The 246,002-nt window shown below is 55.4% G+C and overlaps 40 protein-coding genes across 40 annotated transcripts; 15 read left to right on the top strand and 25 right to left on the bottom strand.

The window, feature by feature from the left end:
• Nucleotides 1-1,109: 1,109 nt before the first annotated feature.
• HRG_07072 (pol-like protein) lies at nt 1,110-3,672 on the top strand (the record flags this gene model as incomplete). Its single annotated transcript, XM_044865543.1, has 3 exons — nt 1,110-1,465; nt 1,527-2,287; nt 2,900-3,672. The coding sequence occupies 3 exons, from the start codon at nt 1,110-1,112 to the stop codon at nt 3,670-3,672; spliced, it is 1,890 nt and encodes a 629-aa protein (XP_044719505.1).
• A 7,982-nt stretch (nt 3,673-11,654) lies between these two features.
• On the top strand, nt 11,655-15,208 carry HRG_07073 (reverse transcriptase (RNA-dependent DNA polymerase) domain-containing protein; the record flags this gene model as incomplete). Its single annotated transcript, XM_044865544.1, has 11 exons — nt 11,655-12,145; nt 12,246-12,712; nt 12,980-13,323; nt 13,503-13,578; nt 13,629-13,759; nt 13,826-13,897; nt 14,059-14,325; nt 14,419-14,565; nt 14,626-14,907; nt 14,973-15,121; nt 15,202-15,208. 11 exons carry the CDS (start codon nt 11,655-11,657, stop codon nt 15,206-15,208), a joined length of 2,433 nt encoding a protein of 810 aa, XP_044719506.1.
• Nucleotides 15,209-19,147: 3,939 nt separating this feature from the next.
• Nucleotides 19,148-21,032, bottom strand: HRG_07074 (Ribonuclease H domain protein; the record flags this gene model as incomplete). The annotated part of the gene is made up of 4 exons (XM_044865545.1): nt 19,148-19,812; nt 19,983-20,037; nt 20,375-20,792; nt 20,848-21,032. 4 exons carry the CDS (start codon nt 21,030-21,032, stop codon nt 19,148-19,150), a joined length of 1,323 nt encoding a protein of 440 aa, XP_044719507.1.
• Nucleotides 21,033-35,927: 14,895 nt separating this feature from the next.
• HRG_07075 (Pol) lies at nt 35,928-37,919 on the bottom strand (the record flags this gene model as incomplete). The annotated part of the gene is made up of 4 exons (XM_044865546.1): nt 35,928-36,728; nt 36,900-36,935; nt 36,984-37,289; nt 37,368-37,919. The coding sequence occupies 4 exons, from the start codon at nt 37,917-37,919 to the stop codon at nt 35,928-35,930; spliced, it is 1,695 nt and encodes a 564-aa protein (XP_044719508.1).
• Nucleotides 37,920-38,295: 376 nt separating this feature from the next.
• Nucleotides 38,296-39,047, bottom strand: HRG_07076 (reverse transcriptase (RNA-dependent DNA polymerase) domain-containing protein; the record flags this gene model as incomplete). The annotated part of the gene is made up of 4 exons (XM_044865547.1): nt 38,296-38,344; nt 38,398-38,771; nt 38,843-38,889; nt 38,945-39,047. 4 exons carry the CDS (start codon nt 39,045-39,047, stop codon nt 38,296-38,298), a joined length of 573 nt encoding a protein of 190 aa, XP_044719509.1.
• Nucleotides 39,048-39,732: 685 nt separating this feature from the next.
• Nucleotides 39,733-40,845, bottom strand: HRG_07077 (pol-like protein; the record flags this gene model as incomplete). The annotated part of the gene is made up of 1 exon (XM_044865548.1): nt 39,733-40,845. One exon carries the CDS (start codon nt 40,843-40,845, stop codon nt 39,733-39,735), a length of 1,113 nt encoding a protein of 370 aa, XP_044719510.1.
• A 623-nt stretch (nt 40,846-41,468) lies between these two features.
• HRG_07078 (retrotransposon nucleocapsid protein) lies at nt 41,469-42,038 on the top strand (the record flags this gene model as incomplete). The annotated part of the gene is made up of 1 exon (XM_044865549.1): nt 41,469-42,038. One exon carries the CDS (start codon nt 41,469-41,471, stop codon nt 42,036-42,038), a length of 570 nt encoding a protein of 189 aa, XP_044719511.1.
• An 8,461-nt stretch (nt 42,039-50,499) lies between these two features.
• Nucleotides 50,500-51,838, bottom strand: HRG_07079 (integral membrane protein pth11; the record flags this gene model as incomplete). Its single annotated transcript, XM_044865550.1, has 5 exons — nt 50,500-50,873; nt 50,935-50,984; nt 51,044-51,104; nt 51,292-51,550; nt 51,617-51,838. 5 exons carry the CDS (start codon nt 51,836-51,838, stop codon nt 50,500-50,502), a joined length of 966 nt encoding a protein of 321 aa, XP_044719512.1.
• An 8,375-nt stretch (nt 51,839-60,213) lies between these two features.
• HRG_07080 (uncharacterized protein) lies at nt 60,214-61,377 on the bottom strand (the record flags this gene model as incomplete). Its single annotated transcript, XM_044865551.1, has 5 exons — nt 60,214-60,307; nt 60,449-60,802; nt 60,856-60,967; nt 60,997-61,070; nt 61,103-61,377. The coding sequence occupies 5 exons, from the start codon at nt 61,375-61,377 to the stop codon at nt 60,214-60,216; spliced, it is 909 nt and encodes a 302-aa protein (XP_044719513.1).
• Nucleotides 61,378-66,113: 4,736 nt separating this feature from the next.
• On the bottom strand, nt 66,114-67,087 carry HRG_07081 (reverse transcriptase (RNA-dependent DNA polymerase) domain-containing protein; the record flags this gene model as incomplete). The annotated part of the gene is made up of 4 exons (XM_044865552.1): nt 66,114-66,162; nt 66,222-66,652; nt 66,713-66,929; nt 66,975-67,087. 4 exons carry the CDS (start codon nt 67,085-67,087, stop codon nt 66,114-66,116), a joined length of 810 nt encoding a protein of 269 aa, XP_044719514.1.
• Nucleotides 67,088-71,322: 4,235 nt separating this feature from the next.
• Nucleotides 71,323-72,297, bottom strand: HRG_07082 (transposase-like protein; the record flags this gene model as incomplete). Its single annotated transcript, XM_044865553.1, has 1 exon — nt 71,323-72,297. One exon carries the CDS (start codon nt 72,295-72,297, stop codon nt 71,323-71,325), a length of 975 nt encoding a protein of 324 aa, XP_044719515.1.
• A 6,496-nt stretch (nt 72,298-78,793) lies between these two features.
• Nucleotides 78,794-83,732, bottom strand: HRG_07083 (reverse transcriptase (RNA-dependent DNA polymerase) domain-containing protein; the record flags this gene model as incomplete). Its single annotated transcript, XM_044865554.1, has 7 exons — nt 78,794-79,367; nt 79,461-79,986; nt 80,043-80,658; nt 80,749-81,030; nt 81,087-82,115; nt 82,172-82,304; nt 82,873-83,732. The coding sequence occupies 7 exons, from the start codon at nt 83,730-83,732 to the stop codon at nt 78,794-78,796; spliced, it is 4,020 nt and encodes a 1,339-aa protein (XP_044719516.1).
• A 14,400-nt stretch (nt 83,733-98,132) lies between these two features.
• On the bottom strand, nt 98,133-99,031 carry HRG_07084 (uncharacterized protein; the record flags this gene model as incomplete). Its single annotated transcript, XM_044865555.1, has 2 exons — nt 98,133-98,283; nt 98,349-99,031. The coding sequence occupies 2 exons, from the start codon at nt 99,029-99,031 to the stop codon at nt 98,133-98,135; spliced, it is 834 nt and encodes a 277-aa protein (XP_044719517.1).
• Nucleotides 99,032-108,666: 9,635 nt separating this feature from the next.
• On the top strand, nt 108,667-109,582 carry HRG_07085 (polyprotein; the record flags this gene model as incomplete). Its single annotated transcript, XM_044865556.1, has 2 exons — nt 108,667-108,862; nt 108,924-109,582. The coding sequence occupies 2 exons, from the start codon at nt 108,667-108,669 to the stop codon at nt 109,580-109,582; spliced, it is 855 nt and encodes a 284-aa protein (XP_044719518.1).
• Nucleotides 109,583-113,401: 3,819 nt separating this feature from the next.
• HRG_07086 (retrotransposon gag protein) lies at nt 113,402-114,493 on the top strand (the record flags this gene model as incomplete). Its single annotated transcript, XM_044865557.1, has 1 exon — nt 113,402-114,493. One exon carries the CDS (start codon nt 113,402-113,404, stop codon nt 114,491-114,493), a length of 1,092 nt encoding a protein of 363 aa, XP_044719519.1.
• A 3,228-nt stretch (nt 114,494-117,721) lies between these two features.
• On the top strand, nt 117,722-119,438 carry HRG_07087 (reverse transcriptase (RNA-dependent DNA polymerase) domain-containing protein; the record flags this gene model as incomplete). The annotated part of the gene is made up of 6 exons (XM_044865558.1): nt 117,722-117,841; nt 118,237-118,273; nt 118,340-118,411; nt 118,547-118,740; nt 118,936-119,071; nt 119,155-119,438. 6 exons carry the CDS (start codon nt 117,722-117,724, stop codon nt 119,436-119,438), a joined length of 843 nt encoding a protein of 280 aa, XP_044719520.1.
• Nucleotides 119,439-120,936: 1,498 nt separating this feature from the next.
• HRG_07088 (uncharacterized protein) lies at nt 120,937-121,563 on the top strand (the record flags this gene model as incomplete). Its single annotated transcript, XM_044865559.1, has 1 exon — nt 120,937-121,563. One exon carries the CDS (start codon nt 120,937-120,939, stop codon nt 121,561-121,563), a length of 627 nt encoding a protein of 208 aa, XP_044719521.1.
• Nucleotides 121,564-123,188: 1,625 nt separating this feature from the next.
• On the bottom strand, nt 123,189-124,334 carry HRG_07089 (restless-like transposase; the record flags this gene model as incomplete). The annotated part of the gene is made up of 2 exons (XM_044865560.1): nt 123,189-124,046; nt 124,113-124,334. 2 exons carry the CDS (start codon nt 124,332-124,334, stop codon nt 123,189-123,191), a joined length of 1,080 nt encoding a protein of 359 aa, XP_044719522.1.
• A 7,354-nt stretch (nt 124,335-131,688) lies between these two features.
• On the top strand, nt 131,689-133,100 carry HRG_07090 (centromere DNA-binding protein complex CBF3 subunit; the record flags this gene model as incomplete). The annotated part of the gene is made up of 5 exons (XM_044865561.1): nt 131,689-131,746; nt 131,821-132,023; nt 132,167-132,378; nt 132,478-132,911; nt 132,991-133,100. 5 exons carry the CDS (start codon nt 131,689-131,691, stop codon nt 133,098-133,100), a joined length of 1,017 nt encoding a protein of 338 aa, XP_044719523.1.
• Nucleotides 133,101-137,986: 4,886 nt separating this feature from the next.
• On the top strand, nt 137,987-139,710 carry HRG_07091 (DDE superfamily endonuclease domain-containing protein; the record flags this gene model as incomplete). Its single annotated transcript, XM_044865562.1, has 5 exons — nt 137,987-138,442; nt 138,675-138,888; nt 138,948-139,102; nt 139,171-139,628; nt 139,707-139,710. The coding sequence occupies 5 exons, from the start codon at nt 137,987-137,989 to the stop codon at nt 139,708-139,710; spliced, it is 1,287 nt and encodes a 428-aa protein (XP_044719524.1).
• Nucleotides 139,711-142,270: 2,560 nt separating this feature from the next.
• Nucleotides 142,271-147,057, bottom strand: HRG_07092 (reverse transcriptase (RNA-dependent DNA polymerase) domain-containing protein; the record flags this gene model as incomplete). The annotated part of the gene is made up of 9 exons (XM_044865563.1): nt 142,271-143,143; nt 143,762-143,842; nt 143,888-144,151; nt 144,212-144,499; nt 144,692-144,872; nt 145,062-145,384; nt 145,445-145,990; nt 146,054-146,232; nt 146,397-147,057. The coding sequence occupies 9 exons, from the start codon at nt 147,055-147,057 to the stop codon at nt 142,271-142,273; spliced, it is 3,396 nt and encodes a 1,131-aa protein (XP_044719525.1).
• A 4,179-nt stretch (nt 147,058-151,236) lies between these two features.
• Nucleotides 151,237-152,289, bottom strand: HRG_07093 (integrase core domain-containing protein; the record flags this gene model as incomplete). The annotated part of the gene is made up of 1 exon (XM_044865564.1): nt 151,237-152,289. One exon carries the CDS (start codon nt 152,287-152,289, stop codon nt 151,237-151,239), a length of 1,053 nt encoding a protein of 350 aa, XP_044719526.1.
• A 6,536-nt stretch (nt 152,290-158,825) lies between these two features.
• On the top strand, nt 158,826-164,296 carry HRG_07094 (PIF1-like helicase domain-containing protein; the record flags this gene model as incomplete). Its single annotated transcript, XM_044865565.1, has 14 exons — nt 158,826-158,907; nt 159,080-159,655; nt 160,020-160,252; nt 160,302-160,363; nt 160,507-160,664; nt 160,790-160,854; nt 160,925-161,022; nt 161,106-161,427; nt 161,473-161,528; nt 161,585-161,995; nt 162,310-162,922; nt 163,098-163,777; nt 163,849-164,189; nt 164,256-164,296. The coding sequence occupies 14 exons, from the start codon at nt 158,826-158,828 to the stop codon at nt 164,294-164,296; spliced, it is 3,738 nt and encodes a 1,245-aa protein (XP_044719527.1).
• A 644-nt stretch (nt 164,297-164,940) lies between these two features.
• HRG_07095 (uncharacterized protein) lies at nt 164,941-165,561 on the bottom strand (the record flags this gene model as incomplete). The annotated part of the gene is made up of 1 exon (XM_044865566.1): nt 164,941-165,561. The coding sequence occupies one exon, from the start codon at nt 165,559-165,561 to the stop codon at nt 164,941-164,943; it is 621 nt and encodes a 206-aa protein (XP_044719528.1).
• Nucleotides 165,562-171,791: 6,230 nt separating this feature from the next.
• On the bottom strand, nt 171,792-176,766 carry HRG_07096 (VrtJ; the record flags this gene model as incomplete). Its single annotated transcript, XM_044865567.1, has 14 exons — nt 171,792-172,136; nt 172,210-172,272; nt 172,351-172,397; nt 172,837-173,312; nt 173,458-173,555; nt 173,750-174,250; nt 174,473-174,517; nt 174,600-175,125; nt 175,187-175,255; nt 175,701-176,096; nt 176,143-176,295; nt 176,353-176,402; nt 176,511-176,563; nt 176,625-176,766. 14 exons carry the CDS (start codon nt 176,764-176,766, stop codon nt 171,792-171,794), a joined length of 2,964 nt encoding a protein of 987 aa, XP_044719529.1.
• A 2,671-nt stretch (nt 176,767-179,437) lies between these two features.
• Nucleotides 179,438-180,565, top strand: HRG_07097 (uncharacterized protein; the record flags this gene model as incomplete). Its single annotated transcript, XM_044865568.1, has 3 exons — nt 179,438-179,814; nt 179,870-180,466; nt 180,532-180,565. 3 exons carry the CDS (start codon nt 179,438-179,440, stop codon nt 180,563-180,565), a joined length of 1,008 nt encoding a protein of 335 aa, XP_044719530.1.
• Nucleotides 180,566-181,669: 1,104 nt separating this feature from the next.
• Nucleotides 181,670-185,990, bottom strand: HRG_07098 (AAA domain-containing protein; the record flags this gene model as incomplete). Its single annotated transcript, XM_044865569.1, has 10 exons — nt 181,670-182,071; nt 182,126-182,551; nt 182,665-182,756; nt 182,855-183,436; nt 183,510-183,525; nt 183,600-183,792; nt 184,076-184,108; nt 184,170-184,531; nt 184,731-185,228; nt 185,301-185,990. 10 exons carry the CDS (start codon nt 185,988-185,990, stop codon nt 181,670-181,672), a joined length of 3,294 nt encoding a protein of 1,097 aa, XP_044719531.1.
• Nucleotides 185,991-191,040: 5,050 nt separating this feature from the next.
• HRG_07099 (PIF1-like helicase domain-containing protein) lies at nt 191,041-196,340 on the bottom strand (the record flags this gene model as incomplete). The annotated part of the gene is made up of 13 exons (XM_044865570.1): nt 191,041-191,239; nt 191,409-191,704; nt 191,838-192,303; nt 192,357-192,511; nt 192,559-193,278; nt 193,351-193,372; nt 193,545-193,879; nt 193,931-194,224; nt 194,277-194,438; nt 194,517-194,618; nt 195,064-195,310; nt 195,361-195,933; nt 196,024-196,340. 13 exons carry the CDS (start codon nt 196,338-196,340, stop codon nt 191,041-191,043), a joined length of 3,888 nt encoding a protein of 1,295 aa, XP_044719532.1.
• A 156-nt stretch (nt 196,341-196,496) lies between these two features.
• HRG_07100 (uncharacterized protein) lies at nt 196,497-197,571 on the bottom strand (the record flags this gene model as incomplete). Its single annotated transcript, XM_044865571.1, has 2 exons — nt 196,497-196,729; nt 196,884-197,571. 2 exons carry the CDS (start codon nt 197,569-197,571, stop codon nt 196,497-196,499), a joined length of 921 nt encoding a protein of 306 aa, XP_044719533.1.
• A 1,491-nt stretch (nt 197,572-199,062) lies between these two features.
• HRG_07101 (MYND finger domain-containing protein) lies at nt 199,063-199,631 on the bottom strand (the record flags this gene model as incomplete). The annotated part of the gene is made up of 2 exons (XM_044865572.1): nt 199,063-199,488; nt 199,536-199,631. The coding sequence occupies 2 exons, from the start codon at nt 199,629-199,631 to the stop codon at nt 199,063-199,065; spliced, it is 522 nt and encodes a 173-aa protein (XP_044719534.1).
• Nucleotides 199,632-200,526: 895 nt separating this feature from the next.
• HRG_07102 (PIF1-like helicase domain-containing protein) lies at nt 200,527-205,987 on the bottom strand (the record flags this gene model as incomplete). Its single annotated transcript, XM_044865573.1, has 11 exons — nt 200,527-202,149; nt 202,226-202,372; nt 202,431-202,887; nt 202,987-203,606; nt 203,663-204,073; nt 204,160-204,298; nt 204,351-204,617; nt 204,670-204,825; nt 205,057-205,484; nt 205,543-205,776; nt 205,841-205,987. The coding sequence occupies 11 exons, from the start codon at nt 205,985-205,987 to the stop codon at nt 200,527-200,529; spliced, it is 4,629 nt and encodes a 1,542-aa protein (XP_044719535.1).
• Nucleotides 205,988-208,123: 2,136 nt separating this feature from the next.
• HRG_07103 (uncharacterized protein) lies at nt 208,124-209,144 on the top strand (the record flags this gene model as incomplete). Its single annotated transcript, XM_044865574.1, has 3 exons — nt 208,124-208,590; nt 208,660-208,885; nt 208,998-209,144. 3 exons carry the CDS (start codon nt 208,124-208,126, stop codon nt 209,142-209,144), a joined length of 840 nt encoding a protein of 279 aa, XP_044719536.1.
• A 2,250-nt stretch (nt 209,145-211,394) lies between these two features.
• On the bottom strand, nt 211,395-216,568 carry HRG_07104 (AAA domain-containing protein; the record flags this gene model as incomplete). The annotated part of the gene is made up of 11 exons (XM_044865575.1): nt 211,395-211,598; nt 211,652-212,431; nt 212,518-213,207; nt 213,291-213,386; nt 213,460-213,730; nt 213,802-214,892; nt 214,977-215,465; nt 215,510-215,625; nt 215,705-216,027; nt 216,215-216,312; nt 216,380-216,568. 11 exons carry the CDS (start codon nt 216,566-216,568, stop codon nt 211,395-211,397), a joined length of 4,347 nt encoding a protein of 1,448 aa, XP_044719537.1.
• A 3,047-nt stretch (nt 216,569-219,615) lies between these two features.
• Nucleotides 219,616-221,544, top strand: HRG_07105 (sulfatase domain-containing protein; the record flags this gene model as incomplete). Its single annotated transcript, XM_044865576.1, has 1 exon — nt 219,616-221,544. The coding sequence occupies one exon, from the start codon at nt 219,616-219,618 to the stop codon at nt 221,542-221,544; it is 1,929 nt and encodes a 642-aa protein (XP_044719538.1).
• A 401-nt stretch (nt 221,545-221,945) lies between these two features.
• Nucleotides 221,946-222,254, bottom strand: HRG_07106 (uncharacterized protein; the record flags this gene model as incomplete). The annotated part of the gene is made up of 2 exons (XM_044865577.1): nt 221,946-222,138; nt 222,193-222,254. The coding sequence occupies 2 exons, from the start codon at nt 222,252-222,254 to the stop codon at nt 221,946-221,948; spliced, it is 255 nt and encodes an 84-aa protein (XP_044719539.1).
• Nucleotides 222,255-227,230: 4,976 nt separating this feature from the next.
• On the bottom strand, nt 227,231-227,762 carry HRG_07107 (lactoylglutathione lyase family protein; the record flags this gene model as incomplete). Its single annotated transcript, XM_044865578.1, has 3 exons — nt 227,231-227,321; nt 227,378-227,694; nt 227,748-227,762. The coding sequence occupies 3 exons, from the start codon at nt 227,760-227,762 to the stop codon at nt 227,231-227,233; spliced, it is 423 nt and encodes a 140-aa protein (XP_044719540.1).
• A 530-nt stretch (nt 227,763-228,292) lies between these two features.
• HRG_07108 (uncharacterized protein) lies at nt 228,293-229,954 on the top strand (the record flags this gene model as incomplete). The annotated part of the gene is made up of 7 exons (XM_044865579.1): nt 228,293-228,298; nt 228,322-228,543; nt 228,704-229,029; nt 229,078-229,183; nt 229,236-229,454; nt 229,542-229,700; nt 229,721-229,954. The coding sequence occupies 7 exons, from the start codon at nt 228,293-228,295 to the stop codon at nt 229,952-229,954; spliced, it is 1,272 nt and encodes a 423-aa protein (XP_044719541.1).
• Nucleotides 229,955-231,601: 1,647 nt separating this feature from the next.
• Nucleotides 231,602-233,493, bottom strand: HRG_07109 (metalloprotease-like protein; the record flags this gene model as incomplete). The annotated part of the gene is made up of 3 exons (XM_044865580.1): nt 231,602-231,995; nt 232,123-232,985; nt 233,059-233,493. 3 exons carry the CDS (start codon nt 233,491-233,493, stop codon nt 231,602-231,604), a joined length of 1,692 nt encoding a protein of 563 aa, XP_044719542.1.
• An 8,442-nt stretch (nt 233,494-241,935) lies between these two features.
• Nucleotides 241,936-243,532, bottom strand: HRG_07110 (uncharacterized protein; the record flags this gene model as incomplete). Its single annotated transcript, XM_044865581.1, has 3 exons — nt 241,936-242,764; nt 243,119-243,360; nt 243,413-243,532. 3 exons carry the CDS (start codon nt 243,530-243,532, stop codon nt 241,936-241,938), a joined length of 1,191 nt encoding a protein of 396 aa, XP_044719543.1.
• A 1,388-nt stretch (nt 243,533-244,920) lies between these two features.
• HRG_07111 (uncharacterized protein) lies at nt 244,921-245,417 on the top strand (the record flags this gene model as incomplete). The annotated part of the gene is made up of 3 exons (XM_044865582.1): nt 244,921-244,975; nt 245,041-245,068; nt 245,141-245,417. The coding sequence occupies 3 exons, from the start codon at nt 244,921-244,923 to the stop codon at nt 245,415-245,417; spliced, it is 360 nt and encodes a 119-aa protein (XP_044719544.1).
• Between the last annotated feature and the right edge of the window lie 585 nt (nt 245,418-246,002).

Consider the following 246,002-nt stretch of genomic DNA (forward strand, 5'->3'; position numbering starts at 1 on the left):
GCTACTATAGCTATCTTACTTATTCTTTCCCTAAATACTTCCCTTACTAGAGATCTAATAAGTTTTATCTATTTCCTTATTTTTCCTTTTACTAACCCCTATTCTTTCCCGACACCTAGTATTAAGCCGATACTCTACTTAGGGGACTATTTACCTAATTTTTATTTTTATTTTACTTTCCTCCTTTACTAGCTAAGAAGAGTCTATAGATAAGCCTTAAAGCTAAATATTAGCCCCCGTAGTAAGTAATATAAACCTAGGTAATGCTATCGATAGGAATAGCCTTTTCTAATACGAAACTCCGTCTCTCTTTCTCTGCTCTAGCAGAAGAATAGCTTAGTCTAAATTCGAGATAACTAAAGGAGATCGCGCGCCCGACGGAGAGAGTATGTCTAGAACTCGAATAGCGACTCAGGGTATACGAGCTCTAGGGCATCGAGGCTTCGACCGAGATCCAGATAGCCGCGAGGACAGTAGCCGAGGAGAACAAGCAGCTACGGGAGCTTCTAAATAAGCATGGCTTTAGTGACGGCCATGTTGCCTATTTCTTGCAGTCGGGGACTTTCGTGCCACTTGATGCCGACTAAGGCCATCCTTTTCGCGCGGGCGACCCTGGGGCCGCCGTCCAGTCACTGGAACAGCTCCTGGTGCCGTGTCGACTAGCAAGTCTAGATTAAGACTTCTCCCTCTCCTTGCCGAGACAGTCATGTCGGGAGCAGTGATGACCTCAATTCAAGTATCAATTCAAGTATTTCAAGTAAGTCAAGTAAGTTGACTGCTCGATTTATTTCAAGTAAGTAAGTTCACGATGCCTAAAACTTGATATACTTGAAATGCTAGATTTCGTAGGATTTCTTGGGCGTCGATCTGGGGCGCGCAGATGAGGACATTCACAGCTCATCGGCCTATAGGGTATGAACTCAAGTCTCCGCGCTGATCGCACCAATGGAAGCCGGGGAGCGCGGCAGGGGTCGCGCCACATGTTCACGTGTTGTTTGCCCGTGCGGTCAAGACGCGTCTGATCTAGATCAGGGTCCAAGCCGTCCCCTCGCTTCTTTATAGAGCATGCTCTAATCAGGTTGCGACCCTCGGTCCGCCAGTGCCTCGCCATGGCAGCGCAACAGCAGTCTCTAGAAACGCTTTTGGGGAGTAACAGCCAACGCAAATCGCTTAAACAACAGCTTGACGATGCCTCTGTCAATGTTGAACCCGGGAGAGCGACACTTGCCGACCTTCCGGGAGTTCGTATCGGCTGCAAAAGATATATACCGGAAGAATATATCGCCAACAAGAATCGCAAAGGCCGACGGAGCTGGATTCAAGCGCATGGGTTCTTCCTCATAGAGATCAGTTCTGATTCGCGAACGTTGCAGACCTACTGGGTCTGCTCGAAATGCGATGAACAGGGGAAAAGCTCGTTGTTTGTCGCATCCAACACCACGTCGCCCATTGAGCATCTCCGAAGGTATATATATAGCTTCCGTACGAGCCAGACGTTTATGTTGCCAGCCTCTTACGAGATATAGGTCTCATATGATCACTCAAACGAACCATCCGTCGGGTGATGCGGACGAGGATACCTCTTGCGCTGACATTCACCCTCCCTCGAAACGACGCTGCCTAGAGCTTCCTACTGCAAGATCTAATGTCAATAAAGCCAAGGAGTTGACGGTCGGCTGGATTGTTACTGCCAATCTTCCTTTCACGGCTCCGTCGAATCCGTACTTGCGACGAATCCTTGAGCTACACGATGCGTCATTGGCAAAGGAAGTGCCATGGAACCGGCAGTCTGTGCGTGATACCATGCGGAAACTATTTGAGGTAAAGAAGAGAGCAGTCTCCAGTCAACTAGAGAAGGCAGTGACAAAGATTAGCTTTAGCTTTGACATGTGGACTTCTCCAAACCGTTACGCTTTCCTTGGCCTCCACGCTCACTATCTCGACGCTTCCTATCAAGTCCAATCGCGACTTCTCGCGCTGCGCCGTGTGTGGGGATCTCATTCCGGAGACAACCAAGCATCGACGATATATAACATATTCGGCGAGTACGGGATACGAGATCGGATAGGCGCGGGCGTCTGCGACAATGTCTCGTCAAATGACACATGCTTGGCAAGCCTCTATCGTCAACTTTCTCCTGTGATGACCGAAGAGGATGCTAGCAACCACCGAACACGATGCTTTGGACATATTATCAACCTTGCGGCTCGAGCATTTCTCTGGGGGAAAGACCCCGACTCATTTGAGCGAGAAGCCTTCACGGAAGCAGCTTTCCAAGTTAAAGAGCGTAGCTTCAATTTTGGCGGAAACGGGGCGCGGTAGGCAAGCTGCATAACGTGGTCCGGTTCGTCAGGGCCACCCCACAACGGCGAGAGTTGATGAAGTCTCTATCGTGCAACCGGTGCGACGAAGACGATTACCAGCTTTTTGAGGAGGAGCGGGCTGCCATCGACCTTGAGCTGATGCAGAACAATGAAACCAGATGGAATTCGACTTTTCTGATGATCCAGCGTGCCATTCGAAAACGTGAGCAGATTGACCATTTCATCGCGTATCTCGAAACGAAGACAGCCGAGCCACGGCAACGTGTGCCTGCCCAGGACCATCTTTCACCACAGGACTGGCTTCTCTTGACGGAGATACAGAGCCTACTTAAACCACTCTACGAGATCGCCTTGAGGTGCCAGGGTTGGGCTAAAGAAGGCCGATAAGGCGCCTTGTGGGAAGTGATGGTCGGAATGGAGTATTTGCTTAACTTCTTCGAGGAGCAAAAGCTGATATTCTCGCCGCCTGATGATAATTCTGATGAGCTACGCAATGCCAGAGCATCGGCAAGCACGAGTACGGCTTTTGAGTTCATATCTTCTGGCCCTACATCATTTTGCTAACAGATCCGCAGCACGTAGTACGCCACGAGCTGGCCAGGGTCGCGGACGTGAGAGGCACTTGCCACAGCACACTCGAGACGCATACACTGGTGCATCCTCGAAAGCCGAGAGACTTGATGACCATCGACGATGCATACAAATCTCTATCAACAACTGTTGGTCAAAGCTTGATGAGTACTACAGTCTTCTTGGCCAGTCTCCACTTTATACAGCTGCCGTTATTCTTCACCCGCGCTGGAATGTGTCCTGGCTTGAGGCGAACTGGACCAGCCGCGAGCAACTAGTATGGCTACGGGACGCTAAGAACAGTGTCCGGGCATTCTTCGATCAACATTATCCACCTGGAGAGCGGTCCGATCCAGCGAGAACCGCGATGGGTAAAGTGATGCGACAAGATGAGCCCAGTCAGTTCGATCAGTGGATGCAGAGCTACGATCACTACGCGATGGAAGAAGACGATGAGCTTGGAGCTTATATGAGGCAAGGGCCAGTCCGGCGAGAGAACCTTAACCCCATCCTTTGGTGGAGGGATCACCGAGAAGAATATCCACGTCTGAGCCAATTTGCCCTCGACATACTGGCAGTTCCTGCCATGTCTGGCGATCCTGAGCGAACTTTTAGCGTTACAAAGTTAACAGTAAGTTCGCAAAGGCACAGCTTGAGTCCCGAGATCATAGAGGAAATACAGTGTCTGCGGAACTGGCTAGGCCATCAAGCAATCACCGTGGGAGAGGTCGTAAGCTTTGGTGGGGAACTGATAGGTTGGGATGAAGAGGAGGTGTGATGCATTGTACCGGTAGGGTAATTTTATTCTCGCCTCAGATATCAAGTATATTAAGTATATCAATTCAATTCAAGTTAATCAAGTTTGCGGCCGATTTTATTTCAAGTAATTAAGTTACAGCCCCGAACTTGACTTACTTGAATTGAAGTCAGCGCTGGTCGGGAGCCCTCCACTACCAGCGGGTCAACGACAAGGTCGTCCATCTGGGAGTCGTCGCAGCTCACGACGTCCTCCTTGTTAAAAGGAAATGAGAGATGCCATGCATATAACGGTTATAGAGAGTCTATTGGCCTTGACCACTGCCTAAGTTAAGGGGACGAAGGTCCTAGTTATATACACAAGAACGGTGCCCATGTGGGTCGGGACACCTCCTCGACTGGGGCGGAATGTCGTTTGACACACTAGACGGGGAGAAGACATAGAGGAATAGCCTAGAGGCTAGGCGTTCATATGGTAGAGAGATGAAGTTCTAGTTATACTGGTCTTTCCCGTTCGTGTCCTAACGCCTAGAGTCAATATAAGGGGATTATAGCTCCTATCGCCGCCAGCTTTAATTACGAGGACGCTTATGCTCGCGTCTTCGCTTAAGCTAGACGCAACTAAAAAGCCAGCGGTGCCGCTACTAATAACGATATAATTATAGTTTTCTATTTATAGCTCGTTAATAGATATATTTTAAAGTAGTCTAATTAAATCGAAAGGATTTAGGGGACTAAGTAGATAAGGCTAAGGAGAATCGAGGCTTAAAGCCGCACCCCGATTAAGTTTATAAGATTAGTAAAGCATAATTACTTAAAGTATACCGGTATGCCGATAGCGACTATAGTGGCCTCCCCCTCTCTAAACTTCTTTTATATGCTTTTAATCGGGCCGCGTATTTTTAGCTAGGGCCCGTAATAGGCGCATAGCCTCGGTCGGGCCTAGAGAAGGATAGTATAGCCGCGTTTTATATAGGCCACGCCGTACTTTACTAATTACTTAATTGTATTAGTACTAATAAGGCGCTAGGCTCTAAGCTAGTAAACCCCGGTTCGCCCGTTGCCTTAAGCTAATAAGCTAATACGCTAAAGCTATAGAGTCGACGTAGGGTCTTATATATATACGCTAACTGCTAACGCGGGCTTCTTCTGCCTTAAATTATTTGCTGCCTACTTAACGGCCGTAGTAAGGGTGCCCTTATAGTAAAACTCTCCCCCTTTTTAATTCGGTAACTTATTCGGTAACTATAGTGCCCGCATTATATCCTAGCTTAATAATAGCTAACGTCTTACTATAGCTAATATATAGCTTAGCTATCCTACTTACCCGGGCTCACCGACCGTGGCTAGCTATAGTAAGGCACCTTTAGGTTTTATACCTCTTAACTAGACTATAATTATTAGCTTTTCTAAACAAGTCGCGCTAGTTTCTAAGATAGAAATTGCATACTATGCTATAAAGCTTAAACTATAGGTAGTAGTAAATCTTATTGCTAATTTAGTTATAGTTCTAATCGCCTAGGTAATTATAGCCCTATAGCTAGCCTCGCGTAAGATATCGAGAGCGGGGTAGGGAATAAACGATAGCCTTATCTTTATTGCAATAGTAGGCCTTCTAGTTCCGGACTTTACCGATACTGCGCTTACTACTAATGCTTTAAGCGCCTAGCCTTAGGGCCTTACGATGCTAGGTATTTCCGCTACGTTTACTGCCTACGGCTATAGCTACGACGTAACCGATATTATAGGAAATATCCTATTACTTTTACGGGTAACTATATATCCTCTTATAGACGCTACCTAAAGAATTATGTTTTCGTATATAAGGACGAGCTAATAATCTATTAGTTACTTATTGCCTACGTCCTCCTCTTTGCTACCTCGACCCTAATAATAAAATTTTCTATCCTTTTCTTCTATCTTAGGACCTTCGCTATCTTATCTATAAGACGCGCCGTAAAAGCAGTTATAGTCTAGGTTGCACTTTAGAGTATAGGCGTTATTCTCTAGACTTTTTTAGTTTACCGTCCGTTCGCGGTATTCTATAATACGAGCGTTAGCGATAAATATAGAGACGAAAAGGTAGGTTTAATCGCGATTAATAGCTTTAACGCTATTACTAATATTATAATTATATGCTTGCCTATACCGACTATCTAAGCGTTAAGGATAAAGTTACGAACTAAAGTTATCCTAACTACTATATTTATAGCTAGGCTGCTACAAGTCCTATATATCTTTCTTGCCTAAGACGCTAGGATTATATCTCGGGGAATCTAATATAAGTTTTATTAGGAATATAGTTATCTCTATCTATTATATCGTTGCGCTTAACTCGTTAGCGTTCTAAGGCAACCTTACTAAGACTACTATATAGCTTAACCTACTCTTATACTTAGAAGTATACCTTAGTATTATTATAATAAGCATGCCTATATTAGGCCCGATCTATAAAGGATGCTTTCGCGGTATAAAAAGGAACGTAAATTCGTCTAAACTATTATTGTCGCGAAGCGTGGCCTGATTTCGCAGTTCTCGGAGATATCCCTTAGCACGAGGGACCTAGGAAGCTAAAAAACAGGTTTTAAGGAAGGAGCTAAAAGGAGGTGCAGAGAGGAGGGTAGGGGCAAGAGGGGAAGCAGAAGTGGCGATAGCTTCCTATAGAGGTAGCGAGAGATAAGACGGATGTGCCGGCAACGGCTAGAAAGGAGGGGAAAAACCGGCAAAAAGCTCGGTAGTCGAGAGGACATTAGTGGCTTCTTTAAGCAGGATCTTCTTTGTTAATTAAGATACTAGACGGGTATAAAGAAGGGCGTTAGATAGAGGAAAGAAGGAGAATCAAGGCAATACAACAATCACTCCCCTGCCGCAATTGCTGCTCCCGCAAGAATCAAATCTCTCTGCCCTGCCTGTCCGACCCCTTACTTCCAATTTCACCTTCGTGCATTTTTATGCACTTCTCGCATCTCTCTTCGCGAGAGTTATAAGCCCGGGAGGAATAGAATTCCTATACCTTCCGGCTGCTGTAAAAGGCACCTTTCTTGCATCCCTCGTGGCTTCCTTTTACCCCTCTTATTAGAAAAGCCGATTTATACCCGACTTTTCTGCCCCCCCTCTTCCGCAACGATAACGAAAACCGACTCCTCTGCCGTCCCTACGGTCCGTAGGACGATTCTAGCAGAGCCCTAAGATTAGGATAAGTAGGTAAAGGAGCTACGGGCTCGTGTGGACAGAACCATCCATAATTTGGTCTTCTCTGATAAGCAGGACTTATCGTGGGGTCGATTTGCGGAGTAATTTCGGGAAATCGTATGCGATTACACATCTACCATCTGATAAGTGCCCGGCGGCGCGCACGCGAATATCTCCACGGCCAGCAGCCCAATCCAGGCCATTCCGGGGCCTGGGGACTACTACACCGGCGGCGCGTTTGGTCGAGGAGCACTCCGTATAGGCTACTGCCCGTCGAGATATTTGCGTTGCAGCGCCGCGAATGGGTAATGGGGGGCTAGGCTCGGCCACAGGAACTGTGAGATAGTAATGCACTGATCCTACGGCCCTTTGATCCTCAAAAATATGTCTAGTTACATGGATATAAATATGTGTAAAGACTCTACGAGGCGGCTGGCTTACGTCGACGAGGGCGGTCCGCTTTCCCAGCCGGGTCCTCCGCCCCGACGGCCCTGACCTCGAGTTGGACCTGGTCCCGGCCTGGACCTGGGTCATCGGGCACGGGGTCCCTACCTGTACCCGTATCTGGCCCTGGCCCTGGCCCCGATCCTGGCCCCGCCGTCGGCGCTGTTTGAGTTCGTCGACGAGTCGGTTCAAGCTTGACAAAGGACGAATCATCGATCTCGATCTCTGCGACAATGCATTAGTCGAAAATTAGCTCAAATGGCAACACTTAGCGTTTGAGAGCCAGTCCGGGCTCATAACCTGTCACAAATAACTGGAAAGATGCCATGCATGTGAGGGTTATTGAGAGTCAAATTGGCCTTGACCACTGCCCAAGTCAAGGGGACAAAGGTCCCAGTTATATACACAAGAATGGTGCCCCTGTAGGTTGGGACGCCTCCTCGGCTGGGGCGGAATATCGCTTGACACAAGGAACAGCACTGGCGCTGCGTGTTGGGACTGCGCAAAGGGTGAAGGATTTTCTGCCTGCTAAGAGTGACGAGCCATTGATCAATTTGAATCTATAGGTCTCTCTATTGATGCTGTACGTGTCTTTGGGGGCTAAATCGGCACCTTACCTGACGTACTGCTGCGCATCACAACAACTACGAGCTTGCTGCCGCTCCAGGACCTGTCGTGAAAACGGGTTAACGATCTAAGTCCGAAGGTCACCTAGTCGGGCTGACTCTAGCAAAGGTGACTGAGAAGGATGAATAATGTCGTTGGTAAGCGGTGGTATCGAACCTTCTAGATGACAACGTCATCTCAGTGTGGCTAACAAACCGACAGACCTAGACCGGCCCCTTCGGTCTGTCGGTCTGGGTTTGCCGTGGCTGTCGGTCTGTCGGTCTAGGTCTGTCTGGGTTGGAGGGCCGGTCGGTCTGATGGTCTGATGGTCTGATTGACTGATTCCGTGGTGCTACGGTATGGGGTATTATCAAATAACCACAGACCAAAAATACCTTTTCTTTCATTATAGACACCTACTAAGCTACCAACCCTCTCATTAGCCACTGCTTTTGAAGCTGATCAGCCTCGACTATTTCAGGCGATAGCTGATTGCGCTCGTCTGTGATCATCTTCTTTGTCTGGCTAAACACTCTCTCATTCAGCACTCATGCCAGGAATTGAGAACAGATCTAGCGCCATTCGATACAAGACTGGGTATTCCAGTTGATGCCGGCTCCACCATTCAAGAGGGTTTGCAACGTCAAGATCTTGGGCGTAAATTGGCCTGGTCTGGAATAAGTCAAGCTCACTCACTGCCTTGACCTTCTTCCGCTGTGTGTTTAACGAGCTAATCGATCTCTTTCCAAACGAGCTGTAGTCATTGTCAGCGTCGACTTCCTCGGATTCGTCTTCCAAAACCCAGCTTGAGCCTGAGTTTCAACTTCAGTCTGCCTCCGGTATTCATCGAATAGGCTACCAACAGCCGACTGCATGTCGCTATACCATTGCGGCTTGTTCATCGCCTTCTTCCAGTGTCGTTCGAAGTAGTCGTACCCATACGACGGGTGCAGTGCTAGAGCTGCCCGATAAACAGGTGTCCTATCGGTTTTGACGTAATAGTCTTCAAGCTTCGCCCATCCACAGTCAATTCCCGACTTAAAATGGGAGGCCTCCTCGAACTGAGTATCCTCCGCGGCCTGCTTGAATTTCATGAACAGGTAGTCCATGGTTTTAAGTGTCTCCCACACAGCGCCTGAGCGCCGTGGCCGCCCTCCGCCCCCGGCTTACTGGCGTTGCCCTCTATAGTCTTCGTCAGGATATAAAACGGCTTCAAGAACTCGTAGAAACGCTCTAATTCAACCCAGTCCCCAGCGTTGAGGAAGTCGTTAGTTACCGGTAGGTCACGGTGATCAGGGTCATTCTTAGGCTTTTGCCAGCGAGATTGATAGAGCTCAATGGCGCAGCGCAGTTCGAGTGCTGGTGTAAGCCGACAAGTTGTCAGTACTCAGAATACGGAAGCAACCTCGGACGAGAAACGTACCGCGTTTGATCATCATGTATATAGAGTTCCAGCGAGTCTTGCCGTCAACAACAATCTCCAGGGTAAAAATAGGATCGTCACCAGCGAGCTCAGGTCTGCAAATGCCGAAGACCCTGTCGTCGCTGATCTGTCCGTCGAATGTAGGTGGCAATGTTGTGGAGTCTGCCGATAGCTCCTTTCTTGGCCCAAATGTCGAACTTGAACTCATCTGTAGCTCCACGAAGCTCAGCCTCGAATTTACTGACGTTGGAGCCAAAATAACTGCTCGGACAACCAGGTTGATAACGTGGCCTATACAGCGTAGGCGGCGTCGGCTGACATCCATTGGAAACCACCTAGCAAGCGTCTCTAGGCAGGTATCGTTGCTCTTGGCGTTATCAAGCATGAAGTATCAAGCTTGGACCCCAACTCGTATCGATCGATTACCTCCTTGAGATAGGCGGCGATATTCTCACCGGAGTGTGGACCGACTAAGCGCGGAAGTCCAAGAAGGACATCGCGTTTTGGCCTTCACTGCCAACAAAATGTCCGACAATTCCGACGTAGTTAAACGCATTTGAAGCAGTCCATAGATCAAAGCTGGTGTGAACCGAGCTCTTCGCGTTCTTGACGAGATCAAAGACAATTTGCTGTCGGCGTTCAAAGGCTTGACGAATCCATGAGCAGATCGTGGTGTGATGCTCCGGAAGTAGCCGACTTGCAAGCTCTCCTCCATTCGATACGAGCCACCCAAGCCGCTCGCTGGATGCTTGTCGAAAGGTGACATCTTCCACTATGACCCAGTCCACAAAGCGAGCTTTCCATGTCCTCTCGTCGAAATGGGAGGCGAGCTGGTAGCTAGGCTGGCCTGTCGAGATAAAGGTAGGGACGAAGAGGATGGTGACGTAGCCGCCAAGGTAAACGGAGTCTTCAATCCGGGACGACTCTCGCCGAATTCCGTGATTTGGTGCTGACGACGCAGGTGCTTCGCGGCGTGAGACGTCCCTGAGGAGGCGTATAACGCTGTCGAATAGTTCTTCTTCCCGTGACAGATTCTGCAAAGCCAGTAACGTACTCCGCTATGCTCCAAGTTCGCGCCGTATCTGTAGATCCACGACTCTTTGATCTTTGTGCCGACCACCCTTTTGTGACGGGGTCTCATTTGGCACCCAAAGTCGTTTGCCGCCGTGCCAGATGTTCTCCCAATCAATGTCAAATTCGCATTGTGAAGCATCTGTCTCGTCTGCTCTGGCCTCGGACGTGGCAGGCGTAGCCTCATGACTGTCATTAACTGGGGTGGGATGTGGACGGGATGCAAATGACTGCGGTACAGACGACACGGGGCTCGTATCCCTACTAGAAGACATAATGACGCGGTATGATACACTGTAGCTCGTAGATGGATGGGAAGACGCGAAAATTGGCAGGGCAGACGCGTAACTTGTTGACATTAGGTAGGTGCTACCTTAAGGCGGAACGGACCAATGGCATCACGGGAACACCAGTCCAGTCAGACCGACTCAGACCACCCAGACCGACTGACTGCTCCGGTCGGTCGGTCTGATGAGAATTGGCGGTCGGTCGGTCTGCGGTCTGTCAGACCACCTTCAGACGGTCTGTCAGACGGTCTGTCTGTTAGCCACACTGGGTCAATGCGACCATCCAAGCTTGCGACCACTTAGACGGTGTAGAAGATGGCATATTGTCCCTACCTGGACAGTGCAACTTCGATCCGTACTCTATGGTCGGTGCAAGAGTGCTCTGCGAAAACGGAACCGTCGTTATAAGTCCAGAAGACGCGCAACTGGTACAGACGATCTGGGATGGACCAAAGCATGCGGATGGAACACCTATATGGCATGGCATGTCAAAAGGAAGCTCGTTCGAAGATTTAGCCGAGACGATCTGCCAAGGTACGAAGTGTACCGGCCATCCATTTTCAACCGGCGACGAGTGGATCAGGCTGTTCGTTCGTCAGGATAAGGACTTCGACCTCGATAATATTTCAGCTGACGACTTTGACGCCGTTGTGAATCTATCTGTAACGGGCAAGCCGCTTTAACGGCGGCTGCGCCGCCTAGCTTCTAGAACCTTCCATTGGCTCGAAGCTATAAAATGCCGTTATGCTCTTATGTAGTAGATTCTCTTTCTTTCTTTCTTTCTTTTCTATCTTGATAGTAAACAGCATAGGGACTAGTTAGTTGTATCAACTCACTAGAGGCCTTTCACATACTATCAAGATCACTGAAGACATTGAAGACACTGAAGACACCGAAGACACTGAAGACACCGAAGACACCGAAGACACTGAAGACACCAAACTGAGTCCCGTCGAACTATTAGCGTTCAGCGAAGTCGCGATGGCCGAAGATAACAACAACATGCAGCCGGACGTCCTCAGCGCCCTGGTTGCCGAGATACGAAGTCTGAGAGAAGAGAGTTCCCGAAGAAACACCCAGTTTGAAGAACGTTTTATTGCCCTGGAACTCCAACAACACCAGCAAGCCCGTTCGTCTGAACTCCTAGAGCCAACGCCATCTGTCACCCCGGCTGTCCCCATTGAGGACACCCGTGTGGTCGCCACTCACAACCCTCACCCAACCAAGCGCCCCAAATTACGAGACATACCGAAATTCGGCGGCGACAAGGCCCAGTGGCGAAGCTGGAAACTAGAAACCGAAGGAAAGCTACGAGTCGACAAAGAAGCCCTTGGAGATGCAGAAGGCCACTTTATGTACATCTTCATGAGCCTAGAAGGCAAGGCTAAAGACAACGTGACCACATTTGTGGAGATGCAAACCGAGAAGAAAACGTTCAATGTTGCTGAACTACTCAACCGCCTCGAATTGCTGTACGGGAGAGGGATCGCAAGCAGAGAGCTACACGCAACCTGCATTCGATTAAGCAAGGAGAGAATGAACCGTTCACGTCCTTTACCCCCGCTTTGAGAGGGAGATCGCCAACGCCAACGCCGAGTATTGGCCAGATGACAGCAAGATTTCCTACCTCCAGGAGGCCCTAAACGATAAAATGAAAGCAGCCCTCATAGGCTCTGACCCCTCTGCCATCAGCAGCTATGTTGGGCTGGCGAGGAGGTGCGATTCGCTGAGCAGCCAGATGGAATTGTTGGGTCAGTGGAAAAGGCCTCGAGGCAACACAAAGAGTTCGGACAACTATGACAACCACCAGAATCATGGAGGCCAGGCTGCCCAGAAACAGTCTGGCCAGAAAACCGAAGTTAGACGAGAGGATATGATGGAATGGGAACCAACTCTACAAGCATCCGCGAAAGTGAACGCTACGCGCACCCGCAGTGATAAGAACACATATGGTTACCAATCCAAGCGACCAGAAGACCAAGCGCTGTTGGGCAAGCGTGCCAAGTGGGTCGACCAGGCCGAGATGGACGCCCGTTACCGTGAAGGGCGTTGCCTCCGTTGTGGAAGAGACAACTGCAGAATCGAGCGCTGTCCATTGGCTGCGCCTATCCGACCCGCAAACACGACCCGACGCACTCAGGTCAATGCCGTGACCCCGTCACGACCAGCGGTCACTAAAGCCGAGGTCACCGAAGACGATACTTCTTCTCATAGCGATGAAGATTCAGACTAGGGACACGCGGCGGCTGTGAGAGAATGGGATGTGAGCGGAAAAGCAAAAATGGACGGAGAACCGTTCATAGCAGACGTCAGGGTGAACGGCACAGACTTCGTGCCATCTCTTGTCGACTATGGCTGCCTCTGCTACGGCGCGGTTAGCAAGCGCACATTTCACTCTCTCCAGTTGCCACATATACGCGTTCAGCCGCGTATCTTGGAGAACGCAGCCGGAGACGGCAAGGAGGTCAAAATCGACAAGATCACGTATGTGTCGATCGACCTCGATGGACATCAGCAGCATCGTGTTTTCATGTACGTCATCGACGATCTGAACTGGGATATGATCCTGGGTAAACGATGGATGGAAGACCAGGATGTTCACATCCATGCGAAGGAAGGATATCTCGAGATCGGGTCCAATGGAGTTCAAGTACGAGACCGACGACGTTACCAGCCTCCCCAGCTAGATGTCTCTAATGTCATGGCCGCAACCTTTTAGCAGAAGCACGCCGTGACAAACGCAAAGGCGGCATTGGAGTTCACTCGGTCACGATGGCGGATATTGACAAGGCCCTAAGACCGAAACCGAAGACTGACATAATGGAGAAGCTGCCACCACAGTACCACAAGTGGTCTCGAGCTTTCTCTCAGCAACTGGCCGACCAGCTGCCCCCTCATCGGCCAGGTGTGGACCTGAAGATCGAAGTGCTGAAAGACGAGCATGGCCGAGAGAAGCCCTACCCTGGGGACCGCTTTACAGCATGTCCCGCGAGGAGCTATTGGTGCTACGAAAGACCCTCACAGAACTACTCGACAAGGGATTTATTAGAGTCAGCAGTTCGCCAGCCGCAGCACCAGTCCTTATGGTGAAGAAGCCCGGCGGAGGCATCCGCTTCTGCGTGGATTACAGAGGTTTGAATCACATAACGAAGAGGGACCGCTATCCCTTGCCTTTACTGAGCGAGACCTTGCGAACGATAGCCAAGGCAAGGTGGTTCACCAAGGTAGATGTTATAGCAGCGTTCCATAAGATCAGGGTCGCCCTGGCGAGGAAGAAAAGACAGCCTTCAGAACGCGCTATGGATCCTTCGAATGGCTGGTAGTTCCATTCGGCCTGACAGGCGCACCAGCAGCCTTTCAGCGGTATATTAACAGCGTGCTCCAGGATTACCTCGATGATTTTGTGTCAGCGTATATCGACGATGTCCTGATCTTCTCCTCTGGAAGCCTGCAAGACCACCGCGACAAAGTCGGCAAGGTCCTCCAACGACTGATGGACGCTGGGCTGCAACTGGACATCAACAAGAGCGAATTCGAAGTCAAGGCTGTGAAATACCTTGGGTTCATCATCGAGGCGGAGTGTGGGATCCGAGTCGACCCAGAGAAGGTTGAGGCTGTGAAGGGATGGGCAACTCCGACGAATATTAAATCCGTGAGGAGTTTTATCGGATTCGCGAACTTCTACAGGGTGTTTATGCCAGAGTTCTCGGTGATAGCGGAGCCGCTAACGCGGCTAACGAAGAAGGACGTGCCATTCCGTTGGGATGGATTGTGCGAAGAAGCCTTCGAGAAACTCAAGGACCTGTTGATCACGGCCCCGATCCTTGCACACTTCCATCCAGAAAGGGAGACTATCGTGGAAGCGGACGCTTCAGGATTCGCGTCGGGAGGCGTGCTCCTGCAGAGAGATGATAAGGATGGACTGGTACGACCTGTCGCATACTTCTCGAAGAAACATTCGGCAGCCGAAGCGAACTACGCTATCCATGACAAGGAGCTACTCGCCATTCTCAGATGTTTGGAGCAGTGGGAACCAGAGCTACGGGCAGTAGAGCACTTCAAGATCCTAACGGACCACAAGAACCTGAGATACTTCTACTCGGAAAGGAGGTTGACAGAGAGACAAGTGCGGTGGTCGGAGTTCCTGTCCAAGTTCCAATTCAAGCTCGAATGGAGGCCAGGCCGCAAGGGTGGATTGCCTGACGCGCTCTCTCGACGGGACCAGGATATGCCGGCCAACTACTCCGATGAACGACTAAAGGGACGCATTATGAGGCTATTCCAAGATGATCACCTTAGAAGGATCCCAATATCGACATTGTCTACCAACACCGAGGTGCCCAGGAAATCAACTTCGGAAAAGAGATTAGGATATTTGAAGATGAGGAGTTACAGCAGCTGTGGCACGCCGCACGCCAAGAAGACAAGCTCTATCAAGAACTCACGAAGCTGGTAGCAGATGGAGCGAAGAGTTTGCCAACAGGATTACAGAAGGAGAAGGTTGTCAGCATTTCAGAATGCTCGTTAGACAATAGGGGCCTGCTGTGCTTTAGAGAACGCGTCTGGATACCCGGTTCGGAGCCGCTACGTACGAGGATCATCCAGGAAACTCACGACTCTCATATCACCGGACATCCTGGAAGGGACCTCACGTACTCGACTCTGTCGAGACGCTTCTTCTGGCCGGGTGCCGCTAGCGATGTACGTCGGTTTGTGCGCAACTGCGAGGTTTGCGGACGAAACACCATCTGGAGGGATACAAAGAAAGGACTCCTAAAGCCGCTCCTATTCCGCAACGCATATGGAGCGAAATTACCATTGACTTTATTACTGACCTCCCACCGTCGGGGAAAGACGGCGCGACGAACTGCATGGTGGTCACGGACCGACTCACCAAAGGCGTCGAACTCGAAGGATTACACGATATTTCTTCAGAAGCGGTTGCAAGAAGACTCTTCGAACGACACTACCCTGTCCATGGCATCCCAACGGCTATTACCAGTGATCGGGGTCCCCAGTTTGTCAGTGGTATGTGGAAACACTTCTGTCAGCTGCTAGGGATCGAGCAGCGGTTGTCAACGGCGTACCATCCACAAACCGACGGTGCAACAGAACGAATGAACCAAGAGGTAGAGAGGATTCTTCGGATATGGACAAACTATCTGCAGGAGAACTGGTTGGACTTGCTTCCAGTCGCGATGGCGACAATTAACGAGCGGAAGCAACCTCCACCGGACTGAGTCCGTTCTTCTTCATGCACGGCTACCACAATGAGCCAATCCAGTTAGTTGAGCATCGAAGCACGGAAGACACAACACAGGAAGAAGCTGCAGCGGAGAATTTTATTCAGAGACTACAGGATGCCACGGAGTTTGCGCAAGCAGCGATAGCTATGGCCCAGGAAATACAGCAAGCGCAAGCCAACAAGCACAGGACAGCCGCACCGAGATACAAGCCTGGGGATTGGGTATACCTCAACTTGAGAAATGTCAAAACATCGCGACCCTGCAAGAAGCTCGATTGGTTACATGCCAAATATCAAGTGCTCGCCGAAGTCAGCCCACATGCCTATAGGTTGGATGTGCCTGGACGTATCCATCCAGTCTTTCACGTCGATCTACTCCGGCCAGTACCCGAGACCCATTGCCTTCGCAGAAAATCGATCAAGAGAGTGCCCCACCGGTGCTGGTGGACGGCCAAGAAATGTACCTCGTCGAAAGGATTCTGGATGAAAGAATGGAAGGTACGCATAAGAAGGTGCTCGTAAAATGGCATGATTACTCGCAGCCTACGTGGGAGCCCCTTCCCACTATTCGACACACTGATGCATGGAAGCAATGGAAGAAACATAAAAAGAGTGTCACCTTCTCAAGTCATCTTGACACAGATTGCCACGATCCCAAGGAAGAGGAAACGTTGGACGGGAGGAGGTAATGTAACGGGCAAGCCGCTTTAACGGCGGCTGCGCCGCCTAGCTTCTAGAACCTTCCATTGGCTCGAAGCTATAAAATGCCGTTATGCTCTTATGTAGTAGATTCTCTTTCTTTCTTTCTTTCTTTTCTATCTTGATAGTAAACAGCATAGGGACTAGTTAGTTGTATCAACTCACTAGAGGCCTTTCACATTATCTGTCAGCGCATATAAATACATCACCAGCACGGACAACCCTGATTTGACAGATTTCCGCCAGGCGGGCGGCAAACTACTCCACTGGCACGGGACGGCCGACCAGCAGATTTTTAGCCCAGGCTCAGAGGCTTACTATATGCGCGTTGAAGCTAGATATCCTGCCGTGCGAGATTTCTATCGCTATTTTGAAGCCCCGGGAGTCGGCCACTGTGGCGGCGGTAACGGCTTGGTTCCTGATGATCCCCTTTCCGTCCTCGTCAACTGGGTGGAACATGGCATTGCCCCGATATCATGCCTGCGGCCACGGTAGATGGTAGGCAACGTCGCAACCTGTGTCCCTATCCACTAGTGCCAGTGTATCAAGGCGGTGACTATACTAAGGCTTCGTCTTTTACGTGCCGCGAGTCTTATGGATAGGAAGCTTCCTGTGTCATCGGTGGCTAGGATGGGGCGGCTGATATACTGGCGCCCGGGGCGGGGTCCAATAGGTGCACGGGTACCACCGCAAGCACACCGCGTCGCACAGAGACCAGCTGTCAGACAATTGGCTCCACAGGGATCACAGTTGGCATCGTTTTAATTGATGAGGATTACTTGAAGAGCTAGCTGTAGAAAGGAGAGTTCTGCTTTGTGATGCAGAAACCTTGGAAACGAGGCCGCTGGCGATGCCTGACTGTCTGTGTTTGAGCTTTGACCTCAACGGGTCCAAGCACAACGCATCCAGGTGCTCGACCTTAAGCTTAATACGTGGGTTATAGCTTCGGACTTCCGCGAGCAACTACTCTGATCGCAGATGGTATGCGACATGAGGCTGGTGTCGCGTATAACCCACATATTAACCTTAAGACCGAGCACCTGGATGCCAGACATCCCAGTAGTAGTAGTAGTAGTAGTATTGATTACCGTCTGGGACATCCCTATAAGGGCAAAAGACGTGCTAGGCTAGGTATAGTACAAGATGAGGGTGCTCGCCGGAAACCCGTCGCGCCTTCCTTACTTCTACTCCCCTATCTAGCAATTCTTGGACTCTGTGGCCGCTCGGATTCTCAGGTCCCTTCCCCCGTCAGCGGGTTCCGGGCACGGCGGTAAAGCCGTAATATTAGTCAGTCTTCGGTCAGAGCCGGGTGACTGAGAAAGCCCACGCAGTCAGCTGGGCCGTAGGCCCACGGGGAGCCTACGGGCAGAAAACATAGAAAAGAGAGAATTGTACATATTAGGTTGGGGGGTTGCCTCGAGCTAGTGGCGGTGGCAAATCCGATCAAAGAATCCTGCCTCCGTTACTAGCCCGAGGAACCGGTCAAATCCCTTCCTAGTGCCTGGTTGATAGCCTTGCCCGCCGTGGGGCTGGCCTTAGGCGGTGTCGAGTACCTACCTTCCGGCAGTAGAAGGGTGTGTCGGTGATTTTCTCCTCCCGCAGGAGCATTCGATCCGGGCCTCTTCGTGGTTAAACCTCTCGTGGTAGTCGGCGAAGTCCCCGTGCCCGCTCCTCGCAGCGAGCAGGTGATGGAGGTGCTGTCGTTTGGTGTGCAGCTCCGGGGGGCACCCGAGCGAGGCCTTGAGCCCTAGGCTCTTGTAGCTGCTCGGGGCCCCCGCGGCCCACCAGTCCTGGAAGTCGCGCCTGGCCGCAGCCTTGGCCTGTCTCTTGATGTTCGCGTACGTCGGCGGCCTGTCCGGGCCGAGGCCCGGCAGCCCTCCTTTGCTAGCTGGTCGGCCCGCTCGTTGCCGGCGATCCCCGTATGGCCGGGGCACCAGCGCGTCCTGACGTCTCCGTGCCGAGCCGCGGCCTCAGCGAACTTCTCCGCCGCCGCTTGCGACGAGATCGATGGGCTGCCTCGTATGGCTCTTATAGCCGCAGAGTTATCAAGGCAGACGACTATCCGGCACTGCTGGTCCGGGGTCCTGGGGGACCACGTGAGTGCCGCTCGAAGCCCCTCGAGGGCGCCTTCCACCTCTGCGTCGTAGACCTCAGCGAGTAGGACCCGACCGCTGCCGTAGGTCACTTCGCTAGGGCCTAGCCACACTGAGTACCCATACCCGCAGGCGCCGTCTTCGCTCTGCGAGCCGTCAGTGTAGACGATGAGGGTATCTTCAGGGCATACCCGGAGCCACGAGTTGAAGTCTCTCGCCGCCTGCGTTTTGTCTACGCCCCCTGTCGGGTCGGGCTGAGGGGGTGCTGGGGGGAGAAGTCGGGGCCTCGGAGCATGGGCCGTCATTTGGTGAAGACGCAGGAGTCTCGAGGCGTGCTGCTTCTGGGCCGCGCGAGGGCCCGCATACCGTGCCTCTTCATTAGCTCCCGGCCAGGCGTTGGGAGGATGCTCATACGGGGTGTCAAGGGTGCCGCTCATCTAGGAGCGTAGACGGACCGCGGCGCGTCTCTGAGCGTCTGCGAGGAGCAGCGTGGCAGGGGGGATCCCGGTCTCTCGGTGGAGGGCCACAATGGGCATGGTACACCAGACGGGCGCGATGGCGCGCATCGCGACGTTTAAGGTCAGCTGGATCCTATTCTTCAGGTAGGTGATCCGCGACGGAACTAAGCGGGCAGTCCCCACACAGGCCGAAGCGCCCCGGGTACCATACATGGGCGCCGTATAAAGGATCGGGAGGACGCAGGCCGTGACCGCATGCCGTGTCGACCGGGGAGGGATTCCGCGCCGGGTGTTTGAGAGGTTCTGGAGGAACCCTGCGGCCGTCATCGCCTTCGCGGCCCACTTCTCCACATGCGTGCGGAATGAGAGCTTTCTGTCGTACCAGACGCCGAGCCAGCGCAGGTCCTGCTGTGGCTCCTTTTCTACGGACCCGTGCCAGACCGACGGCAGGTCCCCTTTGTATCTCGGTCTCGTGAAGTGGATGACTTCTGTCTTGCCCGGGTCGAACACTACGCCATTATCGGCTCCCCACTGGATGAGCTCACCCGCGGCGCGCGTGGCCCGGGCGGCCGTCTCCTGTAGGGACCGGCCCCGGATCAGGGTGGCCACGTCATCTGCGTAGCCGAAGCGCGAGTTCGGTTCCCCTGTCGAGTAGATGGGCACTGTATGAGGAGGAAGAGAATCGGGAGGCCGGGGAGCCCTGTGGCAGCCCGCACGTCAGGGGTTGTCGGCGTCGTTATATCCTCGAGCCGTATTCTGGCCGATCTCTGCTCCATAAAGCAGCCTGCCCACCGGACCAGGTTTGTTGGCCAGCCCTGTTCCCGTAGGCGTAGGAGGAGCCGGTTCCGCAGAACCGTGTCAAAGGCGCCCTGTATATCCATCGTGATTAGCGTGGCGACTTTCCCCTCGGTGAGGGCCGTCTCCGCGTCGTGGAGCAATGCTAGCGCTAGGTCGAGCGCTGAACGTTTGGGCAGGGCACCCGCATGCTGGCTGTGGATGACTCGTTGTGTGATCGCAGCCCAGGCTAGGCGCCGGGCTATTAGGCGTTCGAGTCCCTTGCCGAGGCAAGCTAGGAGAAATCGGCCTCCAGCCTCTCGGAATAGACAGGTCCCTCTTGCCAGGCTTAGGGATCATTACGACCTCTGCTGCGCGGAAACAGGCGGGGTGGTAGCCCAGGTGTAGGCAGCCTTCATATAGTCCCCTCACCGCCTCGCCGATGTGGTTCCAGACGCGACGCAGCATTCGAACCGTGATGCCGTCGATCCCCGGGGAGGTGTTGCCCGTAGAGGTGCAGGCGCATGCCGCATCCGCGAGCGTGACGCTGCAGTCGAGAGTCCTCCCTGGGGCCAGCACCTCTGGGGCCCAGGGGTCCGGGATGTCGTCCGCGGCCCCGCGCCTTTCTAGGATCTCGACTCGGAGCGCGTTTGCCTTTTCCGTCTGGGTCTCGAAGACCTGGTCGCCTACCTGTATAGGCGGGGCCCGGAACGGGCTCGGTTTCCTCGACCACCGCATGATCTTATAGATATCCTGGTTGCTCTCGGCGCCTTCTAGAACAGTCTGCCAGAAATGTCTCTTACCCCGCCGTACCGCCCGGCGCAGCTCCCGCCGGGCAGTCTGGACCTCTCTGCCGTGCCCTGTGGGGTAGATCCGCCGCATAGCTCTTAGTTCGGCCGCTGCACCGGCACTGATCGTTCCACCATGGGGTGCCTCTCGCGTTCTTCCTGGGCCGTCGGCCCGCTGCGTCGGCCGCCTCTTGGAGTAGGCGAGACAGCGCCTCGGCCAGCCTCTCCAGGCCTCTGGGCTCAACGGCCAGCCGGGGTAGTGCTGTGGCCCCAGCCCGCACAAGTTCCTCGAATCGCTTCATTTCTTCCTCGGAGCTTACCCTTGGTCTAGCTATCGTCCTTGGGGAATCCGCCGGGGCGTAATGCTGATCGTGTAATGGTCCGAGCCGGTATGAAGGTGCTCTTCGATAAGCGCGTCAGCAGAGGGATATTGGCAAGGCTAGATCAATGGTATTTCCGCGGGCGTGTGTGGCCTCGCCTGGCGTGGTGAGCAGTCCGAGCCCCTTGTCGGCCGCCCACTGGGCGATGTCCTTTCCGTTCCTCGCACTCCGGGCTCCAGGCTGCCAGGAGAAATGACAGGCGTTGAAGTCGCCCGCGATGAGGCATCTCTCGGGGACGTCCTGCTGGTGGAGGAGGTAGTCGAGTGGCTCGGGTGTCTTCGCGTGTCGATAGAAGTTGATAATAAGGGTGCTGTTTACCCGGAGCCACAGGATATCACGCGTAGGGGCGGGGCAGAGTTGCTCTGCCCGTATATCTGGGTGGTTCCGGACATACGAGATCACTCTCGGGGCCTGATCCGGTTCCCAGGCGCGTTCTGGGGCGAATGCGTGGAAGGAGCGGTGCGTCTGGGTCCTGCAGGCTCCGCCTTCTTTTCTATCAAACGTTCGGTTCCTGGATGAGCACGACGTCGTAGTCTTCTGCTTCCGCTAGTCGTAGGGCTATGCTATGATAGGCCCCTATTTTGGCCACGTTGGCCTGGAGAACTCGGATCGTCCTCCTGTCGCGAGTTGTTAGTGTTAGGGCCTATTGTTCATAGGGGTCCAGGGATACGTTTCGTCGGCGCCTCTTCATAGGAGACTCGGATCTGTCTTCCTGTGGTGGAGGGAGCGTTGTGGAGTCTGGCGCCTGCGCGCTGGTGGGGGACAGCCGCTGGGGTCGACATTGCTGCTGCTGTTGCTGCTGCTGTTGCTGCTGCTGGTCTTGTTGCTTGCCTAGGCGGGCCTCGGCAGCTCTCATGCAGGGCGACGGGGTCGGTCCTTGGGAGGGTTGGGGGGAGGCGGTCGCCGTGGCCCGTTCGAGCTCCATATTGGCTTGCCGGTATAGCTGAGCCGATCTTCCTTACGGCGTACTTCTCGATCTTGGAGAGCCGCACGAGTTGGCCGTGAGCGCCTGGGTCTGGCAGGGCACTCCTTATGGTCTGCCGGGAAGGGCCCGGAACAGTTCGCGCACCTCTCCGGCTGCTTGCAGTCGTTATCGCGATGGTCTTTCCCGCCGCATCGTCGGCAGGCTTGTTTTCGGTCGCAGGCGTAGCGGGGTGATAATCCCAACAGGTGTCGCACTGCGCGGGCCGGGCGGTCTTGGCGATCAGTCGGGCTAGTCGGCTGGTGCCGAAGAGCCGCCATCTCCTCTGTATCGCCGCCTGAAAGGACACAATCATTGTCACAGTGGGCTGGTCGGAGCTTTCGGGTATCTCTTAGCAATGTGCACATCAATTGGTTCGGCACCTGTCTGGAGCTTGATCTCTTCTTTGATAGCTTGGTCATAGTCCACGGCGGCCCCCCAGATATCCGTGAGCTGCCTGGGGCAGTCGGCCACAGCGTACGTGTGCCACTTCTGGAAGCCTTCAACCGCCACGGCCCCGAGGCGGGCCGCCCAGTCGTCCTGCCGTTCCACAAGCAGGTCCCTCGCCTCCCGGTCTGAGGCCCGTATAGCCCATCCAGTCTTAACCCGGGCGATCTGTGGCATGCGTTCTGTCCCTAGGTTGAGAGTCTTAGCTACGTGAGCTCTGATGGCATGCCCCTGATAGCCCCATGCTGGGGACTTGTCGTCGAGCCGCACGAAGACACGCAGGTCATCTTTAGGCGGCTGGACCGGAGGCGCCTTCCGGGGCTTCGGGCCGAGGCGTGCCGGCAGGGGCCCTTGTCTGTGCCATCCCCTTCTGGGCCATAGCGGCGTAGGTCGGTGCGGTCCCGTCTCTGCCGTGGCGGTTGTTGACATTCTGACCGGCGCGTGTGGGCGCGCCGTTGAGCGCGTCGTCCCAGTAGCTAATGAAGCCGCGCGAGAATTCCTTCGCGAAGCTGAGCGCGTGGCCCGAGTTGAACTGGGCAGCCGTCTTGTCGAAGGCGGTGCAGAATGCGCGGAAGACGGCCAGCTTTGCCTGTTGTGCTTCCATCTGGTTGGCGATAAGTCTCTCTGCCGCGTGGGCAACCGTTACTGCTGGGCCTTGAGCCTCGGGCAGGTCGTCCGGCTCGTCGGTCTCGGTTTCGTCTGCTGCGTCTCCCATTACAGCATCTAGCTGGTCGGTGTCGGTGTGGGCATTGTCGCTGTTCGTGGAGCCGAATGGAGAGTCGTCGGGTTGCTGTGCGCGTCGTGGCAACAGTAATTCGGCAAGACCCGCGCGTGGGGCCTGCCGGAGGAGCGCTTCTCTAGCTCCTGGGGCGTTCGTGGGAGTCATCGGCTCTTGTTCCTGGGGCGGCAGTCGCGCCTGGTCCGCGGGGTTGGGTGCCATCGCCGCCCTCAGCTTGCGCTCTGGAGGTAGTAGTAGTAGTAGTATTGATTACCGTCTGGGACATCCCTATGCCAGACATCCCAGTACTCGTCCCACAGACCCACGTAAAGTGGGTCCTCACCACCTGTCTGTGTCAACCACCTGGCTGTGTCACTTCACCGCTTCAAGCCTCTATCTTGACCTCAACAACGGCACATTATGAAGAATAAAGAGCTTACGCTTGAAAGGCGCGTAGCCGAGACTATTAAAGCCATTGAGGCAAATCCCAATATGTCCCTTCGCGCTGCGGCTAAGGAATTTGGGGTTCCACGCGATCGACTCCGCTTGCGATTTCACGGCATCCAACCTCGCAGCGGCCATAAACCAACGCATACGAGGCTATCGCCAGCTCAAGAGGACTCAATCGATCTGTATATCGATCGTCTTGAGCGTATAGGACTTGCGGTGCGGAAGGACTTATTACGCGATGCAGCAAATCGGGTTCTAAGCTCCACGGTCGGCCCTGATGGTACCCGCAACGAACCCTTCGACTCCCAATGCTTTGTTGGCAAAACTGGATATCCCGTTTTATTAAACGCAAGGGATATCATATTATGAAACAAAGGTACTCGATAACCAACGCAAGCTTGCCGAATCAGTCCCGCACGTTACCGAGTACTTCAAGAAGCTCCACGAGACGATTGCCTCGTACGGGATTAACCCGGCTGATATCTGGAATATGGACGAGACGGGCTTCCGTATTGGTATTGGCAGGGACCAAGTTGTCGTCACGAAATCAAGGCGATCGCAATACTTTGGTATTGAGGAAAACAGGGAGTCGGCAACAGCCGTTGAAGCGATTTCTGCCGATGGTCGATACATCCCTGCGTTTTTGATCCTATCCGGCAAGGTCCACCTCGAACAGTGGTACGGCATCAAGGAGCTAGATGGCGATACCCTTATTGGTGTTACGGAAACGGGATTTACGAACGATCAGCTCAATCTAGCGTGGATTCAACATTTCGATAAGCATGCAAAGAGCAAAGGTGCTTGGAGGCTATTGCTCCTTGACGGCCACGGCTCCACCATACCCTTGACCTTATCGAGTACGCTGAAGCCCATAATATTGTGCTCTTTGCATTGCCTCCGCATCTTACGCATCTCCTTCAACCGCTTGACGTCGTGGTATTTCAGCCGTATAAACATTACCACAGTCGGGCAGTCGATTTTGCTATTCGCAGTGGTGCGAGTAAAATCACCAAGCTGGAGTTCCTCGCTATGATCCAATCAATCCGCGTCAAAGCCTTCAAGGAGTCTACAATCCTCTCGGCATTCAAAAACAGGAATCCACCCATTCAATCCAAAGCCAATCCTCGAGAGACTCAAAGAGGGTACGGGACCAGACGCCGCCGACAGAGCTACCTGCAGAGCCGTATTCATCCCCTTTGGTACCCCATACCGTACGGAAGTTTGAATCAGTTGGCCAACGTCTCCTTGAGTTTGACCCAATTGATGATATTGAGAAGGAGGTCTTCGTACATAACCTTCAACGCTACGTTAAAGGTGCAATCTCCCAAGGCCACGAGTTAAAGCAAACGATGGTCGATCTGTACAATACCAAGCTTGCCGAGCAGCAACGCCAAGGCCGGAAGAAATACAAGAACCGCCACCTTCAAAGCGGTGGAGTACTGACTGTAGACGAAGGAGGGCTATTGCGAAGTCAAAGGAAGATATTCGCATTGCAAAAGCAGAAAAGTTGGTACTGGCGAAGCAAAGAGGGAGAAAAGGGCGATTGAGCTCAAGGAGCGACGGACAGCCCGGGCGGCTAAGAAAGTCGAAAAAGAAGCCCAACGATCAGCTTTATAAGCTACAAAGGTCAAAAATAGGTAGACTATTGCGGCCAGTATTCAATTATCCGTATGCATCAATTTTTAACTTTTTTTGCCGTTTTATTATTAAATTAAGTTGGCGTTGAAGCCGTAAAGTGACACAGCCAGGTGGTTGACACAGACAGGTGGTGAGGACCCACTTTACGTGGGTCTGTGGGACGAGTAGTGGATTTCCCTTTAGACTGAAAATTGGCACTTATGCCCGTTCAGGCTGTAGTCGAGGCGCGATGGCTTTTAACCCATGCTTAGCGCGATAATCCCTGCAATCTGTCTGTCCGAACCTGTCTGTCCGGAGCCATCCCGTTGACACAGACAGGTGGTGAGGACCCACTTTACGTAGGTCTGTGGGACGAGTATAGGCTGCCGTACTCAACTCTCCCCTGTAAAAATTCTTCTCTTCTGCGGGCTGTTAGCAGCCTGTTAGTGATGAAGAAATTTTCAGGCCACCGACCATGCTTCTGCCTCTCTAGCCTAACGGGGCTCTAGCAGGCACCAAAGGCAGACTTTGGAGAGTTCGTCTCCTCTTGGAAGCTGGTCTCGAATAACGGCACGCCTCGCGCTGCCTCGCCTTCTGCCGCCTCGCGGCATCGCCTTCTTCTGCCGCCTTTACTGGCTGGCCTCGACTTCTGCCGCCTCGCGGCCCTGACTTCTGCTGCCACCTCGCGGCCCCGACCTCTTCTGCCGCCCCGCGGCCCGACTTCTTCTCGCCCTCCTGGCACGCCTCGCGCTGCCTTGCACCCTCTGCCGCCTTTACTGGCTGGCCTCGCCTTCTGCCGCCTTGCGGCCCTGACTCCTTCTGCCGTATCGCGGCCCCGACCTCTGCCGCCTGGCGGCCACGACTTCCTCTGGACTGGTGGGCCGCGGGGCCCGAGGAGCTACAAGAGCCTAGAGCTCAAGGCCTCACCCGGGTGTCCCCCCGGAGCTGCACACCAATCGACAACATCTTCACCACCTGCTTGCTACGAAGAGCAGGCACGGGGACTTCGCCGACTGTCATGACCACGAAGCGGTCCCGGATCGAACGCTCCTGCAGGAGAAGACAATCGCCATCGGGGCGAACCCCGACTAACATTGCTACACTCTCTGCTTCCCTTTTCCCTTCTTTTTCTGCCCCGTAGGCCCTCCTCGAGGGCTTGCGGCCGGCCCATGACTTCGTGGGCTTTCTCAGTCACCCGGCCTCGGCCAAAGACTGACTACTATTACGGCTTCACTGCCGTGCCTGGAACCCGCTGACGGGGAAGGGCCCTGAATTTCCGACCGGCCTCAGAGCCTCAGAATTGCTAGATGGAGTGGTTAGGTGCTACACACGGTCCTTAGTCCAGGTACTCGGGATATTCTATGTATCTAGTCTTCTCTAGCCTAGCACGTCTTTTGCCCTTATAGGGATGTCCCAGACGGTAATCAATACTACTACTACTACTGATGGTAGGCACCTGTGTGCCTACAGATACGCATGCGCACAAGCTGTAGGCTGAGTCACAGTCACGACAGGTAGGGTAACCGGTGATGACTTCAATTGTAACTAACTAGGGAAGGAAGCTATTCACAAGAAACGGAATGTGCACCCGGTAATGGGGGCATGCAGCCGGGGCTGCGTGCCCTGATCGCGGGGTAGGGTGTCACGTGGGAGTCGTGCATGAACCGTGATGGTATCCCGATTGCACGGGTTACTCAGCAGGTTAGTATTCCAACAACTACTACTATAGGCTGCCGTACTACCCGTGCCACGCCCCACTTATTTCGCGTTCGTTCCTCACCAGCTCCATGGGGCTTTAGGTGCGATGGAACCATGTACAGTAGGTACGTAGCTTAGCGTAGTGGCTCTATGGGGGAACCCTCCGGGCGCAATACAAAAAAAAAAAAAAAAAAACCCTGGTGCTGGACACCACAGTAGCCAGTACACCGCAATAGCCAGAATTTTCACCGTCTAACTTCAATCACCTACACTTCAACCAGATCACAATCCTTTGACTTGCAGAGATGGAAGCACGTATCCAAGAAGCTCTTCGATATATTGAACATTTTTCTGGTGCGAAGGTGGCCACGGTTGCTCGGGAATTCGGCGTACCACGCAATCGATTGCGATACCGCCTTGAAGGCCGTCCTCCCAAAACAGGCAGACCAGCCACGAATTTGAAGCTATCGCGACCAGAAGATGCGGCTTTGTGTCGTTACATCGATCGCCTTGACAATATCAACCTTGCGGTACGCCCAGAGTTCGTCACCGATGCGGCAAATCACATCTTGCATCAGCGATCTGGTCAAGCCGATCTCGCTATTGGTAGCAGGTGGACTTCTCGCTTTCTCAAACGTCACGGCTACTTCAAGAAGCTTCAAAAGAAGCTCCACTCAGAACGTCAAGCCTCCGAAGACCTCACCCGCGTCAATCAGTATTTCCAGAGCCTCCACAAGGTCATCCAAGAGAAGGGTATACCCCCTGAAGATATCTGGAATATGGACGAGACCGGATTTCGGATCGGGTTGGCAAAGATCAATTGGTCGTCACTAAACGAAAGAGAGCCCATTATTTTGCTATCCCTGAGAACAGGAGTCTGCCACTGCGATCGAGGCTATCTCGGCTGGTGGAGCTTTCATTCCCGCTTTCTTAATCCTATCTGGACAGATGCACATGACCTCATGGTATCAGATACCTGGTCTAGATCCCGATACAGCTATCCGACCTACATCGACCGGCTACTCAAACGACGAAATTAGCCTGGAATGGCTTCAACATTTTGACAAGCATTCGGCAAAGACCTCGAGAAGCTTGAAGCGTCTGCTAATTCTCGATGGCCATGGCTCCCACCACGCAAGGCAATTCATTCAGTATTGCGACGAACACGGCATCATTCCATTCGGTATGCCCCCGAATCTCACGCATCTACTCCAGCCTCTGGATGTTGTGGTATTCCAGCCATTGAAGCACTACCACGCCAAAGCGCTGGAAGTTATGGTTCGAGACGGCCTTGTCAATATAACCAAACTCGAATTTCTTTCCTGCATTCAGCAAGTACGATCACAAGCCTTCAGACAAAATACTATTCGCTCTGCATTCCGAAAAACGGGAATCTGGCCACCGAATCCACAAGCGGTACTCCAGCTGCTGGAGGCTCGTCAGACGAAAAAGACGCCCACTCCTCCCCCCAATTTAGAACCACACTCTTCACCATTCGAGACGCCACTGACTCTTCGGCAAATAAATAAAGTAGCTGATAAACTCGAGATCGTACTCCAAGAAGACGAAGACCTAAATCCCGAATTTTCTCGCGATTTGGGTCGCTTTATTCGAGGATCGCTATCTCTGGCTACCGAACTTGTGCAGACCAAAAGAGATCTGGGAAGGACCAAAATGGCCGAACGCATCCAACAACAACGTAAGGCGATGAGAAACACGCAATTGCAATCGGGAGGGGTTTTGACGGTAGCCCAAGGGCGTGAAATGGTGCAGAAAGGGAGGAAGACCAAATCGCTAAGGCTAGAAAGGTGATCGAAGCCGCGGAGTTGAAGGCACGCAGCGCACGCAGGCGATGGTTTGAAGAGGCAGCAAAAGGCTCGTAAATGGAGGGCATCTGGAAGGCTGCCCAGGGTGGAAATATGCGATTCTGAGCGCGGAACGCGAGATTAAGTGGGGCGTGGCACGGGTAGGCCCAGAGTTTAAGGGCCGAAATCGCCTTCTCTATTGCAGTCATTGTCCCCAGACAAACCCTTACAGCACTTCAGTTACCACTAACTTTCGAAAACATCTGGAGGGTAAGCACGATATTCGAGTCGTGGAAGATTTGACTCCTCTTCAATCGTCCATCTTTGAGGGGTTTGAGCAACTCTACCAGCAAGCACGGGACTTGGGCCGCACAACGGAGATTGAGTCGGAGGTCTTCAAACGCTACCTGGACCAAGACAAGATAAACAAAGCCTTAGCTTGGCTGATCGTCGCACGAAACCTTCCTTATCGAATTGTCGAATCCCGCGAATTTCACCTCTTCATTTCGACCTTGAACCCGGTCGCGAAGGACCATCTCCTTCCGCCCACTCGACTATTCCACGAATTATCGACAATCATTTCCAGTCGGCCAAGGATATCGTGCGAATGAAGCTCCAGTCAGCAAAATCCAAGGTTCACCTCTCGCTTGACATTTGGACGTCCCCCAATCGGCTCCTTCTTCTCGGAGTTTGCTCCCACTTTGTTGACCACGCACAAGAAGCACGACGGAAAGCTCTCCCTGCACTTCGGCCTGTGGCGAACCATTCCGGGGAGGAGCAATTCGTTACACTTCTTCCCATCTTGCGGGACTTTGGTATTCTGCGACGCCTTGGAAGCATCGTTGGGGATAATTCGAGCACGAATGACACCCTCTGCCGGGCAGTGAGCACGTATCTCAAGGAAGAGGGCGTCAAATGGGATCCTGAAGTTCACCGCCTCCGATGCCTAGGCCACGTTATCAACTTGGCAGTTCAAGCTTTCCTGTTCCAGAATTCTATTGACTTGAAAGAGGGCGAAATATGCGAAGACGCAGATGACCTGGCAAAAGTTCAAAGGCAGCGCACCGAATTTCGCCGCCTTGGACCACTTGGTAAGCTCCACAACCTGGTTGTCAACATCCGGAGTTCATCAGGACGCAGTGGAGAGTTTATGGAACTCGCTGAAAGGGCATTCCACTTGACAATCGTACGAGGTGGAATAGCTGGTATCAAATGCTGCATGTTGCCACTCAGCAGGAAACTGCCAGCGCTCTGGACACCTACACCAAGAATCATTTCGAAGATCTTTCTGCGGATTTTCTATTGCCGGAAGATTGGGCCCGGCTCCGAATAATTGAGAAGACCCTTCAACCGTTCGCCCGAGCGACATTAGCAACACAAGGGGATCATGCGACCCTGGACAAAGTGCTCTTCGAGTCTTCACGATGGACGTCTTGATCCGATGCTTTGATGAAGCCCTGGTACCATGCCTTCCATTCCTCTGATCTCCTTGTGCAAGCGCTGAGATGGTGCAATAGGTCACGTACAAATCAGACACCGAGCTGTCCTTTAGGATCAAACGAGGGTGGGAAGTCTTTGACAAATATTATAGCAAGACAGAAGCATCGCCCTATTATGCAGCTGCCTTGATCCTTCATCCCAGCTATCGCACAACATACATCCAGGCAAATTGGAAGAAGAAGTGGCAAAACCTGCGTTCAAACAGGTCAAAGACCTTTGGCTCACATACCGAGACACTGTGGATGGCGCCCTCTCGCAACATTTACTAGATGACGATGATGACGAGGACCTTGACGCGTTTGATCGCATTTCAAGGAACCTGCAGAATTGCACTCGACCGTCAAGCCAGGACGAGTACGAAGATTACATTTCATGTGATCCGTACGACATTACGCCGACGACGGCCTTGTCATGGTGGCTTCAAGAGCAACAGAGAAAACGATGGCCCAAGCTATCACAAATGGCCATAGACATCCTATCAATGCCGGCGATGAGTGATGAACCTGAGCGGGTGTTCTCAGGGCGCGTCGCACAATCTCATGGGAAAGAGCCCAATTGGACGCGAAACAAGTCGAAAGGGAGAATGCTTAAAGCATTGGCTCAAGAACGATATCTTGCAAGGGGCCGAGGGTGGTGGCGGGTCCCCAGATTTTGGGTAAAATCCTGGCTCAACTTCTACGCCTGTTTCCTGCAAAAGGAGCAAATTTCTGCTTGGCATCCCCTTGACCGGTCGTCTGTCATTACGTTCACGTTAACTGTTCCTTGATTTTTTCATTGATTCATGTCGTGTTTGGCACGTTTTGCCGAGACCATGTAGGTGAGCTGTTGCGGGATGCGCACGGACCAAGAATGGAAAGGTCTATTGCAATACTTGCAATAAATGTGGGGCGATACTCCAGTATGGATTGCACACCTTTCCATATATGGAAAACCACCCTGATAGAGGGGACTTTTCGTAGTAGATTCTCAAATGATCTGATAGTCCGTTTTATTCATGTGATGATTGCTCTGCTCCCGGTTGCCCTATTCCCGTCCAAACAGCCCCTTTTGTATCCCCTCCAAGCTTCTCCCAAGTTGATATCCCGTTTTCAGGTAACTTATAGTATACCGTAATAGGCAGTCACACTAGCCAAGCTGCTGCCTGCAGGCAGCAGCTGCTCTTAGTCTCTCTACTCATGTATATAAGAGAGATATGTCTTTCATTTAGATAAAAACCAAGAGTCTTTCGTTGCCCGATTCACAGGGGATCTTCTTCCCGATCGTTGCTCAGTCACCCACACTGTCCGTGCATCCTGTTGTGTGACAAGTTCAAATGATAGACTTTTGGTGGAGATTTTTTCAATTGCGCTACCCAAAGGGGGGTGTTACCCAAAGGGGGGTGGGGTATGGTACCTAGAGAGACCTAGAGACGTCAACTCGTTCATACCTTCTTCTCGACAATTATCGGATACCAAATCAAGTAGAGATCGGGAATCGAAAAACCCCGATCAATCAAGTAAAACAAGATGGAAGACCTTAGATGCCGACAACCTCAAACACAGCCAACCACCTTTGAAACCAAATATCTTCGGAACGGGATGACTTACAAGGTCAGGGAATTTCACCTCTGTATTTGTCATTCAATATGGTTCAATATGGTACTGGGTACAAGTGTATATCTCACGAAGAGAGCATGCAAGTGGGCATTGATTGTTTTAATAATGGGTGTGTTTTTGTTGTATTCCGTCGTGTCTGTCCCTCTTGCAATGCCCTCTTCTAGGCCCCCTATTTATATCCCTTGGTTCCCTATTGATATCCCCTTTTCTGTGGGAATTGTAGTAATCCATTGTACCCATCTAGATAGGTCACGTGCGCTCTCACGTGTGCAGTTGAGGATAGCGGAGGACACATAGCTAGCTCCGTGCCCTTTGCCCCCTCTTCCCCCTTTCTAGAACAGACATCAACGATTACACATACCATTGCGATTTGCACGCAGGCCTGTGTAGAGACCTACCGACATTTTCAGTTGTATAGGTACAATATCTAGGAGGCTGGGCTCCTTTCCCCAGCCCCCCCTTTGCATACTGACTTTTCCCTAGTCGCCGAGGGCTCTTTCAGCTTCCCCCGTATATGCAGTCTCTCTACAGCCTATGTGGCTGCCTAATGCGGTCTCCTAATAGCCTTCTGCAGCCTCAGAACTCTCTGCAGGCTGCCTCTCTGTCTAGCCTGTCGGGGCCCTTAGCTGTATACCCTTATGGTCACCCCGAGCTCAAGATCTCAGACGTGCTTCGCGACAGTATATGTCACTTAGTTCTTCAATCCGAAATTGTCTATATAAGGAGGAGTCGCCCCTCTATCGTCCAGCTTTAGAATGATCACTTCCAACACATTCAAGCAATACAAAAATTCGAAAAAATTCCTGCCTTAATACTTTGAAGCCTTGGCTCCAAGACACCTTCTTTTCAACAAAGAAAAATAGGCACATAACCATAAATTTGACACAGGCGTCTATTTTCATACACACACCATCGGGACCACACTACTGGCCGCCGATCAAATTCCATATCGGTGATGCGGTCCCTACGCCCCCTCCTAGCCGTGGTTGTCTTGGCGCTCTCGCATGTCGACCCGGGTCTCTGCGGCGTGTGGGGCGGGCTGAAGCGGCCGACCATATGCCCAACGGGCGGCGGGACAGGTGGTCGCGTGAGAGTTGGTCCCGAGCGTAAGAAGTATTGGATCAAGTGGATGAAAGAGAATTCCCGTCACACCGTGATCCACCCGTGGTACCTGAAGAAGAGATGTTGTACACGGCGTGGGCCCAAGGTGTGCATACCCTGTTGTCCGGCGAATCCCGGGCCACATGGGCAGACGTAAGCGTGTCGAGAAGAAGGTCCGAACGAGTTGAGGTCTCTAGGTCTCTCTAGGTAATACAGCTTGAAACCAGGTAAGAAGGAAGTCTGCAGACTGTTGTTTCTTCTTCCTAGACCACTGAGGGTCCGGAGGATCTCCTATTCGAACGGGGACCCTTTGAGGAGTCCGGCATAACTATTACTGGCTCAGGGACCTCGAGAGACTGAACTATCGATTTCATAGCTAGAAGAGCTATTCGATCGGGGAGATGGAGCTGATGTTGCTGACGTAGATGACTTACGTGGCCTTCAGTAAGTGGCAAGAAGTGCCCTCTTCCTGATAGAATGTATACTATACCTGAAAACGGGATATCAACTTGGGAGAAGCTTGGAGGGATATAAAAGGGGCTGCTTGAACGGGGGAGAGAGAGCAATCAACACATGCATTCTCGCATACCATCTGATCATATGATACTCGACCTTCGAAAAGCCCCTTTATCCACTTCTATGCCCACTTTTGCTCTCTCCTTCGCGAGAGAAAGGATCATTGAAGCTTTTCCTGCCCCTCCGACGACGCGATTGACAAGTCCGGCCAGTGATACGTTAGGTCGTGCTCCGTCCCACATAAAAGAACTCATAAAACTTGGTGTAATTAGAAGTACTTTCTAACACACACTAACACTGGCCTTACCTTCGTGCCTTCCCTGGGATAGCTACCCGGCAGCGAAGACGAAAAGCATCCGCTCGGTGCCGGATCGACCTGGCCAAGGTAGCCAGGTCAATATTGTGAGGATGATGGTTTCATGATTGAATGGAGTAGATAAACTGGCAGAAAACTGGTCAATAAGCCCAAAAGATGACATTGGAATCATCGCCGCTCGGATTCCGCCTGGTCATTCTTCGCAGTGAGCCTCTCACCTGAGCTTATTTTTAGCGTTACTGGTATGATCCGGTATACCGGTAATACCATGGTATCAAGTTTTTGTCAAACCATACCAGGTCTTGGCGGTATTTACCATACCAATACCAACTCATACCGGACCATTCCGATCACTGCGATCGAGTGCCCCCTGCCCCTTCTCAACGCCAGCAATATCAATGAAACATTCCAAAATGCCTTTGTTGCTAACCCAGCCGGTCTCATGAAAGAAGTCTTCCTCGTATGCAATGCCGCATACAGTATGCAAGCAGTAATCGATTCACTACGTGCCTCGGCCACGACGACAAATACGGAAATGGAGGACCTCCAAACCCGCCTAGAAAACACGCTCATTACTAAAACTGATGGAGACGCAACGATCGCCCGTCTTATGGCTGAAAATGAAGCATACCTAAAAATCATTCAGTCAAAGGGAGCTTCACACCGCACACCAGAACACCCTGATCCTGAGGCCTTCACCGGAGAGGACCCCACGCTTCTGCCGAATTTCCTTCAGCACCTCGAGTTGAAGCTCGAAATGAACAAAGATTGGTGGAATTCGGAACCTCAACGTATGGGATATGTTGTCTCATGCCTAAAAGGCAAAGCACATGACCAAGTCCGCTACAACATTAAAGATGGGGTGGTCCTCTTCGACGATGTCAATGCCATAAAAAGCACCCTTCAGTCAGCCTTCGGGGATATTGACGCTAAAGCTACCGCCCAACTCAAAATCTTTGACATGAAACAAGGCCATAGATCCCTTACGACATTCCTCCCCGAATGGTATGCCGTCGCCAAGCTCACCGAGTGGGATAGTGGGGCGCTCATCGCTCACCTCCGACGTGCCCTCCACGACAATGTCATCTGGAGACTTTCTCTCACGAAGGGCAAAGATACCCCTACCGAACTTGGTCAATTTATGGATCTTGTCCGTATCTGCGATAACGAGTGCCGTCAAGTCAATGCCAATTACTTCAAGAAAAACACCGACAACTCAGCAAATCACAAGGCGACTTTACAACCCTCCACTACGCCACAATTGACGACCTCTAACGGCGGGGATTCAATGGATTTGAGCGTCATCACCTGGGGGGCCAAAGATGTCGCCTCTGGTCGTAGACCCCAAACGGAAGCAGAGAGAGCGGCACGCAAAGCCTATTGCACAGCGCATGGACTCTGCCATTGGTGCAACTCGGGCAAACATCGTTCCCTCAATTGCGACACCGCACCATGGAGGACGGAAAAAGCGTAGTCTCCGACGGAAGTCGCCGCAGGAGACGCAAGAAAAAGATGGATCTACTGCTCTCTTCCCTGGACACTAACCAAGCTCATTTGCTACTGCCTTGTAACCTAATCGAAGACAATTCCACTCCGATTAAAACCGAAGCAATGCTTGACTCAGGTGCCACCGGAAAGGGGTTTATAGACGAATCCTTCGCGCACGCCAACAAACTCACGCTTTATGAACTACGAAACCGTCGCCGGCTGAACGTAGTCGATGGAAGACCCTCCTCGGCCGGCGATATCACTCACGTGGTGAAACTCAACATGGAAATCAAGGGACACAAGGAGAAGATGCTCTTTTACGTAACGAAGCTTGGGAAGTACAATGTCATACTCGGAAAACCCTGGCTGACTGTAAGAGGCTGGCCCGGAGTTTATTCAACAAGCAGGTGCCTAGGTGTTATCTATCTAGAGCTAAGGAGGAAAGGCCGAACTCGAGGCGTAGCCTCGAGTGCGAGCTTATATTGCCCTTCACAGAATGTTCTCGCAGCTTCCGGGTCCGCGGAGCGGGGCCGGTACTGCCACCTGAGCACGACCCACCGGACCCGGTACAACCGGGTCCACCAAGCCGGGCACAGCCCGTGACATTACCCCCCTTCCCCCCTCCGACCAGGCCGTGGTCGGCGGGTTCCTCGAGTTCCTGTCAGCGTCTCGTATCTCTGCCTAGGGCCATCATTGGTCTTGATTGGCCCGTACTTGTCCTCGAATGCCTTCATCGCAATTGTTCCTTTCAGCCACTCAACTGGCTGCCAAGTCGGCTCTGAGTAGCCCGTCCATCGCACCAGTGCTTGCCTGAATTCCCCTCGTCCGCGCTTCTTCCATCTTGCGCAAAGAATCTCGTCGACATCCCATAGATCCTCGCCGGTCTCGTCTTGTATCGCTGGTGGTTGTGCGTCATCCACCTTTTGGCCAGGAGCCGGATCTTGATGCGCCCGCCGGAGAAGGTCGACATGGAAACGTTTATGAATCGAGCCAGGCACGTCAAGCTCGACGACATGCGAGCTGATGACCTTCGTGACTGTGTACTTGTGATGCAACCAGTCCAGCTTCTTGCACGGTCGTGGCGACCGGTAGTTTGCCATCGAAAGCCACACCTTGTCTCCAACCTCAAAACGCTCTGCTGGTTGTCGCTTCACATTCGCGGCCTCTTCTTGTCGTTGCTGCGCGGCAGCCATCACTGCTTGCATGTACTCGTTGACTTCTTGCAGGCGAGTGAGTAAGGCGTCTGCTTTACTCTCCTCCCGCTCCCGAGATGGATCCTCCGAGTCCTCGACGCTTATGGGATCGACGTGGTAACCATGCTCCACGAAGAAGGGACTGATCTTGGTCGCTGCTGATTCACGGTTGTTGAGTGCCAGTTGCGCGGGGAGAAGGTCACCCCAATCGTCCTGTACGTAGGATACGTAGGCTCTCAAGTACGCCTCGATCTCCTGGTTCATTCGTTCTGGGCCACCGTCAGTCTGCGGATGGTACGCTGTACTCAATCTCTGCATGACGCCGGCGAGTTGGCAGAACCTCTTCCAGAAACGACTCAGCCAGTTGCTCCCGCGGTCGCTAACAATTGACCGTGGCATTCCGTGAAATCGGTAATGGCACTGGAGAAAACGTTTTGCACACGCCTCAGCTTCCATGGTGTCCATCACCTCAAGGGTCACCGCCTTGGTCAGCCTATCCACAATCACCCATAGGTACCGAGCCTTGCTGGGTCCAGTAGGCGGCAGGTCTGTGATGAAGTCCATGGACAGATGGCTTCGCGGTCGATCTGGAATCGGCAACGGCTTCAGGAATCCCCGCTTGGACTGGCGCCAGATGTGCGCTCTGCCGCAGATATCGCAATTGGCCACGAACCGGCGGACAAGCTGGGACTGTCCGGGCCAGTAGAAGCGACGTGCCACAATAGCCAGCGTGCCTTCTCTGCCGGGATGGCCAGTCGTAGTGGAATCGTGCGACTGTTGCACGATGCGGGTTCTGAGTTGATCCTTGTCGGCTTCTTCTTGACTGCCCTTCTCGCCAGATCCTCCTGGTACCCAGATGCGGTCTCTGAATGTCAACCTCTTGCCTGTGTCGATCGCACATTCCGAAATCTGGACCTTCAAGCCTAGCGAGGGCGGAAAGACACGCTCGCGATCCCGTACTGCCTTGTAAGCAGCCCGAAAAATCGAGTCCCTCTCGACCGTCTCATCCCAGAGCTGTTGCATGTCTGCTTCCTCGAAGACCTTCATCTCCGGGAGGACAGAAGTTTCCGAGCAGTCGGGGCTCATGGCGTTGATGCGTGCTCTTCCCGATGATGGAATTGCACTATCCGGTATCAACTGTATCATCCTCCCTTGTTCTCGTTCGTCGTCGATGCCCTGTGGCTTGTCCTGTTCGCGGCGTGACAGTGCATCTGGCACGACGGCCTCACATCCGGGTCGGTACTCGAGTTTGAAGTCGAACTGCGACAATTCAGCAGCCCAACGGCTCTGTCGTTCCGTGAGCTTCTGGCGCGTCATGAAGTATTCCAGGTTGCGGTGGTCTGTGAGGACGGTGAACGGGCCGCAGCTCCTGAGCTCGGCACTCCAGTTGTCGAGATACCTCATGATAGCCAGCATCTCCTTGTCATGAATGGGATAGTTATATTCTGCTGGTGAGAGTCGCTTCGAAAGAAGGCACATGCGTGTCGACGTCCATCCGGGCCTTCCTGCGCCAAGACGCCTCCCAACGCATAGCCTGAGCAATCCGTCTCCAAGAAGGTGGGAGACTTGGGTCCCACTGCTTGAGCACGGGCGACTCGCAAAATCGTCGCTTCAACTCCTGAAACGCCTCGCTCTCCGTCCGCCCCCAACGAAAGGTGGTTCCTTTCTTCAATAGGGCATCTAGAGGCTGCGTGATCTTGGCGTAGTCGGGGATGAAGATCCGGTAGTAGTTGGCAAAGCCCAGAAAGCTCCTGACGCCTTTCACTGTAGTTGGAGCCTCTCATTCGCGGATGGCGCGCTGCTTCTCGGATCCCAAGCGATTCCCTTGCCTGCGTTTACAACGAACCCCAAATACTTGACTTCCTGTACCGAGAACTCGCACTTCGCTGGATCCAGGTGCAGGCCAGCGTCGGCAAGTGCTTGGAGAACTTGTCGCACCTTGGCCTCGTGGTCGGCCTTCGAACCGCTCGAGTAGATCAGGACGTCATCCAGGTATGCGGTGACAAAATCGTCCAGCCATTCGCGCAACACGCTGTTCATGTACCGCTGGAACGTTGCAGGGGCTCCGCTCAGGCCGAAGGGGCACACGAGCCACTCGTAGAGCCCGAACCTTGTGCGGAAAGCTGTCTTACACTCATGCCCCGGGGCCATGCGAATCTTGTGAAATGCGGCCACGACATCCAACTTGGTGAACCATTTGGCTTTGGCCAGGTTCTGCAATGTTTCAGCGATGAGTGGTAGTGGATATCGGTCGCGCTTGGTGATTGCGTTTAACTTAGCGCCCGATAGTCACAGCAGAACCGCAGCCCTCCACTTGGCTTCCTCACGAACAGCACCGGCGCTGCGGCAGCCGAGCTACTCGCTCGGATGAACCCTCTATCAAAAGGTCTTTCAGGGTCTTTCGCAAGACCAACAACTCTTCGCGTGACATGTTGTAGAGCGGTCCCCATGGTAGGGCGGCTCGTTGCCGTTCTTGCCAGGCTGCAAGTTGACTTCGTGGTCCACACCTGGCCGGTGAGGCGGCAACTTCATGGCTTCTTCGGGTGAAAAAGTTTGCGGAACTTTTCCAGCACATCTGCCGGGCCTTCTCACTGGTGTCAATTGGCGGCTTCGGTTGAAGCGCCTTCTCTATGTCTGCCAAGCTGATCGCTTGAACCGAGAACGCGTTGCACTTCTGGCGTCTCTTTGCACGCCGGCACTCTGCCGTAAACACGGCTGCCGACACAAGTCTTGCGCTTCTAATCGCGCGTACTTTGGCGGGCTCTTCCTGCCCTACGAGGCGTACCGTCACGCCTGCTCTTCCGTGGTACACTTGCCGCTTAGCAGCGTTGTACACGACCTGGTTCCTCTCCATCCAAGGCCGGCCAAGGAACATATCCTGGCCGAGGCTTGGGACGACGTACGCAAAGATGCGTTCGTCAAAACCGGCGGTCTCAAAACGACAGCCACAACTCCCGGCGACGTGACACTCTCTGAGGACTCGAAGCCCCGATCTCTCGAGGCTTCGAATCGACGAGAGGGATCCGAAACTTCTGGACGACCGCTTCGTCGATCACGGCATAGCAGTCACATCCACTATCGACTAGAACGCGTATAGGATTTCCTCTGTTGAGCCGTGCGTTAATGAGCACGGGTCGACTGTTCATACGCGGCTTAAATGTCTTCCAGTCTTGGATATCTGCCTTGGAAGGCCCCGGCACCCGCTTTCGCACCGGGGCTAGTCTTTTCCCTTCGACTCGTCATCTTCACTGGATGTTGCGGCCGAATCCGAATCGTTGCTAGCGTCCGGTTGCTTCACGCGGGCGGTCACAGTCCGATCCTTCTTTGCTTCACCGGGGAAGACCACCTGGGCTGGGCAGTCCACGATAAGGTGATCCTTCCGACCACAGCGATAGCAGCGGCGCTCGTCCTTCGGCTTCTTATCGACATGTCGACGACCCTTCGACTCCTGGCCAATACGGTTGATGTCCGTCATCTTAAAATCTCCGTCGGGGTCCTCCGGTTCCTCCTTGGGTCGTTGCCTTGATAGATGTTGAGGCGTCCGCTCAGTCGAAGTCGGCTGCCTACCGGGTTTCAGTCTCTCCAATCTGCCCGCAATTTCTTGAACTCTCGTAAGCCATCCCTGATAGTCGTCGGGCAGGACGGCTGTGACCAAACTCTCTTGGAGGCGTGCATTTATTGCGTTCTCTAGAAATACGATCTTTGCACTGTCCGGCCAGTCTGCTCCCCCGGCTTCAGCTAATGCCTGTTCGAATCGGGGAAGGAAGGACGCAAGAGGTTGGTCTTCGCGCTGTCGCATAGTTCTCAGCGTGGCAGCAGCGCGGGATTGGATGTTGCTGTCCTGATAGGTTCGGTCGAGGTATCGCATGAACTCCTGGGGATCGTAGCTACCCCCAGGGCCTCCCGCGGCGTAAAAGGTAGCGACCACTTGCTGTGGTCGCTCGTCCAAACATGAGTTGATGAGGTACCAAAGTTCGCGGTTTCCGCTGTAGTAGTGGGCATCAAGGTCCAGCTTGTCTCGCATCTGTCTGGCCCAGGTGGAGTAGCTCTTCCGGGAGCCGTCATACTTGGGTGGGTTAGGCAACGGTTTCCGCGTTCCAGTATCGCAGGTTTTGGGGAGGGGCGTGCCCAAGCCAGGCGTACTCTCGCCCAATCCTCGTGCCACTGGCGGCGATTGCAAGTCGGCGCTCTGCGGCTGCGCTCGCCCGAGTTGCTCCACCAGCGAGGAAAGTTGGTCCTGTAGAGGGCTGAGAGTCGCATTGACCGCTTCTTGGATGCGTTGGTCGATCCATTGCTGCTGGAGACTTGGGCTCTCACTCTGCTGGTCCATCTTGACGAGCAGTCTGCAGCTTGCGGTGTTTAGAAGGAGCTCTAGATATGTAAGAGGCTGGCCCGGAGTTTATTCAACAAGCAGGTGCCTAGGTGTTATCTATCTAGAGCTAAGGAGGAAAGGAAGCCGAACTCGAGGCGTAGCCTCGAGTGCGAGCTTATATTGCCCTTCACAGAATGTTCTCGCAGCTTCCGGGTCCGCGGGCGGGCGGTACTGCCACCTGAGCACGACCCACCGGACCCGGTACAACCGGGTCCACCAAACAGGCACAGCCCGTGACACTGACAGATCACAATCCAATCGTAAATTGGAGCACGAATGTGGTCACTTTCAACTCTGATCACTGCCGCAAATACTGCATGAAGAAAGGACAATACCAACTGCCTGTTAAGACCTCTTTGTCAATTTCTGCAACCACGACTATACTGCCACGCCCATCAATCCCCGAAGAGTCGGCGCAGCCTGTTCCATATGCTGACCAAAAACCGCGACGTCGACGTATTCTCACTATCACTGTATGAAATCGACAAAGGCTAGCTGAACTTGGAGTCATCACAGAAGCCTCCACCTTCGTAGAACCTAGAGCACGCCGACGGGTCCGATTCGACTCTGCACTCACAGACATGGACAAGATGAACCGAGAACTCCAGCTACAGGATGGAATCACCTCCCTTAACCCCAAGGACCAACAAACACAGGAACTCCGAGCTTCCCGGAAAACAGCAGCCGATATGTACCTTTCAGGGGCATCACTCGAAGACATTCACAAAGCCCTCGAACCCAAGACTTTGATCGATCCTGCAACAAAAGTGCCCCAACACTACCATGAATTCCTGAAGGCATTCGACCAATCAGAGGCGGATAAGCTCCCCCCACACCGAGACTGCGACCACGAAATTGAACTTCAACCTGGAACGACTCCACCACATGGACCTCTGTACGGGATGTCCCAAGATGAACTTCTCGTCCTCCGGAAATTCCTTCAGGAAAACCTTGACAAGGGTTTTATACGCGCTAGCACCTCACCGGCAGCCTCGCCGGTGTTATTTGCAAAGAAACCAGGAGGGGGCCTTCGTTTTTGCGTGGACTACCGAGCTCTTAACGCGATAACCATCAAGAACAGTTACCCCCTACCGTTGATCCAGGAGACCCTTTGTCGCATTCAGGATGCGTATAATGAAATGCGCGGTTGATAAGCGATGTCATCGAACTTTCTAGATAACATTACAAAAGCACCCTGGGTGGCAAGTGGCAATTCGCCACCGCAAGGCAGTCATATTCCCTCAGGACTATAAGGAGACAGAACTTCTCACATTCATTTTAGATAGACGACAATGAACAAGATTGACTCTTACCTTCCATTTTTTATCCCTGCGAGAGTTATGAGCCCGGTTGGCCCTTAGTTGCGCCATCGGATTTTCTTGCACCTACGCTTTGGCACAAATCGTCTCCACGAAGAGCGACAGCGCCAGTTTTTGAGATCTACGCCCTTGAAGGTGTACAAGCTCAGTCTATCGAGATCTACGTCCACGAAGACGTACAAGCTCAGTCTATCGACTACCATCAGCACTCAGGATGGAGTCACACAAGGAAGCGTCCGTCGATTCGTCCCGGGTCAAGCTTAACGGCCCGTCAGACTGGAAACAGTGGATAAGCGTTATTCAGAAATTCGCCATTGCGCACGGAATCTGGGACTTTGTCGACCCAAGTCGACCCCTCAACCCGGCTCCACGGGAACCACGGAGACCGGAACCATCAGATCTGCAGGATGAGGCAACACTCATAACCCTCAATCCTGACAAGATCAAAACTTTTGAGCTTCTGACTTCCCAGTACCGTCATGAGTACTCGATCTTTAAGGCACGACAGAAGGCTCTAGCAAGCCTACAGGAACACATCGTCAAGACCTGTGGGAACTATTACAACACTATTGCCTACGAACATGACGTTGCAAAGGAACTTAGGGTCCTCAAGCAGAGGATTCAGCCTACCAGCTGGGCACAAGAACAAGACGTCCTTGACCGATTTCATTCCACGTTGAGGTCGCCCGACAGGACAAAGATTTCGGATTGGGTCACAAAGTGGCACCAAGTCCTCACCGAAGCCCAACAGCTCGGTATCCCCGACGCCCAAGGCCTCAGACCGACTCGGCTGTTCCTTAAGGCAGTTTCGGGAGTAAACCCCACGTTTTCTCATTACTGGCTCAACAAAATGGAAGACGAAGCCCGTGGCATCGATCCACTCTGGCAAGGTCGATTTCCAGACGGCATTGAGATCAGTACCATTTTTGAGAGGGCTCATTCCCTCACTTCTGATCAAAAGGGTGGAAAGGGCGGAAGCACGTTCGCCACTTGGCAGGGCGAGCATTCCAGCCAAACAAACACCAAACGATCCTCTCAATCCTCTTCCAACAATGATTCCTCTTCTTCGACCACACATCGGATACCCACGTGTGTATGCGGCAAGGACCACCGATTCCCTGACTGCTACTACTACAATGAGTCGATTCGGCCGACCAACTGGCAGCCGAGGGCCGATATAGAGGCCAAGAAGAAAGAGCTTCTTGAGAAGAAACCACACCTAGTTGGAGTAGTCGAACGTATGCTCAAACACTCAAAAGGGCAGAGTCAGAATCGACAGGATGGTTCTGGCAACAAAAACGACACTCCGAGTACGGGTGAACCGTCAGCAACTGCTGCAGTCACCTTAAGCTCACCTCCACCGGCAGCCGCATCCACATCATACGTCTACCCGCTTCGAGACTCTGTTTTGCTTGATTCAGCATCAGATGTCCACGTAATTCGGGATCGGCACCGTTTTATTTACTACCAATCTGCAGAGGAAGGAGAAAGACTTCTTTCGGGGAAGGAATTTTTGCCTATCCTTGGTCGAGGCACCGTCATCATTAACGTCAGCTACAATCGAACTTTCCAACTCAACCAAGCCTTACACGTCCCGTCTTTTCATACCAACGTTGCATCAGCCGACCGTTTCCGCAAGGCAGGCATCGATTGGACTCTTATGACAGGAGTCGTGTCAAAAAATGGCTGGGAGATATGTAGGACGACCCCGATGCACGGACAAAACGTCCTCGAATTCACACCAATTTCCCCTTCCCTTCCGCCTGCTATTGCCGCCGTAACCTCAAAGGATCCCAAGCCTTCTGATCCGAAAGAGGCACTACTCTGGCACCGACGTCTGGGTCACTTGAACCCCGCTGCATTGGAACACCTCGTCGAGACAACGACTGGATGCAAGATCAAAGGCCCAGCAACGATCGACTGTCAGGTGTGCTCCTCGCAAAAGCGAAAAGCAAGTTTCACGAAGACCGTCCAAGGCAACTTCTCCAAGGCCTTTCTGGCGGATCTACATTGACCTCTTCAGCATGCACCAAAGCTACAACGGCAAGAAGGTAGCATTGCTACTCAAGGATGACTTTTCTGGGCTCATTTTCTGTTACCCACTTCCGAACAGTCAACAAGAGACCCTTATTTCAACGCTTTCACGTTTTTCTTCGTACATTTGGCGCCAATGGAGGCTCCAAGTATGCGTCGTTCACCGGGATAACGACCGCGGACTCCAGTCCGGGTACGTTACATGGATAGATGATGAGGGCATTGAGGATGAACCTACTGCTCCTCACACACCGGCACAGAACGGCCCTGCCGAGCGTTCTGGGGGGGTGATAGGCGCAAGGGCTCGGAACATGCACGTCGAGGCGAATCTCGATGATGATATGTGGCCTGAGACCTGGACCGCCGCCACCTACCTATACAACCGGTCACCTCAACTTCGCGAGAACTGGAAGACTCCTTTCCAAAGGCTACACGAGTGGCTTAGGGACAGCAATCGAGACACAGGTTACTCAGCGAATCCTTTACCCGACATCACTCACCTGAAGGCATATGGCTGTAGAGCCTATCCTTTAACAACTACTGTGCTTGAAGGTACTCAGAAGAGAGACCTTAAGACTCAACCACACGCTGAGATTGGATATCTCGTGGGATACGATTCCCATAACATTTACCGCATTTGGATTCCATCACGCTCGGAAGTCCGCCGAGTCCGTGATGTCACTTTTGATGAATCACAGGTCTACCAGAAATCTGCTGGAGACATTCCCCTGATCATTAAAGAACCAGAAATCCCGTTCCCAGAGCACATCGACTCTGAGTCAGAGGATGAGGAGCCCAACGATCAGATGGTTTCTCAGTCCGCCCCTGAAAAACGCGTGTGCTTCCAAGATGAGGCAGCACAACTGCTTACCCCTAAGGCAACCCCGGAGCCACATGACACGATATTTGTTGCTGACCCGGAGGACCCGCCTCTAAACCCCGAGCCTGAGCCAAATCGAGTGGACAAGACTCCTCAAGAGCCAACTAGACGCTCAGCCCGAATTCAAGCGAGGAAACAGTCTCATCCCTCAGCTTCCTTTCACGCTGCATTTCGAACAGCAAGGGAGGAACGACTCCACAAGCGGACCCTTCCCCCTGAACCACGATCCTGGAGAGAACTCGACTCTCACCCCTTTGGAGACCAGTTTAAACTTGCTGGCAAAACTGAAGTTGATGCACTCTTTTCCGAGGCACCTTCAAACCCGTTCGGCGCGATCAGATGGATCCGACCGCTGGAAGACCCCTTCCCCTCACTTGGGCTTTCAAGTACAAATTCAACAAGCATGGTTACCTGACCAAGTTCAAGTCCCGCCTCTGCGTCCGCGGAGACTTACAAGAAACCAACAGCAGGGACACATATGCCGCGACGCTTGCAGCGCGCAACTTTCGCATAATGATGGCCCTGATGTGCAAGTTCGACCTCGAATCACGGCACCTTGATGCTGTAAACGCTTTTGTGAACGCCGAGTTAGATGAACTCGTGTACGTTGAATTCCCCGATGGATTTAAACGTTTTGGCTGGGTTCTCAAGCTTCTCCGAGCCCTGTATGGTCTACGAAGATCACCCTTGCTCTGGCAGAAGGAACTCACGACCACCTTTGAAGAACTAGGCCTCAAGACCTGTCCTGATGAACCATGCATCCAGGTGAATGACTGGTGCATCATTTTCTTCTTTGTGGATGATATCTCGATTCTTTATCGGAAGAAGAACGAGGATAATGTCAACCATCTAATCACACAGCTACAAAGCCACTATGAACTCACCAACCAGGGTGAAGTATCTTGGTTCCTTGGGATCTGTCGTGAAAACGGGTTAACGATCTAGGTCCGGAGGTTACCTAGTCGGGCTGACTCTAGCAAAGGTGACTGAGAAGGATGAATAATGTTGTTGTTAAGCGGTGGTATCGAACCTTCTAGATGACAACGTCATCTAGGCGGCCTGGGTGGCGACATCGCCACCACAAGGCAGCCACAGGTGACAGAACTATAAGAAGTCACTTTTTGTTAGGGAGGAAGAAGAATCGAAGGAGAAAAAACATAATCTATTCATCACTTGCACCCTCTCTTCGCGAGAGGATCCGAGTCATTCGAGACCGAGATGCCCGCAAGGTTTGGCTTTGCCAAGATTCGTACATCGACAAGATTGCAACCCAGTATGGAATCACTAAGAAATCTTTCTTCCGAGGCAATCCGCTGCCCGGAAATTCTCTTCAACCTCACGACGGACAGGCCACTCCTGAAAGCGTGAACCTTTTTCAACAGAAAACGGGATCGATCAATTTTGTGGCGATATCAACTCGACCCGATGTTTCCTTTGGTGTCAGCAAATTGGCTGAACACATGATGAATCCTTCTCCCAAGCACCATGAAATCATGGATCGGATGCTTGAGTATCTTTTTGCAACACGATTCTTCGCGCTTGAGTTTTCAGGAAATTCCAACGAGCTCCAACTTCTTACCAAGCCGAAGGAAATCCGGATTGCTACCGACGCTGCTTTCGCGGATAACCCTGATTCGAGGAAATCCTCCCAAGGATGTCTCATCACTCTCAATGGTCAATTTGGTGGAACGCTACGAAGCAAACCACTGTTACTACTTCTTCCACTGAGGCAGAGCTCCTCGCCTTCACCCACACGGCCAAAGAGACTCTCAGCCTCCTCCGATTGTTCAAGCAAATCGATCTGGAGCTTGACAACGACCCCGTTATTGAGTGTGACAACACACAGACGATCAGGCTCATCACAGCCGACGTTCCACGTATAAAAACTGCTCTCAAACACGTCGATATTCACAACGCCTGGGCAAGGCAAACGTTTCAAGAAGGCCACTTTGAGGTCGAGTACATCCCAACGAATCAAATGATCGCGGATGGTCTCACCAAAGCACTGCCTGGCCAAGCCTTCAAGGCCTTTGTTCAACAACTTGGTCTCATTGACATTTCTCCACGAATTCACCACGTTCCCTCTGACGATGAGGAGTAAATACCACACAGCCTGAGGGCTTTTCCCTCAGGACTGGGGGGGTGTGTCGCATTCAGGATGCGTATAATGAAATGCGCGGTTGATAAGCGATGTCATCGAACTTTCTAGATAACATTACAAAAGCACCCTGGGTGGCAAGTGGCAATTCGCCACCGCAAGGCAGTCATATTCCCTCAGGACTATAAGGAGACAGAACTTCTCACATTCATTTTAGATAGACGACAATGAACAAGATTGACTCTTACCTTCCATTTTTTATCCCTGCGAGACCCTTTCCCAGCTAAGCCAAGCCAAGTATTTCACCAAACTCGATGTCGTCGCAGCGTTTAATCGAATACGCATCAAGGAGGGTCAGGAGTGGATGACGGCGTTCAACACAAGATATGGTCTCTTCGAGAGCATGGTGATGCCTTTTGGACTATCAAACGCCCCAGCTACCTTTCAAGCTCGAATTAACGAAGTCTTACGCCCATTCCTTGATAGATATTGCACGGCCTACATCGACGACATTCTCATCTACTCAGACGACCTCGCCACCCACAGACTCCACGTCAAATCAGTACTCCAAGCACTTGAAGCCGCAGGCCTACAACTTGACGTCAAGAAATGCGAATTCGAGACTACTGAAGTCAAATATCTGGGCATGATCATCTCAACCACTGGAGTACGGATGGACCCAGAGAAAGTCGACTGTCTCATCAACTGGGAGGCCCCTATCAACGTCAAAGATGTTCAAGCCTTCTTGGGATTCTCGAATTTCTACAGACGGTTCATCAAGGGATTTTCACGCATCGTACGACCACTTGTTGCCCTGACACGGAAGCTAGTCAAATGGAACTGGGCTTCATCTTGCCAAGAAGCATTCGATATGCTCAAAAATAGCTTCACTTCAGCGCCAATCCTCAGACACTTCGACCCTGCAAGAGAAGTGTTCGTCGAATGCGACGCGTCCGATTTCGTGTCTTCGGGAATCCTCTCCCAGGAAGACGATCAGGAGTGCTACACCCAGTGGCCTTCATGTCCAAGAAGTACGACCCCGCTGAGTGCAATTACGAGATCTATGACAAAGAACTTTTGGCTATTGTACGCTGCTTCGAATGCTGGAGACCCGAACTCCAAGGCACACACCACCAGATTACAGTCATCACTGACCATGCCAACCTTCGATATTTCATGACAACCAAGCAACTTTCAAGACGACAAGTCAGGTGGAGCGAATTCCTATCACAGTTCCAATTCGCTATCAAGTCAGTGCCTGGGAAAGAGAAAGGAAAACCTGACTCACTCACACGGAGATCACAAGACTTACCGAAAGATGAAAATGACGACCGCATCCAGTACCAACAACAATCGCTGCTTAAGCCTTGCAACATAGACTCCTCTGTACAAGAACAACTAAAGCTTGACCCCGAGCTCTCAGAACTCTTTGCCAATCTCTCCTGGGAACAAGAAATTGCACTATGTCCCGCCATTCTTGACGAAATTCAGCCAGAACCAATCAACCACAGAATCACAAGACTTCTAGACAAGGGCTATGAGGAGGACGAATGGTGGATGAAAATCAGGGACGAGATGCTCAAACCCCATGGCACTCCTCACTCGAAGGAAGTTTCTATCGGAATGCATGATAAACGAAGGCCGATTATATTTCCGAGAGAGGCTATACGTACCCGCAGGCGAACTACGGACCCTGCTCACTCAACTCGCCCACGACAGCGTCGAATCAGGCCACCCCGGAAAAACAAGCTATACGAACTCATTTCACGCTCTTATTGGTGGCCAAGGCTTAGCGCCGATACGAAACAATTCACACGCAATTGCCACGGATGCCTGAGGAACAAGACCTCCCGGTTACGGTACCAGGGGACGTTGAAACCGCTCCCAGTTCCCTTGCAAAGATGGAGGGACTTGTCCGTTGACTTCATTGGCCCAATTCAGCGCACAGCTCGTGGATTCAACGCAATCATGGTGGTAGTCGATAGGCTGTCAAAGGACAGACATTTCACGCCTTGCAAGACCGACATGAAAGCACATGACTTGGCAACGCTCTTCGTACGAGATGTCTGGAAACTCCATGGACTACCGGATTCAATCGTATCTGATAGAGGACCACTGTTTGTCTCGGAATTCTGGAAAGCGGTTTGCCACCGCCTACAGATCAATATCAGCCTCTCCACAGCATATCACCCCGAAACTGACGGCCAGACGGAAAACGCTAACTCATTTCTCGAACAATACCTTCGCCAGTATGTTAGCTTTGCTCAGGACGACTGGGACGAGTGGCTCCCATTGGCCGAATTCGCAGCCCGTAACGTTGTTAGCGATTCAACGGGAATGTCTCCATTTTTTGCGAACACAGGCTACCACCCCCGAATGAGCTTTGGTCCCCCTCGCGCAATACCACTCGCGGCATCCAAAGACCTGGCAGAACGCTGCAACGAGGGGAACGAATTTGTCGCCAAGATGCAAGAAATCACTGATCTACTTCGGACAAACCTGCTCTCAGCTCAAGCCTCACAAGAACAGTTCGCCAACGCAAATAGATCACCGGCGCCAGCGTACCGAGTTGGAGACATGGTGCTACTTAGCACACGCAACATCGATTCGGCCAGACCCATCCCCAAACTAGATCATAAGTTCATTGGCCCTTTTCGAATCGAGCGCGTGCTCAACCTCACTCCTACCAACTGAAGTTGCCACATGAATTAGACTCAATTCACAATTCATTCCACGCCAACCTCCTACGACCGTCACCAAACGACCCGCTCACGGCCAATACAACACACCGCCCCACCAATAACGCTAGATGCAAAGGGGAGAAACTCTGGGCGATTGAAGCAATACTGGACTCGAAACGCACAAAACAGAAAGGCTTCCAGTACCATATACTATGGAGAGCTTCGACCTTGAGCAGGCAACATGGGAACCACTACAGAACGTCGTCAACGCTCACATCGCCATCAGAGACTTCGAGAAGCACAGCAAAACAAACCCAGACCCACGAAACAAGAAGTGCAAAATGCTCGCCTACAGGCTCAGCAAGACGTGGAAGAATCAGAAGCGATGGAGTAAGGGAGGCCCATGTGTGAGGAACGATCATGTGACTTTCATACTTTATGAAATGTCTCACTTTGATTCATGTAAATAGCGAAAGTCAGAGTCTTCCTTAGGAACCTCCTTCTCTCTTCGTAGACAATCACTTTACCCAAGTCGCACCCGACCTTGTTCGTGCACTTGTACCGTCACAACTATATGAAGTTCGGGTGCCTTTCCTCGAACTAGCTTTGTGCGCCTTCGACATAGATGTCCACCGTCACTTGAATGCCCTCCTGCTTGACGTCTTCGTTCAGCTCGCCCCGGCACACGGCCGCTCCGTGTTGCGCGGTGCTGTCGTCGTCGAAGACGCTGGAATGCGAGCGGCCCTTCAAGATGCTCAGGCTTGAGCTCTGGGACCCGATGCTGCCCCTGTTGGAGCAGGTCCTGACCGTCCTGGATCCACCAAACTTGGAGCAAATGTCCTTTCGGAGGATAAACTTGTCCACCATGGGCTTGACGCCCGGGATCGACAGGGCAATGAGCGTCGCGCCGATCTCGGAGACTTCGACGACGAGCAACCTTAGAAAGGCAAAATCAAAAGTATCGGGAGTTTGGTCTTGGTTTTGTTTGCAACACGTCAGTAAATAGTTGGACCCAGGCGGTACGGGCTTACTCACAGGCAAAGCCAATCACGAAGACAATTCGACTGACGGAGATGCCAACGACGCTGCATTATGCGGTTAGAGTCGCGTCGCCTTGGTAGTTGCCGGTGTACCCAATACTTACGCAATGCCTGGCAAGAGGATGCAGGCCAGTTGAACCTTTGCTTCCGCGGCATCTCCAAGATCTTGAGCATGGCCACGGGAGGCCAAAGAGCAGCAGGTCGCAGGCCAGTGAGATGCCTGAGATGGCGCCGTATATCTCATCCCACTCCAAGCATTCGAACCTGGTCTCGTCCTCGAATGAGGTGGGCGCCCAAAGCATGTTGACGGGCTTGCAGTGGAAAATGATGAGGCAGATCTGCGCCAGGTAACCGATGACCAAGACGGCGAATATTATCCGGATGGCGACGAGAAACCCCTTGTGCAGCGCGCAGATACGGTAGTAGAAGGCGAGGCCCGATATGCGGCAGAGGACGAGGGCAGTGGCGTAGACCAAGTGCGCAATCGAGTCGAAAATCTGCTGTCTCACCCACGTGGCGTCGTCGATGGCGAAACGGACAAAGGCGATGCTTCTTCCGGTGCCCAGGTTGATGAGTTCTATACAAAGGGCCGCAAAGGGAATAAAGACGACCTGTGCGGGAAGGGAGTCAGCGGCTGGCCAGTCCTTGCCACGGCTCCTCCATCAGGGGCGGCTCGCCAGCGACGCCAGCGCTATTCCGTCGTCTAGGCCGAAGCCGAAGCGCTTGATGATGAACCTCCGCGAGAGCAGTCTGCAGATGACGACCAAGGTGGCCAGGGCTGTGACGACAGAGATGCTGACGATGCCCGCCACGTCTTGGCTCATTTCAAGTTCCTCGCGGGTGACTCGCGGCGGCAAACGGCCGGAAGCTATGGCTTCTTCAACTCGGGGGTCGCCCATTTTGGCTCAGTTGCATCACGATACTTCCAGTCTGCCGGCGAGAGAGCCGGGAAGCCGAGAATATGAAGATGTTGAAAAGTCGACATGGGCTGCCTGGCGTGAGCGCGGAGGGCGTGAGACTGGATTACCTATTCTTTGCCACTCCTGAAGTGTCGGCCTCGGCCATGAGCCGCCTGTCATTACTCGCATCATCCCAGCTTCTAGAAACTTTGTGCCAGAGGCAGTCTTTCCGCGCCGCAATTTCCCGGCCAAAAGAGTGAGGAGCGAGTCAAGCCGGCGCTCAAGGGCAGACACTGTTTCACCTTCGCCGCACTACTGCCAACCAGGCGCAATATGCTCAACCGGACTTGAGCCCTGCCGGCTGTCGAAGGCTTCGACGCTTCTCGGAGGGCCAGCGGGGGAATCGCTGTGTAGGGCGGTCGTCGCGATCGAGTGATTCGAGTCCCATCGTTTGGAGACTCCAGAGTCTGCTTCAGCCTCTTCATCCGCTTGGCCCATCTCGCAGCTATCTGTCGGGTTGACTCATGCCTGCCCTCTTTTAGATCCGGGTCTTCTATTGCTTGGCTGATGTGTACGGTGTGGTATGGATTTATTTCGCCCGGAGGATACTTCCCATAGGGCCTACTAGGGAGACTAAAATTCGTCCCTCATCCCCCTCCTGGACCTAGTAAGTGAAGTTGGTCCAATTTGTATGGAGCGGCAACATTTTTGCAGAGCAAAAGGGGGTGAGCAAAGGGGGTAAGGATGGTAGCTTGTATAAGAGCTCGTATCATCAACGAAAACCATCGCAGGTTACAGTACAGTAATGAAGGTGCATAGAGGTTGTGGTGTATTGACTGCTCTGAAGCGATTGTTCCATCTCTCCAAAAAGCGACTTCTTATAGTTCTGTCACTTGTGGCTGCCTTCGAGTGGCGATGTCACTACCCAGGCTGCCTAGATGACGTTGTCATCAGAAGGTTCGATGCCACTGCTTAACAACGACGTTATTCTGCTGACGACCCTGACACGTGACAGCCGACTTGTTGAGTGACTCAAGCATTTAATCGGAAGTCATAGGCTCCTTTGGTTCTCCCAGGATCGGAGCATCCTTTTCGATATTGACAAAGTCAAAGACCTTGGAAGTCTCAGCCCTTGAGACGAAATCATCGTACTAGGAAGCCCATTCGGACGGTCTAGAGAGCGTGACTTCAGACTTGGCTGTCATCTTGGGAAAGCCTTTGGTGTTGGGAAATTGGCAGCAAGGAGGACAGAACGACGGGGCCACGTTCAATTCCATCGCGAACCTCGCCTTCTCCGTTGGGCCCGTGGCCTTCACCTGGCCCCTGCTTCTTGCCCATGGTTGAGCAGGGCGAAGAGCTCCTCGATCTCCACCGACCCCTCGTCGTCCATGGCACGCTCCGTGGGAGGCACAACGTGCGCCGTCCGCGCCTTCTCCCACGCAGATGGCTCGTTCCGCTCCATGCGATCGTACACCGACGACGGCACCCCGTCTATCGGATCTCCCCAGCTCTCCATCTCCGCCGCGTCGATCTCGATCTCGGCGTAGTGGGGATTGTTCCTCTTCAGCCAGACAAGGGCCCTCTCGACCACCCGCCGCCTCACCGACAAGAGACTCGACAGGTCGCTCGGTGCCGGCTTCTCCGCGCCCTGCCACGAGACGTGGATCTCATCCAGTGCTTGCAAAGGGGTGCGGGAGCACTGGTCGCCAGCTCCTGCACATTGTTCGGAAACACTGTGATGTGGCCCTTGACGTGCCTCGGTATCTCACGGCCTGCCTCTGGCCGCCCGGAATGCTATACCTCGTGACAAACCCATAACACGAGTTCAGCGAGACGAGCTTCTCTTCGACCGGCGTGAGTCCCTTGAGCTCATCGGGGAACATGTGCTCGCAGCCAAGGCGAATATGAAGGTGGACGGCCGGCGACAGACTCCCGCGCGCCAGGCATCGGCCACACTCGGCGCACACCGACACGGACTCGCCCTCGGGAAAGCAGCTCCGGCATGAGAATGGTGAGCGGCCTCCCTTTGGGACGCAGCTCGACAGCCATCGATCCCATGTGATCTCCCTCAGCTCCTCTCTCGTACGCTTGCGGTAGCACAGCATGCACGTCCGTATCGGCAACGTGCTCGCATCGTGAAACACCCGGTAAAAGTCTCGCACCGTCGACACCTTCCTCTCGAGCGATATTGGCGTACACCACGTCTGATCGTTAGACAATCTCTCCTTTATGGCAAAGTCTTCCTCCAAAAAGCCCAGCACACTCGCCAGGTCCTCGGCCTGCAGCTCCCGTCTCCTCTGCCTTCCGATTCCACTTCGAACCTGTTTTGTCGGGCGCTCGTCCCGGCTACGAAGACGGGCTCTCTTCTCCCGCCTCCTGGGCTGCCTCTGTCCGCTCGGCTCAGCGTCCGCTAGCCCTGCCGCGCCATCGTCCATACCCCGATCTGGTACTCCCTTTACCCGCCAACTCCGTCCCCGATGGCGCTTGGGCAAACCCCATGCAATCGATGCTGCTAATTGCTCGCTTCGTCTTGGGTTTTCGAATACCGGCTCCTTGGGCCGGATAGGTCGAAGAAGAAATATTTTGACTGATGTCGTGCTTGCAACGGCAGCATACACATCCTGGACTGCCCAGCTGTCGTGTTCCTCAAAATTCCCACAGACAACCCAGCGGGCTCTGCCGACCAGTTCTCCTGTCGGAAGTTTCTTCTCGTCGAGAACCCATTTTCCGGGAAGTAGTTTTGCATCGTGGGGTAATTCTTCTAGTGTCCATACACTTCGATCTTGGAGGTACTTGTACTGCTTGTCAAATGCTGGTTTCCACTTCGTCTCCCAATCTGGGGACACTCGAGCCTTTCTGTATGACTTAGGAACGGGTAGCCTTTGCAGCGAGTTTGCAAGGCTTTCCGCCTTCATTGCTGTCAAACAAAGTGTTTCTAGACGGTTTATCGGAGAGACTACGTCTGGGGTAACAAAGCTAAAGCCTGATCTCCCGAATTGCCGCGATGAAGCTTTTGATAGTACCCTGCGGGTCGCTCCGCGTTTTGACGACTCGGTCGAGGTAAACTCACGACCGGCGTGGTGTAAGTCTCGCTTGTTTCTGGAGGATTGGCCGTTCATCAGCCAGTCCGTCAATTTCCTGGCTGTCTTCGGAGTCTGACAGAGTATTCACAGAAGAATCGTGGGATTCATCCAGCTCTTGCGTTATCTCCGGCGTTGGCAGATGATGGTCTTGCGTTTCTTCGATGGACGGACCCTTATCAGTCGTCCTTCCTCCCGGTTCGATGGTTGACAGCGAATCAGATATTCGCTCAACGATGGTTGCTCCAGCTTCTTCTTCTTGAACTTCGTCGAGAAGCGTAGCTTCGTACTCAATTGTATCGACTTCTTCGGCGCTTGCCGACTTTTGTGGTTCCTGGGGGAGTTTCTCGTAAAAGCGAACATCACATGCCCGGACGATTCGATTCCGAGCTGGCACGTAAATGTGGTAAATTTTGCCATGAATGCCTTCCCAGCCAACTAACTTTCCTTCTTCAGCTCTTGGAGCCATCTTCCTGGCCTGTACGCGCCGTTCTTTCTTGATGTGTACGTATGCAACACAACCAAACGTGCGTAGGTGGCGAATGTAGGGTTTGTGAAGTTCCTCGTTAACTCGGAGAAAACTGGCAAAGACCTCATGAGGTGAGAGTCCTTGATTAGATTTGCACGGAAGCAGGTTAAGAACTTTGACGACGGATTCTTGAGCATAGGGCCACAAGAATTCCGGAAGCTTGGAGTGAATCATGATGCATCGAGCGAGCTGTGTGATCTTCGATCCAGCCCTCTCTGTCAATCCATTCTGTCTGGGTGTACCAGGCACGGTCGGTTTGAGACTGATTCCGTTTGCCCGGGCCCAGGGTATCAACTCTGTTGTCCAGTTGAAAGACACATCATTGTCCATGCCATATTCTTGGACCTGATATCCAGTTGTTCGTTGAATGTAAGCATCAAAATCTTTCGTAGCTTGAAAGAGCTCATCTTTGTGTCGAAGAAACATATCCTATTGATATCTCTAGCTACAGAAGGAGTGGAAGGCTAGGTCTTATATAGACATAGCTGACAAATGTCGACATGATCATAGAACCTTCTAGAGACTACGAGCGTCTTCCAACATTAACAATCGCAAATTGACAGCAACGGAAGAGCAGGCGCTCCTTAATCGGATTATTTCACTCGATGGGCGTGGGTTTTCGCCGACCCTTCCATTCGTACGAAGGATGGCCGATCTACTCCTCTCACAACGCGCCCCTGGGTCGTCAGTAGGGAAGAACTGGCTCACGCGCTTCGTACAGCGCCACGACGCACTTATGTCGAAATACCTACGAAAATACGACTACCAACGGGCGTAATGCGAAGACCCAGAGGAAATCGGCAAGTGGTTTAGCCTCGTACGAGCGACAATTGCGAAATATGGTATTGCAGCAGAGGACATCTACAACTTTGACGAAACGGGATTTCAGATGGGGTGATCGCAACTGCCAAGGTCGTCACACAAACAAAGCCGTCGACGTCAAAGCACCCAACAGCGATTCGTACCAAGTCAGGTCGCCCAAAGGTCGTCCAACCAGGAGATCGGAATTGGGTAACGGTCATCGAAGGAGTCAATGTCACTGGCTGGGCCTTGCCGTCTACGATCATCTTCGAAGGCAAAGTCCACCAATCGACCTGGTACCGGACAGGAATCCCGCCCAATTGGGTCATTGGTGTCAGTGAGAATGGCTGGACGAACAACGAACTTGGGTTTAAGTGGTCGACGGAGGTCTTCGACAAGCACTCACGCGGTCGCGCGGTCGGGAAGTATCGACTTCTCCTTCTTGACGGTCACGGCAGCCATTTTACTCAGAGTTCGATGACTTCTGCAAGAAGAATTCAATCATCTGGCTTTTCTATCCACCACACTCAACGCATCTTTTGCAAGCTCTCGATTTTGGATGCTTTTCAGCGCTCAAAAACTCATACGGTCGGCTTGTCCAAGAGAAGGTAGAACTGGGGACTTTTCGCATCGACAAAACAGACTTTCTAGTCCTCTATCACCAAGCCCATCGGATAACATTTACAGAGAAGACAATTAAGAATGCATTTGAGGCTGTCGGAATTGTCCCGTACAATCCACAGAAGGTCCTTTCCCGACTGAATGTCAGGACACCAAGTCCTCTACTTCAGCCAACTACCCTCGACCCCTGTCACGCGCCTAAAGTGCTTGACCACGGTAGATGGCTGGTTGATTCCAACCACTGGCTGGAGTGACTTTTCCAGGGAAAAGCACGGGGCTGGGAGGCCTCTCGTGGTTATAAAAGTAGGGTTGCATAGCACCTGATGGAGCTCGTCAGAGATCAATGAATTGAATGATTGACCCCGTTCCTCACTCTCTGTTTAATTGTGTGCGCCTTACAACCCCCAAGGCTCGGGAAGCCAACGCTTAGCCAAAACGCCCCACAACATTACTGAGCTAGAGGCACAAGCCAAGGCTCTTCAGAAACAGGTCGTACGAGGGCAGCGCATGAATAAGCCAGCCCAACCGACCAGGCAGTGCGTTACTTGGTCAAGGGATGCCAAATGGCGATGCACGGCGCAGCCCTTCTTTCGGAGGAAAATGAGCGACTCCGAAGCGAAAACCAAAGGCAGAGGAGAAAGAGGGATATGCGACGCTCATATGTAGCTCATGGGGGTGTTCTAGCGGTGGAGAAAGGTCTTCGGCTTGCAGAAGAGAGGGCGAATGGCGTCGAGGGGTCAGGGGCGCGGTCTGGCGCGACCAGGAAAACCGGCGCACAACGGCTCTGCAGTATGTGTCGCGAAGAACGGCCCATGGTCGAGTCAACCAGGTCACCCATGGGTAGCTAGGGCAGCAAGGGAGCTGATAACCAGGTCTGAACGAGGAGGCTGGAAAGCTCCTCTTAAAAGACTGGAACATCTCAGTCGAGAGGCTGGGAACCCCAGGTCCCCAGCCTCCTGAACACATTACCTTTACTACGAAAGAGGGATATAAATAGGGCTTGGGTTTAGGGCAGAAAGGAGGAGAACAGAGACACGGAATACAATATGACCTTTCTGCTGACTTTCTTGAGAGTATGTGCAAATTGCCCGGGCATAATGTCAGATCATGCCCGGGAATTAAGGATTCCATTAATGTAATTATTTAGTTGATTATTGTTGGAAGAGACTCGTAGTCTCTAGAAGGTTCTATGATCATGTCGACATTTGTCAGCTATGTCTATATAAGACCTAGCCTTCCACTCCTTCTGTAGCTAGAGATATCATACCAGACCATTCCGATCACTGCACCACGGGTCCTAGAGAGGTATCTCCGTATAAATACCCCTTCAATGTCGCACAGACAGATAGAAAACATGCATCATCATTTGGACTCAATTGTGCCTGCCCTTATCCTTCCGCCCGCGCTCTCAGCTTGCTGAGAACTACCGGTACTTTATTGTCATATTATTAGCAACACTGAATCGGTCTTCCTTTAAAAGGGAAGGAAATGTCTAGACATAAGAATAGCTGCCTAGAATAATTACTCAGCTGCCTAAGATAAATTCCTAGATCTAAGACTAGTTGTCTAGAATAATACCCTGCTGCCTAGAGGGATCGAACGAACAGGGTTCAAAGCCACTCCACGAATATCCACATATGGACTCACATGTGGATCCACATCAAATCCACTCCACTCCACAAGACCCTGGCCACATGTGTAGTAGTAGTAGTAGTATTGATTACCGTCTGGGACATCCCTATAAGGGCAAAAGACGTGCTAGGCTAGAGAAGACTAGATACATAGAATATCCCGAGTACCTGGACTAAGGACCGTGTGTAGCACCTAACCACTCCATCTAGCAATTCTGAGGCTCTGAGGCCGGTCGGAAATTCAGGGCCCTTCCCCGTCAGCGGGTTCCAGGCACGGCAGTGAAGCCGTAATAGTAGTCAGTCTTTGGCCGAGGCCGGGTGACTGAGAAAGCCCACGAAGTCATGGGCCGGCCGCAAGCCCTCGAGGAGGGCCTACGGGCAGAAAGAAAAAGAAAAGGAAGCAGAGAGTGTAGCAATGTTAGTCGGGGATTCGCCCCGATGGCGATTGTCTTCTCCCGCAGGAGCGTTCGATCCGGGGCCACTTCGTGGTTATGACAGTCGGCGAAGTCCCCGTGCCTGCTCCTCGTAGCAAGCAGGTGGTGGAGGTGTTGTCGATTGGTGTGCAGCTCCGGGGACACCGGGTGAGGCCTTGAGCTCTAGGCTCTTGTAGCTCCTCAGGGCCCCGCGGCCCACCAGTCCAGAGGAAGTCGTGGCCGCTGAAAGGCCGCAAGGCGGCAAAGTTCGGAGCCGCGAGACGGCAGAAGGAGGCAGAGCCGCAAGGCGGCAGAAGGCGAGGCCAGCCAGTAAAGGCGGCAGAGGGTGCGAGGCAGCGCGAGGCGTGCCAGGAAGGGCGAGAAGAAGTTGGGCCGCGAGGCGGCAGAAGAGGTCGGGGCCGCGAGGCGGCAGAAGTCGAGGCCAGCCAGTAAAGGCGGCAGAAGAAGGCGATGCCGCGAGGCGGCAGAAGGCGAGGCAGCGCGAGGCATGCCGTTATTCGAGACCAGCTTCCCAAGAGGAGACGAACTCTCCAAAGTCTGCCTTTTGGTGCTTGCTAGAGCCCCGTTAGGGCTAGAGAGGCAGAAGCATGGTCGGGTGACCTGAAAATAATTATCCACTAACAGGCTGCTAACAGCCCGCAGAAGAGAAGAATTTTTACAGGGGAGAGTTGCCTGGCCACATGTGGAAACCGTGGAAATCGTGGAAATTGCGGATACCCTTCAACAAGAGCTGAGGTTACTAAGCAGCCTCCACCCGTACCCGTTGGCGGGGCCCTTCGGGAGCCACTAAGGGGACAAGCCCCTTAGTTGGTGAGCTAATGTGTGGACGCTGTCGCGAAGACCATTGCGCCACGCAGGCAAAAGTGGAACGCGCTCCGACAGGTGCGCTGCAATTGACACATATATCTGACAACCGCGTTTTTCCGACAGACGCGCCCCGAACCCGTGCACGCGGTTTATGCAGGCAATTGCGTGCAAAAGTCAGCCCACGCATTCCACGCCTGTCTAGGCCTAATAAAAATTGGTGCATCGTGTACAGCGATTAAATCATGGTATATGAAGCAATTGATTATCTGGATTCCAAGTGTTGTGCGCAGTTGCATGGCGTTGAGGCATGCATGTGTTGCTGTTGAAACGTGTGGCCGCCCTCTTTTGCCCCATTTGACCCCTATACCTACACTCTCCCTTTATCCTCACTAGATTAGCTATTTAGCCAATTTATATATCAATTAGATCTTAAATCGATGCCCTTTCAATATAGCTGTCTCGAATAATAGCCTCAAGTCTCTTCCAACCTGGCTCGCGTGGCGTAGGCGTGCCCGGCGGCGACGATGACAGCGAGGGCTCCGTAAGTGGCGGCGATGACGATGGTGCTCGTTGTGGCAGCGGCGGCTGTTGTGACGATGTGATAATCTCAATAGACCCCTCTCTCTCAATATGAGGCCATTGAATTGACTGCAACGGTCTTTCTGATGCGCAAGCTGCGGCCACAGCCGCTTGCTCTGCTGGCGTACCGTCGGCCTTCACGCCAGGGCGCACAAAGCGGCGTGCGGGTTGTGTCTATCGTGAACTTGTCTGCCTTGAGGAGGCGTGCATACATCTCTTCGCTTGTCTCGAGGGCAAGATAGTCATCGCTTTTCCCCTTCCAAGCGAGCCACTGTTTGATCGTGAGTCTTCTTGCCTTGCCATTGATCACTTGGAACTTCTCGTTACGATATTGCTCGAGTAGCTGTTCCCTCTCGCGACGAACCATAGCCTTTAGTTGGCGAAGCTCCTGACGATGTGACTTCTGGGCTGCGAGCCTCTGGGATGACTCTTGTGACTGACGAATATCCGCAAGGCTGACGCTTGTATAGAAAGTGCCCTCGCTGGCCTTGACAGCCTTGCCTTTCCGTGTACGGGCACTCATCTAAGTTTGTACTGGTTGACGATGTCTTCAAGCCTCTGGAAGAAGGCCTCGATATAGCAGACATCACTAGCCTCAAATGTCTTCCTAGCTCTTTCTACAGCCTTGATCGTTGTGACCCGAAGTTCTGGATGGGCGTCAATCCAAGCATTGTACCAATGCCTTCCAGGTGCTCGGGCATTAGGATCACGGCGTTGAAGAAGGTCAGGGCGACAGCCTGGACCTGTTGCCTGTTGCCGGGAAGCCGGAGCGTTGAAGCCACGTAACATAAGCGGCGACGGCATCGTCTTCATCGTCAGAAAGAAGTCTTGGTCGGCCAGCCGAACTACGGCGGCCAAGGGCACGCTGTACGGCCTTTTGAACAGTCGAGGAGGGCACGTTGAAGATAGCTGCAGCCTGCCTAATAGAGACGGGCTTGGCAGACGAGCTACGCGTCTGCCGGCGCCTGCCATACGTGAGGTCGTCACGAGAGGTAATGACCAGCATTGCAGCCTTCTCAACGGCGGCGGCGGCGGCTGCGCCGGCGTGGGTACGCATAGTGATGATGGATGTGATGCACAGTCTGACTACCACGCGTTACGCGTATTTTTGGTGGGAGCTACGGTCAAGCGCGAGTGTGGTGGGGTGTGCACGGGTTCGGGGCGCGTCCACACATTACCCGTGCCACGCCCCACTTTATTTGGAATTCGCAAGCTCCCACCTCCTAAAGTTGGTGCTCACCACCAGTATCCCCACACCACCGGAATACCCAGAATTTCGACTCCCCGACTTCAGCATCCCTATATCTTAACCAATTCACGATCTCGTCGATAGCCGAAATGGAAGCACGTGTACAAAACGCTCTTCGATATATTGAAAATTTTCCGGTGCTAAAGTCGCAACCGTAGCGCGAGAATTCGGTGTAACACGTGATCGATTGCGATACCGTCTTCAAGGCCGACCTCCTAAAACTGGCCAGCGAGCTAGAAATACGAGGCTTTCCGAACCAGAAGAGAAGGCCCTATGTCGCTATATCGATCGTTTGGATAATATAAACCTTGCGGTACGCGTCGAGTTCGTTACTGACGCGGCAAACTGTATCTTGCGCGAGCGGTCTAGCCAGCGCGACGCTCCTACCGTGGGGCCAAACTGGACTTCTCGCTTCTTAAAGCGTCACGGCTACTTCAAAAAGCGCCAAAAAAGGCTTCAAGCAGAGCGCCAAGTCTCCGAGAATCTTACACGAGTTAACCAGTATTTCCAGCATCTTCGGCAGGTTATCCAAGACAATGGTATACCTCCTGAGGATATCTGGAATATGGACGAGACTGGTTTTCGCATCGGGGTTGGAAAAGACCAGCTGATTGTGACAAAACGGAGGAGAGCTCATTATTTTGGCATTCCTGAGAATAGGAATCCGCTACTGCGATCGAAGCTATCTCGGCGAATGGGAGGTTGTTCCGGCTTTTGATACTCGCTGGCCAGATGCACATGGCTTCATGGGATCAAATACCTGAGCTAGATCCTGACACAGTTATTCGACCCACGCCTACTGGTTACTCAAACGACGTGATTAGTCTGGAGTGGCTCCAGCATTTGACAAGCACTCGGAAAAAAGCTCAAGAAGCTCGAAGCGACTTCTAATTCTTGATGGTCATGGCTCTCACCATACCAGGCAGTTCATTGAATACTGCGACAACCACAATATTATTCCCTTCGGCATGCCGCCTAATCTCACGCATGCACTTCAGCCTTTGGACGTTGTCGTTTTCCAGCCCTAAAGCACTATCACGCCAAGGCTTTAGATGTCATGGTTCGAGATGGCCTCGTCAACATAACCAAGCTTGAGTTTCTCTCCTGCATTCAACAAGTACGATTGCATGCTTTCAAGGAGAGTACTATACGCTCCGCATTTCGCAAGACAGGAATCTTCCCATTCAATCCACAAGTAGTACTTCAATGTTTGGAAGCTCGTCAAGCACGACACCCACCTCCTCCCAATTCAGGACCACACTCCTCACCTTTCGAGACACCATTGACTCTACGACAAATAAACAAGGTAGCGGACAAATTAGATCTCGTCCTTGAAGACGATAAAGCCTGGATCCCGACTTTTCTCACGATCTCAGTCGATTTATTCGAGGATCGCTATCTCTGGCGACTGAGCTCGTGCAGACTAAAAGGACTTGGGACGAACCAAAATGGCGGAGCGGATCCAAAAACAACGTAAGGCTATGAAGAATATACAGTTACAATCAGGAGGAGTATTGTCAGTGGCCCAAGGACGGGAAATGGTGCAACAAAGGGAGATGATCAGATTGCTAAAGCAAGGAAGGTAGTAGAAGACGCGGAGAAAAGGCGCATAACGCACGCAAGCGATGGTTTGAGGAAGCAGCAAAAAGGCACGCCAATGGAGGTTCAGGAAGGTTAGAACGAGTGGAAGTACGCGATTCTGAGCGTGGTACGCGGTGGTTGAAGCGATTCTAGGTCGGGGAGTCGAAATTCTGGGTATTCCGGTGGTGTGGGGATACTGGTGGTGAGCACCAACTTTAGGAGGTGGGAGCTTGCGAATTCCAAATAAAGTGGGGCGTGGCACGGGTAGCTCCCCAACTAAGGGGCTTGTCCCCTTAGTGGCTCCCGAAGGGCCCCGCCAACGGGTAAATGTGGAAAGAATTTCCACATGTGGATCCATATCTACCATCCACACCACGGCCGTGATCTTAGTAATCATCCACATCCACTCCAGATTCTCAGAATGTAGTGGAGTGGAGTGGCTTTGAACCCTGCGAACGAATAATCAGAGGAAAGAAAGGAGGAGTTTTCTATATAAAGAATTCCTAGATCTAAGACTAGTTGTCTAGAATAATACCCTGCTGCCTAGAGGGATCGAACGAATAATCAGAGGAAAGAAAGGGAGGAGTTTTCTATATAAAGGGACTTTATGTCTACTAGATATCCTTTTCTTAAGCAAGCTTTCTAGCTACTCTCTAAGCAATACAACTACTAAGATCACCTCTTTACCTATCTTCCTACCTACCTTCCTATCCGTCGTACGGACACTAAGTAATCTTAGTGAAAAGTGTCGGCAACTAAGTGATTTACCGGTGATCTGCCGGATCCCGTGGCCCGCCGGATTTCAAAATCACTTCCGACCATCTTCAAACCATCCAAGGTACGCCATCACGGAAACGCCACAAACTAGCAGCTACAACGCCAGGCACAACACGTTCCGACACGCAGAATTGATACTGGTTAGCTTCTCACCCAAACACGGCACCCCTAGTAATCTTAGTGAACGGGCGTGCCGGGAACAATTCAATTTAGCAAACATGTCACACTCGCTGAAGGTAGTCATGTTCGCGGGGTTGTGGTTGCCAACCACTATTGGCTGGACTGTCGTGGTGCTTACGCTGGCATCTATGCAGCCCTCCACTGTGAGAGGAACGGCTGTAAACCAGTGCTGTTCGGAGCCCCGGGTTACATCCGGCAAGACCTCAAGAGAGGTTGGCCAGATGTCGCCGTGGCTCGGGTAACATGCAACAATTGCCCCCGGGGTTTCTCATGGCCCCAGTCAATGGGCCTAGTCGATGGGCCCCAGCAGAATGGCATTTCAACTTGCTCGGTGACACAGGAGAGCGACCAGAGCCAACCGCCCTGCAACCGCAGTGTGCCACTCTCGGTTGTGGCCAGTAATGCGCAGCGACTTCATCACGGGCGCGCAACCAGGAGAACTTGCCCACGGGCAGATAGGGACCGTAGGGTAAAGCCTACGGATGAGAGTTTCACGATCCACGCGCACTGAGCCAAAACAAGAACAAAAACAAAACAAACACAAAAACGGAAACAAAACAAAAGACAAAAACATGTCAAAACTAGACGACCGTCCAAACGTGGCGTGGTATGTCGGCGCCATGTGACAAGCCGGAGGCGGGAAGTAAACGACTACCATGCACCACCACCCTTTCGCCAACCCCACCCTTTCGCCAACTGTCAGACATTTGGCTCCACACGGGTCAGAGATGGCATCAGGCAATTGATGAGAATTATCTAAAGAACAAGAAGTGAACGAACGCACGGAGTTGTGCAGCTCTTTATACGCAAATGAAAGGTCCGTCGCGTGATTACGCAGTAGTGGTTGCCTAGCAGGCAACAGCGGCGTTGCGAGTAACATCGCCACTTCTGTCGCGAAGCACGTCTGAGATCTTGAGCTCGGGATCCCATAAGGGTATACAGCTAAGGGCCCTGACGGCTAGACAGAAAGGCAGCCTGCAGAGAGTTCTGCGGCTGCAGAAGACTATTAGGAGACCGCATTAGGCAGCCACATAGGCTGTAGAGAGACTGCATATACGGGGGAAGCTGAAAGAGCCCTCGGCGACTAGGGAAAGTCAGTATGCAAAGGGGGGGCTGGGGAAAGGAGCCCAGCCCCCTAGATATTGTACCTATACAACTGAAAAGGGGATATCAATAGGGAACCAAGGGATATAAATAGGGAGCCTAGAAGAGGGCATTTGCAAGAGGGACAGACACGACGGAATACAACACATCATACCCATCGTTACACAATCAATGCCCACTTGCATGCTCTCTTCGTGAGAACTTCATGAATAATCATCCTAGGCAGGCTTGATATGCGACACACCCCCCAGCGTTGAGTGATCAAGTCAACGCTGCTAGAAGCTATCACAACCAGCCTGACCTAGAAGGTCATCGACATCCCACTTCCAAATTTGCTTCCCTCTTGATATCTGTCAGATTCAGCATCGATCGGAAGTGCTCGAATTTCGCTCTCGATAGCGCTTTGGTCAATCCGTCTGCTGGCATCTGATCAGTCTTCAAGTATTCCACTAGGAACCTACCCTTCTTGAATTCCTGTTTTAGCCACATGTTCTGTATGTCAACGTGCCGCAACTTGGTCGTGATTCTCTGGTTCTCCTCAACCACTAGTCGGATCGACTGAAGGTTGTCGCAGTAAATCTTCAGAGGCCCGAGATCAAGAGAGATATCCCTAATAGTCGGTCCAGGGCGTAACTCTCCTTGGTTGTTCTCTCTAGGCTGAGAATTTCTGCTTCGGTGGTTGAAGACGTGACTGTGTCTTGGAGCCCAGCTTTCCATATGACCGGTCCGTTGAACAACATCATCACATATCCTGCGATGAACGACGGGTCTCGATATCATCTCCAAATGACGCGTCGCTTGCGATCACAAGTACCTCTCCCTGATGCATCCCGTCGTACATGATTGCAAGGAATCTCGTTGAGTATAGGTATCGGATGCATTGGTTTGCGGCTTCAAGGTGTTCAGGCGATGGGTTTGTCAGGAACCTCGCGAGCTGGGCTGCTGCTCGTGCTATATCGGGTCTGGTCATGACCGCGATATACATCAAGGATCCAACTCGTTCCTGATACGCCTTTATCTCTTCCTTGGTAGCCTGCCCGTTGTACTTGACGAGCGGGATCGTCGCGATGGGGATTGATGGTACTCGGAGTTTCAAGTCGCTGAGCTTGAACTTTCGCGCAATTTTCTCGACGTACGCGTCTTGGCAGAGGTAGATCTTCCTGTTTGGTCGATCCCTTACAACTCTGATGCCAAGATACCACTTAAATTCTTCTTCGCGCAGATCGTATTTGGATTGGAGATGCTGGACCAGGTCGTTTACCGCCTTCTTCTCTTGCCGTGGGTTGAGAATCAAGATGTCGTCGACATAGACAAGAGCCAGGATTTTGCCGTTGGTAAACACACAAGGTTCTTCATCCGTACGGTCAATCCCTGCCTCCTTGAGGGCCTGGGAGATCTCATTGTACCAGAGCAGTGGAGACTCTCGAAGACCATACAAGGCCTTGTCAAGTTCCGCGATCATGGTTGAGCCTTCTCCAGGTTTCAAGAAACCAAGTTCTACAAAGCCTTGCGGGAGCCGGACGTAGACGGGATGGTCCTTCTTTAGGTCGCTGTACAGGAAGGCGTTACCAACGTCGAATTGTCTAACGTCAAGACCGAATCGGGCTGCGATTGCCATCACGATTCTGAAGGTTTTTGCTGCAAGGGTGGCTGCATATGTCTCCCGTCCGTCGTCCTCGTCCTGCAGGTCGCCACGGACGCAGATCCGAGCTTTGCACCTTTGGAGGTATCCGTCCTGATCAAACTTATAGGTGAACACCCACTTCAGTGGAAGAGGCGATCCCTGTGCCTTGCTGCGTTCGACCAGTCTCCAGGTGCCACGTCGGAGGAGATCGTGCAATTCCTTCCTTATGGCCTCTTTGAAGTCTGGGCCCATCGGGTGGTTTTCTAGATCCTGGTAGCGTTTAGGGAGTCGTACAAGGTCATCGCGGTGAAATCGATGATCTCGTGCCGTCTTAGAGACTGCGGCAAGAAAGACACTATGAAATGTTTCGAGGTTTCCCTCTGGATGTTGATCCGCTGGAAGCAGGGCCGTGAAAACGCTGTTGACGTAATCATCGTGCTTCCTCTTTGGCTTTGGTGTCCGGTCACTCTTGCGAGTTGGCTGGTCACCGTAAATCGCCTGTTGACTGCGGCGGGTGCGCGTTTTGCCGCGTGGTTCTTCAGGAATTGGTTGGTCACCTGACGGCTGCTTGTCCGGTTGCATGCTATTGCCTTCTGAGGAAGGTCGCCGGCGTGGTGGCAGCGGTTGAACTACGATCGTGTCCCGGGTGACTCCTTCAGGACTTGGATCGCTTGAATCAGTCGACCTTTGGCTATCATAGCTTGTTTCTCTGTCTTGTTGGGGCAGAGACTCTAACTCCACTGGAGAGCTTTCGGCGTTATGATGCTCAGTTAGATCGCTGTTTGAACCAGCCACAGAACGTTGGGCAGGTGAGCTCGGGTCTGTTTGCAACGGTGGGTCTGGTGTTGAAATCTTTGAGCCGGTTGACCTGGAAGCTGGTGAGGCGTCCCTTCTGTCCAGCTGTGGTGTTGGTTCCTGTCACGACCCTGCGCGCCAGCGTAGAGACACCAGCGCAGAACCTCACCAGTGTCGCGTGCCCAAGCAGCATCACGTGCCCACGTGCGACCTCGTGCTTACCTGAGCGCTGCTGAGGTAACCTCGTGCATATGCACATAAGGGCCAGCTCGGTCGTGTAGTCTAGTCCTTCTTTCTTGCTCCTTAGCTTTGAGTCTTCGTTCATAGTGCCAATACATCTTTATAGCCGTCAAGGCTCGTATGTGCTTGGCCGTAACAGTTCCGGCGTCGGAAGGACCGGGGATTCGCTCAGAGGCGTGAGAAGTCTGTCTTGCGAAGTTGCGATAGAGGCTGCAGAAGCTGCGATCCAGCGTCTTTAACATCTGAGATGGCACCTCTAGTGTCTTCCACCCCCGAGTTCGAACCCTCCAGGTCGCACCCAAGATATGATGATCAAACTCATAGAAATTCATCCAAGAGCGTGTCCCAGTCTCGCTGAGGAAGCGGATCGAGCGCCTGTGACGTTGGCTTGTACTCGGCGATTGCCTCAGTCTCGAGCTGTTCTTCCTTCTCTGGATCAAAGAATTCCTCCTCGTTGAATCGTACATCTCGGGACAGGATAACCTGATAATCCTGATTGAGCTTGGGGACCCAGATGCGATAGATATTGCTGGCGTGGTAGCCAACAAGGTATCCAACGTGTGCTCGTGGGCCAAGCTTGAATTGATTGATGTCTTTCCGGGCCTTGTATCGGCTGTTCAGGGGATATGCTTTGCATCCATACGCATACACCCCACGCCAGTCTGGTCGGAGATCCTTGTTTGCATCAAAGTCGACGTTTGGCGGTCTGTACCGGTACCATCGAAAGTGTTGGTGAAACCAACGGTCCATTTTCTCCTTAGGCGACATCCAGTCGTTCCTCCGGCTTGGAAGGATATTGTGTATCCAAACGGCTGCACGATAGACTTCTGGCCAGAGTTCTTGCGGCAGAAGGCCGAACATACAGCGCATTCGTTGCTGATTAATACCCCCAGGTCGTTCCGCACCACCAGTCGGTTCCTTGGTGTGCGGCGGCGGAAGTTCAATCTCAATGCCTACTTCTGTAGCCCAGATCTGGAACTCGGAATCGCGTTGGAAGGGCAGGTTGATGATGGTCCTTTCGTTGTCGATTTTGATCTTGCAGATCGATGCACCCGTATGTCGTTTAACTCGGGCTTCAAAGTCCTTAATGATCTGGCTGACTTCCGTTTTGAAGTCAAGGACCAGGAAAACATCATACCGCTAAACTCGTCGGTGACAAGTAGAACGTAGCGGTGTCCGTTGTATGCCGCAGGAACTCGAAAATGTCGATAAAGACCCGAAAGAACGGTTGCCTTGATTTGTTCGGGGATTCCCTGCGGGAGATAATCTCGGTTGCCTTGCCGGTGCCACAGGCCGTGCACTGAACGGTGGTTGGGCCCTTGATCCGGATGCCCTTTGTCTGTAAGACAAGTTGTTCAAGTGCTTGTGGCCCAGCGTGGCAGGATCGGTGATGCCAGGTTTCGGACGAATCAATCGTGGTGGAGGCGGAACCCTTGAAATCGCCATTCTCTGCCGTCTTGGCCTAGTGTTGTCTGTCTGAAAGGAAGAAAATACGCCTTGGAAGGCGTTGAACACGGAGATCAGTGATTGTGGAAGCTTGAAGTAAGAGCGGGAAACTGGCTTGTATTCGACTACGTCGAGATCGTACTGGTCTGTAAGCCGACAAAGGATATCATTGTCGTCATAGGTTCCCATTCGAAGCGTGTTGTCGACCCCACAGTGCCATAGACCCTTCCTTGCAAGCTTCTTCGCGCTGACAATGTTCGTGTGGAATCGTGGCACATGCGCAACGTCGAGAAGAACAAGGGCGCGTGTGTTTCTTCCGTTTTCGCCATCCAGAACATTTTCCACCCTTCGAGTGCCCCGTGCTTCGACCTTCAAGGAACCTTCTCCGATCATAACGTAGTCGGTTTCCTCAGCTTCGCGGATGTCGGTCAGCAGACTCTTGTCATTGACGATATGGGTAGTTGCTCCACCGTCATAGATCGTCGAATTGTAAAGAGGATGCTTCTCGCGTAGAGCTGAAAAGACCGAGTCGGTGGTTCCACTTGTGAGGCCTTTTGCATCGATTGTCAGTCCGGCAAAGTCGCCATGTTTGCGTGGGTTTCCTTTATCTCCTGCTTGATCTGTCTTGGCAGTGGCTGCCGAGGCCTTGACCGTGTCTACAAGACTCTTCCACTTGGCTTGCTTGAGAGCTTCTTGCAGGTCTTGACGCGGCTGGACTTGACTTGTCGTCCATCCTTGGACTCGCCATTGATTGCAATTTGTACAGCAGCGCAGTCAAGGGACTTCCATCGGTGCTTAGACGACGGCACTCCGCATGGACAGTGGCTTTGAGCTGCATCAGAGGCGGCAAACACGCTGTCAGACAGCTTGCTGCTCATTCTGGTGCTTCGGACCTGCTCGTGGAACAGTTCGCCCAATGCGCGTAGTGTGACATCAATCTTGAGGCCGAACTTTTTGCTGTTCATGATGTGGACCTTCTGCTGGCTTGCCCATGTCGCATCAAAGGCAGAAGTCGCTGTGAGAAAGTCATTGAGGGCAGACTGTCCTTCAAGCTCGGCGATCTTGTGTCGTTCGCCTTCTAACTTGGCTTTATTCCAAGCCACGAGCCAGTCCTCGGCTTGACTCTCTTTGTCTGGGTGAGGACCTGACGGTATCTTAAGCGTGCTTCCTCTTTCTGTTCGTCTTCAGAGGGCGCAAGGCTTGATTTCAGGTCGCGGACAATAACGCGAAGGTCAGACTTGGAAGTCGTGTTGCCAAGATAGGTTTTATCGACAGTTGATCGGACCCAAACAGCGAGTTCAGCATAGGCGCGCTGCCGGTTGGCGAAGGTCGCTAGCTTGACTTTGTATTCGGACTGAAGACGTGTGAGTCGGGTCCACTGACCATCGTTGAGGTCAGTGGCCGGGTCTGGTCTTGGTCCGGCAGATGCAGCGTTCTGCTGGTATGCGCGTGCCCAAGCGTTAAAGGCAGACTTGTTGAGTGACTCAAGCATTTCCTCGGAAGTCATAGGCTCCTTTGGTTCCTCCAGGATCGGAGCATCCTTGTCGATATCGACAAAGCCAAAGACCTTGGAAGTCTCAGCCCTTGAGACGAAATCGTCGTACCAGGAAGCCCATTCGGACGGTCTGGAGAGCGTAACCTCAGACTTGGCTGTCATCTTCGGAAAGCCTTTGGTGTTGGGAAATGGGCAGCAAGGAGGGATAGAACGATTGGCGTAAGCAAGCAGACAAAAGCGGCAGGGTTTGTATCCCCTGAGTGATGTGTGCGTGTGGCGCAGACATTGCAATAATAAATAAATACATATTTTTGGCATATTGTTATGTATTGTTAGGAGTGTGGCTATATTGATATGTATTGTTAAGCTTATCAATAATTATTAATATAACATTGAATGCTCATCTCCGTCTCCGTTGGCGCCGCCCACATCCATGATCTCGTCATCAACCGCAACGTACAGTTTGCGAATCAAATCGTTCCTCACCCAATTACCCAAGCATTGCAGCTTTTCAGTCCTGTCCGCGGAAAGTCGAGCTCGATCCCAAGAAAGTGTCCGCCTTGTGCAGAGAACACCGCTCCGGCTCGTCCGACATCGCTGGGACGCTGAGTATGTCAAGGGCCATCTGATGCAAGCGTGGATACTCGGCTCTCTGCTCCTCACGACACCACCATTCAAGCGGATTGGCAGTCAGCATATGTCTCGGAGGAGCATTGATGAATTTCTCAAACTCGTCTTCATCGCCAGGTTCATCCAGGACACTCATTGACTGCCTTATGCGCTCGTAAGAAGCGACCTCGCGCTTCACAACTGGGTCGCACGGTTCTCTCCGACGAAATCGGTCTGTCCTTATACTTCGCCCATTGCCGCTGCGCTGCAGCAATGGCTGTCTGCCGCCACTCTGGTGCCCAATGACGGTCGAGATACCTCCGCCGTTTTTCTGGATGGAGCAGAGTGCCGTGGCATACACGGGGTTTTGTCGGTTTCTTCGTAATACTTTGAAAGAACCCACCAGCCCATGTGAACCGAGCTTACCATGTGGGCGTTTTCGGCATACTTGACCTGCATCGAAGTTGAGCTTCTCTTCTTCAGCCCGAAGGCAATACTTGCAGAGTCTGCGACTGACCTTTGCGTCTTCGAATTGCACGAAGAGTATGTCCATGTTCTCTAGCACCTGATCTATTGAAGCCCAGGCCATTTGCTGCTCCATGGTGGCCTGGTGAAACGGCTGCAAGAACTCGTGTGTCATCTTCAATACTTGCCAGTCATCATGAGTCAGGATGTCGTCCTCAAGCTCTCGATGATACTGATTGACGAAGACCGACAATGGGCCTTCCTGGCTGATGGCGGCATCAAGCAGCTTGAACCACGAGTTCCAGCGCGTGATGTTGTCGATACCGAGGGCTTTCCCCGCAATGTCGTCCCATGCGTCGTTGTGAATTGTAGAGTTGCGAATGAACACAGCAATGTTGTGAAGTTTTCCCATTGGACCGATACTCCGCCAACCGGCAATGTCATTTCTTTTCCTGCGCTGGGCGTGAGTTCTTGGCGTAGATTCTGAATGGAGGTGGTCATGCAAGGCGTCTGCAACAGTAGTTTGATTCAGTTCATCGTCCGCCTGTTCAACGGCGGCCTGAAGTGCACTTTCGCTGGTCGCAAAGAAAGGCTTGCAGGGAAAGGTTAATGATGTGGCCAGCGCACCGCGTTCGAGAGGATATTGGATCAAAGGTCAGCCCATGCTCTTGCGATAAATCGGCAGAAAGTTGACGGAGGCAAGTGTCATTTTAGCATCATTGTCCCCGGTGAAATAGCCGAGTTTTTGTGTTATGCCGTATCTCCGGATGATCTTCAGTAGGTGCGGCGTCATCGCTGCGCCCGCGTGCGACCGTCGCAGGTTTGGCAATCCCAGCAATGCCTTGCGAGGCTTGTATGCCTCGTCGACCCATTGCGCATGAACAGCGATGTATGCCTTGCGTTGAGGAGAAGACCATACATCCATTGCGATATGCACAAGACTCCGAGCGCCTTCGAGCCACCGACAGACGGATTGTTGATGCGTGTCGTAGGCCCTATCTAGATCCGAAGCGACCGTGTTGCTAGAGTCGACGAGGAACTCCTCGACTGCGGGGTTGATCGCGGTCAAAGTGCCTGATACTCTGGCCACGTCGCGCAGCTCAGTGGCAGATGCCTATTCGCGGAAAGTAGCATCTGTGCCTCTCGGAAAGCATCGACATTGATCACGCTCCGCAAAATATTGACCTCGCTCTCTTGAGTCAGCCTCAGCTGCTTTTCGCTTGTTCTCGCGAAGGCATTCTCGATGGCTACTTGACGCTTGCATCGAGCATTCGTGTCTTCTCTGACTTGTACGTGATGAACCTTTTCGAGATGATAGCGGGCGTTGCCAGAAATGTGGGTTGACCACGATGGATTGCGACAACGTTTGCAGTAGTGGAGTAAATTGCCACCTGCCGTGCGTGGCTCATCGCCTCGAGCCTGTCGAAAGTGATGCCAAGTCGACGTCGCTCTCAACTTCCTCCTCTTGACTGCTGCCGGAGGAATGCTCCGATTCTGAAGGTATACTGGCAGATTGCGAGACACTATCGGAAGGCAAAATTGATGACGAAGGGTTCGATGCGATGTCAACTTCCGGCACACGGGATACGTAGTCTTCCATTGCCAAAGCTGAGATATCGAGGGGCGCACTTCGATCACCAAAATGGAGGGCATGGAGAATCTTGAACGAAAGAATGCTCCCATTCTGTGCCGAGCCCCTTTCCTCAGCGCTACGGCTGACGTGTGGAAAAAGTAAGTACGCCTAAAACAGGCATTCAAGTCAAAATAGGGGCATATTAGCAATACATATTGATAGGGGACTTCCATATTGTTATCGATATTGATAAGCTTAACAATAAATATGCCCATACTTATCAATATATATTGATTACTGCAATGTCTGGTGTGGCGATAGGCACCGTGCGAGCGATCTTGCACGATGGTCGGAATCAGCTATGATGAGCGCCTAAGTGCTACCGGGCTCATAACTGTCAGACATTTGGCTCCACACGGGTCAGAGATGGCATCAGGCAATTGATGAGAATTATCTAAAGAACAAGAAGTGAACGAACGAACGCACGGAGCTGTGCAGCTCTTTATACGCAAATGAAAGGTCCGTCGCGTGATTACGCAGTAGTGGTTGCCTAGCAGGCAACAGCGGCGTTGCGAGTAACATCGTCACTTCATGAATAATCATCCTAGACAGGCTTGATATGCGACATCCTACCTACCTACCTACCGACATTCTGTCTCAACATCAATCTGGAACATCTCAACAACCATGGCGGCTATTGACGAAGCGCTTGCTTTCCTGAAGTCCTCAGAATCGGTCAATTACGCTGAAACAGCTCGCCAATTTGGCTGCGATGAGACCACGTTGCGCCGCCGCCATCAAGGCAAACAGCGCTCAAGAGTGAGTCTAGGGCTGATATTTGAAGATTTTGAAGTCGAATTGGCCTCAGGACCCTTGAATTGAATGAAGCGGAATCGGGTAAGGTCTTCAAATTCGACGAATCGAAAATCAGGAGTCTTTATTCAATTCATTCATCAAAATCTTGAATGAATGGCGATATGGTCGAAATATATGGTGAAAAAGGATCACCCGCTTCGCAGCTGCCAGCCAAGGGGCATGCAGGGGAGGAAAAGGCTAATGCCCAAAGCCACCCACCAAGGGCCTCCTTTTCTTTCGGAGCAGACACACACGTACACATCAAGAAACTATCGGGAAGAAAGACAGACATCAGATATGTGTCAATTGCAGCGCACCTGTAGGAGCGCGTTCCACTTTTGCCTGCATGGCGCAATGGTCTTCGCAACAGAAACGAGCTGCTTTGACCCCCATCATACCAATAGATTCCACAATGCACTTTCCCCATTAGGCACGCCACAGAACCACCGTTACGGGCGACTGTAGGCCAGACTGTATCAAAACGCATTTTGGGCTGTGGGCACCCCGGGGTTAGATTACCCGATCGGGTCTAAGTGCAACTGGGTAACTTGTACCGGTATATTGAAAGAAATGAAAGTAAGCGTTCGCTCTGCGCATTGGTACACATTTTCAGTGCTTTTCTCCCTTCTACGATATCATTGAGCCCGAATAGCGCTTTACTCAGTTAAACAAATATGCCTCGACCACAAATTGATCTTTCCACAGTTCAGGAGGAAATCACCGGCTTGCATCGAGATGGATCCTCTATTAATACAATCCGTACGCATCTTCTCGAGCATCATCAGCTTCAAGTAAGCCGCGCCAGTCTCTATCGATCGATCAAAGACTGGGGACTTCTTCGTCAAGCACGTACGATCACTTCAGATACCTTACGGGACCGAATTAGGTCGCTATTCTTTGATGAATGTCTTAAGGATGATTTCATGCTTGAACGACTTAGAGACGAGGGGTTACGATCTCAAAGTTCCGTCTTGAAAGAATTCGGCTTGAAGAGGGCTCTACCGCCGCCAATCCCTGAAGCGCTCCAAGTCGCAAGAGAACGCGCCCGGTCCTTTTTTAACAGCCAGGCACAGATCTCTACAACTCTACAAGGACATGGCCGGAACTATCTCTATACCTACGTATATGCGCCAGCAACATCATATTATTAGTCGTGATGCCCTATACGCAGAGTATCGAGACTTCACGCCTGAGAACGTTAGGGAACGATGGGGACGAACACGTTACAAACGACGTGACTTCTCTATCCATGGCCCAGACTGGGTCTGGTCTATTGATGGCTACGACAAACTTAAGAATTGGGGTTTTGAGATCTATGCTGGTATTGACGCGTACTCACGGTATATTACGTGGTTTTACTGTGGGTTTTCATCCAGTACGAGCTGGAACGTTGCAAAACAGTACCTCCACGTACTAAACCAGCGGCACGCTATGCCTCGTATCTTGCGATCGGACCATGGTAATGAGACATCCCTCTTATGCGGGATACATTATTACCTATCCGGCATGCGAACGAAGGAACAGGTCTCTTATCTCGTCCCAATTGCATTTGGAGACTGCTGGTACTTTGGCCGAAGCATTCATAACACCCGGATTGAGAGCTGGTGGCATCGGTTAGGCAGTAATCGTGCTGGGTTCTGGCGAGTAAGTATAATTTTATCCATCATCTACCCTAGTTATACTAACTCTCCATTAGCAATACTTTCAATGGCTCACCGAACATGGCTTATTTGACAGTAGCTCAAGGGCGGATCGAGTGGCAATTCTCTATATCTATATGGATACTATCCGTCAAGAGCTAGTCCAATTCGTTCATATGTGGAACAGTCATACTATTCGACATCAGCCAAATCGTCCACACGTTCGAAGCGGGCAACCTACGGTCTTATATCATCAGCTTGATTCTGCTGGTGAACAGAATTATGCCGAGGAGATCCCACCGGATCGGCTTCGCATATGCACCGAGCTTTTCGATGAGGATACCACGAACCTAGACGACTACCTACCGCTTAAAACTAAAGAGATATGCGATTATTTGGTTCAATTAAGCATTGGAACTATATCTTCAAGTCCTCCGAACCCGGAATATCCATGGCTTGACGAGTACAACTCGCTCCGGACACATCTGCATCAGTATATTACTGATCAGAAGCAACCGGAAGTCACGTTACTTAGTCGCCCAGAAAATGGTCGGGACCGACTACAACAAGTCTTATCACAGTCTAATATTAGCCTAGACGATCTTGAACAGTTGAGTTTTAGGAGTGACGATGGTAATTAAAGAAAAAGCAAGTGAACGGTTAAGATTGCGATTTTACATGAGCTTGACGACGTGTAACCATTTGCTCCCTATAGTCCCGTCCGCGTTAGAGATACCATCTTCTTGAGTCTCGCCTTCCTTGATATCCTCTAAGACCTGACCTGGGCTCCCTAAATCTGACTTAAAGTCCTGTGAAAAGTCAAAATCCGCCTCAGATGCTACTTGTATCGTAGATTTATTCTCGGCCTCCTCCTTGATAGCCTCTACCTTAAACTTCTTGCTTGTATTCTTCGGCGTCGGTTTAGTCTTAGGAGTTGCTTGCGTTTCTTCGAAGACGCACTCTCTTTTTTAACTAAAGGTTCGTTCTTGGCGCTAAGAATATGTGCGGGTTCGAAGAGGTCGTCTGGGTTGTTGTCGCTCTCGTAAGAGAACAAAAAGATTAAAGAGTACTTAAAAGGTGATGCAATCGCCTTGTTTGAGATCGAGCGAAAAGGTCAAGCAGGGATGTCGTCTCGTATGCTTGTGATGGATAATACGAGATCGAGCCTGGATTGTTTGCTAAGCAAGCTGATAGGAGCTTCCAGTCGCGATCGATTAAAGTCTCGTCGTTAATGGCTCTGCGAATAATCTGTTGAATCATGTCGGAATGTGACGGGAATTGCTTGGCTGGTTCGGAAAAGAAACAGTGTGTAACCTTCCGTACAAGACTAGGATATCCTACGTGATACTTCTTTACAGGCAATCCTTTATTATCGATGATTCTAAAGGACGCACAATAAAAGTTCACCGTTAGATCGAAGGGCTGGAGCATTGATCGCTTTCTTGTTGCCTGCGCACTCTCAGAGCGATGGGTGTTGCCCTCGTTCGTGGCCGTAACGAGTTGACGTAATCCATTTGTAGACTTTATAGCTGGGACTGTCATCGTAGGAGCTATCTGTCGTTCTGTTTGACTATCGTCGGAAGTGAGATCGATCGTCTGCGCGTCATGGTTGTTGGATCTCGAGCTTTGTATATTCGTCCGTTTAGTTTAGTTTAGTTTAGTTTTGTCGCGAAGCACGTCTGAGATCTTGAGCTCAGGGTGACCATAAGGGTATACAGCTAAGGGCCCTGACGGCTAGACAGAAAGGCAGCCTGCAGAGAGTTCTGAGGCTGCAGAAGACTATTAGGAGACCGCATTAGGCAGCCACACAGGCTGTAGAGAGACTGCATATACGGGGAAGCTGAAAGAGCCCTCGGCGACTAGGGAAAGTCAGTATGCAAAGGGGGCTGGGAAAGGAGCCCAGCCTCCTAGATATTGTACCTATACAACTGAAAAGGGGATATCAATAGGGAACCAAGGGATATAAATAGGGAGCCTAGAAGAGGGCATTGCAAGAGGGACAGACAGAACGGAATACAACAAATCATACCCATCGTTACACAATCAATGCCCACTTGCATGCTCTCTTCGTGAGAAGTTTAGTGTATTTTCCGTCCAGCAACTTTTGGTCGCTCAGGTCTCCGGAGCACAGGACGTGCTGAGCTAGCAGGTGTCTACATGCTACATATCGTACACTTCACCCACTATCCAGCATTTCAGCGGCTCAACGGCGCTCATGACAAACCTGTTGCCCGTCAGCGGGACGTCCAGGCATGAAGAGAAAGCTGTACCGTGGTCAGATCAGCCAATTTGCTTCTGGGGCCTTGCAGCCCTTGATGACCTCGGCGATCGCATGGTCGCGAGACCTTGACGCCGCCCGAGATCGGAGCAGGTAACAGAAAGGATTGAGAGGAAAAGGTAGGGTGAGAGAGGAGAATAATGACCGTCTAGTGGCGTGGGCAGATCCCTCCGAAGAAGGAGCTCGCTTTCGCCTGACGGATTTGTCAAAGTCCTTGCCGATTGCGCGGTTGATGGCTGCAGCCGGCCAAGGTGCAAGCCGCATACGATGCCGTGGCGCAACCTTTCTGCAGTAAAAGATGTGTGCTGGCTCTTTTCGTCGTCCGCACGAGCACGTCAGTCGCGCATCGTCGTGACCAAACCTTTCGTGGTAGTCAGCAAAATCCCCATGGTGGGTTCTTGCTGCAAGCAAGTTATGAAGCAGGGGCCGAGAGAGCGCCAATTCTGACGGACAGCTGGTTGTGGCTTTAAGCCTCAGGTCTCTGTATCGCTCCGGCGCAGAGGTTTCCCACCAGGCACTGAAAGCCTCTTTCCGCTGCAGTCGGGCAATTTCCGCAGATGCGCTAGCGTCGGTTCGCCATCAGCGGGTTCTGGCAGTGATGCTCCCGCCTTTGCCAGAGCATCAGCCTCCTCGTTGCCTGGGATGTCAGCATGGCCGGGGATCCAATGGACCTCCACAGCTCCGTATTTTCGCGCCAAAGATTGAACTCAAGGAAGACCTCTTGCGAGGAGTCGCTCGGCGTGCCCCGTAAGCATGTTGCGGTCGCGAGGTTGTCGAGGCAGACAAAGATGCGGTCAGTTTCTGGAAGGCTCACCGCAGCCTTCAACCCCTCCAACGCACCTTTCGCCTCAGCGTCGAAAACCTCGGCGGGCCCAAGACGGCCCTTGTCGCGCAAGACGGTGGATCCGTCCCGATGAACAACATAGCCATATCCGGCGTGGCCTTCGGCAGAACGGGACCCGTCGGAATAGACGACCAGAGTTCGGGGCGATAGTGCCTGGAGCCAATCGCGAAATTTCTTCGCCGTCTCATTTTTCGATGCACTCTGCAGAGGCGCAGTCTGCTCTTCGACAAATCCGCGCTGCAGCAAGGCAGGCCTTGGGCAGCTTGGTAGCAATTCGTCGGAGCGCCGCAGCCTAGTCCGGAAGGGTTTTGGCTGCTTTTGGTACTTCAGCTTGATCATTTCATTCAGTATAGGGGCTTTTGGCCTCGACGTGCGCTTCACGAGCGGATGAGCTTCGTCCAGGGGTTTGAGACGCGCAGCAAATGCAGTCCGGCGCGCCTCGAGCAGCAGAGGGACCGGCGGTATCCCTGCCTCCCGGTGCAGAACATTCGTTGGTGTAGTTCTCCACACTGGCAGGATAGCCCGAAGAGATGTGTAGAGTGCCTTGCTCATCTTCTTTACGAGGTGTCCGATCCTGGACGGTCCTTCCTTGCCCGGCTTGGTCCAGCGCGGGCGCGTAGAACCAGGATACCAGACCTCCGCCGCGTAGAGCAGCACTGGAATGACGCAAGCGCAGACCGCTCGTCGCACAGCGCTCGGTAGAGGACCATGCCTGGTGTTTGTCAGTCTCCTGAGATGGAAGGCGACTGCTTGCGCTTTGGCCGTCCATTTCTCGACATGAGTCTTGAAAGACAGAGTGCTGTCGAGCCAGACGCCAAGCCAACGCATCGCCCGGCCCGGCCGTTTCTCAAATTCGCCATGGAGCACTGGCGGCGCCGTCTTGGGCGTCGTTCGAGAGAAGTGCATCACTTCTGTCTTCTCAGGGTCGAAGGAGATCCGTTGGCGGCGCCCCACGATACAAGCTCACGCACATGATGAGATGCTTCGGCGGACGTCTCATCCAGGCTATCGCCGACGCAAAGGATAGCAGTGTCGTCCGCATAGCCGAAACGCCCTTTTGAGCTGCCCAAGCGGTAGATTGATTCCGTATACAGTAGGAAGAGGATCGGCGAGACTGGCGATCCCTGTGGCAGCCCGCACTGGAGAGGCGATGAATTCGTTGCGATATCTTGATAGCGGATGCGTGCCGACCTGTCTTGCATAAACGAGCCGACCCATCGCGCGAGGTTCGGTGGCCACCCTTGCTCCCGTAGGCGAAGGATCAATCTGTTGCGGAGGACTGTGTCGAAGGCGCCCTGAATGTCCAAAGTCACCAATGTTGCAACCTGCTTGCAGGCAAATGCCTCCTCGATGTCATGAATCAAGGCAGCAACGAGATCCACGGCCGATCTCTTCGGGAGCGCGCCGGCTTGTTGTGGGTGTAGTACGCCGAAATGGACCGAGGCCCACGCTAGACGCCGTGCGATGAGCCGCTCGAGGCCCTTGCCGAGACAGGACAAAAGGAGATGGGGCGCCAAGCGCGGGGTGTAGAGATCCCTGCGCCCCGGCTTGGCAATCATGACCACTTCTGCTTCTCGGAAGGGCTTCGGATGGTGGCCAATCCTGAGGCAGCCTTGATATAGCTGGTGGACGAGACTTCCGATCGCATGCCAGACAGCGCGGAGCATCCGCACCGTAATATTGTCGGAACCAGGGGACGTATTCCCGGTGCGTAGCGTGGCGTCGCGGGTCTCCTCCGGAGAGACTCGGTCGGTGAAGGGTATCGTCCTATCTGTGTTCACGGAGATCCACGGATCTGGGATGTCGTCGTTCGCCGTGCGCCGTTCCAGAGTGGCTTGTCGCAAGGCGGTGGCCTTTTCCAGCTGCGTCTCATACACTCGGTCGTCAATTTGCAGGGGAGGAGCTTGAAACGGACCTGGAGACTTCAGCCAGCGGACGCCCTGAAGACGGAGGCGCTATCGGTGAAGCTGTCAATCAAGTTACGCCAGTAAAGGCGCTTGGCCCGGCGCACCACGCTATGGAGCTCCCTCTTGGCTAGCTGTACTTCTCGGTCGAAGCCGAGAGAGTGAACTCTCCTCCACGCGCGGTAATTGGCCGCCGCCTTTGCGCATTCTTCAGTCCACCACCGCGCACCATGCGTAGTCTTACGGGCAGGTCGACCGGCAGCTCTGGCTGCACAACCAAGAAGGTTCACGAGCGCCGACGCAAAGCTGTCGAGCTCGGAAGGAGATGCCGTGGTGATCGGGATGAAGGCGGCACCGGCCTCCACTAACTCAATGAATCGCTTCAATTCCTCGTCGGAGTTGAGATGGATCTTTCCTATTGGAAGGGGTGCCAGAACTTGTCCTGGCAGCGTGATACTAAGGGTAAAATGATCGGAGCCGGTTGCTAGATGATCCTCGACAACAGCGTCGGCCAGAGGTATGTTGCAGAAGGCGAGATCAACCGTATTGCCGTGTGCGTTGGTCGGGACATCGACAGGATTCAGTAAGCCGAGTCGATTGTCCATTGCCCAAAACGCTATTTCTTCGCCGCGGTCCTCTCGTCGACCGGCCTGCCAGCTGGGATGTTTGGCATTGAAATCACCAGCAACAAGACACTTGTCCGGTACGGTCCACTGAAGCAAGATTTCAAGGGCTCCGTCGTGGTACGGCTGCCGATAGAAGTTGACGACTGTTATGCCGTTGACGGTGAGCCAAAGGATGTCACGAGTCGCCGCAGGTCTCTTTTGATCAGCGACGAGACCTGCGGAACGCCGGACGTATGTCATGACTCTCGGGCGAGTGTCGCGGCCGTCCCAGTCGTTGACGGGTGAGAAGGTGTCGTAGGCCTGATGCGTCTTAGTGAGGCATCGGCCGTCTTTCAGTCCTGTCCATGGCTCCTGCAACAAAATAATGTCGTATTGTTCCGAGTCGGCCAACGCAAGGGCACAATCGTGTGCCGGCGGAATCTTGCCTACGTTGGCTTGGAAGATTCGCAAGATCCTCCTATCGCTTCGATTGCGTGGAAAACAGCGAGGCATTAGGGTAGCGTCACAGGACTAGTGCGTCGTTTCTTCGATGGGACGACAGGGAGGAACTGGTCGCCGTCCCTTACATGCGGCGGCGTTGTGGCCACAATGATGCATGGGGTTGACGGCGCGGCTGGCTCGTAAATGGCGCCCATGTCGGAGCTTCCATCTCCTCCAGCTGCCCGCGGCGCCGTTGACTCCAAGGAAAGTGTCTGCGGCCTGCCAGGGCTCTGATCAGACTGGTCGGACACTCTGGCCTTTGAGTCTGCCGCTTCTGCTGCGCAGAGAGCTGAACTCCCATCTGCCGTACCAGGCTCTTCTCCTCCTTCGTCAGGCGCCGGACCATGCCGTGAACGCGCTTGGGGCGGGCAGGGCATTTGGGGTCATCCGCGCAATGGGGTCCAAGGCAGTTTGCACACTGCTCGAGGGCGGTGCATTCTTGGCTACGATGGCCGGTTTTGCCACAACGCCTGCAGCGCGCCGTTCGATCGCAGCTGTGTCGAGCGTGGAAATCCCAGCACTTGTCACATTGGCTAGGAATGCTGGGCTTGTCGATATAGCGGGCGAACCGGCTGGCGCCGAACAGTCGCCAGGGTCTCTGCGTGGGTTCCAGGAAGGATACAATAAGGGCCTGGGTAGGCATATCGCCCGAGTCGTGTCGCGAGGTCCGTATGCTGATGGGCTTCAGTCCGGTTTGGCAGGCAATTTCTTCTTTGACCGCCTCATCGAAGTTGATCTCAACGCCGCGTAGGTCCGTGAGCCTACGGGGCAATCGGCTACGACATACGAATGCCATTTCTGGCTAATCTCTACGGCCGTCGCGTCCAGATCTACGGCCCAATCCGCCTGTCGCTGCACGAGTAGTTCGCGCGTGGCCACATCCGATGCCAGGATGGCCCAACCCGTGTTTACCGGGAAGGCTGCCGGGATGCGGCGTAGGTCGATGCCGACTCTAGCGGCGATGTGGGCCCGGATAGCGTATCTTTCATGGTTTCGGGCCGGAGCATCGACGTCAAGTCGGACAAAGACACGCAGGTCTTCCTTGGGTGGGGCCACGGGCGGTCGTCCTTGGAGACGAGTGGTGGTTTGCTGTTTTCGCTGTGGTGGGGCGGAGGCCGTAATGGCCAGCTGTCCTTGTGTCGTTTTGCCGGATGTGAGAACGCTGCTGTACGTAGGTTTCGGTGGTTCCTCAAGGTCGGCGAGCGATTGAGTCCAGAGGTTCAGAAACTTGGTGGCAACTTGCTTTGCGATGCTATTGTGGGAGCCGGACGTGAATTGTTTGGCTGTCTGTTCGAATGATTCGCTAAAGGCCCGAAAGACTGCCAGCTTGGCATCATGGGCTGCCGTTTGGTCGCGAGCGATCTTTGTAGCCGCTTCGATGATGGAGACAGGTGCATTTTCCGTGGACCCGGTCGAACCAGGGCCATTCGGGATTATTTCCGGCTGCGTTCCTTCCGCGACGGCAGCGTTGGGCGTGTCGCTGGGAGACGTCGGTCGAGGGAGCTGCTGAGCCGCCAGGGTTGAGACATTTGGACGAGCCTCCGCCGGAGAGGACAGTAGGTGCTGAGATGCACGGGCTGCTAGATCAGGTGGCGATTGTATGTCGACAGCACAGGGAGCGGCGCGCGAACCTGAGGCTGGTGCCATGGCCGCTGCCGGCGCTTTCGCGCGGCGCTGTTGCGGAATTTTCAAGAGCACTGTTAAGCGAAAAGCTGTATGGATAGGCTACTTCCTTAACACTTGCGTGCCAAGAAAGTAAAAATGCAGGGAAGGATGGCTGGTGCCCGTCAGTTTAGTTTAGTTTAGTTTAGTGTATTTTCCGTCCAGCAACTTTTGGTCGCTCAGGTCTCCGCAGGGGAGCACAGGACGTGCTGAGCTAGCAGGTGTCTACATGCTACATATCGTACACTTCACCCACTATCCAGCATTTCATCGGCTCAACGGCGCTCATGACAAACCTGTTGCCCGTCAGCGGGACGTCCAGGCACGAAGAGAAAGCTGTCCCGTGGTCAGATCAGCCAATTTGCTTCTGGGGCCTTGCAGCCCTTGATGACCTCGGCGATCGCATGGTCGCGAGACCTTGACGCCGCCCGAGATCGGAGCAGGTAACAGAAAGGATTGAGAGGAAAAGTAGGGTGAGAGAGGAGAATAATGACCGTCTAGTGGCGTGGGCAGATCCTCCGAAGAAGGAGCTCGCTTTCGCCTGACGGATTTGTCAAAGTCCTTGCCGATTGCGCGGTTGATGGCTGCAGCCGGCCAAGGTGCAAGCCGCATACGATGCCGTGGCGCAACCTTTCTGCAGTAAAAGATGTGTGCTGGCTCTTTCGTCGTCCGCACGAGCACGTCAGTCGCGCATCGTCGTGACCAAACCTTTCGTGGTAGTCAGCAAAATCCCCATGGTGGGTTCTTGCTGCAAGCAAGTTATGAAGCAGGGGCCGAGAGAGCGCCAATTCTGACGGACAGCTGGTTGTGGCTTTAAGCCTCAGGTCTCTGTATCGCTCCGGCGCAGAGGTTTCCCACCAGGCACTGAAAGCCTCTTTCCGCTGCAGTCGGGCAATTTTTCGCAGATGCGCTAGCGTCGGTTCGCCATCAGCGGGTTCTGGCAGTGATGCTCCCGCCTTTGCCAGAGCATCAGCCTCCTCGTTGCCTGGGATGTCAGCATGGCCGGGGATCCAATGGACCTCCACAGCTCCGTATTTTCGCGCCAAAGATTGGAACTCAAGGAAGACCTCTTGCGAGGAGTCGTTCGGCGTGCCCCGTAAGCATGTTGCGGTCGCGAGGTTGTCGAGGCAGACAAAGATGCGGTCAGTTTCTGGAAGGCTCACCGCAGCCTTCAACCCTCAATGCACCTTTCGCCTCAGCGTCGAAAACCTCAGCTGTTCCAAGACGGCCCTTGCCGCTCAAGACGGTGGATCCGTCCCGGTGAACAGCATAGCCGTATCCGATGTGGCCTTCCTCAGAACGAGACCCGTCGGAGTAGACGACAAGAGTTCGGGGCGATAGTGCCTGAAGCCAGTCGCGAAATTTTTTCGCCGTCTCGTGTTTCGATGCACTCTGCAGAGGCGCAGTCTGCTCTTCGGCAAATCCGCGCTGCAGTAAAGCAGGTCTCGGGCAGCTCGATAGCATTTCGTCGGCTCGCCGCAGTCTGGTACGGAAGGGCTGTGGCTGTTTCTGGTACTTCAACTTGATAAGTTTGTTCACGGTCACGACGGGAGCTTTTGGTCGCGACGTGCGCTGGACGAGCGGGTGAGCTTCGTCGAGAGCTTTAAGGCGCGCAGCAAAGGCCGTCCGACGCCCTTCGAGGAGTAGAGGAACGGGCGGTATTCCCGCCTCCTGTGCAGCACGTTCGTCGGTGTCGTCCTCCACACTGGCAGAATAGCCCGAAGAGACGTGTAGAGTGCCTTGCTCATCTTCTTGACGAGGTTGCCAATCCCCGACGGCCCTCCTTGGAAGGCTTCGTCCAGCGCGGGCTTTTCGGACCAGGGTACCAGGCCTCCGCCGCGTACAGTAGCACGGGGATGACGCAAGCGCAGACGGCTCGTCGCATAGCACTCGGCAGAGGGCCATGTTTCGTGTTCGTCAGTCTCCTAAGATGAAAGGCAACAGCTTGCGCCTTGGCCGTCCATTTCTCGACGTGTGTCTTGAAGAGAGAGCTGTCGAGCCAAACGCCGAGCCAACGCATCGCTCGATGGTGCCCGTCAGCGGGATTTTCAGGCGCGCTCTAGGGTAGCCCCGCCAAGTGCGATCTACCGGAAACAACTATGTCCTTACCTTCGGGTAGAGCATGAAGACACATGGGCTGTATTGTTTCAAGTGGGTTTGCTACTCATCGTACTCTCGTACTCGAGTATCCCTGAAATTTATTCGCGGCTTGCCACTGGTGGGAATCCATCGCAGCCGCGTGCCTGGAGAAGTTGCCCAAATTTTGAATCCGTGCCGCCGACTTCCCAAAGGGGACGCCGCCAGCATCCTAATTGGCCCGCGCCTCGAGCCCCACCACCAGTCCGGATCGGAGTGGGGCGGCGCGCGGGCTACAAGAGAGACTATATCCAGCGACCATGATACACACCGCCGTGCCGGTGGGTCGTTAAACGCCCGTGGACAGGGCGTCGTAGCGAACGTGGATAGCGGCTCCTCCATGGAATCGGCTACACAATCAGCAGGGGGGCGACGATATCTGTATATCCACGGCCCCTGCCGTAACGGCAGGGATGGATATCCGCGGATACGATTGGCTCGCCTGGTCGCTGATTCTGGACTCGCCCCACCCGACCAGATCAGCGGTGCTCAGCAAGCCCTCGGATACCATCGGATTACAGCTAGAATCGTTCACGCCCCAATGCCCGATGCCGCTGTATGGGGGGACAGACTACAATCGATGCAAATTTCATGGCTGTAACAGGCTGAGCCCGTGAGGGTCTCGGCTCCGCTCTCGACAAGACCCACCGGAGCTCCGCTTATAAGCTCGTACCAATCTTCGAGAGCTTTCCTTTCCTTTCCTCTTCTTTTCTTTCTCCTTAGCTTTAGGATACTCGTCGCAGTCGCTCAACTAGTTGTCAACACACTCAGTTGAGACCGTTACAATGGCAAAGTATTACTTGGACTTCAATGAACTGACCCGGATAGCCTCTATTCGTTACCAATACAGGAAAAACCCTATAGCCGAAGCCCGGGATGAAAACCCCCCTTATTCTATCCTGTCTGCGCATATGTCTTTCAACGTTGAGCATCTTGTCGCCTATCGTGGTTGGTGGATATCGTAGGGGTTGGACGGTGACGTTGAGAGTTTTGCGGCGTTGTTGAGGTGTTGGTTGCGTGGTAACGCGCTGCGCAGGCGGCCCGAGGATTTTTCGACCGTCGGGCGAGGTCGTCCGCATGCGTGTGATGTCGCCCACACGGGTGCTTCAAGGCGGCGGTAAATGACGGGAGCGCCCCGCTAGGGATGACCCAGGTCCCTAGAGGCTGTATTCCCATTTGGTACAACCTAACTGTAAGGCAGGATGGGCTAGTCTGCCGGTCTCGACCTCCCCAAAGGTCGTGTCCCGGTCGGATTCGAACCGACTCCGCCACGAGGGCGGCCTCCAAAGCGTATGACCAATACGCCACGAGGGTTTGAATGCCAGGCGGCTTCTTGATGCCTGGCCACTGGGCTCCTTCGAGCCGTCACTACGTCAATCACAGCCTCCCTAAACCGACTCCACACACGCCGAATAATACTCCCAATGAGCCCTTATGGTAGCTCTGGATCAAGGGGCCAACGGGCGACATGGACCTGAGAAAGTACTACTGTGACATCCGTCGATTCGGGCCCCAAAGGATGGGCCTTGCCAAAACGGCACCACAGGACAGGTCGGCACTAGTATTAGTACGACCACCCCAACACAACGGTGTAGACGCGCGCGGCTGCATGAGGAACGTCTCACGCCAACCGGCCGCTGACCGCAGTGCAACTACAACACCCGCACGCCAACCGGAGCCTACGCTCCACCCGCCAGTCTGGAACATCCTTCAATGCACCCAAGCCGGCCGGTGGCGGACCATCGCCGGTACGTAGGCCTGACGGTCCGCCGTGGGACGGGCTAACTGCCTAGTCCGGCTCAGCGGGTAGGGGTCGTCTGAAAGTGGCCGGCGTGCTGCTGTTCAAGGTGAAACGGGGCGTACTTCCATCCCTGCACACCATTCCGGAGTGAGTATGGTCCACATCTGAGACGTAAGCCCACGGATTTGACTTGTCGACATTGAACGCTAACCCGGAGTATTCGGCGGGGTGTGGTGAGTAATCGAAATGTAGCCCCGTTTGCCGTATGGGCCGCCGCCTTCCGGATGCGTGCGGCCAGTAACGGGTCGGGGGCACCCTGAAACCCACCACGTGGCAGTAACAGCCAGCCGTATCGTCAGCCATCTGGTTACCGAACAGGTCGTACCACCAACCGCGCTCGTGATCGCTGCAGAAGTGCAACAGTTCGTTCACTCCGACCATGTTACACAACGCCACTAAGGATGGCAGACCGTGGCTGTCGCAGTACGACAGCACTCGCCATGCCTGGGCCGGGGGTCGGGCGGGAGGTGGCTTCCCAAAGACGACCGCCGTTTGTGGCTCGGCGGTTCCGTCCGGGTCTCTAGTCCCATACGGCGCCGTCGCGAGAGCTCGGGCTGCCTTCGGATCGACCCGACCGGCCTTCGGTCCTTTCGCGCCGGGGTCTTTTCTGGCGCTTCACAGGCGTTGATCCTTCCCTGGCTGGGTTTACCCATAGGAGCGGGTTTTTCACATTGGGGCAACGGGATGCACTGTGTACCCGCGGCCGGGAGCTGACACGCTAACGGGCGTACAGCCGAAGAACATTCCGTCCGATACAATCAGCCTTCCGTGCACATCGCCGCCAACCCCGCCACGGTCGGGCCTTGTGCACATTACGAAGTAACTCGGGTGCCGGCCGGTCCACCGAGCCAACAGGCGACCGTGACCAGCGGGCGGCCCAGCGGCACACACTGCTGCTCCGACGCCGTAATGTCCACGGTCGGTACGCGTGGAAACAGTAGCGCTGTAGTCACACCGGCCACCAACGCCCATAAAAGGAGGCGGGCCAACGATCGGGAGTTTGGCACAAACGGTGGCCGGCGAGAGGGGGGAGTGGTGGGCGCCATGTCGAGGCGGTTGTAGGCTGGGTCCGGACGTCGGCTTGCCACCTTTACCCGGACTGCCAGCTGTCCTCGTGTCTGGTGCGGCTGACCAGTAGATAACCTCGTAATCTGACGAGAGCCGGTCGCACTGCTTGTGACGCGAGGCTCGGCCAGCACTGGCGGTGTCGGGCACGGTGCGGATGTGACCGCAGGCAATGCTTTCCCGAGCTGCTACTTATGGCGGCGGGCGGGGGCCTTGCCTTTGGCTTGGTAGGGGCCACACGTTGACCGGGTCGGCTACGTGTGCTGCCCCACCAGTGGTGGTGATTTTGACTAGCCGGACGCCTTGACTAGCTGATAGTGGCCCTGCTACTTGGGCCACAGCGGTGGACAAGAGGAATCGATCAATGCTCGATAAGTGATAGAGAGGAGCTGCTATTCGTCCTTAAGTCCGAAGATGCTCTGCAGCTTTTATAGGTAAATGGTTTGCCTATATAGTATTGTCTCACACTTCCTTACTTTATTAATCGAGGTATAAAGGATGGATATGAAGCAGATGCTTAGATGCTAGCAGCGTTCTACTACATTCCGCTAGAGTCTTCTGCTTAAAACAGACTATGTCGGCAGAAACGTATATATACAAGGTGTGGGTCGCAACCGTATGGGGCATAAATGTAGCTGAGGACGTCTTACGGGGAGCTAGCGCGATCAAACCCAGGTACGTACGCGATGCTAGGATAGGTTTAGGAAGAAAATTGCCCGGCCTTATCAGCATATAAGCTACAAGCCTGGTGGGCCTAAAAGTCGGCCGCCGACCCTGTTCTACAGGGACGGGGTGCGTTGATTAAGGACAAACGCGTTGATCGGGAAGGAAAAAAAAATTACATAGAATGATGATCCTACTACATAAATGTAAGTACTACTGTTTTCTTACATAACCGCGCTAATTTCAAATTCCATCAACACCAACACGCATTTTCGTATAGCAACACATCACTTGGCCGAGAACCTAAGATCGCGATGTCATACAAGAGGCGGCTGACTTGGTGACCTTGGAGGCCATAGAGCGTGCCACATTGCAGGTACTGACCCTTGAGGCTGATGGGGTATAAATAATAGGTGACAGCTTCATTGAGGGTACCGGGCATAAATTTGAAGTCATCAAGGCAGAGCTAGAATAATAGTATCTTCATCAGTTTCAGGTCACGATGGTATATAGAATCCCCGACTTGTTGCATACATCGTACTGGCGGGATTAGTTATGCGTTTAACCGATTAAATGTAATACTTTGTTTAGCTAATAAATTTGCGGGGCTAAGAAGTACCTGCCTTTCCCCAATCAACGCGTTTGTCCTCAATCAACGCACCCCCCGTCCCTGTGGAACAGGGTCGGCGGCCGACTTTTAGGCCCCCCTAGTAGATGATGTTAGTGCCGCGTTCCGCATTAATAGCGAAGGTGCGGAATGCGAATTGTCAAACACAGGCTATGTGCGCCATTTGCAGCGTCAACTGCTGGAGTGTGCATTCCACTTTTGCCTGCGTGGTGCAATGGTCAATGTGACACGAATAGATAGTAGACTGTTATCGTCTAAAACTCTAGACTAAATTTGGAATGCTAGGAATAACGTCCCGCATTAATAGCGAAGGTGCAGAATACAAATTAGCAGGTGGTACACTGTTATCGCCTAAAACTCTAGACGAAGTTGGAATGCTAGGAATAACTTATTACGTCTTAGTATCATTAATCCTCATACAAGTTTGGAACCGTCACATTAGTCGCTACGCATGCAATTAATGGCCTATTTAGTTATCTACGACATAATGGTACGCGCAGGACACGGCTAAGGGTAAATAGAATAATTAACGTCTTCACAGACCTAGGGATAATCTGATCATCAATAGCGCATGCGACTTCCTGAGTCTCGCGCTCGTAGATGCAAAAACCCTGATACTTTTCACTTCATGATTCTTGAATTTCTTGTCAAGCCGGGGGCGCTGCACGATGTGACGGTACAAGGCACGAACGAGGTCGAGTGCGGCTTGGACAAAGTGATTGTCTACAAGGAGAGAAAGGGGAAAGAACCACGTAGTTCACCTGCTCTGCCGCTGGCATATCAACAAAAACGTTCTTACCAAGTGCAAAAGCACTTCCTGCTGCAATAAAGGAAGGAGATCGCACAATCCGAGCCCCTACGTTCACAGCCTTCCTCAAAGAGTGGGCAGGCATCGTTAACACCCCTAATGAGGCTATCTATAACACACTGGTCCCCGCGTTCGAAGCAGCCGGCCATCCGCAGGCCGCCGTGGATTACGCTATCAATACGTGGCTAGACCCCTGGAAGGAGAAGTTCGTGATGTGCTTCGTTGACCGGCACCGGCACAACAGCCTTAAACTTGGCAGACCGCGCTTCAGTCGCTGAAGGTAGGACGCTGAACACTTGGAGAAACTGACCTTCAAGTAGGCCTCAGGCTTTCTAATCATACGCGTATGATTTAGTTAAATCATATATAAATCATATATTGCCCATATACATATACCATACAGCCCCAGGCGTATGATCATATATGATCATACTGTCACGGGCTGTGCCCGGCTTGGTGGACCCGGTTGTACCGGGTCCGGTGGGTCGTGCTCGGGTGGCAGCACCGGCCCCGCTCCGCGGACCCGGAAGCTGCGAGAACATTCTGTGAAGGGTAATATAAGCTCGCACTCGAGGCTACGCCTCAAGTTCAGCTTCCTTTCCTCCTCAGCTCTAGATAGACAACACATAGGCACCTGCTTGTTGAGTAAACTCCGGGCCAGCCTCTTACACATACGCTGGATAAAGTTGTGCCGAGGTCAACATGGTCAGGCAAGGAAGTCGGCGGCACCCTGGCGCTTGCCCAATGCCCATTCTCCTAGTCCTGAAAGGCCACTCTTTCCGATAGATACAAAAATAGAGAGAATGCCTGAATAACATATCGGTTGCTGAAGCTAACTCTGTGCAACTCGGACTGCTGTATTATGTAACCCCCGCTCCGCTCAGAAACTACCAATTTCGCTGCGAAGCTGGTGGAAGCAGGGTGGTCAATGTCCGAGGAAGGACTCATATACAGAAAATTTGCCCAAAGGCATGGCATGGGACGATTTTTACAAGAGTGAAGAGGTTGTGGGAAGACGAATACAAGAACTTACCAACCGTTTGTAATACCGTAGTGGCTGCGAGGCTCTCTGAAGTAGTTATTTGTCGAACTGGTAGTTCAACCTGGCCGAAAGTCATAAAACATCCCAGTGTATCTGCGCGAACAGTAGGGTTCAATCTGGTGCGTCCGCCAACGCAGAAATTAAGGACTGAGATGTCGCTGTCTCGAAGGCTTGTCTCCGAGTACCTTGCGTCCATTACTGTTTTCCAAGCTAAAGCGGTGAGGACGTCATTTGTTGAATAATTTCGTATTTCTGCGAGGTTACTGCAACGCGAAACATCTCTCTTCAGACGTGTGAGAGCATCAGGGCTAAGGCAAAAACGTGACCGAGATAACCCTCGGTAGTTAAAACGCCACGAACTTGTGTTGCAGTGTCCGTGAGCACGGTGAATTCTGGATGGTCCTCGATCCGTCCTTCAAAGCCAAGTGAGGAATAGTCCGTTGTAAGACGTACGGGGTTCGTGAGCCGCACGCGCGAGGAAGTAGTCCCCGGGAAGCCGAGAAGCCGGCGACGATACGCATGAACTGCCGCGGTAGGTGCGTAAGATATGCCTGGCAGAGCACGCTCTGGTTCCAGCGGCCGGCCTGCGAGATCTGGGCGAGCGACGTGCCATGGGTCTCCGCGTCCTGGGCGCCCACCCTGCGCGGGAGGTGCGTCTTCTTCGACGCGATAAGGCCGGCAGCGCCGAAGATACGCCAGGTCTCTTGTAGCTGCGTCGGGTACGAGCTCCTGCTCGCGGTCCCGCCCGACGAGGACCTTGATCCGATACCAGTCCTGACGGCGCCGGAAGGACGGGGCGGTTCGCCGGCGACGTGCCAGCGCCAAAGAAGAGCTGTGCTAGGGCCCTTGCGTACAGAATAAGGGTCCTTGTGCCGGAGCGCGCCCATAAACTCCTTCCTCGCCGTCTTATTTAGCTTGCCGTCCCGTAAAAGGCTTACCAGGCAACTACAGGGGTCGGGCCTCCGAAGGCGGATAGTCGAGTAGGGATAGGTCTGCAAGCTCCATCTTGCGGCGGTTCTCCCCGTAAGAGGTAGTAGTGGCCGAAGAGGAGGTCGACTCGCGTACGGAGGTTTTGCGGCGTATACGCGGCGCCAGTGAGAAGGAGATCCTGGATCCGAAGCCATTCATCGGGGAGGTAGCTGGCCTGGATCCCGTCGCTTCCCGCGGTCTTTAAAGGAGGCGCGGTCGTGCTTCCCCCGCTGCCGTTGCTCAAGGAATCCTCGTACGGCGGCGCCCCGGGGATTCTCCGTATTCGCGTTGCCGTGAGCCACCCGGAGCCTCCATAGCTCGACAACGGCCGCGATATAGGCGTCGATAGTGCCCCTCGTAAGCAAATACCCTTCGGTAAGGTCTACTGCAGCCGTCGCGAGGCCTGTGGATGGCACGTAGCCCTCGCGGTCGTCAGCGAGCAGCTCGGCGGCCTCGGCCAGGGGGACCTCCAAAGCTTCGGCCAGGCTTTCGGCCTCTGCCATGGCCGTGGCCTCGAGCTGCTCCTGTTCGCGCTGTTGCCGTACCTGTACGGCCTCGCCGTTGCCGTTGCCCCTAACCTTACCCCGCGCGCGCGGCTTCTTCTTCTGCGGCGGCACAACGCGTCGTAACAGGATATCCTCTTTGAGCCACGCCGCCAGCTTGTCCGGCGTTACGAGCTCGCCGTCGGGCCAGCTATAGAGCTCGCCGTCTTCTGCAGCCCGAGGCGCATGGCACCAGGCCTATACGTATCAGCCCGAGGCGTATGGCACCAGGCCTATACGTATTTGTCTGTTAGCCGCCTAGGGGGGCCGTACGTGACAGGGATCGAAGTGGAGGACCGGCCGGGGGACGCGCCTTCCACTCCCGCTGCTTCGCCGCGTAACTCCGCGCCGTGTTCGCCGGCTGTTCGTCCTTCTTCGCCTGGATGCCCGCCCTCCGGGCGGCACGGGCGCGCTCGTCAGCTGCCGTGTACGAGTCGTCCGCGGCCATCTCGGTCGATCGGGCAACGTTCCTACGGGCGAATGTCTGGGCTGGTGTTGGCCGGAAACCCGATAAGTTGGGTGGGAACTTATCAAATGCACTTATCAGGCGTCCTGCACACGATTTCACGGGCGGCGTTTTGCGGGCGATAAGTGGTCACGTGGCCTAAGTGAATTACGACGCAATTGCGGGCACCACCGATAAGCGATGTCATCGAACTTTCTAGATAACATTACTGTCGGTGAAATGTTATGTCAATACACATCGGAATAAGGGGGTCACACAGCTAGGTTCAAGATGCATGTTCTCTCTCTAAAGGGGCAGTCTGAAGGGGCTATTTGTACAAGAGGTCTTAGGGCCTTCTGGGGACCTCCTGAGTAAGGAGCTTTACTGGCTGTGTCCACGCATAAAGGGGTAGCCTTCCTTACTCAGGAAGTCTTCATGCGTTCCTGCTACATAGGCCAGGGATCCCTTCTCCAGGTCCCTCCCCAACGTGGCAGCCCTGGTCCGCCGACACACCCCCTTTTGTAGCAGGCTCTGACGGCCTGGTGCAAAACAGAAGAAGACAACTAGCGGCAGATAAACAAGTGAGGCTATTCGTTATGTTGGAAAGCCGTGATAACGCTATTTGTATGGTGTTGAGACCATAAAGTAATGATGACTCGTGAGATCATATCCTTCAGTGTTGTGGAATTCCTAGGCCTTCTGCACACCTAGTCATCCCCCGGCAAGAGTGCCCCTATGTCACCCCCTAAGGGAGTCGGTCGCTCTTGCATTCCGAGTTGGCGGATGAAGGCATCGTGTTTCTGTCGGGGTAGGGCCTTCGTCATTCCGTCAGCTGGGTTCTCGCTTGACTTGATCCACTTGACACGGAGCCTTTCTTCCTGGACCGCTTGACGGAGCCAGTGCCTGTGGATGTCAACGTGCTTGAGGCTTGTTTTGAGCCTAGCACTCAATTCCGTGAGGAGCCTGATGGTCTGGAGGTTGTCACACCATAGCTCGTCGGTCCCTTCCACTTGGATGCCTAGCTCGTTAATAAGGCGACCAAATTGCATTTGTTCCTTAGCCGTACTTGTCAGGGCTAGGAGCTCTGCTTCCGTGGACGATGTGGTGACTGTAGCTTGCTTCGTGGCCTTCCAGTCAACGGGGGCCCCGAGGAACAGGAACACATAGCCCTGTGATGACTTCCTCGTTTCTGGGTCGTCAGCAAAGGAAGAATCCGAGGCACAGACGAATCGGCGAGTGGATTCGGAAGCAGTAAAGCAGAGACATCGATTCCTCGTGTGATAGAGGTATGCGAGGCACCTCCGAGCTTCACGTTGATGCCTTGGTCCAGGGTTGTAGCCAAATTGGGCCAGCTTCCCGACTGGGAAAGCCACGTCAGGTCGTGTGTGTATAGCCGGGTGTAGGATTGAGCCGACGATCGATAGGAATTTGTGTACTTCTTCCCTGGTAGCCTTCTTTTCGTAGGGCCTCAATTCGTCTGTTGTTACGGGAACGACCGGTATCCCTACGACGTTATTGTCATCGTTGATGTGGAATTTCTGAGCCATCTTCGAGATGTAGGAAGCCTGTGAGAGCCATAGCTTCCTCTGAGCCCTATCCCTAATAACTTCAATCCCTAGAAACCAGCGTAATTCACCCATGTGGTTAATGGTGTATTTCTTCATCAGGGCATTGTGAACGTGCTCCCAGCTAGCCTTGTGACTAGAGGGATACATCATGACGATGTCATCCACGAAGAAGAAGATTATAATCCCTTTATACACCATAACACAGGCGTCTTCCACGAGCTGTTGTGCTCCAAGGCTCTTGAAGAATCCCGTGAGCTCTTCATACCATAGTTTCGGAGCTATTCGTAGCCCGTAGATGCCTTTGAGAAGCTTTAGGCATAGCCCGGGCTCATTGAAGCCTGGTGGGAGCTGGCAAAAGACTGCTTGTCGAAGCCTATTGTAAAGGAATGCGGTTTTCACATCGTATTGCTCGGTCTCAAGGTCCTCAAGGCAGCAGAGGGCCATCATAAGGCGGAAGGTTCGTGCCCGGAGCGTTGCGGCGTATGTGTCTTCATCGTCTTCTGGCTGCTGATCCCCACGGACCACAAGCCGGGCTTTGAAGCGTATCACATATCCTTGTGGATCAAGCTTGTAGGCAAAGACCCAACGCATAGGGATAAGGAACTGGTCTGCCACATCTTTCTTGAGGAATTTGACCCATGTGCAGAGCTTCTCTTGATCCCTGATTTCCATAGTCATTCCTTCCCTCCACTCACGGGCATATACCGAGGCCATCGCTTCCTTGTAGGAATTTGGTACTGGTGGCATATCCTCTATGTGGAGCCTGTGCTTTGAGGCATTGGCAATGACATTGTTGATGAATGGCTTCTTCGAGCGGCGCTCTCTTTTTCCTGTGAGCATATTGCTTGAGTCCACCCCCTGAGACGTGTCCCTAGCCTTCCGAGCTCTCCGTGGCTCGGGCTCTGGCTCGGGTTCCAAGGCTGACTCCGCATCTTGTGTTGTGGATCTATGACCACCCCCGACGGGCTCACCCTCTGGCTCCGACTCCGATAGCTCTGTAACCCGGTCACCCCCCAGGTCGGCGAGGGGTTCATTCAACTCGTCGGGAAGAGGCGTTCCCAGTGTGATAACGGGCTCCTCGTCGGACTGCCTAGGTGAAGAGCTTGAAGTGGGTGAATTCGGTTGCCTGTTATCCCAACTGTGGTACGGGACTGGCTGCAAGTGGGCATTAGGGCTTACACCCTGTGGTGGCGGGGATGATACCGCGGCGCTCCCTTCCGTGTGGGGAGGTGAGACATAGGGTTCTTGTGTAAACCTGACCTCTTTGCTCTGCCTGGTCGTTGCGGAGGGTTCTGCGGATGGTCCTGGCGTGGCTGGCTTTAACTCATGGCATTCCTCTTCATCCGAGTGCCCGTATAGGTCGGATTCGTCAGGGTCCTCATCGTCAGGGATGTCCACAGCGGCCATTTGGCGCAACACATCGTATGTGTACACACAGGCGGCTTCAGCAGCTTCTTCCCTTGCCGGGTCATACATTGCTGACTCGTCAAAGCGAACGTTCGCTGAGACTAGCAGCTTCGTTTGCCCGATCGAAGGAATCCATACGATGTACTGTTGGCTGGATTTGTAGCCCACAAGATAGCCGATATGTGCCCTCTGTTGCATGGCCGACTGGCTTTTGTGGGACTTCACATGTTCCAGTGCCTCTATCGTCATAGGATAGGCCACACAGCCGAAGACTCGAAGGTGTGAGATATCGGGGCGGATTTCCTTGATGTGTGCGTAAAGGGGATTATGTTCCTTCATATAGGCCCACCAACGCTCGAAAGGACTTCGCCACGAGGTATCCTTGCCCTCAAAAGGGGTTCTGTTTAGCAGATAAATGGCTGTTTTGTAGGTCTCTGGCCAAAGCTTCTCAGGAAGGTTTGCATCAAGCATCATAACCCTTCCTTTTTCTTTTACCACAGCCCCTGACCTTTCGGCATGACCGTTCTGTGTGGGCGTTGATGGGGCTGACACAAAGACCTGTGCCCCCAGCTCCTCCACGTATTCTATCAGGGCTTTCGTCATCAGGGCCTTCTCCCCGTCGCTAACTAGGATGATCATCTCTATCCCATAGCGTGCCTTCATCATCCTGATCAATTTCTTGAGGGCTCCTCGGACCCCTGTTTTATCCGTGACCAGGTAATAGAAGCGCATGCCTGTTGTCATGCAGGTAAAGAGGGCAAAGTGCTTGAAGCCGCTATAGCCAGGAACTGGCCCTGGGTGCAGGTCAAAGCTGAATTGGACCCCTGCCCCTTGTGGCCGGAAAGTGGGCTCTGCTCGCGAGACTTCCCTGCGTGCCTTGCCTGTGGCACAGACTTCGCACTCGCATCCAGATGGTCCATTCAATCTTGTGCCAAGGCATTGACTCGAGAGCTTCTCAAGGGCCCCTGGACCAGGGTGCCCAAGGCGTCGATGCCACAAGTCACCCGGGCCCTCCATTCGGGGCCTTGGTTTCCGGCTTGTAAGGAAAACACTATTGCGATCCTTTCCAAGACTCGCGATGACGTATTGGTCCTCGAAATCTTCCAGTTGCGTAAGCTGACGGCCCGTAGGCTCGTAATAGAGCGTGCCGTTGATTTTATCTGTGGCTTCCATGCCAGAGCCTTTTCCTTCTCGTGAGGATTCTCTTTGAAGCGCTTAGTGATACGAGCCTTCTGATCTTGGGTTGGATTCCAGCCCTCAGGGGGGTCCTTGTTGAACATCACCCTGAAGGTCCAGCAATTGATCCACCAGTCATCTTTCTTGACGACGTGGCTTCCACAGGCTGGACACTTTTTCCGGGTGGTCCCGGCCCCTGTTGTTGTTGTTGTAGGCGTTTGGCCTGCTTGATTGACGGTCTTTGTTGGCTTCCCCTTTTTCCTGATCCCAACCTCCCTTTTGAAGTCTGCAATGACTGTTCGGAGCGGCGTTTCAGGGGCATTTAGGCGTTGAAGCAACAAGTCATCAGACCGTACGTTCGAGGCCCATGTGACATCCCAATCCTCGAGGGCCTTGAGGAAGTCCTGCCTAACTTTCGTATCGTTGATCGTGGAGACCTTCAGATCCCTTGAATCAAGGATAACTTGGTCCAGCTGGTCGGCCCAAACCTTCCAGTCGCGGACCCCTTTCTTATTGATAACCTGCTGATAGCGGTCATCGATGAGGGTCTTCTCTTCCTCAATAGAGGGGAGAACCTTCTGACGAAGCTCTCGAATCTTGTCTCGAGCTGTCAGCTGTAGGAGGGTCTCCCCTTGGAGTCCCTCACTGATTGAGTTCTTGATAGCTTCCTGAATCTGCTGTAGGGCTTTATTCCTAGCCTTGTACCGATCGTATTGCTTCAAGTTGACTTTTTCCTGGTGGCGGAATTCCTCCCTAGCTTCCTGGAGACTTTCGACGTAATCTTCCTTGGCCTCCCTGAACCTGGCCTCATTCTCGAAGGCTGCTCTCAGGGGCTTTGGCCCAATGGACTCAACAGCGTCGCTCCAGCTAAGGTCTGCGGGTTCCTTCAACACCGAGGTTCCATCGGGATCAACGTAATCCCAGACCTCATGCGTGACCGCAAGAGACTTGATTCCCCTGATCCAGGGGGTCCAGTCCAAGCTCTCCTTGAGCTTGGTGATGTACACCTCCTTGCCTTGCGCCGGGAGGGTCATTTTGCTGGAGTTAGTGATGACCTCCTTTTCTTCAAAGAAGGGATGCAACGAATGCCTGTATGACCTAATTGACTAGGTCCTCACGTCAACACCACAGGAGAGGGGTTATTGGCCGCGTTGGGGCTCGTGATAGCCTCAAATGGGTTGTTGCCGAGTGAAAGATGCCCTAGTCATGCAACCGGGCTCATAACTGTCGGTGAAATGTTATGTCAATACACATCGGAATAAGGGGGTCACACAGCTAGGTTCAAGATGCATGTTCTCTCTCTAAAGGGGCAGTCTGAAGGGGCTATTTGTACAAGAGGTCTTAGGGCCTTCTGGGGACCTCCTGAGTAAGGAGCTTTACTGGCTGTGTCCACGCATAAAGGGGTAGCCTTCCTTACTCAGGAAGTCTTCATGCGTTCCTGCTACATAGGCCAGGGATCCCTTCTCCAGGTCCCTCCCCAACGTGGCAGCCCTGGTCCGCCGACAATTACAAAAGCACCCTGGGTGGCAAGTGGCAATTCGCCACCGCAAGGCAGTCATATTCCCTCAGGACTATAAGGAGACAGAACTTCTCACATTCATTTTAGATAGACGACAATGAACAAGATTGACTCTTACCTTCCATTTTTTATCCCTCCGAGACTTAGCGTTTGAGAGCCAGTCCGGGCTCATAACCTGTCACAAGTAACTGGAAAGATGCCATGCATGTGAGGGTTATTTTGAGTCAAATTGGCCTTGACCACTGCCCAAGTCAAGGGGACAAAGGTCCCAGTTATATACACAAGAATGGTGCCCCTGTAGGTTGGGACGCCTCCTCGGCTGGGGCGGAATATCGCTTGACATAGGTGACATCGTCATCTATGCTGCCTAGGTGGCGACATCGCCACTCAGCCCAAAATCCCAAGTATAAGAAGCCAACTTTTCACCATCACTTAGATAGAGAATCAAGAGTCTTTCGTTGCCCGATACACAGAGAATCTTCTTCCCGATCGTTGTTCAGTCATCCACACCAACCGTGCCTCTTGTTGTGTGACACAATGCCTACAGTGAGGAGTGGCCACAACGTTGCCAGTTGGTCGATGCCCGTCGTAAAGCGGCCCATCAATGTGATGATTCGATCGGCAGCAGTCTTTACTTCAGTGTTAAAGGCCGCGCTTCCAATCCTGTTTGTGGTAATTCTTTCGAGATAGATGGTGCATGCTGGACCATAACACTGTACGCATGCTGCTGCCGTTCGAGCTTCGATGGCCTCATCGTTTTCATCAGTCTCATATCCCGGCACGTGGTTCAGCTTTTCCAGACTGAGGCATATAGGAGGTACGACTTGATGCCAATTTGCAATCTCATACTTAAGGTCCCCGTACGTGATTGCCTTTCGCTGGTCGTCAAGTCCAGAGCGGACTGAAGTCGCAAAAAGACTGATCTTTGCGAGGATAGACATGACCTTAGACCGTGAGCTGCGAAGTTGGGCCACGATGCGATCTGTCGATTCGGAAGCTGTAGCAAAGCTTGGGACGCCTAGGTTATATTCCCATCCACCAGCCCACTTCTCCCAGTAGTCGCCGTTGATGAGTGGTCCATTGCCCCTTGTGCAGGAGACCGCAACATCGAGAAAGGACATCATTGGAACGAGGAAGCGCCGTAATGGAACCGAATCGCCTTCACCGAGTCACCTACAGCCAACACGCAGCCGACACTCGCACCTGGCGAGCTTCTAGAGACTGGTCACTATTCCTCTGCAGCGACGGGAAGGAGAATTGTTCTCCTGGACTTGTATTCCAGGTCACTGTGTCGAGTGCCTGCCATCGAGTAGAGGCCCACGGTTCTATCGATAGCGGACAGGACGAAGAAGTTGAACTGGATTTCACTCTCCCTCATCTCAAGCCGGTTAATATCACCATGAGATTCTGTCAGTACTCTCTTCGAGGGTCTTCACGACACACCAGGCAACGCGAGCAGAAGGTCCATGATGGAGTCTCCGGGAGGATGGATGCGGAGTTTCAAGCGCCTGAACGAAGATGGCAAACCCTGGACAGGGGCACAGACGGCAACGAGCTTATAGGCCTCGAAGGAGCAAGCGAGGGGCCTTACAAGTCTTGCAGACTAGATGAACGTATTGAGTTTTAATCAAGAGTCTTCACCAACCCCTGAAATGGTATTGGTCCCCGGATGCCTCCTCCAGTAAATATCTGTTCCACGAGCCAGCATTAACGTCTTCGCTTGCCTTCATGTAAGACATCTTTGGAAATTGCCTCAAGTTCGGCGTATCTTGCAATACGTGCTGATGATTGAACACAGTGTCGATTACGAATGTCCCTTGCTGCCTTCCCGCACGAGTCCAAATCGGAGAGAGTCAGTCAACTCGGTCGTAATCATGCTACGACGAGTCGTTCGTGGCGATAGAGCTGCCGTGGCTTTCCCACGGTCGCATGTAGCTAGAGTGTCTTGAACGTTGGATCGTCTCACGAAGAGAGCATGCAAGTGGGCATTGATTGTTTTAATAATAGGTGTGTTTTTGTTGTATTCCGTCGTGTCTGTCCCTCTTGCAATGCCCTCTTCTAGGCTCCCTATTTATATCCCTTTTTCAGTTGCATAGGTACAATATCTAGGAGGCTGGGCTCCTTTCCCCAGCCCCCCCCTTTGCATACTGACTTTCCCTAGTCGCCGAGGGCTCTTTCAGCTTCCCCCGTATATGCAGTCTCTCTACAGCCTGTGTGGCTGCCTAATGCGGTCTCCTAATAGTCTTCTGCAGCCTCAGAATTCTCTGCAGGCTGCCTTTCTGTCTAGCCCGTCGGGGCCCTTAGCTGTATGCCCCTTATGGTCACCCCGAGCTCAAGATCTCAGACGTGCTTCGCGACAATCTGTACAATACCAAGCTTGCCGAGCAGCAACGCCAAGGCCGGAAGAAATACAAGAACCGCCACCTTCAAAGCGGTGGAGTACTGACTGTAGACGAAGGGAGGGCTATTGCGAAGTCAAAGGAAGATATTCGCATTGCAAAAGCAGAAAAGTTGGTACTGGCGAAGCAAAGAGGAGAAAAGGGCGATTGAGCTCGAGGAGCGACGGGCAGCCCGGGCGGCTAAGAAAGCCGAAAAAGAAGCCCAACGATCAGCTTTATAAGCTACAAAGGTCAAAAATAGGTAGACTATTGCGGCCAGTATTCAATTATCGTATGTGTTGGAATACTAACCTGCTGAGTAACCCGTGCAATCGGGATACCATCACGGTTCATGCACGACTCCCACGTGACACCCTACCCCGCGATCAGGGCACGCAGCCCCGGCTGCATGCCCCCATTACCGGTGCACATTCCGTTTCTTGTGAATAGCTTCCTCTTCCTAGTTAGTTACAATTGAAGTCATCACCGGTTACCCTACCTGTCGTGACTGTGACTCAGCCTACAGCTTGTGCGCATGCGTATCTGTAGGCACATAGGTGCCTACCATCACTGATCAGTGGTTCCAGGTCCCGAAGGAGCCACAGAGCAGCAAGGTAGACGAAGAGTCACCGATCTGATCCGCCTGCAATTCACCGTGCCGTTCGGAGAAAGTGATACTTTCTCTACGGGTAGAAGAGACAAACTCCGTGATTCGTTCCGCCGAGCAACTCACCGACCGTTCGAAGACGACAAGTTTGTGCTAAGAGCAGGAGACACTCCTTATTCCGATCCGCCTTCAACTCACTGTGCCGTTCGGAAGAAAGAAGCAGAACCTACGGCTAACCTATTGCTATTCCTAACTGCCGTTCCGCCGAGCAACTCACCGACCGTTCGAAGGAAAGGAAAAGACATAGCTTAGCTGCGTCAGCAACGCATTCCGACTCCCTCGCGATTGTGCTTTAATCAGTACAATTGATTACTAAGTCCCTGCACATAGAAATGGGCACCCCCCTGTTTTGGGCACCCAAGATGGGTGCCCAACCTAAACGGCTGCGTCAACTTCAACAGCAAATTTCACCGCGGAAACGCATCCAATCTGCTAAAAATTGACGCATGTGTCTTCAAGCCACTACTGATGAAATATACAGAGTCTGACATTCACAGCGCCCTTGAGGCAATCGCCAATGGCGGATCCGCCAAGAAGGCTGCTCGCGATTGGGGCGTCCTGAGGGCAACTCTTTACAATCGCATGCATGGTCACGAATGCAGAAAGGATGCATTTTCTGCTCTTCAGAGGCTTTCTCAGACACAGGAAAAGCAACTTACCGAATGGATTCTCATTCAGGACGCCTTGGGCCTTCCTCCCACTCACTCGCAGATCAGGCAGTTCGCGCAGCGCATGCTCGCCGTCAAAGGAGACCACACACCGCTCGGAAAACACTGGATGCAAGCATTTTTAAGACGAAATCCTGCAGTTCGGACCCAGAAGTGCCATCACAGAGACTCTGCGCGTGTCAACGGCGCTTCTACCGAGGTAATTCGGCCTTGGTTCAACAATTTCTTCCTTCCCGAGATTCTGGCTATTAAGCCGGAGAACAGGTACAACATGGATGAAGCAGGCATCATGGAAGGACTTGGGGAGAATGGCCTGGTCGTTGGCAGTGCTGAAAAACGATCTGTACAAAAGAAGACGCCTGGTTCTCGGGTCTGGACGTCGTTCATCGAGTGCGTGTCCGCTGCCGGCACCTTCCTCCCTCCACCCGTCATTTTCAAGGGCAAATCGGTCCAGCAACAGTGGTTCCCAGAAGATCTCAGTACTTTTAGTGACTGGCAATTCACTGCGACAAAGAACGGCTGGACTTCGGACCAAACTGCGGTGGAGTGGCTCGAAAAGGTGTTCATTCCAAGAACCCAGCCACCCGACCCTTCGGAGCGAAGACTGCTAGTATTGGACGGCCACGGAAGTCACGAGACGGTTGACTTCATGTATCTATGCTACCAGCATCAGATTCACCTTCTTTTCTTACCTCCCCATACCTCTCATGTGCTGCAACCGCTCGATTTGTCTGTCTTCTCGCTCTTAAGCACTACTACCGCAAACAGGTCGGATTTCTCAGCCTCCTGACCGATTCAAGCCCAGTCGGCAAGCAAAACTTTCTTTCCTGCTACCAGAAAGCACGCGAGCAAGCGCTCACTGTGTCAAACATCAAGGGTGGCTGGAAAGCGACGGGTTTGTGGCCGGTGTCGATGGCGAAGCCACTTTGAGCCCTCTTCTGCTGGAGAACAGCAACAGACGCAAAAGAACGCGAAAAATGTGGCCAATGCATTCAATAGCCACTTACCCACCAGTGACTGGCAATCAGACACATCCCAGATTGCGTGGTCGACCCGAGGCGCTCGCAAGATCTGAAGGTTCAGGTAGTTCAATTCAACCAGCTAGACGACGACGTGCCCACGAAGAGATTGCTGTTCAGGAAGATCACAAAAGGGTTTGACGAGAAGGATGGCCTTTTAGAAAAGCTCAATTGCAGATTCAGGCACTGGAAACACAATTGGCGGCCGTCAAGCCGAAAAAAAGGAAGAGGGTGGTCACGAGCCCGAATTCGAGGTTCGCCAATATTGAGGCAATACGACGGGCGCAGGAGGAGGTGAACGCAGCTGAGAATGAAGAATCTGATGAAACCGAAGCTGAGGTTTCAGAAATAGGTGACGATTGTATCGTAGTGCACGGTGGTGGGCAGTGAGAAGGGATTGAATTAATGGTGTTGAAAATGGTCGTGATTTTTTGGGGTGCCCAAAACAGGGGGGTGCCCATTTCTATGTGCAGGGACTTAATACCATTCACCTCCGACACTATGTCTGCAGGACCTAGCAGCAGTGCCCCGGGAGGCAGTAGTAATACCCCCGTCCCTACTATCTATATTGCTCGCGATCCCCCAAGCCAGGAGAGAGTGCAAGGATGGCTGGACAAATATACTGGCATACCGATCGACCTGTCAGACATTGACCTATCCTCTGGCATACCCTGTGAACCCAGAGGAAGAGCCAACGCCACGCCACCTGATCACACAACTCGCCCGTGCGTGGACCGACTATGAGAGAGCCAATGTAGGGAGAATCGACACTCTTATTATGTTCCAAGAGCACTTCGAAGGATGGAATAGTGCACTCTTCGGAAGGATTGAGCCAACGATTCGAGCTGCATTCGTCAACTATCTTCGTACGAAGGAAGTGATCACTGGCCCCTTGAGAAGATGCCGACATGACTATCTTCTCGCTTCCCTCGTCACCGAAGAATATTGGGAAACCCAGGATACCCCGGTCGCCTCCATCGACGAAGGAGCACAACCCACGCCCGCAGCGATCCCTTTGCCCCTCTCACCACCTATTCAACCGCCTGTACAACCTGTCCAGCAGGCCACTCAATCCGTCACCCCAACCGCTTTTACAAACGCTCCGACGAGCTACACCTTCCCTCACCGCACAAGGATAGCTCCCCAGGTAACACCAGCTCCCCCTATTACCTACCCCAATTCAGTGGCGATTCCCAAGAGCCAAGTCAGATCCGCCACAATACACCCCATACCGCACATTGCCACCACGAGACGTGCCGAACACCCCGACCAATGCCCAGACTCTCGCCCTCTTCGTCAAGATTTGGAATAAGGAAGATGCCTACTCAGGTCAACCTTACGATCTCCTTGACGATAAGATCAGAACTTCCTAACCACCTGCCGTTCGGTTGAAGTCCCCGAGAGCCAGCTACACGCCTTTCTCCCCGCGCCCTTACAGGTCGAGCAAAGACCTACTATGACCTTTATCTTGACCCAGACCTCACGTTCGCCGCCGCTTACCGACAACTTAAGCAACATTTCGATACCAACGTGAATCTGGAGCATTACCATACGGACTGGTCAACTATCACCTTCAACAGTGTCCGTAGCAAGCACAGTGACAAGGACCTCCACGCTGTGCTTGATATAATGCTTGACAAGCTCCAATTGTGTCAACGAGCGATTGGGCCGGAAATAGCTGGCGAAAGCAACCTCCGCAACGCAGTCATCCGCGCTTGCCGTGGAACGCCTGAGCTCAAGCAAGCCTTGTACAAAGCCCCGCCCATTGCGAACAACTCTTTGCCGACCTCCGCGCCTCTATTGAACTTGCGATCACGGACAACGGTAGCACCCAATGGTATACCGACCGCAAGTATCAACAGAATAGACCCCTTCCGCAACAATAACAGCGCGAACCCCAAACGACAGCCGCAGAGAAAGAAGGTGTGCTTCATCTGCGGCAAAGCTGGCTGTTGGTCTACCAAGCATACCATAGAAGAACGGAAACAATCACGGATGTATTTCCTTAATGCCCACAATGCCTCCGACACGACCCCGGACTTCGCCATGTTCCTCGCCGAATTCGAAGGTCATGAACTTGACGAGACCCTGTCCCTGACTATGATACTGCCAATGAAATTGACGATGAAGACCCAGCGATTGGCTCGCTGTTCTTCACGCAATCATTCCTCGCAGATTACGCTGTTTTACACCGTCTGACTAAGGAAGATGCCTATAGCGCTCCTCAAAAGGCCCCGGCACAACAATTCCTTGTCGATGACCGTTACACAACGCGTTATCAGGGCATCATGCTCGACACAGGTGCTTCCGACGTTTCAACCGCTGGCCTAGACCAATTCCATGCCTGGCAGCGCGAAGACCACTGCGCTACCCTCGATACCACCCGCGCAGGCCAGGCAGGCATCTCCTTTGGAGATGGACCCCGGATTGTGTCTGTCGGTGCGACCGCGATTCGCACGGCATTCGGGCCCGTTGATTTCCACGTTCTTCCCACTAAGACCCCGTTCCTCCTCTCCTAGCCGATATGGACCGGCTAGGCTTGTTTTTCAACAATCAGACCAACGAAGTCGTCCGCGATGACATTCGCGTTCCCGCAGTACGTAAATTGGGCCACGCATGGTTCCATCTAGGTGAAGAAGAGACTGCGAGTATTCCTGACCGAACGCGAATTGCGACGACTTCACCGACGATTCGGTCACCCGGCCACAGCTAGACTCCACCGACTGCTTAGATGTGCCGGGCATGATGATATTGATGAGCAGTCAATCCGTGAGATCACGAGGATGTGCCACCACTGTCAAATCAACGGCACCTCCCCAACGCTTCAGGTTTACCCTTAGAGACGACCGCGAGTTCAATTTCGAGATAACCGCGGATGTAGTCCAAATAGGCGGAAAGCCTGTGCTACACGTGATCGACGAAGCCACAGCGTTCCAAGGCGCCAGGTTCCTCCTCGATGACCGCCCGAGACACCTGGGAAACGCTACGGATGCTGTGGATAGACACCTACCAAGGCCCCGGACTTTATGCGCCACGATGCCGGCACTAACTTTGCAGCAGAGGAGTTCCAAAAGAGGCATCGCTGATGGGTATCACTTGCAGGCAGGTGCCTATCGAAGCCCACAACTCGATTGGAAAGGTAGAAAGGCACACGGCCCTCCGCCGCGCCTACGATATCCTCCAAGCAGAGTTGGGTGAGTCGAGAAGCCCAGATGCCCTCCTCCAAATGGCTGTAAAGGCAGTCAATGACACAGCCGGCCCGGATGGCCTTGTCCCTACCCTCCTCGTCTTCGGCGCATACCCACGAATCAACCACGATTCACCGCCCTCTCCCCCTATGATCAAGCGCGCAGAGGCTATTCGGAAAGCCATGGCAGCTCTGCACCGTGCTGCCGCTGCCCGTCAGGTTAGAGATGCCCTCAACACGAGGAATGGACCAAATGTAGAGCGCGCTGCAGAGCTTCCCTGCAGAGCGAGGTCCTCGTGTGGAGAGAGGCTGACGGCTGGACCGGCCCGTGGATCGTTATCGGCAATAACGGCCACGAAATAACAATCAATCATGTCAATGGCCCCAAACTTCAGGATCACAGCGGTCAAGAAATACCACCGTGATCCTCAGGCCCCTCATCACAACCCCACGACGACTCGCAGCCGTCCCGACGAGTCGACCCCAATGCACCCCTAACCCCGATCAAGATGATGCCCCTGCCCTGTGCTCCTACCTGAACAACGCCGACGAGGACGCCCCAAAGGCTCCAAGAACAAGCCCAAGACCGGCGTAGCCAACCTGTCAAAGAAGGAAGTTAATCACTATGATCACGCTGTTCAATTGCGCCGCGAAGGCCACATCACCACACCAGGTGCCCCCTTTGAACAGTCCGATACCCAAGAGATTAACAACCTAATCGCACAGGGTGTGTTTGAGTTCATTCGTTTCGACCCCGTGGCCCACAAAGGCCAAAGACTCTTTAAAGCACGCATGGTCCGCGAAGTTAAAGGACTCGGACCAACCACAAGGCCCTACGAGAAATCCCGTCTCGTCATTCAAGGCTATAACGATCGTGATAAAGAGAATATCCTTACCCAGTCGCCGACCGTGCAACGGGCAGCACAGCGGCTACTCCTCTCAATTGCCCCTCCTCGCAGGTGAAGCCTCCGTCTTCCTGCGTGATATCACACAAGCATATATTCAGTCCAAAACCCCTGAATCGTACGATACTCGCACGCCTCCCAGCGGAATTAGTGCCCGCTATCCCCAGACACCATCATCCATGTCATCCTTCCCTGTATGGCATAGCAGAGTCAGGTCTCCATTGGTTCGTGACATATTATAGGCATCATCGTGAGCGCCTCGGTATGACACATTCCACCTTTGACCCCTGCTTGTTGATCTCCATGATCAAGCCGCCGGCTTCGGCATGGTCGCTATGCAGACGGATGACACCCTCCTCCTCGCCTCCCCTGAGTTCGCGGCCGCAGAAGAAAGAGAGATCCAGAAGGCTAAGCTCCGCTCGAAACCAAGGAGCCAGCTATCGGCCGCGACTCCCCTCGAGTTTAATGGTTGCACACTTCTAGCCGAAAAAGACGACCTTATCATCCAGCAGAAGGGCCAAGGCCAGAAGTTAGCCACCATCTTTCTCTCTCCACGGATCGCGCGCAGCAATACGCCCAACAGCGCGCGCGCGAGCATATATCGCATCAATCTGCCAGCCCGAGGCCACGTTCGACTACTCAGTCGCAGCACAAGTGCAGCAGCCGGAAGCCCCGGACTACAAGACCCTGAACAAGCGGATACAATGGCAGACCGACAACCTGCAACGAGGACTCCGCTATGTTCCCTTGGCCTTTTCGACTGCGAAGCTAATGGTATTCACGGACGGTTCGTTCGCGAACAAAGACCTAAGCTCACAACTGGGCTTTGTTATTGTGCTCGCCAACGAGGAACAGAGCCCTGCTGATTTCACGATCAGAGGCAATGTCCTGCACTGGTCATCTACGAAGAGCAAGCGAGTGACCCGGAGCGTGCTAGCCTCGGAGATCTACGGCATGGTCCAAGGTTTCGATATGGCCATTGTCATCGCGACCACCCTGCAGGCTATTGTCAAGCAGCTGGACCTACCCCGACTCCTCATTGTCTGCACCGACTCATACTCGCTATACGAATGCCTCGTAAAGCTCGGGACCACGAAAGAGAAGCGACTCATGATTGATATCATGGCGCTAAGGCAGTCCTACGAGCAGCGCGAGATGGCAGAGATCCGTTGGATCAATGGGGATGACAACCCGGCTGATGCGATGACCAAGCAGCACCCAACCGTGCTTTGGAACGGTTGATTGAGACGAACAGGCTGACGATTCGAGTGGAAGGATATGTACAACGACCCGTGACCGCAGACACCACCTAACGACAAACGACTCCATGATGACGAGCCTCCCTTCATTGAGACCGGAATGAAGGGCAGGCACGGCAGTCTTCGGATTCCATCACGAAAAGAAAAGACTGCCTGTGTTGGAATACTAACCTGCTGAGTAACCCGTGCAATCGGGATACCATCACGGTTCATGCACGACTCCCACGTGACACCCTACCCCGCGATCAGGGCACGCAGCCCCGGCTGCATGCCCCCATTACCGGGTGCACATTCCGTTTCTTGTGAATAGCTTCCTCTTCCCTAGTTAGTTACAATTGAAGTCATCACCGGTTACCCTACCTGTCGTGACTGTGACTCAGCCTACAGCTTGTGCGCATGCGTATCTGTAGGCACATAGGTGCCTACCATCAGTCAGCATATTTTAATCCACTAGCCGCCCCCGCCAGTGGAATGGACAGTGGGTCCTCTCAGTGGATCCACGCGTGGATTCAGTTGAGTGGTTTGCAACCCTGAATATCATATTGAACCACACTGAATGACAAATACCGAGGTGAAATTCCTGACCTTGTAAGCCGAAGATATTTGATTCCAAGGTGGTTGGCTGTGTTTGAGGTTGTCATCTACGTTAACACAAAATGGAAGACCTTAAATGCCGACAACCTCAAACACAGCCAACCACCTTGGAATCAAATATTTTCGGAACGGGATGACTTACAACAATGCGGTTCAATATGGTACGAGGTACAACTGTATATGTCACTTGGTTATTCCGAAATTGTTTATATAAGGAGGAGTCTGCTCCCCTCTTATCGTCCAGCTTTTAGAATCATCACTCGGAGACAAAAACAAAAAAATAAAACTAAAACTGTGGGAATGTACATCATCAATAACAATGAGGTGTAGTTACAGACTGCATGAGGCCACATAACCACCGCAGTGGCTTCCCCTCCTCTAGCTAGAATAACAAGACGAATACACACACACCGGTTAACCACAACAATTGCAATTGCAAAGGCCTACCAACAAAAACGAAAACTGTGCAAACAGACCAAAAACGAAAACAACAGCCAGAGTTGGTTGGAGGAATGATCGGCATTGACGTCGTGGGCTCCACTATTCGAGTCGGGGTGGAGGGAGAGGATGGTAGCCCCATTATGGGGGGCGGGACCGTGAGAACTGTTGAGACGGGTGCGGGGAAAGATGTGATTTCTGCCGGGGAGTTGTCAGCTACCGGTCTTAGAGGGTGTCCCCGGTCGCCGCAGAACTTGAGTCGTCTCTGTCGTCTCGACTCTCCACCCGGCATTGGACTGCTCGGCTACCTGCTGCTCCTGTTGGCCTGTCTGGTATATCATGTTGCGACAGCCGACAGGGTGGCCAGTGTGGATATATCCGGAGTGGACCGCGCTTGCGTCCCCTACGGCAGGCCGTATGTTACATACGCCTGCTGGCCTGGTGGGCAACTGGAGTACTTCTCGGTATGTTCGGACGGGGGGTACGTGTACGTAGGCGACGGGCACGGCAACGCCGTCGAGGGGCTGGGGTTGTTCTACAACTGTTTGCCAGTCAGCGTCCGCTCCTTAGGTCGTGGCTATGAGTCCCACGGGCTTGGAACCAAACCGATTGGGTGGCGATGGCTCAATGTCATCGGTGGGCGTCAGAACGTCTGTGCTAACCCCCTCAAGGATCCTGCGACCACCGGTCAACCCGCCACGAAACCGGACAAGGAGATGGTAAGCCGACTGACGGTTCGTCCATGGGGGACTAGAGACCAAAGTGGTCGGCCTGTCACCCAGTTGAATGTCTCTCGGCAGCCGGATGGTGTCCCGGCTGATTGGCCGCCCGACGGACTCCCCCGAATCCGTTCATACTGTGATTTGCATGGTATACCCTCCCTCGTTTTGCTGTGCAACTTAATAGGCGTCGGCGAACTCATACACTTTTGCCGCGACACAGAACGCGGGTGGTGGTATGACATGTTCGGCAACCAGTTCGAGGACGACAGTGTGGGATGTTACTGTCGCCCGGTCGGGATCAGAGTACCCGAGAGGCCCTTCGAACCGGGCACCGCGGGGGGTAGGAAACAGCCGGTGCGTCGGGTTACTGTCGGGGCCGACTTCTCCACCCAACCAGCTGAGCAAAACTCGATGTCATTCCAGCCCGGACCAGCGAACCCATGGGCTAGAGGGGTGTGGGGGTTCCTGACGCGAGGGCCCCACCGCTCTGAGAAATCTCTACCACGCCGGACGGTACGGGTCAGCGGGACGGATGCGGACTCTAGCCACGTGGTGCTAGTGCCAGGTGCCATCGCGCCGCGGTACGGTCCCGAGCCGGAGTATTAGTTGGCTGGCCTTGGGTCGTCCACGGCGGATCGGCGTTCATCGGAACTGGGAAGATGGTGTTGGGTCGGGATGGCCCCGACAGACAAGTTCGGACAGACATATTGCAGGGATTATCGCGCTAAGCATGGGTTAAAAGCCATCGCGCCTCGACTACCTACAGCCTGAACAGGCATAAGTGCCATTTTCAGTCTGAAGGGAAATCCACTACCATCCTACCCCCCCCTTCAGCTCAGGTAAACGACACTAGCCTCACCAAAAATCCTAAACTTAAACAGCTTGTATTCCGATGAAATATTATGATATGTCGGGAGGTCTGTACTGCAGTAACGCAATGGGTTGTATTCAAGATGTCTAGCTAGGAAGGGAGGAAGGGAATGAGGGGGCACACTACGTGCCCTTTATACACGGATCCCCGAGGTCCATACACGTGACGCTAAGGGTCACGTGTGCGTGTGTGCGCACCTCCCTAGGCTCCCTTACAATCCTACTATAGCTATATGCTACATTCCCACATGATACGTATATAAAAACTATCTTATTTGAAAGAGAATTGAACAAATTACTCGCTTCTTGGTCTTTTGATCACGCGACCCAGCCGGGTGGTGCGCCGAGGAGGCTCAGGTACCCTGACTTCAATCACCGAAGCCGTCTCCGTCTCCGTATCCGCCTCCTTCTCTGACGAGCCGCAATCCACCACAACAACCCTTTTTGGGCTCCCAGTTGTTAATACAGACTCTCCAGCCGCCAGCGCTTCTGCGAGACCCATGAAGCGTCTATTTGGGTTAGGAATGGCCCTTCTCTTTCTTCCTCTCTTGAGCCTGTCCACTTCCTCCTCCAGCCTGGCAATTTTACTACTATGCTCTGTCAACGTCTGTTCTTGGGCTTCCCAGCCTTTGGCTCTCTTGGAATATCGTCTTCGAGTCGCAGGTGTCTTATTCTTGCCAAGATCACGAATATGGCGGCTAGTTTTCGGCGTGTCGTCAGATCCCAAAAATGGCCTATACTCAGGTGAGGCCATAACTTTGTCGTCCTGGATTTCTCTCACGAAGAGAGTATGCAAGTGGGCATTGATTGTTTTAATAATAGGTGTGTTTGGTTGTATTCCGTTGTGTCTGTCCCTCTTGCAATGCCCTCTTCTAGGCTCCAGTAACGGGCAAGCCGCTTTAACGGCGGCTGCGCCGCCTAGCTTCTAGAACCTTCCATTGGCTCGAAGCTATAAAATGCTATTGTGCTCTCATGTAGTAGATTCTCTTTCTTTCTTTCTTTCTTCTCTATCTTGATAGTAAACAGCATAGGGACTAGTTAGTTGTATCAACTCACTAGAGGCCTTTCACATACTATCAAGAACACTGAAGACACCGAAGACACTGAAGACACCGAAGACACCGAAGGCACCAAAGTAACTGAGTCCCGTCGAAATATTAGCGTTCAGCGAAGTCGCGATGGCCGAAGATAACAACAACATGCAGCCGGACGTCCTCAGCGCCCTGGTTGCCGAGATACGAAGTCTAAGAGAAGAGAGTTCCCGAAGAAATACCCAGTTTGAAGAACGTTTTATTGCCCTGGAACTCCAACAACACCAGCAAGCCCGTTCGTCTGAACTCCTAGAGCCAACGCCATCTGTCACCCCGGCTGTCCCCATCGAGGACACCCGTGTGGTCGCCACTCACAAGCCTCACCCAACCAAGCGCCCCAAATTACGAGACATACCGAAATTCGGCGGCGAAAAGGCTCAGTGGCGATGCTGGAAACTAGAAACCGAAGGAAAGCTACGAGTCGATAAAGAAGCCCTTGGAGATGCAGAAGGCCACTTTATGTACATCTTCATGAGCCTAGAAGGCAAGGCTAAAGACAACGTGACCACATTTGTGGAGATGCAAACCGAGAAGAGAACGTTCAATGTTGCTGAACTACTCAACCGCCTCGAATTGCTGTACAGGGAGAGGGATCGCAAGCAGAGAGCTACACGCAACCTGCATTCGATTAAGCAAGGAGAGAATGAACCGTTCACGTCCTTTTACCCCCGCTTTGAGAGGGAGATCGCCAATGCCAACGCCGAGTATTGGCCGGACGACAGCAAGATTTCCTACCTCCAGGAGGCACTAAACGATAAAATGAAAGCAGCCCTCATAGGCTCTGACCCCTCTACCATCAGCAGCTATGTTGGGCTGGCGAGGAGGTGCGATTCGCTGAGCAGCCAGATGGAACTGTTGGGTCAGTGGAAAAGGCCCCGAGGCAACACAAAGAGTTCGGACAACTATGACAACCACCAGAATCATGGAGGCAAGGCTGCCCAGAAACAGTCTGGCCAGAAAACCGAAGTTAGACGAGAGGAGATGATGGAATGGGAGCCAACTCTACAAGCATCCGCGAAAGTGAACGCTGCGCGCACCCGCAGTGATAAGAACACATATGGTTACCAATCCAAACGACCAGAAGACCAAGCGCTGCTGGGAAAGCGTGCCAAGTGGGTCGACCAGGCCGAGATGGACGCCCGTTACCGTGAAGGGCGTTCAGTGTTGCTAATAATATAAACAATACGTATATTGGCAATATGGACCCCTCGCAATATTATTGTATTGTCAAGAGGTGCGTATTGTATTGCGCAATATGGCATTGGTCCATATTGTATTGTATTGCCAGTGACCAAATATATTGCCAGTAAAACAATATATCCCGTATATCCCACGTGACCTCATTATTCAACCGTCGTTGCCGAAATATCGTCACCCTGAAAATCCTGTATCCCAAACCATGACTTCAAGCACTCCAATGCCTGAATTACATCACCCCAAGTCGATTTCGACGGTCTGTGATGGTTATTTTTGCCCCAGAGAAGAGTCTTTCGGGCTCAGCAGACATTGCGGGAATTGACAGTATATCCACCGCCATTTTGCTCAGGTATGGGTAGTTCTTTGCTGTGTTTCCTCCAGCCACCATGCGAGGGCGCTTGTGAACCCATAAACCCGTTCAGACTTACAATATCGCTCGTACTCGTCTGTGATAAGTGCTGGTTGTAGGTGCTTGTTTCTCCAATTCAAGAACTCGTTCGTGGTCGTCAACGGAACCTCAGATAGAGAAGGCGGCTCCACAGGTTTATAATCATCCCACAGTGTCTCCATCAGCTTCTTTGACGAGTCAGCCCACTCCTTCTTCCAGTTTTCGTGTATGTAGTGCCATTTATGCGAAGGGTGAAGCACAATCGCAGCGACGTAGGCAGGCGATTCGTCAGTAAGACAATAGTACTTATCCATCTTCGCCCAGCCCGAGTTATACATTGGTGCCATAATCGGATCGTCGATATGTGCCTCTTTTCCTGCTTCGAATTGCGCCAATACGAAGTCCATAGCCAAGAGAACATTGTCAAGAGTTGCAAACGATGACTCAAGGGCCTTTGTCGTCATTTTAAGCTTCTCCAAGAAAGACTTGATCTTCTCGAGGATGACCCACTCGGGAGAGAGCTCGTCTCCGGCACAATCTCCTTCCACCCATTTGTTGAAATATCCTCGACTGCGCCTCTAAGATGCAAGGCCGCTCGTAGCATGGTGTACCACGAACTCCACCTCGTGTCATTATCTCGCGCAAGCTTGCGATTATGGCTGATGGCCAGAAACTTTTGGCGACGCTGAACACTACTTTGGACGAAAACCACGAAGTTGTGGAGCTTGCCAAGGGGACCCTTTTCCGCCACGCCTCGATCTCTTTTAGTGTCACATTATGCCCATCACGTTCGTCGTCTTTGAGCTTCTCATTATCGGTAACGAAGAGGAAAGCTTTGGCGGCAAGGTTGATAATGTGACCTTGGCAGCGGAGTCGGTGAGATTTGGGATCGTATCGAATGTCATATCGACGTAGAAGGCCTGTAAATGTTAGGGCCAGTCAGAAAAACAGGGCACCGTACTTACCAAGGGAAAGAGATCTCATCATTGTATCGTTATTGCCTGCATTGTCCATCACAAAATATCCAAGGTTGGAAGCAAACCCCAGTCATCAACCACTTCCAAAATTGCCCTTGCCAGGTGATATCCGTCGTGCTCACTGTCGATGTCTTTCAAAGCCAAGACATGGTGTTCCAACTGACTGTCTTCTGCAACGTAATGAGCAACTACGCCTAAGATGGCCAAAGAGTTGGGGGAAGTCCATAGGTCGCAGCTGATATGAATTTTTGACTTTGCTGACTGGATGCGCTGCTTGACCTTCTCCTTCTGACCTTCGTACTGCCGCATAATCCATTTCTTGATGGTCTCGTGTGTATCTGGAAGCCAAGTATCGATATCGGCGTTGAGGTAGGCTAAGAATGCTCGGAATTCTGGGCATTCCACAAGCCTAAATGGGAGAGAACAGGACGTAATAAACCTTACGTATAAAGCTTCGAGCTGGTCTGGGTCGATCGAGTCTCCGGATTGATCGTTGAGCCGACGGCGTTTTCGGGGATGTTCTTTGGCCGTAACACGAGCTATCTCGAGAATAGTTCGTATATTCGTGACTTTGGCAGTTCGTGGCGCGCCTTTGGGAGGCCGTGACCGTCAGGAGGAGGATCCGTAAGGTGCTTGGCTGGGGCCGCAGTTCCACCGGAACAGCAATACGTTTTGTCACAGTGTTTGCAGCGCCATTCTTCTTTTCCGGTCCGCTGATTGTAGTATTTCGTCTCTATGTCCTCGTCTGGCATATGAGAAAAGACCCATGATGTTCTTGGCTTGGCCGAAGGGTTTATGGAGGCCGTGCGAGGTTGCGACGATTGGCATTCAGTGGTTTGGGTCTCATCTGGATCATGCAACCGTGGCTGGAATCTCCGAGTATTCGTCTGATATTGACGAATCCCGTCGCGGCGATGTTTGAACAAAAGGCAGGCGTTGTTGAGGCATCGAGATTGCTTGTAAGTCCTGGGGTGGGAAAGCGGGTTGAGGAGGAAAACAGTGTTTGGACGGCGAGCCGCTACCCTGTAGGTCTGGATTTATACATACATTTACGCGTTTCCGTGCGCCAATAGGAAACTTTTACGTCCTGGAGGTCCGCCAGACGAAAAACAATACATAGAACATGCTTATATTTACGCGTGTTTTTTGACGCGTCATCATATTGGCGCGAATTGGGGAACGGAAAGGCGAATGACTACCAACCAATACAAACAATACAAGCCATATATTGCCAGTATGGAAGGCGCTATATTGTATCGTCACAATATGACGGCGAGCATATTGTATTGGTACAATATGAGAAATCGCGTATTGTATTGTATATACTGCAGTATACTACTTTATTGTCATATTATTAGCAACACTGAGGGCGTTGCCTCCGTTGTGGAAGAGACAACTGCAGAATCGAGCGCTGTCCATTGGCTGCGCCTATCCGACCCGCAAACACGACCCGACGCACTCAGGTCAATGCCGTGGCTCCGACACGACCAGCGGTCACTAATGCCGAGATCGCCGAAGACGAAGCTTCGTCTCATAGCGATGAAGATTCAGATTAGGGACACGCGGCGGCTGTGAGAGAATGGGATGTGAGCGGAAAAGCAAAAATGGACGGAGAACCGTTCATAGCAGACGTCAGGGTGAACGGCACAGACTTTGTGCCATCTCTTGTCGACTATGGCTGCCTCTGCTACGGCGCGGTTAGCAAGCGCACATTTCACTCTCCAGTTGCCACATATACGCGTCCAGCCGCGCATCTTGGAGAATGCAGCGGAGACGGCAAGAGGTCAAAATCGACACACGTATGTGTCGATCGACCTCGATGGACATCAGCAGCATCGTGTTTTCATGTACGTCATCGACGATCTTAACTGGGACATGATCCTGGGTAAACGATGGATGGAAGACCAGGATGTTCACACCCACGCAAAGGAAGGATATCTCGAGATTGGGTCCAATGGAGTTCAAGTACGAGACCGACGACGTTACCAGCCTCCCCAGCTAGACGTCTCTAACGTCATGGCCGCAACCTTTTTAGCAGAGGCACGCCGTGACAAACGAAAAGGCGGCATTGGAGTTCACTCGGTCACGATGGCGGATATTGACAAGGCCCTAAGACCGAAACCGAAGACTGACGTAATGGAGAAGCTGCCACCACAGTACCACAAGTGGTCTCGAGCTTTCTCAGCAACTGGCCGACCAGCTGCCCTCATCGGCCAGGTGTGGACCTGAGGATCGAAGTGCTGAAAGACGAGCATGGCCGAGAGAAGCCCTACCTTGGGGACCGCTTTACAGCATGTCCCGCGAGGAGCTATTGGTGCTACGAAAGACCTCACAGAACTACTCGACAAGGGATTTATTAGAGTCAGCAGTTCGCCAGCCGCAGCACCAGTCCTTATGGTGAAGAAGCCCGGCGGAGGCATCCGCTTCTGCGTGGATTACAGAGGTTTGAATCACATAACGAAGAGGGACCGCTATCCCTTGCCTTTACTGAGCGAGACCTTGCGAACGATAGCCAAGGCAAGGTGGTTCACCAAGGTAGATGTTATAGCAGCGTTCCATAAGATCAGGTCGCCCTGGCGGCCTGGCGACGAAGAAAGACAGCCTTCAGAACGCGCTATGGATCCTTCGAATGGCTGGTAGTTCCATTCGGCCTGACAGGCGCACCAGCAGCCTTTCAGCGGTATATTAACAGCGTGCTCCAGGATTACCTCGATGATTTTGTGTCAGCGTATATCGACGATGTCCTGATCTTCTCCTCTGGAAGCCTGCAAGACCACCGCGACAAAGTCGGCAAGGTCCTCCAACGACTGATGGACGCTGGGCTGCAACTGGACATCAACAAGAGCGAATTCGAAGTCAAGGCTGTGAAATACCTTGGGTTCATCATCGAGGCGGAGTGTGGATCCGAGTCGACCCAGAGAAGGTTGAGGCTGTGAAGGGATGGGCAACCCGACGAATATTAAATCCGTGAGGAGTTTTATCGGATTCGCGAACTTCTACAGGGTGTTTATGCCAGAGTTCTCGGTGATAGCGGAGCGCTAACGCGGCTAACGAAGAAGGACGTGCCATTCCGTTGGGATGGATTGTGCGAAGAAGCCTTCGAGAAACTCAAGGACCTGTTGATCACGGCCCCGATCCTGCACACTTCCATCCAGAAAGGGAGACTATCGTGGAAGCGGACGCTTCAGGATTCGCGTCGGGAGGCGTGCTCCTGCAGAGAGATGATAAGGATGGACTGGTACGACCTGTCGCATACTTCTCGAAGAAACATTCGGCAGCCGAAGCGAACTACGCTATCCATGACAAGGAGCTACTCGCCATTCTCAGATGTTTGGAGCAGTGGGAACCAGAGCTACGGGCAGTAGAGCACTTCAAGATCCTAACGGACCACAAGAACCTGAGATACTTCTACTCGGAAAGGAGGTTGACAGAGAGACAAGTGCGGTGGTCGGAGTTCCTGTCCAAGTTCCAATTCAAGCTCGAATGGAGGCCAGGCCGCAAGGGTGGATTGCCTGACGCGCTCTCGACGGGACCAGGATATGCCGGCCAACTACTCCGATGAACGACTAAAGGGACGCATTATGAGGCTATTCCAAGATGATCACCTTAGAAGGATCCCAATATCGACATTGTCTACCAACACCGAGGGTGCCCAGGAAATCAACTTCGGAAAAGAGATTAGGATATTTGAAGATGAGGAGTTACAGCAGCTGTGGCACGCCGCACGCCAAGAAGACAAGCTCTATCAAGAACTCACGAAGCTGGTAGCAGATGGAGCGAAGAGTTTGCCAACAGGATTACAGAAGGAGAAGGTTGTCAGCATTTCAGAATGCTCGTTAGACAATAGGGGCCTGCTGTGCTTTAGAGAACGCGTCTGATACCCGGTTCGGAGCCGCTACGTACGAGGATCATCCAGGAAACTCACGACTCTCATATCACCGGACATCCTGGAAGGGACTCACGTACTCGACTCTGTCGAGACGCTTCTTCTGGCCGGGTGCCGCTAGCGATGTACGTCGGTTTGTGCGCAACTGCGAGGTTTGCGGACGAAACACCATCTGGAGGGATACAAAGAAAGGACTCCTAAAGCCGCTCCCTATTCCGCAACGCATATGGAGCGAAATTACCATTGACTTTATTACTGACCTCCCACCGTCGGGGAAAGACGGCGCGACGAACTGCATGGTGGTCACGGACCGACTCACCAAAGGCGTCGAACTCGAAGGATTACACGATATTTCTTCAGAAGCGGTTGCAAGAAGACTCTTCGAACGACACTACCCTGTCCATGGCATCCCAACGGCTATTACCAGTGATCGGGGTCCCCAGTTTGTCAGTGGTATGTGGAAACACTTCTGTCAGCTGCTAGATCGAGCAGCGGTTGTCAACGGCGTACCATCCACAAACCGACGGTGCAACAGAACGAATGAACCAAGAGGTAGAGAGGATTCTTCGGATATGGACAAACTATCTGCAGGAGAACTGGTTGGACTTGCTTCCAGTCGCGATGGCGACAATTAACGAGCGGGAAGCAACCTCCACCGGACTGAGTCCGTTCTTCAGCCAGTGTGGTTTTCGATCCAGTCAATCCTGATCAATCGATATTGACGGATTGATTAAATTGGCCAGTAAGATTGTCAATCCTGTCAATCCAGTTGGTGCCACAACTGCCATGGCGGCGCCACCGATTTAACAATCCATTTTTTTTGGCGGAACAACTAGTTAATTAAAATGAGATACCGTAATTTCCAGACGAGCGCGCAATTATCGATCCTCATTTGCCGATAATGGGATTGCCGGCGCTCGGATTGAATGAAGTTCAATCCGTCAATCCTTGCGACGCCATAATCCGCCGCTCTGAGGCGCCGCCCTAATTTGATTTATTGGCTGGATAACGGGGCTAGTAACCCGCACAAGCCAATGAGAGATAGCAGAGGAACGCCACGCGGATTGATTAGGATTGACAATCTGGTGGTCAATTCAATTCAATTCAATCCGCGATATTGATTGATTGGATTGACAAGGGTCCAGATTGAAAACCACACTGAAACTTCTTCTTCATGCACGGCTACCACAATGAGCCAATCCAGTTAGTTGAGCATCGAAGCACGGAAGACACAACACAGGAAGAAGCTGCAGCGGAGAATTTTATTCAGAGACTACAGGATGCCACGGAGTTTGCGCAAGCAGCGATAGCTATGGCCCAGGAAATACAGCAAGCGCAAGCCAACAAGCACAGGACAGCCGCACCGAGATACAAGCCTGGGGATTGGGTATACCTCAACTTGAGAAATGTCAAAACATCGCGACCCTGCAAGAAGCTCGATTGGTTACATGCCAAATATCAAGTGCTCGCCGAAGTCAGCCCACATGCCTATAGGTTGGATGTGCCTGGACGTATCCATCCAGTCTTTCACGTCGATCTACTCCGGCCAGTACCCGGAGACCCATTGCCTTCGCAGAAAATCGATCAAGAGAGTGCCCCACCGGTGCTGGTGGACGGCCAAGAAATGTACCTCGTCGAAAGGATTCTGGATGAAAGAATGGAAGGTACGCATAAGAAGGTGCTCGTAAAATGGCATGATTACTCGCAGCCTACGTGGGAACCCCTCCCACTATTCGACACACTGATGCATGGAAGCAATGGAAGAAACATAAAAGAGTGTCACCTTCTCAAGTCATCTTGACACAGATTGCCACGATCCCAAGGAAGAGGAAACGTTGGACGGGAGGGAGGTAATGTAACGGGCAAGTTGCTTTAACGGCGGCTGCGCCGCCTAGCTTCTAGAACCTTCCATTGGCTCGAAGCTATAAAATGCCGTTATGCTCTTATGTAGTAGATTCTCTTTCTTTCTTTCTTTCTTTTCTATCTTGATAGTAAACAGCATAGGGACTAGTTAGTTGTATCAACTCACTAGAGGCCAGGGTGGCGATCAATTCAATTCCATCAATTTGGCCTCATTATTGAGTTGCGTTGACAGCTTATTCATCATTGGTCCCGTTGAGTTGAACCACCTGCCTTCAGATGGGGGCGATGGAGTTGAATTGAAGACGTTGAACCACGTACGGCCCATGGGGTCGCCGAGGCCCCAGCCGGCAGCATGTCCAGTATCATCCCCTAGACTCCATATAATGCTATTCGCATTCTCCCTGACACGTCAACCAACGTATCCACGGCGTCGATTAGGCCATTCCGTACCCACGACCGTAACGTTTGCGTAATCCCTATCGTGCTGGCTTCCAATCGAGTCCGTAGCGGTGACACCATTTGCCCAGTGGTACTAAAGAGACGCTCGCACTCTGCGGACATGGGAGGATCGAGAGCAAGTCGAGAGCCATCCGCGACAACCGTGGGTAGTCTTTCCGCCTCTGCCACCAATACTGAAATGGGTTGGTGACGAGAGGATCATTCTCAGCGTCAGCACTCGACAGCCAGCGGTCATATTCATCATGGTCCGGATTCAGTGAACTTTCCAAAGAGGAAGATTCGTTGGGCAGCGACGAAGTCCTCTGGGCTCGGTGTCTCTCAAGCGCGCTCATTGCCTTCAGTCGCTTGTACGGACGCTCTTCGTCAGGCATCGGAGGGATCGGCAGCGATTTGTACTCCTCCTCACAGGTTTCTCACCATTCCTTTGCCTCCTGTAGCCAGGGAGCTGTGCTTGTCAGTCCATGTATTCTCGAAATAACCCCAACGCGAAACCGGATTTAAAATAGCAGAAGCATAGTATGCTGGCGTCTCGTCAAGCTTCGTATAGTAGTCGTTCAACTTATCCCAGCCCAGATTAATGTTAGCCTTGAGGTGCTCTGGATCGGGGAACTTCTCCGCTACTGCTTTCCACCTCTAGTCTGTCCATCAGGAATTCGTAGGTTGAGGCAACGTCCCACATATTTCCGTATGCTTCAATGCGGCCTCCTTTTCGAACTCGGCTCTGGGCGTCACCTTCTAGCATTCGGAGTGCTTCTTCGAAGTCAACAAGCACCCTATCCATCAACCCAATGACCTTCCAGTCTTTATCGCTGAGAAGACTCTCCTCGCGGAGAGACAAAGGCATCTCTTTTGCCCTTCTCATCCCATTGCGGCATTTTTTCCTGAACTCAAGCGTGACCTTCTCAGTCAGGTCTTCCAAGAAAGGCCGCAACTCAAGGCCGCGCCGTATCATATAAAGAGTCGAAAGCCAACGAGTAAGGTTATCAAGGACAACGTCCACAGGGTTCTTCGCTCGAACCTTGGGGTCGTCCGACTGTGAAAAGGACTCTTCCTGAAGCGCACGAAGCCGGTACGTCAGCTTATCGGACTGATGGATCCAATTTACTAGGTTGTGGAGCTTTCCGACTGGGCCTTTCTTTCGCCAGATTTCATGCTGGACCGCGTCAAGAACAGGCTCCCGTTAATCTCTGCCTCAAACGCGTCGGCCTTGTGTCCAAATAATAGCGCCTTGACCACCAAGTTGAGCACGTGGCCGAAGCATCGCACCCTCCGCTTCTTCGGATCAAAGCCCAGTGCCTCTGCAATCTCCTCTGTCGCCGTATCCATATTGCCAGCGTTGTCCAGTGTAATATAGCCCACCTTGTCGAGGATCTCATAGCTCTCTAGGATCTCGAGGATCTGGGCTGCAATGTTTTCTCCCGAGTGTGAGATCTTCAGCTCCGGCATGCCTAGGACAAGCTTTGATGGAACTCCATCCTTGTCGATGTAAAAACATATAATCCCGTATAAAGCGTGCCGATTCCTGGAACGCCAGCCGTCGAACGCAATGTGAATTTGGCCCGGGGTGCTCTTTAGATTGTCGATTACGCACGTCTTGTATCGGGTATAAAGGTCAACAATTCGCTTTCGAACGGTATCGTGCGAGATGTGGGCATTCGTCACTGCGACCGATGGATTCAGGTATTCGAAAATATGTCGGAGGCGACAGTGCTCGGGCTGGCGAAAGGAGACGTTGGCGTCGACCACCCACTCGAGAAGAAGTCTCTGAAAATGGTCCTTATCGAAGCGCTGGATGAGGGCGTTCGCGATACCTTGCTCTTTGGGGTCTGAAGCATTGAGGTTCAACATCTCCACAATATTCTTTGACGGGGTCTTGTCCCTGGTTCCTTTCCCAAGAGCGGGCGCCCTCTTCCCGGACAGATCGACAAGCCTGTGCTCTTTGAACAGATGATTCTCGATGTTCTGAGTGCCAGCGGCAGAGAAGTCTGATGTTTTTTGCTTCGGCTTCTTGAGGCAGGGCTTGCAAACCCATTTTCTTTTCGTGGGAGAATCGCTAGGTTGAATGTCGAAACCATGCTGCCAGACCCACGAAGTCTGCCTGCCAGCACGCTCGGAAATCGTATAACCTGGAAAATGGTTCCATGGGAAGATGCTCCATTCGTCTTGCAAAGCATCCATGTTAACAAACGACTTGCTGGATGAGCCTCCGTCTGAAGCACGCTGGGGCTTAGTAGGAACGTCGGTTTCCATTTGGCCGCAGGAAGGGGATGCATTCGTTTGGGGAAGGTTTCTCTGCGACGCGACTCGGGGAACTTCAGCCCAAACGCGTTCAATCGCCCAGGTACTTATACATTCGTTACATCTGAAAACAGTATGGAATGGAAGTACTACAACACTCAATACGGTAACTAAGGCTAACCTTGAGGGTGATCACGCGAATCACGCGCGTCAGACGCGACTCGATTAGGTACCTAAGTGTAGATGCTACCCTAGATCACCTCCTGCTTCAACGGCTTCAACGCGTGGTCAACGTTCGAGGCGGAGGCGTGGATTGAAGCTCTCAATGTGCAGGTGATATTGAATTGATTGAATTGAAACACGTGACTTCCACTTCAATATTATTGAAGACGTGGAGGTGGAGGTGGAATTGATCGCCACCCTGCTAGAGGCCTTTCACATCGCCCACCTAAAGCCGAGATGGCCCATCCGCATCGGCAATCGAATACTGTCAGACAATTGGCTCCACACGGGTCAGAGATGGCATCAGGCAATTGATGAGAATTATCTAAAGAACAAGAAGTGAATGAACGAACGCACGGAGTTGTGCAGCTCTTTAATCTTTATACACAAATGAAAGGTCCGTCGCGTGATTACGCAGTAGCGGTTGCCTAGCAGGCAAGTTGTGAACATCATGCTGGTGCGAGGGCAGCAGTACAAGTATCGGGGGCATGTCGTTCACTTTCTTCGCGAAGTTGGCTTGGTGTACAACCAGCTCCCGCTTCTGCCGCGGGAGTTGAACACGGTGTTGCTGCGTCCTGCCAACACGTCATCACAAGCCAATCTGAGCCGGCAATTTACCCGTCAGTTCCGTGTGCGCCGCCAGGCGGTTATGATATGGCTTGACTACCTCCGCCATCATCATCCTGGATATCGATGCATCGTCATCGACAACGAGTGACTGAGCCAACTGCCCGAGGACGGCAACGTGGTGGACGCCATTCGCCGAATGGAAATAATTGTACGCGAAATATGGTAGGAAGAGACCAGGAGAGATATCAAACTGGAAAGTTGCGGCGGGAGCGCAGTTTTTATGGAGGGTCAAGGATGGTATTCAGTTGATGAGTTGGACAGCAATAAGGGCAAAGCTCTTTCGGAAAAGGCGATGGAAAAAGTTCCTCAGGAGATGGAACAGGCCGAAGGAATTGCCCAAGTAACTTGTTTTCTCTCATTTCAGTAACTATCTTATGGTCCTTTCAGTCCTGCCCGACAATCCTGCTTTTTTCCGATGTTCACGACCAACAGCCACGACGAGGCCGAGATCACGCAGGAACAGGTGAGAGTCAGGATCTTTGTTCTGCAGGCCAGTACGAAGCTCGGTCTGCGGCTTGTCACAGCTAACGGTAGAGTCACGCCTTCGTACGAGTGGCGCCGTACGAAACCCAGTGTAGAATGGAGCAACGGTCCGACAATGGGCAGTGCGACATATCACCCATCCAGTCAGAATCTGGAAGCTCGAAATCTCGAAGTTATATGACTGGGCGTTCGAGAGCCGCCTGACGCAGCGGCAGAGGTGAGTGAGAGTGTCTTCCCCGGGCTGGTCTCGGCCAAATAGCACTCGATACCGGAGACTCGATCGGCGTTACAAGTCGTACGCCTTCTTGAGATGCAATCGAGGGACTCGGACGGGAAGTAATCGGCGCCAGAGCGACTGCTCCTGTTGACGTGGCAATTGGTGTTCCCAGCAGAATAGGTTCCTGTAACACAATTGGTGTACCTAGTTGCAAGTCTAATAATGGCAATCCTTGTCGACGTATCGGGGATAACTCAGCTTGTTCTGCCGTACGCTTAGAGGCGCGTGAGGCTCGCCGATTCTTGCAGTCGAGACAGTGAGCCGTAAGTCCTCCATATGATATGGAAGATTTTTTCTTCGATATGAATTGATCTGCCGGCTTCTTCTGCTTGCAGTTCTGCAAGTTTTCGTTGAAGGAATAGAATCAGCCATGAGTGTGTTGGATTGGAGGGATGGTTTGATGAGGAAGAATGAGAAAGGACTGGCCCCTGGCGACATGCGTCGTTGGCAGGCCGACAAACACCCTTCAATCCGGGCGTTGAGTGGAGACTATGGAGACACATCTGACTAATGATAGTAGAGTTTTCGAATTCAAGTTATCGTCGTAATAAAGTCCTTCTGTTGGGTCGTGGGTATTCGTGCTGTGCACAGGGGTGATAGAGAATACGAATCAAAGGTGCTAAAGAGCTATGCCTGTGACTGTTGTATTGGTAATCTATGAAGAGAAGAGAAAAAGATGAAGAAGAATGAGGGGAAGGAGGAGAAGAAGGAAGGAAGGGAGGAATGAAGGGAGGCGTGTAACCCCGGTCCGAATGTCTTCCGAGACCCTCCTATAAAGCCTCCTTCTCGCGTAGGGCCAGTAGAGCCCATGTCCCCACATAATGAAGTCCTCCGCATCTAGACACCTTCGGACTGAATAAAACCTAGCGCCTGCCTCCCCCGCCCCTGGTTAGGGTTCAAGGCCGCAGCCGTTTGGGGACTTCATTTTCCAATTCCTTCCTATGCTTGGCAAGGAGCTTGTCGGTCACTTCCAGAGTCGTTGTCGTCGTCGTAGACACGCCCGAAGGCGATTGGAAAGTGACACTGCCATCTTTCTCAATGACGATGGATGTGTCGTGATCCCCCTCCCGTACCGGTAATATGTGCTGCTTGAACCCAGCCGTTGTTCTCACGAAGAAAGTCAGCAGAAAGGTCATATTGTATTCCGTGTCTCTGTTCTCCTCCCTTTCTGCCCTAAACCCAAGCCCCTATTTATATCCCTCTTTCGTAGTAAAGGTAATGTGTTCAGGGAGGCTGGGGACCTGGGGTTCCCAGCCTCTCGACTGAGATGTTCCAGTCTTTAAGAGGAGCTTTCCAGCCTCCTCGTTCAGACCTGGTTATCAGCTCCCTTGCTGCCCTAGCTACCCATGGGTGACCTGGTTGACTCGACCATGGGCCGTTCTTCGCGACAGTTGTCGCTTGATTGGCTACAAGACCCGTGATGACCTTGCCGACTAAGAAGCCTGCAGCACCGCCAGCTGCTGAACCTGGAATGCTAGGTGCTCCCCCTGCCACTGCCCCTAACCCCCCTCCGAGCATCCCTCCTACTCCCCAGCCGACGAACGGTATTATATCCGAAATGGATTTCTCAAACCAATCAACGGCGCCGCGAAAGTTATTGGGATCTGTATAGGTAATGGTAGTGGCATTGTTGCTTGTCCAGCAGATTTTCCACCAGTCTCCGCCGGTAGTCCAAAAGCCCGTATGATATTCGACCTTTAAATCTTCTGTCCTGCTCCCTGGTGCAAGCCTGTTGATGGTGTATTTGTCAACAAGGACGTCGCTATACTTATGCACGACTGATAATCCCTCGAGCGGGTTCTGGCTTTATTATCGACATGGACAGTTGCACTTCTCTTCGCAGTACCGGTAAGCCCAGGGACACTTGAACGAGCAAGAGCAAGGCGAAGAAGATTGACTTGATTTCCATCACGGAAGAGCGTATAAGGTCTCGCGAAGGAGAGAGCAAAAGTGGGCATAAAAGTGGATAAAAGGACTTTTCGAAGGTCGAGTATCATACCGGTACGATTAGATGGTATGTGAAAATGCATGTGTTCATTGCTCTCTTCGGTTTCCCGTATCCGTCTAGCCCTCCCATTTTATATCCCTCTGTGCCTTCCCTATGTTCATATCCCGTGTTCAGGTACCGGTATAATATACATTCTATCAGGAAGAGGGCAAGGATAAGTCATCTACGCCAGCACATTCAGCTCGATCTCCCCGATCAATAGCTTTCCAAGCTATTAGGTCGATAGTTCAATCTCTTGAGGTCCCCGAGCCAGTAAAAGATAATATACCGGACTCTTTGGATCCCGTTCGAATAGGAGATCCTCCGGACCCCTCAGTGGACCACAAACCTCCCTCCTTACCTGGTTTCGAGCTGTATTACCTAGAGAGACTTAGAGGCCTCTCGCTTGGTTCGGACCTTCTTCTCGACAATGTACGGAGGAAGCTTTCAAAAGTCCTGTCCCGGCAGGGGGGCGGACAGGGGAGCTTGCAGGGAGGGGGGGGGTTGATATGACATGGGCCCTGGCTGTAACGGTTCAGCAGGTTCAATTACAACATGCTACTCGTGCCCGCCCCACCTTTCTGGATTCGGTTCAAGTATGTATGTGTATTTCACCCGGAGGATTTCTCCTATAGGGCCTAGACGTAAAAGCTACTGACATTTCAATACATTAATGCATAACACCTTAAGCCCCACGGGTCAGCATACGCTACACCAACCTCGCCGCTACTCGCTCCGTGACAGGCCTGCTTGAAGGCCAATTTCTCCAAGTGTTCAGCGTCCTACCTTCAGCAGCTGAAGCGCGGTCTGTCGAAACCGAAGTCGAATACCTGTGTGTTAGTATTGTTGAAGGTTAGTGCCATAATCGATCCTAAGTGGATTCTCACTTCCGCTGCTTAGCCCGAAGGGCCAGACGCTGCCTGCGTCTCATCCCCAGGGTTCCGCGCCCGACAGTTCCGGCTGTACGATTCGTGTGGTCCACCGCAGGGCACGCACTTTGGCACTGTCTCCTTGCATTCTCTGTGGTGATGTTCTGCTTTCGCGCATCTGCCACATCTTTGCGGCTTCTTGCATGAAAACGCCTTGTGTCCCATCTCTGACAGTTGAAGCACTGAATCGGTCCTACGCGGCGTTCAAAAACATTGGTGCAGGCGGACTCTCCCGCAACATCGAACCACACGCCGTCCAGAAGTCTTTGCGCGTCACTCTCTTTAGTGACATAGATCACCATTGACCCGTACGCTTTGGCTTTCTCTGTTGCTAAGCCAGGTGATCTTGGCAATCGTGACGTAATTCTCGGCTCCGAGCGCCTCAGCTGCGCCCGGCAGAACGTTGCCTTCGGCGTCCAGCACTGCGGTACGCTTGGTGTTGTCGACTTTGACAGGGTAAAGCTGATCTCTCAGTACCCTGGCTCCCGAAGTTACCGTCTTCTGCGCTGCTTCCTTGACCTGCTTCAACTCGGTTTGGTCTCTGCATAAAATTTTGATCCGGTCGGGGTTTCGAGCGTCTGTCACGACCGCTGCGCATTTCCAAGTCTCCTGCCTCTGACTCTTCTCATGTCGCTCTCTATGGCCTTTCGGATGTTGCCGATCTGCGTCTGGCACCTGTTCGCTTCTTCGACTCGTGATGTGTCCACCGTACAGTAGAGACTATCGCTGACGGCTGTTCGTGCCGATTTAGCTGCTGGTACGGTGCCCCGGTTCATTGTCTGGATCGTCGGCGATGACCCTGCAGCGCTCGCATACGACATCTGCGGACTGCTCTGCAGAGAAGATGCGGGCGTAGCCAGGGTCTCTAACTGCGCTCGGATGTGACGAAGCTCATCTCTCATCTCTTTCCCTTGTTGATCCATTTCCTGGATCATCTGCTGTTGCTTGATATGATCTCGTTTTGCGCATCTATCGCTCGGCTGAGCTTTGCGTTTCTTGACGTGACTCGCTCAAGAGTTCGAGAACTTTCTGGAGCATGGCTCGGCCTTCGTTCGCGCCACTGCTGCTGCTGGCAACTTTGCGCCGCTCAGTCGCGTCACTGATGGCGACATCATCCGAGGCAATGCGTGTTGCAAGCCTAGTTGCGCGTGTTGTCTTCTCCGCCAGATCGTCGGGCTGTCGCGCGGCTTCTCGAATTTTGGTGCTTGGCCTCACGACGCGTGTCGATCTTTTCGCGGGTGTCGACGCAGGCGACGCGCTTCGCCCCACCATGATCACGGCCTCAGCCGGCGTCTCCATGATGAGGCCCCTCAATGCCTAGCTGGCGTTCGCTCAAACTCGCTCTGTTCAATGGAGGACTCTCGTTCAGTTTGGTATCACTGCTCCAAAATATGTCGTGGTTATTGTGCTCGGTTTGTCTTGCCATAAGTGTGGGTCGGTTCAAGTAGCAGTGTGTTTATCCCTCATATTGTTGAAAGTGGAGCTAGTGCGTAAATTACTCGCCACTAGGGGGTTTTGCACGACTCAGGAGATAAAGACCCACTACGGAGTACTCATTTTCTATCGCTCACATGAGTGGTTTTTCATGGAAAATATGTTCGGCAAGGACAGTGGTACCCGTTGGCTAGTGCCTTCGTATGCCAACTTGGGGCCCCTTCCCCTAAGTTGGCTAAAAAAGTCGTGGACATGCAGAAAACCCGTGGACAGCCGCGCACGGGCCCACTATCGTAGCACCGCGTTTTTAGTGCATCTTCCCACCAAAACTCGCGACCGCATGATACTCATGACGTATTTCTACGTCGCCAACACGCAATGTATTCCCAAATCGCTATTGCAAGGGCTGTAAAGCTTGTTCTTGAGTCTCGCGAGAGCTTCGAAACAGGGAGCCGCCGCCAAACGCGCAAATCCGGGCAAGGGGCGGTCCAGAAGCCCGTATCAGTACGTCAGGCGGCAGCGATCTTGGCGTGGCCAAGTCCACGGTCCAGAAAGGCATTGCACGGCGGCACGGAGACATTGGCCGCATTGGCCGGCCAAGACTGCTCTCTGACGACGAAGATGACGCTATCGCCGCCTATGTGATTTGGCTACAGCGAAGTGGCTTCCCAGCGAGTAAGGCGCATGTCGAGTCCGCCGCTTTATCGCTCCTTCAACGCCGCAACCCTGACGCCAAGCCGCCCTCTAGAGCGTGGTATTCTCAATGGCTTCAAGACCACCCAGAGCTCCGCGTCACATATATCAAGGCGGTTGAGAAGTCTAGGAAGACGTTTGAAGCTGGCGATATCTCCAATGTTAAGAGGTTCTTCGAGAAGCTTACTGGTATCCGAGGGTTTGCTGAGCGCCGCTGATCTGGTCGGGTGGGGCAATCCGAGAATCAGCGACCAGGCGGGCCAATCGTATCTGCGGATATCCACCCCACCCGAACGGCGCGCGCCGTGGATATACGCAGATATCGGTGCCCCGCTGATTGCGTCGCTGATTCGATGGAGAAGCCGCTATTCACGTTCGCTACGGCGCCCTGTCCACTGGAATTTTAGCGGGCGACCCGACCAGGCGGTGCGCATCGTGATCGCTAGATAGGGCATCTCTCGTCGCCGCGCGCCACCCCGCTCCAACCCGGACTGGTGGTCACTGCAGGCTTGCCTTGGTCTTCCCGTCACGATATATCCCATGGCCCGGACGCCAAATCGACGGAAGGCGAAGACAAAGGGGGCCTGCCGAAGCTCGCAGGAGCAGCGGCCGGGGCAGGGGCAGGGGCAGGGAGTCGCGCAAAGCCGTCGAGCGTACGAGTGGACCAACGCATCCGGCAGAACGCGATAAACGACGCGGAGCTACGCGCCAATGCGCAGACGATCCTCTCTGCGATCCACGAGTCTCGGCCAAGGAATACGACCTCGGCGTACGCACCGAAGCAAGAGGAATTCGAGCAATTCTGCCGCCACAAACAGTACTGTGACGGCGCTACGGTCACAGAGGAGAAGCTCCTCCTCCTCGTCGAGGAGGTGGCCGGTCGGCCCTTGAAGGTCAGGAGCCGCAAGGCCGCCACTGATACTCCGCAGGACGAGACCCGCCTGGCCTGGCGGTCGGTCCGAACTTATGTCACCGCAATCACGGATCTTTACCGGACGCAGAAGGCCCTCGGAATGAATACGCACCCGTCGCCGCGCGAGGACAACGTACGAGAGTACCTCAAGTCCCTACAGCGCCGGGACGCCCAACGAGACAGGGAGAACTATGCCGATAAAGGCCGCGATACTCTGCTCGATGGTTACTCGGAGTCCGAGTTCGAACGAGTATGCCACGAGCTGTGGGCCCACAGCGGCACATCGCCCGAGTGTCATTTTCGGACCTCGTGGATCTCCTCTTTGGCCATTATCTTCTCACCCGTGGCGGCGATCGTCGGGCTGCAGAGATCTCAGACCTATTCACCTTTGAGTTTGCCGGGGAGGGCTCGACCCGGTGCATGCCGCTCATCTTTACGACACGAGCCGGCAAGCAGAACCAGCACGGCCGCCTCGAGACCGCCGGCGCGTATCGGAATAGGAACCCGCTAATCTGCATCTTGGGTGGCCTCGTTCTACCTCTTGTATCGTTGGGATCTCGGTAGTGAGCCGTTTCCGATTTCAGCAGGCGGTCCTCGTGGTACGACATCCGGCTAATCAAGGGTAACGGCACCGGCCGGACGGCGGCTTTCTCGTACAACTCACAGCGCGAGTGGGTTGTCAAGGCCTTCGCCTACGCCGGCGTCACGTCGCAGAAGAAGACGCATGTCGGCCGCAGCTCGGGGGCGAGGACGGCTGAACTAAAGGGGATTAGCGAAGACCAGATCCGTCGCGCGGGTCGTTGGAACCAGGAGCAGATGGTCGGCTGTTACCTGAACTCGTTGCCTCGCAAGTTCATGCGTACGATGGCCGGGCACCCGCCGCAGGCCGGATGCTTCGAGATACGCCGTGCCGGCGTGACGCCGCCGGAGGTCCTGCTCTCGATGATCTGGCCCGAGCTGGACCGTTGGCGAGGCCGGTTCGGTCCCGGTACCGAGCAGGAGAACGACCTGGCAGCGATGGGTTCGACGAACCTCATCTTCTATTTACGGGAGGTTGTCTTGCAGGATTCCGTTGTCCTGATGAAGAAATACCCCGGCAGCCCCGTTTGGAACCACCCGGTCTTCCGGCATCCGGCCTACGCCCCGTTCGCGCACCAGCTATCGGACTTCATCCTTGAAGAGGAGCGTCCAAGCCAGCTTGCAGTCCTAGTCCAGGCGATGCCGGTCCTCGCGGACTATCTTAAATCCATCGACGCGCGGAACGAAGCAAGGACGATCCAGCTTAAAACAGAGCTAAGCGAGCAGCTTCGAGCCACCGAAGAACGTCTTGCGGTAGCCCAGTCGTCCCTTTTTTCGAATGGTTTCAACTTCCAAGTTACGGCCGCGACGACCACCACTGCCACCACGGCCCCGGCCGTGGTTGATGTCGTTGGGCAGGAGGACGAGGAGATGGAAGCCGATTCGTCTCGGCTCAGTCGAGCATTGTTGATAGCCGTGCCACGAGCCCGACGGCGACAGATACGATCACGGTTAAGACAGAGCCACCGCCACGGTATCAGATGTGCCGAGCAGTAAAATGGTCGAGGCGCTCTGGAGCGAGTGGACGGTTGGCCTTCGAGGCGGGCCAGCCATTGCCGACCTCGACGGTAGATGGGGAAGCCGGCAGGAGATTCGCAAGGTGGCGAAGGCCCACAGGTGTAGCGAGGAGGCCGCGATGCACATTGTCAACTTACAACAGCAGCAAACCGGCTGCTCGCTGGACTTATTTTGCAAACAGCTCCGAGCCAACAGAAAGGCAAAAGTTGTACAACTAAAGAGGTAGAAATACACTATTTTTGTTTCCCCTCCCCCTCGTAATTTGACGAGCTCGTCGAGCCTTGAGAGCCCTTCAAGACGCGGCGTTCCGGGCGGCGGTCGGCCGTCCGGCCGACCGTGGACAAGGGTGGGTATGTGTCGGTGGACCAGGGTAGCCCTGTTAGGGAGGGACCCGGAGAAGGGATTCCTGGCCCATGTAGCAGGAACGCATGAGGACTTCCTGAGTAAGGAAGGTGTTAGATCCGGTAGAATCCGGGTAGATGCAGCTACGATAGCGTCAGGCTACTAGTGGCAGCGCCAACGGTAGCGCAGACGACAGCGCACCAGGTAGCGCAGCTAATGAGGCCACGAGGACATCTATGAGACAGCTACGGGGATATGACGTGATGGCATGTCATAGAGATTGAGGCCATCGCCCTTTGATATAGGGCTTGGGCAGAGCACCCCCGGATGGGGTGCACAGACAGACACAGACATCATACCTCACTTCATCCGATCGTACCATTCTTGCTGTGTCCGTGACCTATCCGACGAGAACCTCATCAAGGTTGTCACACATAGGATATCAGCCTCCAACAGTCTGACCCCCTATTCGCACAGTCCGTTTCCACATTTCCCCACAGAAACTTCTAGGAGGCATCATCAACGCATCAGTGGCTTCCAGATGATCCGATCAGATGCTTCCATTCACTACCATTCCCTTCCATTCTCATATTCAGGCAGTCTATAAAGATCTCGCCTCTTTCCCACCTTAGATAGCAGAATCAAGAGTCTTCCAGTCCCTGATCTTTATGCCCACTTGCTCATCCTCCGTGCGATAAAATCACTTTCAAGCTGTCGGCAAACATGAATGATTTGCTCCGCGACTCTGACCTCCCTCGCGCTATCACGAAGCTGCTAGATGGAGGTGAACTCATTTATCAGGGGGCAGGGGCAGCCTCTGCAGTCTTCCGAGTGAGCCAGGACATTGTTGTCAAAATCGAGCAACAGTGCTTAGACCGACAAGGCACTGCCTTGTCCAGCAGGGCCTAGCCCGTTACATGGATAGGCACTTGCATTTTGGCAATGTGGCCACCTCAAGGTAGTTCGCTAGGGTTTGCATCATGATTCAAGGCTGACGTTTGCTTCCTAGGGCCGAAGGAATTCACTCATTTGATCAAATCATACATCAAGACATCCACATTCGACCTCTTTGACTCTTGCCGTACCGTACTTGCGTTTTGGCGAAAGGTTTCTACCCCCCTGTCTCTCACGATCTGTGACTGACTGACTCACTCTGTTCCGTCCCGCAGGCCCTAACGGCCATCAGGTGCACAGCCTCTGATGCAGCTTGGCGTCACTTGACCAATCATACGCGCAGCCCAGAGTTATTGATGTTCTAAGCTCCGGTTCTCATTGGTCAGAATCGGTTCTACTAAGAGGACAAGACGGCGCCATCCAGACGTGCGCCGTCACTCGAGACATGCATGAGGTTTGTGCAAGAGCCCCTGCCCGGCTGAATTCTGCCTCCTGGTAAAAGACCAGCTCAAACGGAAATAATACCGTAGTGTACACTATGGTCAAAGCCTTGAGATGTACCTACGGCAAGCAACTGGTAAGTTAATTTTCTCCTCGATGCGTGATACTGTAATTTCGCGTCTCGAATTTTTGTTATTTGAAGAGTTCAAAGAGCATGAGAGGGGAGTATCTGCAGATCATGGAAGGGCCGGAAAAAATTACACGATATGTATTTCGCGCAGCATCGAAGACTGTGAAGCGTAGACCGGTACACCGGATTCCTAAATACGCTACAACTTGGCGACGTGTGTAAGCTAGGATATCACAAGTATTGCGGCAGCGAAAAAAAATGCAGCGGCTGTACATCTCGCGAAGGAGAGATCAAAAGTGGGCATAAAAGTGAATAAAGGGGCTTTTCGTAGGTAGATTCCCAGATGATCTGATAGTCTGTGATGTGCATGTGTTGATTGCTCTGCCCCAGTTGCCCTTTTCACGTCCAAACAGCCCCTTTTGTATCCCTCCAAGCTTCTCCCAAGTTGATATCCCGTTTTCAGGTATAATATACATTCTATCAGGAAGAGGGCACTTCTTGCCACTTACTGAAGGCCACGTAAGTCATCTACGTCAGCAACATCAGTTCCATCTCCCCGATCAAATAGCTCTTCTAGCTTTTAGATCGATAGTTCAGTCTCTCGAGGTCCCCGAGCCAGTGATAGTTATGCCGGACTCCTCAAGGGTCCCCGTTCGAATAGGAGATCCTCCGGACCCTCAGTGGTCTAGGAAGAAGAAACAACAGTCTGCAGACTTCCCTTCTTATGATGTCTGACTCGCAGTTGCGGCGGGTCACGGAATCCGCTAGATCATCGGAAAACCCCTTAAGTCGCAGTGGTGTTTATAAGTCGCAGTGCGTGTTTAATTACTCAACTTTACGGTCCCCCTAATGCGGGGACTAAGGCGGAACGACAGGGGGGTGCAGCCCGTTCCAACTGTCGGAAAGACACGATCGTTCGCATGTTTCCACCCCATTGCCCCATTGGGTGTGGCACGGGTAGTTACGCCAGACCCACGTCTTGGAATTTCGTGCACCTTCCATGCGGAAGTCTGTTGCTCCCAGCACAGGATTGTGTTGCATATCAAGCCTGCCTAAGATGATTACCCGTTGGTCAAAGGCAGGCGCGGCTGACCAACTTAACTGCCGTTAAGTTGGCCCAAAAAATCCGGGACAGCACAAAAACCCCCGGGACAATCTTAGAATACCGGTAGTGGAAATTACTAATACAACTGTTAAGAATTAAGTACCTCAGGTTTTAGCGTATTTTCGAAGAAGTACTAACTTCTTAACACTTTTTCTAGTATATTTCTAGGCCCCAGGATTGTCCTGGGGGTTTTTGTGCTGTCCCGGATTTTTTGGGACTAAGGCTGCTGTGGCCCCACACCTAGACCAACGAGTACTCATGAAAAGGCGATATCACTACGCAAAGCCGTTGTTGCCTGCCAGGCAACAGCTAATGCGTAGGCAGGCAACAAGCCTTTCTTTTGTGTATAAAATAGCTACACAATTCCGTGCGTTCATTCACTCGCTTGTTGTTCTTTAGATAATTCTCATCAATTGCCTGATGCCAACCCGTGTGGAGCCAAATGTCTGACAGATTGTTTTCTCTTTGCTTTTTCTTTTGCACTCTTACGGAGAGTCTCCCTGCAGTGGTGTGAGACAAGATTGTAGATTGTTATATTCGCGCGACAGGCGTTGTTTGTCCTTCATGAGACGCGTTATGGAGTATTTTATGGCTTGAGTGCCCATAGGTTTGTCGTCATTTGTGCCGGACACAAATCTTGTCCTTTTCACTCCACCCAGCGGCCGGGAAGCGCTGTCACGGTCTTCCAAACCAGAGCTTCGACAAAGAGTCGTCCTCGTGTTGGTCAAATTTTGGGCAGGATGAGCTTACCACCTCTCAATGGGACGATTTCGACCAACTGTCCTTCTCTATCCGCGGCAAGGGCGAGTGACTGCTGCTGCTGCAGTCATCCGTTTTGTTCTCTCTCCGGATCGAGCGCTTCTGCGAGCGGTGGCTTCTCATCTTGTCGGTGACAACACACAAGCTTTCGACTTCCTCTCTCGAAAAGACTCTAAGGGACTGTCTGGGTCCCAGGGGCTTCACATATCGCGCGGCACAGCGCGCACAAGACGGCATCTTCTTCAGCAGGGTTTTAATGCATGCTGGCCCGAGTGTCAGAGGGTTCAGTCGCGAGGATCGCTGCAGGCTGCAGGCTTGGCTTGGACCTCCTCTTCCTCCGCTTGCTGTTAATGGTTCGGCCGTTTCGGACTGCATTGTTATGCCAGTGTCTTGCTGCCTGAAGCAGATGAGGGCGCACTTGCCGTTTTGGATGTCTCACATGGTCATGGAAGGAACTGTGACCTCTGGTTGTGAAGGACTTCTGAACAAGCTCCTGGATGAGATACAGGGTGAGAGGTGAGGTTGACAAAACGTGCCAGCTGGGACAGGGTGCACGGCTGTCACGCGCTAGGAGAAGGAATACCTCCGAGATGTCTCGGAGTAGGCCGTCAGGAAACGGAGGACGCTATCGGTGTGTCGTATTATGCTATGAGGATTTGTCTATCGAAAAGGGGGAGGAGGCCACGAAGCTAGCTTTGTGGCCTCAGCCGTACACGTGACTGTGTACGTAAGCTAGCTAGATGAGTACAATGGACTAACGTAATCTACCCCCTTCCTGGTCACACCCCCTACCTGCTCAAAAATTCCCCACCCAAGCGACCCGCACCTCATGGCGAGACAGGCCGACCACCATGACGGAAATTCGAGACCAATCGATTCCACGCGAAGAACGGGTCCTGCTCGCCGTGAAGGCCTATCAGCAAGGCCAATTCGACAGCGCCCACAAGGCCGCGACGGCATACGATGTCCTCAATCGACAGTCTCTGCTCGACTGCGCGGTGCCCGGCCCCGACGCGACGCGCAGATGAACAACCGGAAGTTGACGGCGACGGAAGAGACTGCCCTCGTACAATGGGTCTTGTCGATGGACGAGCGAGGGATGCCGCCGACAGTGGTCTACACTCGCCGCATGGCCAACTTGTTGCTTTCGGAGCGCTGCCAAGAAACTGTCGGCGAAAATTGGGTGCGGAAGTTCGTTGGCCGCCACGACGAAATCAAGGCGAAATACTCGTCGATACGATTACCAACGTGCCAAATGCGAAGACCCGAAGATGATGCAAGAATGGTACGATCGGGTGGCAATGGCGAAACAGAAATGGGGGATTCTTGATGAGGATGTCTACAACTTCGATGAGACGGGTTTTCAAATGGGAGTCATTGCGTCGGCAAGAGTCCTTACTCGGTCTGACCGGCGAGGTCGGCCTATGGTCATGCAGCCAGGAAATCGAGAATGGGTTACCGTAATTGAATCTATTAATTGCCAAGGTTGGGCTTTGCCGGCGATGGTCATCTTCCAGGGCAAGGTGCACCAAGCAAGCTGGTACGAGGCAGATGTGCCCAAGGACTGGCAGATTGCCGTGAGCGACAAAGGTTGGACTTCCGACGACCTTGGATTGCATTGGTTGAAGGGAGTTTTCGACCCATACACACGGCGCCGTACCGTTGGAACACGCCGACTTCTCATTCTCGACGGGCACGGCAGCCATGTTACGCCGGAGTTCGACAAGTACTGTACGGACAATGCCATCGTGGTACTCCAAATGCCAGCTCATTCCTCACATCTCTTACAGCCTCTGGATGTCGGGTGCTTTTCGCCTTTGAAAACGATATATGGGCGGAATGTTCAAGAGAAGATGCTCGCAGGGTCAACCACATCGATAAAGAGGACTTCCTGCTTCTGTACATCGAGGCCCGCCGACAAGCGCTCTCCCGTCGAACATCCGAAGTGGATTCATGGCCACAGGCCTTTCCCCATTCAATCCGACCCGGGTTCTGTCACGGTTACTAGTTCAGGTTGACAGGAATGGCAACGACAATGCCAACGATGACGGCGACAAGCACACTCCCCCCAGAAAGCTTGAAGCCCACAAGACACCTTGCAATGTTAGCCAGCTTACCACTCACGTGGAAGGACTTCTTCAGCGCCGGCCACAAAATGCGGGCACGCCGGTCTCACAAGCCATAAACCAGCTCATCAAAGGATGTCAAATGGCCATGCATAGTGCCGCGCTGCTCGCCGACGAAAACAGACATCTTCGGTCAGAAAACCAGCGGCGAAAGAGGAAGAGAGAGCAACGACGCGAGTATATTGGTGATGGCGGTGCTCTGTCTGTCGCAGAAGGCACGGCTAAGATAAAGCGACGGCGAGAAAAGGAAGAGGAACGTGCTAGGCGACTGAGGGCAAGGGAGGATGAGCAGGCAGGGCAACAACTTATCGAGGAGCAGGCCCGACGGCAGACAGAAGAAGAGCTGTGCGTCCCAAGACGGCGTGCACCACCACGGTGTAGTAAATGCAGGTCATTTGAACATAATGCCCGGACGTGTAATAGATAGACAGGTCTGAATTTACTTGCTTGTTTGTCTCTTGGAATCAATTGCCGTCTGTTGTGTTCGGTTGGTCGCGCCATGAGGTACGGGTCGCTTGGGTGGGGAAATTTTGAGCAGGTAGGGGGTGTGGCCAGGAAGGGGGTAGATTACGTTAATACCATTCCCACACTGGCAACTTTTTCTTTTTGTGGTTGCGGCTGCTGTAGTGACCGGGGCAAGAAGATGTAACGACAGTGAGGAAAGAGGGGTTCTTGACCAGGGCTCCGTTAGGGTCTTAATGAAGTAGCTTTGTTAAGACTGTAACGAATTCTTCCCATACTGGCAATTTTCTTCTTCTGTGGTTGCTGTGATATTGTTGAAATAGTTACCAAGACGGTCCGTATCAGCCAAAGAAAGCAAGAAAGGGGTAGGGGTCTGAAGGATGTGGAACGTTATCCCTCTGACGGGTGTTTTGGGGGCGATTGAGCCGATTGAGTGAATGGCTTCGCCGTTGCCGAATTTGATGGTAGCCTGGCCGGATGTCGAGCTGTCTAGGGCTACATTTGGGTCTTCTCGCTGTAAAGCAATGTACTGGGAATGACCAGCTGTAGAGACTTTTGCTGCACCTGTGTCAATCATGATGCCTGGGAAATTGTCCACTGAATATTGATCTTGAATGACGAATTGCTAGGCGGGAACAATGGTTTGATCCGTCTGGTAGACTTCTCCATTGTCTAGGGTGATTGTTGGTGCTATTGTCAGGTTCTTCCCATATGTCGTCGGTAGTGAGTTCATCAAGCTCATGACCTTCGTAGTCTATAAGATAGGCTATGAAGTTTGGAGGTTGTATGCCTGTGAATTGACAACGTGCGACATATTGGTCCTTGGCCTCTTGTCGTTCTTCTGCAGAGTGTTTGGTTGACCAGCAACCTTCTTGTCCACAAACAAAGCACTTTTGGTCCAATTGCGATTGGTGTGGCTAGGGGTGTAGTTGCTATGGCTTGAGGGCCTGTAGCTTCCACGGTTGTAGCCTTGTCCATATCCGCGATTGGGTCGTTGTCCTGAGTATCCGTATCTTCCTCGTACGCGATTGTTATGGTATCGGCGATCGAGGTAGTACTGATTGTTCGGATTCGTTGGTCCAAATGATCCGTCAGGGCTTTGCAAGTACTGAGGGTTTGTCTGTCGGGCAAGGTGGGTCTCAACGGAAGATCGTATATCTGCAAAGAGGGTCTCGATCTTTGCTGCAGGTTTGAAGAGGGCGTGTTCAAGTTCGGGTACACCACGGCATGCGATGATAAGCGTAGTACGCAGTGGAATGTTTCCTGCGTAGTCAGGGCCAAGGGCTCTCTGACAGAGTTGTAGCTTATCGAAGAGTAGTTGAAGGACTTCATGGAGGGATTTGGAAGCATCTTGGGCACGAATCGAGTTGAAAGTGGTTGTGGTCCAATCTGTATAGTAATGGACGTGGTTAACTTCCGTGTCAAAGTGTTGTTTGATGCTATCGTATGCCTTCCTAAACGTGGTAGTCCATTCGATCTTGTCAATGTAGAACGTTTGTGCTCTTCCGGCGAGGATTCGGGAAAAGGGCGTGAAATTGTGACGGTTTCACTTGGATGTTGTAGCAGATGCTCATGAAGATTCGGATCTTGTCATCGAGGAGGTCGTACGGCTCTCCTGTGTAGTTCTTGTCTTTGTCCCAGAGTTTCATGAATTTCTGCTGTGTGTCGCCATCGACGGTGGCGTTCGGGATATCATCCGGTGGGAGTTTTGTGTATGCCTCGAGGGACATAGGCTCGGATAATAGTTCGGGTTGGGGGGTGTGGACGGGTTGGACGAGTTCGGGGTGCTTGAAGCGGTGTGTTGTCGGATGAACTGTAAGAGAGGTTGGGTCAAGGGCATCTTGGGTCAGAGCGGAAGTCGTGGGAGGTGATGTTGTTATCTGTAGTGCCTCAGTGATGGGTTCCTGGGCAGGTGGCTTCGTTAAGGTCTTAATGGGCTGTTGTTCGTTAAGACTGTAACGAGGTGTTGCTACCGGTGGCGATTGGGGTTCTCGGGGAGAAGTTAGGGCATTTGATCCTGTTGCTCGTAACTTATAAGCGGTCGTCCCAATGTCAAAATCCATCTCCATGTACTCTCGTTCTGGCCATGCAGGTCGGTCCTCCACAGTTTGCAACATGATGAATTGGGGTGCAAAAGGGCCATTTTCCCGTCCTGAATAGATGCCACGTCTCCTTAGAAGTAATCTAAGGGCTCTCTTGTAGTCCGTATGTACCCGGTTCCATATGTCTTGGTTCCAGCCTTCGAAGTGTTGTTGAAAATGGTCAAGGATGTCGTCTCCTTCTAGGCGTTCGAATTGGGCATTGGACATGAACCTAGCGGCGTACGTCGTAACTGTGACGGTACAAGGCACGAACGAGGTCGAGTGCGGCTTGGACAAAGTGATTGTCTACAAGGAGAGAAAGGGGAAAGAAAGAGCTTCGTAAGGAAGGCTCTCACTTTGGCTAGTTGTACATTTTCATAAGTGAGACATGCATAATCTTCCTTCACATATGGTCTCCCCTTACTCCCTCTCCTCCAAGTTCCTTCAGTCCACCGCTTCTGATTCAACCACGCCTCGGGCAGCTTGGCGATGAGCATTTCGCATTTCTTGTTTCGTTGGCCGTGGTTTGGTCCTGTGGAGCTTCTCGAACTCTTTGATGGCTATGTGTGCGTTAACAACGTTGTGCAGCGGCTCCCATGTTGCTTCTTCGAGGTCATAGCCCCTCCATTGTACGTGGTACTGGAAACCATTCTGCCTTGTGCGCTTTGAATCCAGAATTGCTTCAATCGCCCACAGTTTTTCTCCGTTTGCATCTAGTGCGATTGGCGGGGGGGTTGGGTTGTATTGGCCCGGCAGCGGGTCGTTCGGTGCTGGTCGCAGGAGGTTGGTATGGAACGAGTTGTGAAGAGACTGTAATTCATGTGGCAACTTTAGCTGGTAGGCGTGAGCGTTGAGCACACGCTCGACTCGGAAAGGGCCAATGAATTTGTGATCAAGTTTGGGGATGGGCCTGGCTGAACGGATGTTTCGTGTGCTCAGCAGCACCATGTCGCCAACTCGATACGCCGGTGCCGGGGTCCTGTTTGCGTTGGCGAATTGCTCTTGTGACGCCTGGGCTGAAGCAAGGTTTGTCCGTAGCAGATCGGTGATCTCTTGCATCTTGATGGCGAAGCTGTTGCCCTCGCTGCCGCGCTCTGCTAGGTCTTTGGGTGCTGCGCGTGGTATTGGTCGAGGAGGGCCAAAACTCATCCGAGGGTGGTAGCCTGTGTTCGCAAAGAATGGGGACATCCCAGTTGAGTCGTTTACAACGTTGCGGGCTGCGAATTCGGCTAGTGGGAGCCACTCGTCCCAATTGTCCTGAGCGAAGCTAACGTACTGGCGAAGATATTGCTCGAGGAATGCGTTGGCGTTCTCCGTCTGCCCGTCAGTTTCGGGGTGATAAGCTGTAGAAAGGGCGATGCTGATTTGTAAACAGTGGCACACAGCTTTCCAAAATTCTGAGACGAACAGTGGTCCTCTGTCAGAGACGATGGAATCCGGGAGTCCATGGAGCTTCCATACGTCTCGTACGAAGAGCATTGCCAGGTCATCCGCTTTCATGTCGGTTCTGCAAGGCGAGAAGTGCCTGTCCTTAGACAGTCTGTCGACAACGACCATAATTGCGTTGAACCCACGGGCCGTCGGCTGAATTGGGCCAATGAAGTCAACAGACAGGTCTTTCCATCTTTGCAGTGGAATTGGAAGAGGTTTCAGAGTCCCCTGGTACCGAAACCGGGAGCTCTTGTTTCTCAGACATCCGTGGCAGTTCCGTGTGAATCGTTTCGTATCAACACTGAGCCTCGGCCACCAGTAGGAGCGTGAGATGAGCTCGTATAATTTGTTCCTGCCGGGGTGGCCAGATTCGACACTGTCGTGAGCGAGTTGGATGAGGAGTGTCCGCAATTCGCTTTGGGGTACGTATAATCTCTCTCGGAAGTATAGTCGGCCATCATTTATCGTGCATTCTGATAGGGGGATTTCTTTGGAGTGAGGCACGCCGTGGGGCTTGAGCATCTCGTCCCTGATTTTCATCCACCATTCGTCATCTTCGTAGCCTTTGTCGAGAAGTCGCGTGATCTTGTGGTCGATTGGCTCTGGACCTTGGATTTCGTCGAGAATTACGGGGCAGAGAGAGATCTCTTGCTCCCAGCAAAGGTTTGCGAAGAGTTCTGCCAGTTCAGGGTCAAGCTTCAGTTGTTCTTGTACTGAACGGTCAATGTTGTGGGGTTTGAGCAGTGACTGTTGTTGGTACCGGATGCGGTCGTCAGTTTCGTTTTGTGGTAGGTCTTGCGATCTTCGCGTGAGAGCGTCGGGCTTCCCGTTCTCTTTCCCTGGTATTGACTTGATGGCGAATTGAAACTGTGAGAGGAACTCGCTCCACCTAACCTGACGTCTTGAAAGCTGCTTGGTCGTCATGAAATATCGAAGGTTGGCATGATCAGTGACGACCGTAATCTGATGGTGTGCGCCTTGTAGTTCGGGTCGCCAGCATTCGAAGCATCGCAAAATGGCGAGAAGTTCTTTGTCGTAGATCTCGTAGTTGCACTCGGCCGGGTCGTACTTTTTGGACATGAAAGCCACTGGGTGTAATACTCCCTGGTCGTCTTCCTGGGAGAGGATGCCTGAAGAGACAAAGTCGGACGCGTCACATTCGACAAACACTTCTTTTGCGGGGTCAAAGTGTCTGAGGATTGGCGCTGAAGTGAAGCTACTTTTGAGCGCGTCGAATGCCTCCTGGCACGATGGAGTCCAATTCCATTTGACGAACTTCCGTGTCAAAGCAACAAGTGGCCGAACAATGCGTGAAAATCCTTTGATGAATCGTCGGTAGAAGTTCGAAAACCCTAAGAAGGCTTGGACGTCTTTCACGTTGACGGGAGTCTCCCAGTTAACGAGACAGTCAACTTTTGCAGGGTCCATTCGTACGCCAGTGGTGGAGATGATCATGCCGAGGTACTTTACTTCAGTGGTCTCGAATTCGCACTTCCTGACATCAAGCTGTAGGCCTGCGGCTTCGAGTGCTTGCAAGACTGATTTGACGTGTAGTCTATGGGAGGCAAGATCGTTCGAGTAAATGAGGATGTCGTCGATGTACGCCGTGCAGAACCTGTCGAGGAACGGCCGAAGGACTTCGTTGATCCGGGATTGAAAGGTAGCTGGAGCATTGGACAGCCCAAAAGGCATCACCAGACTCTCGAAGAGACCGTATCTTGTGTTGAATGCCGTCATCCACTCTTGGCCCTCTTTGATTCGTATTCGGTTGAACGCCGCGACGACATCGAGTTTGGTAAAATACCTGGCTTGGCTGAGCTGGGAGAGGGTCTCTTGGATCAGTGGCAGTGGATACCGGTTCTTGATGGTTATGGCATTGAGCCCGCGGTAGTCCACACAAAAACGCAGGCCGCCCCCTGGCTTCTTCGCGAACAGCACGGGCGAGGCTGCTGGAGACGTGCTGGCCCGAATGAACCCTTTGTCGAGGTTTTCCTGCAGAAACTTCCGGAGAACGACGAGCTCGTCCTCGGACATGCCGTAGAGGGGCCCATGCGGTGGGGTTGTGCCTGGTTGAAGCTGAATTTCGTGATCGCAGCCCCGGTGGGGAGGAAGTTTGTCTGCCTCCGACTAGTCGAAAACCTTTAGGAATTCGTGGTAGTGGTGGGGTACCTTTGTTGCGGGATCGACCAGAGTCTTGGGTTCGAGGGCTTTGTGAATATCCTCGAGGGACGCTCCTGAAAGGTACATGTCGGCTGCTGTTTTCCGGCGGGCTTGGAGTTCGTGGGCTTGTTGGCTCTCCGGGAGATGGGCCACCATTCCGTCCTGTCGCTCGAGTTCTCGGTTCATCTTTTGTAAGTCTGTAAGTGCCTGGCCGAATCGAGGTGCCTTTGGCTCTACGAATGTGGAGGCTTCAGTGATGACGCCGAGCTCAGCCAGCCTTTTGTCGATCTCGTAGAGCGATAGTGAGAATACGTCGACGTCGCGCTTTTCGGCCAGCATGTAGAACGCGGCTGCGCCGACCCTTCTGGGGATTGGCGGGGGTGGCAGTGTCGTAGTGGTTGTCGAAATGGCCAACGGACTGGCTCCAAAGACTGCCAGTTGATATTGTCCTTTCTCCATGCAGCGTCGGCGACAGTGGTCAGAGTTGAAACTGACCATGTTTGTGCTCCAATTAATGATGGGGTTGTGATCTGTCAGCCAAGGCTTTCCGAGGATGATGTCGTACTTCCCAAGCTTCGTTACGTAAAAAAGCATTTTCTCCTTGTGTCCCTTGATGTCCATGTCAAGTTGGGCTACGTGGGTGATGTCGCCAGCTGAGGAGGGTCTTCCGTCGACCACATTCAACCGGCGACGGTTCCGTAGTTTGTGAAGCGTGAACTTGTGGTCATGCGCGAAGGATTCGTCTACGAACCCCTTTCCTGTGGCACCCGAGTCAAGCATTGCGTTCGTTTTGATCGACGTTGATTTGTCGTCAACTAAAGTACATGGTAGTAACAAATGGTCTTGCTCTGTGTCCAGGGAAGAGAGTAGGAGGACGTCCTTTTTCTTGCGTCTCCTGCGGCGACTTCCGCTGGAGACTACTCTTTTTCCGTCCTCCAGGGCGCAGTGTCGCAGTTGAGGGAGCGATGTTTGTCTGAACTGCACCAATGGCAGAGTCCATGTTTTGTGCAATAGGCTTTGCGTGCTGCCCTCTCCGCGTCGGTCTTTGGCCTGCGACCCGAGGCAACGTCTTCCGCTCCCCATGTGATCGCGCTTAAATCCATGGAATCTCCCGAGTCATTGGGGGTCGTTAATGGCGTTACGGCGGGGGCCGGTACACGGCCACCGTGCTTGGTTGAGCCACTGGCGTTCTCTTTCTTGAAGTAGTTGGCGTCGAGTTGTCGGCATTCGCTATCGCAGGTGCGGACGAGATCCATAAACTGGGTGAGATCGGTGGGCGTGTCCTTGCTCTTGGTGAGGGAAAGCCTCCATGTAATGTCGTCGTGGAGAGCGCGCCGGAGGTGCGCAATGAGGGCCTCACTATCCCACTCCGTGAGCTTGGCGGTGGCATACCATTCAGGGAGGAATACCGTGAGCGACCTATGCCCTTGCCTCATGTCAAAGATCTTGCGCTGGGCGGTGGCTTTCGCGTCGATGTCTCCGAAGGCTGATTGGAGGACGGCCTTAATGGCGTTGACGCTGTCGAAAAGGACCATGCCATCTTTGATGTTGTAGCTGACTTGGTCGTGCGCTTTGGCTTTCAGGCATGAGACTGCATATCCCATGCGTTGCTGTTCCGAGTTCCACCAGTCCTTGTTCATTTCTAGCTTCAAGTCGAGTTGCTGAAGGAAATTCGGCAGACGAGAGGGATCTTCGCCCGTGAATGCTTCAGGGTCGGGGTGTTCTGGTGAGCGGCGCGAAGCTCCCCCTGATTGAATGACTCTTAGGTATGCTTCGTTCTCGGCCATCAGACGGGTGATCGTCGCATCTCCATCGTTCTTAGTGATTAGAGTATTTTCAAGGCGATTTTGAAGATCTTCCACTTCTGCACTTGTTGTTGCGGCCGAAGCACGCAGAGAGTCGATGACGCTTTGCATGCTGTAGGCAGCATTGCACACGAGGAAGACTTCTTTCATCAGATCGGAGGGCTTGGCTGCGAATGTGCTACGGAAAGTCTCCTCAGTGTTGCTGGCGTTGAGCAGTGGGCAGGGTGGTACCCGATCGACGGCGCTACCCATGGCTTCGGTAGGGTTAGCTTCGTGAGGCGTCGTTGGGATCGTTCGGTTCGGTTCGTTCGGTTCGTTTGGTTCGGTTCGTCTGGTTCGGTTCGTCTGGTTCGGTTCGTTTCGTTCGTTTCGTTACGTTTGGTTCAATTCTTTGCGTTGCTTTGGTCGCTCTGGTTGATTGCAAACGGGTGGAATTTTTGCCGGAAAGAGTCTTGGGGTGGTGGGATTGAGGACGGCTGGTGACGTGTTGGCAATATTCACGTCGAGGACGGTGATATGCCGTATTGTGGTATCGGTAGACAATATGTGACGGTACAAGGCACGAACGAGGTCGAGTGCGGCTTGGACAAAGTGATTGTCTACAAGGAGAGAAAGGGGAAAGAAAGAGCTTCGTAAGGAAGGCTCTCACTTTGGCTAGTTGTACATTTTCATAAGTGAGACATGCATAATCTTCCTTCACACCCTGAAGGTCCAGCAATTGACCCACCAGTCATCTTTCTTGACGACGTGGCTTCCACAGGCTGGACACTTTTTCCTGGTGGTCCCGGCCCCTGTTGTTGTTGTAGGCGTTTGGCCTGCTTGATTGACGGTCTTTGTTGGCTTCCCCTTTTTCCTGATCCCAACCTCCCTTTTGAAGTCTGCAATAACTGTTCGGAGCGGCGTTTCAGGGGCATTTAGGCGTTGAAGCAACAAGTCATCAGACCGTACGTTCGAGGCCCATGTGACATCCCAATCCTCGAGGGCCTTGAGGAAGTCCTGCCTAACTTTTGTATCGTTGATCGTGGAGACCTTCAGATCCCTTGAATCAAGGATAACTTGGTCCAGCTGGTCGGCCCAAACCTTCCAGTCGCGGACCCCTTTCTTATTGACAACCTGCTGATAGCGGTCATCGATGAGGGTCTTCTCTTCCTCAATAGAGGGAAGAACCTTCTGACGAAGCTCTCGAATTTTGTCTCGAGCTGTCAGCTGTAGGAGGGTCTCCCCTTGGAGTCCCTCACTGATTGAGTTCTTGATAGCTTCCTGGATCTGTTGCAGGGCTTTATTCCTAGCTTTATACCGATCGTATTGCTTCAAGTTGACTTTTTCCTGGTGGCGGAATTCCTCCCTTGCCTCTTGGAGACTTTCGACGTAATCTTCCTTGGCCTCCCTGAATCTGGCCTCATTCTCGAAGGCTGCTCTCAGGGGCTTTGGCCCAATGGACTCAACAACGTCGCTCCAGCTTAGGTCTGCGGGTTCCATTAATACCAGGGTTCCATCGGGATCAACGTAATCCCATATCTCATGCGTCGTTGCAAGAGACTTAATTCCCCTAATCCAGGGGGTCCAGTCCAAGCTCTCCTTGAGCTTGGTGATGTACACCTCCTTGCCTTGCGCCGGGAGGGTCATTTTGCTGGAGTTGGTAATGACCTCCTTTTCTTCAAAGGAGGGATGCAACGAATGCGTGTATGACCTAATTGACTAGGTCCTCACGTCAACACCACAGGAGAGGGGTTATTGGCCGCGTTGGGGCTCGTGATAGCCTCAAATGGGTTGTTGCCGAGTGAAAGATGCCCTAGTCATGCAACCGGGCTCATAACTGTTGGTGGAACGTTATGCCAATACACATCGGAATAAGAAGGGGGTCACACACGAAGGTTCAAGATGCATGTTCTATGTCTAAAGGGGCAGTCTGAAGGGGCTATTTATACAGGAGGTCTTAGGGACTTCTGGGGACCTCCTGAGTAATGGGCTCTACCCACGCATACGTGGCTGTGCCCACGCATAAAGGGGTTGCCTTCCTTACTCAGGAAGTCCTCATGCGTTCCTGCTACATGGGCCAGGAATCCCTTCTCCGGGTCCCTCCCTAACAGGGCTACCCTGGTCCACCGACAGACCCCCATCATACCAATGGATTCCACAATGCACTTTCCCCATTAGGCACGCCACAGAACCACCGTTCTGACAGGAGCAGGGGTTCGCCCCGCGCGGACATGGTAACTTCGAAATCGGCCGCCCTTGCGATGACATTCTGCGTATTTACAATTATGTTGTGTGTGTTTCAGTTGGATTCCGTCGTCGACACTCCACTGGCAAAATCCCAGTGGGTTGAAAGTGGGGTAGTTGGCGTCCATATATGTTGGTATAACGACCCTAACAGTGAGTGCCTGATACGCCCGCCGTTTCAGCAATCTTGCCACCCTATACGGAGTATCAAAAACACCATGAAGCTCGTGAACAGTGACATTTTATAATGCACACCATTTAAATGTAGTGCCACTCGAATGTTCTGGATTTTCTCGTTCGGGTGATATAACTCTCGATATCTGTGCTTAACATTTGCTCCATAAATGCCACATCATCCTCAAGTCAATCAATAGATCTGTGGATAGGCTAACTGAGGCTCAGTTGGGTCTTTGATCGGTGATCATGTTGTTATTGTTATTCTTTTTCTATCTAGACCATGCGGTGAGGTTTGATAGGTTGTGTGTGTGTGTGCGGGTAATCGTTGTTCCCTGATGACGCACGTGATATCCTTCTGCGATGTGCGCTCTATCGTACAAATGATCAGACACTGGCAGCTCTTTTAAAGTCGAAGCAAACGCATCAGATAATAGGGGGAAAAAAAAAATTAACCAAGGGAAATAGTCAATCGTTAATCGCCTCTTCAATCGTCATATCTTCCTTCCTTTGAACCCAACCTTCAAGCCGGATCGTGATCTCGTTGTCGTTGACGAATCGGGTCAAGGCTCCGTTCGGAGATAGCTTCGTCATTGCATCAGCCGGGTTGTCCGCACCATTGATCCAACGGATGCTTGTGATGTCTCTCTGTTTGTACGCTTGCCTCAACGCCATGATATCGATCATCAGGCGTTTCTCCGTCGTAGTGCCAAGCTTCACGAGGCACTCGTATAGGCTATACGAATCCGTACACACCACGAGCGGGATTTGCGGCAATCCAAGGCGGTTTGTGATCTGGTTGATCGTCTCTGTGATCACATATGCCAAATCGAAGCCTGAAGCTAATCCATATATCTCAGAAGCCAAGACGCTGCGGGTGACTCTCTTGCACTTCGTCGAGCTCCAATGGATCAGGTTTCCGTGGATCGTGAATGACTCATCTGACTTAGTCTCGGTTGCAATGATTATAACGAATCCGATCTGAGAGCTTAAGTCCTTGTTGTTGGCGAATGATCCGTCTGTGAAGACGAAGACCTTGCTGCTTCTAGACCTATTGGGACGAATCGAAGGCCTCTTTGTGGATTGTCGATCTGCCATTGGATCCGTTTATTCAACGCCTGAAAATCCTCCGCGGTTGGATCTTGTGATTGTGCCGCGATTGAATAATCGAAGCTAGCCTCTGGTTGACAAATTGAGGCTATATAGGCGCCACGGGCACTTGGTGACAGGTTATTCCTAGCAGCTTCGCTTCTGCTTGGAACTCAGAGGAGGCAAAATTCGTACCAGCGTCGTGCGTGATAACATCTGGAGGGCCTAGGTATGTGTCAATCCAACACAATTTGAGTGCTTCCCACGTCTCTTTAGCCGATATATTCTGAAGAAATCGTCCGGCTTGGAATGTAAGGCGCACACACAACTAAACAGAGAGTGAGGAACGGGGGTCAATCATTTAATTCATTGATCTCTGAAGATCCCATAAAATCCCGAGAATAGGCACCCTTCTTATATTATAGCATCCTCCGTTTCCCGACGGCCTACTCCGAGACATCTCGGAGGTATTCCTTCTCCAAGCGCGTGACAGGTTGCCCTCCCTTCCGAGGAGTTCGTCCCGAACTCTTAAGCTCCCCTGCCGACAGATCGATCGTAGTCCACCAGGAACTCCTTGTCGACGAAGTCACTTCGGGACACCCAGGAGTTCTCTTCGTCTTCGTGGCCTTTCCACTTCACCAGATATCTTCGGCGACTTCTCGGTCCGCAATGATCGAGGATTTGTTCCACGTCGTACGTAGATTCTATCATGAACGGGTGATCCTCAGTCTCAACTGGCTGCTGACCCCGGCTGCGGTATGGTTCCAAACTGCTGATAGGCAGGACATTATGGATCTTGACGGTCGATGGTAGGCGAAGACGATAGGCTAGCCTGTGCCCTCCGACGATTTGCTCAATCTGGTAGGGCCCGACATATTTCTCTGTTAACTTCTTAGTCGGACGCCGCAGCGGAAGGGTTTTTGTGGAGATTAGAACCCAATCGCCCTCTTGAAAGGACATTGGTTCCCGTCCCTTATTGTAGTATCGCGCCTGGCGCTCTTGGGCCCTCGTGATGAGGAGCGCCGTACGCTCATGAAGCTCTCCGAGGCCTCGGACACGGTCTCTCGCGCGAGTGCTGAAGGTTTCGAGTTGTCCCTTGACATGTCCCTTAGACCGCGGCTGATAGCCCATTAAAACCTCGGCTGGAGCTCCTTTCACCGTGTCATGGTATGAGGTGTTATAGGTGAACTCCGCTAATGGCAACTTGTCCATCCAGTCGGACTGCTCTTTGTTGCAGAAAGTGCGTAAGTACTGTTCGATGGTCTGGTTGACCCGCTCGGTCTGACCGTCAGTCTGAGGATGAAAAGACGTGCTGAGGCGTCGCTTGCAATGAAGCAAATGGCAAAACGTGGCCCAGAAGTGCCCCGTAAATAGGCTCCCTCGATCGCTGACAATGCCATCAGGCATTCCATAATGCTTGAAGATTTCCCTCAGGAACACATCCGCCAAGCCATCACTGGATATGCGCGACGACACCGGAATGTATCGTGCGTAGCGGGTCAGGCGGTCGACCACCACCAGGATACTGGAGTAAATCTTCTTCTCACATCGGACCGGCGGGAGGTCCGTGATGAAGTCCATCGAAATCTCTTGCCACGGACGGCTTGGCGCTGGCAGTGGCGCTAGCAGCCCGTACGGCTTATGATGCCTCGGCTTTGCGAGCTGACATTCGCGGCAGGTAGAGACATAACGACGCACGTCTCGACGTAATCCGGGCCAGTAGTACTGCGCCTGAATCCGCTTGCAAGTCTTGGTTCCGCCTTGATGGCCGGCAACTTCGTCGTCGTGAAGCAGCATCAGGATTTCGTTTCTCAAGCCCGCAGGCACGAATATCTTTCCGCGGAAACACAACAACCCCTCGTCATTGGTGCTCCAGACCTCTGACGAAAGTTCCCCGGCGGTGGCGCCATCAGAGACCCCAACAAGCTGCTTCTGCTGGGCAACAAAGGCGTCCCCTTGCTGTGCCGCCAGAAGAGCGTCTTGCAGTGGCTCCTGTAACGCCGATGCCGTTACAGCGGGGCCCTCCTCCTGAGACGTCGTCCTCGACGTCCTCAAGACTCGTGCAACACGCCTGAGATGTTGGAGCTTAGCTCTTCCATCAGCGACAGGGACAGCCAGGTGCGACCCGGTCTGATCGCGTAATTCGACAGCCTGTCTAGAGTACACACGGTCCCTACCCGCAGACTCACAGGGAAACAGCCGATCAATCTTTTCGAGGGCGACGGGGACAGCCGGTCGCGAACCGGACTGCTCGCCAAATCCGACAGCCTGTCTTGAATCCACACGGTCCCCTTCCGCGGGTTCACAGGGAAACAGCCGGTCAACATGTGCATGGGCGACAGGGACAGCCGGTCGCGAACCGGACTGATCGCCAATACCAGCAGCCTGTCTTGAACACACACGGTCCCCTTCCGCAGGTTCACAGGGAAACAGCTGGGCAAACTTCTCAAGGAATGACGGAACGCACGGATCTCGCAGCCCGGCTGTTCTCAGCGCCCTCTCATGGTCCGGCCGTCTTGATAATCCATCCGCAGGATTCTTCAAGCCCGGTCGGTAGACGATTTCAAAGTTAATGTCTGTTTGATGTTTCAAGGTTTTGTGGTGGTTGCGGCATCACTGGCACGGAAAAAATCTTTCCCGCAGTAGCTTGCATCGCGCGACGGGTGATTGGGGGCGAAGAAGATCGGGCGCCAAGCTGTCAGTCATGTCATGCAGCAATACGTGTGAATAAAAAGCAAGGAGAAGATGAGAAGTGATGGAGGAAGAGGGGATAAAATAAGGCGTCGAGAATTCGGCCTTGAGTGGCCTACTTGCTGTTCTAGTGTTCTTCGCATCATATGCGTCAGTTAATCATAAAAAAAAAAACTACAGAGTATCTAAACATCTAGAACACAAATTATGGCGATGTCTACGGTCCGAGTCGAGTTCATATGCCAATTTGGCGCCAGGCAACTCATCCACAACCATAGCATTCCTCGGAGCCTTGTGACGGAGGCAAACGGGGCCGGCGGAGATGCTGAATACAACGAGCGATTTACACAGTCCATGATGCCTCTTATGAAGGAGCACGAATCAGCATGTCGCAGTGCGTCGGGTGCTTTCTGCGAATGCTGCGGGCGGTTTGCGACAGACATCTTACAGAGTCCGATATCGATGCTGCACGCAGACGAGGCTCGCATTGTGGTTTGGGTCACATCGTTATGTGGAAGAGGGCAGTGCGAGGTAGAAATGAGACAGGAAATGCAACTAGTAATGGGGGAAATGCGGCAGGAGGAGGAAAGGCGAGATAAGTTTCTAGGACGCAATAGGTGCATGGAGGTCAGGCTGTGCAAAATATGCGGGACGACCGTGGGAGTGAAGCGGTGCAGTAGATGTCACGCAGTGGCATACTGCGGCACGGAGCATCAAAAGGCGGACTGGAAGGTTCACAAGAAGGCGTGCGTGCCCGAGAGGCTCAACAGACACGGAAAGTGTGGAAGGAAACGATGACTAGAAGCGAGGTCGTAGAGGGGTGGTGGAATATAGCAGTTCGGTTTTTATATGTGCTGAGAAGTAAGAGCACATAGTAAGACAAAGGGTAAAATTGGGTTGTTCTCTGCATAAAGAATATATTAGCAGACTTTTATTTCACATAACTAGATAAGATATATAGCTATTCCGTTTCTGCTGTTTTTCTACTTAGGTGACGGTTTCGAAGCGGCCTAGTCGGCGAGTCTGATGTGCAGGCGACAATTGAATTAAGGGAAGATGCCGAGGCATTCTCCGAGGCAGGAGTCTGACCGGCTGTTTCCGGATCGCTAATATGGGAAGCCGCTAAGAGGAGCAGGATCGGGTAGCAGAGCCCCCAGTATCGGTAGAAGACGAAGGTTTCGGGGTCGTCAGGCGCGGTCTCTTCGTCGGCGTGCCGGCAGGGTCAGGACAGGGACGCTTCTGCGAGGGTGTAGCTAGGTCGGCCAAAGTAGAAGTTGAAGCAGAAGTTATTAAAGCCGAAGGTGGAGGACTTGGCGGGAGGGTACCAGGTGTTGCCACGGAGTAAGAGGCAGCGAGTATATCCCGGAAAGCGGCCGAAGCGGAGGACGGTTTTCCTTTAGTGGTGTCGAGATAGCCGAGGACGAGGCAGCCGCAGTGCTGGTGGCCTTATCGAGAAAAGTCCAAGAATCCGGGACGACGATAAAGACATAGTCTCGGTCGGAGCCTGGGGGATGAATCATGACGCGGTGACTGAGCAGGCCAGCAACTTTGCCTGTGCAGGTAAAGGGGATGCTGGGCTGAAAGTAAGAGTCCTTCCTCTCGGCCATCTTCTTACATAGTATAGCCCAGGGGTTAGCGTGAATGGGGAAGATAACGAAGACCTCGAATTGGTGGAAGCCTCTGAAAGGGATCTTGTCGGGAATGCCAGGAGCTAGATACGTAGAGAGCTGGACGAAGCCGCAGCAATTTAGCTGGGCGGCGTCTAGGTCTGGCAGAAGGTCTTGTCGTAGCAGGAGTGACCCGGGCCAAGGATGAAGCCGGTGAAGGAAACGATAGGCGGGATGCAAGGGAAGTTATCCATAGAGGCGAAGAGTCTAGGGAGGATGCTAAGAGGACAAATCAGCCGGACCTCTCGCCCGAGAGCCGAGAGCGGTACGCGCTAGGGTAAATGGCACGCCTTACGGCTGGTAACCCTGGTCGCGGACGACGAGGGCGGGCATGGTGTAGATAAGGGTGTCGCCAGTTTCAGACTCTAGGCCGTCGCGCTGCTTAACCTCCCAGGCAAGGGCGTAGGGTGGACGCGGCCGTTCATAAAAACCATTCCTCAGACCATTCGGAGGCGATAACAGGCTGGTTGTAAATAGAGAGATTGAGACTGAAGAAGATGGATGTCGGCGAGTCGTCGGTATCCAATCGGAGCGGCGCATATTCCGCGGTGAGCAACCATGAAGGAGGTGGCAAAAAGATGCGGGCAATGGTCTCGGCGTTGAGACCTCTAACGCGATGCTCGTCCTGATGGGGAAATCTCGAGGGGCAGTCGGGCTGGACGAAGAACATCATAGACATATCACCACCCGCGCCTTTCTGGCTATCGAGCGGCTTTCGAAGGTGTGGTGGAGGTAGCGGTGACGAGGAAGACATCGTGCATATCTATGTTGGCTAATAAGTGGTTTGTGCGCCTAGAAAAATGATCGGTATAAGTCGTTAAGAAGGAAGTAAGAGGTGGAGAATAAAGCGGCCTTTTTTATAAATCCAAGGTATTATAGAACCAGTGGGAGAGCGAGAAGCTTTGCCATGGCAAGTTTGAATTTTGATAAGGATGCGTGGTGCATAATAGCTCTTGACCCGACGAGTAAGCCAACGAGTAAGCCACACGAAGAGGCGGTGTGGAGAAGGTTGCCTGTTAGAATGGAACGGAAATTTAGGGAAGACTGTCTTGGGAGCTATCGTGCCGGGTGAGCTGAATCAGATGGCAGGGCTATTCCTTTTTCCGTTGCAGCATAGGTAGCGAAGAAAAGAAAGTCTAATTTGATGTTCCTTGAAACGCATACCTGCAACGACAGATTCGGAAGATGCGGAGGAGAGCAGAGTAGTAGAAGGCGGCCTTAGATGGAGTTGCGGTGTGTATTCCTATGCATGGGCTGGTCGAGGCCGTCCGGAAAGGATGGACGGACGGTGGTAGGGTGGTGAAGGGGGGAGAAAGGGGGCTCGCGGATAAGCATTGCCGCGTCGGCTCAGTGCTAAAAGATCACAGGGTTTAGTTATAGGAAGGGATTGGTAGGAAAAACGCCAACACGGCGGACCATTATTGTTAGGAGGCGAGATAATATTGAAGAAAGATCCGGGGGCAAACTTTTATGGTCCATCATCCGTGTGCAGAGCCGCGGCGTTAAGATAGCATCGACATGGGAGAGAGTTCTCGCTGCGAGGTTCGGTCGGTAGAGGGGAGAAGGTGAAATGGTGATGGGAGCAGCGGCCGTTGCTGCGACGAGAAATGTCGCTGCGGCGAGATTGAGCGCAATGGATGATTCGCTAAAGCGGGTGTCGGGATATAAGAGACAGGCAAACGTGGCATCCAGGTTTCGGCCCATCATGGCCAAGCAGGGGCTGGTCGAGGAGGTCTCGCGAGGAGAACAAGCGGAAGCGCTTAAAAGAGCGTTGCCCAAGAGAAGCCGGCGAGGCGGTCGGCGGCCAAAGGGAAAATCAGTATTGAACGATGGCATTTCGAAGGCGGCCCCATCACGACTTTCAGCACCGATAAACGTGGGTGATGATAAGCTAGTGAGCATGGAGACGGACGTTGCCATGCAAGGGTTGGGTGCGAAGCCGTGTGGAGGGGAGTCTTGTGCCGTCCGTCGGCGGTGTGTTGCAGCGCGAGGGTAACGACCCGATCACCTACCGGCACCTCTTGCCCAAGGAGGGGAGGGCTGGGGATGATGAGAGGAGGGCAGCGACCACGGTAGGTCTGGAAGCACCATGTCCTCCGGAAGCCTTAGTCGGGCGAGAAGACGGCCTAGACAGTGGGAGATGGTCCGGCGTGGCCGTAAGTGGCTCTGAGACGGTTAGGCGACCCAGCGGTAGCGAACTGACGAGGCCGAAAGGTCTCGTCGAGCGGACAGGTGGTGTGGGGGGAAAACGCCGGGTTGGAAGACCGATAACGGTGATGAGATTTCGGCTGGAAGGCGGGAGCCAGCATTCGCCAAGGCCCATCCGATCCAAAGAGATGGAGAATACGGCCGGACCTGCGCCTGCTCTTATGAGATTTCGATTGGAAGGCGGGAGCCAGCATTCGCCAAGGCCCATCCGACCCAAAGAGATGGAGAATACGGCCGGACCTGCGCCTGCTCTTATGAGATTTCGATTGGAAGGCGGGAGCCAGCATTCGCCAAGGCCCATCCGACCCAAAGAGATGGAGAGTGCGCCGGGAGCTGCGCCTGCCCCTGAGGCCGGATTATCACACGCCGGGATCGCGGAGGGCGTGCAGATCGGCACGTCTGGAAAGCGGAACGATAGGGCGCGGACGAGGCAGAAGGGGAGCGAGGGATACTCTAGCAGCCCGGGAAGGAAAGGTCGGCCGGCAACGGTCGACAGTGTCCGGCCTATCGAGGCGAAGCAGGCGCTGGCGGCCGAGGAGATCTCACGAAGAGAACAAGGGGATGCATTGAAAAGAGCGTTGCCTAGGGGAAGTCGGCCAGGTGGTGGGCTGCGGGAAAAGGCGATGCACGTGAATGGCGCCGCCTTGAAGGGAGGGCGAGCGCGACGCTCGACACCGATAAATGTGCGTGAGAGGCGTACGGACGAAGGACCGAAGCGGGTGTTGGGCGACGAAAGTCAAGCGGACCCGGCACCTAGGTTCCGGCCTATCCAGGCGAAGCAGGCGCCGGCGTCCGAGGAGGTTCACGAAGAGAGCGGGTAGAAGCAGTCGAAGAGCGACGCCTCTAGGAAGCCGGCGAGGCAGTCGGCCGCGGGATAATAGGACGCGCGTCCATGGTGCTTCTTCAAAGGGAGGGCAAGCGCGATGTTTAACAAGATTTCGGCTAGAGAATGTAAGCCAGCACTCGCCGCAACCCACCGTCGCCCGGCCAATTCAAGCGAAAGCGATAGGAGACAGAGCAGGAGATCTGCAGTCATCCGGGCGGTTATTACCACGGCCGTCACGCCTGGCAGGGCAGGATCGGCCGGCAGGGGCGGTCGGGATTTCGTCCACGGCCGTCAGGGAGCCCCTCGTTCAGCCAGTCGAGCCTAAAGAGCCGGGAGATGGAGCCGGAGATACACAATCACCCGGACGGTTGCTACCACGACCACCACGCGGGGCAGCGGTGGGAGAGGAGGATCGGCCGAGGCGAGTCGAGGCGGTAGCGAGATCTTCGAGTCCGTGGAGCAGAGAAGAGGATCGGCGAGCCCGACCGAGACGAGCTGCCAAGAAACGTATTCGAGGCGGCCGTCGGAGGCAGAGGAGAAGTGAGCTACAGGCGGAAGATCTAGCCAGCGTCCTACGTTACCTGGAAGACGAATTTGCCGCCAAGGAGAGGCTGTCCAAGGAGCAGACTTGGTGCACACCAGTGCCGCATGAGAGGAAGGTATCGACGGTGCGAAGTTTTTATCGGGCGTTCCACGATGCGGCCACCTTGCCGATACGGGCATGTATGCTGTGCTACCGCAAGCGTTCGAGGACGGAGCTTAAGGAGATGCCGTGGGATCGGTGGCTGTCGAGCCCCGTCCCTAAGGGTGAGGGCTCGCCGTTCGCGTGTCGGAGTTGCTTCCGTGAGGGCGAGTCTATCGTGGTCTGCGCGGAGTGTCATCGAGGGCTGGCGCGTGGGGTGCTGTCGCCGGCGGCCCAACTTCATTGTCGCCTCGGTTGTGAGCATATGCTCCTGATGAGCTCAAGGGCTCACGCCAGTGGAGGAGAAGCTGATTGCGCTAAACTCGTGTTACGGGTTCGTCACGAGGTATAGCGTCCCGGGCGGCCAGAAGCAGACGCTGAGGTACCCCAAGCACGTCAAGGGCCACATCACGGTGTTTCCGAACAATGTACAAGAATTGGTGACGAAAGTGCTGCCGCACCCTCTCCTGCAGGTGATGGACGAGATCCACATCTCGTGGCAGGGGGCGGTAAAGCCGACACCGAGCGACCTATCGAGTCTCTTGTCTGTGAGGCGGCGCGTTGTCGAGAGGGCTCTTGTTTGGCTGAAGAGAAACAACCCACACTATGCCGAGATCGAGATCGACGCGGCTGAGATGGAGAGCTGGGGAGAGTCGGCCCACGGGGTGCCGCCGTCGGTGTACGGGCGCCTGGAGCGGAACGAGCCGTCGGCATGGGAGAAGACGCGGACGGCGCATATCGTGCCGCCCACGGAGCGGGCCATGGACGACGAGGGCGCGGTAGAGATCGAAGAAGTCCTGTCTCTGCTCAACCAAGGGAGGAAGCGCGACGATTCTCGAGGACGACGAGCCAGAGTCAATCGAGGTAGACGAGGCGCGTGGTCAGAGCGGCGACGAGGCTAATCACGATGCGGAGACGATCAACGAGGTAACCTCGTCGGGAATGTTTGCGTTAGACGGGCCGCCCGACGTCGCCGACGTGGATAAATTGCGCTTCGCATGTGATGCCGTCCGCGAAGGGCGGGCGACGACGGCGGCGCGGGTCCGAGGACGTGGGTGGAAACCTCGGCAAGGGGCAGCCAGGGCACGCCGATGGTTCCGAACCGTATATAGGCGTTCGCCGCGGCGATGACTTCGCCGACTCGTTCGAAGCCTCCTTTTCGCGAAGACCTTTCCCACGCTGTTGCCATTTGGCGTCGGAGGGCCGCGACCGGTCGAAGAAGCAGCCGTACAACTAGGCAGAGGCACCGCCGACATACGCGAGCGGGAGGCCGCGACGCGAGAGCTCGTGTCGTCTCGGAACATGAGCCTTCGGACCTGGGCCGACACGGTGTTACGACGCCACGGTGGCCGGTTCGCGACGCACCACATCTTCGCCTTCCTCGTCTTTAATATAGGCGTGCGGTCGAGGAACCGCCGCGTCAGCATGCTAAGCGTGACGAGGAAGAACTTCCGCAAGGTGGAGCGCATCGTACGGTCGCTAACCGCGGACGGATTGGCGGCGGCCAGGGCCGAGCTAGAGAGCAGGCAAGACGACCGATGATGCGGTGAAGGAGCTGCTCAGGAGCCTTTCGCTGTATGGGTATCGTCAGCCCATGTCGAGGGAGGTCCGTCTCGGGATGCGGCATAGGATCCTGGCGCTCATCGTCCGTTACGGCGTGCCCGCCATCTGGTTCACGATCAACCCAAACGACATCACGAATCCGGTAAAGCTCCGACTAGCAGCGTACCGCGCGCGCGACCCGAAGCGGCCGAGGAGTTCCTACGAAGCCTCGATAAGGCGTTCAAACGTGTGCGGCTGTCCGTGTCCGACCCGATGAGCTCGGCCGTCTTCTTCCACCGCGAGATGACGCTGTTCTTCGAGCATTACGTCAATGCCGGGAGTCGGTCTTCGGCCGCGTCAGCCAGTATTATGGCGCCGTGAAACGAACGAGCGAGGCTCCTCCACGTGCACGGGCTGCTCTGGCTCGAGGAAACGCCCACCTCAGCTCGATGCTTGCCGACTCAGACGGCGGGGAACAAGCGGCATACCGCGAGCGAATCGTCCGCTACGTCGATAGTGTCTTCAGCGAGGTAAGGAACGGCGGGGCGTCGTACGAAATAGTCGTGGGAGAAGAGGACGCGGGCTGACGCGGGAAACTAGGACCTGGACCAGGAAGGGTTCTGCGCCGTCGAGGCAGAGCGTTCGGTGACGTCCGATATCTCGTCCCTGCTGAACAGGGCCGATCAGTTCTCGGCCTCGTTCGAGGAGGAAGCCAACTTCTGCGCCGGCGCGACCCAGATCCATACCCACAGCCCGACATGCGTCAAGTACTCCTCGGCAGCAAGGGGCGGAAGGGCGCCGACCTCTGTCGCTTTAAGGCACCGTGGGAGCGGGTCGAGGAGACGACCCTGTCAGCGGACGGCGTGCTGCGGATCCGCAGAACACATCCCATGGTGAACCGGTGGAACAAGGCCATCGCCGTCGGGCTCCGTCACAACCACGACATTTCCTTTATAGCGACGCAGCGGAAGACCATGGCGCTCGTCTACTACGTGACCAATTACGCGACTAAGGTGGAGGACCCGACGTGGAAGCGCGTCGCCGCCGCCGCCGAACTGCTGCCCGTCGTGTCGGCCGGTAGTCAGCCGGGTGCCGGGGATGACGTAAGTAGCGGCGTCGTCGGCGACGGCGATGGAAGGAAAAACAAGACGCGGCAGTTTCTCATGAGAGTGGCGAATCGGGTGTTCACGGAGCGGGCGCTGTCGCAAGTCGAGGTCGTCGCCCATCTGCTGGGACACCCGAGCGAGTTCTCGGAAGCAGCGCCTGGGCGTACCTGAACGTGTCGGTGCTATACTGGCACGTCTCGAGGCTCTGGCGACACCTTCGGCAGCAGAGCGGCACCGCGGCGGTCGAAGACGTGTCCGTCGCGGACGAGTCGGTCGTCGTCGAACAAGCAGGCGAGAGGATCAGTTTCGCCGAGGCCTATCATCATCGCGGACATGTCCTACGAGGCTTGTGCCTATACGACTATGTTTCGCTCGTCAGGCTCCAACGCGTCGGCAAGGCCGGCTGCTCCGGCGGCTGGGGAGAGGTGCCGTTCGAGAGCGGCTGGGTGGCCGGTAAAGACTGGGTCCAGGTGCTAAGGCGGCCGGGAAAGTACGCCGTCGTCTGCCTCGACGGCTACCTAAGCAAGGATTTCGAGCAGGACGACGAGGAATCGGCTCATCGCAGGTAAGTGCGGGCGGGCAAAGTGGCCGAGTGAAGAGAGGTTGCGACGCCGCGGGGGCTGGCTGACTTACACAGAGCTGCTTCCGCCGAGAATCTCGTGCCTCGTCGACAACGTTCAACTGCTCCGGCGGTCCGCCGAGGACGCGAGGCGAGACGCCAAGCAGTGGGCGGCCTCGGGCGGCGCCGGGGATTGCGCCGGCGCTCTCGGCGGGGGGGGGGGGGGGGGGGGGGCGACACCCGGGGGACGACGACGCGGCCTCGGCGTACCAGGCCGACAACGTCGGAAAGGCAACGCGACTAATCGACGTCGTCCGAAGCGCGGCCGGGGCGAACCAGATCACGGCGGGATCGCGCGAGCTCTCGGGTATGATACAGCAGCTGTGCCGCTTCCAGCAGTCAGCGCTGGCCTCGACCGCCGAGCTCGAGGCCTCCATCGTCAGGGAACGGGGCGGGAGGCGCATCGACTTGCCGGGGCGGGTCTTTTCCGGGGCCGCGGTGCCGCCGCAGGACCAGGTCAAGGCCATCAAGTCGCAGCAGACGAGCGCCTCGAGGGAGAGGGTGAAGATGATACAGGGTATACAAAGCATGGCCACGGCCCACGGCACCGATCGTGGCGCGGCGGAGCGGAGTGTGCTGACCGGCTTCGGCGAGGAAGGCGTGCAGATAACGGCGGCGGAAGCCGAGGAGACGGCGGGTAACGCCGAGGCCGGCATGGAAGTCCGCCTCGGCCCGTCGACCTCGTTCCTCGAGGCCGGAAAAGGCTTGACGAGACGCTTGACGCTAAACAGGAAACAGGCCATCGCCTTGTCCATAATATGCCGCCACCTTGACTTGATGCGGCGAGGAGACGGAGGGGGCGACGTCAGCCAGCTCTGTCAGTTCGTCGGCGGCGAGGGCGGTACCGGCAAGTCGCGCGTCATCGAAGCACTCGTCGGCCTCTTTGCCGCTAAGGGCATCTCGAGCCGGCTGCTGATCACGGCGACGTCGGGGACCGCGGCGGCCCGGGTCAACGGTATCACCATCCACTCCGCCTGCGGCTTCACCAGGACCAAGGGCCGGGCGCGAACACGGCGAGGAGGTCGACGGCGTACGGCTGCCGAGGCAGGCGGAGCGGTTCGTCGACGGCGAGTCCCGCATGGACTGGCAGGACAAGGAGGTGCTCGTCATCGACGAGGTAAGCATGCTCGGCGCGCGCACGCTGCACGCCGTCAACGAGCGGCTCTGCCAGCTGCGGGGGTCGCAGCGGGACTTCGGCGGGATCCCCATCGTCCTCTTCTGCGGGGACTTCCACCAGTTCCGCCCGGTCCAGGAAAGGTCGATCCTACTGCCGAGCTCGGCCGTCTCGTGGGACGAGGACTACTCGTTCAGGGCCGAGCAGCGCCACCAGCACGACAAGGCGCACGCGCTGTGGAAGCGGTTCACCACTGTCGTCATGCTGGACGAGCAGATGCGCGCCGCCGGCGACCCGGAGCTGCAGAGGCTGCTAAAGCGGATCCGACTGGGCGTGCAGGATCACACCGACCTAGACCTCCTTAACTCAAGATGCTACCGGGAAGGCAGGCGAATCCCGTGGGAGACAGGCATCACCGTGGTCACGCCGCTAAATAGGAACCGGTGGAATCTCAACATGGAGGCGAGCTTAGCATTCCAGATGCAACGACGTTTGACGATACGCATCTTCATCTCCGAGCATAAGTGGAAGGAGGGGCTGCCGACCGAGGAAGAGGCCATCATGATGCTAAACCAGGGCGACGACAGCGCGACCCCAGTGCCGGGCGTCTTTATGTTTGTGGCCGGGATGCCGGTCGTCGTGAACCACAACACCACCAGGGGCTGAAGCTGGTGAACGGCGCCAGCTACACGGCGGCCGAGGTCATCGTCGACAAGGTGCACCCGGCGCATCGCATCTCGGCCGATATGGCGATCCACTTCGGGCCGCCGGCGGCGATCATACTAGGGTCGGAGACGACTAAGGACTTCCACTTCGTCGGGATGCCGCCCGGCACGATCCTGCTGACGCCTATGAGCGTCAGGATCCAGTGTCACCGGAAGCGACCGTGGCAGCAGAAGGAGGTCACCCGCAAGGGCCTGCCGTGCGCCGCGGCCTTCGCGTGCACCGATTATAAGGTGCAGGGCGGGACGCTCGAGCGTGTCGCGCTCGAGCTGCGAGGGACGAGGACGACAAACGTCGGTGGACGTGCCGTCCCCTCGCAGTGCGACCCTTACAGCCTATACGTGCAGCTATCGCGGTGTCCGACGCTAGACGGCATCATGCTCATATCGGAGGTGCGAGAGAGACTGTGAAACCGGGTCCCCGGGAGATGACGGCCGCACAAGCGAGGCTCGAGGAACTGAGTGACAGAACCGTCCGGGAGGCGCTGCGCTGGCTCGGCGACGACTTCGAATACGCGTAGGAATAGTGAACCCTTCGACAGGCACAAATATGAATGAAATGACATCGGACGTTAGACGCGGGAAACGGTGCAATTGTCTGGCTACCCGTTGATCTTGGTGTGGGGCCACAGCAGCCCAACTAAGTGTCTTCGCCACTTAGTTGGCCCAAAAAATCCGGCACAGCAGGGTCCTCAATTTGGGGTGCAAAATCAAGGGAAATTCTACGCTTCGCTTCATGGTGCCGTCAATGCGACTTCAAATAGCTAAAATATACATGTGATCAATAGCTGCGGATCACCTAAAGACGCAAGTAACAACGAAAAGTGAAAAAATCACGTCTTTGGGCCTATTTAGAGCTGCCGCCTTCCAGTCGAAGAGATAGGAAGACCGCGTTTGTGAGTCCAAATAGACGTATTATGTAGTAATTTCGCCTGTTGTGCGTCTCTGAGAGCTATTTTATCCATACCTGTGTTCCTGGAGCGTCTGCTGTATCTTGTTGGACGATCGGGTGCGCGGTCGAGGGCATGGTGTATCGACTACCGCTTCAACCGCTGCTAACGGCGGCGATGAGGTATATTCTCTTGCGTGTCGAGTAAATTGTCCTCGTCTTCATCGTCGGCGCCATCCTCACTATGTTTGTCAAGATCGAGGCCTGTGAAATAGACGGTATCGTCACTGCCGGGCAACGACGACATATCTGTAAGTGGGCGAGGTCGGGTCGCTGCGCGCCCTGACATCTCTGGCGGAGTTATTTCTCTTCGTGGTATCATAGAAAAGGATTCCTTGGATGGCTCTTTGAGCTCCCGCATGAGGGTATCGCAACTTTGCTCCAGAGTGTAGAACTCAACGTCTCGTCCCGTAAACTCTAGCCAGGGCTTAAAGTTCAATGTCTTGACTCTGCCATTGACTAACTGCTTCTTCCCGACTTTATAGTCTTCTCGGATCTTCTGCATCTCTCCACGAACTCGTTTAAGATGCATCCTTATCTCCTGGCGCGTTTGAAGCCGGGTTTGCTTTGCCTGGAGCTCCTCATACTCCCGGGTGATGTCGGCCATGCTGGAGCTCGTGATAAACTCTCCGCGCGGCCTGACAATCTTGCCTCTCTTCATTCGATTCGCATACGCCTGGGTTCGGCTATTCTTATCGCTGACTATGCCCTGGGAATGTGACGCCATCGCGATAGACTCGGTGTTCACTTTCGCAAGAACCCGCAAGTTTTCGTGATGGCGAGCTCATGAGGGCCCATACCGTTGCCGGATATCATTGAGGGCATCCGCGGCGACTTGGAAACGCGTCTCCGAGGGTAGGAGCGAGGCGTATGCAGGATTGATCGGCTGCTGTTGTCGTAGCTGCTCGTGGAGGATCTTGGTGATCACCGGCGCTGGGTCGACAGGAAAGAGGCCTGTTTTTCAAATGCCGCCATAATGTTATGCCGCGTGAAGCCAGCCTCATATACGTCCTGAAAAGCTGTGAGGAAGTTGACCCGCGAAAATGATATGTTGCCTTCTGCGAGCGACTTCGAAGCGCTTTCTGATGTGCTGACTTTAGTGGCTGGAATACCCCAACATCAAGCGGCTGCATGAGGTGGGTGGAATGTGGAGGAAAATAGCAATGATGATATCAAACTTGATACAATACTCAGCAAAGTCAAGGGTGGTATGCCCTGTAAAGCCATCCACAACAAGCAATCGGTAGATCTTCTCGTCGTCAGGCCGTTGGTTTGGCGGCGCCTCCACGCGACTCATCCCCATGTTGGGGCGCCGAAGATGCTCGTCACAGCCGAACCACTCTTCCAGCGAATTTCCTGACTGTTTTGCTTGCGCTGACGATGCCCAAGACCAGCAGTTGAAATGCCTTGCCCACTCAAGGTGTATCTCTGCGTTGGAAAAGCCAGTTGGCGACTGGGCAAACCGTACGCCTGTCATGATGTCGATGCCGGCCCAGTTGGTGGTAGGGTAATGTTGGAAAACAAGCCAGGGTGGAAGAGAGTCCCCCACTGCGTTAACTGAGGCAATTACCGTGCAGGATTCTCGGTTTGCTGGGTCTAAAACTCGGGGCCGGGTGCTCTTGACTCTAGTGGTGCGCGTGATGAGAACTTGGATGCGTTCTCGCAGGCACCCAATGCGTATTCCGGCCTCGTCTTCATTCCAGATCTCTGAACTGCCAATACGGTAGCTGGTGATGATTTCTCGAAGCTTTGAGTAGAAAAATTCGACTTCTTCTACCCGTGGGCTTCAAAGGACTTCCGGGCTCGTTCAACTGCTTTGAGATACGTCTTCGCGATCGCAGGATGACTTCCACGCCAATTGTCAAGCCAACTTGACGAGACCGGGCGGGCATTGGGATCTCGACGCATTCTTATTGCATTTGCAACAGCTTCAAGTTGCTCTCTCGTGGCGGGCATGCCGGTGCGTTCCATCCACTGTACATACGCAACCAGGGCGTCGTCTTCGTCCTCCGTCAGCGCCAATGGACGCCCTGGAGCACGGGAAAAGGGTTTCTTATGAAATTAATGGCTCTCTGTACGGATGAGCTCTTCACATTGTAACGGATGGCCGCATCTCGCACGGAAAGAGGCGTTCTTTTGGTGTTGTTGAGCGACGAACATCGGCTCTGGGGTCGCGACGAGACGCCAGAACGGCTTTGCTGCCTCCAGGGTAGCCATGTTATCTGTCATAATGTATTCCGGCAAAAAGATACGTAAATAAAGTCAAGTTGCGCGAGAAAACGCGGTTGAGATGCATAGGGTTGACGTTTTGGAGGTGGGCTGCTGTGCCGGATTTTTTGGGCTGTGCCGGATTTTTTGGGCCAACTAAGTGGCGAAGACACTTAGTTGGGCTGCTGTGGCCCCACACCAAGATCAACGGGTAATCGGAAAGCGCAATTTGAGCGGGAGCGGGAACAGTGGGAACAGCTGACGTAAATAAAAAAGAGTGACTAAGACGAGAAAAAAAAAAGGGGGGGGGAGAGGCGACGACTTTCATATATGGCCAACAGGAAAGCGGGATGAAAAGGACACAAAGAGGGGGAAAACAGGGGCAAACTTGTAGGCCAACCGAAAAGCAATCGTTCAAGACGAAAGAGGCAATTTTTCTAGCCAACGGGAAGCCGAGAAAGCTAGCGAATCAGAGGCGCGGATTCGGGGGGCAAAAAAGCGCGGCATAGAAATCCTTTCGTTCCTCAAGGCACTTTCGTTCCTCAAGGCAAGAACCTTTCGTCACTCGTTCCTCGTTCCTCAAGGCATACCCTCGCTGTGCGACTGGGAGAGAAACCGAGCTGTCTTCCCACCCCCAAATTCCAAGAAAGACAGGCCCGTGAATGGCTCAAGGAGCTTGATAGAGACAACATGGTAGGACGCCCTGCTAGCAGTTAGTGTACTCTTCTTTGTCGCAATGCCGTTGCACCAGGCAAAAGTAGAATGCACACTCCAACAGGTGCGCTGATGCATTGGCTGATATGTCGTCTGTGTCGCTGCTCTGGTTGCAACTTTCTTCCAGTCATATCTTTCGTCCTGGACTATAGTTGTCGACCAGGGATTCTGGGCCTCGAGATAACGGCTTTCTCTCCAAACGAACATATATGTATGGCATGGGCGTACACAAGCAAACGGTGGACTCACATCAAGCATACCCAAGCTGGTACAACGGATGTTTGACCCTGAAACCGTTGCGATTTTGACTCCTTCCATTGTAGCAAACGACGATATAATATCTTTGCACCAAGATAATCTGGTACTGGACTTAAACGGTTGTCTTTGATAGCAGGCAGAATCTCGCGCGCTAACCAACTAAGCTCATGCTCGGCCTCAAGGGCGTCGTTATAGTACGACAGCTGTGGCTGTGTCGAAATCGGGTGAGGGATCCACAGCGCATCGATCATTTCTCCTTTTTGACAACGGACTTCATCTCGAATGCTGTTGATCCAAGGGATCCGAGAGGGAGGCGTCGCAGGAGCCACGATTAGCTCCATCTTACTGCGGTGCGGCAAGTGTCATTAAAATTACCCGGCGCTTGGAACTCTTCAATTGGCAATTTACACGTCCAAGTAATGGAATCCGTTGGAAATGAAGGCAATTGCTTGTTGAAGTTTGTTTGCTCTCGGGCTTCCGTAGTTGTCGTACGACAAAGGGACATCAAGAATCTCCGAGGTTGACCGTAAAGTGTACAGGGTGTCGAAAAACAAGCTGACCCCCCTGAGCGGGTCGCCAAAGGCTTGCTCATAAATTGACATTATGGCAATTCCTTGCAGCAAGGGTAATTGCGCTGCATGATCTTGCGACGCAAAGAGTCGGAAAGCCTCGTCCGCGAAATCCCGATGGGTTGGAGGCTCGTCAAAGTCGGTACTCTTAAAAAAAAATCCCTAAAGAGAGGCGTGTCAATGTTACGTCTGTTTGATGTCAAGGTATGATTCACTGTTGTTGTTGAACCACATACCATAGAGACTGCTAGCATTGAGTTGATCAAAAAGTCTGAACAGAACTGTGCCTCAGCTTCCTCGGCGCGCTTGAAGTGGCATCCCGCTCTGCATACAAAGTGTCCAGAAGCAGCTCGCGATGCAATATCGTCGCAAGGGTGCTGTCCCAAGTCCAGAACATTGTGAAAAGATAGGTGAGCAGACTATCGTCATTGCTGATGTTCGTCCATCGAGAGAGGGGCAGTTTGACCAGTGGGGCAAAAGAAGGACGACAGTTGGGCATAGACTTGAACATGCTTTCATTCATTGCCGATGCGTGAAGCCCGTCTTGTCTTGACTCCAGTTGAGGGATGATTTGTAGGTAACCGACAGCATGGGTATCCCATATTGGAACTGCTGGGCTTTGACTTGCTCTCATATGTTCTGCCGACTCCACAGCACTCTGCTTTGTGGTGTCACGCATTGCGTCAAAAGATTGCCTGATATCTTCAATCGCAACCTGTAACTCTTCGAGGTGTTGCCGCATGTTGGCTTCAGGGAGGCGATATGTACATTTCACCTTTGCCGTACTGCACGAACGACATGAGGGGCTTCGACCGTCGCACTGCACTTTGTTAGCATGTCGTCTGTTCATGACGCCCTTCTGGGGGGTTAGTGTCGACCTTGGCCTTCCGCTTCCGACATCCTATTGAGGGATGACTTAGATATTTCTCCCCAGAGGTGCGATGAATGGCTTACTCTCGCAGGCCAACTTTACCTGCTGACGCTTCTGCCTTGCAAATATTTCAGATGGCTCAGTCGAAGCTGGGTTCAACGGTGCTTTGGGTAGAAGCTGCCTGCTGGGCAAATTCGACCTTGAGCGTCCATTTGGACGATGCATTGTAGTTGAAGTGAAAAGGCAGATCAGTAATGGGCGTTTTCTGACTTCTTTCTAGATTATGACATCAAGTGGATGTCACAGGTCTGGTTTTGGTGGGCGGTCAGAGGATTACCCCGCAGATTACCGCCGATTACCCGCTTGCCCTTGACATCACCTCTGCCGGGTTGATGTCATCTTCGGAGCGCCATAAAGCGCGAAAGCCGGGACCGACGACGAGAAAAACTGTTCGACTGGATAGCCTGTGTTCGTGCGATCAGAATGCACCCTGTCTAAGGTCCTACATCCTGTCGGTTGCGAGGTCGCGGTGATTTGAAGCATTTTCTAGCCTTGACGCACTGGAGCTACAGCGGCGATAGCGAGATACACCCTATCTACAGGCCACTACCGCTAACTGTAACGACGTAGCCCTTGGCGGCCTGGGGGCACTTTCGCCGCCAAGGTCCTCGTCATTCTACCAGGCGGTGTTCAAATCCACTGCGCCATCGTCGTTTGCTCATTACCCATAGCAAAAGCCCTACAAAAGGCAGTGTGGCTAACAGACAGACTGTCTGAAGGTGGTCTGATAGACCGCATAACGACCGACCGCCAATTCTCATCAGACCGACCGACTGGATGGAACTGGTGTTCCTGTGATGCCATTGGTCCGTTCCGCCTAAGGTAGCACCTACCGGTAATGTCAACAAGTTACGCGTCTGCACTGCCAACTTTCGCGTCTTCCCATCCATCTACGATATCATTCGGTAAAAGGGAGCCAATTCCTTTGAGGGCGAAGCAAACAAAAATCCAGAGGCGTTCCTGCCGCCAATGCCTTGAGGAACGATGCCTTGAGGAACGAAAGGACTTCATTAGCGCGCGGGGAAAAAAGGCCCCAGACTGCTTCACCCCCACATCCTCCGCCTCTGATTGGCTGATTTATTTCCTCTTTCGGAATAAAAGATCCCGTGTGATTGGTCGCCGACCCTTCCGTCCCTCCCTCATCATTGGTCGCTGCCGCCTTCTCTTGCCCCTCTCATGCCTTGCCCTGTTTCCCCCCCGTTTATACTCCTGTTTACCCCCTTGCCAATGCCAATGCCAATGCCAACCTTTTTCCTTTCGTCCGCCGGTTTTCTTATTGTGTCTAAAACTTGCGTCTTTTGTCTTTGCCCTTTTCGTTCATGCCTTTCTAGCGGGTTCTTCCTTCAAGTCTAAAAGTCGCCCTCGTTGATCGCTGCTGCCCAGTGCCCTTGTCTTCTTGCCCGCCGGCGCTCCTCCGTCTTCTCCCCTCGTCACCTCACCCTGACAACTCTCCTTGACTCTTCAGCGTCGCCATCCGACCGACGCAAAGCTTCCTCGACAGTCCTCTCGCTTAGCACCTCCAGCCTGGCCTGCGCGGCGGTCATCTCTTCGGGGACTCGGTTGCCCACCAAGTCTCTCTCCGCACCTTGGACACGAGCGTGATGCCGTCTAGCGTTCGACAGCGCGATAGCTGCACATATAAGCTGTACGGGTCGCATTGCGAGGGCACGGCCCTTCCATCGACTTTCGTCGTCCGTGTCCCCCGCAGCTCCAGGGCCACGCGCTCTAGCGTTCTGCCCTGCACCTTGTAGTCCGTGCAGGCGAAGGCTGCTGCGCACGGCAATCCCTTCCGGCTGACGTCGTTCTGCTGCCACGGCCGCTTTCGTTGGCAGTGTATCCTGACGCTCATCGGCGTTAACAAGATCGTGCCCGGCGGCATCCCGACGAAGTGGAGGTCCTTTGTCGTCGCCGATTCCAGTAATATCCCCGCCGGCGGCCCGAAGTGGATCGTCATGTCGGACGAGATTCGATGCCCTGGGGACGCCTTGTCGACAATGACCTCCACCGCCGAGTAGCCGGCGCCGTTCACCAGCTTCAGCCCCTGATGGGTGTTGTGGTTCACGACGACCGGCATCCCGGCCACGAACATGAAGACGGCCGGCACGGGGATCGCGCTATCGTCGCCTTGATTGAGTATCATGATCGCTTCTTCCTCGGTCGGCAGGCCCTCCTTCCACTTGTGCTCGGAGATGAAGATGCGCATCGTCGACCGCTGCTGGACCCGGAACGCCAAGCTTGCCTCCATGTTTAGGTTCCACCGATTCCTGTTCAGCGGCGTCACCACGGTGATGCCAGTCTCCCAAGGGATCCGCCTGCCCTCGCGGTAGCACCTGAGTTGAGGAGGTCCAGATCCGTGCGGTCCTGCACACCCTGCCGGATCCGCTTCAGCAGCCCCTGCAATTCCGGATCCCCGGCGGCGCGCATTTGCTCGTTCAACATGACGACCGTCGTGAATCTCTTCCACAGCGCGTGCGCTTTGTCGTGCTGGTGCCGCTGCTCGGCCTTGAACGAGTTGTCTACGTCCCACGAGATGGCCGCGCTCGGCAGGACGATCGACCTCTCTTGGACCGGCCGGAACTGCTGAAAGTCTCCGCAGAAGAGGACGATGGGGATCCCCGAAATCTTTCTGCGATCCGCGAAGCCGACAGAGTCGCTCGTTTATGGCGTGCAGCGTCCGCGCTCCGAGCATGCTCACCTCGTCGATGACAAGCACGTCCTTCTCCTGCCAGTCCATCCGAGACTGGCCGTGGATGAACCGCTCCGCCCGTTTTGTCAGCCGCACCCCGTCAAGGTCCTTGGCTGTGTTCGCGCCGCCCGCCCTTGGTCTTTAGTGAACCCGCAGGCGGAGGATCGTGATGCCGTTGATCTGCGCCGCGGCAGTCCCTGACGTCGCCGTGATCAGCAGACGATTCGAAAGGCTCTTCCCACTGAACAGCTCGACGAGTGCCCCAATGATCCGCGACTTGCCGGTGCCCCCCTCGCCGCCGACGAGCTGGCAGAGCTGGCCGGCATCGCCCTATTCGTTTGTCGCATCAAATCGAGCTGGCGGCATATTATTAGGAAAGCGATCGACTGCCTCTTGTTCAGCGTTAGCCGTGTTGACAACTCCTTGCCCGCCGCGAAGAAGGAGGTCGATGGGCCAAACTGGACGCGCATTCCCGCTTCTGCGTCGCTAGCCGTCTCGTCGGAGTCGGCTGTCGTCATTTCGACGTCGTCCTCCCGAAGCCGGTCATCACCTCCGCAACGCAGCTCGGCGATCGCTTTCCCGGACTGCGACTGTGGTTTGTACGCCTTGGATCATTCTCTCCCTCCCTCGACGCACTTATCTGCTGCGACTTGATAGCCTTGACCTGATCCTGCGGCGGTAGTGCGGCCCCGGAAAATACCCGCCCTGGCATGCTTATGCACCTCAACCCTTGTTCGGGAATCGCGATGGCCTCGAGCTCGGCCGTTGAGCAGAGCGCCGATTGCTGGAATCGACAGAGCTGCCGCATCATTGCCATGAGCTCCGGCGACTTGGCCGTCACCTGATTCGTGCCCACTGCGCCTCGGACGACGTCGATCAGGCGCGTTGCGTCTCCGATGTTGTTGGACCGATACGTCGCTGCAAATTCTGCGCCCGCCTCGCCTGTCTCGCCCTCCTCGACGTGGGCGACCGTGGAATCGCCATCGCCGGATGAGGCCGCCCATTGCTTGGCGTCGCGCTTTGCGTCTTCGGCTGATCGTCGAAGCAGCTGCACGTTGTCGACGAGACATGATATTCTCGGGGCCAGCGCCTCTCGCGCCCGCTCCCAGATGCTATTGATCTCACCTGTTTCTTCGCACAGAAAGGACTCCCACGGCACAAATAGCGCAAGATGCTGCACGGCTGCCCTTTAAGGGGGAGGGGGGGGAGGTTAGCCACTCTGATGATGCCTGCCGGCAGGGCGGTTGCTATACACACCTCCGGTGGCACGACTCCTCGTCGTCGTTGTGGCCGAAGTCCTTGCTCAGGTAGCCATCGAGGCAGACGGTAGCATGCTTGCCCGGCCGCCTGAGCACCTGGACCCAGCGTCTCCTGGCGCCCATCCATCCTCGAAGGGCACCTCCCCAGGCCGCACAGCTCTCATCCTTACTGGTGCGTTTTAGTCTAACGAGCGATATGTAGTCGTATAAGCATAGCCCTCGCAGGAGCTCTCCCGGTGCTGGTACGCCTCAACGTGGGAGATCCTCAGGCCTGCTTCTTCGACAACGACCGACTCATCCAGAGTATCATCTATGGCCGCCGCGCCACTTGCTCGTCGGAGATACGGCCACCGTCGAAAGACTTCCCAGTACAGCAGAGATGTGTTCAGGTACGCCCAGGCGCTGCTGTTGGTGAACTCGGCCGGATATCCAAGAAGATGAGCGACGACCTCGACCTGAGATAGCGGACGCTCCGTGAACACACGATTCGCCACCCTCATCAAGAACTGTCGCGTCCTGTTCCCCTTGGCGGCGTCATCGCCAACAGCACCTCCACCGTCGTCCTGTCCTCCGTTGGCCGTGCCGTCACCCGTTGAGGCGGCCAGGAGATCGGCCGCGGCCGCCACACGCTTCCACACCGGGTCCTCCACCTTCGTCGCGTAGTTCGTGACATAATACATAAGGGCCATGGTCTTGCGCTGCGTCGCAATGAAGGAAATGTCGTGGTTGTGCCGGAGCCCAACAGCGATAGCCTTGTTCCATCGATTGACCATGCTGTGAGTCCTCCGGATCTGCAACACCCCGTCTGCCGTGATGGCGGTCTTGTCGACCAACCTCCATGGAGACTTAAACCGGCATGGATTCCTTCCGCGCTCCTTTGCCCAAGGAATACTTGACACAGGTCGGGCTATGCGTGTGAACCTGTGTAGCGCCGGCACAGAAGTTGGCCTCCTCGTCAAATGCGGCCGAAAACTGCTCGGTGTTGTCCAGCAGGAGGAAATATCGGACGTCACAGATCGCTCCGCTTGCACGGCGCAGAACCCTTCCTGATCCAGATCCTATCTTGCACGTCAGCCTGGCCCCGTTTGTCCATCGGACGAGCAATTCAGGTTCTCAGTGACACGTCTTAGCTATTCTTACCTCGGAGAAGACACTATCGACGTATCGTATGATTCGCTCGCGATACGCCGCCTGATCCTCCCCGTGGATGTCGGCAAGCATCGAGCTGAGATGCGCGTTTCCGTGCAACCAGAGCAAGCCGTGAACATGAAGCGCCCCTCGTTCGTTGGTCTCCACAGCGCCATAGTACTTGCCGATGCGCCCGAATACCGACTCTTCTCCGACCTTCACGTAATGATCGAAGAACAGCTTCATCTCCCGGTGGAAGAATACGGCGGCGCTCATCGGATCGGACATGGCCAGCCTTGTCCGCTTGTACGCACTCCCAAGGCCTTCTAGGAACTCCTCGGCCGCGCCGGGATCGCGTGTCCGATATGCCGCCAGTCGCAGCTTCACCGGGTTCGTAATGTCGTTTGGGTTGATGGTGAACCAGATGGCCGGAACGCCGTAGCCAACGATGAGCGACTGGATTTTCCGCCGCATATTGAGCCGAACCTCTCGACATGGGTTGCCGGTGGCCGTACAGCGAGAGGCTCCTGAGAAGCTCCTTCACGCCCTCATCGGTCGTCTTGCCCGAGCTCTCCAACTCGACCCTCGCCGCCGCTAACCTTTGCGCGGTCATCGAGCGGGCAACGCGCTCGACCTTGCCGAAGTCCTTCCTCGCCACACTCAGCATGCTGACGCGGCGGTTCCTCGACCGCACCCCCATGTTGAAGACGAGAAATGCAAATATGTGGTGCAACGCAAACCGGCCACCATGGCGCCGGAGCACGATGTCGGCCCAAATCCGGAGGTTCAAGCTTCGGGAGGATACGATGTCTCCGCTGCCGCCCCTGCCTCAGCAGCTCTACCGGTGCCTCGCAAGTTGGTAAGGGCCTTCCCGCCTCGGCTATGGCCTCTTCGGCCAGCCTTGGTCCCCAACGCCAAATGGGAACAGGGTCGGGAACGTTCTGGCGAAGAAGGACGTCTCAAAGGAGTCGGCAAACTCATCCCCCCGCGAGACTCGAATGTATGGCTCACTGCCATCGTCGCCACGCCCTCGACCCCACCGAGGATCCGACCCACGTTCTCGGGCCCGCGCGGCCGTCGTCGGCACCTGCGCCAACAGCGTCACAGGCAAACCGCAGCTTCTCGACATCCGCCACGTCTGGCGGTCCGTCCAGCCCAAACATGCCGGAAGACGTCACCTCGTTGATTGGTCGAACGTTCTGATCGGGGCTAGCACCAACTCCATCACGACCCGCGCCTTCTTCGTTGGGCCCGTGCCCTTCAGCCTCGCCTCCCGTTTCCTGCCTTTGGTTGAGCAGAGCGAAGAGTTCCTCGATCTCCACCGACCCCTCGTCGTCCATGGCGCGCTCCGTGGGCGGCACAACGTGCGCCGTCCGCGTTTTCTCCCATGCGGACGGCTCGTTCCGCTCCATGCGATCATACACCAAGGCCGGCACCCCGTCTATCGGGTCTCCCAACTCTCCATCTCCGCCACGTCGATCTCGATCTCGGCGTAGTGGGGTTGCTCCTCTTCAGCCAAACAAGAGCCCTCTCGACGACCCGCCGCCTCACCGACAAGAGACTCGACAGGTCGCTCGGTGCCGGCTTCTCCACGCCCTGCCACGAAACGTGGATCTCGTCCAGTGCTTGCAAAAGGGGGTGCGGGAGCACCTTGGTCGCCAGCTCCTGCACGTTGTTGGGAAACACTGTGATGTGGCCCTTGACGTGCCTCGGATACCTCACGGCCTGCCTCTGCCCGCCCGGAATGCTATATCTCGTGACAAACCCATAGCAGGAGTTGAGCGAGACGAGCTTCTCTTCGACCAGCGTGAGTCCCTTGAGCTCGTCAGGAACATGTGCTCACAGCCAAGGCGAGTGTGAAGATGGACCGCCGGCGACAGACTCCCGCGCGCCAGGCATCGGGCACACTCCGCACACACCGACACGGGCTCGCCTTCGGGAAAGCAGCTCCGGCATGAAAATGGTGAGCGGCCGCCCTCTGGCACGCAGCTTGACAGCCATTGATCCCATCTGATCTCCTCAGCTCTTTTCTCGTACGCTTGCGGTACATCATGCAGGTCCGTATCGGCAACGTGCTCGCATCGTGGAACGCCTGATAAAAATCCCGCACCGTCGACACCTTCCTGTCGTGCGGTATTGGCGTACACCACGTCTGATCGTTAGACAGCCTCTCCTTCATGGCGAAGTCTTCCTCCAAAAAACGCAGCACACTCGCCAGGTCTTCGGCCCGCAGCTCCCGACTCCTCTGCCTTCCGATTCCACTCCGAATCTGTTTTCTCGGGCGCTCGTCCGGACCAGGAAGACGTTTTCTCTTCTCCCGCCTCCGGGGCCGCCTCCGGGCCGCCTCCGATCCATGATTTCTTCTCTCCGTGGCTGATTCGCTTCTTCGCAAGCCGTCGGATGCGGCAGCTTTGGCGACGACTGCCCGACTACGTGCGCATCCCCTGACACGCCATCCGGCCCTTTGCACTGGACAGGCACCGGGCCGTGCTGGCGAACGTTTTCCACGCCGAACCTTGACCTCAGTCCTTGCCCTTTCCAGCACTCTCCTCGTTCTTGCTGCCGATCAAACTGCACGGGCTCCCCAGCCGCCACCCGCGATGAGCCGCCCACCTCCCTTTGCTGCAGCCTCCGCCCGCTCAGCGAAGCGTCCGCTGGCTCTGCCGCGGCGTCGCCCACCCCCACAGGAGACGGCCCCGGATGCTGCGCCGTACCTGCTGCGTTGGAGACACCCCTGCGGCCTGGTACTCCTTTACCCGCCAACTCCGTCCCCGACGGCGCTTGGGCAAACCAGACGCAATCGCTGCTGCTAATTGCCCGTTTTCTCTTAAGTTGTCGAATACCGGTTCCCTAGGCTGGATGGATCGAAGCTTCGGTACCTCCTTCGAATGAACACTCGGGACATCGCCCGCCGCCGCCGTAACACGTTGCTCCTCATCTTCAGGATCTCCCTCCTGAGGCAGAAAGTGCCGATGAGGGAGCGGACGATCAGAGTCCGCTACCCCCATATCTCCACGTTCCCTAGGCAACAGGGCCTCGGAAGCTGACCCGGTGACTGATGTTGCGCGGAACTTCCGCTGCTAACCATATTATGGAACTTCCGTGCTCTGTTTGACCGCAAACCGCCTCGCGGCGGTCTTCTCGGCAACGACCTCGCAATTGCTTCTGCGTGCTGTCTCCATGCGGTGTCTTCAACCACAGGTTTCCTAGGCTGAATCGGCCGGAACGTTGATGCCGCATTCGCCCGTGATTCGTATCTTCGTAACCGTCCCAGGCTCTCCCCGTGCTCTGCGGCCCTCTCAGAAGCTGCCACCACATCTACACCGGCTCCTGTCGCACCATCTCCGAGCCCCGAACCCGACCCGCTCACGTTCTCACCCTCTTCTCCATCCCCGACTGACAACGAACAGGCTTCAGGGTGAGCAACCGCCTCGCTTAACTTCACTGCAGGACTGTCCGCCATGCTGCTGCCTCCTCGACGTCGACTGCCGTAAATTGGCAACAGGCTATAAAGCTTTGGCTCCGGAGCACCTCCACTTGGACAGTCTCGCTTGTTGACGACGCTACTTCTCCCGAATGGAAGCTCCTAGCCATCACTTCCTCATGGCCGTGGCGTTTCTTCCTTATAGCTTCCCTATAAAATGCTTCCCTATGGTACCGAGGCGATGCAATACTACCCTCTATATTCCCCGTTACCATGCCTATCTATGTGCGTCCACCGTCCCGGCCTCGCCTGGTCTCCACGTGCGACCTGCTACCCCGGCTTTGCCAAAGCGACCCTTCCATCGCCGTGCTCTCTTTTGCGCACTCCAGCGAATCCCTGGCCACTGCCGCCCCCCGGCACATGGAGATGGCCGCGACAACCGCCTGCCGCACACTTCAAACCATACTCTTCAGCCCTTCCAACACCATCCTACCAACCTTGCGCATCAGTTCACCATCAATACCCGCCAATCCGCCTCGTCGAGCAACAGCCACAAGGCTGCCGGCGATAACATGTCCATGACGTCCCTCATGCAGCCGGACTACCCTTCTAGATTTGCTCCCTCGCCAGCACCAATGTCGCATCAACGGCCTTAATGCTAAAGCGATAGCCAGGACCCCTGCCTGTCCTCTTGTAGTCGCTAGCCACCGGAGTCTCGACTTGCAAACCCTCTTGGAAAGTTCTCGTGACCAACTCGCATCCTCCTCCTCAGGTCGACCCATATATCCGACTTCACCGTGTCCCAATAGTAGACTCGACACGGTCGGCACCCGCCTCGCTCAGCCGCACGCAATGCCCATCCAACTACCGACGACCGTCAAAAGGGAGTCCTGCAATACTACCATAACCTCTTTCCTTCACTCTCATTCGTTATTGCCCCTTTGCTATCTACTCCATGCAACGATGACACCGAAGGGGACTACTGGACTTTCTTTCTCCGCAGTCTTACCCACACTAACCTTACCGTTCGCCGACCTCCAACTTCTCGCAACATAGCCATCACCCCTACTCAACTTCCAACCCCCGGCTCCCTACTTCACTCACGACCACAGAACCAGATGGTCGAGACTGCTCGAGAACCTCGCCAGCTCATTCCCGCATACCCCCGCTTCTGATCTATCACCTAGGTAGCATTCACTGACTCTCAAGTCTCCCCGACCCGAGCCACGAGCCCTCTTTCGAGCAGCAAGAAAACCTGCTTTATAGGATGCCTACCTCTACTCTGCCTAACCCCTCCTTTACACTTCCACGGTGACCACATCTGCCATGTTCTCACGATGTCGGCCTCCCAGCTCAACGTCGATACCTCGTCCTCCCCGCGGCAACCTCTTGACAGCCAGAAAATGCTGGCGCCGACATGTCCATGATGGCCTTTGTCCAGCCCGGCTGCCCGTCTAGGTTCGCCTACCAGAATGAGCATCGTGTCAAAGGGCTCAACGCAGAAACCCTAGCGAGGGTCTTCCTTCCAACGCCCTCATGGCTGTCGACTCCAGAGTATGCAGCAATCCGGTCAGATCCTGACAATCCATCGACCTGCATCTTCTTGAGCCTTAATATTTCCATATACAACCAACAGATAATCCCCTCGGAATGGACCGAGCAGTGGTTCTTTATGGTCGGCCGTGTTCATCCCTTTGCCCTGACGTGGGAAATCGAGCGACGTGATAGCTTCGAGTCGGAGGATGACAACATTACAGAATACACCATCCCGGCTCTCATCGTCCGCGACCACAGCTACCAGCCGTAGGTGTATGCTCCAGACCTCCGTCACCACTACCATCTCTGACGATGGCCACAGAGTCATCCCTCGCACCCTCGGCTCGGCGGATGCCTTCCCAGCGATACAACCCATTGTCTCCTTCACGGGACCTGTCATCGGTTCCGGCCGCGACCTTCTGCATGGAAACTCGGCTGCGGCCCTTGACGACACCCAGCTGAGCTGTTGCGGCTTTGTCCAGCTCTCGACCTTTATCTGTCCTGGGATTCCGGGCAAACACCCTTCAAGGGCTTTCATCCCTTTCAACTTTTCGTCATCTTCCCATTCACGCCAATCCTTGGACCTCCTATGCAAGAAGATGACCGAGAGGCGCGATAGCCAGTTCCAGCCGAACGCTCTCCTCACCTGCACGGGCAAAATCGCCGGCTTACTCGATCACCAGATCATGACACATGCCCCGGCCTTCGAGCAAGACTATATCTTCATCGTCGTCCCCGATACATGGACTTTCCTTGACAGGGCCATGTCCAACCAGGCTTCTGCGACACAGCTACTGCCGACGACACCCAAGGGCTCAGTCGGCAACCCTCGGACTATAGCGATGCGTTGGCCAGGTTTACCTCTACCAAAAACGCAATGCCGCCCCAAGCGGCGCCTCCCCACGCCGCCTGCATCTAGGTCAGTCGATCCTTATGATGACATCAAAGCGGTCATTGCCCGATCCCGACCAAACCCCAACCAAGAGACCGCGACTTTCTCCAGAAATTTCCACCATAGTCGCCGCCTGTGATAGTCGAGGCCCCGCCAAATCCGACACTTCCTCCTTCTGTCCCACGAAGACCCCGGAGACTCAGAGACGGACACCGAGCCAGTCAATCACCCAGCCACATCCGCCTCTGGCCCTATCAGACCTCCGGCGTCAATCTCTTCCCGACCGCACCGCGCCCGACATCCGCCCAAGAATATTCTGTAAAGCAACGAACGAAACAACACAACATGACAAGGAACATGTTTCATCATCCTCAAACTCAAGTGCGAAAGGCCCTAATGGGATATTTCCTTCTCCTCTTGCTCTCCTTTTCACAAAGACAATCCAGTCAAAACTTCTCCAATATACTCCTTATTCTGTTTATATCCACCACTTATAGCACCTGTAAATCCTCAGAGCCTTCCACTCGCCCACACATGCATTACCCACCCACAACTCTCTTCACCCCTGCCGCCTCTCCACGCCCTTTGCGCCTTTGCAAAGCAAAATCTCCTTGCAGCGGCCTAGGCTGCCTCTCTGACGCTCTGTCTCGATTTCACTCACGATAATGCTCTACGTCTCTCGCCGGATCTCCATCTCATATCTCATATCTCACTCTTCTTCCTGTCTTCCTCTCACTTCCCCTGTCTCCTATCTCCTGTCGCCAACTCTCTCCTCTCCCCGACTTTCTCCTGTCGCCATCGCCAACTTTCGTTCCGAAAGGCCTCTTTGCGCGAGCCGCGGCTGGCGAGCCTTCCCCTCGTGATTCGTGCCTTGAGGAACGAAAAGGCTCTTCTGGACGCGAAAAAAACCCCAAAAACCCCCAAACCTACTTTACCCTCGAAACCCTTGGCTTCTGATTGGAGAACCCATCTTGGCTGCTGATTGGAGAGCTTTTAAATCCCGGCTTCCCTTTGGTCGCTTAATGATTACTTACCCTTTTCGTCCTAGCCCCTTTTGTTTCGCCTTCCGGCGCAGTTCGCCCTCTCCGGTCCTGCCAGCGACCTAACCTCGCGACTAGGACTCAGCTCCTCGTGAAACCGGTTTTTTGGCCTTTTCCGACCAAACCCCTCTCCCGCACCCCTGACACGAGCATGGTGCCGTCCAGCGCCCTGCGCCCGGCATCGCGATAGCTACACGTCCAGGCCCGTGCCTTTAGAGTCCAGGGAATCAACGTCTAGCCATCCCGAGGCCTCGCGGACAGTCTTGTCGCTCAGCTGGCCCAGCCTCGCTTCTGCGTCTGTCATCTCGTCTGGCACCTTGTTGCCCACCAGGTCCCTCTCCCGCAATTTCGAGACCAGCATAATGCCGTCCAGCGTCGGGCAGCGAGACAGCTGCACGTACAGGCTGTACGGGTCGCACTGCGAGGACACGGCGCGTCCGTCGATGTTTGACGTCCGCGTTCCCCGCAGCTCCAGAGCTACACGCTCGAGCGTCCTGCCCTGCACTTTATAGTCTGTGCACGCGAAGGCTGCCGTACAGGGCAGGCCCTTTCGGCTGACGTCGTTCTGCTGCCACGGCCTCTTTCGCTGGCACTGTATTTTGACCGTCATGGGCGTCAACAGGACCGTGCCTGGCGGCATCCCGACGAAGTGAACGTCGTTCGTCGTCTCCGACTCCAGCATTATCCCCGCCGGCGGCCCGAAATGGACCGTCGTGTCTGCCGTGATACGATGCCCCGGGTACGACTTGTCGAGGACGACCTCCAGCGCCGTGTAGCCGGCGCCGTTCACCAGCTTTAGCCCCTGATGGGTGTTATGGTTCACGACGACCGGCATCCCCGGCACGAACATGAAGACGGCCGGCACCGGGATCGCGCTGTCGTCGCCCTGGTTCAGCATCATGATGGCCTCTTCCTCCGTCGGCAGGGCCTCCTTCCACGTATGATCCGAGATGAAGATGCGCATCACTGACCGCTGCTGGGCCCGGAACGCCAAGCTGGCCTCCATGTTGAGGTTCCACCGGTTCCTGTTCAGCGGCGTCACCACGGTGATGCACGTCTCCCACGGATCCGCCTGCCTTCCCGGTAGCATCTTGAGTTGAGGAGGTCCAGATCCGAGCGGTCCTGCACGCCCAGTCGAATCCGCCTTAGCAGCCTCTGCAATTCCGGATCTCCCGCGGCGCGCACCTGCTCGTCCAGCATGACCGTGGTCGTGAATCTCTTCCACAACGCGTGCGCCTTGTCGTGCTGGTGCCGTGTCTCGGCCTTGAAGGAGCTGTCTACGTCCCACGAGACGGCGGTGCTGGGAGGAGGATCGAGCGTTCTTGGACGGGGCGGAATTGGTGGAAGTCTCCGCAGAAGAGGACGATCGGAATACCTCCAAAATCCTGGTGCGACCCGCGCAGCCGGCAGAGCTGCTCGTTCACCGCGTGTAGCGTCCGCGCCCCGAGCATGCTCACCTCGTCGATGACGAGCACGTCCTTCTCCTGCCAGTCCATCCGGGATTGCCCGTCGACGAACCGCTCCGCCTGTTTCGGCAGTCGCACCCCGTCGAGATCCTTGGCCGCGTTTGCGGCTGCCGCGAGATCTTTCGAGAACCCGCAGGCGGAGTGGATCGTAATGCCGTTGATCCGCGCTGCTGCCGTCCCCGACGTCGCCGTTATCATCAGACGATTCGATTGATCCTTGGACGCGAAGAGCTCGACGAGCGCCTCGATGACTCGTGACTTGCCCGTTCCGCCCTCTCCACCGACGAACTGGCACAGCTGGCGTACGTTGCTTTTCTCCCCGCGCCGTATCAGGTCAAGCTGGCGGCATATAATTAGGAAGGCGATCGCCTGCTTCTTGTTTAGCGTGAGCCGCGCTGCCAGGGCCTTGCCCGCCTCGAGGAAGGAGGTTGAGGCACCGAACCGGATCTCCATTCCCGCGCTGGCCCCCGCTACTCCTTCCTCGAGCTCCGCTGCCGTCATCTGGACGTCGTCATCCCCGAAACCCGTGAGCACGCCCCGCACCGCCGCGCGGCGACCAGTCACCGGTGCCGTGGACAGGCTTTGTATGCCCCGTATCATCTTCTCCTCTCCTGGATGCGCGGATTTGCTGCGACTTTATGGCCCTAACCTCACTTTGCGGCGGTATGGTGGCTCCGGAGAATGCCCGCCCGGGATGTTGATTCGTCTTGGGCCCCGTTCGGGTAGTATTGTGGCCTGGACCTCGGAAGAAGAGGACAGCGCCGATTGCTGAAATCGGCTGAGCTCCTGCATCATCGCCGTGAGCTCCGGCGAGCCGGCCGTGATTTGGTTCGGCCCGATCGAGCTTCTGACAACGTCGATTAGGCGATTCGTGCTTCCGCACTGTCGGCCTGGTATCCCGATCCGCTCGACACCCACCTCCCGGTCCCGTCCTCGTCCGGACGTACTGCCGTGGGGTCGCCGTCACCGGACGAGGCCGCCCACTGCCGTGCGTCCCGCTTTGCATCTTCGGCCGACCGTCGCAGCAACTGCACGTTATCGACGAAACATGATATCCTCGGGGCCAGGGCTGCTCGTTGCCGCCCCATATGCAGTTGATGTCGCCCTTTCTTCGTCTAAGAAAGACTCACGGCACGAACAGCGCAAGATGCTGCACAGCCGCTCTTCGCCATGGAAATTAGCCTTCTCGACCCGGCGCCTCCGGCCCGTCGACGACAAACGCACCTTCGGTAGCACGACCCTTCGTCGTCTTCGTCGAAATCCTTGCTCAAATACCCGTCGAGGCAGACCGTGGCCTGCTTGCCCGGTCGCCTGAGCACCTGCGCCCAACGGCCTCCCGGAGCCCAGCCGCTCTCGAACGGGACCTCCCCCCAGCCGGCGGGCCCCTCGTCCCTTTCGTTGCGCTTCAGCCTGACCAGCGAAACGTAGTCGTAGAGACACAGCCCTCGAAGGACGTCTCCCCGATGACGGTATGCCTCGACACGGCAAATCCTCTGGCCTGCTTCTTCGACGAGTATTGACTCGTCCACAGAGCCATCTGCAACGGCTGCGCCGCTTTCGTCGAAGGTGCGGCCATTGTCGGAAGACTTGCCAGTAGAGCAACGATACGTTCAGGAACGCCCAAGCACTGCCATTCGTCAGTTCAGTCGCGCATCCCAGGAGGTCCGCGACGACCTCGACCTGCGATAACGGCCTCTCCGTAAACACGCGATTCGCCACCTTCATCAGGAACTGCCGTGTCTTATTCTGCCTGCCATCGTCACCGGCACCACTGTCTCCACGAACCTCCGCGCCGTCGGCCATTCCGTCACCTGCCCTGGGAGGCAAGAGATCCGCGGCGGCGGCGACGCGCTTCCATACAGGGTCCTCCACCTTGGTCGCATAGTTTGTGACGTAAAAGATGAGGGCCATCGTCTTACGCTGTGTGACGATGAAAGATATGTCATGGTTGTGGCGAAGCCCCACGGCAATGGCCTTGTTCCACCGATTCACCATGCTGTGCGACCTCCGAATCCGCAGCACGCCGTCTCCCGTGAAGGCCGTCTCGTCGACCAGTCCCCACGGCGCCTTGAAACGACATAAATCGCCCTTGCGCCCCCCTTTGCCCAGCGAGTACTTGACGCAGGTCGGGCTGTGGGTATGGATCTGCGTCGCGCCGGCACAGAAGTTCGCTTCCTCGTCGAACGAGGCTGAAAATTGCCGTTCGTCGCCCAGAAATTGCGATATATCTGACGTCACCGATCGCTCGGCCTGCATTGCGCAGAAGCCTTCCTGGTCCAGATCCTGTCTTGTTCGTCAGCTTTCTCGGCTTTGACAGACGGAGGACGCAGGTCAACACGCCGGCCCCGCTCATACCTCGGAAAAGACACTGTCGACGTATCTGACGATGCGTTCTCGGTATGCCGCTTGATCCTCGCCGTCGATATCGGCAAGCATCGAGCTTAGATGCACGTTGCCCTGCAGCCAGAGCAGTCCGTGAACATGGAGCGCTCCACGCTCGTTGGTCTCGACGGCACCGTAATAGTGGCTGATGCGCCCGAACACCGACTCCTCGCCCACTCTCACGTAATGTTCGAAGAACAACGTCATTTCTCGGTGGAAGAATTCGGCCGAGCTTAACGGGTCCGAGATGGCCAGCCGCGCACGTTTGAACGCCTTGTCGAGGCCTTGCAGGAATGCCTCGGCCGCTGCGGGATCACGTGTGCGGTATGCCGCCAGTCTCAGCTTCACCGGGTTCGTGATGTCGTTCGGGTTGAGCGTGAACCAGATTGCAGGCACGCCACGACATAAGATGAGTGACTGGATCTTGCGCCGCATGCTCAGACGGAGCTCCCTCGACATGGGCTGCCGATAGCCGTACAGCGAAAGGCATCTTAGAAGCTCCTTGACGCCATCGTCGGTAGTCTTGCCCGACGTCTCCAGCTCCGCCCTGGCGGCCGCTAACCTATCCGCTGTCAGCGACCGTACGATGCGCTCCACCTCGGCGAAGTTCTTCCGCGTCGCGCTGAGCATGCTGACCCGACGATTCTTCGACCGCACATCCATATTGAAAACGAGAAACGAGAAGATGGTATGCGTCGCGAATCGGCCACCATGGCGCCGCAGCACAATGCCGGCCCAGGTCCGAAGGCTTATGTTCCGAGACGACAGAAGATCTCGCGCCGCCGTCTCTTCTCCAGCAGCCGTACCCCGCCAATTGACCGGCCCTCGGGTCCTAAGATGACTTCCTCCGCGAGCCGTGGTCCTCCAAATCCGAACGGCAGTAGGGTGGGAAAGGTCTTGGCGAAGAACGAGGCGTCGAGCGAGTCGGCGAATTCGTCTCCGCGACAAACGTGGATGTATGGCTCGCGGACATCCGTGCCTTCTTGACCCGCCTCCGCCGACCTTATCCATGCCCTCGGCCCTTGCGGTCGTTCTCGGCCCCATCGCCACCCACGGCATTGCACGCAAAGCGGAGCTTCTCTGCGTCCGACACTTCCGGCGGTCCGTCCAATGCAAACATGCCGGAAGAGGTGATCTCGTTGATCGTTTTGGCTCTGTCATCGGGCTCAGCATCGTCAGTCCCGTCCGCTCCACTCCTCGGATTCTCGACTCCCCTGTCCAATACGTCTTGTCCTTGGAGGAGCTGGGCGAGGACTCCTTCGATCTCCGCCGGACTATCGTCGTCCATGGCCCGCTCTGCGGGCGGCACGACCTGCGCCGTTCGCGTCTTCTCCCACGCAGACGGCTCGTTCCGCTCCATGCGGTCGTAGACCACCCGCGGCACACCGTGTGATGGTGTTCCCAGCTATCCATTTCCGCCCTATCAATCTCAATATCGGCGTAATGGGGGTTATTCTTCTTCAACCAGATAAGCGCTCTCTCGACGACTTGACGCCTCACCGACAAGAGACCCGATAAGTCGCACGGTGCTGGCTTCTCCGCGCCCTGCCACGAGACGTGGATCTCGTCCATTGTTTGCCAGAGCGGGTGCGGGAGCACCCTTCTCGCCAGCTCCTGCACGTTGTTTGGAAACACCGTGATGTGGCCCTTGACATGTCTCGGATACCTCACTGCCTGCGTCTGCCCGCCCGGAATGTTATACCTCGTCACAAAGCCGTAACACGAGTTCAACGAGATGAGCTTCTCTTCGACCGGCGTCAGCCCCTTCAGCTCGTCGGGGAACATGTGCTCGCATCCGAGGCGACTGTGAAGGTGGACCGCCGACGACAGGCTCCCGCGCCCCAAGCATCGGGCACACTCCACACAAACCGAGACGGGCTCACCCCGGAAAGCAGCTTCGGCACGCAAATGGTGAGCGCTCACCCCGAGGAACGGGACTTGATAGCCACTGATCCCACGGAATCTCCTCAACTCCTTCCTTGTACGCTTGCGGTAACACAGCCTGCAGGTCATTATCGGCAAGGTGCTCACATCGTGGAACGCCCGATAAAACTTTCGCACCGTCGATACCTTCCTCTCATGCGGTATTGGTGTGCACCAGGTTTGCTCCTTAGACAGCCTTTCCTTCGCGACGAATTCCCTTCGAGGTAAAGCAAGACACTGGCCAAATCCTCTGCCTGCAGCTCACTCCTCCTCTGCCTCGGATGGCTTCCTCGAGTACGTTTCGTCGGGGTCTGGTCTCGGTCACGCTGGCGGTTCCTCTTTCTCTGTTCTACGGCCTGCGAGGATCTTTCCGCTGCCTCGTCTCGCCACGGCCGATCTTGTTCTCCCGCCGCCGCCTGGCGTGATGGCCGTGGTGGCAACCATCCGGATGACTGCGTATCTCCTGCCCTGCCTTGCATCTCTCTGGGTTGGGTTGGCTGAACGAGGGGCTCCCTGACGACTCCAGACGACATCGTGACAGCGGTTGCCGGCCAATCCTGTCCCGCCTGGCATCCGGATGACTGTATATCTCCCGCTCTATCTTCTATTGCTCTAGGTTGGATTGGCCGAATGAGGCGCTCCCTGACGGCTGTAGACGAAATCCCGACACTGTTTGCCGGCCGACCCTGTCCTTTCTGGCGTGATGGCGGCGGTGGCCACCGTCCGGATGACTGCGTATCTCCTGCGCCATCATCCATCTCTTGAGGTCGGATTGGCCGAACCAGAAGCTCCCTGACGACTCTAGGCGAGTTCCCGACAGGGCTTGCCGGCCGATCCTGTCCTCCTGGGGTGTCCCTCGGAGCCCATTGGCCCTGTCCGCGCACCACGGCTTCGCCTTCCAGACGTGCCCCTCTGGACGCCCTCCACGAGCCCTCCCTTCGAGGAGGAACTATCGACGTTAGTCGTCCTTTTCCGCGGCCAGCCGCCTCGCCGACTTCCCTTGGGCAACGCTCTTTTGAGTGCCTCTGCCTGCTCTCTTCGTGAGGCATCGTCGGCCGCCGCGGCCGGCTTGGCCTCAATAGGCCGGAACCTGGGTGCCGCGTTTCGACTTTTGTGGCCCGACGCCCGCTTCGGCCCTTCGTCCATTGCGATCGGTCTCGCCGCCGCGATACTTCGTCGCAGCAGCGGCCGCTGCTGCTGTCCCCGTTTCGCACTCTCCTGCCACCGATCTTACCTCGCGGCTACGATTCTCCCCATGCTGGTGCTGTCTTATCGGCAAGGCTCCGCAAACGAACGATAGATTAGGAAGCCTTCGCCCGGGATATACCCGAGATTGTCTCGCTTCCTGGCAATGGCGTTCCGCCGCGTTGGCATTCTTCTTGCTAACGGTTATATCCTTCCTTGTTAATATCCCTTTCTGCATTAGACCTCTCTCTCTCGGACCTGCCGGGCTTCCTTTGTACCTATCGACAGGCCTATCTGCCGACAGCCCTAGTTTTCGCCATCCTATGCCGGTAGCCCTGCCGGACACTTTAATCCGCGTCGCCCTTGCTGCCCGATCAGTACCCAGCTCCGCAACACCACGACGCATCTCTTTGACGTCTGCTTACTTACAGCGGCAAGGCTCCTCGCTCTTCCCGGCGAATCCATACCACTATTGATCTACTATAAGTGCGTCTACGCTCGACTTCTTCCCTACTCCTTTCTTGACGCTGAGAACCCGTCCTTTTAGTGCGTGCAAGTGGCCTATCGACCTGCGCAGATGCACTATGTCTTCCTCTCTACTTCGTACCGATATGCCCGCACCGCACCTTCGAAAGCCGCTCGATAGCCAAAGGGCGCTGGCGGTGAGATGTCTATGATGTCTTTTGTCCAGCCGGACTGTCCTGCTAGATTTTCCCACCAGGACGACCACCGCATCAGGGGTCTTAACGCCGAGGCCATGGCCCGCGTCTTCCTGCCTCCTCCCGCCTGGCTGCTCGCGACGGAATATGCGCCCTCCGATCGGATGCCGATGATTCCCGACATCCGTCTTTTTAGCCTCAACCTCTCCATCTACGGCCAGCCTATTGATCCTCCGACTGGACCGAAGAGTGGTTTTTCACGCATGCCCGCGTCCACCCCTACGCGCTCGCATGGGAGGTTGAGCAACGCGACGGCCTCGAGTCTGACACGGGCCGCACCTTTCTATACGATGCCCGCCCTTGTCGTCCGCGATCAGGGCTACCAGCCGTAAGCCGTGCCCTGACCCTTCGCGAGTGCCGACGAAACGGTATATGGCTAAGATGGGCTTGAAGTGTTCTCCTAGGCTCTTTGCCTCCATGGGCGACTTCCCCTGCATCCCGCCTATTGTTTCCTTTACCGGCCTTATCGTCGGCACCGGCCACTCCTCGCTGCGGCGGGACCTACTGCCCGGTCTAGGCGCCGCCCAACTTAACTGTTGCGGATTTGTCCGCCTTTCTACCTATGTCGCTCCTGGGATGCCTAATAAGGTCCCCTTCAAGGGCTTCCACCCGTTCCAGGTCTTCGTTATCTTCCCTGTTCGCGCTAACCCCTGGGCCATCTTGTGTAGGAAGATGGCCGAGAGGCAGGACTCTCAATTTCAGCCTAACGTCCCCTTTACCTGCACAGGCAAGGTCGCTGGCCTGCTCCGTCATGATGTCATGCTCTACCCCCCGGGCTCGGACCGGGACAACGTCTTTATCGTCGTCCCGGATTCCTGGACTTTCTCGACAAGGCCGCCGCCGCCGTCACCACGATGGCACCGCTTCTCTACGCCACAGAGGCAACAAGCTTCCTCCGCTTCCGCGGCCTTCCGGGACGTGCGCGCTGCCTCTTTGTCTTTGATCACCCCTGGCACCCTCCCGCTCAGTCCTCCACCCTTGGCTTCGGCTTCGCCCTCGACCGGCCACCTTACGCCGCCCGGGAAACGATATTGCCCTGAGCCTGCCGATACGCCGACGAAGCGACCGTGTCTGCTGCATAAGGCCCCGGTGATCTCGTCTTCCCCTAAGCCCGCCTCCTCTGCTACCCACTCGTTCTCTGTTTCGGCTGCCTCCGCCGCTCATGAGCCGGACAACCCTAAGCCGGGTCCTGACTTACGGGACTCTTCCCTCGATTCCATTGTCGCCCATGGCTTGGGCTCGCCGGCCCGTCCGCTTCGAAACCGCCACCTATCTAAGAAAGCTACGGAAATGGAATAGCGTACGCTGCTATAACTCCTTAAATGGGAAGTGTTTTTCGTCCAGCCTGGCTGCCCCTTGGTCGTCGTTACCTTTCTGCCTCTGTACATCTGTCTGCCCCTTGTCTAGACGTTTTTTTCGTTCCTCAAGGCTCTTTGCGCAACCCTGTTGGGTTGCCTCTCCCGTAAATAAAAATAAATAATGCCCTGCCCCCTTGCTGCCCCTTTTAGTTCCAGCTGCGCAGTTCGCTTCCAACGCCTCCGTAGACCATACGCCGCCGCAGACCACATAGAGGAAGGTGCCCAAGCCGGCCCGGCTTCTAACTCCGCCATAGACCACACGCCTCCACAGACCACCCCCTTCGCCCGTCCTCCTGGCCCTTAACCTACACTCCTTTACGTCAGAAGTGTGGAAAATGCAGGGCGCCTGCGTTACCTGCGGAGCCAGTCGGCCGCCTCCTGTGTTGTCTGCGTGCTAAGCTCCTCTAGCCGGGCCTGCGCTGCCGTCATCTCCTCAGGCACCCGGTTCCCCACTAGGTCCCGCTCCGCACCTCTGATACGAGCATGATGCCGTCGAGCGTCGGGCACCGCGACAGCTGCACGTATAGGCTATACGGGTCGCACGACGACGGCACCGCCCTCCTCGACCGTCGTCATCCTCGCCCCCCGCAGCTCCAGCGCCACGCGCTCTAGCGTCCCGCCCTGCACCTTATAGTCGGTGCAGGCGAAGGCCGCCGCGCACGGCAGGCCCCTCCGGCTGACGTCGTTGCGCTGCCATGGCCGCTTCCGCTGCGCTGTGATCTTGACGCTGATGGGCGTTAGCAGGATCGTCCCGGCAGGCATCCCGACGAAGTGGAAGTCCTGGTCGTCTCCGAGGCCAGCACGATGCCCGCCGGCGGCCCGAAGTGCATGATGAGCTCCGCCGAGACGCGGTGGCCGGGAAGGCGCGGTCGGGGATGACGTCCACCGCCGTGTACCCGGCCCCGTTCACAAGCTTCAGCCCCTGGTGCGTGTTCTGGTTCACGACGACCGGCATGCCTGGCACGAAGAGGAAGACGGCCGGCACCGGGGTCGCGCTGTCGTCGCCCTGGCCTAGCATTAGCACCGCCTCCTCTTCCGTCGGCACGCCGTCCCTCCACTTATGCTCGGAGAGGAAGACGCGCGCCGCCGTCCGCCGCCTCTCCGGAACGCGAGCGCCGCCTCTAGGTTGAGGTTCCAGCGGTTCCGGTTGAGCGGCGTCACCACCGTCAGGCCCGTCTCCCACGGGATCCGCCTGCCCGGCCGGTAGCATCTCGAGTTGAGCAGCTCTAGGTCCGACCGGTCCTGCTCGCCCCGGCGGATCCGCCCGAGCAGCCGCCGCAGCTCCGGGTCGCCGGCGGCCCGCATCTGCTCGTCAGCATGACGACCGTCGTGAAGCGCCGCCACAGCGCGTGCGCCTTGTCGTGCCGCCGCCGCTGCTCGGCCGCGAACGCCCCGTCCTCGTCCCACGCCACCGCCGCGCTCGGCAGCAGGATCGACCGTTCCTGCACCGGCCGGAACTGGTGGAAGTCGCCGCAGAGGATCACTACCGGGATGCCGCCGAAGTCCCGCGCCGACCCCCGCAGCCGGCAGAGCTGCTCGTTGGCGGCGTGCAGCGTCCGCGCCCCGAGCATGCTGACCTCGTCGATCACCAGCACCTCCTTCTCCTGCCAGTCCATCCGCGACCGGCCGTCGACGAAGCGCTCGCCCTGGCCCGCCAGCCGTACGCCGTCAATGTCCTCGTCCCCTCCCGCCCGGCCGCCCTGGCCGACCGTAAGGCCGCAGGCCGAGTGCAGCGTGATGCCGTTGATCCGCGCTGCCGCCGTCCCCGACGTCGCCGTAACCAGTACCCGGCTCGATAGGTCCTCCGGGCGAGCAGCTCGACGAGCGCCTCGATGACGCGCGACTTGCCGGTGCCGCCCTCGCCGCCGATGAATAGGCAGAGCTGGCCACCACCGTCGCCGCCTGCGTCGTCGCCCTGCCGGATTCGGTCGAGTTGCCGGCACACGATTAGGAGGGCGATGGCCTGCTTCTCGTTGAGCGTGAGCTGGCCCGCCAGCTCCTGCCGGCGGCGACGAACGAGCCCGCGGGGCCGAGCCGCACGCCCACCCCCGCCGCCGTGCCTGCGTCTGCGTCGCCGTCGGCCGCCGTTACGTCGATGTCGTCCTCGCCGAAGCCCCCCATCACCCCGCGAAGGCCGCGCCGCGGTCGGCCCCGACGCCCGCCGCCGCCCCGCCGCCCTGGATGCCCTGGATCGCCCGCTCCGCCCCGCGCCGCGCTCCTCTGCTGCGACTTGATGGCCCGCACCTCTTCTTGCCGCGGCAGTGCCGCCCCCGACAGCGCCGAGCCCGGTAGGTTCACCCGCCTGCCTGCCCTCTCGTCCGCCACCACCGTCGCCGCGAGCTCGGCCGCCGACCCGAGCGCCGACTGCTGGAACCGGCAGAGCTGCTGCGTCATCGCTAGCAGCTCTGTTGACTGCGCCGTGACTTGTCCCGCGCTGGCGGCGTTCCGGACGACGTCGATGAGCCGAGCCGCGTCGCCCGCCCCGCCGGCGCGGTATGCCTCCTCGCCCCCTTCGGCCGCCCCCCTGCCTTCGTCGTCGGCCTGCGGCGCCGTCATACCGCCCTCCTCGGCCGTGGCGGCCCACTGCTTGGCGTCGCGCTTCGCGTCCTCCGCCGACCGCCGGAGGAGCTGCACGTTGTCTGCGAGCCGCGCGACCCTCGGCGCCAGCGACTCCCGCGCCCGTGCCCAGATGTTGTTAATGTCGCCTGCCTCCTCGCCGAGGAAGGACTCCACGGCACGAATAGGGCCAGGTGCTGCACCGCCGCCCTAGATGCTGTTAGCCGATGCCCCTAGCTGCTCTGCCTTCCTCTTAGGCGCCCCCCGTCTTATAGTACGCACCTCCGGTGGCACGACTCGTCGTCTTCCTCGCTGAACTCCTTGCTGAGGTATCCGTCGACGCATACAGCCCCCCCGCACCCCGGCCGCCTAAGCGCCTGCCCCCACCCCTCCCCCGCCCCCCAGCTCCCCGCGAGGGGTCCCCCCCCCCAGCCCGCCATACCGTCGGCGCCGCTGCCGTTTTGCTTTAACCTTACAAGCGATGCGTAGTCATAAAGGCAGAGGCCCCGCAGGAGCTCGCCCCGGTGCCGGTAGGCCTCGACGAGAGGGATCTCAGGCCAGCCTCCTCGACGACGACCGTCTCGTCCGGCGCGTCGCCCGTCGCCTCGGCGCCGCTCGCCCGTCGGAGGTGCCGCCACCGGCGGAAGACGGCCCAGTAGAGCTGGTTTGCGTTTATATACGCCCACGCTGAGCCGCTGCTAAACTCCGCCGGGTACCCTAGGAGGTGCGCGATCACCTCGACCTGCGACAGCGGCCGCTCCGTAAAGACTCGATTCGCCGCCTTAAGCAGGAACGTTCTCGTCTTATTCCCCTACGGGGTCCGCCGCCGTCGCTACCCTTCGGCCCCGCCCTCCCGGCCGGCGTCGCGGTCGGCGCCACTTCTGTTGCCCTCTCCCGTCGGCTCTAGCACAGGAAGGAACTCGGCCGCGGCGGCCACACGCTTCCACACCGGGTCCTCTACCTTCGTCGCATAGTTAGTAATATAGTAGATTAGGGCCATGGTCTTGCGCTGCGTCGCGATGAACGAGATGTCGTGGTTGTGTCGTAGCCCCACTGCCATCGCCCTGTTCCACCGGTTCACCATGCTATGCGTCCGCCGGATCTCGAGCACCCCGTCCGCCGTCAGCGCCGTCCTCTCCACCAACCTCCACGGCGCCTTAAACCGGCAGAGGTCCCCTTCCGCGCCCCACGCCGAGCGAGTATTTTACGCAGGTCGCGCTATGCGTATGGATCTGCGTCGCGCCCGCGCAGAAGTTGGCCTCCTCGTCGAAGGTGTCCGTGAAGCGCGCGACGTCGTCGAGCCGCGACGATATGTCCGCCGTGGCCGACCGCTCTGCCTGCATGGCACAGTAACCTTCTGCGTCTAGCTCCTGCGGCCTCGGTTCAGCTTAGGCCCTCAGCCTGCCCCAGATAGGGGCATCGGGTTTGTGTTAAGGCTGCCGCCTTACCTCAGAGAAGACGCTATCTACGTAGCGGACGATGCGCTCCCGGTACGCCGCCTGCTCCTCCGCGTCCGGGCCGGCGAGCGCGTCGCCAATGCCCGCGTTGCCCTTAGCCAGAGGAGCCCGTGGATGTGGAGGGCGCCTCGCTCGTTGGTCTCTACCGCCCGTAGTATGCGCCGACGTGGCCGAACACCGACTCCTCCCCGACGTTGACGTAGTGCTCGAAGAAGAGCGTCATCTCCGGTGGAAGAAGACGGCCGAGCTCATCGGGTCCGATATGGCCAGCCGCGTCCGCTTATACGCGGTCCCTAGGTCACTTAGGAAGGCCTCGGCCTCGTCGGGGTCGCGGCCGCGGTGCGCCGCTAGCCGTAACTTTACTAGGTTCGTAATGTCGTTCGGGTTCAGCGTGAACCAGATAGCCGGCACCCGTACCTAACGATGAGGATAGTATCTTCTTCCGCATACTAAGGCGGCTCTCCTCGACATTGGCTGCCGGTAGCCGAACACGGAGAGGGACCGGAGGAGCTCTTTACCCCGTCGTCGCTAGTCTTACCTGTGGCCTCGAGCTCGGCCTGGCCGCCTCGAGCCTCTGCGCCGTTAACGACTTTAGTAGGCCCTCGACCCTTGCGAAGTTCTTCCTCGCTACGCCTAGCATGCTGGCCTGGCGGTTCTTAGACCGCACGCCCATGTTAAAGACAAGGAAGGCGAAGATAGGGTGCGTCGCGAACCGGCCGCCGTGACGCCGCAGCACGACGTCGGCCCATGCCTGAGCTTCATGTTCCGCGTCGACATAAGGCCCTCTGCAACCCGCTCCGCCTGGGCGCCCTGGTTCCCGACGCTAGGCCCGCGCTCTCCCGCGGCGTCCTCGTCGGCGAGCCTCGGCCCGCCCAAGCCAAAGGGGAACAGGGTCGGAAAGGCCTTTGCAAAGAAGGAGGCGTCCGCCGAGTCGGCGAAATCCTCGCCGCGTCGCACCTGTATGTACGGCTCGCCGTCGCCGCCGTCGCCCGCCGCCCTCTGGCCGCCGTCCCTACCCACGTCCTCGGCTGGCGCGCGCTCCTCGGGCCCGACCGCGTCGCGGGCGAAGCGAATCTTCTCGGCGTCGGCCACATCTGGCGCCCCATCTAACGGGAACATGCCGGAAGACGTTACCTCATTGATTACGTCCCCGTCCTCTTCGGGCCTAGCGCCGTCCCTGTCGTCGTCCTCGCACGTGAGCCCGACGTCGCGGCTCCCCTCGGCGGGGTCCTGGCCCTGCCTTAGCATCGCGAGGATTTCCTCGATCTCGGCCGCGCCTCCGTCGTCCATGGCCCGCTCCGACGGCGGCACCACCTGCGCCGTCTGCGTCCTCTCCCGCGCCGACGGCTCGTTTCGCTCCAGCCGCTCGCACACCACCGGCGGCACCGTGCGGCGGCGCCCCAGCTGGCTATCTCCGCCGCGTCGATCTCGACCTCGCCGTAGAGCGGGTTGTTCTCCTGAGCCAGGCCAGCGCCCTCTCGACCGCCGACCGCCTTACCGACAGCAGGCCTGATAGGTCCCGCGGCCCGGGCCTCTCAGCGCCCTGCCACGAGACGTGGATCTCGTCCATGACCCGGACCAGCGGGTGCGGCAGCACCTGGCAGCCAGGCCCTGCACGTCGTTCGGGAACACCGTGATATGGCCCTTGACGTGCCTCGGGTACCTCACGCTCTGCCTCTGGCCGCCGGGGATGCTATACTTCGTCACGAAGCCGTAGCACGAGTTGAGCGAGATGAGCTTCTCCTCGAGCGGCGTGAGGTCCTTTAGCTCGTCGGGGTACGCGTGCTCGCAGCCGAGCCGCCCATGGAGGTGCATGGCCGGCGACGCCCCCTCACGCCCGGCCCATCGCGCGCACTCTGCGCAGACCGCCACCGGCCTGCCCTCCGGGAAGCAGGCTTGGCACCCGAACGGGGACCGCCCGCCCCGCAACACCGCTCCGCGACCACCCTCCCACCCTCCCACGCCATCTCCTCAGCTCCCCTTGGCCCGCTTCCGGTAGCATAGCGTGCAGGTCGCGATCGGCAGCGTGCCAGCGTCGTGGAACGCCCGGTAGAACTTCCGCACCGTCCTCACCTGCCTCTCGCGCGGCACCGGCGCACACCACGTCTGCTCGTTGGCCAGCCTCTCGCCCGCCTCGAACTCCTCGTCGAGGTGCCGCAGCGCGCTGGCTAGGTCCTCGGCCTGCAGCTCCTTGGTCTCGGCACCTTTCACCGACCCGGGCGCGTTTCCGCTCGGCCTGCCCACTACTAAGATGGCGTTTCCTCTTCTGCTCTTCCTCGCCTGCCGTCTTATCGCCGATCTACCTGCGTCCGGTTAGCTATCACCGCTACACGCCTTTACCTCGCTCTACGACCGTACCTGCCGAGGCGCTATCTCTGCCGCCAACAAGCAGCCCGGCTGCGGCCGGAGTTGTGGCGGGGATCTCGGCCCTGCTGGCCGGCCGGGACTGGATGGCTCGCGGCGAGTGCTGGCTTCCGATCGAGACTACGGCCGAGCTAGTCCCGCTTGACGGCGGCGAAGGGCCGGCGGCCCTCCAAGTCGGTTGTGGCCGAATATCCCGCGGAACGTCCGAACTTCTCGTCGGCGGCGGCGAGGCCCGGCGGCCTCCACCGTCGGCAGAGGCCGGATTTCCTCGGTGCGCGCTGGCTTTTCCTGAGGCCGAGACGGCGCTAGGCCCGCCTTGCGGCAGCCGGCGCCCTGCCGCCGTCGGTGTCGACAGAGCCTGGATATCCCGCGGCGCGTCCGAACTTCTCGTCGGCGGCGAAGGGCCGGCGGCCCTCCATGTCGGCTGTGGCCGAATGTCCCGCGGAACGTCCGAACTTCTCGTCGGCGGCGGCGAAGGACCGGCGGCCTCTACTGTCGGCAGAGGCCGGATTTCTCTTGGTGCGCGCTGGCTTTTCCTGAGGCCGAGACGGCGCTGGGCACGCCTTGCGGCAGCCAGTGCCCTGCCGCCCTCGGTGTCGGCGGCAGCCAAGTTGCCGCCGCGCTTGGTGTCGGCCGAGGCTGGATATCCCGCGGCATGACTCGGCCTGCGCTGATCCTCCATCTCCTAGTCCTGGCGGTCTTCCCGCCCTCGCCTCGGAGGCGCCTCCTTGACGCCTCTTCTTGCTCTCCGAGGGCGCCGCTAGCAAGTGCCGGCGCTGCTGTGGTCGGCTGGAACTCTGGTCCTGTGTACGGCGCTGCGCAGGCTTCTGGCGCCGGGCTTGCCCCGTCCCCCGCTCCGGACTGGTCCCTTCCGTTGGCTGGCTTCATTGCGACACCGGTCTACCAAAGCCCCACGGACGTCTTGTCTTCCTCTTTGCACCTGCCCTCTTTGGCCCTGCCTACTTATGGTGCCACTAGGCCTGGCGTAAATCCTCGTAAGTGTAATAACAGCGTATAAATCCTTGCCTCGATTATTCGCCCTGCACTTATCTTGCTGACTGGCACCCTCTTGCGCATATAGGATCCTCTACAAAAGTCTATATATCTTACTCGTAGCTCTCTACTATATCTATATGCGTGCTGCTGCTCTTGCATTATACCGGCGCCGCCTTTCTATTAAGCCCGCCCGCCATTGCCTGCTGCTATATGCGATAGGCTAGACGGCCTCGGCCGATCCTTATATGTACGTCGCCGCGACGGCTTCTTCTTGCCTATGCTTTGCATGCTACGCTTTTCCTTCTTGTCATCCAGCTCTTATCAGTCAAAGCTTCCGTATGCCCCTAGACACTTGCCCGCTGAAGTTTAAAACCATGTCTTACACGTGTTGCGAATAGGGCTGCCTGCTTCTCCTCGAATATAGCTTCGCGCGTCCTGCTTGTCTTAAAACTCTCAACATCTTACTAGACCGCCTTTTAAAGTTCTCCCTTCTCTTATTGCACTCTCCTCTATACGCATCTTATAACCCTCTTTTACAAAGGCTCCTTATATAACCTACCACTAACGCCATGTTGCGTCTTTGTTTAGAATCCTTTGACTTCTCTTACACACCATCGCCACTGGCCCTTCTCTTTTACACTAAACTTCCCACCCGGCCCTTGCCGATACGCCCATGAAGAGGGCGCGCTTGCAGCAGCAGAATTCGCCGCCTTCCTCGTCTTCGGACACCGTCAGCTCCGCCGCCCCCTCCTCCTCCCCCGCCGGCCGCTTCTTCGTCTCGACCGAGCGGCGTCCCGCCCGTTCCTGCTCCGGCAGCCAAGCCGGGTTCCTCTTGACTCTATTGTCGCGAGCACCTCCGACCCGCCCGCTCGACCTATCCGCTATCGCATGCAGAAATGAGCTGCCTACTATAAACCTATCGCTCTCTTACGCCTCTTGCCTTTACTAAAATAAACCGTTCTCCCTCTCGAGATGCTATTCCTAACGAAACTTATCGCTGCAAAATTACCATTACTCTACACATTACAACGTTTATCTCTTTTTTGAAACAACAACTTTAGCTTGCGACCTATTTCTTACGATAGTGCCTGCCTCTATTTGTTCTCCGTGACCTTGTTTATGTCCTGCGCGTTATGCCTTGTCCCTTTTACTTTCCTTCCCTCCTCTCCCTAGCTCCCTAGCTTGCCTTTGCCTTGCATCCCTTCTTGTGCACCTTCCAGTCCTCCTTTTGGTGTTGCCTGCTGCAGTACGCCACCGTCAGGCATCGGCTGCACCTCCTCGCCCCCGCCATCTCTCCACAAACCCGGCAGACCTTCCCCTCTGTGCTCTGCGCATCCTGCCCTTGCATTTGCGTCGCGCCCTTGTTTCCGCCCGCCTGCCCCGCCTCTGCCATCTTGTCCTGCATTTCCTGCCTCGTCCTAATTTCGCATCCTTCTTTGCCGCAGAACGACGACACGACCACGAGCACAAACGGCCTCTCTGCGTGTAGGTACGATATCGGGCTCTGTAGAATCTCCTTTGCGAGTCCGCCGCAGCTCTCGCAGCGCACCCCTGCTGCCTTCCGACACGCTGCCTCGTGCTCCCGTAGGATCGGCCTTATCCACTGTAGGAACAGTGCACTGGCTGCGTGGTTCGGCCTCGCCTGGCTACCTGCGTCACGAGCGTCTTCGGGATGCTATGCTTGTACTTCAGCTCCGTGGCCCCGAATTCGCACCAGAACTCCACGGAAACGTTGCAAGTGGCCATGCTGTAGTTGTTTTCCTAACTGCTCGATCGGTAGCTAGGGTAGACGCTTCTGCTCTTGTTCTCCTATTCGTGCCTTGGCGCCCCTCTTATGCTCCCTTCCTCTCGCTTACCCCGCAATCGTCATCACCGCTTTACTTGCCTTCTTGCTTTTTCTGCCTCTTCCCCGCGGCGGGATGGTGCCCGAATGGTCGCTTTCTTTACCTACCTTTTTTGCATGTTTTAGTTCCTAGCGCTACCGCCTGCTTGCGTTCTTTCTCTCACCCTGTCTTTGTCTTGTTTGTCTCTCCAATCTTCGGCCTTCGTTCCTCAAGGCTCTTTGCGCAACCCATGAAGGGTTGCCTTACCTGTGACGAAAAGGTTCTTCTGGTTCCTCCCCGGGGAGAAAGAAAAAAAAAACGCCGCCATCAACTTCCCCCCCCCTAAATGCCGCCCTCTGATTCGTCGGCTGCCGTCCTCTAATTCGTCGGCTTGCTCTCTTCAGATTGGTTTAAAAATACAACCTCACCGCTCTCGTCGCCGCCCCTTTTTGCCCTCTTTCCTTGAAGCCCGTCTTCTTTCCTGGCCCTTTCTTTCAAGCTCGCCCCGAATACGCCCTTTCCTCTTTGCCCCTCCTGGCCCTTGACCTGTGCTCCTTTTACGTCGGTAGCTACGGCAAGCCCGCTAGCCTAGAGCCGGCTGGCCTGTGAAGTCTAAATCTCCGCCTTTGCGGTCCGTCTATATTAGACACGCACCCGTCGATGTCCATTAACTACCTTGAGATTGTTGCTCGTATTTCTATCTATCTACGTTACGCCTTCCCATACTTTTGCTTTCTCCGCCCCTGATTGTGTGCTAGGCTAGTCGTCCCAAGGGCAGGATCTCCTCCGCTGCGAGCGAGACGCCTACGCCGCCCGCGTTACCCGCGGAGCCAGTCGGCCGCCTCCTGCGTCGTCTGCCTGCTAAGCTCCTCTAGCCGGGCCTGCGCTGCCGTCATCTCCTCGGGCACCCGGTTCCCGACTAGATCCCGCTCCCGCACCTCCGATACGAGCATGATGCCGTCGAGCGTCGGGCACCGCGACAGCTGCACGTACAGGCTGTACGGGTCGCACGGCGACGGCACCGCCCTCCCCTCGACCGTCGTCATCCTCGCCCCCCGCAGCTCCAGCGCCACGCGCTCCAGCGTCCCGCCCTGCACCTTGTAGTCGGTGCAGGCGAAGGCCGCCGCGCACGGCAGGCCCCTCCGGCTGACGTCGTTGCGCTGCCACGGCCGCTTCCGCTGCGCCGTGATCTTGACGCTGATGGGCGTCAGCAGGATCGTCCCGGCCGGCATCCCGACGAAGTGGAAGTCCCTCGTCGTCTCCGAAGCCAGCACGATGCCCGCCGGCGGCCCGAAGTGCATCGTCAGCTCGGCCGAGACCCGGTGGCCGGGGAAGGCCCGGTCGGGGATGACGTCTACCGCCGTGTAGCCGGCCCCGTTCACTAGCTTCAGCCCCTGGTGCGTGTTCTGGTTCACGACGACCGGCATGCCCGGCACGAAAACGAAGACGGCCGGCACCGGCGTCGCGCTGTCGTCGCCCTGGCACAGCATTAACACCGCCTCCTCCTCCGTCGGCAGGCCCTCCCTCCACTTGTGCTCGGACAGGAATATGCGCGCCGCCGTCCGCCGCCGCGCCCGGAACGCGAGCGCCGCCTCTAGGTTGAGGTTCCAGCGGTTGCGGTTGAGAGGCGTGACCACCGTCAGGCCCGTCTCCCACGGGATCCGCCTGCCCGGCCGGTGGCACCTCGAGTTGAGCAGCTCTAGGTCCGACCGGTCCTGCTCCCCCCGGCGGATGCGCCCGAGCAGTCGCCGCAGCTCCGGGTCGCCGGCGGCCCGCATCTGCTCGTCCAGCATGACGACCGTCGTGAACCGCCGCCACAGCGCGTGCGCCTTGTCGTGCTGCCGCCGCTGCTCGGCCGCGAACGCCCCGTCCTCGTCCCACGCCACCGCCGCGCTCGGCAGCAGGATCGACCGCTCCTGCACCGGCCGGAACTGGTGGAAGTCGCCGCAGAAGATCACCACCGGGATGCCGCCGAAGTCTCGCGCCGACCCCCGCAGCCTGCACAGCTGCTCGTTGGCGGCGTGCAGCGTCCGCGCCCCGAGCATGCTGACCTCGTCGATCACCAGCACCTCCTTCTCCTGCCAGTCCATCCGCGACCGGCCGTCGACGAAGCGCTCGCCCTGGCCCGGCAGCCGTACGCCGTCTACGTCCCTCGTCGCCCCTCCCGCCCGGCCGCCCTGGCCGACCGTAAGGCCGCAGGCCGAGTGTAGTGTGATGCCGTTGATCCGTGCTGCCGCCGTGCCCGACGTCGCCGTCACCAGCAGCCGGCTCGATAGGTCCCTCCGGGCGAGCAGCTCGACGAGCGCCTCGATGACGCGCGACTTGCCGGTGCCGCCCTCGCCGCCGATGAACAGGCAGAGCTGGCCGCCGCCATCGCCGCCTGCGTCGTCGCCCTGCCGGATTCGGTCGAGCTGCCGGCATACGATTAGGAGAGCGATGGCCTGCTTCTCGTTGAGCGTTAGCTGCCCCGCCAGCTCTGCCGGCGGCGACGAACGAGCTCGACGGGCCGAGCCGCACGCGCATCACCGCCGCCGTGCCAGCGTCTACGTCGCCGTCGGCCGCCGTTACGTCCATGTCGTCCTCGCCGAAGCCCCCCATCACCCCGCGAAGAGCCGCGCCGCGGTCGGCCCCGACGCCCGCCGCCGCCCCGCCGCCCTGGATGCCCTGGATGGCTCGCTCCGCCCCGCGCCGCGCTCCTCTGCTGCGACTTGATGGCCCGCACCTCTTCTTGCCGTGGCAGCGCCGCCCCGAGAGCTCCGAGCCCGGTAGGTTCACCCGCCTGCCTGCCCTCCTCCGCCACTACCGTCGCCGCGAGCTCGGCCTCCGACCCCAGCGCCGACTGCTGGAACCGGCAGAGCTGCTGCGTCATCGCTAGCAGCTCTGTTGACTGCGCCGTGACTTGTCCCGCGCCGGCGGCATTCCGATCGACGTCGACGCGCGGGGCCGCGTCGCCCGCCCCGCCGGCGCGGTACGCCTCCTCGCCCCCCTCGGCCGCCCCCCTTCCTTCGTCGCCGGCCTGCGGCGCCGTCATACCGCCCTCCTCGGCCGTGGCGGCCCACTGCTTGGCGTCGCGCTTCGCGTCCTCCGCCGACCGCCGGAGGAGCTGCACGTTGTCTGCGAGCCGCGCGACCCTCGGCGCCAGCGACTCCGCGCCCGCGCCCAGATGTCGTTGATGTCGCCTGCCTCCTCGCCGAGGAAGGACTCCCACGGCACGAATAGGGCCAGGTGCTGTACCGCCGCCCTAGGCGCTGTTAGCCTCCCCGTCTTATGGTGCGCACCTTCGGTGGCACGACTCGTCGTCTCCCTCGCTAAACTCCTTGCTGAGGTATTCGTCGAGGCATACGGTCGCCCCGCTACCCGGCCGCCTAAGCGCCTGCACCCAGCCCTTCCCCGACGCCCAGCTCTCCGCGAAGGGTACCTCGCCCCAGCCCGTCCCACCGTCGGCGCCGCGGCCGTTTCGCTTTAGCCTTACGAGCGATGCGTAGTCATAAAGGCAGAGGCCCCGTAGGAGCTCGCCCCTGTGCCGGTAGGCCTCGACGAGGGGGATCCTCGGCCCGGCCTCCTCGACGACGACCGTCTCGTCCGGCGCGTCGCCCGTCGCCTCCGCGCCGCTCGCCCGTCGGAGGTGCCGCCACCGGCGGAAGACGGCCCAGTAGAGCTGGTTCGCGTTCACGTACGCCCACGCCGAGCCGCTGCTAAATTCTGCCGGGTACCCTAGGAGGTGCGCGATCACCTCGACCTGCGACAGCGGCCGCTCCGTAAATACTCGGTTCGCCGCCTTGAGCAGGAACGTTCTCGTCTTGTTCCCCTGGGGTCCGCCGCCGTCGCCACCCCTTCGGCCCCGCCCCTCGGCCGGCGTCGCGGTCGGCGCCACTTCCGTTGCCCTCTCCCGTCGGCTCTAGCGCGGAAGGAACTCGGCCGCGGCGGCCACACGCTTCCACACGGGTCCTCTACCTTCGTCGCATAGTTGGTAATGTAGTAGATTAGGGCCATGGTCTTGCGCTGCGTCGCGATGAACGAGATGTCGTGGTTGTGCCGTAGTCCTACTGCCATCGCCCGGTTCCACCGGTTCACCATGCTATGCGTCCGCCGGATCTCGAGCACCCCGTCCGCCGTCAGCGCCGTCCTCTCCACCAGCCTCCACGGCGCCTTGAACCGGCAGAGGTCCCCCTTCCGCGCCCTCGCGCCGAGCGAGTATTTTACGCAGGTCGCGCTATGCGTGTGGATCTGCGTCGCGCCGGCGCAGAAGTTGGCCTCCTCGTCGAAGGTGTCCGTGAAGCGCGCGACGTCGTCGAGCCGCGACGATATGTCCGCCGTGGCCGACCGCTCCGCCTGCACGGCGCAGTAACCTTCTGCGTCTAGCTCCTATAGCCTCGGGTCAGCTCGGGGCCCTTCGGCCTGCTACGGATGGGGGCTTAGGGGGGGTTATCATCTTAAGGCGGCCGCCTTACCTCGGAGAAGACGCTATCTACGTAGCGGACGATGCGCTCCCGGTACGCCGCCTGCTTCTCCGTATCGGGGCCGGCGAGCGCCTCGCCAAGGCCCGCGTTGCCCCAGCCAGAGGAGCCCGTGGATGTGGAGAGCGCCTCGCTCGTTGGTCTCGACCGCCCCGTAGTACGCGCCGACGTGCCCGAACACCGACTCCTCCCCGACGTTGACGTAGTGCTCGAAGAAGAGCGTCATCTCCCGGTGGAAGAAGACGGCCGAGCTCATCGGGTCCGATATGGCCAGCTGGGTCCGCTTATACGCGGTCCCTAGGTCTCGTAGGAAGGCCTCGGCCTCGTCCGGGTCGCGGCCGCGGTGTGCCAGCCGCAACTTTACCAGGTTTGTAATGTCGTTCGGGTTCAGCGTGAACCAGATGGCCGGCACCCCGTGCCTTATGATGAGGGATAGTATCTTCTTCCGCATACTAAGGCGGCTCTCCTCGACATCGGCTGCCGGTAGCCGAACACGGAGAGGACCGGATGAGCTCCTTTACCCCGTCGTCGCTAGTCTTGCCCGTGGCCTCGAGCTCGACCCTCGCCGCCTCGAGCCTCTGCGCCGTTAACGACTTTAACAGGCCCTCGACCCTTGCGAAGTTCTTCCTCGTGACGCCTAGCATGCTGGCCTGGCGGTTCCTAGACCGTACGCCCATGTTAAAGACGAGGAAGGCGAAGATAGGTGCGTCGCGAACCGGCCGCCGTGGCGCCGCAGCACGACGTCGGCCCATGCTTGAGCTTCATGTTCCGCGTCGACATAAGGCCCTCCGCGACCCGCTCCGCCTGCGTGCCCTGGTTCCCGACGCTAGGCCCGCGCTCTCCCAGTGGCGTCCTCGTCGGCGAGCCTCGGCCCGCCTAAGCCAAAGGAACAGGGTCGGAAAGGCCTTTGCGAAGAAGGAGGCGTCCGCCGAGTCGGCGAAATCCTCGCCGCGCCGCACCTGTATGTGCGGCTCGACGTCGCCGCCATCGCCCTCCGCCTCTCGGGCCGCAGTCCCTACCCACGTCCTCGGGCCGGCGCGCGCTCCCTCGGGCCCGACGGCACCGCGGGCGAAGCGAATCTTCTCAGCATCGGCCACCTCTGGCGCCCCGTCCAACGGGAACATGCCGGAAGACGTCACCTCGTTGATTACGTCCCCGTCCTCTTCGGGCCTAGCGCCGTCCCCGTCGTCGTCCTCGCACGTGAGCCCGACGTCACGGCTCCCCTCGGTGGGGTCCCGCCCCTGCCTCAGCATCGCGAGGACCTCCTCGATCTCGACCGCACCCTCGTCGTCCATGGCCCGCTCCGACGGCGGCACCACCTGCGCCGTCCGCGTCCTCTCCCGCGCCGACGGCTCGCTTCGCTCTAGCCGCTCGCACACCACTGGCGGCACCCGTGCGGCGGCGCCCCCAGCTGGCCATCTCCGCCGCGTCGATCTCGACCTCGCCGTAGAGCGGATTGTTCTCCTTGAGCCAGGCTAGCGCCCTCTCCACCGCCGACCGCCTTACCGACAGCAGGCCCGATAGGTCGCGCGGCCCGGGCCTCTCGGCACCCTGCCACGAGACGTGGATCTCGTCCATGACCCGGAGCAGCGGTGCGGCAGCACCTAGCGGCTAGGCCCTGCACGTCGTTTGGGAACACGGTAATGTGGCCCTTGACGTGCCTCGGGTACCTCACGCTCTGCCTCTGACCGCCCGGGATGCTGTACTTCGTCACGAAGCCGTAGCACGAGTTGAGTGAGATGAGCTTCTCCTCGAGCGGCGTGAGGTCCTTCAGCTCGTCGGGGTACGCGTGCTCGCAGCCGAGCCGCCCGTGGAGGTGCATGGCCGGCGACGCCCTCGCGCCCGGCCCATCGCGCGCACTCTACGCAGACCGGCACCGGCCTGCCCTCCGGGAAGCAGCTTCGGCATCCGAACCGGGACCGCCCGCCCCCCGCAACGCTGCTCCGCGACCACCCCTCCCACGCCATCTCCCTCAGCTCCCCCTTGGCTCGCTTCCGGTAGCATAGCGTGCAGGTCGCGATCGGCAGCGTGCCTGCGTCGTGGAACGCCCGGTAGAACCTCCGCACCGTCCTCACCTGCCTCTCGCGCGGCACCGGCGCGCACCACGTCTGCTCGTTGGCCAGCCTCTCGCCCGCCTCGAACTCCTCGTCGAGGTGCCGCAGCGCGCTGGCCAGGTCCTCGGCCTGCAGCTCCTTCGTCTCGGCATCTTTTCACCCACCCTGGCGCGTTTCCGCCCGGCCTGCCCACTACTAAGATGGCGTTTCCTCTTCTGCTCGTCTCGCCTGGCGTCTTATCGCCGCTCTACCTGCGTCCGGTTAGCTATCACCGTCACACGCCTTCACCTCGCTCTACGACCGTACCTGCCGGTGCGCTATCTCTGCCGCTAACAAGCGGCCCGGCTGCGGGGAGTTGTGGCGGGGCCTCGCCCTGCTAGCCGGCCGGGACTGGATGGCTCGCGGCACGTGCTGGCTTCCGGCCGAGACTACGGCCGGGCTAGTCCCGCTCGACGGCGGCGAAGGCCCGGCGGCCCTCCATGTCGGCTGGGGCCAGGTATCCTGCGGAGCCCCCTTGCTTCCGGCCGAGGCTGTAGCCAAACCTATCCCGTTCGACGGCAGTGAAGGACCGGCGGCCCTCCATGTCGGCTGGGGCCGAATGTCCCGTGGAGCGTCCGAACTTCTCGTCTGCGGCGGCGAGGGCCGGCGGTCTCCGCCGTCGGCAGAGACCGGATTTCTCTCGGTGCGCGCTGGCCTTTCCTGAGGCCGAGACGGCGCTGGGCCCGCCCAGCGGCAGCCAGTGCCCCGCCGCCCTCGGTGTAGGCGGCAGCCGTTGCCGCCGCACTCGGTGTCGGCTGAGGCTGGATATCCCGCGGCGCGACTCGGCCTGCGCTGATCCTCCATTTCCCTAGTCCTGGCGGTCTTCCCCTCGCCTCGGAGGCGCCTCCTTGACGCCTCTTCTTGCTCTCTCGAGAGGCGCCGCGACCGAGTGCCGGCGCTGCTGTGATCGGCCGGATCTCTGGTCCTGTGTACGGCGCTGCTCGGGCTTCTGGCGCCGGGCTTGCCCTGTCACCCGCTCCGGACTGGACCCTCCGTTAGCTGGCTTCATCGCGACACCGGTCTACCGAGGCCCCGCGGACCTCTTGTCTTCCTCGCTTGCGCTGCCCTCTCCGGCCCCGCCTACTTGCGGTGCTACTGGGCTCCCGGCGTAAATCCTCGTAAGTGTAGTAACGGCGTATAAGTCCTTGCCTCGACCATTCATCCTGCACTTGTCTTGCTGACTGGCACCCTCCTGTGCGTACAGGATCCTCTAGGAAAGTCTATATATCTTACTCGTAGCTCTCTAGTACGTCTACAGGCGTGCCGCTGCTCTTTACATTATACCGGCGCCGCCTTTCTATCGAGCCTGCTATTGCCCGCCGCTGAAGGCGGCGGGCTATACGGCCTCGGCCGGTCCTTACATGTAGGTCGCCAAGACAGCTTCTTCTTGCCTGTGCTTTGCATGGTACACTTTTTCCGTCTTGTCATCTAGGTCTTGTCGGTCAAAGCCTCAGTACGCCCCTAGACGCTCGCCTGCTGAATTTTGAACCCATGTCTTACACGTGTTGCGAATAAGTCTGCCTCCTTCTCCTCGAACATAGCTTCGCGCGTCCTGCTTGTCTTAAAACCCTCAACGTCTTACTAGACCGCCTTTCGAAGTTTCCTCTTCTCCTCTTGTCGCATTGTTCTATATACGCATCTTATAGACCTCCTTTATATAGGCTCCTTATCTTAGCCTACCGCTGACGCTACGTTGCTTCTTCGTTTAGGATCCTTTGACTTCTCTTATACACCACGGCCATTAGCCCTTCCCTACTACACTAAACTCTTAAGACGGCATATTGGTAGGGAGCACTCCTGCCCCTATTCCTCGCCGCTTATAGCTTCGCTCCGGCAACGTTGCTCTTCCACTACACGGCCTCGCCATGTCTTCGTCTCCGTCGGCGGACAGCTCTGCCCCGCACCTCCGCAAGCCCCTTGTCACTAGCAAGGGCGCGGGCGGCGACATGTCCATGATGTTCTTCGCCCAGCCTGACTGCCCCGCGAGGTTTGCCCACCAGGACGAGCACCGCATCAGAGGCCTTAACGCCGAAGCCATCGCCCGAGTCCTCCTGCCGGTGCCCTCGTGGCTGCTAGAGTCGGAGTATGCACCCCTCCGGGCCGAGGGCGACGATCTAGGGCCCTCCCTCTTCTTTAGTCTAAACCTCTCCATCTACGGCCAGCCGGTCGTCGATACAGACTGGTCCGAGCAGTGGTTCTTTATGAGCGGCCGCGTTCACCCCTACGCCCTCTCCTGGGAGGTGGAGCGCCGCGACGGGCTCGAGGCCGGCCCGGACGATACTATTCTCTACACCGTGCCCGCCCTTATTGTCCGCGACCAAGGTTACCAGCCGTGGGCCCCCCTCCCCTTTTCATTTTAATGCGCCTCCTCACCCACCGCCCCGCTGACTTTGCCCCCTAGCGTCCTGCCGCGCTCCTTGGCCTCTAGCGGCCAGTTCCCGTCTACGCCTCCCGTTGTCTCCTTCCATGGCGCAGTAGCCGGGCCTGGCCTCGACCTCCTACGTCCAGACTTCCTGCCCGGTCTCGGGCCCGACCAGCTCCGCTGCTGCGGCTTCGTCCGGCTCACGACCTACATCGCCCCTGGCCTGCCGGACAGGATTCCATTTAAGGGCTACCACCCCTTCGAGGTCTTTGTTATCTTTCCGTCTACGTTAACCCTTGGGCCGTGCTATGCAAGAAAATCGCTGAAAAGCCTAACTCTTCCTTCCTGCCCGGCGTCCCTTTACCTGCACCGGAAAGGTCGTCGGCCTTCTCGACCACCGCGTTATGCTCTCCCCGGGCTCGGAGCGCGATTACGTCTTTATCATCGTCCCGGACAGCTGGACCTTTGTCGATAGGCCCGGCCGCCGCCGCCGCCTCGGCTTCCCCCCTCGCTACGCCCCTTAGGCGCCAGACCCCATCCGCCTCCTCTACCTTCGATTCCGTCCGCGCCGCCTTGTACTCCGTTGCCGCGCCGGCCTCGGCCACGTCGGCCCCCCCTTCCTCGGCCTCGGCCCCGACCGCCCCCGACCCCGTCACGCCGCCGCCTAAGCGCTCCCACCCGGCCCTTGCCGATACGCCCATGAAGAGGGCGCGCTTACTACAGCAGCAGCATTCGCCGCCTTCTTCGTCTTCGGACACCGTCGGCCCCGCCGCCCCCTCCTCCTGTCCCCCGCCAGCCGCTTCTTCGTCTCGACTGGACGGCATCCCGCCCGCTCCCGCTCCCGCTCCCCCGCCTTCCCTTCTCGACTCTATCGTCGCGAGCACCTCCGACCCGCCCGCTCGCCCTCTCCGCTATCGCATGCAGAAATAAGCTGCCTACTATAAACCAATCGCTCTCTTACGCCTCCTGCCTTTACTAAAATGGAACGGGATACTATTCCTAACGCAGCTTGTCGCTGCAAAATTACTATTACTCTACGCATTGCCACGTTTCTCCCTTTATTAAAGGACAGTTTTGGCTTGCGAACCCGTTTCTTACAACACTGCCTGCCTCTAGACGTTCTCCGTGACCTTGTTAATGTCCCATGCGTTGCGCCTCGCCCCTTCTCTTTCCCTTCCTTACCATTCCCTTCTCTCTCCTTGCCAGCTTGCCGCCGCACCTCTCAGTTGCGTTTAGCGGCGACGGGGGCCCTGTAGTTGCGCCTCGCAAAGGGGCGTCTTTGTTATCTTACATTCCGTTCCTTAGTTGTGCAAGTCATAGGGACGAGGGTCGCCGAAATCGGCGGTTGGTTCTACAAGGGCCGTTGCGGCGTGTGAGGCTGGCCTTAAGGCCGCCTCGACGGCGTTGCTTGCTTCCCCTCACTAGCTCCCTAGCTTGCCTTTGGCTTGCATCCCTTCTTGTGTACCTTCCAGTCCTCCTTTTGGTGTTGCCTGCTGCAATACGCGACCGCCAGGCATCGGCTGCACCTCCTCGCCCCCGCCATCTCTCCACAAACCCGGCAGACCTTCCCCTCTGTGCTCTGTGCATCCTGCCCTTGCATTTGCTTTGCGCCCATGCTTCCGTCCGCCTGCCCCGCCTCTGCCATCGTGTCCTGCATTTCCTGCCTCGCCCTTATTTCGCATCCTTCTTGACCGCAGAATGACGACACGACCACGAGCACAAACGGCCTCTCTGCATGTAGGTACGATATCGGGCTCTGTAGAATCTCCTTTGCGACTTCGCCGCAACTCTCGCAGCGCGCCCCTGCTGCCTTCCGACACGCCGCCTCGTGCTCCCGTAGGATCGGCCTTATCCACTGTAGGAACAGTGCGCTGGCTTCGTGGTTCGGCCTCGCCTGGCCTACCTGCGTCACGAGCGTCTTCGGATGCTATGCTTGTACTTGAGCTCCGTGGCCCCGAATTCGCACCAGAACTCCACGGAAACGTTGCAAGTGGCCATGCTGTAGTTGTTTTCCTAACTGCTCGATCGGTAGCTAGGGTAGACGCTTCTGCTCTCCTATTCGTGCCTTGGTGCCTCTCTTATACTCCCTTCCTCTCTTACCCCGCAACCGTTATCATCGCTGTATTTGCCTTCTTGCTTTTTCTCCCTCTTCCCGCTGCGGGATGGTGCCCGAATGGCCAATTTATTTGCCTACCTTCTTGCATGCATTAGTTCCTGGCGCTACCGCCTGCTTGCGTTCTTTGCTCTCGCCCTCTGTCTTCGTCTTGTTTGTCTCAACCTCAGTCTTCGTTCCTCAAGGCTTTTTGCGCAACCCATGAGGGGTTGCCTTACCTGTTTTTTTTTCCCCCAAACTCCCGTCCTCTGATTGGTCGGGTTCCTCCCTTTTGATTGGTCGGAAAGGAAATTATCATGGTTTGAACGCTTCCCCGCAACCTCGACTGCTTACCGCTCCTTCCTCCGGCCTCCTTTTTTTCTGATGGAACGGCCCTGTTTCGTCCGCCCTCTCGGCCGCCTATCACTCCTAGCCGGGCCCTTTGCCTTTCTTTTGGGGTGTCTTGGAAAAAGACGTATAAAACTTGCCCCCGCCGAGGTTTTGTGAGAACGGTGGTTCTGCGGCTCGGGCCTAATGAGGAAATAGTTGGGCGTTCTATCTATTTATCCCCCCCCAGTCTCGTCTTGTCCCTCCCCGCGGCCCCGGGAGGTCATCGCCGAGCCAGCGTAGCGCCTCCCGACGGTCCTCTCACTGAGCCTCTCTAGCCGTGCCTGCGCCGCCGTCATCTCCTCGGGCACCCTGTTCCTACCAGGTCCCTCTCCCGCACCTCCGACACGAGCATGATGCCGTCGAGCGTCGGGCACCGCGATAGCTGCACGTATAGGCTATACGGGTCGCACGGCGACGGTACCGCGCGCCCGTCGACGGTCGTCGTCCTCGCCCCCCGGAGCTCCAGCGCCACGCGCTCCAGCGTCCCGCCCTGCACCTTGTAGTCGGTGCAGGCGAAGGCCGCGGCGCACGGCAGGCCCTCCGGCTAACGTCGTTCCGCTGCCACGGCCGCTTCCGCTGGGCCTGGATCTTGACGCTGATGGGCGTCAGCAGGATCGTCCCGGACGGCATCCCCACGAAGTGGAAATCCTTGGTCGTCTCCGAGGCCAGCACCATGCCGACCGGCGGCCCGAAGTGCATTGTCAGCTCCGCCGAGACCCGGTGGCCGGGGAAGGCCCGGTCGGGTATGACGTCGACCGCCGTGTACCCGGCCCCGTTCACTAGCTTCAGCCCCTGGTGCGTGTTCTGGTTCACGACGACCGGCATGCCGGGCACGAAGAGGAAGACGGCCGGCACCGGAGTCGCGCTGTCGTCGCCCTGGCCTAGCATCAGCACCGCCTCCTCCTCCGTCGGCGTGCCGTCCCTCCACTTATGCTCGGAGACGAAGATGCGCGCCGCCGTCCGTTGCCGGGCCCGGAACGCGAGGGCCGCCTCTAGGTTGAGGTTCCAGCGATTCCTGTTAAGCGGCGTCACCACCGTCACCCCAGTCTCCCACGGTATCCGCCTGCCCGCCCGGTAGCACCTCGAGTTGAGGAGGTCTAGGTCCGACCGGTCCTGCTCCCCCCGCCGGATCCGCCCGAGCAGCCGCCGTAGCTCCGGGTCGCCGGCGGCGCGCATCTGCTCGTCGAGCATGACGACCGTCGTAAACTTCCTCCATAGCGCGTGCGCCTTATCGTGCTGCCGCCGCCGCTCGGCCGCGAACGCGCCGTCCGCGTCCCACGGCACCGCCGCGCTCGGCAGCAGGATCGACCGCTCCTGCACCGGCCGGAACTGATGGAAGTCGCCGCAGAGGATGACTACCGGGATGCCGCCGAAGTCCCGCGGCGAGCCCGCAGCCGGCAGAGCTGCTCGTTCGCCGCGTGCAGCGTGCGCGCCCCGAGCATGCTGACCTCGTCGATCACCAGCACCTCCTTCTCCTGCCAGTCCATCCGCGACCGGCCGTCGACGAAGCGTTCGCCCTGTCCCGGCAGCCGCACCCCGTCTACCTCCCTCGCCGACCCCCCCGCCTGGCCGCCCTGGCCGACCAAGAGGCCGCAGGCCGAGTGCAGGGTGATGCCGTTGATCCGCGCCGCCGCCGTCCCCGATGTCGCCGTGATTAGTAGCTGGCTCGATAGGTCCCTCTGGGCGAACAGCTCGACGAGCGCCTCAATGACGCGCGACTTGCCGGTACCGCCCTCGCCGCCGACGAATAGACAGAGCTGGCCGGCGTCGCCGCTGTCGCCGGCGTCGCCGCCCTGCCGGGCCTGATCGAGCTGGCGGCATATGATGAGGAGGGCGATCGACTGCTTCTCGTTAAGCGTTAGCCGGCCCGCTAGCTCCCTGCCGGCGGCGACAAACGAGCTCGACGGGCCGAGCCGCACACGCATCCCCGCGTCGGCGTCCGCTGCCGTCACCTCGACGTCGTCCTCGCCGAAGCCGCCCATCACCCCGCGTAGCGCCGCACTCGGTCGGCCCCGGGCGCCGACGCCGCCGCGCCGCCCTGGATTCCTTGATCGCCCGCTCCGCTCCCGCGCGGCGCTCCTCTGCTGCGACTTGATGGCTCTTACCTGCTCTTGCCGCGGCAGCGCCGCCCCGGAGAGGGTCGACCCGCGAGGATTACCCGCCTCGGCCCCGCCTCGCCCGCCACCACCGTCGCATCGAGCTCGGCCGCCGACGAGAGCGCCGACTGCTGAAACCGGCAGAGCTGCTGCGTCATCGCCAGCAGCTCCGCCGACCGCGCCGTTACCTGGCCCGCGCCGGCGGCGTTCCGGACAACGTCGATGAGCCGCGCCGCGTCGCCTGCGCCGCCGGCGCGGTACACCTGCCCGCCCCTCGGCCGCCTCCTCCGCGCCCTCGTTGGCGCGTGCCGCCGCCGCCGGCTCGCCCTCCTCGGTCGTAGCGGCCCATTGCCTGGCGTCGCGCTTGGCGTCCTCCGCCGACCGCCGGAGCAGCTGTACGTTGTCCGCGAGCCGCGCGATCCTCGGCGCCAGCGCCGCCCGCTCCCGCGCCCAGATATCGTTGATGTCGCCCGTCTCCTCGCAGACGAATGCCTCCCACGGCACGAACAGCGCTAGATGCTGCACCGCCGCCCTTTGCACCGTTAGCCGGGCCACGGGCCGCGTCGCCGTCCGACGGTACGCCCTCGGCTTTGCTATACGTACCTCCGATGACATGACTCCTCGTCTTCCTCGCCGAACTCCTTACTGAGGTACCCGTCTAGGCGTACGCTCGCCCTTACCCGGCCGTCTGAGCACTTGCGCCCAGTCCTTCCCGGAGCCCAGCTCTCGTTAAAGGGTATCTCGCCCCAGGCCGCGCAGCCCTCGGCGCCTCCGCCATTCCGTTTCAGCCTTACGAGCGACGCGTAGTCGTAGAGACAGAGGCCCTGTAGGAGCCCGCCTCTATGCCGGTAGGCCTCGATGAAGGAGATCCTCGGCCCCGCCTCCTCGACGACGACCGTCTCGTCCGGCGCGTCGCTCGCCGTCGCCTCTACCCCGCTCGCCAGTCGGAGGTGCCGCCACTGGCGGAAGACGGCCCAGTAGAGCTGGTTCGTGTTCACGTACGCCCACGCCGCGCCGCTGCAAAACTCCGCGGGATACCCCAGGAGGTCGGCGATCACCTCGACCTGGGATAGCGGGCGCTCCGTGAAGATTCGGTTCGCCGCCTTTAGTAGGAACACCCTCATCTTGTTCCCCCTTATAGGGTCCGCCGCGGCCTCCTCTCCGGCTCCGTTCCCCCCGCTATCGTTGCGGTCGGCGCTGGGGATACTGCTCTCTGCTGTCGGCTCTAAGGTCGGGAGTAACTCGGCCGCGGCGGCCACCCGCTTCCACGTAGGTTCCTCTACCTTAGTCGCATAGTTGGTGATGTAGTAGATCAGGGCCATGGTCTTGCGCTGCGTCGCGATGAACGAGATGTCGTGGTTGTGCCGCAGCCCTACCGCCATCGCCTTGTTCCACCGGTTCACCATGCTATGTGTCCGCCGGATCTCCAGCACGCCGTCCGCCGTGAGCGCCGTCCTCTCTACTAGCCTCCAGGGCGCCTTAAAACGGCAGAGGTCGCCCTTACGACCGGCCCCCGCGAGCGAGTACTTGACGCAGGTCGCGCTATGCGTGTGGACCTGCGTCGCGCCGGCGCAGAAGTTGGCCTCCTCGTCGAACGCGTCCGTAAAGCGCTCGACGTCGTCAAGCCACGACGACATGTGCGCCGTGATCGACCGCTCCGCCTGCACAGCGTGGTGCCCTTCTGCGTCTAGCTCCTACGGCCTAGGGTTAGTTTCGGCCCCTTTAGTCTGCGTTCGACGGAGCCGGGAGGCTACGCCCCTAGACGTCGTCCGCCTTACCTCGGAGAAGACGCTGTCTACGTAGCGGATTATTCGCTCCCGGTACGCTGCCTGCTCCTCGCCGCCGGCGCCGGCCAGCGCCTCGCCGAGGCGCGCATTGCCCTTTAGCCAGAGAAGCCCGTGGAGGTGGAGAGCACCTCGTTCGTTCGTCTCTACCGCCCCGTAGTACGCCCCGACGTGCCCGAACACCGACTCGTCCCCGACGTCGACGTAATGCTCGAAGAAGAGCTTTATCTCCCGGTGAAAGAAGACGGCCGCGCTCATCGGGTCCGCTATCGCCAGCCGCACCCGCTTATACGCAGTCCCTAGCTCTCTTAGGAAGGCCTCGGCCGCTTCGGGGTCGCGGGCGCGGTACGCCGCCAGCCGTAGCTTTACCGGGTTCGTAATATCGTTCGGGTTTAGCGTGAACCAAATGGCCGGCACCCCGTATCTGACGATGAGAGATAGTATCTTCTTCCGCATACTTAGGCGGCTCTCCCTCGACATCGGCTGCCGGTGGCCAAACACCGATAGGGACCGGAGGAGCTCCTTACCCCGTCGTCGCCGGTCTTGCCCGTGGCCTCGAGCTCGACCCTCGCCGCCTCGAGCCTCTGCGTCGTTAACGACTTTAGTAGACCCTCGACCTTTGCGAAGTTCTTCCTCGTTACGCCTAGCATACTGGCCTGGCGGTTCCTAGACCGCACCCCATATTAAACACTAGGAAGGCGAAGATGGGATGCGTCGCGAACCGGCCGCCGTGGCGCCGTAGCACGACGTCGGCCCATGCTTGAGGTTCATGTTCCGGGTCGACGTGAGGCCCTCCGCGACCCGCTCCGCCTCGGCAGCCCGGCCCCGCCACCCGGTAGTCTCGCTTCCACGGGTAGCGGCCTCGTCGGCGAGCCTCGGCCCCACGCCAAAGGGAAATAGCGTCGGGAAGGTCTTGGCGAAGAAGGAGGCGTCCGCCGAGTCGGCGAACTCGTTGCCGCGCCGTACCTGGATATAGGGCTCGTACTTGTCGCCATCGCCGCCGCGCGCCGCCCCTCCGGCCGCCGTCCCCACCCACGTCCTCGGCCTGCGCGGGCGCGCGCTCCGTCGGGCCCGACGGCGTCGCGGGCGAAGCGAATCTTCTCGGCGTCCGCCACCCTGGCGGCCCGTCGAGCGGGAACATGCCGGACGACGTCACCTCGTTGATTACTTCCCGCCCTCTTCGGGCCTAGCGCCGTCCTCTTCGTCGTCGCACGTGGGCCTGACGTCGCGACTCCTCTCCGCGGATCCCGCCCTGGCTTAACATGACGAGGATCTCCTCGATCTCGACCGCGCCCTCGTCGTCCATGGCCCGCTCCGTCGGCGGCACCACCTGCGCGGTCCGCGTCCTCTCCCGCGCTGACGGCTCGTTTCGCTCCAGGCGCTCGCATACCACCGACGGCACCCGTGCGGCGGCGCCCCCAGCTCTCCATCTCCGCCACGTCGATCTCGACCTCGCCGTAGAGCGGGTTGTTCTCCTTAAGCCAGACGAGCGCCCTCTCGACCGCCCGCCGCCTTACCGACAGGAGGCCCGACAGGTCGCGTGGCCCCGGCTTCGGCCCCTGCCACGAGACATGGATCTCGTCCATAACCCGGACTAGCGGGTGCGGGAGCACCTGGTCACCAGCCCCTGCACGTCATTCGGGAATACCGTGATATGGCCCTTGACGTGCCTCGGATACCTCACGCTCTGCCTCTGCCCGCCGGGGATGCTATACCTCGTCACGAAGCCGTAGCACGAGTTGAGCGAGATCAGCTTCTCTCGACCGGCGTGAGGCCCTTGAGCTCGTCGGGGTACGCGTGCTCGCAGCCGAGCCGGCCGTGGAGGTGCATGCCAGGCGAAGCTCTCACGCCCGAGGCACCGCGCGCACTCTGCGCATACCGGCACCGCCCGGCCCTCGGGGAAGCAGCTTCGGCACGCGAATAGAGACCGGCCGCCCTCCATGACGGGGCTCCGCCATGGCCACCTCTCCCACGCCATTTCCCTTAGCTCCTCTCTTGACCGCTTCCGGTAACATACCTTGCAGGTCAAGACCGGTAGCGTGCCGGCGTCGTGGAACGCCCGGTAGAACCTCTGCACCGTTCGCACCTGCCTCGCGCGCGGCACCGGCATGCACCACGTCTGCTCGTCTGCGAGCCTCTCGCCCGCCGCGAACTCCTCCTCGAGGTGCTGCAGTACGCTGGCTAGGTCCTCGGCCTGCAGCTCCTCCGTCTTGGGGTTTTCTGGCCCACCGGACCCGGGAGCATTTCCTTCGGCCTGCCCGCCGGGGTGCGGCCCTTCCTCTTCCGCTCTCCCCCGGGCTGCCGATTCATTGTCCTGCCTGCGCCCCGTTAGCCGTCTTCATGCGCCTTGGCCTCGCTCTGCGACCGTACCGGCTTGTTGGCTGTCCGTGCTTCCGACGCTCGGTCCCGCCTCGGTGGGGGCGCCGCGTGGACTCCGCCCTCAGAACCGGCCGAGCCCGATGTGCCGCGGCGCCTGCTGGCCTCTAGGCGGGCCGCCCTCGCTCGGCGGCGGTGTGAGACCGGCTGCGATCGGTGTCGGCCGGGGCTGGATACGCCGCAACGCCTGCTGCCTTGCGTCGGCTTGGAGTCTCTGCTGCCTCGGTGGTCTTCCCCGCCTGCGCTTCGCGCCCTCGTCGACACTCGGCTGCGGCGTGGTGTGGCCGTTCCACCCTATTCCCATATCCGCTTCGCCCTGCCTAGGCTGGGCGATGTCGCCGCCGTTGGCAGTCGCACCTATCGGTCTCCAAGCGTCCCCGCCCGGACCGTCCTCGACCGGCGTCTCCAAGGCGCCACGCGGTCCGTGGGCTTCCTGCGCCGGGCTCGCGCCCCTGCTCCGCGCGGTCCTCCAGCAGCTGACTCCATCGCGATACTGGCTGCCACTACCTTTATAAACCTCTCATCTACCTCGTGCTGCTATGCCCTGACGTGGAGCCTCGTGAGTCGGACGTCGACGTATACGTCCTTTCCTGGGCTGCTCGTCTTGCGCTTATGTTGCTACTCGGCATGCAGCTTATGCGTAACGGACACTTTACATTTACAATGACCTATGTACTCTATATAGAGCTCCGTAGTACGTCTATAAGCATGCTGCTGCTCTTCACATTATACCGGCGCCGACTTTCCATTAAGCCTACCGGGAACTGCCTGCTGCTATCGCATGCAACGGCCTAGGCCGGTCTTTACATGTAAGTCGCTACGGCACCTTCCTCTTACTCGTGCTTTACATTCTACGCTCTCCTTGTTATCTGGAGCTATGTCGCTAAGCGCCTTGGTTCGAGGTTAGATGCTTGCATACTGGCTTTTAACCCCATGTCTTAAACGTGTCGCCAATGAAGCTGCCCTATTCTGTGACAATATGGCTTCCCGTATGTCGGTTGTCTTAAAAACCCTCTATCCCTAAGCAGACCGCCTTTTGCCCTTTTCCCTCGCTTCTCATAGCATTCTCTAGACAACGCTCTTTCCATGTTCTCCTAACCGCTAAAATTTTCCCGTGTTTCCGTTAATATCTATGCTCGTGTTCTGTAGGGCGCCCCTGGCCCTTCACTTCCCCGCCGGTTTCTTCCAACGATACAAAAATAGGAAGAGTTCCTGCTCCTATTCTGCCCCGCTTAAACGATTCAAAACGGCAGCGTCGCTCTTACGCTATACAACCTCGCCATGTCTTCGTCCCCGTCTTCGGCCGCCTCTCCGCCGCATCTGAAGAGGCCCCTTAGTACTGGCAAGAGCGTCGACGGTGACATGTCTATGATGTTCTTCGCCCAGCCCGACTGCCCTCGAGGTTCGCCCACTAAGACGAGCACCGCATCAAGGACCTTAACGCCGAAGGCTATCGCCCGTGTCTTCCTGCCCGTCCCCTCGTAGCTGCTCCCGGCCGAGTACGCGCCCTCCGCGCGGAGCCGGATGCCGCCGACCCGGCTGTCTCTCTCTCTTTAGCCTAGGTAAACCTCTCGATTTACGGCCAGCCGGTCGTCGACCCCGACCGGTCCGAGCATCGGTTCTTCGTTAACAGCCACGTCCACTCCCATGCCCTCCCTGGGGTCGAGTGCCGCGACGGTCTCCACGCCGGCCCGGGCGATACCGTCGTCTACAATTCCCACGCTCGTCGTCCGCGACCACGGCTACCATCCATGCCCCCGCCCTGTATGTGTCTCTCCCGCCGCGTCGCTGACTTCTCCTTGTGGCGTCCTCCCGCGCTCCTTGGCCTCCCGACGGCCACTTCCCCTCGGCCCCTCCCGTCGTCTCCTTCCACGGCGTCGTCGCCGGCGCCGGCCTCTCCCTCTTGCGACGGGACCTCCAGCCCGGTCTCGACGCCGTCCGTCTCCGCTGCCGGCCGGGTAGTCGACCGTGTCTTCGTTCCTCAAGGCTTTTGTGCGCAACCCAGGGGGTTGCCTTACCTCGTTTATTATTGAATAGACGGAATGTGTTGTTGGTTTGAAATATGTATGGAATCAATTTGATTGGCTGGTCTTCTAGCTTGAGCTTCGAGTTAATGTAGGGAATCAGTGAATTATTGGCCCTTCCTATGATTCGGTCCATCCACTCCATGCCGGGGAATCGCATAGCTCCAACCAACATCCTATCCCAACTGTCAGTGACTTCCAAGGCAAATCAGCACCCTTGCGACATACGTACAATGTTGCGCACATGGAGCAAGTTGGGGAACCATTCACTGCGCATGCCTGCCTTGCGATTCATCTCCGCAGCGCTCCTCGTGCTCGCCTTCTCCGCCGCTTCCGTCCATTTCTACCTGCTTTCGCTGACGGGCGGCGACCTCGAATGGATCAAGCAGCACATGGGCACGCTCGGCGTCGAGCTTGTGCTCAGCGTGCTGCTGTACAGCGCCGCCATCACGCTCGTCTACACGCTGCGGCTGCCGAGGGCCTGGCGGCTCGTGCTCGGCGTTATTCTTGTGGTCAAGCTGGCGCTGGTGCGCGCAGCCGACCGGGGCGAGTCCTTCGCCCGGCACGGCAACTACAACATGATCCTCTTCGTCGTCCTCGCCGTGCCGCTGAACCTCGTGGTGTTCGCCACGGTCCTGCTTTACCGGAGCACGCGGCATTTCTGGCGCATCGCCGGCGCCTTCGTCGTCTCGCTGCTGCTGCTCACCAGCGTGTCGCTCGTCCGTCAGAGAGCGCGCTGGAGAGCCGGATTCCTCGGGCGCGGCTACCAGCCCGATGCGGCGGCGTGTCGGTTCCCCGAGCCAAACTGGCCTTTTATTGACCTACTGCCTGCGGGAGCCCAGAATTTCTGGACAGGCTCCCAGAGCTGTCCCTTGCCGTCCATCGACTTCGATGCGCGGCTCACGCAGCACGACGCCCTCCTGACCATCGACGGATGCCCGCCGGGCCTGCCGGTTTCATATGACGTGCTGCCCGACACGCGCAGCTGGCCCGCGTCTGAGAAGAAAGAGTATGTATTGAACCGGATGATTGTCCAGCGCACGGTGCGGCGCGAGTATACCGGCCGGGTGCGCCTCGACGTGCGGTCGACCGAGACGGTCATTGCGAGATGCGGCCACGAGGAGAAGCTGCTGCTGCGCGTCGCCCGCACGCTGCCGCCGGCGCGCGTGAGCCAAGGACGGACCGAGACGCAGCGGCCCAACATACTGCTACTCTCCTTCGACGCCGTGTCCCGCCGGGGCTTTCACCGGCGGCTGCGGCGCACATCCAAGCTGTTGGAGGAGCTGCACGAGCCTGGCCGGCGTCAGCTCTACCAGTTTTCCCGCTCGCACGCCGTCGGCTTCAACACCGACGACAACAGCCGCAGTATGTACACGGGAACAATACGGCGCAGCGGCGTCGACCCTGTCTGGCAGCAGTTTCGCGACGCCGGCTACGTCGTTGCCCACACCGACACCTCGTGCCAGGATTGGTCGTCCCAGTATGAGGACCGCAACACGTCCATAACGGCCGTGGACCATGAGATGCTCGGGCCGGCATGCTGGCCGCCTTACTTTGCGCTCCGAAGTAACCCATATGGCAACTTCAACGGGCCCTTCAGCATTAGGCGCCGCTGCGCCTTCGGAGACTACGTGCACGCCTGGAACTTTGATTTCACCCGCCGAGTCCGCGACGCGTACCCCGACTGGCCCTCGCTGCTCTCAGTCAACTTCATCGAGGGACACGAGGGAACCGGCGAGGTCCTCGCCACCGTCGACCGTCAGCTGCACGACTTTCTCGCCGAGCTCCGCGATGACGGCTCCCTCGACAACACCATCGTGCTCTTCTTCGCCGACCATGGCCTGCACATGGGCCTCAATTTCCTCTTCACGCAAAATGGCCGCATCGAGCACCAGAACCCAGTGCTGCACATACTCCTGCCCGCACATGTTGCGTTACGGCTGCACGCCAAAGACGGCAGCGACGGGCTCTTGGCGAATGAGCAGGCGCTCGTCACGCACTACAACACGCACTGCACACTGCGAGTGCTGGCCGACATGGAGCAGTGGCCTCCGTCGCGTGACTCCCCGTACTGGGACATGTCGCTGTTCGAGCCGCAGCCGCGGAATCTCACGTGCGAGGCGGCCGGTATCAGGTCGATATATTGCCAATGCGAGGAATAGATGCCAGCAAGCCCCTTGCGGTCGTTTGGCTCACATGTGAATTACATGTATAAGCGATCGTTAGCCGTTATATGTACATAGTATTGATTTCAACCCATCACCCTGTCGTCTTCGCCTCGCTCTCTGCATGTGTGACGGGTTGGCAGCTAGCACATCTTTTGCTCTTGGGAGACATGTGAAGGCACCACCGCCACAGGGCTTACCACTACGGCACGATGAGTGCGGGAAGTTGGCATATGTCCCATCGAGTCAGGCCTGATACGCAACACTGAGTCCATGTTAAACCCCATTATTTATCTGCCAACTGGTCGTGTACTTGACAGCGACGAGCACTCGTCCTATTTGTAGCCTATTGCCTACATATATTGCCTACATATATTGCCTGGCAATAAGTTGTACGCCTACAAGAATGCCAGTCCGGCGGCGATGGCCATTCCGATAATGGGTGCCATATTCCCAGCGGCTGTCGGCATGGCGGAGGACATGGATGTTGCCATGTCTTCCTTTCCGGCTCGTGCCGGGGCTGCCACTCCCCTTGCGCCTATCTCCCTCTCCCCAATCGCCCTCTCCTCAATCGCCCTCTCGTAGCTGCGCCTAATCGAGGTGTCAGCTAACAAGAAGCGATCTAGAGGTCTCGGCGTAACGGACTGTTCTATGGCAAGCGCGCTGGCAAACATGCCAAGGGCGACCAAGGCTTGCATGAGCTTCATGGCGTATAATAAATGTTGCGGTTATTTATACCGGCTAGGCTGCAACCCTCATCAGTTATGCTGGTTCGATCCATAAATGGCCTGTCGGAAGCGACAGATACGCACCGGAGCACAAGCGTCTGTCTGCTTATAGTCGTCTCAGAGGTTGCGTGTACGTCCCTAGGTAAGATTGATCCTCGACTCTTATATGGCGAGTTAGAAGCAAGTGGCACTACTTATAGGTTTAATTACGAGCTGGTTACACCGAGGTGAATAGTTTCGCTTTGACGGCGTCAATTGCTAGCTCGCGTTGGAACGAAACTGCAAACGGCATAGAGCTGTCGAGTTAGTTTACTGTACATGTATGTACGTAAGTGGCTGTAGGCTACGTGTAAGTTATAAAGTCAATTTCCTATGGAAACGGCCATTGAACTGCAAACGGCTTGGGCTGCAGAGAGGGGGGGTATAGTCAGTCTACAAGTCGGTTAGGAGCAGAGGGCGCCCTGCTGCCAATGAGCCTCATCATTTCAATACCCGGCTGCAGAGAAGCAAGAAGAGAAGAGCGATTCCGAACCCGAACAGACGGTTCATGACTCTCAGTGAAGCCTTGGTGGCTCAGGAAGCCATTCCTCAAAATAGAAGTCAAGAAATGCCCGTTGTGCTGAATTCTGAGACCGAAGAGGAGGAGGTCTCAGAGACGGAGACAGCTTCAGTGATCGAAATCAAGGCGGCACCTGAGGCCCTTTTTGTCACCACTAGATGTGGGAGAGTGGTAAAAAAGCGCCGGTATAGATAGGGGCGTTCATTTCTCTACAGAATGATACTGTCAGAGGGAGCAGACTGACAGTCTAATCCGCACATGTATAAACTCTGGTGAAAGAGGCAGGTCAGACACAGGGACTTGAGTCAGGTATCGATACAGTAGAGGAACATTGCCCTAATCGGGATACACGGGAATTGGCACTGATTCAGGGCCTCCACGGGTCCCAGATAGGTATCTATTCGTATAAATACCCCCTCAATGTCGCACAGATAGATAGAAAACATGCATCATCGTTTGGACTCAATTGTGCCTGCCCTTATCCTTCCGCCCGCGCTCTCAGCTTGCTGAGAGATACCATTTTCATGTTTTTTATTCTTAAGTTCTGGTCACATTTCATGTACCCGTGCCACGCCCCACTTATTTTCGCGTTCGTTCCTCACCAGCTCCATAAGCTGGTGCTGACGGTACAACGAGAAATCATGCTTCGATATGCTCGCGGAAAGATGGGAAACCTGTCTTTCTTCCTAGGAGGCAAGGCAGAGTCAGACGACGACAAGTGGCAGCCCGATATGGGGGCTGTACGGGCGACAATACAGTTCGCGTTGGCAACGAAACGTTTCAGTATGGACCGACGAGGGACCATGTACTGATCAAGGGATAATCATACTAACACAACAGCCTTCAACTTGGCAGACCGCGCTTCAGTCGCTGAAGGTAGGACGCTGAACACTTGGAGAAACTGACCTTCAAGTAGGCCTGTCATGTCACAGCGAACGAGGCTGGAAACAGATGAAAAGAAGCGTGGGGCTTCAGGTGCGATGGAACCATGTACAGTAGGTACGTAGCTTAGCGTAGTGGCTCTATGGGGGAACCCTCCGGGCGCAATACAAAATAATAATAATAATAAGCTGGTGCTGGACACCGCAATAGCCAGTACACCGCAATAGCCAGATATTTGACTCTTCCAACTAGAATCGCTTCAACCATCGCGTTCCGCGCTCAGAATCACAAATTTCCGCTCGTCGCAGCCTTCCAGATGCTCTCCATTGACGTGTCTTTTTTGCTGCGTCTTCAAACCACCGCCTGCGCACGCTGCGTGCCTTCATCTCTGCGGCCTCGACCACCTTTCTAGCTTTGGCGACCTGGTCTTCTTTTCTGCACCATTTCTCGTCCTTGAGCGACCGTCAACACCCCCCCCGATTGCAATTGCGCATTCTTCACACTTTTTCGTTGTTGTTGCATACGTTCGGCCAATTTTGCCCTTCCCAGATCCCTTTTGGTCTGCACCAATTCGGTGGCCAGAGATAGGGAACCCCGGATAAAGCGACCCAAATCGCGAGAAAACTCGGGATTTAGATCTTCATCCTCTTGCAATACTGTTTCTAGCCGATCTGCTACTTTATTTATTTGCCTAAGAGTTAATGGCGTCTCGAATGGTGAAGAAAATGGTTCTGAACGAGGGGGAGGAGTGGGCGTCCTTTGCATCTGACGAGCTTGCAATATCTCCAGCACCACTTGCGGATTGAGAGGCCATATTCCCGTTTTCCGGAACGCGGATTGAATTGTACTCGATTTGAAGGCTTGCGATCGTTCTTGGTGAATGCAAGATAGAAACTCGAGCTTCGTGATATTGACAAGGCCGTCTCGAACCATCACGTCCAGTGCTTTGGCGTGATAGTGCTTCAGTGGCTGAAAACCCACCACATCGAGGGGCTGGAGTATATGCGTGAGGTTTGGAGGCATACCAAAGGGAATAATGTCATGTTGGTCGCAATACTGAATGAACTGCCTTGTGTGGTGGGAGCCGTGGCCATCGAGAATTAACAAGCGCTTCGAGCTTCTCGAGGTCTTTGTCGAATGTTTGTCAAAATGATGAAGCCATTCCAAGCTGATTTCGTCGTTTGAGTAACCGCTCGACGTGGGTCGGATGGCCGTGTCGGGGTCTAGTCCCGGTATTTGATACCATGAAGTCATATGCATCTGTCCAGACAGGATCAAGAAAGGTGGAATGGACTCTCCGCTTGCTGAGATTGCCTCGATGTCAGTGGCAGATTCTCTGTTCTCGGGGATACCAAAATAATGAGCTCGCTTTCTTTTGGTGACAATTAGCTGATCCTTGCCAACTCCAATGCGAAATCCTGTCTCGTCCATATTCCAGATATCCTCAGGTGGTATGCCCTTCTCTTGGATGACTTGCTGGAGATTTTGGAAATAATGGGTGACTCTTGTGAGGTCCTCCGATGCCTGACGCTCCGAGTGGAGCTTTTTTTGGATCTTCTTGAAGTAACCGTGACGCTTTAGAAAGCGAGAGGTCCACTTGCTGCCGATAACTAAATCGGCTTGACCGGATCGCTCACGCAGAATATTATTTGCCGCATCGGTGACGAACTCAGGACGCACCGCAAGGTTAACCTTATCAAGGCGATCGATGTAGCGACATAATGCTGCCTCTTCTGGGCTCGATAACTTCATGTTCGTGGCTGGTCGGCCTACCTTAGGAGGACGGCCTTCGAGGCGGTAACGCACTGGGTTACCCTCTGTCCCAGAGTCAAATCCGCGCCTGCGTGGTTACCGTCCTGAAACAACAAGGCTGCGACTCAAGATTGGGACGTCATTGGGTAGAAAAGTTCATTCAACGCCATCCGGAACTTAGAAGCAAGGTCGGTAGGCGTCAGGAAGCCAACAGATTCGACTCATTTACTCCCAAAGTAGTGCACTGGTACTTTGACGTCAGGGAGACAGAGTACGGGTGGATCAAGCCGGAGAACACCGTCCGCGCATTCAGCACCGCCTTTGACCGGATGGCCGCCCAGTTCACCTCGGGTCACGCGCTCAACTTCGCCAAGGACTTCTCGCGCGGCTTCTTCAGCCACTGTGACGACGCGCTCAACGGCGCACGCCGACACGCGCGGGCAAGAACGCCACGGAAGAGACGGGGTGGCTGCCGCAGCGACTTACGCCGCTATGACCCAGAAAGGGATGGCGCAGCCAGGGGGCCCGCCCTGCCGGCCCGCCCTGACCCACAACCTCGGTACCGCCGCTCTTTCCAGTTTATCTTCCTTTCGAGGCTCAACATAGGATTTTGGTACATCTTCAAATCTTTTGGCGTCCTCTTGCTATAATTTCGGGAATCAAAAGATGCATCAAGTCTTGCAACAGCGTTGGTGGGATTGCGCCGAGTCGGTGGAGCTGAATCGTTGGACCGAGGAATTCACAAAGACAAAGCCTTTTTCCGGCTGCCCAGCCAGGTCAGAAGCCGCTCGATCAGCTTTTCCGCTCTATCGCCAACATTCGGCATTCTGCAGTTCATCGGATCCGTGTCAGCGCGAAAAGCATCGAAAAGTTCCTCCTCGATTCTGAGGCTTTCGCCATGCTGCAGGAACTTGATGTTATAGGCACAGAGACCCGACGTTGACGACTACGAAACTGTTGGCTAGTATAGGCACCGCTGTTAGTAGGTCACCTGAAGGATCAAGGGAGGGCCACCTGAAGGATCATTATGAGGCCATGTATCGGGGACCCATAAAGACCTCACGTATGGGGCCAGTCTGGTGCCTATGTAAGTCACCTGAGGGTCCCTCTGACTACGGCATAAATAGGGCCCTGTGGCTGATTCTTTCTAGCTAGATCATGCATCTTTATCCCTTCTTGTGCTGCCCCTACCTCATGAGTACCAGAATAACAGTCTATCGACAGAAACCTACACCTCTCAGTAGGGCGCCCATTCCAATTGACGGCTCCCACTTTGCCTGGTGGCTCCACGATGAACAGCAGCGGCGCTTTCCTCGATTGTCAAAGGTGGCAATAGACATTCTCTCATTACCCGCCATGTCTGCTGATCCCGAGCGTACATTTTCCGGAGCACGGCATACGATTTCATGGGATCGAATGCTCCTTGGAGCACCGACAATTAAAAGGGGGAGTGCTTAAAGAGCTGGATTCGCAGCGGCATAACAGCTGGGCTACAGGCAGAGGAGGTCGAACAATATGGGTCCCTGCCAAAGGAGGGCAGCACCTGTACTCTAGGGGACGACATGGAGCCTTGACATCATTTCCCGTATGGGCAATATATGGTTTTAGTTCACCATACGAGAATAAATCATACACCATAAACCATATAGGTCCGTATGGCGTATGGCGTATGATTAAAAGCCTGCCTTAGGTGACCGGCGGTCGTGCGACAGATGATTCTTCTATGGCTGCTGTTGCAACGGGACCCTGCGTGTCCAGAGGGCTACTTCTGTGACCAAATGCCGATGATATTACCCTCAGTGTCGGTAAAGCGCGCAAAGTATCCCATGTCTCCTCCAATCGCCGTCTTGGGGCTTGTGAATTGGCGCAGTCAGCATATGTCCAAATCGCGACGCACAAGATGACTTGCCACTGCTCTTTTCCGCCATGGGCCACGACCTTGGTGAGCGTCTCGCCACAATCGTCGACGCAAAAGGTGGGCAGCGGCGGGAGGATCTCCTTGTCGAGCCGGCCATATTTGACGGCCTGGTAGCCCTCCATGACGAGGAGGAAGGCCCCGTGGACGGCGCCCTTGTTGAAAAAGTGCATGCTCTGGATGCCGTTGCGCCCGTGGGGAACGCCCTCGGGCTGGCAGACCCATCCGAAAACATCGCCGTAGAGTTGTTGGGCTCGAGAAACGTCGTGGACGGGGATCTCGAGCCAGCATATCTCGCCCACCTTTGGTTTCTGTGTATCGTCAGCGAAGGCTTGGCCGGGTGCGGGATCGTGGATGTCGGTACGCTATTGTCATTCATGGTGACAAGAGGGCCTGTTATCCGTATAGTGAAGCTCTCAAGTTGGGAGCGAGCTGGGGAGGACGCCTTGGAGACCTGGGCTGGTACTTGTATGCTCCCGAAAGGACTCCGTTTCGTTTCGGGCCAGGTGCGCTGGCGGGGGTCGCGCCAATCACGGGGCCACCCACAGGACGCCTCCATGTATCGGCGGGTTAGCGTATCGTGAACAAGGCTGCGGGGACTGTGGACCGGCCGACGAGATGCGTTTTTGCTTGTGCCCCGTGTCACGACGGCTCTTGTTTCGCAGCGCGGCGAGCATGAGGCAGGTATATAGGTACCTAGGTACTCAGGGGTAAATAATAAAGCGTGGGAATAAAAGGACTGACCCCGTCAATTTTTCCTTACCGGTCTCTTTCTTATATACTCTGCAAAGCTAGCTATTAATTAGCTAGCTGCAGGGGCTAGCCCCTGCCGCGTCATAGCCTAGACGGCCACATACGCGTAATGAACAAAAAAAGGTACCTAGGTACTCGGTGTGCTGGCCTAGCCAAATGCGGGTCACGCGCTCAACTTCGCCAAGGACTTCTCGCGCGGCTTCCTCAGCTACTGTGACGACGCGCTCAACGGCGCGCCCACACGCGCGGGCAAGAACGCCAGCCACGGAAGAGACGGCGGCTACCGCAGTGACCTACGCCGCTATGGCCCAGAAGGGGATGGCGCAGTCAGGGGGCGGCCCCTGCCGGCCCGCCCCGACCCACAACCTCGGATGGCCCCACACGTCCAGCCGCCTAAGCGCGTCTTCGTGCGGCTCACTGACGGATCCCCATCGTGGGGCCACCAGGGGAGCCCACGTAGCCAAGACGCTCAATATAGAAGGCATGCCACAAGTCGCCCGAGTGAAGACCGGATGGGCCATTCGTGTCTTAGACCGGGAGGCGAGGGACTTGCTGACTGAAAGGCAGGGCGACTGGGCGGCCTGCCTCGGAACCGAAGCGGTTGAAGGCTTCCAGAATTGGCACACTTATACGGTGGCCGACTGCCCCAGGCAGCTCACGGATATCTGGGGGTCTGCAGTAGACTATGGCCAAGCTATCAGAGAAGAGATCAAGCTGCAGACAGGCGTGGAACCAGTAGACGTTCACGAAAGCCAAGAGACACGCCGAGGGCTCAGGCCGGCCTACCGTGACGATGATTGTGTCATTCAAGGCGGCTATACAGAAGAGATGGCGACTCTTCGGCACCGGCCGATTAGCGCGACCGATCACCAAGAACCCCCGACCTACCCAATGTGACAATTGCTTGGACTAGGTACCACTCCCGCTTTATCTGCGACCAGAAACCGGCGTGCCGACGCTGCGGCGGAAAAGACCACCACGGTGACGACTGTGATCGTCCGAGAGGTGCGCGAACTGCTTCGGGCCCTTCCAGGAAGACCACAAGCAGTGCCCTGCCAGACCCAGGCGCTCACACGGCCAACTCGTGCGGCTGTCTAAGATCGAAAAGCACGCAGTAAGGAAGATGGGCTCCCGGCTATATCGGCAAACCAACATGGAACTCGAACGGCTGGCGCCAACCACCTCTCCCCAGTCATCCCAAGGACCGACCCCTTCACCCTGCGCAAGAGCCGTCGAGGCCCGCCAGATGCAGCGGCCGCCTCCCTCCAGCGCGCAAGCGCCCGACCCCACGGCGCTTCTTCCACCTCAGGACGAGATAGTGGTCGCAACATACAGCCCTGAGTCTCTCAAAAAGAGACGTCGACAGAGCACGCGCCCGGATCCCTATGAGTAACAAGTCCCCGAGACAAAGAACCCGCGACAGGAGGACTATCCGAGTTCTCCAGGCCAACGTGGCAAAGCAGAGCCTTATCATAGCATGGCCTTACGACTAGCAGAAGCAGAAGATTACGACATCGTGCTTATCCAGAAACCGAACTTCTGGATAGAAAAGAGAGCGGGACATGTAGGATCCAGACACACCAGACCTTCCACGCCTTTGCGCCAGAACGAGCATGGGATCCAGACCAGGCCCCGAGGGTGATGTCGTACGCCCGTAACGATGCGAATATCCGAGTAGAGCAGATCTGCTCCATACCCACGCGCGATATACTCTGGCTTCGGGTCAACGGCATCCTCATCATCAATTTCTACCGATACGAGGGGACCCCCGAGCCACTTGACTACCTCCTTCCCTGGCAAATGCCTTGTCGCGGGTGACATCAACGCCTACCGCTGCTTCTGGCCGCCTGGAGTGCGGAGCGCAAGATACGGGACGGCCATTGCCGAATGGGCGGCACATAACGGGCTCGGGCTGCTCAACGCGCCAGGCAAGGCCACGCACGTCCGGGGCTTTCAGAGAGTTGCAAGCATGCCTGCAATCGGTTTGAGCAATTGCACTGCCCTGCTTTCGTCATGGCATCACCCTCCGCTGTTCCACTGTACCGAAAATCTGGGTTCCTCATTGTCGGGAAGGTAGAGACTTCGAAAGGGATTTTCTCTAGCATGATCAGGGAACCCCAGAGCGGATGCCCTTAGCAAGACTTCCTAATCCGACTGCTAATTGCCACTCAAGCTGCGGCAGGGTTGAAACCCTTTGCCCGCAACCTATTTCAACTGCGGGTGATCGATCGCCATGATGTGTGAGCCGTCAAGACTACCCCCTGTTCAGAGATGGTGACACATGGTGGTCACGGCTAAGGGCACCCTGCCGGGATGAGGCCGTTCGACAGAGTGCCCACCCACTGGACCCTGTCCCGTTCCTTGTCTGGGCTCAGCCACATGGGGCCCTAACTTGAGATAGTGAGCGTGGAGGCCAAGGAAAGCGTACCGGTTTGGAGAAGTCCACATGTCAAAGCTAAAGCTAATCCTTGTCACTGCCTCCTCCAGTTGACTGGAGACTGCTCTCTTCTTTACCTCAAATAGTTGACAGATCGTCGCCCAAGAAATCCTACGAAATCTAGCATTTCAAGTATATCAAGTTTTGGGCATCGTGAACTTACTTACTTGAAATGCACTGAGCAGTCAACTTACTTGACTTACTTGATATACTTGAGTTGATACTTGAATTGAGGTCATCACTGTACCACACAGCCACTCCGAATATTAATATATTATTACAGCGTACCCTTTATCCAGTAGTAGTAGACGCATTCGTCGCCCATCGTCATCACGTTGGATCATAAACGTCCCTTTCTCATTCATGGCCGTCCTCCATCCCCAGGAATGCTGTCCTGACCATCAGAGTATCCTCTGCGAATCCACAACTTCCCGCACCTCGCCGCTTGCATGCTCTGCCCTTCCCTGAACCTGTCGTGTTGCCCGAGTCCAATCTTCTCTTGTTGGGCACCAGCTGCGCAAGTGGCCGTCGCACTAGTTCAAGCAACATAGCACGCTCAAAGTCGATCATCATCACACCGTCCGTCTCTTTGTTGACCAGCATGTTGGCGCTTCGCACGTCTTTGTGTACCACACCTTCCTCATGTATCGCCCGCAGGGATGCAAGCGCCTTGGCCTCGAGGATTCTTCTCGTGCTGGCTGCGATCTTGGCCTCGTCAATCACGTCTCCTCCCCATGAAAGAAACGTCATGTGCACGACGTAAACCCGATGGTCGTAGTAGTAGGTCCTCTTCAGCGGCCGAAGGTCTACGGCTCCGAGAAAGACGGGTACGTTGACGCCCTGAACCCGCTCTAGGCGCTTGTAGACTGCTGCTTCATGCTCAAGGTCCCGGATGAAGGCCTGCACTGTGCCCTTGCACACAAACGTGTAGCCGTACGACAGAAGGGTCACCCTGAAAAGCACTCCTCGAGCACCGTGCTTTCCTAGCTTTGTGATCCCGGCATCCAGCGTCTGTCGCAGCTGCTCACTCAAAAGTTGCAGCCATGTAGAATGACTGATCGGATGTGGTGCGCGAGTGCATCCTCGAGGGCCGCCATGACACCCCGCGTTGGGACATCGAGGATCGAGGGTACCTCCCCGAACCAGTCCAAGGAGGCATGCTTGGGTGCAGTACCGCCGTTCCACTTCCTCATCAGTCCCTTGGCGGGGTCGGCGTGCCAGGATTCGTTGACTTCGTCGAGGCACATTTGCATCGCCTCGTCCACGTTGTCCGCGTTGTCCACGTCCTCCTTGCCGCTCAGAGGGGCTCGGCGTATCCGGAGGCCGATATCCCGACTCGTCGTCCGATGATTCCGACTGATCTCGTCTAGTCGCAATTGTGTCGCGCTCGTCGCCTCTTCTACCTCGACGGCGTCTCCTCCCCTGCCGCGTAATCGGCGACCGGTCAAAGTCCTCGTATGTCGTAGGTGCCCAGCTGGATGCGCTGTCCGATGCCATTCGGTCGCTCTCGGGAATCGATCGCAGTGTCACTTCGAAATCCTCCGCCCACCTGTTGAGATTCGCCGTCGCCCGATCACGCTCATCCTGCCCATGTTCCACCCGTCCGCCCGGTCTACCTAGCGCCATCAGGCTGAACGTGAGATACTGCCCCACCGCGGAGCTAGACTGCATATGCTCTGGATGAGCCAACACCTCCGGCCCGGGCTCTGCCAGGTGATAATACAACGTCTCAGGCTCGGCCCAGTCCACCTTGAGAAAGACGGTCGCCTCGCCAGTTGTCAGCAACCCGTACTCGAGACCGCCTTCGATCATGTAGTGATACGTTTGTGTGAGGGCAGACGCCGTCAGTCTCTCGGCGTGATATTCAAAACGGCCGTCCGGGTCCACAGATGGCGGGATCGTCTTCCGATTGACGACTTCCTTGTAGATATTCATCGGCCGTAGTCCGGCGCGGAGGTGCGGAGCTGTGAGCTTATGGGGTGCCTTATACTCGGACACGTAGATCATCGTCCGCTTCTCCGGGGATGGGTCATCACCTGACCGATAAATGCAGATTTGGTCGGGCCGTAGCTGATGAAGATCTCGTCGGTGGTCTGGTGCTTGCGGCGGTGTTGACGGGTTCTCCCGGGCGACTACTTCCTCGGCGACGTCGCTGATGGCGTGAGGGTGGTTCTCGAAGACGATCCCGTTTCCCATGTCGAATGCGTCGCACACCTCGTCAATCTGCCTGAGTTGCTCCATGATGACTCTGACAGGATCTTCGACACTATTATGCATGAAGTATTCCAGCGTCTTCTCATCTGCTATCGATCGCTGCGCCACTCTCCTTCCTAGACCGGCTAGGAAGTTTTGGCTCTCGAAGACACGAATGTCGACGGGCAGACATTCGTAGAGAGTATCGAAAACGCTCCCCTGCAGTTCCAGGAAGCGTGGCCAAGGCTCAAGACTAGTAGGGCATAGCTTATTTCGGGGTTGGTGATAGAACCCTTGACGTAAGCCTGCGGTCTCTTTCCACCGTGAACTGGGAAAAGACATGGCGATGACAAGCAGCGATGTACTCGTCGAATGTGGTCGGTCGGGTCTGTTCCTCTGCTTCTTCGGCGCGTTGCTGCTCCTTCTCGGCGCGTTGCTGCTCCTTCTCGGCACGATCTCGCTCTTGTTGACGCTCTCGTTCTGCTTCTTCGGCACGTTGCTGTTCCTTTTCGGCGCGTTGCTGTTCCTTTTCGGCGCGTTGCTTTTCGCTTGCAATGCGTTCTTCCGCCTCACGAAGTCGCCTCTCTAGCTCCTCGATTTTTTTTGTTTCCTGCATGTGGTATTGATGTTGGCTGGAACTTGCTAAACGGGTGTTTTTGATGTTGACGACAACCTTCGTGGGAACGATGGCTACAAAAAGGCTAGAGGCAGTTGAGACGGCAACCATATTATGTCACGTGACTCGCCTGAAATTCTTCCCGACTTGGCCACCCTTTGGAACATGAATTCTCCACCCACACAGCAAAACATGGCCGCAATCGCAACCAACCAGAGAATTCCGTACGAAACAAGAATTGATGTCAAGTGGCGGTGTTCCTTGCTAGGACCCGGAAAGGGTTGGGGACTGGACTGATATATAGATCCGTTACCCACGTCTTTGCGGAGAGAGCTTTGCCGGCCAAGCAGGTATGCTGGTCGAGCGTGTCTTGTGATTCCTCTTCATCGCATCTCGATGCCGTCAGCTTTCAAGGAAAGCGTCTGACGGCAAATAGCATGCTTATTTGTCGCCATCACCACTTCGCGAAGGCGAACGAATTTGGTGTTGTTCAACGCAATGGCTCTTCAGGAAGTCGAGCACGGAGGACACGCTACGTACTTGAGTACCGTACGATTCTTACGGCCAGCCAGAGCCGTCAGAAGGGACTGGGCTTCGCAGGAGGCGGTCCCGCAAGTGCGGTTGCAAATTGAATAGACTCAAAGGAATGTTGTGACTTTCAAAAATGCACAAACACATGCAATAGCCCAACGCAGTGCGCGCGTTTGACAGGATCCTAAGGCATATTCTCGAGGATTTGTGAAAGTAACGTGACTTGCTCTCAACAGGGCTAGACTCCTCTTGGAAAAGGCCCGGGCTTTTGCTGAGGTAAGATCGGGCCGCAATTTTTCCCCGCCCAAGTCGTGAGGGGGAAGAGACGAAAAATCCCAGGAGCGGAATCCAATTAAATACCTACACATCGGTTCATGGGCATGAAAGAGGGCAGCGATACCCTTGAAACCAACGGACAGGTGTTTTGAGCATAAACTGTTCACAAAATTTCCTCCATGAGTGGCATGCTGGGCGATCAAATTTGCGCCCGAGACTTGGACCGTACGGAACGAGAAGTTGTGCAGGCATTGCACCACTGGTTGGTGGCGCACCCCGACGCGCAATGGAGGCCAAGCAAACATGGCCCGAACCATGAAGCATTGTGGGAAAGCCGCAGCACCTCTATCGCCACGAAGGACTCGTCATAACATGCTCGCGAATGAGTTGGCTGACTCTCTTCGATTTGGTCTCGTGTGGGAAAGGCAGCAAGTGAAATTCGCAACCGACACCATATTCGATCGTCAGCACGTATTGCAAGATACGCCGAACTTGAGGCAATTTCCGAGGGTCCTCACATGAAGGCAAGCGAAGGCAACGCTGGTTCGTGGAACAGATATCTATTGGAGGAGGCAGCTAGGGGCAATTACCATTTCAGGGGCTGGTGAAGACACTTAATCTGAAATCAATACGTTTGTTTGTTCTGGAAGGCTCGCAAGGCCCCTTGCTTGCTCCTTTGTGATCTGTAGGCTCGTTGCCTTCTGTGCCCCGGTTCAGGAGTTAGCCATCTTCGCTGAGGCGCTTGAAATTCCGCCCCGATCCTCCTGGAGACTCCGTCATGGACCTTCTGCTTGCGTTGCCTGGTATATTGTGAAGACCCTCGAGGAGAATACTGAGAAAATCTCATGGTGATATTAACTGGCTTTCGATGAGGGAGAGTGAAATCCAGTGCAACTTCTTCGTCATGTCCGCCATCGATGGATCCGTGGGCCTCTACTCGATGGCAGGCACTGAACAAAGTGACCTGGAATGCAAGTCCAGGAGAACAGTTCCCCTTCCCATCGCCACGAGAAAAGAATGATGAGCCTCTCGAAGATCGCTTGGTGCGAGTGTCGGCTGCGTGTCGGTTGTAGGTGACTTTGAAATCTCATCTTGCGCACGTTTGTCGCCACGGCTCGCGCCTTTATATTGGGTCACGGTGTCTAGAGCCTCTGGTGTTGGCGATGCAGGACATAGAAGCCTGCCGAGAGCACGCAGTTGGCCAGTTTGTCCACGTGCAATCGACTCCGTATCCGTATACTCCTGGAACGTCGAGAGGGAGTCAGTCGACATGGCAGGCAGGAGGTTCTTTGTGGGATTCTGCCGTTCATTGGCCTTCTGAGAGTGCAAGAATACGAGAATGATGGGGGACCGAGGAAACGGGTGGACCGGTGCTTAAGTTTCTCTATCCTCCACGCGACTGCAAACGAGCTGTCCCAGATGAGCTTTTCCGTGACTCCTAATGTGGGCTCCAGCAAATCATCCCGTACGTTCTCTGCAGTGCAACTTTGGCCGCCCCATGGCATCTTTCGGCCAGCTGTCTTTTGCCCCTTATTCCTCTTTCGGGACAGTAGTCCGCTGTTGCTTGACTGATGCTTGTAAGCCACCTCCTGGAATGAATGTCTAATAGTCAGCCCCAGCTTGACCAGGACACCTCCAGCTTCTGCATCTACGCGCCGATCACATCCGAGGTTTCTTCAAATCCATCAGCACCCAACCTCCGAATAGGTACTAGGGCGAAGAGTGACTGGGCGGACCGCCTCGTCCGCATGACACGGACAAGCCCGCAGCTCTTCTGCAGCGGGGTTCAGGGGTGAGCGTGACGCAGAATTCTGCCTGCTGATTTCTCTCTCTCCGACTTGGCCCCAAGTGCCAACATGTATGCATATGCATGGGAAGGTCTGGAGGTGGCGAAGCTTTCAGCGTACGAAGCTTCATGGCAAAGAATAATTGCCCTCCTCGGCATCAGCCTTGGAAGAAGAAGGTAACCTCTGTAAGACCTGCGTGGGAGTGAGCGGCTCCCAGGACCTGGTCCAACTGGCCAACCGACCAACCGACCAACCGACTTGCCACTCCCCTTGTTGGGGAACCTTGGTAAGGTGGCCTGAGGTCTATTCGCTTTGCTGGCTTGGACCCGTTACATGGGCTTTTGGCGATGCTTGCGCCTGTAGCAAGGATATAAGGAGAGCCTACTGGTTCGCCCCATAGGGTGGGAAATGCGAGATATTGCGATACTTCCAACCTCCTTTCAAGTAACTCGATTCATAAAAACATGCATTAACAGGCGCAGTCTACTTCCCGTTTAACATAGGGGCAGCCGGACACCCTGACCGTGGTTTATGGCCAGTGCGGTCAGGGGCATAAGTATGGTTCAGGGCCGCTATTTGTGATGCTGCTTGCACTTGGCCCCCATCGCATCTCTCCGCTTGTGAGCTGCCATCAAACTAGACTGATGGTGTGGATGTTTGCCTCCAGATCATATTGTGTTTCCCGGAGCTTCTACCCACTACTGTATATGATCTATTCGCAGCCTTGACCATACACTCGACCTTCTGGAAGACGATGTCGCAAACCGAATCTCCTCCTTTCGGCCCCTCCGCATGTTCGAAAGGTTCTTCGGCTACCAGGAACAGTCCGGTTTTCACTCCGATATCACCACAGCCGCTCAACGGCCCCATTTTCAGGACGATGGTAAGAATGACTTCGTGATTTATCATGACGACGGTTGGCGATTGGCTGAAGTGAAAGGAATAGGGGTGACAGTCACTACTGCAGATGAGTCGAATACTGCAAGTGAGCGCAAGCCTGAGACGGCACGTATCCAAGAGACCATCAACCCCAACGTCGAGAATCTTCATCAAGCTGTTAGACGTGTTCCTGGAATATAATAAGAGTCTCTGCATCACGGACGAAGCTGGGAGGAAGTGACTTATTCGACATCTCACGAAGAGAGCTGGGCAGAGGGTGTAAAGGGGACAATTGGGACGGTAGGGATAGTTGGGGTGCAAAAGTGTTGATTCATTATTGTTCTGTCTTGGATGGCCTCCTCCCTGTAGCGATGAGAATTGGCTGGGCATCTGCAGTGGCTTCCCGAGGATTCACAGTCACTTGCAAGGTGATATTTCGTCAGATGTTCCAAGTCTGCTGGAACCACTTTCATCGGTCCGTTTTACCATCTTGGGTTCAAAAAACACGCAAACAGTCGCTTTGGCCACTTCCTCCTTACGGCCACTAGTCTTGACATGTCACAGCGCCATGAACTTCCTGTGGAGTCGAAAGCGTATAGGGTGGTTGCCGACTCAAAGCGTGGTTATTTCCCTTCGAGTCTAGGCACGACGTGATGATTCAGATTGTAAAAAGCCAGGTCAGTCCTAGGTATGTATCGAAGCTTAGCAGATGACTTAAGCACCTACAGTGCAGGTCCAGGGGCACCCATCTTGCGCCTCGTCAACGTTGATGAAGCCGCGGCTCGGGCCACGCCTCGTCGCCAGTGCCGACGCTCCCTCCGCATGCATTGCGCCCCCTCGGCCTGCTCGTCTCGCCTCTACACACTTCCTTGGCCTCGAATGGGCGGGCGCGTTCCGGCCTCCTCCCTTGGCACCACGTCACGACAGTTGACCGCGCAGCCACGACGACTTCTAGCACTCTGCCATGGCGACGAAGCCTCTTCCGGCTCGCTCAGACACGCAGCTTCGGCCGCGCAAGAACAAGCCGACGAGTCGAATCGAGATAACGCTACGCTCCAAGCCGCGCGATTACGTCCCCGGCAGCGGCCCGCCGCTCCAGGGCATATGCCTCCCCTACATTGTCGAGGCATTCTGCTGCCCTCGCCGGGCCCGGCTGCCGACGGCAAGCCGCTGTCGAAAAGCATGACGAACGTTGTCGGATGGCACGACCTTCTCGCTGCCCGGCACCTGGTCCCTGCCATGAAGATCCTCGACTACGTTTCGCCGCGAGCCCTCAAGGAATGGGAGTCCAACATGGAGGCAGAGCTCGACGGGGACCGTAAGAAGCTGGCCCACGAAAAGCACGCGGGCGGCGAGAAGTAGGGCTGACCGCCCGCCCACACCGGCATTGAGTCGGCTGCCGTTGCTGAGCCCGGATGTGGGACCCCCGACGCGTATCAGAATGGGCGCAATGAGCCTAGGCGTCTACGTCGCACAGGACCAGGCTGGAAGGCTTTGACGGGCTTTCCAACGACGAGGGCGGAATCCCCTCTATGCAGATAGCTCGCGAAGCCCGCTGGTACATGGCCGACGACTTCGAAGTCAACGTTGTTGATGATGGCAAGCAGTCTGCGCTTGAATCGGAATGGGGCACTTGGGGGCTTGGCGCCATTGCGGTCAATGGCACGTTTAGAGGAGCGCATTAGCCAGCCTCGGCCCTGACGAGTCGACCCGCGCCACCTCAATTCGTCTTCTCCGGTACACAAACGCCCACGGGCTCTTGAAGTTGAATATCAAGCCTACCCAAGGGGCCATGCCGTGTAGAGTCACCCGCCCCGCCCGGGAGACTTCACTCGCGACCAGTTCTGATGACGACGGGGAGCATGCGTGGGTGGTCAAGCGACTCGAGAACATGGCTGTCTACGACGTCGAGGGACGCGGGCTGGTGCGCTACCTGCAGATGCGATGGGAAGGCAACTGGCCTCCGGATCGGAATCCGACATGGGAGTCGGAAGAGAACATTCCGTCAAAGATGGTGCGCAACTTTTGCAAGCAAGGCAAAAAGAGAAAAGGGGCCACTGCCGGTCATACAAGGACGCCCCGAGCACTCAATATGTCCTTGGGCGCTGACATTCACTACAAGCCGGTCAGCGAAGCCTTTGCCAACAAGGTTACCGACGATACATTAGGGTCGAACCATGGTGAAGATGGCGCCGATGACGATGTGCGCGACGCCGGCGTGACGTCAGCCTTCGGCCAAGAGGGCGACGACGAGGGTGAGCTGTTTATCATTGAAGAAGAACAGGTCCGTCCGGCCCAGACATTGCAATAATAAATAAATACATATTTTTGGCATATTGTTATGTATTGTTAGGAGTGTGGCTATATTGATATGTATTGTTAAGCTTATCAATAATTATTAGTATAACATTGAATGCTCATCTCCGTCTCCGTTGGCGCCGCCCACATCCATGATCTCGTCATCAACCGCAACGTACAGTTTGCGAATCAAATCGTTCCTCACCCAATTACCCAAGCATTGCAGCTTTTCAGTCCTGTCCGCGGAAAGTCGAGCTCGATCCCAAGAAAGTGTCCGCCTTGTGCAAGAGAACATCCGCTCCGGCTCGTCCGACATCGCTGGGACGCTGAGTATGTCAAGGGCCATCTGATGCAAGCGTGGATACTCGGCTCTCTGCTCCTCACGACACCACCATTCAAGCGGATTGGCAGTCAGCATATGTCTCGGAGGAGCATTGATGAATTTCTCAAACTCGTCTTCATCGCCAGGTTCATCCAGGACACTCATTGACTGCCTTATGCGCTCGTAAGAAGCGACCTCTCGCGCTTCACAACTGGGTCGCACGGTTCTCTCCGACGAAATCGGTCTGTCCTTATACTTCGCCCATTGCCGCTGCGCTGCAGCAATGGCTGTCTGCCGCCACTCTGGTGCCCAATGACGGTCGAGATACCTCCGCCGTTTTTCTGGATGGAGCAGAAGTGCCGTGGCATAGACGGGGTTTTTGTCGGTTTCTTCGTAATACTTTGAAAGAACCCACCAGCCCATGTGAACCGAGCTTACCATGTGGGCGTTTTCGGCATACTTGACCTGCATCGAAGTTGAGCTTCTCTTCTTCAGCCCGAAGGCAATACTTGCAGAGTCTGCGACTGACCTTAGCAGCTTGAACCACGAGTTCCAGCGCGTGATGTTGTCGATACCGAGGGCTTTCCCCGCAATGTCGTCCCATGCGTCGTTGTGAATTGTAGAGTTGCGAATGAACACAGCAATGTTGTGAAGTTTTCCCATTGGACCGATACTCCGCCAACCGGCAATGTCATTTCTTTTCCTGCGCTGGGCGTGAGTTCTTGGCGTAGATTCTGAATGGAGGTGGTCATGCAAGGCGTCTGCAACAGTAGTTTGATTCAGTTCATCGTCCGCCTGTTCAACGGCGGCCTGAAGTGCACTTTCGCTGGTCGCAATGAGAAAGGCTTGCAGGGAAAGGTTAATGATGTGGCCAGCGCACCGCGTTCGAGAGGATATTGGATCAAAGGTCAGCCCATGCTCTTGCGATAAATCGGCAGAAAGTTGACGGAGGCAAGTGTCATTTTTAGCATCATTGTCCCCGGTGAAATAGCCGAGTTTTTGTGTTATGCCGTATCTCCGGATGATCTTCAGTAGGTGCGGCGTCATCGCTGCGCCCGCGTGCGACCGTCGCAGGTTTGGCAATCCCAGCATTGCCTTGCGAGGCTTGTATGCCTCGTCGACCCATTGCGCATGAACAGCGATGTATGCCTTGCGTTGAGGAGAAGACCATACATCCATTGCGATATGCACAAGACTCCGAGCGCCTTCGAGCCACCGACAGACGGATTGTTGATGCGTGTCGTAGGCCCTATCTAGATCCGAAGCGACCGTGTTGCTAGAGTCGACGAGGAACTCCTCGACTGCGGGGTTGATCGCGGTCAAAGTGCCTGATACTCTGGCCACGTCGCGCAGCTCAGTGGCAGATGCCTATTCGCGGAAAGTAGCATCTGTGCCTCTCGGAAAGCATCGACATTGATCACGCTCCGCAAAATATTGACCTCGCTCTCTTGAGTCAGCCTCAGCTGCTTTTCGCTTGTTCTCGCGAAGGCATTCTCGATGGCTACTTGACGCTTGCATCGAGCATTCGTGTCTTCTCTGACTTGTACGTGATGAACCTTTTCGAGATGATAGCGGGCGTTGCCAGAAATGTGGGTTGACCACGATGGATTGCGACAACGTTTGCAGTAGTGGAGTAAATTGCCACCTGCCGTGCGTGGCTCATCGCCTCGAGCCTGTCGAAAGTGATGCCAAGTCGACGTCGCTCTCAACTTCCTCCTCTTGACTGCTGCCGGAGGAATGCTCCGATTCTGAAGGTATACTGGCAGATTGCGAGACACTATCGGAAGGCAAAATTGATGACGAAGGGTTCGATGCGATGTCAACTTCCGGCACACGGGATACGTAGTCTTCCATTGCCAAAGCTGAGATATCGAGGGGGCGTGCACTTCGATCACCAAAAGGAGGGCATGGAGAATCTTGAACGAAAGAATGCTCCCATTCTGTGCCGAGCCCTTTCCTCAGCGCTACGGCTGACGTGTGGAAAGTAAGTACGCCTAAAACAGGCATTCAAGTCAAAATAGGGGCACATTAGCAATACATATTGATAGGGACTTCCATATTGTTATCGATATTGATAAGCAACAATAAATATGCCCATGTCTGGTGCCCTTCCTTGCCGCCCCATTACATGTATTCCTTGGCCCAGGCTATTAGAGCAAAGATGTGAGCAACAACGTCCTCTCTATGCCGGTTGTTCTTTATGTCGAACCACATCGTAGAGTGCACATGCAAATAGCCATCTAGATTGGCGAGCGATTCCTCATAGCTGCGACGAAAGGCGTCAGAAATATGAAAGTGGAAGAATTTTATAAAGTGGCTGGCCGCAAGAATCGTGATGAAGCTATAAAAACCTTATGGTTAGTTTGAGGCTGGCACGTTTAGAGGCAAGAGCTTACTCGGTAGTAGAGACCGCGAGAACGCCTGAGCATCGCACGGCTAACGCCTCTCCCACCATTTGGCCTAGCAGCTCGTCGGAGACAATTGGAATCCGTCGATGACTTTTGCGAACGTCCGTTTGCCTTCAAGCATCGCTACATGTTGGTGATCGCCGTTCGCGTCGATAAACTGGATGCCCCCATCATCGACTGCGTGGATGTGCAGATTGCCCTGCGAGAAAGAATACGTCTGACGCTCGTCACAGAAGTAGAGAAATGGAACTGTCTGATCCTGGTGCTGGCCGTAATTCAGTACGCAGCGGATAAAGCAACTGGCGAGACGGACAGTAGCATCCTCGACGAGTGGTGCTACAAGCCCCTCGACGTAGCCCGCGCTCGAATGAGTCTCATTCGAGCCCGACGTTGCGGGACGATGTTTATAGTCGGGGGAGCTCCCGAAGGTGACCTGGTCGGACGGGACGAAGTTTTGGAGTTCCACAGGTCTCTTTGACGTCCGTTTGGACGCTTCCCGGACTGCTGTGTCCGAGGGGGCGTCCTGAATAGAGCCGGCGCCAGCTCGCACAAATGGAGCCAAGGCTGCCCAGACGTAGCCGAGACTGTCCGGCTTGTAGTGCTGCACGAGCTGAGGCTCCACTTGGTATTTGAGGGCGTCGATGCTTTCCGGACCTTGGACCAGAGCGTTGATGCAGGCGTTGGTGTTTCTTGGGTCGCGAGGCAAGAGCCTGCGAGACTCAAAGAGAGGCAGAGCTTTCTTAGGCTCCTTGCAGAGGACGCGGTGCGCAAACAAGTGTTCGCGACCCCATTGACTGACGGCGCTCTTCCAGTGCCTGGAATGAACCAGAGCAGAGAGGTTATCTCTGCCCTTGCCTCTTTGCGCGAAGGTGGACGCGTCTCTGACTGTGTCGTAGTAAGACATGATTGTTGCATGTTACGAAGAGCAAAAGATGTGATGAGTGTCAGCTGTCCTGCTAGAAACAGTAGTGGGTTGGCGAGGCAAGTGTATCCCCAGCCGGGCAACCTCGACGATATTTAAGAGTGATGGCGGGGGAGCGTGACAAGTTTTGCCGCTTCCAATTTGGGGGCCGTGTTTCATCAAGCGCCGTGTGCTGGGCCAGCCGTCGAGAGGATTGGTGAACATGGGAATGATGAAGGGGGTGGGTAATGACTTGCAGTTTGCAGCATGCATGCAGCAGCCGCAACCTTTCAGGGGGGTTGGCGCTTGCATCTAGGTGCACGTATATCCGTACACAATCAACTTTTCCGACTTGTCCACGTCCTCGGGGCAAGTCGCCGAGAGGAGGAGCGCCAAGAGACGACCACGAAACGTTTCGACAGGTTTATAGGGAATAGTGGATATTTGCACAGCAAGGGAATCAGGCGCCGACGGCTTCATGGCTGGGTTATCGAACATGTTGATGAGGGACGAGGATATATTTACCGAATAGATGTACATAAAATTGCAATCTTCGGTGCTGAACATGAGCTTGGGCTGCCAACGCATTAGGAGGTCAGCTGATCTAGATGAGGGTGTGCATACTTACCGTCACGCCAGCCGCCTGCTGAGTTTTTTGCGGTCCCAACGCCCTCCATTGTAGCTGGCCGAGGGCAATCAAGAGCGCCACTAGGTACGGATCGTGCAACGACTCGGTGGGAGTAACCATCTTGAGTTGAAGCTTGCCTAAGTTGACGGCAGGGGGGTTGTATCGACGTATCGTCGGCCCAACCCTTTCTTGCGTTGAGAGATAATGCGGCTGCGGTCGACATGTGCAGCTACGGGGATATGATCGCCGAGGCAGTAGTAGTGGCATGGAAGAAGGACGCTGCGATAGCCACCAAGATGCAAGTCGAGATCGCAACTACGGGTGCCAAGGTCAGATGACGCCACTTGGTATGTGCATCGACTCACCGCCAAGACAATGGTGAAGGTTCGAGGCAAAGAAACCCGCGTATTGATCCTTCCTTTGCCACCCACAAGTGTCGATTGTCAAAGAAGTAGCGCTCAAAAGTCGCCGTCGACTGGCATCTCGAAAAGCATTCTCTGTCGACGGAAGGTGCATCATGACCGGGGCAGGACTGCATTGGCTAAATGTGCACGACAGGATCTCGAGATGCAGTCTCGTCCACAGTAGAGGCTCGATGAGAATGCGCTTTCTCGGTTGGCGGCGAGCCGACTCGTAGATGGAAAGGGCCTCTGCATTGGCGCGTCGATTCGGGCTTGGCGACGGTTCCATCTTGACCTTGTCGAGACTGGGGAAACGGAACGGATGCTTTCAGGAGACAGAGGAGATGAGTCGGTTGAAGTATTATTGGTAGAGTTACATAAGCAGCGCCCGTAATTTGGCGGCGCATTCGGGTACTTCGTACCCGTCGCCCAATGCGCCGCGTCCGTAATTTGGTACGATGGCGGATCAACTAGCGGGCCGAAAGGACTTGACGTGGAAATGCCTTGAGGAACGAAAGAAGGTGCATGCAGGGTGCAAGCTCGGTACAAGATTGCACGGCTGTCGCAGAGAACTACACCCGCCCACACCGAACGGGTATAGTAACTCAGGAGGAAGGTGCGGAGTAAAATCCTTTCCCCGCTCGAGACCGCTCGATACACTCACTACTCGACACACTACCGGTACTCGACACAGCGCCGTGCTTGATCCTACAACCATGTTCGCCCGAGTGACACCTCCAAGCGTCCCAATCACGTACGACAGCACTCCCATTACTCATTTCTCCGCTTCCAGCAAGGTGCCGAACAGACTGGAAAGAAAGGTATTTGAAGAGATCAGCTTCTGCACATATCACGATAGAAATACTTAGAGGAGACTGGACGTGCCGTGCCTTGAACGTCTATGAGGCGACGAAGCATCGGCACGTCGATGGCGCGTGGACCGATCCTCCTGTCCCGCCCGTGCAGGCCGAATTTCTGGACTGGTGGTCCGATTCCAAGACGACTTCCTCTCGAAGGAACGACGCGGCTATTACTCAACCACAAACCCGAAGGATCTTGTCGGTGCCGAAGCTCAGCGACAAATTGATCTCTTTGCCAAGTAAAAGAATGGGCAGCTGCCAGATGCCGCGCACGACTCTCCGGAGGGATGTCGAAGTGATGGGTGAGCTCAAGGTGTCCAAGAGCCAAAAAAGGCGACGCTAATCTAGATCGGCCGACACGTGCGAGATGTTTTCTCCTGCCAGCCGACGCGTTGGTATGTCCACGCGTTTACAATCTGCGGGCGCGAGATGGAGGTTTGGGTATTTGACCGCTTGGGATGTTACAGTCCTGGCGCGTTCGATATCCATGAGAAGCCCGAACGGTTCATACAGGTGATCGCCGGCTACACAATGATAAATGACGAGGAACTGGGCTTGGACACCTTTACAGAGCTGGATGGCGACAGTCGCTTGATACGCATTGAGCAGGACGAGGCTGCGGCTGGAATCGCAGCCTTTCACCCGTCAACGGGCAATCGTCTGCCGTGGGGCGTCTTGCTATCTCACGAAGCCTCCGGACTCCGAGAATTGGAGTTATGTCGCGAAGTTTTCGTGGACGTCTGACCGGCGAAAGCCAGAGGCAGATCTTCTGAGATTGGGCCGTTAAAGAGAAGTCGAGGGCATTGCTGAGTTGATAGGCTATCGTCGCATAACCAGCATCAATGAAATGCGATCAGGCCTGACATTCACGAGGCCTTACTCCTTCCGAGGTCTTCCAAGCACTGCGTCGAATTTTTCGCATTCTTTCTCCCTGTCTCAGCCTCCCGGTGCCCTTTCTCGGTCATTCAGAAAGCTTCATGGCTTGAGCATCACTGACAAGCCGTTAAGAAAGCGCAAGCCGGTTGATGTCGGCCGGAAATCTAAGCGATCAAGATCCAACAGTCAAAGGTCGAGCCAAGGGCAGGACGAAGTTACATATGATGTTGGGGAAGCTCAGAGGACGAGTCTGCTCGCTCCTAACATCGGACCTTATGATCAGTGTGTCCATCAACCAAGTAAAGCAGAAAATGACACCCTTACTTGACTTGGTTGAAGGATCCGTTTACTCGACTTGGTTTACTCGAAGAAATGGCTGTGCTTTACTTGGTTGGTTGACATTACTTGACTCCGGGAGCCGATTTGCTTGACTCCGGGAGCCGATTTGCTTGA

The sequence above is a fragment of the Hirsutella rhossiliensis genome (assembly GCF_020360975.1).
Source record: "Hirsutella rhossiliensis strain HR02 chromosome Unknown scaffold00007, whole genome shotgun sequence".
In the NCBI taxonomy this organism is placed as follows: domain Eukaryota; kingdom Fungi; phylum Ascomycota; class Sordariomycetes; order Hypocreales; family Ophiocordycipitaceae; genus Hirsutella; species Hirsutella rhossiliensis.